Source organism: Salvelinus fontinalis, chromosome 33 (assembly GCF_029448725.1).
Source record: "Salvelinus fontinalis isolate EN_2023a chromosome 33, ASM2944872v1, whole genome shotgun sequence".
In the NCBI taxonomy this organism is placed as follows: Eukaryota; Metazoa; Chordata; class Actinopteri; order Salmoniformes; family Salmonidae; genus Salvelinus; species Salvelinus fontinalis.
In genome coordinates this window covers 39,751,892-40,040,249 of record NC_074697.1, presented here as the reverse complement: position 1 = coordinate 40,040,249, position 288,358 = coordinate 39,751,892, and the positions used below count along the sequence as shown (strand labels likewise).

At 44.2% G+C, this 288,358-nt stretch overlaps 9 protein-coding genes and 2 pseudogenes across 15 annotated transcripts; 5 read left to right on the top strand and 6 right to left on the bottom strand.

Annotated features, from left to right (window-relative positions):
- Window positions 1–9,660: 9,660 nt before the first annotated feature.
- LOC129832245 (zinc finger protein neuro-d4-like) lies at window positions 9,661–52,723 on the bottom strand. Its single transcript, XM_055896175.1, has 12 exons — window positions 52,596–52,723; window positions 38,399–38,428; window positions 37,594–37,754; window positions 36,591–36,698; window positions 36,119–36,246; window positions 33,547–33,642; window positions 32,152–32,230; window positions 31,576–31,707; window positions 15,487–15,606; window positions 15,105–15,217; window positions 13,619–13,700; window positions 9,661–13,265 (listed from the first exon to the last, which is right to left on the bottom strand). The coding sequence occupies exons 1-12, from the start codon at window positions 52,706–52,708 to the stop codon at window positions 13,195–13,197; spliced, it is 1,233 nt and encodes a 410-aa protein (XP_055752150.1). The 5' UTR covers window positions 52,709–52,723; the 3' UTR covers window positions 9,661–13,194.
- Window positions 52,724–55,681: 2,958 nt separating this feature from the next.
- On the top strand, window positions 55,682–84,749 carry LOC129832227 (zinc finger FYVE domain-containing protein 1-like). The gene is made up of 11 exons (XM_055896134.1): window positions 55,682–56,133; window positions 77,302–77,806; window positions 78,187–78,407; window positions 78,635–78,741; window positions 79,298–79,406; window positions 79,669–79,766; window positions 80,044–80,161; window positions 80,517–80,687; window positions 81,007–81,196; window positions 81,672–81,770; window positions 82,009–84,749. The coding sequence occupies exons 1-11, from the start codon at window positions 55,858–55,860 to the stop codon at window positions 82,239–82,241; spliced, it is 2,127 nt and encodes a 708-aa protein (XP_055752109.1). The 5' UTR covers window positions 55,682–55,857; the 3' UTR covers window positions 82,242–84,749.
- Window positions 84,750–92,423: 7,674 nt separating this feature from the next.
- LOC129832230 (numb-like protein) lies at window positions 92,424–172,059 on the bottom strand. Of its 5 annotated transcripts, none has more exons than XM_055896139.1 (10): window positions 171,729–171,817; window positions 121,713–121,904; window positions 118,210–118,360; window positions 106,925–106,999; window positions 103,320–103,394; window positions 101,288–101,428; window positions 100,635–100,842; window positions 98,232–98,495; window positions 96,221–96,400; window positions 92,424–95,737 (listed from the first exon to the last, which is right to left on the bottom strand). In XM_055896139.1, the coding sequence occupies exons 3-10, from the start codon at window positions 118,333–118,335 to the stop codon at window positions 94,878–94,880; spliced, it is 1,929 nt and encodes a 642-aa protein (XP_055752114.1). In that variant the 5' UTR covers window positions 118,336–118,360; window positions 121,713–121,904; window positions 171,729–171,817; the 3' UTR covers window positions 92,424–94,877. The 5 variants fall into 5 exon arrangements, with proteins under 5 accessions (XP_055752114.1, XP_055752113.1, XP_055752116.1 ...); XM_055896138.1 differs by lacking the exon at window positions 171,729–171,817 and adding an exon at window positions 142,509–142,692; XM_055896141.1 differs by lacking the exon at window positions 121,713–121,904 and having other exon boundaries at window positions 171,729–171,820.
- Window positions 172,060–173,722: 1,663 nt separating this feature from the next.
- Window positions 173,723–185,090, bottom strand: coq8b (coenzyme Q8B). Its single transcript, XM_055896154.1, has 15 exons — window positions 184,979–185,090; window positions 184,296–184,477; window positions 183,758–184,084; window positions 183,203–183,269; window positions 182,430–182,501; window positions 180,442–180,558; window positions 180,161–180,246; window positions 179,643–179,783; window positions 179,196–179,277; window positions 178,935–179,028; window positions 178,467–178,608; window positions 176,071–176,178; window positions 175,618–175,683; window positions 175,315–175,401; window positions 173,723–175,004 (listed from the first exon to the last, which is right to left on the bottom strand). The coding sequence occupies exons 2-15, from the start codon at window positions 184,473–184,475 to the stop codon at window positions 174,696–174,698; spliced, it is 1,878 nt and encodes a 625-aa protein (XP_055752129.1). The 5' UTR covers window positions 184,476–184,477; window positions 184,979–185,090; the 3' UTR covers window positions 173,723–174,695.
- Window positions 185,091–203,349: 18,259 nt separating this feature from the next.
- On the top strand, window positions 203,350–213,959 carry LOC129832229 (F-box only protein 46-like). Its single transcript, XM_055896136.1, has 2 exons — window positions 203,350–203,807; window positions 210,067–213,959. Exon 2 carries the CDS (start codon window positions 210,183–210,185, stop codon window positions 212,226–212,228), a length of 2,046 nt encoding a protein of 681 aa, XP_055752111.1. The 5' UTR covers window positions 203,350–203,807; window positions 210,067–210,182; the 3' UTR covers window positions 212,229–213,959.
- A 544-nt stretch (window positions 213,960–214,503) lies between these two features.
- Window positions 214,504–216,652, bottom strand: LOC129831602 (sodium/glucose cotransporter 2-like; annotated as a pseudogene).
- A 6,102-nt stretch (window positions 216,653–222,754) lies between these two features.
- LOC129832233 (kelch-like protein 12) lies at window positions 222,755–230,508 on the bottom strand. Its single transcript, XM_055896147.1, has 5 exons — window positions 229,987–230,508; window positions 228,092–228,245; window positions 225,845–225,923; window positions 225,426–225,653; window positions 222,755–225,245 (listed from the first exon to the last, which is right to left on the bottom strand). Exons 1-5 carry the CDS (start codon window positions 229,990–229,992, stop codon window positions 223,763–223,765), a joined length of 1,950 nt encoding a protein of 649 aa, XP_055752122.1. The 5' UTR covers window positions 229,993–230,508; the 3' UTR covers window positions 222,755–223,762.
- A 219-nt stretch (window positions 230,509–230,727) lies between these two features.
- Window positions 230,728–236,216, top strand: sars2 (seryl-tRNA synthetase 2, mitochondrial). The gene is made up of 16 exons (XM_055896165.1): window positions 230,728–231,025; window positions 231,298–231,393; window positions 231,507–231,536; window positions 231,642–231,782; window positions 232,062–232,116; window positions 232,221–232,284; window positions 233,537–233,642; window positions 233,960–234,007; window positions 234,240–234,348; window positions 234,508–234,553; window positions 234,656–234,743; window positions 234,863–234,975; window positions 235,203–235,296; window positions 235,452–235,544; window positions 235,681–235,746; window positions 235,866–236,216. Exons 1-16 carry the CDS (start codon window positions 230,756–230,758, stop codon window positions 236,004–236,006), a joined length of 1,560 nt encoding a protein of 519 aa, XP_055752140.1. The 5' UTR covers window positions 230,728–230,755; the 3' UTR covers window positions 236,007–236,216.
- Window positions 236,217–236,988: 772 nt separating this feature from the next.
- Window positions 236,989–252,630, top strand: LOC129832242 (golgin subfamily A member 6-like protein 1). Of its 3 annotated transcripts, none has more exons than XM_055896167.1 (7): window positions 236,989–237,417; window positions 245,380–245,420; window positions 246,078–246,153; window positions 246,488–246,562; window positions 246,846–247,861; window positions 248,017–248,083; window positions 251,537–252,630. In XM_055896167.1, exons 1-7 carry the CDS (start codon window positions 237,306–237,308, stop codon window positions 251,578–251,580), a joined length of 1,431 nt encoding a protein of 476 aa, XP_055752142.1. In that variant the 5' UTR covers window positions 236,989–237,305; the 3' UTR covers window positions 251,581–252,630. The 3 variants fall into 3 exon arrangements, with proteins under 3 accessions (XP_055752142.1, XP_055752143.1, XP_055752144.1); XM_055896168.1 differs by having other exon boundaries at window positions 237,002–237,417; window positions 246,488–246,547; XM_055896169.1 differs by lacking the exon at window positions 236,989–237,417 and adding an exon at window positions 237,456–237,724.
- Window positions 252,631–259,462: 6,832 nt separating this feature from the next.
- On the bottom strand, window positions 259,463–262,284 carry LOC129832256 (inositol-tetrakisphosphate 1-kinase-like; annotated as a pseudogene).
- Window positions 262,285–263,805: 1,521 nt separating this feature from the next.
- On the top strand, window positions 263,806–271,682 carry LOC129832250 (proteasome subunit alpha type-6-like). The gene is made up of 7 exons (XM_055896179.1): window positions 263,806–264,125; window positions 264,579–264,673; window positions 264,971–265,052; window positions 267,020–267,175; window positions 270,659–270,837; window positions 270,947–271,041; window positions 271,215–271,682. Exons 1-7 carry the CDS (start codon window positions 264,050–264,052, stop codon window positions 271,270–271,272), a joined length of 741 nt encoding a protein of 246 aa, XP_055752154.1. The 5' UTR covers window positions 263,806–264,049; the 3' UTR covers window positions 271,273–271,682.
- The last annotated feature ends 16,676 nt before the right edge of the window (window positions 271,683–288,358 follow it).

Here is a 288,358-nt window from a genome sequence, read left to right as displayed (position 1 = left end):
TATAAAGTCTAGTGAGTGTGTAGGGCCAGTGCAAGACAGTCAGTGTGTGTGTGAGAGAATGCGTCAGGGTTTTAGGTGTGTATATGGTGTGTATATAAAGTCTATTGAGTGTGTAGGGCCAGTGCAAGACAGTCAGTGTGTGTGTGAGAGAATGCGTCAGGGTTTTAGGTGTGTATATGGTGTGTATATAAAGTCTATTGAGTGTGTAGGGCCAGTGCAAGACAGTCAGTGTGTGTGTGAGAGAATGCGTCAGGGTTTTAGGTGTGTATATGGTGTGTATATAAAGTCTATTGAGTGTGTAGGGCCAGTGCAAGACAGTCAGTGTGTGTGTGAGAGAATGCGTCAGGGTTTTAGGTGTGTATATGGTGTGTATATAAAGTCTATTGAGTGTGTAGGGCCAGTGCAAGACAGTCAGTGTGTGTGTGAGAGAATGCGTCAGGGTTTTAGGTGTGTATATGGTGTGTATATAAAGTCTATTGAGTGTGTAGGGCCAGTGCAAGACAGTCAGTGTGTGTGTGAGAGAATGCGTCAGGGTTTTAGGTGTGTATATGGTGTGTATATAAAGTCTATTGAGTGTGTAGGGCCAGTGCAAGACAGTCAGTGTGTGTGTGAGAGAATGCGTCAGGGTTTTAGGTGTGTATATGGTGTGTATATAAAGTCTATTGAGTGTGTAGGGCCAGTGCAAGACAGTCAGTGTGTGTGTGAGAGAATGCGTCAGGGTTTTAGGTGTGTATATGGTGTGTATATAAAGTCTATTGAGTGTGTAGGGCCAGTGCAAGACAGTCAGTGTGTGTGTGAGAGAATGCGTCAGGGTTTTAGGTGTGTATATGGTGTGTATATAAAGTCTATTGAGTGTGTAGGGCCAGTGCAAGACAGTCAGTGTGTGTGTGAGAGAATGCGTCAGGGTTTTAGGTGTGTATATGGTGTGTATATAAAGTCTAGTGAGTGTGTAGGGCCAGTGCAAGACAGTCAGTGTGTGTGTGAGAGAATGCGTCAGGGTTTTAGGTGTGTATATGGTGTGTATATAAAGTCTAGTGAGTGTGTAGGGCCAGTGCAAGACAGTCAGTGTGTGTGTGAGAGAATGCGTCAGGGTTTTAGGTGTGTATATGGTGTGTATATAAAGTCTATTGAGTGTGTAGGGCCAGTGCAAGACAGTCAGTGTGTGTGTGAGAGAATGCGTCAGGGTTTTAGGTGTGTATATGGTGTGTATATAAAGTCTATTGAGTGTGTAGGGCCAGTGCAAGACAGTCAGTGTGTGTGTGAGAGAATGCGTCAGGGTTTTAGGTGTGTATATGGTGTGTATATAAAGTCTAGTGAGTGTGTAGGGCCAGTGCAAGACAGTCAGTGTGTGTGTGAGAGAATGCGTCAGGGTTTTAGGTGTGTATATGGTGTGTATATAAAGTCTATTGAGTGTGTAGGGCCAGTGCAAGACAGTCAGTGTGTGTGTGAGAGAATGCGTCAGGGTTTTAGGTGTGTATATGGTGTGTATATAAAGTCTATTGAGTGTGTAGGGCCAGTGCAAGACAGTCAGTGTGTGTGTGAGAGAATGCGTCAGGGTTTTAGGTGTGTATATGGTGTGTATATAAAGTCTATTGAGTGTGTAGGGCCAGTGCAAGACAGTCAGTGTGTGTGTGAGAGAATGCGTCAGGGTTTTAGGTGTGTATATGGTGTGTATATAAAGTCTATTGAGTGTGTAGGGCCAGTGCAAGACAGTCAGTGTGTGTGTGAGAGAATGCGTCAGGGTTTTAGGTGTGTATATGGTGTGTATATAAAGTCTATTGAGTGTGTAGGGCCAGTGCAAGACAGTCAGTGTGTGTGTGAGAGAATGCGTCAGGGTTTTAGGTGTGTATATGGTGTGTATATAAAGTCTATTGAGTGTGTAGGGCCAGTGCAAGACAGTCAGTGTGTGTGTGAGAGAATGCGTCAGGGTTTTAGGTGTGTATATGGTGTGTATATAAAGTCTATTGAGTGTGTAGGGCCAGTGCAAGACAGTCAGTGTGTGTGTGAGAGAATGCGTCAGGGTTTTAGGTGTGTATATGGTGTGTATATAAAGTCTATTGAGTGTGTAGGGCCAGTGCAAGACAGTCAGTGTGTGTGTGAGAGAATGCGTCAGGGTTTTAGGTGTGTATATGGTGTGTATATAAAGTCTATTGAGTGTGTAGGGCCAGTGCAAGACAGTCAGTGTGTGTGTGAGAGAATGCGTCAGGGTTTTAGGTGTGTATATGGTGTGTATATAAAGTCTATTGAGTGTGTAGGGCCAGTGCAAGACAGTCAGTGTGTGTGTGAGAGAATGCGTCAGGGTTTTAGGTGTGTATATGGTGTGTATATAAAGTCTATTGAGTGTGTAGGGCCAGTGCAAGACAGTCAGTGTGTGTGTGAGAGAATGCGTCAGGGTTTTAGGTGTGTATATGGTGTGTATATAAAGTCTATTGAGTGTGTAGGGCCAGTGCAAGACAGTCAGTGTGTGTGTGAGAGAATGCGTCAGGGTTTTAGGTGTGTATATGGTGTGTATATAAAGTCTATTGAGTGTGTAGGGCCAGTGCAAGACAGTCAGTGTGTGTGTGAGAGAATGCGTCAGGGTTTTAGGTGTGTATATGGTGTGTATATAAAGTCTATTGAGTGTGTAGGGCCAGTGCAAGACAGTCAGTGTGTGTGTGAGAGAATGCGTCAGGGTTTTAGGTGTGTATATGGTGTGTATATAAAGTCTAGTGAGTGTGTAGGGCCAGTGCAAGACAGTCAGTGTGTGTGTGAGAGAATGCGTCAGGGTTTTAGGTGTGTATATGGTGTGTATATAAAGTCTAGTGAGTGTGTAGGGCCAGTGCAAGACAGTCAGTGTGTGTGTGAGAGAATGCGTCAGGGTTTTAGGTGTGTATATGGTGTGTATATAAAGTCTAGTGAGTGTGTAGGGCCAGTGCAAGACAGTCAGTGTGTGTGTGAGAGAATGCGTCAGGGTTTTAGGTGTGTATATGGTGTGTATATAAAGTCTAGTGAGTGTGTAGGGCCAGTGCAAGACAGTCAGTGTGTGTGTGAGAGAATGCGTCAGGGTTTTAGGTGTGTATATGGTGTGTATATAAAGTCTAGTGAGTGTGTAGGGCCAGTGCAAGACAGTCAGTGTGTGTGTGAGAGAATGCGTCAGGGTTTTAGGTGTGTATATGGTGTGTATATAAAGTCTAGTGAGTGTGTAGGGCCAGTGCAAGACAGTCAGTGTGTGTGTGAGAGAATGCGTCAGGGTTTTAGGTGTGTATATGGTGTGTATATAAAGTCTAGTGAGTGTGTAGGGCCAGTGCAAGACAGTCAGTGTGTGTGTGAGAGAATGCGTCAGGGTTTTAGGTGTGTATATGGTGTGTATATAAAGTCTATTGAGTGTGTAGGGCCAGTGCAAGACAGTCAGTGTGTGTGTGAGAGAATGCGTCAGGGTTTTAGGTGTGTATATGGTGTGTATATAAAGTCTATTGAGTGTGTAGGGCCAGTGCAAGACAGTCAGTGTGTGTGTGAGAGAATGCGTCAGGGTTTTAGGTGTGTATATGGTGTGTATATAAAGTCTAGTGAGTGTGTAGGGCCAGTGCAAGACAGTCAGTGTGTGTGTGAGAGAATGCGTCAGGGTTTTAGGTGTGTATATGGTGTGTATATAAAGTCTATTGAGTGTGTAGGGCCAGTGCAAGACAGTCAGTGTGTGTGTGAGAGAATGCGTCAGGGTTTTAGGTGTGTATATGGTGTGTATATAAAGTCTATTGAGTGTGTAGGGCCAGTGCAAGACAGTCAGTGTGTGTGTGAGAGAATGCGTCAGGGTTTTAGGTGTGTATATGGTGTGTATATAAAGTCTAGTGAGTGTGTAGGGCCAGTGCAAGACAGTCAGTGTGTGTGTGAGAGAATGCGTCAGGGTTTTAGGTGTGTATATGGTGTGTATATAAAGTCTATTGAGTGTGTAGGGCCAGTGCAAGACAGTCAGTGTGTGTGTGAGAGAATGCGTCAGGGTTTTAGGTGTGTATATGGTGTGTATATAAAGTCTATTGAGTGTGTAGGGCCAGTGCAAGACAGTCAGTGTGTGTGTGAGAGAATGCGTCAGGGTTTTAGGTGTGTATATGGTGTGTATATAAAGTCTATTGAGTGTGTAGGGCCAGTGCAAGACAGTCAGTGTGTGTGTGAGAGAATGCGTCAGGGTTTTAGGTGTGTATATGGTGTGTATATAAAGTCTATTGAGTGTGTAGGGCCAGTGCAAGACAGTCAGTGTGTGTGTGAGAGAATGCGTCAGGGTTTTAGGTGTGTATATGGTGTGTATATAAAGTCTAGTGAGTGTGTAGGGCCAGTGCAAGACAGTCAGTGTGTGTGTGAGAGAATGCGTCAGGGTTTTAGGTGTGTATATGGTGTGTATATAAAGTCTATTGAGTGTGTAGGGCCAGTGCAAGACAGTCAGTGTGTGTGTGAGAGAATGCGTCAGGGTTTTAGGTGTGTATATGGTGTGTATATAAAGTCTATTGAGTGTGTAGGGCCAGTGCAAGACAGTCAGTGTGTGTGTGAGAGAATGCGTCAGGGTTTTAGGTGTGTATATGGTGTGTATATAAAGTCTAGTGAGTGTGTAGGGCCAGTGCAAGACAGTCAGTGTGTGTGTGAGAGAATGCGTCAGGGTTTTAGGTGTGTATATGGTGTGTATATAAAGTCTATTGAGTGTGTAGGGCCAGTGCAAGACAGTCAGTGTGTGTGTGAGAGAATGCGTCAGGGTTTTAGGTGTGTATATGGTGTGTATATAAAGTCTATTGAGTGTGTAGGGCCAGTGCAAGACAGTCAGTGTGTGTGTGAGAGAATGCGTCAGGGTTTTAGGTGTGTATATGGTGTGTATATAAAGTCTAGTGAGTGTGTAGGGCCAGTGCAAGACAGTCAGTGTGTGTGTGAGAGAATGCGTCAGGGTTTTAGGTGTGTATATGGTGTGTATATAAAGTCTAGTGAGTGTGTAGGGCCAGTGCAAGACAGTCAGTGTGTGTGTGAGAGAATGCGTCAGGGTTTTAGGTGTGTATATGGTGTGTATATAAAGTCTATTGAGTGTGTAGGGCCAGTGCAAGACAGTCAGTGTGTGTGTGAGAGAATGCGTCAGGGTTTTAGGTGTGTATATGGTGTGTATATAAAGTCTAGTGAGTGTGTAGGGCCAGTGCAAGACAGTCAGTGTGTGTGTGAGAGAATGCGTCAGGGTTTTAGGTGTGTATATGGTGTGTATATAAAGTCTAGTGAGTGTGTAGGGCCAGTGCAAGACAGTCAGTGTGTGTGTGAGAGAATGCGTCAGGGTTTTAGGTGTGTATATGGTGTGTATATAAAGTCTAGTGAGTGTGTAGGGCCAGTGCAAGACAGTCAGTGTGTGTGTGAGAGAATGCGTCAGGGTTTTAGGTGTGTATATGGTGTGTATATAAAGTCTAGTGAGTGTGTAGGGCCAGTGCAAGACAGTCAGTGTGTGTGTGAGAGAATGCGTCAGGGTTTTAGGTGTGTATATGGTGTGTATATAAAGTCTAGTGAGTGTGTAGGGCCAGTGCAAGACAGTCAGTGTGTGTGTGAGAGAATGCGTCAGGGTTTTAGGTGTGTATATGGTGTGTATATAAAGTCTAGTGAGTGTGTAGGGCCAGTGCAAGACAGTCAGTGTGTGTGTGAGAGAATGCGTCAGGGTTTAGGTGTGTATATGGTGTGTATATAAAGTCTAGTGAGTGTGTAGGGCCAGTGCAAGACAGTCAGTGTGTGTGTGAGAGAATACGTCAGGGTTTTAGGTGTGTATATGGTGTGTATATAAAGTCTATTGAGTGTGTAGGGCCAGTGCAAGACAGTCAGTGTGTGTGTGAGAGAATGCGTCAGGGTTTTAGGTGTGTATATGGTGTGTATATAAAGTCTATTGAGTGTGTAGGGCCAGTGCAAGACAGTCAGTGTGTGTGTGAGAGAATGCGTCAGGGTTTTAGGTGTGTATATGGTGTGTATATAAAGTCTAGTGAGTGTGTGTAGGGCCAGTGCAAGACAGTCAGTGTGTGTGTGAGAGAATGCGTCAGGGTTTTAGGTGTGTATATGGTGTGTATATAAAGTCTATTGAGTGTGTAGGGCCAGTGCAAGACAGTCAGTGTGTGTGTGAGAGAATGCGTCAGGGTTTTAGGTGTGTATATGGTGTGTATATAAAGTCTAGTGAGTGTGTGTAGGGCCAGTGCAAGACAGTCAGTGTGTGTGTGAGAGAATGCGTCAGGGTTTTAGGTGTGTATATGGTGTGTATATAAAGTCTATTGAGTGTGTAGGGCCAGTGCAAGACAGTCAGTGTGTGTGTGAGAGAATGCGTCAGGGTTTTAGGTGTGTATATGGTGTGTATATAAAGTCTAGTGAGTGTGCAGGGCCAGTGCAAGACAGTCAGTGTGTGTGTGAGAGAATGCGTCAGGGTTTTAGGTGTGTATATGGTGTGTATATAAAGTCTAGTGAGTGTGTAGGGCCAGTGCAAGACAGTCAGTGTGTGTGTGAGAGAATGCGTCAGGGTTTTAGGTGTGTATATGGTGTGTATATAAAGTCTATTGAGTGTGTAGGGCCAGTGCAAGACAGTCAGTGTGTGTGTGAGAGAATGCGTCAGGGTTTTAGGTGTGTATATGGTGTGTATATAAAGTCTAGTGAGTGTGCAGGGCCAGTGCAAGACAGTCAGTGTGTGTGTGAGAGAATGCGTCAGGGTTTTAGGTGTGTATATGGTGTGTATATAAAGTCTAGTGAGTGTGCAGGGCCAGTGCAAGACAGTCAGTGTGTGTGTGAGAGAATGCGTCAGGGTTTTAGGTGTGTATATGGTGTGTATATAAAGTCTAGTGAGTGTGTAGGGCCAGTGCAAGACAGTCAGTGTGTGTGTGAGAGAATGCGTCAGGGTTTTAGGTGTGTATATGGTGTGTATATAAAGTCTAGTGAGTGTGTAGGGCCAGTGCAAGACAGTCAGTGTGTGTAGGGTCAGTGCAAGACAGTCAGTGCAGATAGTTTGGGTACCATTAATTTACTATTTAGCTGAGAAATGAAAATCAGAAATTAGATCGCAACGTACAGTACCGGTCAAACTTCTAAATGACAAATACATTTCTCCTTCTGGTCTCAATCTTACCGTAGAGCTTTGATGAAGTAGTCAAAGTCAATGGCTAAGTCTTGGTTGTGTAACGCTAGTCTCATATGTTGGTTTCCCAGGCAAGGGTCAACCTGGCTAGATTCCTGGTCTGGTCCCACCCACTTGTGTTCGCCCATGAACCCTAAGAGGCACGAGGGGAAAATACTGCAGATCAGATTAAAGAGATCAAAACCAGTGAGTTAACCAGGCATGGTTTTTCCACAACCTTATGAGGACACTTAAATCATTTGAATATAACCTTGTTAATTCAGATTTACGGTATACAGTACAGTCTAAGATTTCTCATGTATAGTAAGTACTTTCCTTTGGCCGTGCCATCACAACATCTTTCATGTAAATCATTCACACCATGTTGCATTCAAAGCGGTAACTGGCTGTCATATATTGTGTCCTGTTGCCCCATTCACACGGACACAGTACAGTACATTGTAATGGGGGTTGGTGCTGCTCTTAAAGTCTGCCACTAGATGTCAGGTTTGTATCAGATGTTTGGGGTGTAACGGGATGCCTGGCTATATGTCCCATGGTCATCATGGTACAACATTCCAGAATGCAGGCAGTACCAGTACCAATTTCTACCCACATATTTATCCACTAGGCATTGTTGTAGAATTGAAATGTGCTACATCTCAAAAGTGTAGATTTATTGTCTGGAGGATTCGGTTTTCCAGGAAAGCAAGCGCACGGAACACACGGGCTGATGTTTGCCAGGCATTCATTTGCCGCCATAAAGCATGAGTGACAAGTGAACGTGATTAAAGCTTAATAATGACAACTGTTTCTAACGACCCAGTCGTTAATTTGTCAAGACTGCCTTTCTGGATGTGGATAGGCTTTTCGTGACTCACAGGCCCACGTGCTGACATTGACATTGATCCTGGTCACTCAATTGATTGTCCCATTCCTTTTTAATTGCCTTTTGTCACTAATCACAAGGATTATGGGTAAATAATGCGTATGGATCAGACAGGTTATTACTTTAGTAGTTGTCTGTGTGTGGACGCCAATGCTTTGTTCAGAAGTACTGCTATCCTAGTAAGTTGCAAGCCATTGTTATGTATACTGTATCGTAAAATGTGTGTATAATTGTGTAGGACAGTACTGGCCACTGACTGTACTGTAACTGTGCTTATTTATTTATTTTTTTACATTTTAGTCATTTAGCAGACGCTCTTATCCAGAGTAACTTACAATAGTGAGTGCGTACATTTGAATACTTTTTTCATACTGGTCCCCCGTGGGAATCGAACCCACAACCCAGGGGCTGCAAGCTCCATGCTCTACCAACTGAGCTGCTTGAGTGTTCCAAATATTGAGCCCTTTCCACGAATTCCCATCTATCTACCTGACTGCTGGGTTACTGCTGGACCTACAGTGGGCCATAGCTGGACTGAGTAAATCATTCAGAGCATTGTCTAAGTTCCTAATGTCCCAATGACTTGGAGACAAAAGGTAAGATGGCATTCCAGACTATTCTTTAAGCCGTATCAGCCTTTGACCAGACAGACAGAATAAAATAAGTAGCCTACATATTAAGCACCCCCATTGCACCACCTTCATTTCCCTCTTCTTTCCTAACGTCAATTCATTTAAGATGTATTCATACATTTCCAATATATTTATGTATGAGTCCCCCCTCCCTCCCTCCCTCCCTCCCTCCCTCCCCACACCCCATTACTGTAATCCATCACTGTTCCATCATCCACCATGCAAACAGCCCCAGAGTTACCATGGCAACCACCCTGGGCCCAGCTATGCGCAGCTCTTCTCTGATTGGCTGGCACAGAGGCAGTCTGAGCCTGTCTGGTAGATGTGGTAATTGGCTGGGAGTCTCAAACCCCCCCCACCCCTTTCACGTACAGATACACACAAACACAAAACATGCATACAGTACTATAAACACACACACACACACAAAAGCTTCACAGACATCCTTAGAGATGGAAGAGGGAGACAAGGGGTCAGAATAACGTGGGTAGGAAGAGAGGGGAATAGGCTAGTAGTAGTCTGTTTGTTGGATGGGTGGGGAGTTGGAGGGATTTACAGAATTTGGGATAAGGTGGAAGTGGGAATTTTGCCAAGGAACGGATGGAAGAATCAGTATCCAAGAATATATGTATTTTTTATCTACACATTTTCCCCAAGGAAAAGAGTGTGCACTAGTGATGATTCTGGCATCTGGAAGGTGAAGAATGGAATTCAGGATTTGTTTCACTTGCCAGGTCTCCAGGACTACAGTATGATAGATGCCTATTCTCCAATATATCACATACAAACATTGTAGCTCAAAGAGAACTTGTTGACTTTCAAGCTGTAAGAGGTTCAAGTAATGCAATCATACTTTGGTAGATCATTATATTTTGGGGAGAAAAGTGCCCACGTGGGTTTATGGATCCAAGCTCCAAACCATTTATTGTAAATAACATATTTATGACACTTAACACATAATGGGATGAATTTTCAGCTTCTCACATTTTCCTCAGAAATACACAAACATTGCTGAATTGGTGGGTGTTCAGAGGCTCCACACAGACACACACCACAGCAGACGGTTTCAGGAGTTACAACTTTTATTTATGATTGTTTGTAAATGAAAAAAGAAGTCAGGAGAGAAAAATTTGGAAAAATTGGGTGCCTCGAGAAAGACAAGATGAATTTACAGTGAATGAATGATGTTGCAGTTGCAGTCAATATTTCAAAGCGTTCCCAGGTAGGTAGGAGAAAACAACCCACGTGTCCAGGAAGATTTGATCTCCATCAGGGTAAATACTAACAAATTCATTTTATCCAGTGTTTCTTTTTTTCCAACAGACAGTTACAAGAAAGGAAAATGTGCACACACTCACACAGGAATTTCTTATTTGGGTAATAAAAAGTGCAAGCAAGATCACAGCACGATAATTTACAAGAGGGCCAAAATCCTGCTTCGTTTGAGGACTGGCCAATAATCTTTCCTTTCTAATCCCACCCCCAGTCTAAAGATGGGGAGGGAGTGAAGGATGGCTGAGACGGAACAGGACAGATCACTGGGTGACCCCCTATCTTTCAGCTCAGTCTCTGGGGGGGGGGGGTCAAAGGTCATATCTGAGCTAGAGTCACCACTCTTTCTGCAACTGCATCCTCTCAGAGAGTACAATCAAAGTAGTCTGACTCCACCACATCCTCATAAGTGCCAGGAATAAATTCAGAAGTAAAGGCTTATTATCAGTAAACACTTTGAAATCAGTTCACCTCACCCACACAGAATCACATGTCATCCCCTGGCTATTACCTCAGTACCGGCTCTGAACACAACTCTGATTGGATATTGGTGGGAAACTTAAATAAAAGGATGAAACAGTAATGTTGTGAAGGTTTTCACATTGTCTTTTGAGGAGTCTGTCCATTAAAAGGACAATCTATCATGACACATTCTACTGACAGTCAGTAGAATGACATTCTGTCACTCTGGCCGATCCTAGATCTGTGTGCTGTCTTGCCAACTCTAAGGGTCATTGTCATGCGACAGCACAAACAGATCTGGGATCAGGCTACTGTCATTCGGGGCCAACTACAGTAACAAGGACTGAGGCCTCAGCAGTACCCATTCTAACACAGTACACTAGTGTTAACTGTAGTCTTGGATGTATCGGCATGCAGCTTGTGTCATGGAGAGGAAGTTTGAAAAATAATAACCGTCGACTGACTGTTTGTTTGTTTTTCTATGACCTCATTATTAGATTAAAGAGACACTGTGTGCATCCCAAATGGGACCCTATTCCATATGTGGTGCACTATTTTTCCACCAGAGCCCTATGGCCACTGTTCAAAGTAGTGCACTACAAAGAGGAAAGGGTGTAATTTGGAACAGACCCACAGACAGACAGCGCCTTTAAGTCTGCCTGTGTGTCTCCCCCTCTCTCTCTCTCTCTCTCTCTCTCTCACACACACATAGACACACACACGTACACACACATGCCAAACAAACACACTGTGCAAAATGTTTGAAGTACAAAAACACCAACAAAAACAAATAAGAGAACAATTCTGAGAGAGAAGAGGTAAAAACATCCCTAGTTATTTGAGAAAAATAAATAAAGTAGATATCAAAATATGAAATTGAGATGATTTCTGGTATCACATGGCTAAAATTATGGTACATACATTTTGGGTAGCGAAGGTAGTAACCTTTTCCCCAACATGGCTGTGTGTGTTGGATCATACCATAGTAGAATATAAACACATACATTTGAAGAGTAGAGACATTCCAGCTATGGAGGCAAATATGATAACCACTTTTAAGTGCATTAAAATAGACAGAAATTGTATTTTTGAGTTCATATTTCGATGTGCACTGAGAGACGGTGAATTATGAAATTGCAATTAGTCTTTTTGATAGACGGAGATAGTGACAATCTATGTACAGCAAAATGCCTCCCAACTTAAAGCTCTAGGAAGAGGAATCATTGGACCAATCAAAGTTGCAGCGTGATGCAATAGTCCAGTCAGATAGGCCACTGGGGGAGGGGACTTTGGGTTGAAATAAATACTTGTCTCAGTGCAAGCTCACAAACACATGCTGGCGTCCCAGTTAGTAGAAGTCCTCTGCTTTTAGCTTACTCTTTGAAAGCACATTATATTACAAGGTCCTAGCACGCAAAGCAGTCTTGCAGATAGTAAAGCGCTCATTCTACTAGTTTTGATGACTTTTCACAAAAATGAGTTATCCTTCGAGAAAAAACAAGGGCTCGGGAAGAGAGAAACTGCGCAAGCTGGCTTGAATTCGTTTGGTCCAACAGAAAACATAATACAGTAAGTCATGGTGGTGTTTCTAGGAATCAGAATCATCAGAAGCCCCTCCCCTTCCTGCTCCCCGACACTGCCATAGGTCCTGCCTAGCACCTGGTTGGCTACGGTTGGCTCTCACTTCCACACAGTTTTAGGAGGGCACATTTACCCTCACTCACACACACACACACATACAGATGGACACACACACACACACACACTCAACTTTACCCAAATGGGTCACAAACACATTATTGCGAATTAAGTGTGCTTTCTTCAATACATTTTATCCTTAAAATATCTTTAAAAACTATAATGTTAACACCATGCAAATAAAGTAAAAAAAAAAATGAAGTTTGGGCCCTGTATTTTTGACAAGGCCAGACATTAAAATCTGCATTGTCCACACTTAAAACATACCTACATTCTTGCTACACACACAGCCAAAATACACCAAGCTCCACCAAAGTCATAGCAGTCTCATGTTGGCTTTTTCAGTTTTTTTTTTTTTAAGGAAATGAAGGTAACAAGAAGTTCATAGTTGGGGAAAACGTTTGCTCTAATTCATTCTTTTTTTGGACACACAATTTGATCTAAGTGGCTGATGGCAGAGTGACAACCTCTTCACTCCCTCTCCTCTGTAAATGTCATCAAGCCACAATAGCTCTGGGCGATGGTATCAATCCCAGAGTACTTCACCGTCAAAGGCTTTGAGTGGAGGCGCCATGTGGGAGGAAGGGGGCGGGGCTGCAGCTGCTTTAAACCTAACGAGGTGTCAAGGCGTCACTACGGCCTGCCTCTCCCTCTCCGTGTGTACTCCGCTGCCAGGGCCACGGCCAAGCTATGGGAGTATAGGGCCACAGTGGCAGCTGATGCTCGTTAGGGCTCCTCTAAGGACCCTTCACAGGGGAGAAAGTGCCCTTGTGGGCTGCTGATAAACGGATCTTCGGAGACAGATGGTGAAGGGCCAGTTAGACTATTGATGATCAGATGCTCTCCCTGATGCTGCTGGGGTAGAAGGTGGTTCGTCCTGGGCCAGAGGTGGAGGGGACTCCAGCAGCAGGTGGCTGGGACTCAGCAGGGACAGACTGGGGGAGACCTGGATGGAGCATGGTGCACCCTGGGAAGTAGGTGCTTCCATTGATGTTAAAACAGCTGGGGCGGGGAGACCTGACGACAGGAGAGATGGACGTCTGTTGTCGTTCATAGAGGAGGAAAAACTGCAGGGGGTTGGGGGGGGGTCTTCTCACATTGTAGTTGGTCCGGTTGCCATGTTTGGAAGGGGGGGGCCATACGTGGGTGCGGGTGGGTTGTGTAGATTAGGTCAGGGTGATGTAGGCCGAGGCCTTCTCTTTAAGCTGCCGCAGACACAGATGGCAACTCCAGCTCCCTGGAAGATCAACAGTTCACAAGTTCACTGGTTACTTGAAAGCCCAAGGATTAATCCTAGCAGAATAAATGAACACTGTAAATTGAACACTGGCTGACTGTTGTGAGTGCAACACCACGTACTGTGGTCAAACAGTGTGGGAGATTTGCAATCTCTTTGCCATGTCAAGTGGACATGCTGATGACACAAGCATTCAGCACATGCACTTTCCCCTTATAATTCACCAACTGTATAAGTGACATTATGAACCCAGCCATTGCATGGTCATCAATTACCGACAATAGGTATACTATACAGTATTCTATAGGACTACGCTAGGCCTATATCCTCCACATATCCTGTAGTGTACCTACCCTCTGGGGGCTCCGCCATAGGGGGGCTCAGGCAGTACATATGGTAGCCTCTGTCACAATCATCACAGAATAGTAACTGATCCTGGAACAAGGAAACACACAAACACAAATAATGTTATGACATTATAAATCAAATATAGGAGCAAATATGTATCTGTAATGTTTAACCAGATTAACAAACTACACCTACCACACATAGGCCCAGATTTGCTGCGCGCTTGCACCCATTTTTTTTCAGTGAGGTATTAACCTTTACTTTACCCTTTTGATCTGTCCCCAATATTGAATTCCCTGTTGTAAAAACAGGTGGCATTGGGTGTTACTCATACTGGAGGAGGAGAGTACAGGCGAGCGTGTGTTGGCGTAAATGGAGAGTGGGATATACACTAAACAAAAATATAAAGTGTTGGTCCCATGTTTCATGAGCTGAAATAAAAGATCCCAGAAATGTTCCATACGCACAACAAGCTGATTTCTCCAAATTCTGTGCACAAACTTGTTTACATCCCTGTTAGTGAACATTTCTCCTTCGCCAAAAGATAATCCATCCACCTGACAGGTGTGGCATATCAAGAAGTTGATTAAACAGCATGATAACTACACAGGTGCACCTTGTGCTGGGGACAATAAAAAAGCCACTCTAAAATGTGCCGTTTTGTCACAACACAATGCCACAGCAATTGGTATGTTGAATGCAGGAATGTCGACCAGAGCTGTTGCCGGAGAATAACATTTTAATTTCTACCATAAGCCGCCTCCAACGTCGTTTTTTTGGGCAGTATGTCCAACCGGCCTCACATCCGCGGACCACGTGTATGGCGTCGTGTTGGTGAGCGTTTTGCTGATGTCAACGTTGTGAACACAGAGTTACCATGACAAGATCCTGAGGGCCATTATCGTGCCACTCATCCGCCGCCATCACCTCATGTTTCAGCATGATAATGCACAGCACCATGTCGCAAGGATCTGCACACAATTCCTGGAAAATGTCCCAGTTCTTCCATGGCCTGCATACTCACCAGACTTGTCACCCAACAAGCATGTTTGGGATGCTCTGGATCGTTGTGTACGACAGCGTGTTCCAGTTCCCGCCAACATCCAGCAACTTCACACAGCCATTGAAGAGGAGTGGGACAACATTCCACAGGCCACAATCAACAGCCTGATCAACTCTATGCGAAGGAGAAGTGTCGCGCTGCATGAGGCAAATGGTGATTTTCTGATCCACCTCCTTATCTTTTTTTACGGTGTCTGTGACCAACAGATGCATATCTGTATTACCAGTCATGTGAAATCCATAGATTAGGGCCAAATGAATTCATTTCAATTGACTGATTTTCTTATATGAACTGTAACTCGGTAAAGGTTTGGAAATTGTTGCATGTTGAGTTTATATTTTTGGTTCAGTATAGATGTTTTGGGAGTATGAAGGGGTGTGTTTGCGCGTGTGAGTGTGTGTGTGTGTGCGCATGCGTGTGGCGCTCACGTCATTCTCTGAGGTGCCACACAAGCTGCAGGACTTGCACTCGATACACTGCCAGCGGTAGGTCCGTACTGCTGCCGTCATGTTGACTGTGAACTGCAGGCAGGACGGGTGACCTGGGGACAGAGAACAACACACACACAACACACAACACACACACACACACACACACACACACACACACACACACACACACACACACACACACACACACACACACACACACACACACACACACACACACACACACACACACTTCATGTTACTCCTTATCATCATGTTAGGCTTGTTTCCATAACTCTAAAACATAACAACGGCTGTGTAATAATTACACATTTAAAACCAACTAAAACTGGAGTCCATAGGAGTGTCTGTCTGTCCGTACCTGAGCGCCCACAGTCGGCACAGGAGATGAGGTCCTCGGGACAGCCGGTCTTCTTGGAGCCGCCCAGGCAGAAGTCACAGTAGCCGTTAGGGATGACCGACCCGTCTGCAGCTTTCTTAGCTGAAATCACACAGGTGGACTGGTTACATACCATAGAGCTATTTCCATAACAAACACTCTCTTACAGAAAAGCTGCATATTACTCTTATATTCTATGCTCTATTTTGATCCAGCATTTGTATGAAGCTCCATTGAGCACAGACCTAGAGCACTGAGTCTATGGCTGTGGTCTGTGGTTACTGATGACCTGGGTTACTGAAGCTGGTGTAGAGCTGAGGACTCAACAGGCTTAGAACTAGACTGATGTAGGAGGAACATCGCTGGTTTGGAGAGGGAAAGAGGAAGATAGAGAGAGAGAGAGAGAAAGCAATAACGAGGGAAAGAGGCGGAGACAGGAAACATTGAGTGAGATGGCGAATATGAGACTTCCAGCCAGCAGAGCATCCCAGCTGGATGCTGATGTTGGTTTTGGTAAAGCAAGCAGCAGGCCCGCTGAAGCCTGGGACTCGCCAGCTCGTGCTCAGCCAGGGAAGGGAGGAGGAAGATGGGGAGGGAAATCCATTGGGAGGCCCAGGGGTCTGTTTAATATTGTCAAAGGAGTGGTGGGGGGGCTGGTACAGACCTGCTGTGCATCAAGCGGCAGGTGCGCGGTGGGAAGCCATTTTAGAATAACCATTAAAGGAGAAGAAAGTCTCCCTGCATGCATCCTCTCGGTCTCACTGACTGCAGTCGATTGCATAATACCTTTAATAGATCTGATCACATAACCAGGACAGTCTATTTGTATATGTCCTTTTTTCCTGTATTAAGATGTAATGCAATGGACAGGAACATCACAATGACTCACCAGTGGCGCACATAAGACAGATGAAGACAAACCGACATACAGTATACTAGACAACACACACAGGAATTCATCTCGAATACATAAACCCACATGCACACACAGCAGTGTTCATGGTGGAGTAATCAGTGGCTGTGTGGTGTGTGATTTGGAGAGCCAGGGCCCTCATTAATCCAGCCCAGGGTGGATGGTGGCTGGGGGAGGGGTGGAGGGGAGATTGAGTTTTCTACTCCAGAGGGCTGGTCTATAATCCCTAGAGAAAAAAATAAAAAAAACTCTGATCAGGATGAGGGGGGGTAGCAGAAAAGAAGAGAGGAGCTGTCCATGGTACCAGCGCAGCAGCCAGCCAGGCAGCTCTGTACTGGATTGTATAATGATGAGCAGTAATGTACAGTGGAGTGGTACATTACGTACTATCAGGGGACTGTGGAAAACATACCACTATCCCCACGTTCATCTACAACACTTGCCACTTGGGCATAGAGGTATGTATGGACTACATACAATATGTACATATTTTATTCATGTAGGTTAATTAATTAAATATGTCACTGAGTTAAAAAAAAAGAAGAAAAAAAAGCCTTTGGCTCTCTATGTCTTTTATTTCAACAGACTACCGCTGACTCTGCTTTACCACAGTCACTGATGGGCAAAACTGTATTATACACACACAGTTACATAAAAATATATGCCAAACGGCACATACTACAAACAGTGCTGCACTCGGGCTCTGCAGACCGTGAGGCTGTGAGGACCCTTGAGAGTGAATCAGCAAGCCCTGACACATCTGTGAGTGAGCAGGCTGCCCGCTGGCCTGCCTGCTCAGAAAGGAAAGCCCATCGATGATTAAATGCCTGTGGCCATGCTTAAAGTCTGAGACGCTAACCTGAGGTAGTACATCCTTGAGACGGACAGAGAAAGAGAGCGAGGGATTGAAAAAGAGAGCGAGAGAGGGGAGGGAGACGGAGAAAGCGAGGGTGGGAGGGAGAGGCAAGACAGCGAAGCGAGAGGAAGAGCGAGACAGAGACATACAGACCAAACCAGACAGAGAGACAGAGACATACAGACCAAACCAGACAGAGAGACAGACAGGCAGACAGACCAAACCAGACAGAGAGACAGACAGGCAGACAGACAAAGAACATGTGCGAGAGCGGTAGCACGTTCCTGAGGTTGTCAAGGGTGATACACACCTCCCTCCCTTCATCTCAACTCCAGCTCCACCTTTCCTGTAACACCCCTCCAATTACTGGGAGAATACAGGCAGAACAGCACACTTCACAGCTTTTAAGTGTGTCTCGGAACCCACTGGGAATTAGGGGAGAGAGATGAATCCTCAAATACCCCCCTCATATCTCTCCCCTCCCTTCCGTTCCCTTCTCTCACTTTCTCTCCCCCTATCTCTCTTCGCCTACCTATCTCTCTCTCTAAGTATAAGCTTCTCTACCTCTCTCTATCCCCTCTGCCTCTCTCTCTATCCCCTCTCTCTTCCAATCTCTCACTCTCCCGATCTCTCTCCAACCCTCTCTCTCTCTCTGCGCTATCCTTTTTCTCTCCAACTCACTCTCCCTTTCTCACTCCCTCATTCTCAATACAGGCTGCTCCTATAGTTTTCACAATCTCATTCTAGCACAATCTCTAGCCTAAGAGCCATACCGCACTGGCTGGTCGATAAAGTGGCCACAGCCTTATCGAATTAGCACTTCCGCAGGAATACCCACAAGCACCTGTTGCCTGCTCTCACTTTCTCTATGTTTCTCACTCTCCTCCACACTTTCATTCCTTCTTTTGCTCTCTCACCCATGTCTATTCACTCTGTTTTCTGAACATACAATGAACATAACCCTATTCACACAGGTCCAAACACACAGCACAATGAACATAACCCTATTCACACAGGTCCAAACACACAGCACAATGAACATAACCCTATTCACACAGGTCCAAACACACAGCACAATGAACATAACCCTATTCACACAGGTCCAAACATACAGCACAATGAGCTGAAACTCATACACAGGGCCAACTATTAGATAGCTTAGCTTAGTTAGTGTGGTTTTGCACCTGACAATAAAACAGGGTTTTACTAAAGCAATCCTACTAGTCTAGGGTTAACCAGTGATGATGCTGGGACACAGATCAGCTCCTAGTCTCACCTACACACTGCCTTCCCCACAACACAAAACACATTCCAGCATGGCAGGGGAGCAAATAGAACAGAAGAGGAGAGAGGAGGACGAGGAGAGGAAGAGGGGACAGGAATATGAAGAAGGGAGAGGAAGATGAGGAGGATGGAGGAAAAGGAGGAGGAAGAGGGGAGAGAGGAAGATGAGGAGGAAGAGAGAGGAAGATGAGGAGGAAGAGGAGAGAGAAAGATGAGGAGGAAGAGGAGAGAGGAAGATGAGGAGGAAGATGAAGAGGAGGAGGAAGATGAGAGGAAGATGAGGAGGAAGATGAGGAGGAAGAGGAGAGAGGAAGGGCAGAACACGAAGAGGAGAGGGAAGTGAAGACGTGGGCTGCTGCTGTGTCAAAGCATCAGGTTGAAAACACACACTCTGCACTCCTGTCGCCAGGCTGCTTAATGAGGGGAGCACCACACCAGGACACACATACATACAGATACACACTAATATAATGTATACATACACTCACATTCATACACAATACACGCACAAGCACACACCGAGACAAACGCACGCACAAACACACAAGATTTATAGCCAGCATGTCTTTGCATAATAACTTTTAAAGGCTTGTTCCACTCCCAACCCCCACCCTCTCTCTTTAACGTGACGAATGAGAGTCCCTCTGCCCCCAATCCATCCTTCAGTATCAGCTCTCATCCAATGCATACACACACTAGGGCTGTGATGGTCATGGAATTTTGGATGACAGTTATAGTGTTTTTGTTTTCCACGCATTTTCTCCTCTTCTCTGCTACACCCTATGGAAGCCCCGTACTGTTTTTGAATGGGCGTCAAGCTTATATCATCAAATTCATGAAAACGGGGTCATTTAAGATATGTACAATTATATTTGCATTCATCGATTAATGAGGACAGAGGGCGCTGTTTTCACTTTGGGGGAAAAACGTGCCCAATTTAAACGGCCTCGTACTCAATTCTTGCTCGTACAATATACATATTATTATTACTATTGGATAGAAAACACTCTCTAGTTTCTAAAACCGTTTGAATTATATCTGTGAGTAAAACAGAACTCATTTGGCACAAACTTCCTGACCAGGAAGTGGAAAGTCTGAAATCGAGGCTCTGTTCTGGGTCCTGCCTATAAATGGGCATGATACGTATTAGTATACATGCACGTCATACACCTTCCTCTGGATGTCAAGAGGCGGTGAGAGAAGAAATGGAGTGTTTATCTTGGTCTGAAGTGGAATAAAAGCTCTTGGAATGACGTGTCCCCCATTTCCTGTTTTCAGGAAGGCGCGAGAAGGAACCGGGGATTGCCTTATGAAAAGCTTTCGTTATAGGCGACTACTATCTCCGGCTTTGATTTTATTTGATACATGTCACCATATCATCGTAAAGTATGTTTTTTCAATATAGTTTATACAGATTATTGAAATTTTTTCGGGAGTTTTGCCGTGTTCCGTTCTCTTCCGTTTGTTGACATGGAGAGATTCGTGCCACTTGGCTAGTGTGCTTGTTAAATCGAGAGGGAAAGAGGCCGTTCTAAATCCAAACAACGATTGTTCCCGACAAAGGACCCCTTGTCCAACATTCTGATGAAAGATCAGCAAAAGTAGGAAACATTTTATGATGCTATTTCATATATCTGTCGTACATGTGAACTAGTCGTTGGCGCCCAGCTTTTGGGTACTCTCTAGCTATACCGAAGCTGTATGTCGTAATGAAGTTATTTTTAGAATTCTAACACGGCGATTTCATTAAGAACTAATGGATCTATCATTTCCTATACAACATGTATTTTTTAGTTATGTTTAAGAATAGCTATTTGGTCAGAATATGTGTGTCAGAAAAAATCTGGACGTTGTGGGAAAAAGTAAGCTACGTTAGCACAATGTATAACCACTGATTTCAGCTCTAAATATGCACATTTTCGAACAAAACATAAGTGTATGTATAACCTGATGTTATAGGACTGTCATCTGATGAACCTTATCAAGGTTAGTCAAAAATTATATATCTTTTACTGGTTTGTTACGATCGCTAACTTTTGCTGCTAGGAAATGGCTTGTGTTTCTGGCTATTGTGGTAAGCTAATATAACGCTATATTGTGTTTTCGGTGTAAAACACTTAATAAATCGGAAATATTGGCTGGAATCAAAAGATGCCTGTCTTTCATTTGCTGTACACTATGTATTTTTCAGAAATGTTTTATGATGAGTAATTAGGTATTTGACGTTGGTGTCTGTAATTATTATGGCTGCTTTTGGTACAATTTCTGATTGTAGCTGCAATGTAAACTATGATTTATACCTGAAACATGCACATTTTTCGAACAAAACATAGATTTATTGAATAACATGTTATAAGACTGTCATCTGATGAAGTTGTTTGTTGGTTAGTTTGGTTGGTTCTTGGTTAGTTAGGTTGGCTTTGTGCATGCTACCTGCGCTGTGAAAAATGTCTGTCCTTTTTTGTATTTGGTGGTGAGCTAACATAAATATACGTGCTGTTTTCGCTGTAAAACATTTTAAAAATCGGACATGTTGGCTGGATTCACAAGATGTGTACCTTTCATTTGCTGTATTGGACTTGTTAATGTGTGAAAGTTAAATATTTCAAAAAAATATATTTTGAATTTCGCGCTCTGCCTTTTCAGTGGAATGTGGGAGGAGTTCCGCTGGCGGAACGCCAGAGCAGTACAGGTTAAGGATTTCGAATATGAAAAAAAAAAAAATGTAATCAAAAACCTTCATGAAAGGCATCAGGTTAATTAATACACGAGTATGAATATAATTGTACATATACACTACCGTTCAAAAGTTTGTGGTCATGTTGGGGGACCAGTTGAGTATCTGGAGCATCAGCATTTGTGGGTTCGATTACAGGCTCAAAATGTCCAGAAACAAATTTCTTTCTTCTGAAACTCATCAGTCTATTCTTGTTCTGAGAAATGAAAGCTATTCCATGCGGGGAATTGCCAAGAAACGGAAGATCTCGTACAATGCTGTGTACTACTACCTTCACAGAACAGTGCAAACTGGCTCTAACCAGAACAGAAAGAGGAGTGGGAGGCCCCGGTGCACAACTGAGCAAGAGGACAAGTACATTAGAGTGTCTAGTTTGAGAAACAGACGCCTCACAAGTCCTCAACTGGTAGCTGCATTAAATAGTACCCTCAAAACACCAGTCTCAACGTCCACAGTGAAGAGGCGACTCTGGGATGCTGGCCTTCTAGGCAGAATTGCAAAGAAAAAGACATATCTTAGACTGGCCAATAAAAAGAAAAGATTAAGATGGGCAAAAGAACACAGACATTGGACAGAGGAACTCTGCCTAGAAGGCCAGCATCCCGGCGTCGCCTCTTCACTGTAGACGTTGAGACGTGTTTTGCGGGTACTATTTAATTTGTGCTATTCTGTGAAGGGAGTAATAAACAGTGTTGTACAAGATCTTCAGTTTCTTGGCAATTTCTCGCATGGAATAGCCTTCATTTCTCAGAACAAGAATAGACTGACGAGTTCCAGAAGAAAGTTCTTTGTTTCGGGCCATTTTGAGCCTGTAATCGAACCCACAAATGCTGATGCTCCAGATACTCAACTAGTCTAAAGAAGGCCAGTTTTATTGCTTCTTTAAATCAGGACAACAGTTTTCAGTTGTGCTAACATAATTGCAAAAGCGTTTTCTAATGATCAATTAGCCTTTTAAAATGATCAACTTGGATTAGCTAACACAACGTGTCGTTGAAACACAGGAGTGATGGTTGCTGATAATGGGACTCTGTACGCCGTTGTAGATATTCCATAAAAAATCTGCCGTTTCTAGCTACAATAGTCTTTTACAACATTAACAATGTCTACACTGTATTTCTGATCAATTTGATGTTATTTTAATGGACAAAATATGTGCTTTTCTTTCAAAAACAAGGACATTTCTAAGTAACCCCAAACTTTTGAACGGTAGTGTACCTTAAAAGGCTACGTTTTCATAAATTTGATGATATAAGCTTGAGCTTGGAGGGTGTTGCCTAGGCAACCTGAAGACTTGTTTGATACAACACCTCGCTTATTTCAGCAAGGAGCAACAAAGTTTCATCACGTTGTAGTCCATGTTACAGCAGAAATGCCCGGCCGTCCAGTCTTCAGTAAGCAGTTAAAAAAAAGAAGTAATGATTATGATGGTTCCTTTATTTTCATGATGATCTTCATCCATAACTGTGGCGCTAACACACACACACACACACACACACACACACACACACACACACACACACACACTGGATCCAGTATTATGCAGGGAGAGAGACCGAGTCAGTCAGACGAAAAGTGTCAGTCACAGATGAGATATCTCATGAGGAACGTTTCCTCTTTCTCATCCTGTCTGCGCTTCTCTCTTTCACAGAGGAAATTAGACTTTTTTGTTGTTGCTGCAATCATCTATTGTCACACAAATACCTACACCATCTGTCTCCACCTCCTTCTTCCATTCTCTATCTCTTCCTCGCTATTAAACACACATGCACGCGCACACAAACACAGCAGCAAGACGCGATGCAATAACATGCTCGTTTCTCTTCCCTGTCCAGTCAGTAGGTTGCGTAAGTCCCAGTGCATTGTGGGTCTGAAACAGAATGACATTGTAAAGCGAGAGGACGGTGGAGATTTTGGTGCATAATAAAACTTGATCTTTGGCTGCACTGTAATCACACTGACCTGCACATGCTCTGGGGTGACATGTAGCCTAGTGGTTAGAGCGTAGTACTCTTAACTGAAAGGTTGCAAGATCGAATCACTGAGATGACAAGGTAAAAATCTGTCGTTCTGCCCCTGCCATCATTGTAAATAAGAACTTGTTCTTAAAACTGACTTGCCAAGTTAAATAAAGGTTAACAATTTAAAAAATAAATCAATGGCAGCATAAGAGGCTCCCACTGTCTGTAGCAAATACACAAACAGTACATACAACTGTATTTATTTATATATATATATATACAGTACCAGTCAAAGGTTTGGACACACCTCATTCAAGGGTTTTTCTTTATTTGACCTATTTTCTGCATGTGTGGTTCCCACCGTGAAGCATGGAGGAGGTGGTGTGATTTTATGGGGGTGCTTTGCTGGTGACACTATCAGTGAATTATTTAGAATTGAAGGCACACTTAACCAGCATGGCTACCACAGCATTCTACAGTGATACACCATCCCATTTGGTTTGCGCTTAGTGGGATTATCATTTGTTTTTCAACACACCTCCAGGCTGTGTAAGGGCTGTTTGACCAAGAAGGAGAGTGATAGAGTGCTGCATCAGATGACCTGGCCTCCACAATCCCCCGACCTCAACCCAATTGAGATGGTTTGGGATGAGTTGGACCACAGAGTGAAAGAAAAGCAGCCAACAAGTGCTCAGCATATGTGGGAACTCCTTCAAGACTGTTGGAAAAGCATGCCAGGTGAAGCTGGTTGAGAGAATGCCAAGCGTGTGCAAAGCTATCATCACGGCAAAGGGTGGCTACTTTGAAGAATCTCAAATATAAAATATATTTTGATTTGTTAAACACTTTTTTTGGTCATAGTTTTGATGTCTTCACTATTATTCTACAATGTAAAATCCTGTTTAAAAAGCCCCTAAACTCAGACTCTTAACCGCAGTTAGGTCCCATTGTCTGACCCGCCCAATCAATACTGAGGAAACGCTGGAATTTAGACAGCAACATAGGTATACAGTACAGTACATATAAGATATCCTAGTAAGATATAGGGTGTTTGTGTGTGTGTGTGTGTGTATGTGTGTGTGTCTAGGCTCCGACAGACAGACATGTTTTCATGAGCAGGATGGGGGGGTTATACTAAGATGGCCAAATGACTGAGGATCCAATCCTAACCCAGCAAGCCTCTCCTCTGTTAATACAGAATACCAAATGAAGCAGGGCAATATCAGCCTGCCTTCTCCCTGTCTGGGGTAATATATATGATAAATCATAAAGAGAATTCTTTACTCTCACTCTCCTTCTTTCACTCTCTCTCTCGCTTTCTTCTTTCTGTTGCATTTAATGAACTCCTCTGCCCCCTCCATTTCAACCCCTCCAAAGCCAAATTTCACTCCCTCCCCTCTTCCCCTCCCTACTCAATGTACATAACAACATACTCTTTAGGAGGGAACCCAGCCTGTCACTATAGCAACCAGATTGCTAGGCAACAGCCGTTTTCTCTTCCTGCTTTGTTGCAGTAGAGGAGGCAGTGCAGTGGCGGGGCGGCAGGCAGCGTGAGCTGGTCTGGCTATGTAGGAAGCTACTGTACCGGCACTGGCACCAGCATGTGGAAAGTTCAGGAAGAAACCAGACCAGAATTACAGCTAAAGGTGATGGTCGAGGTTGAAGAATTAACTTGGTAAAGCCCAGAATGGTTTTCACTCTAATAAGAGACATTCCTTACCAAGGTGGGGCAATCTGGTAGGCAAAGTCCCAGCCCTGTTTACAGCAAGCAAAGGACTGAGCAACTGGGACTGACTATGCTGATCATGTAGTGTGTTCAGGTGGTGTGTTTTGTATGTTCCGGGTCTGTGTTGTCGTGACGGTACTGCCACGCCCCCACCACCCATGTCCTCTCTCGCTCTGAACCCAGCCTGTATCACTACTCAGTCTCCTCTATAGGCTACTCTGTTCTGTACCTGTCTGCTACAGTACGGACACAATGACTAGCCAGGACAAACTCATTTTTCAGTATTTCACTAATAGCATCAAAATCAATAAATCATAGTTTTTGGGTTCATTCAGTAGTTTTTACCTGATTCAGTTGATTAATGTCAAAAAATAATGTTAAAAGTACAATTATAGATTCCTCAAACATATGTTGAAAATTATACTGTTGCTGCTTCCTGTTTTTTATACAGTTGAAGTCGGAAGTTTACATACACTTAGGTTGGAGTCATTAAAACTTGTTTTTCAACCACTCCACACATTTCTTGTTGACAAACTATAGTTTTGGCAAGTCGGTTAGGACATCTACTTTGTGCATAACACAAGTCATTTTTCCAACAATTGTTTACAGACAGATTATTTCACTTATAATTCACTGTATCACAATTCCGGTGGGTCAGAAGTTTACATACACTAAGATTACTGTGCCTTTAAACAGCTTGGAAAATGCCAGAAAAATATGTCATGGCTTTAGAAGCTTCTGAAACGCTAATTGACATCATTTGAGTCAATTGGAGGGTTACCTGTGGATGTATTTCAAGGACTACCTTCAAACTCAGTGCCTCTTTGCTTGACATCATGGGAAAATCAAAAGAAATCAGCCAAGACCTCAGAAAAGAATTGTAGGCCTCCACAAGTCTGGTTCATCCTTGGGAGCAATTTCCAAATGCCTGGAGGTACCACGTTCATCTGTACCAGCCGTCATACCGCTCAGGAAGGAGACGCGTTCTGTCTCCTAGAGATGAAAGTACTTTCGTGCAAAAAGTGCAAATCAATCCCAGAACAACAGCAAATGTAATTAAAAAAAAATATTTTACCTTTATTTAACTAGGCAAGTCAGTTAAGAAAAAAATCCTATTTTCAATTACGGCCTAGGAACAGTGGGTTAACTGCCTTGTTAAGGGGCAGAAAGACAGATCTTTACCTTGTCAGCTCGGGGATTTGATCTAGCAACCTTTCGGTTTCTAGCCCAACGCTCTAACCACTAGGCTACCTGCCGGCTGCCTGCCACCCACATTGTAAAGATGCTGGAGGAAACAGGTACAAAAGTATCTATATCCACAGTAAAACGAGTCCTATGTCGACATAACCTGAAAGGCCGCTCAGCAAGGAAGAAGCCACTGCTCCAAAACCGCCTTAAAAAAGCCAGACTACGGTTTGCATCTGCACAAGGGGACAAAGATCGTACTTTTTGGAAAAATGTCCTCTGGTCTGACGAAACAAAAATAGAACAGTTTGGCCATAATGACCATCGTTATGTTTGGAGGAAAAGGGGGAGGCTTGCAAGCCGAAGAACACCATCCCAACCATGAAGCACAGGGGTGGCAGCATCATGTTGTGGGGGTGCTTTGCTGCAGGAGGGACTGGTGAACTTCACAAAATAGATGGCATCATATGTGGAAGGAATATCATGTGGATATATTGAAGCAACATCTCAAGACATCAGTCAGGAAGTTAAAGCTTGGTCGCAAATGGGTCTTCCAAATGGACAATGACCCCACCATACTTCCAAAGTTGTGGCAAAATGGCTTAAGGACAACAAAGTCACAGTATTGGAGTGGCCATCACAAAGCCTGACCTCAATCCTATAGAAGATTTGTGGGCAGAACTGAAAAGCGTGTGTGAGCAAGGAAGCCTGCAAACCTGACTCAGTTACACCAGCTCTGTCAGGAGGAACGGGACAAAATTCACCCAACTGGGAAGCTGGTGAAAGGCTACCCGAAACATTTGACCCAAAAACAATTTAAAGGCAATGCTACCAAATACTAATTAAGTGTATGTAAACTTCTGACGAACTGGGAATGTGATGAAAGAAATAAAAGATGAAATAAATAATTCTCGCTACTATTATTCTGACATTTCACATTCTTAAAATAAAGTGGTGATACTAACTGACCTAAGACAGGGAATTTTTACTATGATTAAATGTCAGGAATTGTGAAAAACTCAGTTCAAATGTATTTGGCTCAGGTGTATGTAAACTTCCGACTTCAACTGTATATAGCTGAGTGTCAAAACACTGGTTTTAAAAGTCTAAATAAATTCTTAATCAATATGCTGAAAAAAGTTGTGATATGTTGAAGACTAATACATACAATTACTCCCCCCCCCCCCCACACACACACACACGTGTTCAGATAACTTGTATATTGCTAAATTAGTACCTTAACTTCATCAAATTTACCAAGCGGCCATTCCAGACTAAAATTGATTAGCTTGTTCTACTGTAATCAATAGCGTGCGCAGATGAATCACTCACGTCAATATTATATGGAAATCAATGGTACTGGGACAACTCACTGCCACTACATGTGCCATTTGTGCTCTGGGTATACTAGATATACCTGTCAATGGATGAGAACCTGGTTTTATCAACTCACTTCCTTGTGGGACAATGTTTACAGTAGCTGGAAAATAAGCAGAAGGAAATACAACACTTTTTTGACTGGATAATTTCACTGAATCACCTCTCCATGAAAAACTCAGTTCAAATGTATTTGGCTCTAAATAGATACAGGGCTCTTTGAGTGATAGCTTGAATGTCAAATCCACGTATTTGTTTGTGGCCGGCGGATTTTATAAAGAGAGCGCCCCCATTTTCCCTTGCCATTTGAGTTTGAATTTCACAACTGCGTTTTAAATAATGTGACGGACAGGTGCGTATGAGTAAATCAATGGTACCAAATATACACTGATCAAAAACATAAAACGCAACATGCAACAATTTCAAAGATTTTACTGAGTTACAGTTCATATGAGGAAATCAGTCAATTGGAATAAATTAATTAGGCCCTAATCTATGGATTTCACATGACTGGGCAGGAGTGCAGCCATGGGTGGGCCTGGGAGAGCATAGGCTCACCCACTTGGGAGCCAGGCCCAGGCAATCAAAATTTGTTTTTCCCTACAAAAGGGCTTTATTACAGACAGAAATACTCTTCAGTTTTATAAGCTGTTCAGGTGGCTGGTCTCAGATGATCCCGCAGGTGAAGAAGCCAGATATGGAGGTCCTGGGCTGGCGTGGTTACACATGGTCTGCGGTTGTCAGGCCGGTTGGATGTACTGCCAAATGTTCTAAAACGACATTGAATGCGGCTTATGGTAGAGAAATGAACGTTCAATTATCTGGCAACAGCTCTGGTGGACATTCCTGCAGTCAGCATGCCAATTGCACACACCCTCAAAACTTGAGACATCTGTAGCATTGTGTTGTGTGACAAAACTGCACATTTTAGTGGCCTTCTATTGTCCCCAGCACAAGTGCACCTGGGTAATGATCGTGCTGTTGAATCAGCTTCTTGATATGCCACACCTGTCAGATGGATGGATTATCTTGGTAAAGGAGAAATGTTTACTAACAGGGATGTTAACAGATTTGTGCACAAAATTTGAGAGAAATAAGCGTTTTGTGCGTACGGGATCTTATTATTTCAGCTCATGAAACATGGGACCAACACTTTACATGTTGTGTTTATATTTTTGTTCAGTGTATTAATCTGTTTAAAGAAATGTATTTAGTTTTATCTTGATGACCATAAACTGTTATATTAACATCAACAATTTGAGGTAAAAATCACTCAATTGTAAATGCGAGTTTGTGTAAGGTAGTAACACAAACTGTCCACATTAGCGCATTATAAAGTCATTTAATATGGCAAAATAATTCAACTTGTCCATTTTGGATGATAGTATATGTTGCCCACTCACAAAATATTGCAACAATTACATACAATTGAACTGGGCACTCTAGACTGGAGCTTCTATAGTGTCTGTGCAGCTGCCTGAACGTTCGCCGTCCCTACAATGACACAGTGACACAGGCCCTCCACTGTCACTGTCACCAGACTCTCATTAAAAAGACCACTCGCGCTCTCTCTTACTGCAGGACTTTCATCAGATGTGAATATGCTGGAACAGAACCAACCACCAGACTCCATAGATCTCATTCCACATATAGTAGTCTACCCCACAGACAGACAGACAGAGAGAGCGAGAAAAAGAGAAAGAGAAAAGAGACGCCATTTTAGGTTTGATACATAATTAATTTTGTCCTTATAGCTGATCACAAGGATTCCTTCTCACAGTGGCGGCGCAAGGCGAGTGAAGCCATTTTGTGAGCGAGGTGAAACTGGGAAAGAATTTGAAATAAATAAATATAGAAAAAGAACAACAGGAACGAAAGGACGCTGACCTTCAAAGGGCTCAATTACATGTTACACCCCTCCATCCCCCCTCCTGCTCTCACTCCTCCGACCGTCTGTCCGTCCAGATAAACCAGACTCGGAATCTCAATTTTGTTTTGGCGAGAGGACTTAACGAGAACTGGCTGGACTCTTTCTGCTCACAAAACCAATTTTCAGGTGCACACCAGAGGGCCGACCTCTAAAGTAAACACCCCACCCTCCTCCCCTTCCTCTCCCCCTCCTCAATCCCCCGTCACATCAATGCCCAAAACCAGCCCCCAGCCCCCACCCCCCCTGCCTCTGTCACTTTATGAAGAAGAAAAAAAAATCGAGAGGCAGCCATGAATTTTTATGCTGCAGTTCATTTGAACAATCGGCTTCAAATCCTGCAATGGAAATAAATATAGAAAAAATGAAGGGAAAAAACAAGCATTGGATAAATCATAAGACAAAAGCAGAGAGTAAGAAATGGAGAGAGAGCGAGAGTCAGAGAGAAGAGGGAAAGGAAAGGAAAGAAAGCATGGTAAACTGTGAGAGAGAGGAGAGGGAAAGAGAGAATCTCATCTCCTTGTGGAATAATCTGTCATTCATCAAACTGATGGGAAACGGAGAGAGGGAAAGAATGATGGGAGGTAAAATAACTAAATAAAAAAGAAGAAAGAGACTTTGGATTTCAGCAAATCTTCTACTCCATTCGGGTTTCTGCATTTTGAAAGTTCTGCATTTCAAAATATGTCTTGAAAACTTGATGGCGGACATGCAAAACATTCTGGGACTATATCAACAATGGACTAATGAAACAAATACTAAAAGATTGTTTTTTGGGTGGAGTTTTCCTTTAACTTTGCCTGGACCAGGCTTACAGACTCTAGTCTAGCCATCTTTTAGGGAGAATATTACATGAATAATGTATGGACCTGTTCCATTATAACCATTCATATTAATATGATTATATATGGTGTAATATAAAGGAGGGGGTGCATCTGCAACTTGACACTTAGCATATTGGGAAAACCATAAGATAGAAACACCCACACAAACAATAGGCTTCTATTTTCATTTCACAAGAGGATTGAGTTTTGTGCATGTATTGGTGTGTGTGTGTGTGTGTGTGTGTGTGTGTGTGTGTGTGTGTGTGTGTGTGTGTGTGTGTGTGTGTGTGTGTGTGTGTGTGTGTGTGTGTGTGTGTGTGTGTGTGTGTAGCAGGAGGAGAAGAGAGGATAATAAACCTCTCAAATGCAACCAATGTCTTCTCTTTCACCCTGCAGAGTCCTAAAACTGCAGCACACACACGACACAACACAGAACACACAAGCATCAGTACCCGGACCCAGTGACGGACAATCCACTAAGACAGGCCAATCTAAACCAGCACTCAGCCAATTAACTCCAGGAGGGAAATGGCTATTTTTCTACAAGGACATTGATGTGGGGACGACTACAGCTGTGTTTCTGTTTGAGTCCCAAATGACACCCTATTCCCTACAAAGTGCCATTTGGGATGCAACCTTGCTCAGTGTAAATGACCAGCCTCGGACATGGAACGGGCCGGGGTGCTCAGCCAATTAACACCGTCCAGTTCAGGGCCAGGCTAGACAAACAGCATCACAGACAGGCATGCAGACAGACAGAAATACTACTACATTGAACATCCTGTAGGATACTGCGTCTAGCGTGGGTTGCTCTGACGTGACATGAGAGCGGAGGGTACATGGCATAGTGCAGCAGCCAGCCTCAGGGTAGAGCGTAGACCACGCTGTAACACATGGCATAGTGCAGCAGTCAGCCTCAGGGTAGAGCATAGAGGACGCTGTAACACATGGCATAGTGCAGCAGTCAGCCTCAGGGTAGAGCATAGAGGACGCTGTAACACATGGCATAGTGCAGCAGTCAGCCTCAGGGTAGAGCGTGGACCACGCTGTAACACATGGCATAGTGCAGCAGTCAGCCTCAGGGTAGAGCATAGAGCACGCTGTAACACATGGCATAGTGCAGCAGTCAGCCTCAGGGTAGAGCATAGAGCACGCTGTAACACATGGCATAGTGCAGCAGTCAGCCTCAGGGTAGAGCATAGAGGACGCTGTAACACATGGCATAGTGCAGCAGTCAGCCTCAGGGTAGAGCATAGAGCACGCTGTAACACATGAACTCACGCTTGTGGTTGTTCTTGCGCTGGAAGGGCAGGGTGTGTCGCTCAGAGTCCTCCTCTCCCTCCTCGTCCGCTAGGTGTGTGTGAGTGTAGTGGTAGCTCAGGCCCGGACGGTTTTTATAGCGCTTCCCACAGACTGGAACACACACACACGCGCACAAAATCAAGAGACATAACTAAATGTAGCCCAATACAATCAGCATAACATACTTATACCACATCTATCAGTAAAAGATGAGTGAATTCCATCGTGCGCCACTGAAAATAGATACACTCACAATGAATATATGCTGTATCCATCACGAGCTAATGCCATGTCGCCGTTTCAGTTTGAATATTGCTCTATATATTGCTCTATAGTGTTCCTGTTAAACGCTTGTTGTTCTAGCAGCCTTAACAGCGCTCTCATTCCCACTAGAGGAGTTGTCCTCATAACATTGGCAGTGAGAGAATTGCTTGCTTTGTGTAGAGTCGAGACAGCAGCCCTATGCTTGCCAGCGTAGTTTAGGCTGCAGTAAGAATGTTGTCTATGGCTCTTAGACATGGTGTGTGTGTGCGTGCGTGCGTGTGTGATACTCACTGTCACAGACGTACGGCTTGTCCCTGTCCTCAATGGAGCTGAGTTCTTGTCTCTTCTTCATACCCCCTACACCACAGGCCTGCAGCGAGAACACAGACGGGTGAACGGAGTTCACACACACACACACATACACTCACACAATACTCCTACACACCATAATCATCTGCTACTTTAACAGGTGCCCCCCCCCCCCCCCCCCCCCCCCCCCCTCACTCTAATCACTCTTTCCTCAGACAGGCGGGGTTGATGACACCTACCAGGGAACTTCAAGCTCCAATTAACAACATAGCTGTTTGGATGACAGATACAGCGTTACAGCCTGCAGCGAGGCTTCACACAGGACGGAGAGAGAGAGACGCCTTTCTCGTCTAATAAGAGTTATTTAGAATGCATCCACGTACGTGATCTGATAACTCACTGCATGTCGAAATACTGTGCATACAATGTCCTGTATCTAATTCCCACACGACAATTCATACACTACTAATACACTTGCAATAATGACTTGTTCCCACCCTCCCTCCCAAAATGTACAAATTGAGTATAGTGAACTGCGATATGAATGCGTATGTGTTTTATCTTTACAGCTGAGAGGGGGGGGGGGGGAATGATGGCTTCTTGGTAGTTAGTGCACGGCTGCTACTGTACCGCTGACAGCCTGAGAGAAGAGGAGCGGGCAGGAGAGAGGAGCCGGAAGGAGAAGAGAACAGAAGAGGAGAGGAGAGGAGCTAGAATGGACTAAGGAGCTGCCGATGCTTCCCCTCACCATCTCAGTACAGCAGGAGGAGAGACAGGGCTTCCATGAGGAATTGATAGCACCACTTGAGAGGCTGGAGTTTGCATAACTCGCAGTGGGGCCTACGTACTAGACAAGAGAGTCAGCTAGCTCTCTGAAATGTGAAGGGAACTGGATGGAGGGAGGAAGCCCGTAACTGTCTCATTCAGGGCGATGGATCAGCTGACCCGCTGTTTAACCTCCATTAAACGTTTTTTCTAAAAGTTACTTCTCTTGATAAACAGCAAAGTGTTAACGGGAAGTTGAAAGAGAAAAGAGAGGATGAGTGAAATTCAAGTAACAGTTCAAATACAGTAACATTTCAAATACAGTAACATTTCAAATACAGTAACATTTCAAATAGACAGGAGGAGTGAAATTACAATATGAGCAAAATGTGAGAAGGAAGTTTAGTTGAATCAGGTTTGGTATACACATGGATACACACTACTTGCAATGCAATTGGAAGCGGAAGTTTCAGATCTCCCATTTATGTCAAATGTTACGGTGCATTAACTCATAGCACTTGTGTATTTGCGAGAGGAACATGTTTCCCTATGCAGTGACAGCATACAGGTACAGTAGATGGCTGTATCTCCTATGTGTTTCACTTGTCTTACCCGTCCTTCTCGGTTCTTGCGGTTCTTGCGTTTGGGGACGTCCTCTTCCATCTCCTCCGCTTCCAGTTCATGGGGGAAATCACCGACCAGCAGCTTCTGGAGCAGAAGACACACCAGAACATCAGAGGAGCAGCTCAGATGAGATATCAGCAGGGGGGAGCTCCGGGGAGGGGCTTGCCGGTGCTGAAGCACCCTCAAAATAAGTCTAGCACCTCCACTAGCCCCCCAGTAAAGAACGTGCAGCTACCGAAGTGAATTCCTGGTGCTGCAACTGGATAACAGTACAATAAAACAGGGACCACGTCATACATGGGACAAAAACAAATAGAGAGATACACAGAGAGAGAGCGATACAGAGAGAGAGAGAGAGTGAGTGAGTGAGTGAGTGAGTGAGTGAGTGAGTGAGAGAGAGAGAGAGAGAGAGAGAGAGAGAGAGAGAGAGAGAGAGAGAGAGAGAGAGAGAGAGAGAGAGAGAGAGAGAGAGAGAGATAGAGATACAGATACAGAGAGATAGACTGAGAGAAAGACACTGAGACAGAGAGAGACACCGAGTCAGAAAGAGACAGAGTCAGAAAGAGACAGAGTCAGAAAGAGACACAGTCAGAAAGAGACAGAGTCAGAAAGAGACACAGAGTTAGAAAGAGACACAGAGTCAGAAAGAGACACCGAGTCAGAAAGAGACACAGTCAGAAAGAGACACAGAGTCAGAAAGAGACACAGAGTCAGAAAGAGAGAGCGAGACAGAAAGAGACACAGAGTCAGAATTAGACACAGAGTCAGAAAGAGACACAGAGTCAGAAAGAGACACAGAGTCAGAAAGAGACACAGAGTCAGAAAGAGACACAGAGTCAGAAAGAGACACAGAGTCAGAAAGAGACACAGAGTCAGAAAGAGACACAGAGTCAGAAAGAGACACAGAGTTAGAAAGAGACACAGAGTCAGAAAGAGACACAGAGTTAGAAAAAAACACAGAGTTAGAAAGAGACACAGAGTCAGAAAGAGACACAGAGTCAGAAAGAGACACAGAGTCAGAAAGAGACACAGAGTCAGAAAGAGACACAGAGTTAGAAAGAGACACAGAGTTAGAAAGAGACACAGAGTCAGAAAGAGAGAGACCCATAGACAGAGAGAGACCCATAGACAGAGAGAGACCCATAGACAGAGAGAGACCCATAGACAGAGAGAGACCCATAGACAGAGAGAGACCCATAGACAGAGAGAGACCCATAGACAGAGAGAGACCCATATACAGAGAGAGACACATAGACAGAGAGAGACCCATAGACAGAGAGAGACCCATAGACAGAGAGAGACACATAGACAGAGAGAGACCCATAGACAGAGAGAGACCCATAGACAGAGAGAGACCCATAGACAGAGAGAGACACCGAGACACAGAGAAAGTAAGTGCACAGGACAATCAATAAATTAGACCAGTAAGGGTGGCCTCCCCTCCGTTAAACACAACCCCCCCCCCCCTCCATTTCAACTACTAGTGACCAGGAGAACACTATGCTGTTATTCATTCACTCCTAAAATGTAGGAGTGAAAGAAACACTTCCTCTCATCGGCAAAAGGTATCAACATATTCTGCAAATAGAAAGTACAACACATGGGCCTGTGAAAGTATCCTTGACAAATAACAAAGAGAGGTGACAAAAAAACAAGTGTCACAAGTGACAAAAGAACAAACTCTAAAAGGAGCATATGGAGAGAAGCTGTAATGGAGGAGGAAACCAAAGCCCTCCTCTGTTAGCTTCCTGCTGGGTACAGGAGCTAGGCGAGGCCCAGGGTCAGAGGCCTACCCCCAACGGAGCCCCGGGCTTGCTGTGTGGGCCATTTATTGAAGCGCTAATTGGCTAATTGTCGACCTTAGGGAAGGAAGACTGTCTCGTCTGGAGCAGGTGGGGTAGGGACTGGAGACACAGAGCTCACAGAGGAGATGACAGCTCATCCGGAAGAGGAAGCAGGCACACACACACACACAGATTCAGAAACACACACATCAGCGCTCTCTCTCTCTCCCTCCTAAACACACACTCACACAGTCTCTGTCCAAAACACACACTTTATCTGGATGCAGGGGATGTGTCACTGCCAACCAGAGTCACTGATACTACAGACGGAGCCATGAGAGGGAGAGAGAGAGAGAGAGAGAGAGAGAGAGAGAGAGAGGGGAGAGAGGAGAGAGAGAGGAGAGAGGAGAGAGGAAAGAGAGAGAGGAGATAGGAGAGAGAAAAGAGGGAGGAGAGAGAGAGGAGAAATGAGAGAGGAAAGAGAGAGAGGAGAGAGGTAAGAGAGAGAGAGAGAGAGAAGAGAGAAAATAGAGGAGAGAGGAGAAAGGAGAGAGAGGAGAGAGAGAGGAGAGGGAGAGGGAGAAAGGGAGCAAGAGAGACAGAAAGAGTGAGAGAGGGAGGAGAAGAAAGAAACTACACAGCAACTCCAAGGTGAAGATGTAGAGGAACACGTCAGCGGGCTCGGAGAGAGCATGAGAGATGGAAACTAGAACTTGCGTGTGCGTGTGTGTGTGTGTGCATGCGGGCCACCATGAGTGATTCTAAGCTCCTCTTACCTGGCACTCGCTCATAGGTTCCTCTTCCTTGGTCTCCACCTTCTTGTCCAGAGTCTCTCCACTGAGCAGTGATTCCAACACCGGCCCCTCCGGCAAGCCCCCCTCTTTCTTCAGAGACGCTTCGTAGTCTGAACACACACACACACACACACACCATACCGTACGTTAGTATCCCCCCACCAATACACACATAACAGTAACACTCCCCATGCTAATCCATGCTAATACAACAGCTCATAACAGTGTCTGGAACGGAGCGGATGGAATGGCATCAAACACCTGGAAACCACGTGTCTGACGTATTTCATACCGTTCCACATATTCCACTCCAGCCATTACCATGAGGCAATCCTCCCCAATTAAGGTGCCACCAGCCTCCTGTGCTGTACAGAGGCTTTTCTCTGTCCTTCTACGCCCCCCCCCCCCCCTCCCCCCTTATCCTCCTTTCCCAGTTTTCCTGTCTGTCTCGTACCAATCTTAAACTCGATGGGTCCTAGGCGCGGGTCCTCCAGAATGTTTAGCCGTCTCTTCTTGCGCCAGCAGCGGGCAGGGTAAGTATACAACTGTCCTGGGGCCAAACCTGGGGGCCAAACAACGCCAAAGGAATGAAGTCATGTGAAAAGCTGCTAATGCAGACTCAGCTATGATGAAGGAGTTAAGGATATGATGTTGTCTAATTGCAATGATTCTGTGGGTGAATATAATTTTATATCCACTTCAAAAAAATGTTTTTGTGGAAACATAATTCTTTGGTTGAGGTTAATTTGCTTGACAAAGCAATGCCTCTATTGGTCTTTTATGTCAGTAAAAAGAACACAGTCTCACTCATCCACACTCAAAACTCTGAGGCATACTGTACACACACACACACACACACACACACACACACACACACACACACACACACACACACACACACACACACACACACACACACACACACACACACACACACACACACACACACACACACACACACACACACACACACACACACACAGCAGTGGAGGCTGCTGAGGGGAGGACGGCTCATAATAATGGCTGGAACGGAGCAAATGGAATGGTATCAAACAAACCACATCTTTAATGTATTTTGATACCATTCCACTGATTAGGGCTCCGTCCATTACCACGAACCCGTCCTCCCCAAATAAGGTGCCACCAACCTCCTGTGAAACACACTGACACACTGACACTATACAGGGGTGTGAGAGAGGGGGAGGGAGAACGAAAGAGAGAGGGAGGAGAGAACAACAAAGAGACCAAAGGGCTACTGAGAGCAGAGGCAAACCAAAGATGTGTTCCAGACCTCCCTACCCCAGGCCTCATACCTCTTCATGTTGCCTCTTACCCTGTGTTGTATTACAGACCTGCATGCATTGGAACACACACTAACATGTTTTCCATGAACACACACACGCAGCCTAGAACTGACACACAAGCACAAGCACACAGACACACAGACACACACACACCTGGGCCGCGGTGGTTCTTCTCCATCCAGATGTAGCAGTTGCTCTGTGCCACGCCGGTCTGGGAGTCCAGGAAGGGCAGGCGCATGGAGCGCTCAGCACACAGGCGGGCATTGTAGCTGCGGCAGTGCTCGATGGCCTCTCTGTAGAACTCCTCGCCCAGACTGGCACACAGCGGGCACAGGGAGGCCGGAGAGAGACACAGAGCCCTGTTAACCTAGGTCATTTGAGGACCCACAGATCAACATTGCATAATGCCCACTCTACAGTGAGAAAAGACATGTTTTGCCAAAGTACAGCATCATTCCTCTGTCTCTCCCTGTGTGTCTGGCCGTGGTTTTCTCAGAGGGGCTGGGATGTGTTGTGCCAGGGCATGTAGAGACTCATCAGTAGTGACGCACACACGCACGCAGGCACGCACGCACACGCACACACAGTGGATGTAGCGACAGATGAAATGTGAGACACAGTGCTCTGAATGTGTGAACAGAGAGGCTATCAGCATCGCCAGATGAGGTAGAATAGACTGTTCCCTCCCAGACATCACATAATGTCTGTGTGTGTGTATAGTTATACGTGTGGGTACTTAATGCTAGAGTAATGTGTGTATATCTGTACTGTACATGAATGCAAGTCTATGTAGTAGATGTAAACGAGTGTATCCTGTAAAGTTTCTTTAGTCTGTTATCTTGTGCACCCACCTCCCACCCTACTCCCTCCTCCCCTCCCTTCTCCCTCCCTTCCCTCCCTCCCTCCTCCCCTCTCTTCTCCCTCCCCTCCCTCCCTCCCTCCTCCCCTGCCTCCCTACCTGTTCTTAATGACTGTTCCTCCAGATTGCCTGTGAACAGAGAGATAGAGGGACACTGTGAGTCACTGCCTTCCTCCTCTTCCTCTCCACTCCTCATCATCCTATTTTATTCCTGGTGCTTCTCTAACACAGTCACAACACCAAGGTTGCCAGCCATGGCAGACATAAAGCATATTGTTCATACAGTACACAGTATATAGGATCACAACCATACATTTTACAGTAGAAAGCATATAAGATCACAGTATATGTACTGTAGTACATAGGATCATTATCCATACAGTATACTATACAGATGTAGGATCTTAATTTGACCTATATTGTCGCAGCAAAATAATCCTTCAACAACAGGATTTGAACGTGTAATCCAGAATGTTGCTTGATTGGTGGTTAGGCTATTAACCGGTCAAAATGAGGCTACATGAAAAGTGCAATACTGTTAATATAACCGTGTGTACGTGCGGGTTTTCAGTGAATGTATGTAAATCACAAAGCTCATCTATAATTCTCAGCAACAAAAGAGTGATCAAATTAAGATGCTACACCTGTACAATATATAAAATTGCAACTATAGAGTGTTAACACATACAATTGAAGTCGGAAGTTTACATACACTTAGGTTGGAGTGATTAAAACTTGATTTTCAACCACTCCACACATTTCTTGTTAGCAAACTATAGTTTTGGCAAGTCGGTTAGGACATCGACTTTGTGCATAACACAAGTCATTTTTCCAACAATTGTTTACTGACAGATTATTTCACTTATAATTCACTGTATCACAATTCCGGTGGGTCAGAAGTTTACATACACTAAGTTGACTGTGCCTTTAAACAGCTTGGAAAATGCCAGAAAATCATGTCATGGCTTTATAAGCTTCTGATAGGATAATTTACATCCTTTGAGTAAATTGGAGGTTTACCTGTGGATGTATTTCAAGACCTACCTTCAAACTCAGTGCCTCTTTGCTTGACATCATGGAAAATCTAAAGAAATCAGCCAAGACCTCAGAAAAAAAATTGTAGACCTCCACAAGTCTGGTTCATCCATGGGAGCAATTTCCAAATGCCTGAAGGTACCACATTCATCTGTACAAACAATAGTACGCTATGAACACCATGGGACCACACAGCCGTCGTACCGCTCAGGAAGGAGACGCGTTCTGTGTCCTAGAGGTGAACGTACTTTGGTGCGAAAAGTGCAAACCAATCCCAGAACAACAGCAAAGGACCTTGTGAAGATTCTGGAGGAAACAGGTACAAAAGTATCTATTCACATTAAAATGAGTCTTATATCGTCATAACTAAAAGGCCGCTCAGCAAGGAAGAAGCCACTGCTCCAAAACTGCCATAAAAAGCCAGACTACGGTTTGCAACTGCACATGGGGACAAATATCGTACTTTTTGGAGAAATGTCCTCTGGTCTGACAAAACAAAAATAGAACTGTTTGGCCATAATGACCATCGTTATGTTTGGAGGAAAAAGGGGAACACCATCCCAACCATGAAGCACGAGGGTGGCGGCATCATGTTATGGGGGTGCTTTGCTGCAGAAGGGACTGGTTCACTTCATAAAATAGATGGCATCATGAGGTAGGAAAATTATGTGGATATAATGACGCAACACCTCAAGACATCAGTCAGGAAGTTAAAGCTTGGTCGCAAATGGGTCTTCCAAATGGACAATGACTCCAAGCATACTTCCAAAGTTGTGGCAAAATGACTTAAGGACAACAAAGTCAAGGTATTGGAGTGGCCATCACAAAACCCTGACCTCAATCCCATAGAAAATTTGTGGGCAGAACTGAAAAAGGGTGTGAGAGCAAGGAGGCCTACAAACCTGACTCAGTTACACCAGCTCTGTCAGGAGGAATGGGCCAAAATTCACCCAACTTATTGTGGGAAGCATGTGGAAGGCTACCCGAAACGTTTGACCCAAGTTAAACAATTTAAAGGCAATGCTACCAAATACTAATTGAGTGTATGTAAACTTCTGACCCACTGGGAATGTGATGAAAGAAATAAAAGCTGAAATAAATCATTCGCTCTACTAATATTCTGACATTTCACATTCTTAAAATAAAGTGGTGATCCTAGCTGATCCTAGACAGGAAATTTTTACTAGGATTAAATGTCAGGAATTGTGAAAAACTGAGTTTAAATGTATTTGGCTAAGGTGTATGTAAACTTCCGACTTCAACTATAGATTCGCAACCATACAGTATATTTTATACAGTACATCCAATCCTAACTATACAGTATACTGCTATAATGTACATACATTTGCCATCCATACAGTAGTAAATATAGCAAAAATGTCAGTGTAACAGACAAGACAGAATATTGGGACTGGCTACACCTCACACTCCATACTATACCATCAGACCCGACCTCTGCACTGGGGATTAGAGATTTTCTGGCTGGGCATTAAAAGGGATATGTTGTGACCCTCTTCCCTCCCTGGCAGTCCAACCTATGGTCACCCACCAGTGCTTTCTATGGGATGAGAGGAGGCCTGGATACCAGAGAACCGAATGTGACACACAGCAGGGGGGAACTGGAACAAGGCTGAGGGACTTAGACTATATCCCAATCCCCTATTGCATAATAGTGCACTGCCTTCGACTAGAGCCAAGTAGTACACTATACAGTATAGGGAATAGTGTGACATTTAGGACGAAGGTTAGCTATGGTGGTGGTAGCAGGGAAATCAGTTCCACTGAGGCGGAGTGGTGTTGGACGGGTGGGGTCGTGGCTGTGGCTGTGTATGGAAGTATTATACTCTTGACATACTGGGAGTTCTACTGTACTGTTGGCATTCTACAGCATAGCTGTGATGACGGTGGAAAGTGGGGTGGAAGTATCGGTGTCATCACTAGATACGTGTCAATCTTGAAGATAACAACACAGACAATGTTTCCCATCAATCTTCACCTTTAGACAAACCTCGTGGATAAGCTGGCTGGGGAGAATAATAAATACTCCTAAATGCAGAGAGGCAGAAGGACCGGCATACGCACGCAAACCTATACACGCAGCTTTTAAAATATGAAGTGTGTGATTTGGAAATAGGCTTGGGCTGAAAGGCTGCACTAGTACTAGTTGCAGAGGGAGGGTGATGCAATGGGGTAAGAGGAGAGAAACACATTCAAAATGCAAAGCAGCTATAACCCCGGAGGTTCCACCCTCTCCCCTCCCCCTTACGTCCCTCCCTCCACTGCACTCATGCCCATCCGTCTCGACCCCCCCCCCCCCACACTCCCAAATTCAGCCCCTCCCCCACCAGTCACCCTGGCGCTGCCATTCGAGCTATCGGAATAAGTCGCCCCCTTTCAATAAGAAGTTGACAGCTGTAGAAAATGGCTGCTTTCAGTTTGGTCGCTTCTGCCTGAAATCTCATTACATTACGCCGCGGCTGTTTGCCCTTGAAGGCTTAAAAAAGAACAATTTTGGGTTAGTGGATGCTAGGCTGGGAGAGCTGAGTATATACCACATCACCAGGGAAACCAGACAGAGACAGACGTGACCAAGCTTCTCTATCCTGACCACCGTCAGCATCCAGAGAGTCCCTCTACTAGTGGCCTACTACAACATGGAGGAGCTGAGGGCCTCGACTAGTGGCCTACTACAACCTGGAGGAGCTGAGGGCCTCTACTAGTGGCCTACTACAACCTGGAGGAGCTGAGGGCCTCTACTGGTGCCCTATTACAACCTGGAGGAGCTGAGGGCCTCTACTACTGGCCTACTACAACCTGGAGGAGCTGAGGGCCTCTACTGGTGCCCTATTACAACCTGGAGGAGCTGAGGGCCTCTACTAGTGGCCTACTACAACCTGGAGGAGCTGAGGGCCTCTACTGGTGCCCTATTACAACCTGGAGGAGCTGAGGGCCTCTACTACTGGCCTACTACAACCTGGAGGAGCTGAGGGCCTCTACTAGTGGCCTACTACAACCTGGAGAAGCTGAGGGCCTCTACGAGTGGCCTACTACAACCTGGAGGAGCTGAGGGCCTCTACGAGTGGCCTACTACAACCTGGATGAGCTGAGGGCCTCTACTAGTGGCCTACTACAACATGGAGGAGTTGAGGGACTCTACTAGTGGTCTAGCCTGCTTTCAGCTCCAGGGTCTTAGCAGGGACTCTATGAGGCAGTCAGAGGTGGACAGGGAAGGCCAGGCTATGTTTCAGATTGTGGGGGAGAGGGAACCTATTTCAGCAGCATAACTCTGCGGCCAGTGTGATTATAAACAGCTGGAGTACAGCACCGCTAGATAAGGTGGACAATGTGATTCTAAACAGGTGGAGTACAGCACCGTTAGATAAGGTGGACAGTGTGATTCTAAACAGGTGGAGTACAGCACCGCTAGATAAGGTGGACAATGTGATTCTAAACAGCTGGAGTACAGCACCGCTAGATAAGGTGGACAATGTGATTCTAAACAGGTGGAATACAGCACCGCTAGATAAGGTGGACAATGTGATTCTAAACAGGTGGAATACAGCACCGCTAGATAAGGTGGACAATGTGATTCTAAACAGGTGGAGTACAGCACCGCTAGATAAGGTGGACAATGTGATTCTAAACAGGTGGAATACAGCACCGCTAGATAAGGTGGACAATGTGATTATAAACAGCTGGAGTACAGCACCGCTAGATAAGGTGGACAATGTGATTCTAAACAGGTGGAGTACAGCACCGCTAGATAAGGTGGACAATGTGATTCTAAACAGGTGGAGTACAGCACCACTAGATAAGGTGGACAGTGTGAGATGACCATACAGCAGCAGCCCGTCACAATCAGAGCCCTTATAAAGCCAGAAATAAAAAACAGACACAAAAACACACAAAGGAGTAGAAAATAGGAAAAAGCCTGGAGCATCAAGTGCCTTTTTAACAGTCTTAAACCCACAGAGCGTCTCGACACCAGGCAAACAGAGGGGAGTGATTGGTCCAAACAAAAGCAGAGCAAAGAGAGAAGCATATGGCTGGGAGCGCACCCACTAAAACACACACACACACACACACACACACACACACACACACACACACACACACACACACACACACACACACACACACACACACACACACACACACACACACACACACACACACACACAAACATACAACCCTCCAAGATAGCACAACCCCCACCATAACCCACTATCTAAGGCATTGGAAGCAAGCGCAATAAACTGTAGTCCACAAAATGACACATCTACACACGGTACATGCTACGACCGCAATTTCCTAACTACAGTACCAAAAACTCCAGCCCCTGACCACTCTCTAATTAGCCTCAATTAGCAGTGGCTTGAATGAAAGAGAAACAGAGGGCTCCACCTAGAGGGAAAGTCGGGTCATTGGAAAATGAATCCTCACCATAAAAAACTAAGCTACAATGCTACAAAATGCAATTAGGAAAAGGGATTACTTTCTAATGGTGATTTCTAACTTGGTTAATAAGGGGATGTATACATAATGACCCTGCAAGAGAAATTATATGGCATTTAACTAATGGATTATCAAGGAGTAGGCCTTCAGGAGACCGCTACGTACACTAAATCATATTTTCATAAAAGCACTATATCTATCATGAGGTTTGAACCTGGTATCATTCAGTATAGTAGTCCCAATATATCCTACACACACACACATATGGGGAAGTGGGTTGTGTGCAGGGTCGGTCTGCTCTTTATGCATATTCTATGACTGAGACATATTGTATTACTCTGGTGTGTGTGTGTGTGTGTGTGTGTGTGTGTGTGTGTGTGTGTGTGTGTGTGTGTGTGTGTGTGTGTGTGTGTGTGTGTGTGTGTGTGTGTGTGTGTGTGTGTGTAGATGGCCTACGCTGAGTTGGCCAGGTGTGCCAGGCAGGTGTGTAGACCTGTGTGTAGACCTGTGTGTGTGTGAAGTCAGCAGTGTGGGGAAGAGCCTCTGTAGACTAGCCATCTGACCATGGCCATAGGCCTTCAGTACTGATGCTTTACTGCTCTGGTCCACACAGCATAGCAGTATGAGGCAGGCTCTGCCTCGCTTGGTGGAGGAAAGGCAATCTGTGTACCCATCCCCCCACACACTATGCAATAATACCCTTAACCATTCAACCCCCTCCTCCTCTCCCCCTCCATCACCCCCCCCCCCCTCCATCTCTCTTCCACCCCCCCTCTCTTTCTCAGTACCCAGAGAAATGATTTATCTTTTTCGTTTTTTTCCCCCCTCTACAGATGTGACTGCCTTTTCTTGGTCTCTCAGTACTCTCAGTAGATTGCTGTGCAGCTGAAGACTAGGAGATGTAAAGCTATAAGGCCTGGCGTAGTGAGCAGAACAGCCCAGAACTGAACAGCACAGAGACCAAACCCAGCCACTGCCTCACACGCCCAACCAGACCCTGAAAATGAGGGCAGACATGTACACACTCTAGAAAATACATACTTAGCAGTATTATCAAACCAGGTGAGGGCAAAGAAATGTAATGCGTGGTACAGGAAAGATAATAATTTCATCCAAACACAATCTATTATAGCCTGTATGTACTGCATCCACCCAAATTCCCCAACATTTTTTTATTTTTTATTTTACACTCTCCAACTGTTGACAGTGAACATACATTGTGCATAATAAAGAACCGTACACAGACAAGTACACCAAGTTCTTGTCACTTTGGGAGACGGCTTTGACATGGCCATGTAGCATGGAACATAAGTGTATTCATGGCTAGGATGCCCGTGAGTGACTAGGCTGTGATGACATGGGTGTGTATGTGTGTTTGTGTGGGTGTTCGTGTGGTAGTGCATGTAGGCTTGTGTGTGTGTGTGTGTGTGTGTGTGTGTGTGTGTGTGTGTGTGTGTGTGTGTGTGTGTGTGTGTGTGTGTGTGTGTGTGTGTGTGTGTGTGTGTGTGTGTGTGTGTGTGTGTGTGTGTGTGTGTGTGTGTGTGTGTACAGTAAAAAGTGTGGCAGCTAGCATCTGCCAGTCTAACAGCTGGAACACATTGGGCTGTTGAGGGGGCTGTGGCGTTGTTCACCAGGAGTGGTCATACACACACACACACACACACACACACACACACACACACACACACACACACACACACACACACACACACACACACACACACACACACACACACACACACACACACACACACACACACAGTGCTGATGCTGACACATCAACAGACAGCAACACAGACAGCTGCACCACTGTAGGACTATCGACCAGCTCATCTGTTAAAGTACCATGTCCCTGAGACAAATACAGCTTGGCATAGTGTGTGTGTAAGTGTGTGTGTGTGTGTGTGTGTAAGTGTGTGTGTGTGTGTGTGTGTGTGTGTGTGTGTGTGTGTGTGTGTGTGTGTGTGTGTGTGTGTGTGTGTGTGTAGAGCTGGGAATCCCCAGGGACCTCACAATACAATATTATCACCATACTTAGGTGCCGATACCATATGCATTGCGATTCTCACCATTCTATATGTATTGCGATTCGATACTGTGATGTTATTGCGATTTGATGTTCCAAACATATTGCTCACATGTCTGCTGCAGAGGGACAAGAGCGAGCTATGAGAAAATGAGTTTTGATCAGTCATGGAAATAAAAGTGCTGAAATTGGCTCCATATTTACAAAGAAGATGGAGAACATGCTATGAAGGGAAAATACTGGAGTTTTGGTGCAGGTACAGCTAACTAACACACCAAAAAATGATTGTGAAATGTAACTGTATCGATTTTTTCCCCCTTCACTATGTGTGCGTGTGTGTGTGTGTGTGTATGTGCGTGCGTGCATGCGTGCGTGCGTGTGTAGGTGTATGTGAATGAAGTGGAGAGAGAGAATGCATCTGTACAGTAGGTGTCTCTAGGTATCTATAGGTCTGTGTTACGTATGTTTGCATTCACCTAAACTCAGCAAAAAAAGAAACGTCCTCTCACTGTCAACTGCGATTATTTTCAGCAAACTTAACATGTGTAAATATTTGTATGAACATAACAAGATTCAACAACTGAGACATAAACTGAACAGGTTCCACAGACATGTGACTAACAGAAATTGAATAATGTGTCCCTGAACAAAGGAGGGGTCAAAAGTAACAGTCAGTATCTGGTGTGGCCACCAGCTGCATTAAGTACTGCAGTGCATCTCCTCCTCATGGACTGCACCAGATTTGCCAGTTCTTGCTGTGAGATGTTACCCCACTCTTCCACCAAGGCACCTGTAAGTTCCCGGACATTTCTGGGGGGGAATGGCCCGAGCCCTTACCCTCCAATCCAACAGGTCCCAGACGTGCTCAATGGGATTGAGATCCGGGCTTTTGGCTGGCCATGGCAGAACACTGACATTCCTGTCTTGCAGGAAATCAGGCACAGAACGAGCAGTATGGCTGGTGGCATTTGTCATGCTGTATGGTCATGTCAGAATGAGCCTGCAGGAAGGGTACCACATGAGGGAGGAGGATGTTTTCTGTGTAATGCACAGTGTTGAGATTGCCTGCAATGACAACAAGCTCAGTCCGATGATGCTGTGACACACCGCCCCAGACCATGACGGACCCTCCACCTCCAAATCCATCCCACTCCAGAGTACAGGCCTCGGTGTAACGCTCATTCCTTTGACGATAAACGCGAATCCGACCATCACCCCTGGTGAGACAAAACCGCAACTCGTCAGTGAAAACCACTTTTTGCCAGTCCTGTCTGGTCCAGCGACGGTGGGTTTGTGCCCATAGGCGATGTTGTTGCCGGTGATGTCTGGTGAGGACATGCATTACAACAGGCCTACAAACCCTCAGTCCAGCCTCTCTCAGCCTATTGCGGACAGTCTGAGCACTGATGAAGGGATTGTGCGTTCCTGGTGTAACTCGGGCAGTTGTTGTTGCCATCCTGTACCTGTCCCGCAGGTGTGATGTTCGGATGTACCGATCCTGTTGTTACACGTGGTCTGCCACTGCAAGGACGATCAGCTGTCCGTCCTGTCTCCCTGTAGTGCTGTCTTAGGCGTCTCACAGTACGGACATTGCAATTTATTGCCCTGGCCACATCTGCAGTCCTCATGCCTCCTTGCAGCATGCCTAAGGCACGTTCACGCAGATGAGCAGGGACCCTGGGCATCTTTCTTTTGGTGTTTTTCAGAGTCAGTACAAAGGCCTCTTTAGTGTCCTAAGTTTTCATAATTGTGACCTTAATTGCCCAAGCTGTTAGTGTCTTAATGACTGTTCCACAGGTGCATGTTCATTAATTGTTTATGGTTCATTGAACAAGCATGGGAAACAGTGTTTAAACCCTTTACAATGAAGATCTGTGAAGTTATTTGGATTTTTATGAATATTCTTTGAAAGAGAGGGTCCTGAAAAAGGGACGTACACCGGGCCTCCCACTCCTCTTTCTATTCTGGTTAGAGCCAGTTTGCGCTGTTCTGTGAAGGGAGTAGTACACAGCGTTGTACGAGATCTTCAGTTTCTTGGCAATTTCTCACATGGAATAGCCTGCATTTCTCAGAACAAGAATAGACTGACATGTTTCAAAAGAAAGTTCTTTGTTTCTGGCCATTTTGAGCCTGTAATCGAACCCACAAATGCTGATGCTCCAGATACTCAACTAGTCTAAAGAAGGCCAGTTTTATTGCTTCTTTAAATCAGAACAACAGTTTTCAGCTGTGCTAACATAATTGCAAAATGGTTTTCTAATGATCTATTAGTCTTTAAAATGTATAAACTTGGATTAGCTAACAACATGCCATTGGAATACAGGAGTGATGGTTGCTGATAATGGGCCTCTGTACGCCTATGTAGTTATTCCATTACAAATCAGCCATTTCCAGCTACAATAGTCATTTACAACATTAACAATGTCTACACTGTATTTCTGATAAATTTTAAGTTCTTTTAATGGACAACATTTTTTTGCTTTTCTTTCAAAAATAAGGAAGTTTCTAAATCACCCCAAACTTTTGAACGGTAGTGTATGTGTTTGTATATTCTGTGTATGTGTTCCACGAGTCTGAGTGTGCATTTCGGGCAGTACATCAGTGCATGGCAATCCAACTGGCGTGGCTGAACACTGGTCCTTCAGGTAAGATTATTGACTCTGCACTTTTGCTGTTATTACGTGGATGAATCCTTCCTCCCTTCTCTCTCTCTCTCTCTCTCTCTCTCTCTCCCCATCTTTCTCTCTAACGTTATTAACTTGCTGCACGAGGAAATACTCATTTGCTTTACATGACTCCACCCACCAATTTCTAGCAGAAATCCATACCATTGGCCCGAGACAATGGAACTAAAGGAATTACCTCAGAGGGAATAGTGTACTGTAGAATGGGATTACTGCAGAATGTATAGAATTGTGTGTGTATGTTTGTGTGTGTGTGTTTGTGTCTGTGTATGCGCGCGTGTCGGTGTGGGCGTGTGTCTATGTGTGCGTGTGTGTGCACATGGCACGTGTGTCTGCCAGAGAATAGGATTGTAGTAATGTCCAGAGAGTGGGATTAGAGGAATGTTTCTGGAGAGAACGAGCAGGAATATTTGGAGATTATTATAGATTATTACAGAGTAGGACTGTTAAGGATGCCGGTAGAAGTAGATTGTTATGTCATGTGGATGTACACAACACTCGCTTTACCACTGACTCAAATGTCTACAAACTGTATGTGACATTGTTTCTTCCAATGGATTTTCTTTCCTGTGATGTATAATGAATGTGAGCTGGGACCTTCTGTCTGTGCCATGCAACTGTGCAATGCAATTCAAGCATGTTTATTGCTGCAGCCTATTCTGTGCAGTCAGTTGCATTGCATGCACTGCACCAAGCCCATCTTCTGTCAGCGGACCTTGCATCACCCTGTTCGTTCTATCCCTACCTGCCATTGTCACAGTCACAGGCAATAACATTAAAAGCAAAGGTACCACGTTCATAACCCCAAAGCATTTTATGCATACAAAACAAAAGCTGCCCATAGGCATCCATCCAACTACGTGCATGTTTTGAATTACGTCCTCACTCTGCTCTCTTCTTCATTCAATCCTTTCATTACCCTTATTATTACACGTCTGTCTTCCTTTCAGTCAGCCTGAATCAGATTCTTTAAGGGGCTCTTCTGAATGTTCCCAGTCACACAGCTAGATCCATGTCCCAACCGTCCCCCACGGTCATATGCCCTATGCCCTATGCCCTATCCAAATGGCCCTACTACTCCAGCACCAGTCAAACTATGTTGGAACACATGGCTGATGAATAATAGCCCCCTCATTGCTGTGCATGCATACTAGGACTACTTCCTGTGTCTTTCCTGCACATTTGATGGAGGTTTCCTAAGTGAATTATTCGAATAGCCTACTTGGCTATTGGGTTGTTGTAGTTCCTATTCTCCCTGTCCTGAACTACAACTCGAGACTACAGCTGGCGACCATATAGGATCCCAAAGCACAGGGAAGTGACTGACAGTTGGTTAGGTAGCAATGGAGAAATAGGTCATAGAGCTAAAAATACTTATGTGTCTCTCTCTCTCGTCTTCGCATGAAGACAAAGAGAAGAAGGTCTATGTGGAAAAAGGGGGGAATGATGGCAATAAACCAGAAAAGAAATGCCCTCACAAAAAGACAGCGAGAGAGAGAGAAGGGAGAGCGAGCTAGAGAGAGGATGCTCAGGCTTCAGTGAACTCGGTAGGCCTGGCTGTTCGTTTAAACAGTGCCTGAACACAGGATTATGTGGAATTAATATCCATCAGATCAGTCAGGCATGGCAAAATAACTATCACAACAGTCAGTCAGCCTATGGCCTCTTCCTCCAAGTAGAGTGACAGAAGGAAAGGATGGGGGGAAAGAAGGAAAAAGGTAGTCAGTGGAGGAAGAGAGAAAGAGTTAAAAAACCAAGAGACATGATAAGGGCAAGGGGTAGGGGTAGGTTTGAGGATGAATGGAAGGATAATTAACAGAGAGAGAGACCCCTAAAGATCTGAGAATTGAGTTGTGAGTCAGCAGTGGCAATATGAGGGCAGCAGGGGGTGGGTGAGCTAGAGAGAGAGAGAGAGAGAGAGAGAAAAGGAGTAGCAGAGAGATTAAAGAGGACTAGCGGAGAGGTTAGGGGAATGTCCGGTAGTGTTGGTTCTCGGAGGATTTGCCTCCACACACTGAACTCTTTGAACCTCTGAGATACATGGGACAACAGTTGAGTGGTGAGCTCCGAATACTCCAAATCAGTAGGCCAGATGACATTATATAAGCAGCGGGAGCAGTGGTAGAGGATATTAAGTAGACTAGACCCTTACTGAGAAACATTCAAGTCAGTATTAATCAGTTCACAGTCCAGTGATGGCTCCTATCCTATGCAATTCCCTTTGTTCCCTGCATTTGTAATTTTCATGCAAATAAGTCAAACGAATCTCCTTGACATGGCCTTGCAAAGGCCTCTGGGAGCATCTATGTCCCCACTTGTTCCCAGTAATTGAGGAACCAGAGACAAGGCGGACAGCAGAAAGGCACTCGGCCGCTCCCATCACTGGGAGCACAGAATATGTAGAGGGTTGCTAAATCCCAATTAACAACTGATAAATGACAAAAATGGGTGGTAGGCTGCTGCTGGTTGGCCTAAACAGTTTGTGACTGTGTATTCTATCTGCTTTCTAGAACAAGATGAAATTGGACATCTTAAAATGTATTTAAAAACAGCAACACAAAAGCAACAAATTCATATAAAAACGTTCTAGCTACTCTCCTATAACAACGGGGTAGCCTAAACAGAGAATATTATAATGAGAAAATGAGCGGCATAGGTGATGCCTCCAGCGCCACCGTTCACCTCACAGGTCTCTGTGCTGTACACGATCACTATCGGTAGGCAATAGGCTGATTTAATGACATTTTAAGAGGTGCAGTTTTGCCTTACTAAAACTCACGCACGATTTGCCATTTTATTTATGCTTACTTTAGGCTAGTTGGCCATATCCTATGGCAACAAATAGCCTAACTTGTGTAAATATGTTAGTTTCCCCAATAAGTAGAATGCCATCACTGCCGCGCATCGACTGAGTCAAATAAATTGTGTTATAGACAAATACATTAATTAAAGCAGTTCACTGTTTCTTATAATAGGCTATTCGTATACTTAGGGTAGTTCGTTATGAATTACATGAAATGTCGCCTGTCTGGATTTCAGATAGCGCTGACAGCACAGCATTGCAACTACATTCCCGCTCAGGTACCATCCGATGTGTTCTGCGCTACAGTAAGCTACCACGTTCTTTGTTAGACAGGCTGCAAATGCCTAAATTTAACCTAAGAACACTCCAAAAATACATTTTCGAGAGTCGAGTTATTATGTTTTCCATTATTTCTAATCGAAAAGGTCTCTCGGGTGCATTTTACCAAGCTGACAGACGCACAGCCACCTTTTGGACACGAGCACAGGCTGCATTCTGCACGTTGAAATGTTCTTGTGTAAATTCTGCACAAAGGAATCGAATGGAAACTTGATGGAATGTTCAACGCGACTGGCAGAAATAACACTAGTCTAATAAAAGCAACCAGTCCCGGCACATAAGTTAACCATTTTATATGATGCTAGGCTGCACAATATTTTATCAGGTGAAAATGCGCTGCCTGTAAACACTGCTGCCATTATAATCGAAAGCACGTAGGCTATTTTGCCAAGAGGTCTGTCTACAAGAAAAGGATATCCAAAAGGTATTAGGTTTCAGCCGTCGCAGGCTACCACCGGCTTGGTTTTGCCTACCACAATAATGTGAACAGGTATCAAGCACAAACTTTTCAAAAAACCGCTGCCACTCGCTATTATTTGCTATTATTGGGGAGTCTGCTCGATAGAAAACCGCTACCCGATCTGCCATGCAAGTTGGCTGCGATCTTGTCTATTGACTAAGGATACCGGGTAATAGATTGTACCTCAACATTCCACCATAGCGTCCTCATGCAATTGATGCCTCAGTGATATTGTTTCTAGGCATGCATAGGCAGCTCTGCATTTTGGAACATAACCCGGCAAAAAATAAAGCTGTTTCAAATACACCTTTCCATCGCTACTACACTACCATTGAAATATATGTAGCTTGCTATATATATGCGTGCGATGTAGCCTATAGGCAGGATACTTATTTACGATGCATAACATTGTCAACGATTAGCTAGGCTACATGGACTGACAGCATCCACAAATGTATCCCTAAAAATGTAAAAGATAAAATGTATGCACTTACGATTTCAGGGGGTTCTGTACCACTGTGGCCATTTTGATATAGTATGATAGATACAATGTAACACTGCAGATCCCCGTATTGCACATGTAATATACCAGCAATTTCAATTTCATTCATTCTCTGGGGCTGCGGCTGGGGCTGCCAGCCAATAGGAGCGGGAACGTTCAGTGACAGGTCTGGGGAAATGTAGTTTTTGCACATGTCAATATGTAACATGCTGAGAGTCAATGCACTACAACTACCAGGATGTATCGCGGTCAACTGTATAACGGTCCCGCCTTGGACTTCTATGGGTAAACCAAACCGTCTACTGTAATGTCAAGGTTGGTGTGCTACTGGACTGTCAGTCTGTAGGTGCCATTCCAACTGATGCATTGTTTGCTTGTCTTGCAGATATAGAAATACATTTTAAGGGCGAGGCTGTACGCGCACCATCTCTCAGTGAGGATGCTACAAAGAGTTCTGTTATGTGTTTCAATGTAACAATAGCAACTTTTTTGATACACTGTTTCAAATATAGGATGTTAAATTGTAGATTTATGTTTCACCAAAATCAGAATTGCATCCTGTCTTGGACAGTGCCCAGGTTGGAATGTAAGTGAATTCCCTATTTGTGCATTCACTTTTTTTTCTTCTCTTATATCGATTGTGCAAGGTTATACTAGCTGGGCTCATTCCCACAATAACATCAGTGATAATCTTCACTCCCCAAATGTTCCAAGAATTTGAATCCAAGATCAGATGTACTTTTTGGATGACTTTCGAATACACTAAAGGGTCCTTTACTTCATCTTGTTAGATTTAATATAGACAGAGAGGGGAGGGGGGGGGGGGGGGGGTTCTGGAAGAGGGATAACTAAGATGTGTTGATAGGCCAATTGATAATGATATAATCTATTCTAGGTGAGCCGATGCTGAAGAGGTTGAATAATTTATCATTTTGGGGGACAGTGGAGTAGGGAGGATAATTGATTATTTTAGGAGTTGCCTCTTCATCTGTTGAACCAAGACAGTGGGCACAGCAGTGATGGAATTTCTCTCCATGTCATTTTTGCAGCAGTGGTGCCACTGAAGCCACTCTCTATAAATCTCTGCTCACAAATATTTAATGAACATTAGCAAGCTCATTCTATGGAAGGATTATTCCAATAGAATATACCCAGGCAGAAAATGTTCAGAATTTACTGTGGAGTGCATTGATCACTTTTGAATGCTGGCGGTGCTTTCACTCTAGTGGTAGCATGAGACAGAGTCTACAACCCACACAAGTGGCTCAGGTAGTGCAGCTCATCCAGGATGGCACATCAATGCGAGCTGTGGCAAGAAGGTTTGCTGTGTCTGTCAGCGTAGTATCCAGAGCATGGAGGTGCTACCAGGAGACAGGCCAGTACATCAGGAGACATAGTGGAGGCCGTAGGAGGGCAAAAACCCAGCTGGAGGACCGCTACCTCCGCCTTTGTGCAAGGAGGAGCAGGAGGAGCACTGCCAGAGCCCTGCAAAATGACCTCCAGCAGGCCACAAATGTGCATGTGTCTGCTCAAACGGTCAGAAACAGACTCCATGAGGGTGGTATGAGGGCCCGACGTCCACGGGTGGGGGTTGTGCTTACAGCCCAACACCGTGCAGGACGTTTGGCATTTGCCAGAGAACACCAAGATTGGCAAATTCGCCACTTGCGCCCTGTGCTCTTCACAGGTGAATGCAGGTTCACACTGAGCACATGTGACAGACGTGACAGAGTCTGGAGACGCCGTGGAGAACGTTCTGCTGCCTGCAACATCCTCCAGCATGACCGGTTTGGCGGTGGGTCAGTCATAGTGTGGGGTGGCATTTCTTTGGGGGGCCGCACAGCCCTCCATGTGCTCCCCAGAGGTAGCCTGACTTCCATTAGGTACCGAGATGAGATCCTCAGACCCCTTGTGAGACCATATGCTGGTGCGGTTGGCCCTGGGTTCCTCCTAATGCAAGACAATGCTAGACCTCATGTGGCCGGAGTGTGTCAGCAGTTCCTGCAAGAGGAAGGCCTTGATGCTATGCTTTAGTCCAGGTCTGGGAGGAGATCCCTCAGGAGACCATCCGCCACCTCATCAGGAGCATGCCCAGGCATTGTAGGGAGGTCATACAGCCACGTGGAGGCCACACACACTACTGAGCCTCATTTTGACTTGTTTTAAGGACATTACATCAAAGTTGGATCAGCCTGTAGTGTGGTTTTCCAATTTAATTTTGAGTGTGACTCCAAATCCCGACCTCCATGGGTTGATAAATTTGATTTCCATTGATAATATTTGTGTGATTTTGTTGTCAGCACATTCAACTATGTAAAGAAAAAAGTATTTAATAAGAATATTTCATTCATTCAGATCTAGGATGTGTTATTTTAGTGTTCCCTTTATTTTTTTGAGCAGTGTATATAATTATGATAATAAAATATGACAAAAGTATGTTCATACAGTTCTTATACATGTGTAATTGACAAAAAAATCTAAAGAATTTCGAAAAACGGTCCAGAAAGCACTTTTTTAAGGGGGTGGAAAGTTTTAGAATTTTTGTTCAAATTTTCAAAATTTTACTGTTGGGTCTTGACTTGTTTTACATATGCAATATGAAAAATTACGGTGGAGCGCACTCCCCATCTATTGAATTTTTGCATTGTTACACTTGGCATTTGCCATATGGCATTTGCAATCAGTTTTGAATGAAACGACGTCCAATTGAGTGGTATTGTACGTCGTGTATATGTTTCGTACGATGCCAATAACACCCCATTCATTTGTGTCCATTTCAGGGGGGTGTTCCCTTACATATATACAGTACATCCATTCATTTTTTAAAACTGGTACCAGGCTACCTTCAGATGAGTCTTTTGTGGCTTGTGGGCATCCTAGAGCAAATCCGACATGTAGGTTACATGTTTGTGAGATTCTCACCTTTGCATAGAGGGGTCATAATAGTTAGTGGTTATAACAGTTCCGACGCTACAGATGTTTTCGTGAGAAGACCGATTTTCGGGAAGTCTCATGGTCTGACAAAGCTCAGTCACCTTTCACTGCAGATGCGGGAGGCTGACATCGGCGGATGCAGTAAATTGAGCCACAGGCCATGCAAAAAAACATATCTCTGGATGTTTTATTTTTATTATGCTAATCCGACTCTAGGCGGTCCAGCATCTAATTTTCTGCTCTCTACCCTTTCGTTCAGTGGTTTTCACAAATTATGCAGTGTTCATTGAGTTCGTGTCAATTTGCATATTCACCACAAGATGGTGCTGCTGCTGAGCATACGACAGAACACTCCTCACGTAACTACGTTGTCTTTTGCGTGCTCCATTGCTGATGGCTCCTACGTCACCAATCCATGTGTTGTATTGTTGTTTTCGGGAGTAGGGCAAGTTTTTATTACCAGGGATGGTTTAATAACAATGTCCGAAGTACTGATGAAAGAAATGGAAGAGGTATCGCTTTGTCACATAGAAACAGAAGATCACTCGGAAAATGGTCGGAGTTTTCTTTTGGTTGGTGAACAAGAACATCTGCAGGTAACGACGTCGGTTTGCTAGCACGCAACTAACGTTAACTAGCTAGGAAAAATGAAAACAAAGTCCACACTGGTTGGCCAAAGGGTAACATTAGCCAGCTTTCATGTTTGTGTTAACAAAATGAAATATGTCACGTTGCCATCCCGTCTTGCACAAGTAACAGCCAACTACGGTGTTAGTTAGCTATCGTTAACGTTACTCGTTATGTTGACATGGGCCTCGTCGAACCTAACCTTGGTACGGTAGCCAATGAACATTTATTTATTGTTAAAATAATATTTAACCTTTATTTAACTCGGCAAGTCAGTTAAGAACAAATTCTTATTTTACAATGCCGGCCAAACCTTTTAACACAGACGACGCTGGGCCAATTGTGCGCCGCACTATGTTGTGATATAGCTCGGGATCGAACCAGGGTCTGTAGTGACGCCTCTAGCACTGAGATGCTGCGCCACTTGGGAGCCCTGTCTATTATTTTGTAGACATTTTGTCGAAATGGTCGACACGCAGCTAACTTGATAAGAATGCTCTAACTTAGCCATGTAACTTTGACTAGCTAGTCATACTTAACGTTAAAGATATGTTTCCAAAAGGGCAGGAGTATTATCCCTTGATGTCTGTCACATAGATAATTATAGAGGCCTCTAGTGACCAAAAACAGTTTTGGCATGGGCAGCGCCATTGAGGGCTTCTGCCATTTTAAAGTAGTCAAAGTAGTCAACTGGGTGGGGATTCCTATGGGTTGTAGCCTCAATGGCGCTGCCCATGCTGTCACTGACGCTATAATGGCACAGGTATAAATATTAGTCCTCTATCTATCTCTATGGTCTGTCATGACTGGCCTTGTTTCAGTTTCCTTTCAGGAAAGTCCCTAATGAATCAGGCTGTGCAAACACCACACTCTAGCTGCTTTTAGCAACCAGGGTGTATTTACATACACGTTGCTCCCAGTCTTTTTGGGTTGCACAAAAACAGTCCGCGGGAAGCCAGAAGTTAAGTACAATTACACATTAATTTACTGTACCGGTGGGCATGATGGTTGGTCATGATGACTGGGGGGTATTTGAGACAAAATATTTCAATGATCATATTATTAAAGACTTTCCAAACGTGGGTCTGTTGCAGACTCACTTTTTCTCTGCTTACCTCGTGTCAAAATAAAGTGGGTCTACGTAGACCCACGTTTGGAAAGTCTGTTTAATAATATGATTATTCAGATATTCTGTCTCAAATTCCCCCATTTATAATGACCAACCATCCTGCCCACCGGCACTGTAAGTTGAAAGGGAATTGTTTTTAACTTCTGGCTTCCCGTGTACTGTTTTTGTGCAACCCAATACAATTGGGAGCAACACCCAATACAATTGGGAGCTCCAGAAAGCAGCTAGCCACACAAGTCTTGACTGAAGCTAATTAACTCCCTTGTAGGGTTGAGCCTAGCTCTCGAGAGCCCAAGGGGCTATGGCTAACTACCCAGCCCTTGAGTTCTCAATTGAACATCAGGACCACAGCTGGATCAATGAACTACAATCCCAACGCTTTCTTTTAACATTTAGAAACATTACATTTCCAGTGTGCAATACCGTTTTGGAAACCTATGGAACTTAACTTTCACATGTAGGAGAAAGAGTCTTTCGATTACAAAAGATGCACCTACTGTATGCAGTTTAGCAAAGTTGCATTATGAAACGCACAGCCATCAGCCCCCATCCGAGGTCCTAAACTTCCTTCCCAGTTATGCTCCATTGGGGTCGTTTGAAGCGGAAATTGGAGGGGAGGAAGTGTAGTCTTGGTTGTTTGAAGTGGAAATTGGAGGGGGGGAAGTGTAGTCTCGTTTGGAGGCGGTGTTTTTACAAATACATCTTCATGTTTTTTGTACATAGTATAGATTGATTTTATTAGGATCTCTTTTAGTCTTCATTTGGACTCATTTTCCAAGAGTCCTTAAACATTAAAATACAATTTATAATACGATCACATTTTCACATAACACACTGTTACAGACATAATACACTGACATATTGACCAGATAAATACCTTAACAGTCTGAAAAGATAGATTGATTTCTTCATCTACCATACCTTCCAATGTATTATATTATATTTAAATGGGTCTAAAGTATTGTTTGAATTTATATTTTGATAGGTTTCTGGTTTGCTCAGATTAATGATTCCATTTCTTTATTGCTCTAAATCAAAATGTTATTTTTCTGATTTCTCTTTTCTGTCTGGACAACACAGATGGTGGACAATCTATTCCTAGTATTTACTGAATGTCTGCCTCTTACCAACTGAATACTGGTGTGAATAGTTTGGCCGTTCAAAGTGGTGTACATTGTGAAATAAACTAAGCATGTTTTTTTCAATTATCTTGTTGATTTATGACCAACCAAGAGCATTGAGCATGACTACAACAGAATAACCATATCTCCAACTTAAATCAAGCCTTGCTGCTTTGTTCTGAGCAATCTGCAGCCTCCTAATTTAACTTGCTGATGCATTTCCCCAGACCACAGAACAGTAGTTTACCTGACTCCCAATTAATGCTTGGGTTGTTTGACCACAGGACAGTAGTTCACCTGACTCCCAATTAATGCTTGGGTTGTTTGCTTAACCTGTCTAGGACTGGGGTTCCGCTAGCAGAACCCCTTGCCAACAGCAAATGAAATTGCAGGGCGCCAAATTCAATTAACAGAAACTTATAATTCAATTTTCTCAAGCATACAAGTATTAGACACCATTTTAAAGATACATTTCTCGTTAATCCAACCACAGTGTCCGATTTCAAAAAAGCTTTTCGGCGAAAGCAGAACATATCATTATGTTAGGTCAGCAACTAGTCACAGAAAGCATACAGCAATTTTCCAACCAAAGAGAGGAGTCACATATTGATCAAATGAATCACTAACCTTTGATATTCTTCATCAAATGACACTCATCAGATGACACTCCCGTATTGTGTAACACAACATGTTACACAATACATGTATGTTTTGTTCGATCAAGTTCATATTTATATCCAAAAACCTCAGTTTACATTTGGCTTTGTTTCCAAAACATCCCGTGAATTTGCACAGAGCCACGTCAAATCACAGAAATACTCATAAGAAACATTGATAAAAGATACAAGTGTTATTCATAGATTGAAAGATATACTTCTCCTTAATGCAACCACTGTGTCAGATTTCAAAACAACTTTACGTAAAAAGCAAACCATGCAATAATCTTGATTACGGCGCTCAGAGACCAACACAACCCAAGAAGATATCCGCCATGTTGGAGTCAACATAAGTCAGAAATAGCATTATAAATATTCACTTATCTTTGATGATCTTCGTCAGAATGCACTCCCAGGAATCCCTGTTCCACAATAAATGTTTGATTTGTTCCAAAAAGTCCATAATTTATGTCCAAATTCCTCCTTGTTGTTTGCGCGTTCAGTACACAATCTAAACTCACGACGCGCGGGCAGGTCCAGGCAAAAGTTCAGACGAAAAGTCATATTACAGTCTGTAGAAACATGTCAAACGAAGTATAGAATCAATCTTTAGGATGTTTTTAACATAAATCTTCAATAATGTTCCAACCGGAGAATTCCTTTGTCTTCAGAAAAGCAATGGAACAGAGCTCGCACTCACGTGAACGAGCGTCACGAGCTCAAGGCATTCTGGCAGACCTCTGACTCATTCCCCTCTCATTCTGCCCCACTTCACAGTAGAAGCATCAACCTAGGTTTTAAAGACTGTTGACATCTAGTGGAAGCCTTAGGAAATGCAGCATGACCCATATCCCACTGTATCTTCAATAGGGAATGAGTTGAAAAACGACCAACCTCAGATTTCCCACTTCCTGGTTGGATTTCTTCTCAGGTTTTTGTCTGCCATATGAATTCTGTTATACTCACAGACATCATTCAAACAGTTTTAGACACTTCAGAGTGTTTTCTATCCAAATCTACTAATAATATGCATATATTAGCAACTGGGACTGAGTAGCAGGCAGTTTACTCTGGGCACGCTTTTCATCCAAACCTGAAAATGCTGCCCCCTATCCATAAGTTAAGAATCTTTCCCGGTAATTATTTAGCTATGGTTCCGATCTTGCATGCAGTTTTAATTTGTTTTATTACATAGATGAGTTATTTGAAACGACCATGATAATAAGCAGTTGTTTAGCTGCACCCCTAGTAGTTTGGTTTTTACCACTTCTTCAATTTGTACTCCCCCATACTTAATTGTATCCCATACTGTGTTGGCCTTTTCCTGGTGGAACAGACCAATATAACCTTGGTTTTCTTGGTGTTCAAAACAAGTTTGTTCCGGCAAATCCACTCCCTGATATTTCCCTGAACTACTGATAGAGCTTGCTGTACTGATTTGTCTTGCAGTATAAATTGTAGTATCTGCAAATATAGTAACTTGAGTTTCAGATAAGGCATAAGGAAGGTCTTTGGTATATATTAAGTAAAAAAGTGGCCCAACGCAGCTGCCCTGCGGTATTCCACAGTTTAAAGCATGAGGGGAAGAAAACGACCCATTGATATAGGTGGACTGTTTCCTGTTAGTGAGATTTGACTGTACTCAATTCAATGCTACCTCCTTAAACTCATAATGCAATAATTTTGCCAAAATTATTTAATGATCAACTAAATCAAATGCTACACTGAAATCTAAAAATAGTACACCCACAAACCTGCCATTATCCATAGCAAGGAGCCACTTGTCAGTCATGTCAACCAATGCAGTGGTAGTGGAATGGTTTTTGCGATAAGCATGCTGATTGGCTGTAATCAGATCATTATTTTTCATGTACTCCCATATGTCTACTCACAATACCCTCCAATATCTTACTGAGTGAAGGAGTAGACTAATTGGTCGACTATTAGCAGGAGTAATGGGTTCTTTGCTTTCTTTCGGGATTGTACATAGTTTAGCATGCTTCCATGCATTTTCCAGTGACCAATTAAATATCTATTTCAGTGGAGCTGCAATCTGGGGAGCAGCATAGCAGTTTTCTTTTCTCCATAAAATCATAACCTGTAGATTTTCCATCGGTTAATGACTTCAATAGGTTTAACACCTCTACTGACACCATTTGTAGGCTAAAAGAGCAGTTGTTTTTGGTCATAATATGATCATCAATCTATTGGACAATAGCTTGTTTGGAAGAATGAGTGTTTACGTTATCACTCAGTAAATTCATTTTCTTTGTAAAAGAAAATCTGCAAAATTATTGGTAATATCAGCTGGTTTTGTTATTGTTCCCCGTCAACCTCCACACTAGATGAGCATGATTAAAAAGCACATACACTGAGTGTTCAAAATATTAGGAACACTTACTCTTTCCATGACATCGACTGAGACCAGATTAATCCAGTTGAAAGCTATGATCCCTTATTGATGTCACTTATTAAATCCACTAATTAAAGAAGGATTTTTAAGCCTTGAGACAATTGAGACATGGTGTGCCGTTCAGAGTGTGAATTGGCAAGACACAATATTGAAGTGCCTTTGAACGGGGTATGGACGTAGGTGCCAGGCGCACCGGTTTGAGTGTGTCAAGGAATGCAACGCTGCTGGGTTTTTCACGCTCAACGGTTTCCCATGTGTATCAAGAATGGTCCACCACCCGAAGGACATCCAGTCAACTTGAAACACCTTGTAGAGTCCAGGAAGGGGTGAATTAGAAATTCCTAAACGGTTCTATTAAACGTTCTGGGTGTCTTGATATCCTATCAAAAAACCATGTAGATATAGCAATGCTCCAAGAAACACACCTGCTCCAAAAGGACTCATAGAATAAAGAACCATTTGTACAAACTGGCTGCTTTTTCATAAACCCCAAACAAAACTAAAGGTGTAATCATAATGATACATAAGAAACTCAAAATTACCATCTTGTGTAAATGGGAAGACCAAGAAGGCAGAATCACTTTCCTTAAATGTATCCATAATGGAAAGAAAATGCCCTTTTATTAATGTGTACGCTCCAAATTCATATGATCCTACGTTTTTTTATTCTCATTTTCTGATCAGCATATTGTTAGAATTAGCTGAATTCCATCTGGTTATTGGGACAGACATGATTGACATGTGGGACAAATCTAATATGAATAACTACAATCCAGACGCAACCAAGGCTCTCCAGCATATAGTCTCTGATTACAACTTCATTGATTCCTGACGAGCACATATTCCTAAGGCAAAAGAGTACACTTTTTAGTCAAACAGGCATAAATCATTCTCACAAATCTATTTCATACTACTATCTACAACCCTAGTTTCTTTAAGAAAATAGAAATTTGACATAAGAGCTTGTCTGACCACTACACTTTCTACTGCCAACTTCAAATGTCAGTTTCTCATAAAAGTGCTGATGGCTTTTTCAATGTTTCATTACTACAAAATCCTACATTCTGTGATCAATTTGTCATCCCCTGGACATCGAGGGGACTTCCACCTATGCTGTTAGGTCCCCCAATGTCGTGGGGGTCGGCTCCAGTATCCCTTCCATGCATCTAGATACCATCTGTGGTCACCTTCGCCATAACCTCGAGAGAGGACAGACCAGAACAACAGTTTTAGTTTAGGGCATTTCTGATTCATGAAATCCAGACAAACTATTCACTGTATGACAAATTATTACTGCTTCCAATATTCTTAATACAAATGTCTAAGACAAATATCAAAGAGAATAACAACACACAGGGGAAACCATTTTTTCCCCTCCCAAATTGGCTTACACTTCCCTATCATCTTGGCGGAGTTACAGGGTCAGGGAGTTAGAGGGCTAATGCTTAGGGAGAAATTCCCACCATCCAGCAGACCCAATCTGGTGACATTTGTTATTGACACAAGACAAAAGCAAAGAAAACAAAACAACAACAGCGATACACTTCTTCATATATCACTCGATACACTTCTTCATATATCACTCGATACACTTTTTCATATATCACTCGATACACTTCTTCATATATCACTCGATACACTTCTTCATATATCACTCGATACACTTCTTCATATATCACTCGAGGGGGGAAAACTTAAGTCCATTTGGAGTAACTGTCAACCATTAACATCATATCTTTTTTATTTTAGTGGCAGGCATGTGAAGAAAATCTATTTGCATATTTACAAAAGGGCCCCAGGGGGACTAGTTATTCCCCATTTAAACACATGACTCACATCGTGATTCATGTGTTCCAAAAAAACAAGGAAATAATTGTATCCCATAAGGTAATGGTAAAATAGACTAGAGACAAGTGTCCCTCATTCAGGGGCAGCGCTCTCTCTCTGTCCTTCTCGTGGTCTGAATCACACACAGGACCATTGCTAAATTATAAACTTCTTTCTAGTTATTAGTGTTTACATATCCCATTTAAATGTCTCTAGTCTTTCTAGTGAGGGTGCTCAGGCCTCATCAGAAAGTCAGAACAGAGGTCATTCAAGCCCACTAAGTGAGTGTTTCTTTCCCTTTTCTTTCCCTGTACTTCAGATGTTATTTAACGTTCCAAACATTTTGTTTACATTGGGTTTTTCAGTACATTTCTTATCAAGATAATTTACATGTGTGCAGCCAAAACTGACAATAGATACTTCAGAAAATGGCCTTTGTTTAAGGTGCATCCTTTCTAACCTGTGAAAAATCCACTAAAAATAAAAAGACCCCACACAACAAATCAGTATTAACACCACTAATAAATATTAATTAACAGGTAGGTTGTGTGTGGGTGCTAAAAACAAACAAAATTGCCAGGCCTTACTTATTTTGGAAGCTCCCTTAACAGCCAGATTCGGGTACCTTTATACTAACTGTTCTCCTAAGGCACCTGCCTCAGAAAGCATTTCAAAGGGAGAGATACAGAATAATTGGTCAACTCATCAGAACTTGGTAGTGGACATTCCATAAATCCTGGAAGAAAATAAACATGTACTTAGTTTGCACATCTTAATCAGTCCTAAAAATTCTTAACTTCTTATGGCTGCAGCCCGAGGCCGCCCACAATATGACAACAGCCAGCTCAAGTGCAGGGCGTGAAATTCAAAAGATTTTTTTTTTTTAATATTTAACTTTCACACATTAAACCTGTTGTGGCTGCAGGGTGAATATTGAAAAAACTGGAAAATATGTGCACATTTTCAAACGGCCTCTTAAGAAATTTTTTATTTTACAATATGCATATATTTACTACTGTTGGATAGATAACAGTCTATAGTTTCTAAAAAGGTTTGAATTATTTCTCTAAGTCGAACAGAAATATTTTTACAGCCATTTTCCCAGCCGAATTGAGATTTCCAAAATGCGATGTGTCTCTTTAACCTGTTGGGGATGGGGGCGCTGTTTAGACTATTTATGCTAATGTGGCTAATTTTTTAAACGGCTTCCCACAAAATCCTTGATCGTACAATATGCATATTATTATTATTATTGGATAGAAAACAGTCTATAGTTTCTATAGGAGTTGAAATTTTGTCTCTAAGTGGAACAGAGCCCATTCTACAGCAATTTCCCTGACATGGAGTCAGATTTGAGAAATGTTGGGCACTTTTCTGAAGTCAGTTAAAAGGGCACTGTCGTTGCTATGACTATACGGACACTTCTTACGTCTTCCCCTGGATGCCTTTACGTGATGACGATTCCAACGGGCTCGATTGCTCGTTCACAGGCCCTACAAATGAAAAAAACCTTTAGCTAGCAAGTCTTTTCTTGCTGCGTAACGCGCGTGGAAGACACCGACCCTCTCCTGTTCCAAGCGTTAGTTTAGCCTGTTATATTTCTCCGGTCATCTTTTCACTCGTTATAGGAGTTACAAACATCACAAAGTAGTTAATTTAAAGCGTTTTATAGCAATTTATATCCGTTTAGTGCGATTTTGGGACATTTATTTTTGCAACGATGTGAAAAGTTGGGCACGCTTTTCAGTTCATCCCGAACGTAGTTGACATTTCCACATGGCAAGAGGACAGCTTTCCACCAAAAGACGATTTCTCCCAAGAAAGGATCCTTTGCCCAAGATACTGATGGAAGAACAGCTCAAGGTAGGACATTTTTATTATGATAAATCGTGTTTCTGTCGAAACATTTTAGTGGCTTAGGACGCCATGTTTTTTGACGTAGCTTCGCTTGGCGCAAACTGTATTGAAAAGTAAGGATAAATTAAAAAATGTAATAACGCAATTGTATTAAGAATTAAATTGTCTATCAATCCCTGTCCACCCTATATTTTTTAGTCACGTTTATGAGTATTTATGTATAAGAGTAGATCACTGTCTAAGTGGCGCAAGGACAAATTCTGACCAGCCGAGTTACATTTCACATTGTCTAACCATGATTTTGGTGGCTAAATATAAACATTTTCGATCAAACTGTATATGCATGTTGTAATGTGATGTTACAGGAGTGTCATCGGAAGAATTCTGAGAAGGTTAGTGAAAAAATTAATATCTTTTGGCGATGTTGACTTTTATCGCTCACTTTGGCTAGAATCAATGCTGGGCTGCTAATTGCTATGTGCTAAGCTAATATAACGATTTATTGTGTTTTCGCTGTAAGACACTTAGAAAATCTGAAATATTGTCTGTATTCACAGGATCTGTGTCTTTCGATTCGTGTATGCTGTGTATTTTTACGAAATGTTTGATGATTAGTAGTTAGGTAAACACGTTGCTCATTGTAATTATTCTAGTCCATTTGTGATGGTGGGTGCAATTGTAAACTATGCCATATACCTGAAATATGCACTTTTTTCTAACAAAACCTATCCCATACCATAAATATGTTATCAGACTGTCATCTAATGAGTTTTTTTGTTGGTTAGGGGCTATAAATATCTTAGTTTAGCCGAATTGGTGATGGCTACTGGTGTTGGTGGACAAATAAAAGATGGTGGATTATGCTAATGTGTTTTTAGGTAATAGATGTACATCTTTACATATTGTGTCTTCCCTGTAAAACATTTTAAAAATCGGAAATGTTGACTGGATTCATAAGATCTGTGTCTTTCATTAGCTGTATTGGACTTTAATGTGTGAAAGTTAAATATTTTAAAAAAATATTTTTTTTGAATTTCGCGGCACTGGTTTTTCAGTGGGGGGGGGGGGGGTGTGCCGCTAGCGCCACGCTGATCCTAGACAGGTTAAGACCTTGTCTATAAAAGGTCATTACACTTAGGACCGTAGAAACACGTCACACGCCTTCATCAGGGTGTAATGCGGAAGTGAGAATTGAAAGGAGTCGAATATCTCGTCCATGGACTGAATACCACACCTTCTTGTGAGACCTGCGCAGTTAAAAAAAAATTCCGGGCGCGAAACAGAATTTGGTCTCGGCTACTGGAAGAAGGTCGATAACGGTGAATATGATCTCTGACTTCGATATTATTTGATACATGTCACAAAATCATCCTAAAGTATGTTTTTTCAATATACTTTAATTATATTATTGCAATTTATTCTGGACTTTAGACGTGATGTTTTGGAAGAATGTTTTGAAGACAGAAAGTTTAGCGCCGCATAGCCGTGGTGCTTGCTAACCAAAGAGGGAAATATTTCGTTCTGGAACCCAACTAAAGACTGTACTGGACATTGGACCCCGTTACAACATTCTGATGGAATATCAACAAAGATAAGGACCCAATTTGGGATGCTTTTTCATATATCTGTCGAACTGTTGTATGCTAACTGTGCTAACTGTGCTAGGCTAGCGCTTGACTTATGCTAGTGCTGCCTTATGCTAGCTTATGTTGTTAGCTAATATAACGATATATTGTGTTTTCGCTGTAAAACACTTCAAAAATCGGAAATATTGGCTTTATTCACACGATATCTGTCTTTCATTAGCTATCCACCATATGTTTTTCTGAAATGTTTTATGAGGTGTAATTAGTAGTCGACGTTGGTGTATGTATTTTCTCTGGCTACTCCCGTCTGGATTCAGACTGTAGCTATGTGGTAGCATTTATGGTAGCATCAATGTAAAACTGATTTATAGCTCAAATATGCACTTTTTATGAACAAAACATAGATTTATTGTGTAACATGTTATATGACTGTCATCTGAGGTAGTTTTTTCTGGGTTCTTTAGGTTGGTTTTAGTTTATTTCGGTTGGCTTGTGCATGCTACTTGAATCATAATTCATACATCATAATCATATTCATACGTGTCTGTCCACTTTTGTATTTGGTGGTGAGCTAACATAAATATATGTGGTGTTTTCTCTGTAAAACATTTAAAAAATCGGACATGTTGGCTGGATTGACAAGATGTTTATCTTTCAAATGCTGTATTGGACTTGTTAATGTGTGAAAGTTAAATATTTCAAAAAAATAGATTTTGAATTTCGCGCCCTGCAGCTGTTGTCATTTTCGTTCCGACGTCGGGCTTGCAGCCCAAACAGGTTAACAAGTCCAATACAGCAAATGAAAGGTACACATCTTGTGAATCCAGCTAACATGTCCGATTTTTAAAAGGTTTTACAGCGAAAACAGCACGTATATTTATGTTAGCTCACCACCAAATACAAAAAAGGACAGACATTTTTCACAGCACAGGTAGCATGCACAAAGCCAACCTAACTAACCAAGAACCAACCAAACTAACCAACAAACAACTTCATCAGATGACAGTCTTATAACATGTTATTCAATAAATCTATGTTTTGTTCGAAAAATGTGCATATTTCAGGTATAAATCATAGTTTACATTGCAGCTACAATCAGAAATTGCACCGAAAGCAGACATAATAATTACAGACACCAACGCCAAATACCTAAATACTCATCATAAAACATTTCTGAAAAATACATAGTGTACAGCAAATGAAAGACAGGCATCTTGTGATTCCAGCCAATATTTCCGATTTATTAAGTGTTTTACAGCGAAAACGCAATATAGCGTTATATTAGCTTACCACAATAGCCAAAAACACAAGCCATTTCCCAGCAGTAAAAGTTAGCGATCGTAACAAACCAGTAAAAGATATATAATTTTTGACTAACCTTGATATTCTTCATCAGATGACAGTCCTATAACATCAGGTTATACATACACTTATGTTTTGTTCGAAAATGTGCATATTTAGAGCTGAAATCAATGGTTATACATTGTGCTAACTTAGCTACTTTTTCCCACAACGTCCGGATTTTTTACTGACACACATATTCTGACCAAATAGCTATTTATAAACATAACTATAAAATACATGTTGTATAGGAAATGATAGATCCACTAGTTCTTAATGCAATCGCCTTGTTAGAATTCTAAAAAATAACTTAATTTCGACATACAGCTTCGGTATAGCTAGAGTACCCAAAGCTGGGCGCCGACGACTAGTTCACATGTACGACAGATATATGAAATAGCATCATAAAATGTTTCCTACTTTTGCTGATCTTTCATCAGAATGTTGGACAAGGGGTCCTTTGTCGGGAACAATCGTTGTTTGGATTTAGAACGGCCACTCTCCCTCTCGATTTAGCAAGCACACTAGCCAAGTGGCACGAATCTCTCCATGTCAACAAACGGAAGAGAACGGAACACGGCAAAACTCCCGAAAAAATGTCAATAATCTGATTAAACTATATTGAAAAAACATACTTTACGATGATATGGTCACATGTATCAAATAAAATCAAAGCCGGAGATAGTAGTCGCCTATAACGACAGCTTTTCAAAGGCAATCCCACTGTCCTCCTCGCGCCTTCCTGAAAACAGGAAATCGGTGACACGTCATTCCAAGAGGACATATTCCATCTCAGACCAAGATAAATACCCCATTTCTTCTCTCACTGCCTCTTGACAACCAGGGGAAGGTGTATGACGTGCATGTATACTAATAGGTATCATGCCCATTTATAGGCAGGACCCAGAACAGAGCCTCGATTTCATACTTTCCACTTCCTGGTCAGGAAGTTTGTGCCAAATGAGTTCTGTTTTACTCACAGACATAATTCAAACGGTTTTAGAAACTAGAGAGTGTTTTCTATCCAATAGTAATAATAATATGCATATTGTACGAGCAAAAATTGAGTACGAGGCCGTTTGAAATGGGCACCTTTTATCAGAGCTACTCAATACTGCCCCTGCAGCCAAAACAGGTTAATCTTATTTGAGTTTACTGCGTCTTTGTCATGAAGTCTTGATAAAACCATGTATATACAGAATGTATACTTCAGACACGTCAGATGACAGTGTCCTGTTAAGCGGAATAGGCTTAGGAATCTTATCTTTTTTTAAATGTTATATTTTTGCATTTTCCAATTTTCCAACATTCAAAACAAAAGTGAAAAGATATTAGACAACAATAGGACAAAGTGACAGTAACAGACGAGCGTAACAAAAAAAAATATATATACAAACATAAATAAGTCATAATAAAGAGTCAAATAAAAAAATAATAATAATGAGACATTGGATCATATGGTCACCTGCCGTAAGCTACATATTATACATTACGTGTGAAACATTATATAAGGATTATATAGAGATTCAGTCAATGGGATGTAGGGGGAGATTCTCCATATAGTCAATAAAAGGTTGCCAAATTCTGTAAAATGTCTGTAACTTATTCCTCAAGCAGTAAGTTATTTTCTCCAGTTGGATACAACTTTTAACTTCCGATAGCCACATTGCAACTGGCAGGGAGGAATCCGGTTTCCATTTCAAGGCATTACATTTCTTGGCAAACGCTAGCAATATTTCTGTTAGCTTTATAGTATGGTTTTGCCTAAGATTGGAGTTAGTAAAGTTACCCTGTAGACAGACCTCCGGGTCTAAAGGGAATGCAGCCCCGTGAATTGAGGATATGATATCGCATACCCCCTGCCAGAAACCGTGTAGTTTTGAACACTGTCAAGTGGAATGGAGGAATGTTCCTTCATCTGAGCCACATCTAAAACATAGGGAGGAGATATCAGGGTTGAACATGTGCAGTCTAGATGGGGTGATTATAGAGCTGATGGAGGAAATTAAACTGGATCAGTCTGTATCTGGAGTTCAATGTGGATGTAATCTTATCTTTTTGACCTGTTGCATTGACATATGTCCCTGTAAACTCAACTAGTCAAAATATGAAACCTGTTTAACAAATCTGCTAGGACCTTCAAAATGTTGGTGCTCAATATTCAGTACTAAAAACATTTGCTTGGATCTACTTCAATTCTGGACACAGATCCACATAATGGAAACAGAATATTTTTTAGATGACATTACCTTCTTGCTTAAATCATTTGTGTTACCCAAACTGTAGAATTGAGTTATAATACTATGAAATTGTCAAAAATGTCTCTTATTCAATTATTTATACCTCTGTCCCACTGAGTCCCTTACAGCCTGTTTGAATTCAATGAGTACTGACGGCTATCTGTTTCACAGGAAACGTATCGCTAACCCAAACACCAGATGGTGGCCTCTAATTTAATATCAGTCCCAATGCTCAATCCCTCTGTTCGTCATGTGACCTTGTATTGAAACATTATTTCTTCAAATTACTAAGACATTGCATTATTAGAGTGTTACCTGAAAGCCAATTATCATGCACTTTGTTACTTTCGCTAGTCTCCATATCTGTTTCCCTCGACTAGGACTCCCTTCTTCCCAATAGGAAGACCTTCTCAATCTCTACTGCTAATACACTCGGATCACTCTCAATGTTCTACTTTTCCCCATATTGCAAGATTTAAAACAAAACAAACATGATAACTATCTCTGTATTGGAAGGCATTGTTTTAATTTTAGTCTACCCTAACAATGTTACCTCTTAATATTTATTACCAATTTCTGTTGGATATTACATTTTTGCTTCACACTTATTAAATATCTATTATTTTAAGATGAACATGTAATGCGCTGAATTTATAAAATACATCTGCCAATTCAGAAGGGAAGAGATACATTTTGGAGGGAGCTTTCTTTTTTGAGGTAGATTTCGAGACTAGAGTCTCTTTCTGGGATCAACTTTCACAGTAGCAAGTTAAACTCTAGTAACCCATGATGCATTGATACATTGTTACTTTATCAAATCTAGTAACCCATTATACTATTAAATTCTCTTAATACTTTTTAGACCACATACGTACGTCTCCGGGAAGTAATCTTTTGTTACTTCATCAAATCACTAGTAACCCATTATACTCTTCATATGTTACTTTATCTCTAGTAACCAATTATACTCTTTATATGTTATCCCTAGTAAAAGCATATTCGGGTATAATACTTTCTCCTTTCATATCCACATACATAATAACGTTATGCCATCAAACTCCACTGAGACATGTTATCCTCGTTACTAATGAGACTTGTTATCCTCGATTGAGATCCTGAGATGTTATCCTCTACCTGTAGATCCGAAGGGCGGTGGTGGACTTAGGTATTTACATCCACACCACCCCATGTGCATCTTCAACGATTCCTAAATGCCTACAATAACACCTCGTGCTATTATCAGTGGTTCAGACCATATAGAAAAGTATATTGTTGCACCCTATGCACCACAGTTATCTTGCCGCTACTTCCTATATATATATATAAAACACCCCGTGCTCAATAACACCTCGTGCTAGTAGTCCCAGACTACGATGGGTGGTGGTGGACGAAACCCCTAGATAACAGAACTGTAGATAATGTTATAGATCGAAAACTCAGCTCACACAGAACTGGTTGGGGTATTGATTCCGACCTCTTTCACACCGGAGCTAGTCCCCTGACAGCTCTCATTCACTCAGTACTTAGTAGCTACATTTTAATCCTCTTATTATCCATGTTTCATCAGCTTAATATCCAAATTTCAATAAATCAGTTTAACACGTCCTTTACACACTCACACAACTTTAACATTCACTTAGCACTATTCCCAAACACACTCTGTAATCTCCCTTATTACCCCATGTGCATCTTCAATGATTCTCTGTCGTTACTTCTTATGCACCACATGTATCTTTCACATACATATATAATAACACCACATGCTATTAGTAGTGGCTGCAGACCACGTAGACACTTCTCTAATAAATGCCTACAGACAGCTGTCAGTGGGGATTTCCATGGTACCGTTACGTCCTCGCTCTAGTCTTCTCATGACTAGTGAATAGCCTTCTCCTATAAGACTATGGGTACCTTTTTATGTGTTACTCGCCTTAATTTAGTTTTCATCATTTATTTGAATTTTTATTAAAAAACATTTTTAAGTTGACTTACTGAAATTCAGTAGACATGTCCCTCAATTGTTCACAGATGATGTCTCCCCCTGTGCAGTTCACAGTAAGGGTCTGGTCTGGCTGGGTCCTTGTCCTCTTTTGGTCAGACAGGAATTTCCCTCACGCTTCATAAAATGTGCCACTGGTTTTCCTCGCAGACCCCCACTGGAAAGCTCCACAGGCAAAATCAATCATCCAGTTTGTGACGCCAAATTGAAGGCTATTCCATGCAAGAAATTGCCAAGAAACTAAAGATCTCGTACAGTGCAAACTGGCCCTAACCAGAATAGAAAGAGGAGTGGGAGGCCCCGGTGCACAACTGGGCAAGAGGACAAGTACATTAGTGTCTAGTTTGAGAAACAGACGCCTCACAAGTCCTCAACTGGCAGCTTCATTAAATAGTACCAGCAAAACACCAGTCTTAACGTCAACAGTGAAGAGGCGACTCTGGGATGCTGGCTTTCTAGGCAGTTCTGTGAAGGGAGTAGTACACAGCGTTGTATGAGATCTTCAGTTTCTTGGCAGTTTCATAAGAAAGTTCTTTGTTTTTGGCCATTTTGAGCTTGTAATCGAACCCACAAATGCTGATGGTCCAGATACTCAACTAGTCTAAAGAAGGCCCGTTTTATTGCTTCTTTAACCTGTTTGGCGTGCAAGCCCGACGTCGGTACACTTATGACAACAGCCAGCTCAAAGTGCAGGGCGCGAAATTCAAAATATATATTTTTTAAATATTTAACTTTCACACATTAACAAGTCCAAGACACCAGATGAAAGGTACACATCTTGTGAATCAAGCCAACATGTACGATTTTTTAAATGTTTTACAGGGAAGACACAATATGTAAATCTATTAGCTAACCACGTTAGCAAAAGACACCACTATTTTTACTCCATCAGTTTTTTACTCCAACAGTAGCTATCACAAATTCGACCAAATAAAGATATAAATAGCCACTAATCAAGAAACAACTTTCTTCAGATGACAGTCTGATAACATATTTATTGTATAGCATATGTTTTGTTAGAAAAATGTGCATATTTCAGGTATAAATCATAGTTTACATTGCAGCTACAGTCAGAAATTGCACCGAAAGCAGACAGAAAAATTACAGACACCAACGCCAAATAACTAAATACTCATCATAAAACATTTCTGAAAGACAGGCATCTTGTGATTCCAGACAATATTTCCGATTTATCAAGTGTTTTACAGCGAAAACACAATATAGCGTTATATTAGCTTAGCACAATAGCAAACATCACACCAGCATTGATTCAAGGCAAAAATAGCTATAACGTATAAACCACCAAAATATATTAATTTTTTCACTAACCTTCTCAGAATTCTTCAGATGACAGTCCTATAACATCATATTACACAATGCATATAGAGTTTGTTCGAAAATGTGCATATTTAGCGACACAAATCGTGCTTATACAATGAGAATAGTGTCTATAACGTCAAGCAATCTGTCCGGCGCCATCTTGTAAAGGCACCTATTCTTATCGAAAACTATTCATAAACTTGACAAAAAAAATACAGGTTGGACAGCAATTGAAAGACAAATTAGTTCTTAATGCAATCGCTGAATTACATTTTTAAAATTAACCTTACTGCGCAATACAGGCTGCGATAACGCAAGGCTACACTGCAGGAAATGGCGTCTTATGCATTTGACATTTTTCAACAGAACAATGAATTATCAGCATAAATAGTTCTTACTTTTCGATGAACTCCCATCAGAATCTTGGGAAAGGTGTCCTTTGTCCAAAAGAATCGTTGCTAGGTTGGAGAACGTCGTCTTCAACGTTGCAATTAGCAGTAAACAATAGCCATGTGGGCCAGAGATACCCAACTTCCTACAACGTCACGAAAATAAATACCCGAAAATCGCAATATACTGACATAAACTGATATAATTCGGTTTAAAATAATAACATTACGATGTCTTCAACACCTATATCGAATAAAAACAGAGCCGGATATATCTAGGAGCTAAAACGGGAGCTTCTAAAATGACATCCCTGCGTCAGAGCGAAGAGTGGAAAGATGGGACACTTCGGTTCCAAGCAATTTATAACCTTTGGGAACTACGTAGAAACTCCATTTCAACTCTCCCTATTCGCTGACACCCAGTGGAAGGCGTATGCAGTGCATCTCAACCAATAGAGGACAGGCAAATTAATACACAGGTCTCAGAACAGCCAGCAAAATTCTGCATTCTGACATACACATAGGAAAATTGCTCTAAGTCCAGTTCTGTTTCACCCACAGATATAATTCAAACAGTTTTAGAAACTAGAGAGTGTTTTCTATCCAATAGTAATAATAATATGCATATTGTACGAGCAAGAATTGAGTACGAGGCCTTTTTGAAATGGGCACCTTTTATCTGACTACTCAATACTGCCCCTTGAGCCCAAAGAGGTTAATCAGAACAATGGTTTTCAGCTGCGCTAACATAACTGCAAAAGGTATTTCTAATGATCAATTCGCCTTTTAAAATGATAAACTTGGATTAGCTAACACAACGTGGAACACAGGAGGAATGGTTGCTGATAATGGGCCTCTGTACGCCTATGTAGATATTTCATTAAAAAATCTGCCGTTTCCAGCTACAGTAATAATTTACAACATTAACAACGTCTACACTGTATTTCTGATCAATTTGATGTTATTTTAATGGACAAAAAATGTGCTTTTCTTTCAAAAACAAGGAAATTTCTAAGTGACCCCAAACGTTTGAACATTAGTGTATATGGCAATGTAAACGACTCAGGATAAAATAAAACATTTTACAAAAAGGAAAAGACGTAGGAAGACTATCCGAGCCAAACTTTAAATTGTATTTCCGCCCCATCCTAAATTGGTTTAGGCATAATTCTTCTGCCCCCCTGGCCAAGTATAGAGAGAAATATGGTGTCTTCTATTACCCTGGAAGAAGTGGTCTTCACTGATATACAGTATCCCTTAAATAATTAAAACTACCCTCGAGGCTTATTATTATTTGGCGCAAAATTGAAAAGCAATGTAACTGGGAATCAAAATGGCATGCCCATACTCCAATATTTCACAATAATGTCTTGTTATCTGGAAGGTGGCCTTTTGCACCCCCCCCCCCCCCAATGGTCCAAATATGTAATCTCCATACCCTTACTGATATCATGGACAGCAAGGGTTTGAGAACATTCCAAAATTTGAAAGATACATACACATTACCAGGCAACTTCTTTTTTCTATATTTACTATTTCTTTTTTTCATATGGAATCCCTTAGGAAATCCAACTACCAAACCATCCAATGATTGGATTTATAAATAAATGATCTGGGCTCCTGAAAGGACTGATCTCTAAAATATATAGAAACAACTTTTGGAAAGGTCATTCTGGGATAGCCATTAAAGTATGGTCCACAGATCTAATTGAATCCGGACAACCGTTTAACTGGAATAGAATATGGATAAATATGACCTTGGCATCCCGTAAACCGAAACCATCAACTTATACATTTTCAGTTTGTTCACAGACTGTATTTAACACCAAGGAAATGTTTAACGTTGAAATTGTCCCCAACTGTTCACTGTGTACCCTACATCAGGTAAGCACATTCCTTCATATGATATCGGAGTGCCCGCAGTTATATGCTTCTGGGGCAAAGTAAAAATATATATATATATATGTATATATATTTTTTTTTTTTGAAGTGCATGAATTTAAATATTCAATGCTTTGAATCAGTTATGTTACTTAATGATAATAGCCCCTTGAATCATAGAAGATTACCGCTAGCAGGCAGCACTGCTGGTGTGGGAGGCATGGTTTCTGGTTGGAGAGGGAAGATACGGAAGGAGGGATGGGGCACTGAGGGATGGAACAGGTTGGGGTGATCATTATATGCATTTCTTTGATTGCTTTTTGTACCTGTAACCCTTTAAAAAACAAGACAACTAAATAAAAGGGGGTCAATTTTTTTTATAACCTTTCCTCAACCAGGGCTCTACGCTGACCTTTTTTTTTACAGGGAGCACGTGTGTGCCTAAGTTGAAAAATGCAGGAGCACACAAAGAAATTAGGCAAAGACGCAAAGACAAATATCTTAAGTAACAAGCAGCTTTCTTCGTAGTAATGGTGCAGGCATGACGGGCATGGCACCTGGGCTGCTGTACAGTGAAGTAATCATTGCAACAATTATCATCTGGGTGATGTTTTTTCTATGTGCACTGATGCTCCTAAATTCAAATTCTAGGTTGCACAGCAAAAATATTTAGTTGCATATGCGATTCAAATTGTTACACCTGTAGAGCCCTGTAAACTGCATACAGTAAGTATCTTTTGGATAAGGAAAATTATTGCTCGCTTATATGAATGTTAAGTTCCAATTACAAATGTTACAAAAACTGCAACGCGTGTAAGGCGTATTTGCATTTAGACAGCGGATTTGAGTATCATCGGAGCATCGGGACATTTTTCCTCACAAGGCTAAAGGGGATGTCCAATGGCTCATTGTAAAGAAATGCAATTTGAGTCATGAATAAGGGTAAGGTTGAGCCCTGTGACTACTTGTCAGCGTAAAGTTACCTTTGATAACATAATTGTTAGGCCAAATGCTAATGTAGGATCCATTTTGTCCTGTTTATGTGGTTGTTCTTACCCTGCTCGCCATTAACACATTGAAACTAAAATATGCGCCTACGGTAATTACATCTACATGTATTCTCTCCATAGCTATCTGCTTCCATACTTCCTGGTCCCCTGTTTGCTGATACATGTAACCCATGACCCAAATCGATATAGTGCCCTCTAGTGTACACATTACGTGGAATAAAGATAGATAAACTATATCCACAACAACTACATAAGTAAGCCTAAATTGCTCCTACAGGAAAAGTAATTTGACATGTATTTGACAACACAACATCCTACAGCTAACGATAACATAACTTGATCTCCCATCCTCTCCAACATTAACCCAGGTCCATGATGAGGCTCAGTTCCTGGAGAGGCTGGGCTGCAGGGACATGCAGGGCATCAAGGTCCTCTCCATCTTTGGCAACACGGGCGACGGCAAGTCCCACACCCTCAACCATATCCTGTTTGGCGGGGATACCATATTCTACACCTCCAAGTCCCCCAGCTCCTGCACAGTGGGCGTGTGGGCCGCCTTTGACCCCGGGCTGGGCCTGGTGGCTCTGGACACAGAGGGCCTGCTGGGGGCGGCGGCCAACCAGAACCAGCGCATGCGTCTGCTGCTGAAGGTGCTGGCCGTATCGGACGTGGTGGTGTACCGCACGCGGGCCGAGAGGCTGCACAACGACATGTTCCAGTTCCTAAGCAGCGCATCAGGGGCCTACCTGAAGCACTTCACCCCCGAGCTGCGCGCCCTCTCCAGCCGCTGTGGCATGGACGTTCCCCTCTCCTCCCTGGGGCCGGCGGTCATCGTGTTCCAGGAGACCACCCACACCCAGCTACTGGGCCATGGTATGTACAGGAGAGGCCCAGTCACTAACATGCACCACATGCAATCATATGTTTCTATACATGCGTTACACAACAATTTGCTCATGAGTTGTGTTAGACAACACATTGTGGAATGGTTAGATTATGCTGTCATGTTGTTGTTTCAGACTCATTTGCCCAAAGTAATTGCGCCTTGGGGATAAATAACATTACTTTTTTTATTGAATTGAACACCAACACGCTAACATATTATTTAAATTCAGAATCACACCCAGCCATTACACTGGGTGAGACACACCCACAGATACAACTACTAAAGTCACACATACTACACTATTTACTCAACAGTCAGTTGGGTGTGTGAACTCTATCCATGACGTTGTTCTACTTTGTCCCCAAAGAGCGAATAGATGTCCCTGGCTATGCAGACACTCAGCTCCAGAGACGCTTCCATGACCTGGGCCTGGGTACAGAGGCCTTCAGCTCAGTGCAGTACGTGGGCACACAGACCATCACTCCACCGACCAACTACTCTCTGCTCCTGGAGGCTGTACGCCAGCAAGTCAGGAACACTGCCACCCGATCGCCCCGTCAACCTGCCATCGTCTTCAGCGCTCTGCAGGTTTGTGTGTGTTTATCTCTTTGCATTGTTGCACAATTCATTTGTTTGATAGACAGGTAATGCCGGTACTAGCTAATGTTCATGGGAATAATGTGCTTGTCTGGGTAAATAGGCCTTTCCAAAAACCAACCAATGAATGAATGTTTGTTTTTTTGACCTCATGACCCTGCTTGGCTCCTCCCCTTCCATCCCCTGGGCGTCACCTCTCCTTCTCCCCTCCGCTCCAGGCCCTGAGTGACAGGTTCTGTGGGGAGATCTTAGACGACAAAATCCCCCTCTACTCCTTCTTCCCTGACGAATACTTCACCTGCTCTTCAGTCTGCCTCAGCTGCAAGTAAGTGACTTCCCTGCGTCTGCTGCATGTATCTGAGTAACTCTATAACATGAATCAAAACTAAATGGGGAGGGACTAACCTGCATTTGTCCAATTGAAGCTCTCGTTTTCATTGCAAACCATTTTCCATGCTTTGCTACAGTGTGCGCTGATGAATGGTGTATTCACCTGCTGCACGTGAGCAGGTAGTGCTAGGATATGTGTCCCTCCCAGGTGGGTTGCCACAAAGGAGGCATAAAAGTCTGTTTGTCCTATGTAACTCATACATCTCTATGGGTTTTCATTATGTACAGCTTCTTCTTTAACTTGGGAAATTTGAGCTAGATCAGAAACCGAATTTTCCCTAAACGTACTGATTGGTGTTCATATCCAGAATTAGACATTGGTTTAACAGGCTCTCACTGCTTGAGTATGAAGCCTTGTTTGTCACCGTTATAAATGTGTTATGATGCACGTCTAACATCTTATGCCGCTAGGAGAAACCAACATGGCAGATGATCAGAGATGTTAAGTATGTGATGGATGGATTAATTGTCCTTGTTTTCTTTCCCCTCAGTATCCGCTGTAAGAACGGGATGAACCATCTAAGAGACAGGGTCCCTCACCTGGCAGACGGACTGTGTCAGTACGCTCACCAGTACAACAACAAGGTCCTCATCTGCAAGGTAAGACATTTCACATATGGTTTGTGATGGGACTTAAGAGAGAAAGATACATTAAGTTAGGTTGAAAGCAATATAGACTTATTAATGTGATCTGAAAAGAAAATGGACAAGAAAGTATTCTTCTATGTATGATATAGGCTTGAATCCTGTGGAGATGGTGTTGAACAATTTGTAGTACTAGCAAATGCATGAACCAAGGGTATGAAGCTGGCATTAATCATACGTTGTGTGCTCTCTCCCTGATCTGATCCTACCCACGCAGAGGTGCTATGAGGGTGGCAGGGAGGTTATTGTCATTCCTAAAACCTCAGCCTCCACAGACAACCCCTGGTTTGGGTTGGCAAAGTTCGCCTGGTCTGGGTGAGTTGTTGATGTAATGTGAACTCTTTGCAGACACTGATATATATATATATACACACACACACACACACACACACACACACACACACACACACACACACACACACACACACACACACACACACACTTACTTTGTGATGGTATTAAAGATGTCCCTTTCAACCATCCAGTCAATGAAGTACCACTCATTTACAGATACATAGAATCCATTCTGCCATCTAAGCCAATGCACTATATATTTCCTTCCACTCTCTCCACGGTGCACCTGTCCTGCCAGGTATGTCCTGGAGTGTGGCAGCTGTGGTATCATCTACCGCAGCCGGCAGTACTGGCTAGGCAACCAGGACCCAGAGAGCGGCGTGGTGCGGCCCGAGGTCAAACACGTCTGGGAGGGGGTGAGCTGAGCCGCCTAGTCCTACACACCCCTCATTGTACTGGCAGGAACTACAGACAAACAGTCACTCAAGCTCAATTGAAGTGCCAGTGAGAATATTTAGATGCATTTGCGACTGAACAGGTTGGAATTTATATGCAAACTGTCTGGCATATATTTAACTTTCAAAGTATGTCCGTTATCAAATGTAATGTTACTCTCACTGGCAACATCAACACTGCACACTGTACTTTAATGTGTCACGGTCATCATCAATTATGAATGGATGAATACACACTGCCAACATAGATATCAAATGCATTCAAAGATGACCTCCCTCTCCTTCTGACCGTTGCTCTCTCTGTCTCTATGTCCAGTCTGAGGCCTTCCTGACAGACCACCAGAATGCGGCGCAGAGGGTGCTGGATGGGATGAGCTTTGTGATCCAGTCTGTGTCGGAGTACAGCACGGGCCCCACCAAGGCTGTCACGTCCTGGCTCACTGACCAGGTGGCCCCGCTCTATTGGAGACCCAACACGGACATCACCGTGAGTCATCGCTCTCACAGCATCATCGAACCAGCAACACGGCATCTAGACCAGCAACACACTCACAGGCTTTTTGAACAAATAGCAGAGCCCTAAGAATAGCTCTTTTTATTAATGTGATAGACCCAGTGCCCAAATACCAAAAGAAACAGCATTAATTCTAAACCCAATATATTATCATTATAGTGAGTAAAACCAACAATTGGCTGTTTTAATTCTCAAATGTGGCACTGAACAGTTTGGTATGGTTGTGAGTGTATAGTTTTACTACTGGCTCTTGACATTCTAATCATTATTGTGCTCTGTCCCTGTCCCCCAGATGTGTCACTGCTGTAAGAAGCCTTTTGAGGAGGCAGAGAGGAAGCACCACTGTCGTTGGTGTGGCGAGGGCTTCTGCCAGGCTTGCTCCACCCGCAGGATGCCCGTACCCGAGAGGGGCTGGGGAAGCACCCCCGTCCGGGTCTGTGACACCTGCCACCGCCAGGGAGGGACCGACACCACCAACCAGGGTCAGGATGCCAGCTAATGTTTTAGGATCAGTGTTGGGCCGTGGATGTTAATGTAAAACCTGATGTTACCTCCTACTTAGTCTGATTCAGGATCAGTTTTTAGTCAAATGTATTATTATTATTTTGTAATGAATGAGGGACATGCCCTAAATGGTACCCAGTTCCTTTTATACTGAACTATTGACCGAGGTGGGCCACTCTGGCTCGAACAACGCTTACTTGCCGAAGACTTACCATCTTACTTTACTTTACTTACTTGGAACCATTGGGCTCTGGCCAAAAGTAGTACACTAACAAAGAGAATAGGGTTCAGTTTGGGAGACAACCAAGGTGTTTGATGTGAATAGTGAGTGTTCATTCATGTCTCCCTCGAAAGACGACTCCTCTCAAGGGACTTCCTAGTTATATAGAGGTTAAAAGAACATGTTTTTCAGTGATCCTGATGGCTTTGTTGGTCCCTCTCTGTGTCCTGTAGTGTCTGTGGTGGAGCCACGGGGGCTGATGGCCCGCAGGGTGACAGAGGTGGCCCAGTCTACTCTAGACATGGTCACCACTGCAGTGGACTACCCTCTGTGTGAGTACTGCTAGCGTCGTATTTGAGAAACGCATCACAAATGAAGCTAGCTAGTATAAATGTCTCTGTGTATTCACAAAAACACTTGGAAAAAACTTCACACCAGGAACCATAGACATTTTACCGCATATGCAGACAGAAATCCACAAGATACAACATTTAATATTATATTCTTTATCCTCTGCTCTGACTGTCAATAAACAGCTATTTATTTATCTCGCTCTCCTCCATGTTCCAGGCTTTGTGAAGGGAGTGGCCCGGCCTGACTACTGGATCCCCGACCAGCAGATCGTGCAGTGCCACAAGTGCAGCAAAGCCTTCACCCCCAGTATGTCCAAGCACCACTGCCGGGCATGTGGCCAGGGTGTCTGCAGCGGTTGCTCCTCAAAGAGCCGCCCAGTGCCCTCCCGTGGCTGGGACCACCCTGTCCGCGTCTGTGACGACTGCGCCAGCCTCAAGGGCAGCCTCTGAGGTCAGGGCAGAGACCAGGGATACTGTGCTACTAGGTATCTGAAATCTGGTGAGACGCCACGGCACACCACATTTTGCTTATCTCTGTCTCGCTATGCACTATGAGCCACTGACCATTTTAAGAGAAAAATACCCAATCCAGGTGACCCCTGCCCTATGGGGAAGGCACTCGAGTGTAATGTGCTGAAGTAGCACTCTAAACATGGGACTGCCTCATCTGATATCGACTGCCTAAAAACCAAGAACTAAACTAGCGGGACAAGAACTGGACGTCTGACAACTGGACAGCTGCGACAGTTGTAAATGACTGAGTGTAGAAGATGTGCAATCCTACCAGACTCAGAGAACCTCCTCCAAACAGCCCACTGTTTGCACTGAAAGACATTAGCCCGACAACTTTTCTGTTTGCACACAGATCTCTCTACTTGCAACCGGGAAGAATCTTAATATTATTCTTACCTGTTGGGATTGGCTGAACATTGATGAGTTAGATCAGATCTTAGTTCAGCTGTGGGCTGTAGTGGCCAGCCAAGCCTTTGCCTCAGACCACACCAAGAAGTAACAGCCCTGTAACCTGACAGAGGAGACACATGAAGTGACATCACAACATGCTCTTCCTCCCTGAATGTGATCTCGGGCAGTGTGCCATGGTTTTGAGTTGATGCACAAGACAGGAAAATGAATAAAGATGTCACATGCAGACATTCCAGTTGACATTAGTACCCTTTTTCACACTGTCTTGCTGACCCCATCCATACTGTGCTGGCTCATGTATTTTCCTTTAACATTGTCCTTTCCAGCATGGTTCCAGCAACTAGGGTGGATTATTAACCAGTGCTGTACTGCTGGGCTCGGCTCACTAGTGTGAAAGGGGTATAGTATCTGAACAGGTAGGCACTTTTGGGATCCATTGATGTTTTGAAACAAGCACATTATTTTTTATGAATACTGAGGGTTTAGTTAGTGAAAAGGCACAAGAGGCAGTGCTGTATCATGAATTCAGTCAAAGGTAAATGGCGTTGTTCGGCCCGACGCTAGAGCAGAGTCGACCCATTTGCCTGTGACTGTATTCATGATACAGCACTGCCTTTGCGTGCCTTATTGTTTTTAGAAATCTGTTACCAACATATTAAAATAACAATGAATTACATATTTTCATTAACATTATTTTAATAAGTAAATTCATAAAATGTCATTATTCTACCAGGAGATATAGTGCGGACAAAAATCTGGTTGTTCTTTTGGTCATGTTGCTACAGATGCGACCTAGTCGTTAAAGATTTTCATAGTTGCTATGCAACAGGATGGTCGTCAGTTCTACTAAACAAAATGGTTGCTATGCAAGCAGGATAACTTTCGTGTCACTAGCTAGCCAACTTCAGCTCAGTCAAGTCAAACATTGAACCTGGAATGACCGTACATTAGCTACATTTTCGTTTGAGCTGTTTTCTATTGGCATTTACTTGGATTTGTTCATGATAATGGCTTTAATGCGTGATTTCGCCTAGCTCAGAAAAGGTTGTCTCGTCTGGTCACAGAGAAATTGAAGAGTTAAACATTGTTTCCGAGGTTGGACAGGCAGACAGCGAGGTTTATATTAACCCCGCTATACCAAAATATATGCTAGTCTGGAAGCCAGGGGAAATAATGTGCGAGTTGAGATGATTCGGACAGCAACATGAACATGTCATGATGGAACTGTTATCAGGCATCCAGGATCCAAACAACCAGTTTTATTATTAGAATTATTAGCTAGTGTTATTATTGGAAGAAATCTCAAATTGAATCACTTGCTTATGTAAAGCACATATTATTTGCATTTGCAGTAATATCATCTATCCAGTATCCGTTGATGTGACTGACATGACATGTTAGCCGAATGAAAAAGGCAATTTAATTTCTCCATCAGATTTTATTCTCTTTACAAAGTACTGGATCCTATAATACTGGCCTTCTGTATCGTCATAACCAATTGTTGTTTTATTCAATGTGTATATACTATGAGATTCTGGGTATATGACAATCTTGATTTTTTTTTAAATCAGTCTTGTCTGAATATTAATTAACTGAAGCCATCCCACTGGGCACACACTGGTTGAATCAACGTCATTTGTCAACCTATTCTGACGTGGAATGTATGTGGAAAACACATTTGGATTTCCAGAAAGTCATCAACCAGTACTGTTCATCTCATTTCAACCAGCATAGTAAACATTGAAATTAGGATAAAACTTAAATACAATGACTTAACCTGACTAACAGGTTGTTACATCAATCAAATTTCAACATAATCATCAGAACTATGTTTATGTTGTAAGTGCGTTGAAAATTCCACATCCTGTATTCCATATACAGTATATTGGTGTGGTTGAAATTAAGTTGAATTTCATATTTGATTAGATGTTTTATTTTATCTTTAAATGTTGATACTAAAATGGTATATTTGAATCAACGTCATTGAGTCAATGTCATCCCATCAACCTAAATAAAGAGGTATGTTGAAATACAGTTCAACCAGTGTGTGACCAGTTTTCTTCTCACAATAACGTACAGTGCCTTGCTAAAGTATTCACACCCCGTTTTTCCTATTTTGTTGCATGCCAACCCGTAATTTAAACAGACACAAAATAGTCCAAATTGTTGAAGTGAAATTTAAAAAATAACTTGTTTAAAAAACTTTTAAAAAATTGGAAAAGTGATGCGTGCATATGTATTCACCCCCTTTGCTAAGAAGCCCCTAAATAAGATCTAGTGCGACCAATTACCTTCAGAAGTCGCGTAATTAGTTGAAGTCCACCTGTGTGCACATGATCTGTCACATGATCTCAGTATATATAAACCTGTTCTGAAAGGCCCAAGAGTCTGCAACACCACTAAGCAAGGGGCACCACCAAGCAAGCGGCACTATGAAGACCAAGGAGCTCTCCAAACAGGTCAGGGTTAGGTTATAAAGAAATATCAGAAACTTTGAACATCCCACGGAGCACCATTAAATCCATTTGCTAACCTTACTTTGCTACCTGACAACTTTAAGGTTTTAACTTTTTAATTACCGTTTATAATTTTTGTTTTTCCCTCGCTCAACTTTTTCACTCCGGACGCTTTATCTGGACGTGGTTCGTCAGGACCTCCACCAGCCGAAGCTAAGTAGTAACATTAACATGATGCCTTCTAATTGTAGTCGCTGTACTCATAATATACAGGAAAACGATCGCCTTACGGCGAGGATAGCTTACCCTTGCGTCTGAAGCTGCTGCAAGCCTAGCTTCAGACGCAATCGTTAGGCAAAGGTAATTTCGCAGACGGAAAACTTTCTCATGGTTTCTGGAGGGAAATGCTGTAGGAATGCTCAACTGGTGTCGCTCATTCAGCCGACAGAAACTTTCAACCAGTTCTCCCCATTAAGCAGCGAGTCAGAGGCCGAGCCTTCTCTGGTCTCTACTCCTCCCGTTACGGGGTCTAAGACGCTGAAGCCTCCCACCATTAGCTCTGACAAATTGAAAACCCTAGTCATTGGCGACTCAAATACCCGCAGTATTAGACTTAAAACGAATCATCTAGCGATCATACACTGTTTTCCAGGGGGCAGGGCTACCGACATGAAGGCTAATCTGAAGATGGTGCTGGCTAAAGCTAAAACTGGCGAGTGTAGAGAGTATAGGGATATTGTTATCCACGTCGGCACCAACGATGTTAGGATGAAACATTCAGAGGTCACCAAGCGCGACATAGTGCAACAGCGTGTAAATCAGCTAGAAAGATGTCGGCATCGAGTAATTGTCTCTGGCTCCCTCCCAGTTAGGGGGAGTGATGAGCTCTACAGCAGTCTCACAACTCAATTGCTGGTTGAAAACTGTTTTCTGCCCCTCCCAAAATATAGAATTTGTAGATAATTGGCCCTCTTTCTGGGACTCACCCACAAACAGGACCAAGCCGGGCCTGTTGAGGAGTGACGGACTCCATCCTAGCTGGAGAGGTGCTCTCATCTTATCTACGAACATAGACAGGGCTTTAACTCCCCTAGCTCCACAATGAGATAGGGTGCAGGCCAGGCAGCAGGCTGTTAGCCAGCCTGCCAGCTTAGTGGAGTCTGCCACTAGCACAGTCAGTGTAGTCAGCTCAGCTATCCCCATTGAGACCGTGTCTGTGCCTCGACCTAGGTTGGGCAAAACTAAACATGGCGGTGTTCGCTTTAGCAATCTCACTGGAATAAAGACGACCTCCATTCCTGCCATTATTGAAAGAGATTGTGATACCTCACAGCTCAAAATAGGGCTACTTAATGTTAGATTCCTCACTTCCAAGGCAGTTATAGTCAATGAACTAATCACTGATCATAATCTTTATGTGATTGGCCTGACTGAAACATGGCTTAAGCCTGATGAATTTACTGTGTTAAATGAGGCCTCACCTCCTGGTTACACTAGTGACCATATCCCCACGCATCCTGCAAATTCGGAGGTGTTGCTAACATAGCCAATTTCAATTTACTAAAAAAAAAAATATTTTGAGCTTCTAGTCATGAAATCTATGCAGCCTGCTCAATCACTTTTTATAGCTACTGTTTTCAGGCCTCCTGGGCCATATACAGCATTCCTCACAGAGTTCCCTGAATTCCTATCGGACCTTGTAGCCATGGCAGATAATATTCACATTTTTGGTGACTTTAATATTCACATGGAAAAGTCCACAGACCCACTCCAAAAGGCTTTTGGAGCCATCATCGACTCAGTGGGTTTTGTCCAACATGTCTCCGGACCTACTCACTGCCACAGTCATACTCTGGACCTAGTTTTGTCCCGTGGAATAAATGTTGTGCATCTTAATGTTTTTTTCTCATAATCCTGGACTATCGGACCACCATTTTATTACGTTTGCATTCGCAACAAATAATCTGCTCAGACCCCAACCAAGGAGCATCAAAAGTCGTGCTATAAATTCTCGGACAACCCAAAGATTCCTAGATGCCCTTCCAGACTCCCTCCGCCTACCCAAGGACGTCAGAGTACAAAAATCAGTTAACCACCTAACTGAGGAACTCAATTTAACTTTGCGCAATACCCTAGATGCAGTCGCACCACTAAAAACAAAAAACATTTGTCATAAGAAACTATCTCCCTGGTATACAGAAAATACCCGAGCTCTGAAGCAAGCTTCCAGAAAATTGGAACGGAAATGGCGCCACACCAAACTGGAAGTCTTTCGACTAGCTTGGAAGTACCGTGCAGTATCGAAGATCCCTCACTGCTGCTCGATCATCCTATTTTTCCAACTTAATTGAGGAAAATAAGAACAATCCAAAATGTATTTTTTATACTGTCGCAAAGCTAACTAAAAAGCAGCATTCTCCAAGAGAGGATGGCTTTCACTTCAGCAGTGATAAATTCATGAACTTCTTTGAGGAAAAGATCATGATCATTAGAAAGCAAATTACGGACTCCTCTTTAAGTCTGCGTATGCCTCCAAAGCTCAGTTGTCCTGTGTCTGCACAACTCTGCCAGGACCTAGGATCAAGAGAGACACAAGTGTTTTAGTACTACAGTGGGACAAAAAAGTATTTAGTCAGCCACCAATTGTGCAAGTTCTCCCACTTAAAAAGATGAGAGGCCTGTAATTTTCATCATAGGTACACTTCAACTATGACAGACAAAATGAGAAAAAAAAATCTAGAAAATCACATTGTAGGATTTTTAATGAATTTATTTGCAAATTATGGTGGAAAATAAGTATTTGGTCAATAACAAAAGTTTCTCAATACTTTGTTATATACCCTTTGTTGGCAATGACAGAGGTCAAACAAGTCTTCACAAGGTTTTCACACACTGTTGCTGGGATTTTGGCCCATTCCTCCATGCAGATCTCCTCTAGAGCAATGATGTTTTGGGGCTGTTGCTGGGCAACATAGACTTTCAACTCCCTCCAAAGATTGTCTATGGGGTTGAGATCTGGAGACTGGCTAGGCCACTCCAGGACCTTGAAATGCTTCCTACGAAGCCCCTCCTTCGTTGCCCGGGTGGTGTGTTTGGGATCATTGTCATGCTGAAAGACCCAGCCACGTTTCATCTTCAATGCCCTTGCTGATGGAAGAAGGTTTTCACTCAAAATCATTGGTTTTTCCTACACTCCTTTCTCTGACTAAGGGCACTGCTAATGTACTTTCAGATGACACCACAAGTAGCACAGCCAATCAGTAGGAGGATAGGCAAGCAGACAGACCAACAGTACTGGCTCTAGAAAGCAGTGTTACAGTGAGGTTGTCTCCATTATGTACATATAGGCCATTAGCTCTGCAATTTCTCTAGATCATTCCACCCTCAACCTTCTTCATAAATGTCAGGTCAAGCTAGAAATAATTGAATTGCATAAGAACTGATGTGATGTCCGGTCAAGCTGTAGAAAACCAGCCACAGTGGAGTGAAGGTATAAAATCTGACACGGGAACATAGGTTCTGTGAGGTTCTGTTGACGGAGCGCCCTGGGCCATCGCTCTATTTCTTCCTCTGATTGGCTAGTTCCTGAAGGACCAAGGCCATGTGAAGGTGATTGGTCTGTTTTTCTGTGTAGGTTTCTCTCAGGGATAACAGAGGGTGGTAATCAGACTAAGAGCCATGAAATGACAACCATTTCCTTGGATCAGACCAATTATAGTATATACATGGATTTGGCCATGATGCGTTTCATGCCCCTCGTGGAAAACATGCCTCCTTTACGGAAGGAACACATTCTTACCCTCTATTCCCATGTAAAGACGAGACATAAACAGGAAATGTGCTATAGATTGATTAGGAATATGAAGTAGCTTACAACTAGGTATCTTATTACAACTGGCTCAGGTTTAGCATTGTAGCAGGGTTGGGGTCAATTGGAATCCAAGTCAGCCAATTCAGAAAGTAAATTACAATTCCAATTGAAGAAAGGGCTTATATTTCCAATGACTTCTCAATAAACTAAAATGGAGAACCTACTGTATATCAAAAGTTGTTTACATTTTAGAAATTGAAATCACTTCCTGAATTGACTGACTGTAGCATAATGTAGGCAGAGGAAGGTCAGAAGTACAGCACCTGATCACCTACTGTATATCCATTATGGTCTAAAAGAGTCTGGATTAAGATAAAATACTGGATTAAATTAACCTGAGCCAGCATGAAGGTTACATTGATCTTGATGTATGGTTCTGTTCTACTAATCCATTAGTGGCATTGTGATTAGTAGGAGGGTTCAGTGAGCAGGATAGCAGGGATCTAAGGCTGCGTTTACACAGGCAGCTGAATTCTGATATTTTTTTCACTAACCACATCAGATCTTTTCACATTTCACATGCACCCAGAGCACCACCCGACCCTTAATATATGACGTAGCACATTGCAGGTGCGGCCCACTGTGATGTGTGAGTTCTGGAGCATAATGGAGAGGTGATGGGGCCTATATTATATTATGACGGGAGAAATGAAATACGTAGTGTGGTCATGCGCACAACCAAACACACACCGCAACGATTCCTACTCCAACTACTTAATTTTATCAATGTGACTAAGTGTGGACATAAGACAGAGTTAACCTGCTGAAGGATATGGGACAAAAGAGATTTCTATGTTAGATGACGCTCTTACAATGACTAATGCAAAATGGATCAGTTGTGTAATGCGCAATAATCCTTTCTCGCCACTAGGTGGAGGTACATCAACAGCAATGTCATTCTCTGCCTGTAGCGTCATAACGCAGTGGCTGACAAAGTGACAGTGATTGGACAGTGATTTCTTGAAGTAGGCAGCCGAGCCACTATGGCCTAGATATCTACTGATATCATTGAACCATGGTACGTTTTGACAGCAATGGTTAACTCAATTTAATCTTGTCTGTTTTGAATGATGACTGAATGATGATGTACATGCCAACTGTTTATCCATGTTGGCTTAGTGTAATACATGAATCCCAAGTAGAAGCAGGCAGCATGAGATCAGGATGGCAGACTGCAGATTAAACACACTAGTGATGACCCTTACTGCATCACATAATGTACAGGAGCTTTGAACAATTGCATAACGTCTTGCATCTGTTGTGTACTCAGATTCAGACAGCAATGAAGGTGGCGGAAAAATCTAAGCATTACGTTCAAATGTAGTCGGCAACTGTTCCAACTATGGAAGTCTATTTTATTCCCAATGATGGTCATAAACCCCTGATGGAACAGGTACAATATAGGTTAGTTGTATGCATATTGTCAGTTCCACATACTGTAGACTACCCATATTGGTCTATGGGTAGTCTACGTGGACATCATGTCCTCCCTGGGACACCCTAACAGCAATCAGGCTTGGTATTTATGAATGACAGCTGCTGGCAGGGGATGAAATGGCGCCAGTGTGGTTGGGCAGTGCCAAGGCTCCAGTCAGAACTCCAGGTTTGGGCACAATGGTGGGGAAAAGAGTGGGAGGGGGTGAGGAAAACACACTGAGTATCCAACCAGTCAGGCCTCATAGGCAACAATATCAACCAACCTTCTAGAATGGTTGTGTGTGTGTGTGTGTTTTGAGGTTGCTTGGTGCCAACCGACTTCAAACCACCATTTTTACACTGAAGATAAAGGATTCTTTAAGGAACATAATAAATGTTAAAATACATCATTCATATGTTCAAATGACCTTGTTGAATGACTGTACGTGCGAGAACAATGGACTCTGAACTGATCAATGTCTCAACGTATGTAATGAATCTACTTAATCACCCCTCTCTACCTCAAGGACTTTAAAGGTCACGTGTGAACGCTTACATTTCACATCCATAGCAATTACCAACATTATTCTAACGGTGGTAAAGCAACTTTTAACAGATGTGATCTGGAAACAGACGTGCCACAGTATCCATGCACCAATCCTAAAAACACTAGAAACAATAGCAGTGAACGTATTATCTGCTCATTCCACTATCTGGGTAAGAGCTATTACACAAACACGATTACTGATTCTGATTCTTCTATCACATACTGCCATCACACACTCACTGCACTGTGTGACGCACCAGATGGAAAGCAGATAAAACCGATTGCATAAAATTGCACTGGTTTTTATTGTTTAGGGGTTTCTTTTAATTAATGACTTTAGGGGATTATGCACCCATCTCATTAAATGCAGGAATTCATTTTCAAACACCTGGGCCCGTAATCATAAAGCATCTCCGGGTCGGAGTGCTGATCTAGGATCGGGTCCCCCCCTGTCAATGTAATCTGATTCATAATGATCTAAAAGGCAAAACTGATGCTAGATCAGCGCTCCTACGCTGAGACGCTTTATGAATATGGGCCCTGCAGTACAGCATGTCCATAATAGAAACAGTGAGGAGTCTTAGATGACAGCGTCTCCCCAGGCCAGACAGACACCACTAGGATTTGGCCTACATGTGAACACATTAGTCTGCTTTATTATTTCTAGCAACATTCTTTCCTTATGGCAGTTTAATTTATATATGTATCACGCTTTTTCTGCCTACTCTGGCAGTTTTGGGGTGTTTATAAATTACCCTTTCACTGCTGTGTCTATGGCAACCCATTTCCCTTGCACTGTTCTGTAGTAGTGGGGCCTGTCCTCGTTCTGTCTCTCTCTGACTGTGTCTTTGTTGTGTTTGTTGTTGTCCAGATTCTTCCTCAGCACTGCAGTGAGCCGTTGGGGAAAGACAATGACGAGAGAGTTAGTACTAAAATGACTCAAGTGTTCTGTGGCTGTCCTCTTTTTCATGGCCCTTGGGAAAGAAAAGGGGCCTTGTCTGGTCGCATTAGTGGCCTGAGCTTTTGTCAAGACACTGGAGAAGGCTGGTCTACGAGTCCTGTGAACAGTGGTAGAGTTGGCAAGCGTAGTCAATGCGTTCAATAAGAGAGAATTCTTCAACGCTTAACTCCATAACTTTCAGGGCATACAGTAGGTTTGAGATAATTTACTGCATTTAATGACTGGTGCTGTTCAACTGTTGACCATCTTTAGAAGTAGACAGTTTACATGAGTGTTTTTTTATGCCAGTGGTACATGCATCATCGTTGGCACAGGGTGCAGATACATTTGATCTATTAGTACTGGTGAAGACAAAGTTCTTATGAATTGGTGGGGATAAGACAGGTACCTGACCTGCATTGGGAGAAAGGGAGGGCGAGCATGATACAGAATGCAAAAACACAGACACCAACACAAGTTTAATATTATATTATTTATTTATCTTTGTACAATGTAATTACAATACAAATATGTAGGTTTAAATACAAAATTCTGTAAATAAAGAATAAAAATAAACTCCACTGGTTTGTTATCAATACACTATGGTTTACAATCAAGTTTATGAGGTAATTTAGTTTCTTATTCTGAACGTCATTAACCTACATTTTAATTTAGAGGGCGTGTAAATAACGGGAATTTAACGAAATAAAAACAGCAATTTCATGAATGACTACGTTTTTTCACTTAAAAGACGGGGAGAGAATTAATTTAGAAAATCGATTTGTCTAAATGAGCAAAAACATGGGCCTCTCACTGGTGATTTATATCTTTGCGAAAGCGAATGCATGTCAGCCAGTATTGTGCCGCATGTAAAAATGACAAAGCCTGATTGGCCGAGTCCTAAGGAGTTAATGACCAGGAGAGCGGGATGGATGGAGCCTGTTTGTCTAGTTGTGATGTCCATTCAATAACACTGGTCCCATGGGTCCCACTCCGTCTCACTCCCAGACACTCCTGTTGTCTAGGGCAGGATCGTACATAAAGCAGTATAATGGCAAATAGCATAAACCATCTCATCTAAGCACATGCGTTTGCCCCGTCTTGACCTGCCAATGGAAGTCCTGCCAAATGGGCTAAAATTCCAATATGGGGTTGTAGCTATAGTATACTGCATATTTATTGTCTTTGTGTGTTTTAAACTAAAGTCACGGAAGGAAATGATTGCCTCTTTTGAGATTACGATCAAACAGTAAAGTATTGTTTCTATGGAGCTCTAAATGCATGGTGACTATAATTCTAACAGAAGTGTCTTTGTTTGGGAGCAGTGAAAGGAGTTTAAAGGAATGAAACAACCAGTCTGTTTAACGTACCGTTTGCCTGTATGGTATTTGATTAATCCACCCCTTCTTTCATCTTTTCTCAGTTCATCACAGCCTTTCAAAAGCCCACATCCTCAAACTCATTCTCATATGCCCTCGTTCTCTCCGTCTATCTTTCACCTTCTCCTTTTCTTTCTCTTCCCCCCCGACTATCCGTGTCACTTTCATGTCTTTGTTTGCCCTCTACAAAGATGGATGCCTTCCTCTGTCTGTTTAAAGTGGTAAATGACTCATCACTTCCTCTAGGCATCTTTACTCAGCCTGGTAGACCACACACAGCAGGTGCCATAACTTCTGCCCATCACAATGGCCTCAGGACAAGAGCCTGGATCCAGAAGCCTCTACAAACTGACTGTAGTCCATTTATCTCAGAAGTGCAGCTTGACCCAGCCCACTGGGCACACACCGATTGAATCAACGTTGTATATACGTCATTTCTATGAAATTGCGTTGAACCATCGTGGAATTGACGTCTGTGCTTATTGGGAGGCACTACTTTTGCCCAAGGCCCTATACAGGAATAAGGTGCCATTTCAAACACAGCCCCAGTGACAAAACAACATCATAACTCACCCCAAACTTACCCTCTTTATCTTACGAAGTGCTGAAGCTCTCCCATCCCATATCTCTTAAATCTTAGGCTCAACACTTCTAAATAGACTCTTATAGTGTTGACTGACTACACTCGTACGGGGGTGACCATGTTTTAGAATATCATGCAAATCAACCAACCAACTTGGAATGTGCCGCACTATTTGGACCCTTTCCAGAATGTTCTAGGGTTCTAGTGTGTCTGCCCTGCAGGTGGAGTGGCACTGGGACAGAGGGGTGAGATCACCATGGTGATTTAGCTAACAGTGACTCATTTGGGTTGAATAGCAAATTGACGGTTATACATGGATTGGTAATAAATAGAGGGTGAAAAAAGCATGCTATTTACACTCGTTTCCAGCCTCTCGTTTCATGACTCACTCCCTCTCTTTGCTCTCTCCGCTGACACAGTTACAGCTGCTAGTTATTTTCCTTCTCTTTCAGGTTCCACAAAAATAAATACAGGGAGAAACAACAATGTAAAACTATAACGGTTAAAAGCTAAGTAAAAATCATAAATATAACCATTTTGGCAATCAAACTGTCTGTCACTCTTATTGGTCGACGCCTCCTTTGGGGTCTCCACCATCGAGTCGTGTCATTGGCTAGTCAACCAGGGCCTTTGCTGTGCTTGGGTAACATCAACATAATCTCTCTGTGTCTCATCTCAGTGTGATGTGTCCATATTCTCTGGCTCCTCCACAGATCCCCACGCAGAACATGATTGCTAGAAATCCCATGGAATGCATCGCGAGGAACCCCATACACAGTCATCATGTCCCCCCTGCATTCAGACCCAATTTACATCCTGGGGTCTCAACAGAGGAGGAGAAAATCAAGAAGAGGGGGAGCGACAGCATTTAGGGGCAGGGGGCTGGAGGGGGGGAGTGGAGTGGTTCATTGTTGTTGTGTGTCTGCATCATCATAGTCTATGCAGTGGCCCGACCTGGGTTAATACAGAGTTAAAGCTCGATCTCAAAGGTCTTTTGCAAGTCATTGGAGAAAGGGTTGGGCGCCGCCTTGGGTTGCAATTTGGTCTCCAGCGCGGCCCACTTTGCCTCGAAGCGATCAACCTCCTGGGCATTGGCTGGGGGCGGGTTGGCCTGCTGTGCGCCCTCCGGTGGCCAGCTGCTGCTGGTGCCGTTCTGCATGATGGTGGCGGGGGAGGTGGGAATGTTGTGGGGGAGGCCGTTGACGGTGGGATGAGCTCCGAAGGGTGACATAGGGAACCCTCCCGGCTGGCCGGAGAAAGAGTGGCGGTGCCCGCCGGTGAGCGTGCCCATTTTGGGCCCTGTGCCCATGCCCATGGAAGGCCCGCCGGTAGAGCCGCCTGCCGTGCAGAACACATTAGCCACCATCTGGGAAGGCGTGATGCCCACCACAGGCACACTGGCGTTGGAGTACACCATGCTGTTGGCTAGGGCGGGCATGTAGGCCTGCATGGGTACAAACGCTGGCTGCAGGGGTGGTTGGCTATACAGGCTCACGGCCGCAGGAGTGGCATCAAACGCCAAGGGAAAGGGCTGCATGGAAGTGGGCAGGGAGCCAGGTACCCCTGGCATGGATGCCCCGATTATGGGCACACCTGACATAGGTGGGCCAGACATAAGTGGGTTAGACATAGCTGCGTTTGACATGGGTGGCCCTGGAATGGCAGGGGTGGGCTGGATGGGTGGTGGGGGCAGGTTGGGGGTCTGTTGCTGGGCCTTGACGGCCTGGGCCACCTCCTCCAGCCAGCGCTCAGCCTCGGAGGGCGTCCTCCTGTGTCCACTGTGGACAGGGGACTGAACCGGGGGCTCCGCCTGCATCCAGGAGGATGTGGCTGTGGAAGAGAAGCAGAGAGCAACACGTTAATCACATGTTACATCAACCCTGCTGCTGGATCTCTCTACCGCTTTACCATGACAAGCACAGAGGACACACACACACACACACACACACACACACACACACACACACACACACACACACACATCCTATAGCAGACTTTTCTGATTAGGGCCGGGATTCAATGCAAGGATTGAGCCGACATGCGCAGAATTTACCATGAACGGGATCTCTACAAACATCAGGGAGAGGGACTTTGAAAAGCTGCATTGCCGGCTGTATAGTGACCTACGCTATAGCATACCACAGAGATACACACAAATAACTGACACTTTTCAGGCAAATCAGCCTTACAAGCATTAGAAACATTACAAATAAAAACACATTCCGAATGCAAAGTTGGAGTTGAGCTGTACAATACATGTTAAGCCAGACTAGAGCTCATAGAGAGAGACTGATAAGGTAGTCAATGAGTTACCTTGCAGGGGGGCGGGTGGAGGGGGGATGGCTGGGGGCACAGTGCAGGCTGGCAGGCCGTTGGGGGTGGGGTTGGAGAAGAGTTCCTCAGAGGGCCTGGTGAAGGAATGGTTGATCTGGCTGCACAGAGCGTTGATGCTGCTGTCTGCCTCGCCACACACGGACAGATCCATCTCTGGGACTACAGAGGGGGAGAAGGATTTTGAGGATTGGCTATCTTTTGGATGATTTGATGGCAAGATTAAAGTCTTGGGCCAAACATACACTTATATAATGATATAGGATTAAAGTACATGACACCGGATGTAAACATTTCTAAGCCCTTAATTGAAATGTAATCTGTTCCCGTGGTCCTATGAGGTCCACATCATCTTTTGTACTTCAAAGTAAGAAAATAAAAGTTATTCTGTAACCCACCCGACCAGTCTATTATTCATGCATGAGATTCTCTATAGCCTAAATCCTTAGTGTAGAAAACAGAGGCAAAACCTCTTGACCTATAGCCAGTAGATAGTAAAAAAAAATAGCACATCATTTGTGTAATTCTCCTAACAACTCTCTCTGTCCCTGACAGAGAGAGTGAGCTAAGCCTGTGGAGAGCAGAGAGAGTTGTGGGGCCAATCAGAACCAGAGGGGTCAGTGGTGGATGTAATTCCTATGAAGCGCCCGCTGGACTGTCTCTCTGTTGGGTCCTATTCATTAGGGCACACCATAGCAAAACCTTTTGCAACGGAAAATGAAAATGTCCATATATTATTGGACAGGTTTAAGTAGTCACTCCCTGTTTCAGTCCGTTTTCTTCTGTTTGGTGCCTAATGAATGACCCTGCTTAGAAGAACTACTCCGAGTGCAGATGTGTTTTTCTGTCTGGAGACAGCAGTGTGAACGGCTTTGTTCATGACAGGCCTGCCTTGTAAGGTCTCTCTTTCTGAACATTTGATTGGCCCATAGGGTTCAAAGAGGACGGGAGAAGCTGTGGGGTTTCTCTATGTAGTAGTGTAGTGTGTGTGTATGCCTGTGTGCATCCGTGTGTGTGTGTGTGTGTGTACATCATTGTGTGTGTGTTTGTGTGTACTACAATCCCTGGATCTACGGCTGTAGAGGGACTGGTCTAGTGGAGACTATTTATAGACACATTGTTCACTGAGAGAGCTGGCGGACTACTGGGGAGGGGGGAGGTAGTGAAATTAGCTGCCACTGTGTGTGTGGGTGTGCGTACATGTGTCCTGTGCTTGCTGTGTGTTCATGCTTGTGTGGCTTCTATTGCTAGCTAAGTGTGTGCGTGGGTGCGTGTCTTCTATGCATGCGTGGGATTCAAATAGGTACAGATCCTATACGAAAGAGAGAATCTCTGGACACAACGCTAGTACTGATACTGCTGCATACATGAATGTAAATAGATGTCAGGTACAATTGTGCTGCAACCATCAGAGGTGAAATGTGTGTTTATTAATGATTAAAAGCTGAGGTCTGCTCATAATAACTATAATCAACGTAACTGAGAGGTTTAATCTACCTCACTACAGCAGGAACAAAGCTGTGCTGGGAATCCTAATGATTATACTTGTTAAAAAGAACCATTACATGGACTCAGCAATCGGACTCAGCAATCAGCCACAGCAATCAGCCACAGCTTTAATAACACACTGATGATCAACTTCAGTGCTATTATGACCCCAATCAATGAATCTCTGGCTTCACTTGTTCCTGATCAAATACTAATAATTATAAACACCACCATACTTTGTCATAAGGGTTCAGAGTTTTCCTGGCCCATGATCTGACCAGGAAAAAGTCCTGAATTATCCCTGGTCAGGTCATGAAGACAGGAAAACTCCAGACTCTGATTGACATTAGCCTTGATTTCCAGGCTTCCTCCGAGTGATGAACACGACATGGAAGGGTGGCATTGCAGGACTATGTTGTCCTATACTGGTGAGGCTAACCACTCTTTGTCCTAGATCGTAGAATGCAGAGACTTAGCTAAGCTAACATAAAGAGGTGAAGCTAACCTGGGTTCTTGCTCTGGAAGTCGGCGGTCTTGCGCTGCAGATTGGAAGGCAGGTCGTTGAGGCGCAGCGAGAGCTGCCTCTTGAACGGCGAGTTCTTCCCGCTGAGGGCCGGGAAGCCCCGGAAGGAGCCCTGCCGCACCAGCTGCTCAATGGGCGCGTGGCGCCGCGGGATTGCGTGCTCCACCCCCTGCCCCACAGGCGAGGCCGCTCCCTCAGGGGGTGAGGAGGTGCCAGGGGGGATGGCTGGGATGGTACACGGGGGCTCTGGAGAGTACAATTTGCTATGGTTAATGTTGGACTACCATGACCTGGGTTAATGTTGGACTATAATGACCAGGGTTAATGTTGGACTATAATGACCAGGGTTAATGTTGGACTACCATGACCAGGGTTAATGTTGGACTATAATGACCAGGGTTAATGTTGGACTACCATGACCTGGGTTAATGTTGGACTATAATGACCAGGGTTAATGTTGGACTATAATGACCAGGGTTAATGTTGGACTATAATGACCAGGGTTAATGTTGGACTACCATGACCTGGGTTAATGTTGGACTACCATGACCTGGGTTAATGTTGGACTACCATGACCTGGGTTAATGTTGGACTACCATGACCTGGGTTAATGTTGGACTACCATGACCAGGGTTAATGTTGGACTACCATGACCAGGGTTAATGTTGGACTACCATGACCAGGGTTAATGTTGGACTACCATGACCAGGGTTAATGTTGGACTACCATGACCTGGGTTAATGTTGGACTACCATGACCTGGGTTAATGTTGGACTACCATGACCTGGGTTAATGTTGGACTACCATGACCAGGGTTAATGTTGGACTACCATGACCTGGGTTAATGTTGGACTATAATGACCAGGGTTAATGTTGGACTATAATGACCAGGGTTAATGTTGGACTACCATGACCAGGGTTAATGTTGGACTATAATGACCAGGGTTAATGTTGGACTACCATGACCTGGGTTAATGTTGGACTATAATGACCAGGGTTAATGTTGGACTATAATGACCAGGGTTAATGTTGGACTATAATGACCAGGGTTAATGTTGGACTACCATGACCTGGGTTAATGTTGGACTACCATGACCTGGGTTAATGTTGGACTACCATGACCTGGGTTAATGTTGGACTACCATGACCTGGGTTAATGTTGGACTACCATGACCAGGGTTAATGTTGGACTACCATGACCAGGGTTAATGTTGGACTATAATGACCAGGGTTAATGTTGGACTATAATGACCAGGGTTAATGTTGGACTACCATGACCTGGGTTAATGTTGGACTACCATGACCTGGGTTAATGTTGGACTACCATGACCTGGGTTAATGTTGGACTACCATGACCTGGGTTAATGTTGGACTACCATGACCAGGGTTAATGTTGGACTACCATGACCTGGGTTAATGTTGGACTATAATGACCAGGGTTAATGTTGGACTATAATGACCAGGGTTAATGTTGGACTACCATGACCAGGGTTAATGTTGGACTATAATGACCAGGGTTAATGTTGGACTACCATGACCTGGGTTAATGTTGGACTATAATGACCAGGGTTAATGTTGGACTATAATGACCAGGGTTAATGTTGGACTATAATGACCAGGGTTAATGTTGGACTACCATGACCTGGGTTAATGTTGGACTACCATGACCTGGGTTAATGTTGGACTACCATGACCTGGGTTAATGTTGGACTACCATGACCAGGGTTAATGTTGGACTACCATGACCAGGGTTAATGTTGGACTACCATGACCAGGGTTAATGTTGGACTACCATGACCAGGGTTAATGTTGGACTACCATGACCAGGGTTAATGTTGGACTACCATGACCTGGGTTAATGTTGGACTACCATGACCTGGGTTAATGTTGGACTACCATGACCTGGGTTAATGTTGGACTACCATGACCTGGGTTAATGTTGGACTACCATGATCAGGGTTAATGTTGGACTACCATGACCTGGGTTAATGTTGGACTACCATGACCTGGGTTAATGTTGGACTACCATGACCTGGGTTAATGTTGGACTACCATGACCTGGGTTAATGTTGGACTACCGTGACCTGGGTTAATGTTGGACTATATTGGCCTGGGTTAATGTTGGACTACAACTAGTAACCACTACAGCCAATAACACTGATAAAGGTTACTACCTGCCAACATACAGTATATGTGTTGTTACACTTCAGAGTGAGGTGAACAACAACAACGATCAACAGTGAGTGAATCCTCCTGTTCCTGTTAGCTCGATAACACAGGACACATTTGACTTTCCAGTAACTTTCCAGTGATACATTAGAATGTGAGTGACAGATGTTTCTGTCTGTGTGTCTGTGCTGCTCTTCATCTCCTGATGAGTCATACCTTTCTTTTTGTCCTGCAGCTGCTTCATGATGTCATCGCGCTCGCCACCCTGCTGGCTGGACGACGTCACGCGGAACGAGCCTTCGCGCACAAAGGAGGTGCGGCTGGCGTCGAACGAGGCTGTGACGCCGCACTCCTTCTCGCGCCGCTGCTTCCTCTCCAGACAGGCGGCGAAGGCACAGCCCACGGCGTGGCTCATACGCTCGCCCTGGTGACCACAACACACCCGGTCAACACCCCTCCTCAATTCCCTTTTGGTGTGTCTGTGTACGTGGGCGCATGCATGTTTGGGTGTCTGTAAAACTCTGTTATGTGTGAATGGGCACTAATACAAAAAAATACACAATTGACAAGTCTGAACATAGCCTAAAGCCAGTCAATTTCCCTACTGGAAAATGCTTTATCAAACCAGAACCATGTCTGTGAGGGATGACTTGGCACTCCGTTTTCATTCCATTATGCTATAAAAGTGGTTATCACCCTGGAGGAAATGTGGCTCAGAGTGCCAGAAGGTCACAGTCGATAGCGTTCCAAGAAGCAATTGAGATAGAGATAACCCTAGAGTAATCCTAATCTTAATCTCTGGGCGAGCGATGCGGGGATTGGATTAATCTAGTCGCTGGGCCTGGGCCCACTCACACACACACCCTCACCGAGTCCTTCAGGGCCATGAAGCAGTGGCAGATCCAGCGGCGTGTGGTGCCGTCACGGCAGATGTAGGAGAAAGCCTTGTCATAATTGCGGTCGGGCGCACAGAAGGACACCTTCTCAATGGTCTGGTCTACGATGAGGTCCTAAAATCAAAGAGATGACGTGTTAGAGAAGGCTGATTTGACCACGTCATAAATGAAACATATCACACATAACATGGTAGCCTATAGAGAATGCATGTGATTAAAACACTCCTACTAAAATGTCATGTCAAATGTAATTACTTGGCGAGGAAAGATAATCTCCCGAGAATCAACCTTTGTTACTCTCAAGTACTAAATCTGGTTTACAGCTCTAAAAAACATATTGTAAAACATGGAGAACCACTTTTTCTCTTGTTCCAGAATCTGTATCAAGCTCGTTCAGGAGTCTTGGCTAGTGACTATAGGGTGAGGAAGGGGCCCCTTCTCTTACCCCACCCCCACCCCATGCCACTAGTGGCCCCCGACACCCTTTGAGTCAGAGTGGAAAACAAAAAGATGAAAGGGAAATGGGGCTCACACACTCATCCAAGGACTTCCTTCCACTCTTCTATCGGGGAATAGGAAGAGGGGAATGAATGAAGTGGGCAAGGAATAAATAACAGTATTTTCATTCAAAGCCAATTAGTAGATGAAGAGAGGCTGGTGGGGGAAGTGAACGTCTGGTTATGTGTGTGACGTGTGTGTGTGTGTGTGTGTGTGTGTGTGTGTGTGTGTGTGTGTGTATACGTGCGTGCGTGCTGGGTTGCCTAGGGGTGGATAGAGGTGAGGGGTGTGGGTTTGTGGGGGGGTGGAGGATCACTCAGAGGCATGTCACTGAAAAACTGAAAGGGGGCTGAGTCATGTCACATGGGTCAGATACGGAGGTGGAGGGAAATGGGGCTTTCTTCTCTGTGGCGGTGGTGTTCTTTGACATTGACTTTGAGAGGACCAGGAGATGGGATTACAAGAAAGGGGGGAGGTGGAGGGATGCTGAGGGAGGATGGGGGGGTCCATTTGTCTACTGCCACAGGAAACAAAAAAGACTGCTTAGTGGGACTGCCCCCCCCCCCCCCCCTTCTTTTCTCTGGCCTGAAAAGAAAGGTGGGTAATTGCACTCGCAATAGGGGCCCTTAGCGGCCAGACAGTCCTGTCCTGAGGTGTGTGCGTGTGTTTCTGTGTGTGTTTGTCAAATAAAAATAAAACACTATGTGTGTGTGTGTGTGTGTGTACTGTCTCCCTCCCCTACCCAAAGCCCCCTTTGACATCCATCAGTAACACATGACAAGTGTGAAAACTCAGCAGTCCGGTCTAAAGTAAGTCTAATCTGGCCTGCGAGGATAAACACAGTCATCGGGACATGCACGCGTTGCGGCCCTTTTGCACTGAGCCTGAAGGGTGACATCATCAATCTCAGGCCAGACTGAGAATGGCAGGTGACCTAGGAAAGGGCTGGGGTAGAGAGAGACCTGCGGGGTGGGTAAGGAGAGGTGGGAGAGCAGCAGCCGAAGGGGGGAGAAGGTGGAGGGTAGAGGGGGAGTGACTGGGGAGTGACTGCCAGCTTCTCGCCTGCTGAGAAGTTTTCTCTCTTTGTCTTTCCAACATACTTTTCCTACTACTGACGTAGGATCTTAATTTGAGGCAGTTTGCTACAGCAGAATAATTATCCTGCAGCAACAGGAAATGGTAATTATTATGTGGATTATAATTCATAGAAATGTTTGTAGGGGTTGATACATTTTTTGTAAGGGAACATCAAGTCTGACATTTTAAGGTGGAAATTGCAAACTTCAGAAGCCTTTTTAAACCTCAAATATACTGCAAAGTTCGGTACACTTGCTCTGTCATATGAAATCTGGACTTACAGAGCTAGAGACCACGAGCAGGGGTATCTATGGTTCCAGGCTACTGTTTCATGTTTAGCCACTGTTTACATCTGGAAGCAGACTGTGTTTGTTTGTATGTATGATTAGCACACACGTTTATGCTAACAGCCCTGCAGGCACACTCTTACCTTGGTTTTGTCATCCACCACTCTAAGACCGTCTGCGGACACCCACAGAACTGCTTTCACTGTCTTCTTCCCACTCTGTGGAGAGAGAGAGAGAGAGGGGGAGAGAGAGAGTGGGAGAGAGAGTTTTCTGTAGTATTATAAATGCAAGCTTCCTTAATAAGCACACTGTCTTGAGTAAAAACCAAATTGGATTTATACCAAAACATTGCATGACTGATCATATTTCCACCCATACAAGACTGTTCTACAAAGTTAATGAAAGTGGTGTAGGGGGTAAAATATATGACACAACTAAATCTGACTGGCAATACGTGCAGCATCAAAATTAGCAAGAAAATAAGAGAATTCTTTAACCATGGGCGAGGCCTTTGCCAGGGTTGCAATCTCAGCCCTGCCTTCTTCAATATTTACATCAAAGAATTGGCCACTATTCTAGACAAATCCTCAGCTCCTGGTCTAATTCTCCACAATTCAGAGGTTAAATGCCTGCTCTTCGCAGATGACCTGTGCCTGCTGTCACCCACAGCACATGGCCTACAGCTGAGCCTGGACCTGTTAGAGCAGTACTGCCAGACCTGGGCCCTAAAAAAATATTGATTTTCCAGAGAAGATCCAGATCTCAGGGAATTAGACCAAAGCTCTCAATTGGTACAAAATACAGAGTACTGCACACACTACAATTACTTAGGTTTAAATAAGCTCAGCTGGACACCTAAATGAGGCAGTGAATGAACTAAGAGAGAAAGGCAGGGCATTATATGCCATTAAAAAACTAATTCAAATTGAAATACCTATTCAAATTTGGCTAAAACTATTTGACTGTGTCATTGAACCAATTGCACTTTATGGCAGCGAGGTGTGGGGTCCACAAGATTTCACCCAATGGGACAAACACCCCATTGAAACCCTGCATGCTGAGTTCTGATTCTCCTATGTGTCCAGAGGAAAACTACAAACAATTCATGCAGGGCAGAATTAAGCTAATATCCACTAATAATACAATAAAAAAGAGCAATTAAGTTTGAGAAACATCTAAAATACAGCTACCCCCTCTCATTTAATTACCAAGCTCTGCAATGCCAAGAGCTGAGAAGAAAAAAAGTCCCCTCATCCAGCCGGTCCTGGGGCTGAGTTCACAGACCTGTTCTACTAACACACTGGAGCCTCAGGACCCTCATCCAGCCGGTCCTGGGGCTGAGTTCACAGACCTGTTCTACTAACACACTGGAGCCTCAGGACCCTCATCCAGCCGGTCCTGGGGCTGAGTTCACAGACCTGTTCTACTAACACACTGGAGCCTCAGGACCCTCTGACAGACCAATCAACCTGCACATGTCCACTATGCCATTGCTATCGTTATTGTTGTTACTGATTGTCACATTGACAATCTTGATTATTATTATTTTAATTATGTTAATATTGTAAATGAATCACTTAATTTCCAAAGTACGATTTGACAATATGTACATTGTTACATCATACCAATAAAGCAATTTGAACTGAATTGAACTGAAAGAGAGAGAGACAGAGAGAGAGTGATAGAGAAGGAGAGAGAAAGGACAGGTGTAAGGCAGTGTAATCCTCACACTAGGTCTATTATTAGTGGTCCCTGGTCTTTGGGCTGGGATTTAGCCCTGCTGCAACACTAGGGGCACTGGCAGCACCAAGGGGCTTCCAGTCACACCACAGAGCCATTCTGTCACTCTGGCCCGGCATCCGCAGTTGTGAACTTATGTGACTGATGCTGCATGGCTGGTGCAGTCAGATCAACAGAGGCCTAAACCATATGGCTGTGTAGTAGATCTAAGGGTTTTCATTGTCCTCAAGTGGCAATAGTGGAATGCATGTCCCAGTTGTTCTGTTTCTCTGTAGGAAGCAGTAGATAAAGAGAAATAGAGGAGGGTATCCTACTGAGGGGAGCCAGCTGGCTGTCTCACTTCACAAGCCTCTTAATCTATTCAGCAGGGGGCACCAGAACAAGGCCAGGTTAAAAATACCATCAACATGAGAGGGTAGCTGGGAGAGCAGTGCTCTTGCACTCCAACTGAGGGTGTGTGTGTGTGTGTGTGTGTGTGCGCGTGCGCGCGTGCGTGCGCGTGTGTGTGTGAGAGAGAGAGGAAGAGAGAGAGAGAGAGGAAGAGTGAGAGACGAGGGAGACTGAGTGCTGCAGGAAATGACTTTGGGGGAAAAAAGCGTGGCAAACCGATAAAGCGTAAGTATTTTGCATAATCCTGAAGAGACAGAGCGAGGGGAGAGTAAAGGAGAGGGGAAGGAAGAGAGTTGAGGCAGTGATAGAGATGAACCAGAGGAGAGGAGGAGTAGGAGGATGTAAAAGATAGAGAAGCGTGTGAAAAACAAGGTAACGCGATGGAGAAAAGGTAGGGGGAGAGGAAGAGGAGAGCCTCTGTGAGAAGCTAAGCGTTCCTCCCTGACTACCAGCCAAAGGACAGACAGACAATCGCTATACTGCAGAATGAAGATAAAGAGAGGGAGAGAGGGAGGGGAATAAGTGTATGGACAGGTTAAAAAAAGTGACCAAGGAAACGACAAGGGTGCAGCAGACTTCCTGATGAAGGGAAAAAGGCTAAAGGACAGAAGAAACACACACACGCTAGATTGCGAACACGCACACACATAACTACCCTGCTGAGCAGTGGACAAAGCCCATGGAAGACGATGGGAAAAAGGAGTCAGGCTGGGAAAACAAACAAGACAGTGAAACACTGGAGCCGTCTCTGGGCTTCTCCATGGGTCTAGGCCTGCTGTCCCGACTCCTTCCCTAAAGACAGAGCCCAGAGGGCGGGAGAGCCTGGGAGCTGACAGGGGGGGTGTCACCTCCTTCCTGACCCCACTCTGACTGCATGCCACCCTATCCCCAAGACCCTGTCTAGTATACCAGGCTTCTCAGCAGCACTGGCCCGGGCAGCAGCACATGCTATGGTCGCTTTTTCACTCTTTGTAGCTTGTGCTTGTGTGACCCGGCCTGTTCTGTGTCACACTGTTCGCACGGCCTGGGCGAGCCTGCCTTCCCAGGGGGCCAAGCGGAAGGCGTCTGTTCTAAAGCTGTGGTACGGGGATGGTCAGGTCTGAGTAGCTGAGCTCATTACTGATTCTAAGGAGGGCTCAGCCCCGACAGGAGAAGCAAGGGGCTTAGATTAGGAATTTACTGCAGATGATTGGGGTGGGATTGGGCTGAGCTTCAAGACAAAATAGAGGTAGAGGTCTGAAGAGGAGAGGAGATATGGATCTGGAGATAAGAGGTAAGAGGTGAATAAGGGAACGGTGGGAATTGGAAGGGGGAAAAAATGAAAAAGGTGAAATGAAAAAAGCAGACAAAATCTAAGACAGGGAGCAAGAGACTGCAGTGGTATCGGTGTGTGTGTGTGTGTGTGTGTGTGTGTGTGTGTGTATCGGTGTGTGTGCGTGTGTGTGTGTGAGTGTGAGTGCTTGTGTGCATGTGTGTGTTGGACTACTGTATAAGGTGCAGGATATCTTATAACTCCACCAGGATAAGAATACCAGCCTATACAACAAAACATGGCAGCTTACATAAACATACATAAAAGAGAGGTATCAGCAGGGGGTCAGAGTGGAGCGATACTTACAATTTTGAGCTTTTTCACAGCCTCCTCGCACACATGCATCCCTCTGGATTCCTCCACCTCCACCAGACCCAGGTACTACAGATAGAGATGGAGAGAGAGTGAGAAAGAGAGCGAGAGAGAAAGAGAGAGAGAGATGGAGACAGAAAGAGAGAGAATGAGAGATACATTAAAACTCAGAGATGCAAAGGCTGTTATGAAGATTTCTACAAACTGCATGAACACACAAATATGTCCAAATACCCTATGCAATGTAGTTAATCTCCTCTGCATTCACATGATCACAAAACAGTGTAAGTCAATCCATTCCAAAGTGAGCCACCAGACTGTGTCAGCTGCTAATAATGAGGATGAATGAGGGAGGATAGAGTCATTTTACAGGATTAGATTTCCAGTCCCCCAGAGTTCCCTGTGGTGCGTCGGAGGCCCTTGGAGAGACAATTAGGTTGCCAGAATGTTTTTTTGTCAAATACAAACCCATTTCTCTGAGCCAAGCCAGCAGAGTGGAAAACATACCGAAAAGATGCCTCAAATAGATTGTATACTATCTTTCCGTATACCGGTAGGCCTTTTGAAAGCATGAGTCACTTTATTTACCCCATTTAGAGTTATGTGTGGCTTAGTGAGTGTGTGACAGAGAAAATGAGAGAGAGAGGATGGGGGAGAGAGAGGGGGAGGAGAGAGAGAGAGAGGGGGAAAGAGAGAGAGAGGGGCAATGTTCCATCAAAAAGATTTCATCACTGAGCAAATTTCAGGTCTTCTGAGCACAAACTTTAACAGTTGTGAAAATTCTGTGCAACTTTCGGTGCACGATTACTGGGAACACAAAGGCTGTACTCGCTTTAAGTTAGTTTTAACAGTGATCAAGTGGCTATTGTGGATATTTGATCATAACGTAGGCCTAACAGGGTGGCTAAACATCAAAACAATGGAGAAAATGTCATTCAGACTGAAACTGTTTGATGCAAGAAACCACTTTACAAAATATAAAATGCATAATTATTCCCATACCATTATTAAAGAGAATTAGACAAAAGATGCTACCCTCTGCCTATTGGTTACTGCCTATTGGCTACTTAGTTTATTCAAGCCTGTCTAAAAATACAACACTGCCCCTTTAAGACAAAAAAGCTCTTTACCTGACTTGCTTTTCAAAGATGTCTAGAAATGCACACCTTTCGTGCTCTTGTAGGAAGCATTGCTGACTACAAATGATCTATATCTGGGCTATTAACTCACTAACTAGCAAAGGACATTAACAAAATGTGCACACGTGGCTACATGTGGCTCTCACCTTGATCTCAAAACAAGTGCATCTACTCATGGCTGCTCATGCTGTAAAAACAGTCCAGTTCAAAGTGAATGGCACAGATCCATATATGGCAATGGTCTATTTGTATATAGGCCTACTGCAGCTCTGATTGGTTATGCTGCACCGGTCTGTGTAGAGTATGTGCTTGTCAATGCAGTAGAATCCTACTCCAATGCGATCTGCCTACAACAAAATCTCTTGTATAGTTAGTTTTGCATACAGTCTTTTAATTTTGTTTCTGTATGTGGCATTGAAAGTGGCTAATATTGGGTTGATTCCATCAGAATTTCCACAGTAAAGGGGCATGCTACTCCACGCGTGCTGATATTTCTTCTGTGCAACCTGGGGAACTCTGTGCCTACGTGCAGTTTAGAGGGAACATTGGAGAGAGGGAGATAAAGAGAGAAAAAAAGAGAGGGAGAAAGAGAGAGAGACAGAGAAAGTGAGAGAGAGAAAGAGGCCGATACATGCTAATGATCAAAATCCAGAAAAGAGACATTAAATTCTACAACCACCTAAAAGGAAGCGATTCCCAAACCTTCCATAACAAAGCCATCACCTACAGAGAACTAAACCTGGAGAAGAGACCCCTAAGCAAGACTATAATGTTTACTGTTCATTTGTATTGTTTATTTCACTTTTCTATATTATCTACTTCACTTGCTTTGGCAATGTTAACATATGTTTCCCATGCTAATAAAGCCCCTTGAATTTAATTGAATTGAGAGAGAGACACCTTGTGTAGCCTTTGGCCATCCTCCAAACACTACTACTATGATCTTGTAGCAAGACGGCACCGAAAGACACACTCGCCTTGTTTCTAGCTCTATAAGCATTTCGCTGCACCTGCTATAACACCTGGAAATCTGTGTAAGCGACCAATAAACGTAAGATTTTTATAGACCTTTTTAACAGCTTTCTGACGAGGACCCCAAAGAACTTGCAGTGCGTTTGTAAACAACAGCTGTTCGGTTGCGGCTGTAAGCGAGCTATGCCAGCTAACTTAGTCTAGTTCAGGGGTAGATCGCGAGCTACCAGTAGCTACCAGTAGCTCACAGCCCAGCTATGAGTAGCTCGATAAGTCATAAACATAAAACTCCCAGCTATTATCCAATCATACCCACGTTTACATTATCCCACCCTAGGTTTGCCACTATTCGCTTAAAAATCCAAACATAAAATAATATCTGCCAATTAATATCCAGCAATATTGCCCGACTGTCTGTTTTGTGTGAGCATTTGTTTATCACTCCATGAAGACAGACAGCGATGCTAATGATAACCGTTTTGTGGGTAGACAGAAAGACTTTCCCCAATAACTGCAAAGTAGGCTTGCCTCACAGAACTATATCATGATTCGTTATATCAATTGAGTGGGCATTGTTTTTTTAAACTATGCCATGACATGTGCTGCAGCAGTAGGCCTAGCAACATAAACATTGCTAGACCGACACCAAAGACAGTCCAATATGAAGATAAGCTAAATATGCTTCTCCGATAAGACTCCCCGAACACACTTGTAGGTGATGTCATGGCGACATTGGGTAGCTAAGCTCATGCTTAGAAATACGTAATCGGTTCTAACGGTCATCGCACACCGAACTGCACATGTGCAGGCCATCAAATTAAAGGCACTATTTCGATGTAAAGTAGTTTTTGGACCAAAATGAAAACGTGTCAGTTTGTCACTCACGAGGTTGGAGTAATAACATGTTCAACTACTTAAGACATTGGGTCGAATCTGTAATGAATGACGCTCTCCTCATCCTCGGATGAGGTGAGGAGAGAGGGATCTGAAGACCAAAACGCAGGCTTTGGGAAATAAGCCATCTTTATTATACAATATGATGGCAACACGAAACGAAACAAAACACTTTCAAACTACAAAACAAGAAAACGACGTTGAACGAAACCTGAACATAACCTTACATAACTAAACATAAACTTACGTACAGGAAACGGACGACATCGAAACGAAACGAAACAAACAAACGCTACAGTCCCATGTGGTACGAACGTACATACAGACATAGGAGACAATCACCCACAAACAAACAGTGAGAATGCCCTACCTAAATATGACTCTTAATTAGAGGCAAACGCAAACCACCTGCCTCTAATCAAGAGCCATACCAGGCAAACCAAAACCAACATAGAAACAGATAACATAGAATGCCCACCCAACCTCACGTCCTGACCAACTAACACACAAAAACTAACATAAATAGGTCAGGAACGTGACAGTACCCCCCCCACAAGGTGCGAACTCCGGACGCACCAGCACAAAGTCTAGGGGAGGGTCTGGGTGGGCATCTAACCACGGTGGTGGTTCAGGCTCGGGGCGCGGTTCCCACCCCACCATAATCCATCCTAACTTCCTCCCTCCAAGAATGTCCACCCTCTTTTGACCCCCACAAAATTCCCTTAACAACATATCTAATAGGGACAACACCGGGACAGAGAGATAAATCAAGAAAGAGGGATAGATAAGAATATAGAGATATATGAAGATAGAGAGGGAGATTAGGATAGAGGGGCAACTCCGGACTGAAAGGCAGCTCCGGACAGAGAGACAGCTCTGTACTGATGGGCAGTTCTGGGTATCCAGCCTTTTCAGGCTGAAGGACAGCTCATGGCTGACTGACGAATCTCGACGCTCATGGCTGGCTGACGGCTCTCGACGCTCATGGCAGGCTGACGGCTCTCGACGCTCATGGCAGGCTGACGGCTCTCGACGCTCATGGCAGGCTGACGGCTCTCGACGCTCATGGCAGGCTGACGGCTCTCGACGCTCATGGCAGGCTGACGGCTCTCGACGCTCATGGCAGGCTGACGGCTCTCGACGCTCATGGCGCTCTGACGGCTCTGGCTGCTCATGGCGCTCTGACGGCTCTGGCTGCTCATGGCGCTCTGACGGCTCTGGCTGCTCATGGCGCTCTGACGGCTCTGGCTGCTCATGGCGCTCTGACGGCTCTGGCTGCTCATGGCTCGCTGGCGGCTCTGGCAGATCCTGTCTGGTTGGCGGCTCTGGCAGATCCTGTCTGGTTGGCGGCTCTGGCAGATCCTGTCTGGTTGGCGGCTCTGGCAGATCCTGTCTGGTTGGCGGCTCTGGCAGATCCTGTCTGGTTGGCGGCTCTGGCAGATCCTGTCTGGTTGGCGGCTCTGGCAGATCCTGTCTGGCTGACGGCTCTGGCGGCTCCTGTCTGGCTGATGGCTCTAGCGGTTCCTGTCTGGCTGACGGCTCTGTAGGCTCATGGCAGACGGGCGGCTTTGCAGGCTCATGGCAGACGGGCGGCTTTGCAGGCTCCTGGCAGACGGATGGCTCAGACGGCGCTGGGGAGACGGATGGCTCAGATGGCGCTGGGGAGACGGATGGCTCAGATGGCGCTGGGGAGACGGATGGCTCAGATGGCGCTGGGGAGACGGATGGCTCAGATGGCGCTGGGGAGACGGATGGCTCAGATGGCGCTGGGGAGACGGATGGCTCTGGCCGGATATGGCGCACTGTAGACCTGGTGCGTGGTGCCAGAACTGGAGGCACCGTGCTAATGACAAGCACCTTCCTACTAGTGCGGGGAGCAGGGACAGGGCACACTGTATTCTCAAAGCCTACTCTATCCCTGATGCGTGGTACCGGCACTGTTGACACCGGGCTGAGGACAAGCACATCAGGATTAGTAGGGGGAGAAGATACAGTGGGTTCAGGGCTCTGGAGACGCACAGGTAGCTTAGTGCGTGGGCCCGGAACTGGAGGCACCGGGCTAGATACACGCACTACAGGGAGAGTGCGTGGAGGAGGAACAGGGCTCAGGATACGCACTGGTAGCCTAGTGCGTAGTGTATACACTGTAGGTACTAGGCTGGGGCGGGGAGGTGGTGCCGGAAATACCGGACCGTGGAGGCGTACTGGCTCTCTTGAGCATTGAGCCTGCCCGACCTTACCTGGTTGAATGCTCCCGGTTGCCCGACCAGTGCGGGGAGGTGGAATAACCCGCACCGGCCTATGTAGGCGAACCGGAGAAACCATGCGTAAGGCCGGTGCCATGTATGCCGGCCCGAGGAGACGCACTGGAGACCAGACGCGTTGAGCCGGCCTCATGACACCTGGCTCAATACCCAATCTAGCCCTCCCAGTGCGGGGAGGTGGAATAACCCGCACTGGGCTATGCACTCGTACAGGAGACACCGTGCGCTCTACTGCGTAACACGGCGCCTGCCCGTACTCCCGCTCTCCACGGTAAGCCTGGGAAGTGGGCGCAGGTCTCCTACCTGCCCTTGGCCCACTATCTCCTAGCCCCCCCCCCAAGAAATTTTTGGGAATTACTTACGGGCTTTTTTGGCTTCCGTGCCAGACGCGTTCCCTCATAGCTCCGGTTCCTCTCTCCGGTAGCCTCCGCTCTCCTCAGTGCCTCCAGCTGTTCCCATGGGAGGCGATCTCTACCAGCTAGGATCTCCTCCCATGTGTAGACACCCTTTCCATCCAAAACATCGTCCCATGTCCATTGCTCCTTTCTCTCCTGTCCCCTACTCCGTTTCGTTTTCCCTTGCCGCTTGGTCTTAGCGTGTTGGTGGGTGATTCTGTAATGACTGACGCTCTCCTCATCCTCGGATGAGGTGAGGAGAGAGGGATCTGAAGACCAAAACGCAGGCTTTGGGAAATAAGCCATCTTTATTATACAATATGATGGCAACACGAAACGAAACAAAACACTTTCAAACTACAAAACAAGAAAACGACGTTGAACGAAACCTGAACATAAACTTACATAACTAAACATAAACTTACGTACAGGAAACGGACGACATCGAAACGAAACGAAACAAACAAACGCTACAGTCCCATGTGGTACGAACGTACATACAGACATAGGAGACAATCACCCACAAACAAACAGTGAGAATGCCCTACCTAAATATGACTCTTAATTAGAGGCAAACGCAAACCACCTGCCTCTAATCAAGAGCCATACCAGGCAAACCAAAACCAACATAGAAACAGATAACATAGAATGCCCACCCAACCTCACGTCCTGACCAACTAACACACAAAAACTAACATAAATAGGTCAGGAACGTGACAGAATCTAGGATGTGCCTTTAGATTTCAAGACAATTAACAACTCTAAGGAAGAGTTTTTCACTTCTCTCATTTCCTTCTCAAACCCCAAACCCTGGCCTGGCCTGTTTGGTCTATTTCACAAGCGTTCCCGCAAGTCTTGCGATGTTGCGCCTCTGTGTTTAGAAACCCTATGCCAACACATTCCTCCCTTGCTAGATGCGCAATTAAAGGGGAATTACACTCAAAAATCCAATCTCCTGATGTGATTTACGCATTGACGTGGACTCAGAAGATCCATTTTCGTTTAATCTCTCTATGAATAATTAAACTGTTGAGAGGAACAAAGATAAAAACAATTCTAAACCAGGTAAAATAATACAGCGAAAACAGAATTTGGGAATATACAAAAGCTAATTTCATGGGGCCTGTCATGCCAGATACTGATAATTAACCATTATTTTACCAGTTATAATGGCATCTCTTGTACACCAAGGACCCGGGGATAAGTTGCAGGGTAAAGTAGAAGAGAAGAATGTGCCTATTTAAAAGCCGTGAAAAATGAGTAGCTAGCTTGTTTTTTTGTTTTTAAGTATCTCTCATGCTGGAAAAAGGTTAGAGACCCCTGGTCTAGTTGTTTTCTCAAGGTTAAAGTTAGAATTACCATAGTATTTGCAAGTGGGAAGGTCCTGACGCCCAGGGTTTAATCCATTTAAAAAAATGAATGTTTATAGATTTCCCAAAGAAGCATCGCAGCGGGCTGCATTGCATGCATGGATAGTAACGCTAGCAACAGGAGGATGTAGCGCCGGGATGATGTGTAGCACACTGGCAAGGTGTTTATCAAGTTAACTATCTATTTTGGTAACGTCAGCTGGCTAGCTTCATGAGGAATGCTTTTCCAACAGTCTTGAAGGAGTTCCCACATATGCTGAGCACTTGTTGGCTGCTTTTCCTTCACTCTGCGGTCCAACTCATCCCAAACCATTTCAATTGGGTTGTGGTTGGGTGATTGTGGAGGCCAGGTCATCTGATGCAGCACTACATCACTCTCCTTCTTGGTCAAATAGCCCTTACACAGTCTGGAGGTGTGTTGGGTCATTGTCCTGTTGAAAAACAAATGATAGTCCTTTCGTGGAAATTCTTATGATGCGTCTCCTCCTGGGCAGCTCACAGTAAAGGGTCTGGTCTGGGCGGGTCCCCGTCCTCTGTTGGTCATTAAGGAATTTCCCTCACGATTCATAAAACACCACCGGTTTTCCTCGCAGACAGACCCCCACTGGAAAGCTCTGCAGGCAGAAGTAATCATCCGGTTTGTGACGTCAAATGTTGTGACGTCAAATGTTGTGACGTCAAATGTCGTGGAAATTGTTACGGAGGCACACTCAAAGTCAACCTTAAATTAATTATTGTTTATTATCAGCACGCTGGAGAGGTTCCAACAAATTCAATGCACCATAGTACACATGTCAATCAGGAGCTCTGCCGTGGCAGTCCCAGCAGTTGTCTTATATACGGCTATACACAGACAAGTTATTTGTATGATTTTGAATAATTAATCATTCATCCAGGTGACAGACCAATACTGGTTCATAACATGTGACAGACCAATACCTCACGAGGGTTCTTCTCTCTAAGCTGAGACCTTGAAACGGAGATATCTTTCGTTCATTCACAAAACAAGGTCTGGGCGTACTGCCAAATTGCAGCTACTGATAGTGAGGATTTGTACAGTCAGCCACTTGCATGAACACAGAAATTGGTTTATAGAACAGCATATGAATAGAACACAGAAATGAGTTATAAGAAAAGCACAAGCATTAAAATTCCATTACGCGCAAACCAGATGGGATGGCATATCGCTGCAGAATCCAGTGGTAGCCATGCTAGTTAAGGGTGCCTTGAATTCTAAATAAATCACAGACAGTGTCACCAGCAAAGAACCCGCACACCCTCGCACCTCCTCCTCCATGCCTCATGGAGAGAACCACACATGCGGAGATCATCCATTCACCTACTCTGCGTCTCACAAAGACAAGGCAGATGGAACCAATAATCTCACATTTGGACAGATTTCCACCAGTCTAATGTCCATTGCTTGTGTTTCTTGGCCCAAGCAAGTCCCTTCTTCTCATTGGGTTCCTTCAGTAGTGGTTTCTTTGCAGCAATTTGACCATGAAGGCCTGATACACACAGTCTCCTCTGAACAGTTGATGTTGAGATGTGTCTGTTTCTTGAACTCTGTGAAGCATTTATTTGGGCTGCAATTTCTGAGGCTGGTAACTCTAATGAACTTATCCTCTGCAGCAGAGGTAACTCTGGGTCTTCCTTTCCTGTGGCGGCCCTCATGAGAGCCAGTTTCATCATATCGCCTGATGGTTTTTGCGACTGCACTTGAAGAAACTTTAAAAGTTCTTGAAATCTTCTGTATTGACTGACCTTCATGCCTTAAAGTAATGATTGACTGTTGTTTCTCTTTGCTTATTTGAGCTTTTCTTGCCATAATATGTACTTGGTCTTTTACCAAATAGGGCTATCTTCTGTATACCACCCCTACCTTGTCACAACACAACTGATTGGCTCAAATGCAATAAGAAAGAAAGAAATTCCACAAATGAACTTTTAACAAGGCATATCTGTTAATTGAAATGCATTCCAGGTGACTACCTCATGAAGGTAGTTGAGATAATGCCAAGAGTGTTCAAAGCTGTCATCAAGGCAAAAGGTGGCTACACTGAAGAATCCCAAATATAAAATACATTTAGATTTGTTTAACACTTTTTTTGGTTACTACATGATTCCATATGTGTAATTTCATAGTTTTGATGTCCACTATTATTCTACAATGTAGAAAATAGTAAAAATAAAGAAAAACCCTGGAATGAGTAGGTGTGTCCAAACTTTTGACTGGTACTGTATACTATTGGTTTACTGTTAGAATTGGTTGTAAGATTACAAAAATACTGTTAAAGATAACAATGCATAAATCTAGAACATGCATGGCCAACCTTGCTGCTAGAGATCTGGGTGTGCAGGTTTCGGTTCCAGCTCAGCCCTGACATTCTGCTGATTATTTGTATTAGACACTATTCATTTAACTTTCTTCTTTGTATGATATGAAATAAAGTGTTGATTCTTTGAATTAAGTACAGTGTTTTTTTTTGGTCATTGAACATTCCCTGTTTGTCTGTTTTATTTGGTTGTCACTCATTTTTGTCTGATGATATTGCACAGATCTGCAGGTGAAGCTGATGTCCTTGATCATTGGTGTGGGTGTAACAATCCCTTTATGGCTGACCTAGGATGCAAACCCTGTCCACAACAGCACTTCATACCCACAAAGAAGGGTCCATTATCCTACCAAAACCATGTGACAACCAAAGAAAACAGACAAACAGGAAAAGTTCAATGACCAAAAAAATACGCTGTACATAATTCAAAGAATCAACACTTTATTTCATATCATACAAAGAATGCCTATGTACAGTAGATGGTTAGTGGGTTTAGACGTCAATCTTACTCCAAAACAAGAGCTGATTGAATAGTTAAATAGCGTCTAACACAAATGACACTCAGAATGTCAGGGCTGTAATGAAGGTAGGCCTTAAGGATGACATGCACAGGTCAGAGACTATACTAGCAAATATCACTATCATCAGGTAGTGCAGAAAGGAATATATTAACGTTCATTTGATGTCACTTCAAAATACATGTTGCTTGAAATAAAGTTGCAATTTGTTTGCTTCATGTTATGTGTCATCCTGGTGTAATTAAATGCAGTTCAAAATGATCCCCACAAAGTGTCACCAGTAGCGTTTGTATTATAGTCTAGCAGCTAGCTTTACTACAAACCACTAGCTAGATCTCACAACATGAGGGCGATAATATGTGCCTTGCACAAGCTAGCGGTTCGTTAAAACTACACTATGTTAATTAATTGAAACCTAGTGGGCCATACAATTGGGTAAACTATAGTCTTGTTTTGAAGGAAGCAGCTGAACAGCTAGGAGAGACAGATTGGTGAGGGGGAGAGAGGCGTTGATAGTGGGGTAATGACTGCTGCTAGCTTTTCCTGTTGGGGATCTGAAGCATGCCATCATGGGTCTTTTCCATTAGAAATGTTCCCTCCTCTCTACCCCCCCCCCCCCCCTCTCTCTTTCAATCTCACTCACCCTCTCTATCGCTGCCCTCGTCCCCCACTTCCCCTGTGTCCCTCTTTCTCTGTCTCTTCTGTCTTACTGTTCCCCTCTCTACCACCCTAGAGCAGCACTCTGATAGTAGGAATCTACTCCTCCGCTATTCTGTTCTTTACAGTTGCATATAAGGATCCATCCATCCTACGCATGGACTACAGCTGATTTTGGGGAACCAGAGTGGAATTACTAAGAGCGTGCTTATATACCACAATGCAGTTGGGCTGTCGTATAAGGCAAATCACCTCAGACAAAGGAGTGGAAGAGAATCACGCAGCAGTTTCACCAGGGAGGAGGTAGAATGTATCTCTTCCCATCCACCCTTAGGCACTATTCACTATTGATCTCTCCCCATCCACCCTTAGGCACTATTCACTATTGATCTCTCCCCATCCACTGGGCCTCCAGAAAGACTTAGAGACAGCTAAGTCTCATCACTAGAAGTAGGATCATCATTACTGTCAGGTTCTGTTCTGTTCCACTGATCACACTGCCACGGGACTGAGGATAAGTGTCAAAGTAAAAGTCAGAACTAAGTTAGATCTAAGGCTAGAGTCAGGTGTGATTTGTAAGACGAAATACAACTTCCTTCCCTGCTGTCCCAGATAGTAAACCAATTGAATCTTATACCTCAACATTTTGAACCAAAAGATTAAGAGTAATAATAGTTATGTTGAGTTAAGAGTCAGTTTAAGACCAGGTCCCAGGACAGGGGTCTCAGTCTTACCCTTACGGGGAAGTTGCATTTGCCCTTGCGTACGGCCTCCTCGTCGGCCTGCCACTGGTGGGGTCTGCTGGCCTCCGGCACGTAGGTAGGCTTCTTCCTGCGCAGGCTCTGACGTAGCTTATTCATCTCCGGGGTCTGGGGCTCCCTGTTGCTATGGAGACCGAGACAGACAGGGGGGCGAGGTAAGTATGTGTTAAGTGTGTGCTCGTGACAGCCATGGGGGCGAAACGACAGTGACAAGAAATGACACCTCTGCTCTGAAAGCGGGAGAGACAACTATGGTAGCCCAGAGGGGCAAACCCTTTTTTAAAGAAAGAAAGCGTTTGCCCCTCTGGGCCACCGTAGACAACGCTGTAACTGAGATAAATGAATGATAGGTGTGTGAAAACGCTACTATCCTTTACAACCTAGCAATTTAATCCATATTTACATCATTAAATATCTATACAGAGCTATATCTGTTCAATTTGTTTAATCACATTTCCATCAATGTTTAGGGTTACAGGTAGAGCTAACCCACAAAGCCCAGACAGTCCTTTCATCCTGTGGGCTTTGAACATCGGAATTATTGCCGGATGTAAACACACACACACACACACACACACACACACACACACACACACACACACACACACACACACACACACACACACACACACACACACACACACACACACACACACACACACACACACACACACACACACACACACACACACACACACACACACACACACACACACACTTAATTAGGCCATTCAGCCTGAATACCTCATTTGCATTGGTAATTTCAACGTCTTCATAATGAAACATGATGACACTATCAAAACAAGTCCTGTTTAAAAATGCTAATGAGTCTTTTTTTGTGTGAGTCAGTTTCTCACTGTACAAGTATGAACACTGAACCAGAGAAAGAGAAACATCTCAGAATATCGCACGGCCCAGTTTAAAGCGGAACAGACATCCTCTCAAATGATCTTACCATCTTGGGCATCTCGGCGGTCTTGCCCCAAGCTTCGGCATTCTTTTCTCCTGGCTTTCACTAAGTATTTGTCTGGTGGGTGTGTTGAAGTCTTTCCAACAGTATGATCAGAAAGTATAATCAGCTGATCTAGACAAAGCTCTTCCAAAGCAATCTGTCAGACCTGTAGAACTGTTCTCCTCCCGTAAACACACGGGCCAAGCTTTATATACCGACTCAAACACACTGTTATTAGATAAGCCTATGACACACACATTCACACACTCACCGCTTCCCATAAGCTCTGTCATCTTACGGGATGGGTAGCAGGTGTGAGGCATGGCATGGCGGAAGTGAAAGTGTGGGTAAGGTTGGGTGTGTGTACACGCACATTGGGATCTGTTTACGTGGTGCGTTGAAATGAGCCTGGTGTCGCTGGCATTGCTGGCATGTGGCCTCTGCCAAGAGCGGCAGGTCCCTCAGAGGGGTGTTTCTGGGCAGCATGCTGGCAGCGCGGCACCTGGCCGGCGGCCCCCACTGGAACAGGTGCAGGGAGGGGGGGGCGAGGGGCAGCTGGCGTCAGATGTCTCCCCAGGGAAGGAGCAGGGGAGTGGGCTTAGAGACATAGGGGGACCAGCCCAGGCAGGGGCCAGGGCTCTGGGTGTTCTGCTCCAGTTTCAGGGCTGATCTAATCGACTTGCTATGAGGTCATGTGATCTAACGGCTGAGTTCCTGCCAAGGAGGCTGCAGAGGGACAGAGGGGAGGAGAACGAGAAGTATAGACGGAGAGAGTGAGAGCGGGAGAGGAGTGTAAGAGAGGGTAATAGAGAAGGAATGAGAACGAGAGAGCGGGAGGTAAAGTGTCGGAAAAAGGAGAGGGGAAGACGGGGGTGAGAGGGGTGGGGGGGGATGGGGGGGACTTTGAAATCTCAATCTCATCTGATTGAGGTCCCAGTGTTGCTGCGTGCCTCTCTCTGCCAGGGTGTCAACCCCCTGTACCCAGCGCCCTGCCACTCACCCCAGTCCGCACAGACCCAGCATTCAGAGGATGGCACACTGGCACTGCCAGACCAAACTGCAGCCAGAGGACAGTGAAGGAAACCTTGACAACATCCCCCATCCCCCTTTACACCCCAACCTCTCACGTCTAACTTCTTATAGGCCTAGACCCCTGTAGCTTTACAAAACATGCATCTCCAAGGCTGAGTACAGACAGACCGACACACAGACACACACGTTTGTTTAACTATCCTTGTGGGGACCAAACAACTGATTCCCATTCAAAATCCTATTTTCCCTAACCCCTAACCCTAACTCTAACCTTAACCTTAATTCTAACCTTAACCCCAAACCCCTAACCTAACCCTAACTTCTAACCCTTGCCCCTGAGCCTAAAAGAGCCTTTTTCATTGTGGGGATCGGCAAAGGATAGTAAAACAACAAAAAACATACACACACACTGTATAGGCCCATGCCAAGTTTCAACAAGGAACAAACAGTTGCATCTCACCCAATATTTTCATTTAGAGATGTTTACCTTTATTTAACTAGGCAAGCCAGTTAAGAACAAATTCTTATTTTCAATGACAGCCTAGGATCAGTGGGTTAACTGCCTTGTTCAGGGGCAGAACGACAGATGTTTACCTTGTCAGCTCAGGGATTCGATCTTGCAACCTTTCGGTTACTAGTCCAACGCTCTAACCACTAGGCTATCTGCCACCCTACATCTGGACACATCTGGAGTACATTGTAACGGGAAAGTGCGATTGGTCGGGGAATGACTTATGGCTTGTTGTCTTTCTTTTGTTTACCGTAGACTGAAGTCTTCCTCCCGTTTTTCCCCCTCCCTCGTCCCGGTTCTCACTTCATGTCTCTCTCTTTGCCTTTCTCTCTCTGTCTATCTCTCCCCCTCTCTCTATGCCTCTCTCTCTCAGCCTCTCACTCTCACTCTCTCGGTCTCTCTGAGATTCACATTCACAACACTAATCAGGCAGGAAACATGTTTTTTAAACACTACTAAAATATTGCACAGCACTGTTTAAGAGACCAATGTAAACATTCCGCACAGCACTCCATGTTTGGCAACGGAGACCTTTGAATGAAACAGCAACAATATAAGAGTTATTACATTGGCGGGAAGAGTGTTTGTGTGTGTGTGTGTGTGTGTGTGTGTGTGTGTGTGTGTGTGTGTGTGTGTGTGTGTGTGTGTGTGTGTGTGTGTGTGAGATGAGTGCACCCTTCAGCCAGAGCAGCACCATTAGAACAGCGTACAGCTGGAGCCTGAGGACAGACTATCATTGCACCAATCACAGCCAATCAAAATAACCAGGAGGAGCCGCCACACAGCTGGCCAATAACACAGAGCCAACCCAGCTCGGCACACAAGAGTTATTGGAGACACACACACACGCATCTTAATGTGTATTGTCTTGTACAGTGTGAGGCACTATGGGCTTCCGATATACATTCAAAGCCAATAAATAGTATTACTGTTATTCATTGTCATCCTTATCAACACAAGCAGCTATAAATGCCCATTTACCAGCCGCAGGGACGCAGGGACTATCCTCTCTCCCCCTCTCTCTCCATCTCCTCTATCTCTCTCTCTTTCTCTCTCTCCTCTCTCGATTATCCATGTCCTCGCTCTCCTCCTCCTTTCTCCTGTGTCTGAGGCTGCAGGAGGGAGATGCAGCAGTGGCCTGTCCCTTTAAGAGTGTCTCCCTGAGAGCTGATCCTGCTCCATGGGAGGGAGAGAGGGAGAGAGAGAGAGGGGAGAGAGAGAGAGAGGGGAGAGAGAGAGAGAGAGAGAGAGAGAGAGAGAGAGAGAGAGAGAGAGAGAGAGAGAGAGAGGGGAGAGAGAGAGGGGAGAGAGAGAGAGAGAGAGAGAGAGGGGAGAGAGAGAGAGAGGAGAGAGAGAGAGAGAAAGAGAGGGGAGAGAGAGAGAGAGAAAGAGAGGGGAGAGAGAGAGAGAGAGAGAGAGAGAGAGTCAAGCTGCAGCTGTGAAAGTGACAGTCCTCTCCCACTGTGTTTACCTTACCAGCATTATCTTGAGCTGTCCAGACACAGAGCTAGTAGGGCAACATACCACCTCATATGACAGTCTCCACATGCAACATGGGACTGGGCTGGCTTAGGGGGTGGGTATTAGTGTGTGACGGTGTGCATAAACAACCTGTTTCTCTCTCTCTCTCTCCCTCTCTCTGAATGTCTCCCTTTCTCTCTGTGCATCTGTCATACAAACCATTGCGTGTTGAATACCTCTGTTTTTATACCCTTTTCTAAGGTTTTCTCTCCTTTGTGATTTAATCAACCTTCTTCCTCCCTCTATCTCTGTCAGTGACCTATATTCCTCCACTGCATCTCTTCATCCCCTCCTCCTCGCTTCACCTTGCTCTAGCCACAGATATACAAGCTTGGAATCAGAGCACTAGATTACAGCTACATGGGCTTTATTTTCTCTCTCAGTCACAGTGCACATAAACCCCTGAGATATTAACAACAGGAATCAGAGAAGTAGAGCAGGCAGGAGTGTGTGTGTGTGTGTGTGTGTGTGTGTGTGTGTGTGTGTGTGTGTGTGTGTGTGTGTGTGTGTGTGTGTGTGTGTATTAGTGGGTGGAGGTAAACGATGGGAAACATATGGAGAAAGAGAGAAAGAGAATTGTGAGAGAGAGAGGAGGAGTGGGAGGATAGGGAACAGAAACAAAGAGAGACAGATAGTGGTGAAACACAGCCAAATAAACCTAGGATGGACTATAGCAGAGTAAAACATCAGTAAAACGGAGTTGGGCCACCACACATACACACACAGCATTGAGGCCACTCAATAGTGGAACATCAGAGTACCCACACACACACAGATAGTGAATTTAGGATAAACTATCCTAAATTAAATTGAGAGGGCCCCTACTTTCAATTTGACCATGGAAAAAATGTATGTCTGTTCTAGCCTGTGGAAACAATTTGAGACAAAACCACTCCACATGCTCACTAGGTTTGCAGAACATTGGACTAGTTCGTTCAGTAATGGTAGTACTATAGATGCACAACAGAGTTTCACATTCACACAGCCTTCAGAGAGAGAAATATAGTTCTCTCTTAATATAAGTAGTATGGTCTCCCACAGTTAGAAAAGCCTGACCACGGGGCAGGGAGCAGGGAAAACGTTTAGCAAAACTAATGGGAAATAGACCAACTAGCCGTCGTCAGGGGTAAGCCGCTGCCGCACTGTGACAGACAGCTAATGATTAGATTCTACCGGAGGTCGGGGAGCGTTGCGGGAACGTTCCCCGGCCATGTCAAAAAGAGAGTGGTGAGGAATGGTGAGTAGTGAGGAAAGAAACTTCTAATCGAGAAAAGCAGGAAGCATCTTTATGATGATACCTCCATTCTATTTTCTCGGCTCATCTGCCTTTCTCTGTGTATTTGATGTGGAGAAAGACATTTTATTAAAAGACACGCACACAAATGCACCTTCACACACACACACACACACACACACACACACACACACAGAACAAACCTGACTACACACACACACTTACGCACACTTTCGTTGTCACTCACACACACACACACACACACACACACACACACACACACACACACACACAGAACAAACCTGACTACACACACACACTTACGCACACTTTCGTTGTCACACACACACACACACACACACACACACACACACACACACACACACACACACACACACACACACACACACACACACACACACACACACACACACACACACACACACACACACACACACACACACACACACACACACACACACACACACACACACACACACACACACACACACACACACACACACACACACACACACACACACACACACACACACACACACACACACACACACACACACACACAGGATGCAGCCTCAGGAGGACCCAATTTTCGGGACCTCTCAGACACCAAATGTAAATACTGAGTGATATTTATATAATGAATATGAAGTTGGAGGGCAAAAATGATTAAACATTAAATCATTGAACCTCTCACGAAAGGCTTCAATCATACAAAAACTGTAGTTAAATCTGAACTGGTTCTCCAGCAGATTAGTAAGAATGGCTCACTCCGTGTTCAAGAATGGCCTTTTTCCCTTTATTCAGATTACAGCCTCTCACTTTCGGTTATTTGCAAATGAAATCATCTCCAAAATATCTCTATTTTTAAGACAAACAATACAGAGCTGGCTGCAGTTACAGTTTCATCCACCAGAAAAGATAGAACAAATATTACAACAAATATTATGGTTCAACTCAAATATACTAACCGATAAAAAAACATTATCTTAGATTATTTTTTTAATAATATCATAAATAGGACTGGTGGAGTTATGTCACACATGCAGTTAACAAAAATATATGGAAATGTCTGCTCTATCCAAAATTACAACCAACTGACTGCAGCATTACTGCAAATATGTAGAAGGCAAGAGGAAAGGGGAGAAGGTAAGGAACTTGTCTGTCGGACCTGCATTAAAGACCAAAATTGGCTTAAGAAAATTGTGATAAATAAAAAAGTATACCAGTTTCATTTAAGGACCTAATTGACAGCTGCGCCATACAGGTTGCAAATTAGTTTGGAGTAGATTTTCGATGTACCGATTCCATGACACATGGTTTATGAACTGATATACAAAACGACGGCGGATTCAAAACTTAGAGTTATTTTTTACATTTTGCAACCAATAGAATGTTCTATATGTGGGGGATACAACCATCCCGGCTCTGCAGATTTTGCCGCGAAGAGACAGAATGATTAGATCACTTGCTTTGGTACTGCCCATATGCAGGAATGGCTGAAAAATTGCAACATTTACCTGGAGCTAACTCTGCAAATAGCACTGCTGGGTGATCTGAAAAGTCATAGTCAATCGATCAATAATATAATAATACTCTTAGCAAAGATGTTTATCTTTAATTTACAATCTCTAGAAACTATGAGAATAGAAAGGTTCAGAACTTTTGTGAAACGTCACAGCACAGCAGAAAAATATGTGGCAGATAGAAATCAAAACTGGATGGCCTTCAGAGATCGGTGGGAGGGGTTGAGGGCAATGTTTCGCAATGTTCCCTCTCATTTTTTTTGTCACTGAGAAAATGTCAGGTCTGCTGAGCACAAACTTGAACGTTGTGAACATTTGTTTACTGTGAATACTGAGTCTGTGCCCGCTTTAAGTGACAGTTTTAACAGTGGCCAAGTAGGCTACTGTGGCTATTTGATCATAATGTAGGCCTACCAGAGTGGCCTACCATCAAAAACAATGGAGAAAATTCATCCCATAACATTTTAACATGGAAATAGCTGTTCTATCGTTCAGCCTATAGTAGCAGCCAATGTGTGGTGTTCAATATAGGCCTAGATTCCATGAGACGTTTGAAAAGAAACATGCACGGCTTGACATTAACCTTTTTATCCACTTGTCCTTCAGACGAGGAGGTGACTGGACATGTTGTTGTTGTTTGATGCAAGATACCACTTTACAAAATACAATTGATTATTATTCTCATACCATTATTACAGAGGATCAGACAAATTATGCTAACCTTTGCCTATTGGCTATTGAGCTTATTGGCGTCGGCTAATGGGGAACCTAATAAATCAGATCAAATCAAAATTATTCAAGCCTGTCTCAAAATACAACACTGCCTCTTTAAGACAACAAAATCTCTTTACCTGACTCACTTTTCAAAGATGTCTAGAAATATTCACGTTTTGCGCTCTTGTAGGAAACAATCACTCCCTCATTGCTGCCTACAAATGATCTATAACTGGGCTAATAACTCACTAACTAGCAAAGGATATGAACAAAATGTGCACACGTGGCTACATGCAGCTCTCACCTTGATCTCAAAACAAGCGCATCTACTCACCCGCTCATGCTGTAAACACAGTCCAGTTCAAAGGGAATGGCACAGATCCATATATGACAATGGTCTATTTGCATATAGGCCTCCTGCAGCTCTGATTGGTTATGCCGCACCGGTCTGTGTAGAGTATGGGCTGAGTCGTGCGTGTCAATGCGATAGAATCGTATTCCGATGCGTTCTGCCTACAACAATTGTAAAGGCTGTCAATGTTGTTCTCCCCCTTTAACGAGGAGGAGCATGGATAGGACCAAGATGCGGATTGAGGGAAATAAGCCATCTTTTAATGAACACACAGCAAACAAGACACTACAAACTACAAAACAACAAACGTGACTAACCTTCAACTGTCCTGTGAGGACACAGGAACAAACACCCACAAAACACCAGTGAAACCCTGGCTGCCTTTGTATGACTCTCAATTAGAGACAAACAATACACACCTGTCTCTAATTGAGAATCATACCAGGCCGAACACAAAACCCCACATAGAAATACAAACATAGACAAACCCACCCAACTCACGCCCTGACCAACTAAAATGAATACAAAACAAAGGAAAACAGGTCAGGAACGTGACAGAACCCCCCCCTTAAGGTGCGAACTCCGGGCGCACCAGCACAAAGTCTAGGGGAGGGTCTGGGTGGGCGTCTGTCCACGGTGGCGGCTCTGGCGGTGGACGAGGTCCCCACCCCACCATAATCAATCCCCGCTTCTTTATCCCCCTCCCAATGACCACCCTCCCACTAACCCCACCTAAATGAAGGGGCAGCACCGGGATAAGGGGCAGCACCGGGATAAGGGGCAGCACCGGGACAAGGGGCAGCACCGGGACAAGGGGCAGCACCGGGACAAGGGGCAGCACCGGGACAAGGGGCAGCACCGGGACAAGGGGCAGCACCGGGACAAGGGGCAGCACCGGGACAAGGGGCAGCACCGGGACAAGGGGCAGCACCGGGATAAGGGGCGGCAGGTCCTGGCTGAGGGACTCCGGCAGGTCCTGGCTGAGGGACTCCGGCAGGTCCTGGCTGAGGGACTCCGGCAGGTCCGGGCTGAGGGACTCCGGCAGGTCCGGGCTGAGTGGCAGCTCTGGACTGTAGGGCAGCTCCGGACTGTAGGGCAGCTCCGGACTGTAGGGCAGCTCCGGACTGTAGGGCAGCTCCTGACTGTAGGGCAGCTCCTGACTGGCGGGCAGCTCCTGACTGGCGGGCGTCTCTGGCAGCTCCTGACTGGCGGGCGTCTCTGGCAGCTCCTGACTGGCGGGCGTCTCTGGCAGCTCCTGACTGGCGGGCGTCTCTGGCAGCTCCTGACTGGCGGGCGTCTCTGGCAGCTCCTGACTGGCGGACGGCTCTAGCGGCTCCTGACTGACGGACGGCTCTAGCGGCTCCTGACTGACGGACGGCTCTACTGGCTCGGGACAGACGGGCGGCTCTAATGGCTCGTGGCAGACGGCTGACTCAGATGGCGCTGGGCAGACAGATGGCTCAGACGGCGCTGGGCAGACAGATGGCTCAGACGGCGCTGGGCAGACAGATGGCTCAGACGGCGCTGGGCAGACAGATGGCTCAGACGGCGCTGGGCAGACAGATGGCTCAGACGGCGCTGGGCAGACAGATGGCTCAGACGGAGCTGGGCAGACAGATGGCTCAGACGGAGCTGGGCAGACGGGCCGTTCAGGCACCGCTGGGCAGACGGCAGACTCTGGCCGGCTGAGACGCACTATAGGCCTGGTGCGTGGTACCGGAACTGGAGGTACCGGGCTGAGGGTACGCACCTCAGGGCGAGTGCGGGGAACAGGAACAGGGCACACTGGACTCTCGTGGCGCACTCTAGGCCTGGTGCGTGGTACCGGAACTGGAGGTACCGGGCTGAGGGCACGCACCTCAGGGCGAGTGCGGGGAGAAGGAACAGTGCGTCCAGGGCTCTGGAGACGCACAGGAGGCTTGGTGCGTGGTGCCGGAACTGGAGGCACCGGGCTGGAGACACGCACCATAGGGAGAGTACGTGGAAGAGGAACAGGGCTCTGGAGATGCACTGGAAGCCTGGTGCGTGGTGTAGGCACTGGTGGTACTGAGCTGGGGTGGGAAGGTGGCGCCGGATATACCGGACCGTGAAGGAGGACACGTGCTCTTGAGCACCGAGCCTCCCCAACCTTACCAGGTTGAATGGACCCCGTAGCCCTGCCAGTGCGGCGAGGTGGAATAGCCCGCACTGGGCTATGCAGGCGAACCGGGGACACCACCTGTAAGGCTGGTGCCATGTACACCGGCCCGAGGAGACGTACTGGAGACCAGATACGTTGGGCCGGCTTCATGGCACTCGGCTCGATGCCCAACCTAGCCCTCCCAGTGCGGCAAGGTGGAATAGCCCGCACTGGGCTAAGCACGCGTACTGGGGACACCGTGCGCTTTACCGCATAACACGGTGTCTGACCAGTACGACGCCCTCTTACTCCATGGCAAGCCCGGGGAGTTGGCTCAGGTATCCAACCCGGCTTCGCCACACTCCCCTTTAGCCCCCCCCCAAGAAATTCTTGGGTGAGCCTCTCGGGCTTCCAGCCTCTCATCCGTGCTGCCTCCTCAATCCACCGCTCCTGGGCTGTGGCTGCCTTCTTCACCTCCCGAGAGCGGCGATTCTCTCCAACCCTTCCCCAGGGTCCTTTTCCGTCCATGATCTCCCAAGACCATTCCTCCTGTGTCCAGTGCCTTAGTTCTTTCTCTCTCTCCTCAATCCGCTTGGTCCTGTTGTGGTGGGTGTTTCTGTAAAGGCTGTCAATGTTGTTCTCCCCCTTTAACGAGGAGGAGCATGGATAGGACCAAGATGCGGATTGAGGGAAATAAGCCATCTTTTAATGAACACACAGCAAACAAGACACTACAAACTACAAAACAACAAACGTGACTAACCTTCAACTGTCCTGTGAGGACACAGGAACAAACACCCACAAAACACCAGTGAAACCCTGGCTGCCTTTGTATGACTCTCAATTAGAGACAAACAATACACACCTGTCTCTAATTGAGAATCATACCAGGCCGAACACAAAACCCCACATAGAAATACAAACATAGACAAACCCACCCAACTCACGCCCTGACCAACTAAAATGAATACAAAACAAAGGAAAACAGGTCAGGAACGTGACAACAATATCGCTTGCATAGTTTGTTTTGTTTTGGTATGTTGCATTGAAAGTGGCTAACATTGCGTTGATTCAATCACAATTGCCACAGTAAAGGGAAACGTTGATAGTGTTAACAGGGAAAACTCTAGAACAGTGGTCACCAAACTTTTCTGAGTCAAGATCACTTTCTGAGTCAAAATGCAAGCCGAGATCTCGCGCTCAGATTCTTTTTAACATCACTTAAAAAAACATAAGCCTATGCAACATTAACCAATTAAAAACAGTAATGTTTTTGCAGTAAGCTATACATTATCACCGCATATTGGCTTTGCTTGAATTGCCCTGCCAATGCATTGATGATCGGGCCATTTTTGTAAATTTAAAAGAAAAAATTTGAGGTAGGGTTATGATCACACCGGTAATAGATGCGTTGTTGTATTACTTGTGAGGCACAGCTGGGTGAGAATACATTTAAATCATTTGTTTTTGTTTTTATTTTACTGAGCAGACGGTGCCTGCATCTGTTGGTCAGTCTCAGCGGAGGGAGAGAGCAGCAGACTGAGGGTCAGTCTCAGCGGAGGGAGAGAGCAGTAGACTGAGGGTCTGTCTCAGCGGAGGGAGAGAGCAGTAGACTGAGGGTCTGTCTCAGCGGAGGGAGAGAGCAGTAGACTGAGGGTCAGTCTCAGCGGAGGGAGAGAGCAGATTGAGGGTCCGTCTCAGCGGAGGGAGAGAACAGCAGACTGAGGGTCAGTCTCAGCGGAGGGAGAGAGCAGCAGACTGAGGGGTCTGTCTCAGCGGAGGGAGAGAGCAGCAGACTGAGGGTCAGTCTCAGCGGAGGGAGAGAGCAGTAGACTGAAGGTCTGTCTCAGCGGAGGGAGAGAGCAGTAGACTGAAGGTCTGTCTCAGCGGAGGGAGAGAGCAGTAGACTGAGGGTCTGTCTCAGCGGAGGGAGAGAGCAGTAGACTGAGGGTCTGTTTCAGCGGAGGGAGAGAGCAGCAGACTGAAGGTCTGTCTCAGCGGAGGGAGAGAGCAGTAGACTGAGGGTCTGTCTCAGCGGAGGGAGAGAGCAGTAGACTGAGGGTCAGTCTCAGCGGAGGGAGAGAGCAGATTGAGGGTCCGTCTCAGCGGAGGGAGAGAGCAGTAGACTGAGGGCCAGTCTCAGCGGAGGGAGAGAGCAGTAGACTGAGGGTCAGTCTCAGCAGAGGGAGAGCAGCAGACTGAGGGTCTGTCTCAGCGGAGGGAGAGAGCAGCAGACTGAGGGTCTGTCTCAGCGGAGGGAGAGAGCAGTAGACTGAGGGCCAGTCTCAGCGGAGGGAGAGAGCAGTAGACTGAGGGTCTGTCTCAGCGGAGGGAGAGAGCAGCAGACTGAGGGTCAGTCTCAGCGGAGGGAGAGAGCAGTAGACTGAGGGTCAGTCTCAGCGGAGGGAGAGAGCAGTAGACTGAGGGTCTGTCTCAGCGGAGGGAGAGAGCAGTAGACTGAGGGTCTGTCTCAGCGGAGGGAGAGAGCAGCAGACTGAGGGTCAGTCTCAGCGGAGGGAGAGAGCAGTAGACTGAGGGTCAGTCTCAGCGGAGGGAGAGAGCAGCAGACTGAGGGTCAGTCTCAGCGGAGGGAGAGAGCAGTAGACTGAGGGTCAGTCTCAGCGGAGGGAGAGAGCAGTAGACTGAGGGTCAGTCTCTCAACATCCCTCCACTCTCCCTTTCATCAAATGGACACCGTCTTCCAGCCTCATCCACAAATTCATGTTGTTACTCCTATGAACAGAGAAAGTGAAATAATCCTCGATATTAAAAAAGACACAAGCCGCTAATAATAACAACAATGCAAGCCTATAGATACACTTTCCTTCACCCTATATACAGTATAGCCTCCTTATTGTTATTTTATTGTGTTCTTTTTTGATATATTTTTTAACTTTAGTTTATTTAGTCAATATTTTCTTAACACTTATTTTTCTTAAAACTGCATTGTTGGTTTAAGGGCTTGTAAGTATGCATTTCACAGTAAGGTCTACTACACCTGTTGTATTCAGCATTTCACTGTAAAGTCTACACCTGTTGTAATTCGGCGCATGTGACAAATAAGATTTGATTTGAATAATGCCAACAGCCTGAGATGAATAAAAACAAATAGGAACATCAGGCTTTATCGTAGAATTTTTTACAGAAATGTTTGGCGATCGACTAGGAATGCCTTGGAGATCGACCAGTAGATCGCTATCGACTGCTCTAGAAAGTTGAGTGAAGTTCAATCTCGTGGTTCTCTCTGTGGGCTAAGATTTCTTCTGCGAGGCAGTCCCGGGGGAGGTGCGTGGTAGTCCCACGCAGCTTAGAGGGAACATTGGTTGAGAGTAGCTGAAAGCTGGGACTAAAAACAAACAAAAGATAAATAATGTAAATCATACTGTCCGTGAAATGTATGTATTATGTATAAGCTGGAAGTGGAAGCATTGGGGTATTGTTGTCCATTAGTTTACTCCAATTAGGGGAGGGGTGGTAGGGTAAGGGGAAAATGATAAAGAAGGGTAGGGGTGGAATACAGAAGATAGCCCTATTTGGTAAAAGACCAAGTCAATATTATGGCCAAAACAGCTCAAATAAGCAAAAAGAAATGCCAGTCCATCATTACTTTACAACATGAAGGTCAGTCACAATGGAAAATTTCATGAACTTTTAAAGTTTCTTCAAGTTCAGTCGCAAAAACCATCAAGCGCTATGATGAAACTGGCTCTCATGACACCCACCACAGGAAAGGAAGACCCAGAGTTACCTCTGCTGCAGAGGATAAGTTCATTAGAGTTACCAGCCTCAGAAATTGCAGCCCAAATAAATGCTTCACAGAGTTCAAGTAAAGGACACGTCTCAACATCAACTGTTCAGAGGAGACTGCTGTGAATCAGGCCTTCGTGGTCGAATTGTTGCAAAGAAACCACTACTGAAGGATACCAATAAGAAGAGACTTGCTTGGGTCAAGAAACACGAGCAATTGACATTAGACCGGTGGAAATCTGTCCTTTGGTCCAAATTTGAGATTTTTGGTTACAAAGTAGGTGAACAGATGATATCCGCATGTGTATTTCTCACCGTGAAGCATGGAGGAGGAGGTGTGATGGTATGGGGGGCTTTGCTGGTGACACTGTCAGTGATTTATTTAGAATTCAATGCACACTTTACCAGCATGGCTACCACAGCATTCTGCAGCGATACGCCATCCCATCTGGTTTGCACTTAGTGGGACAATCATTTGTTTTTCAACAGGACAATGACACAACACACCTCCAGGCTGTGTAAGGGCTATTTGACCAAGAAGGAGAGTGATGGAGGGCTGCATCAGATGACCTGGCCTCTACAATCACCCAACGCCAACCCAATTGAGATGGTTTTGGATGAGTTCGACCGCAGAGTGAAGGAAAAGCATCGGACAAGTGCTCAGCATATGTGGGAACTCCTTCAAGACTGTTGGAAAAGCATTCCAGGTGAAGCTGGTTGAGAAAATGCCAAGAGTGTGCAAAGCTGTCATCAAGGCAAAGGTTGGCTACTTTGAAGAATCTAAAATATATTTGATTTGTTTAAAAACAATGTGGTTACTGCATGATTCCACATGTGTTATTTTATAGTTTTGATGTCTTCACTATTATTCTACAAAGTAGAAAATAGTAAATTATAAAAGACAAACCCTTGAATGAGTAGGTGTGCCCAAACTTTTGACTGGTACTGTATATTTACAACAACAACAAAAACAATATATATATATATATATACAGTATATAAACACTGCTCAAAAAAATAAAGGGAACACTTAAACAACACAATGTAACTCCAAGTCAACCACACTTCTGTGAAATCAAACTGTCCACTTAGGAAGCAACACTGATTGACAATAAATTTCACATGCTGTTGTGCAAATGGAATAGACAACAGGTGGAAATTATAGGCAATTAGCAAGACACCCCCAATAAAGGAGTGGTTCTGCAGGTGGTGACCACAGACCACTTCTCAGTTCCTATGCTTCCTGGCTGATGTTTTGGTCACTTTTGAATGCTGGCGGTGCTTTCACTCTAGTGGTAGCATGAGACGGAGTCTACAACCCACACAAGTGGCTCAGGTAGTGCAGCTCATCCAGGATGGCACATCAATGCGAGCTGTGGCAAGAAGGTTTGCTGTGTCTGTCAGCGTAGTGTCCAGAGCATGGAGGCGCTACCAGGAGACAGGCCAGTACATCAGGAGACGTGGAGGAGGCCGTAAGAGGGCAACAACCCAGCAGCAGGACCGCTACCTCCGCCTTTGTGCAAGGAGGAGCAGGTGGAGCACTGCCAGAGCCCTGCAAAATGACCTCCAGCAGGCCACAAATGTGCATGTGTCTGCTCAAACGGTCAGAAACAGACTCCATGAGGGTGGTATGAGGGCCCGACGTCCACAGGTGGGGGTTGTGCTTACAGCCCAACACCGTGCAGGACGTTTGGCATTTGCCAGAGAACATCAAGATTGGCAAATTCGCCACTGGCGCCCTGTGCTCTTCACAGATGAAAGCAGGTTCACACTGAGCACATGAGCACGTGACAGACGTGACAGAGTCTGGAGACGCCGTGGAGAACGTTCTGCTGCCTGCAACATCCTCCAGCATGACCGGTTTGGCGGTGGGTCAGTCATGGTGTGGGGTGGCATTTCTTTGGGGGGCCGCACAGCCCTCCATGTGCTCGCCAGAGGTAGCATGACTGCCATTAGGTACCGAGATGAGATCCTCAGACCCCTTGTGAGACCATATGCTGGTGCGGTTGGCCCGGGGTTCCTCCTAATGCAAGACAATGCTAGACCTCATGTGGCTGGAGTGTGTCAGCAGTTCCTGCAAGAGGAAGGCATTGATGCTATGGACTGGCCCGCCCGTTCCCCAGACCTGAATCCAATTGAGCACATCTGGGACATCATGTCTCGCTCCATCCACCAAAGCCACGTTGCACCACAGACTGTCCAGGAGTTGGCGGATGCTTTAGTCCAGGTCTGGGAGGAGATCCCTCAGGAGACCATCCGCCACCTCATCAGGAGCATGCCCAGGCGTTGTAGGGAGGTCATACAGGCACGTGGAGGCCACACACACTACTGAGCCTCATTTTGACTTGTTTTAAGGACATTACATCAAAGTTGGATCAGCCTGTAGTGTGGTTTTCCACTTTAATTTTGAGTGTGACTCCAAATCCAGACCTCCATGGGTTGATAAATTTGATTTCCATTGATCATTTTTGTGTGATTTTGTTGTCAGCACATTCAACTATGTAAAGAAAAAAGTATTTAATAAGAATATTTCATTCATTCAGATCTAGGATGTGTTATTTTAGTGTTCCCTTTATTTTTTGAGCAGTGTATATACACACACACTACCATTCAAAAGTTTAGGGTCACTTAGAAATGTCCTTGTTTTTGAAAGAAAATGGCATTTTTTGTCCAGCTTAACCATAAGAAGTGCCCATCAAGCCAATCCAATTTGTGGGAGGTGTTTCAGGAAGCAATGGGTGAAATCTCTTTAGATTACCTCAACAAATTGACAACTAGAATGCCAAAGGTCTGCATGGCTGTAATTGCTGCAGACAATGCAGAATTTTTTTTTTAATACTGATAGACTCAGAGCAAGAAAAGTCAGCTCGTCCCCACGGCAACCCGGCTGTTTCCACTCCCCCTCTCTCCATCCCTTCTCTGTGTGTGTCTGGTTGTGGAATGAGGGAGCGGAACCAAGCCCACATAAACGGGGGCAGCAGTGTTTTGACTGCTGTCTGACCCTGGGAGAAGAGGTCGGCCCCACTTCATTCCTGTGATACGCAACTCTGGGGTCAGCGGCCCTTTCTGCTGATGTCACATTAGCCATAGTTCATTTGATACAGAGAAGCCCCTGAGGAGAGGACAGGCCAGAACAGTTGAGGAACACTGCTAATAGATCATCATCTGTAGTCTGTACTGGCAACACTCACAAATACAGCAGTAATGCTCTGGTGGTTACAGTACAGTAGGAAGGCCTGTGTACTGGAATGGGATGGTTATGCATATTACAATGAGCGTGGGCTGTGTGCTGGTGCGTGTGTGTGTGCATCCGTGTGCGTGCGCGTGTGAAAGCTAATGTGGAGAGACAGCTGGAACAGAGGCTGTCATGTGTAGAGGCAGTCTTCAGCCTGACGTACTGACACTCCCTCTAACCAGCACAGACTCCCTGTCTGCCTGGGACGGTCTCCTCTCTACCCTCCATCACCCCTGTTCATCCACTGTTCACCAGCCCTGGGTCCTATTCATTTTACACCAAAGAGAAGAACACAGGATGAAACAGGGAGGGAATACCTGAATACCTACAATAAGAAATGCTAATTTCATTTTCTGTAAAAAAAATGGTTACGTGTCCTTATGAATATAACACAGCGCTCTCCACCACTGTCACTATGCTAGCGACAGCCTGTAGCACCCCCATCCATCACATAGCACCACTCTCTCACCCATCATTGTGTAACTAAACATTGCAAGTCGAGGGCCAGTAGGAGGCACACTTTCCTCTGGTCTAAAGAAAATATCCCAATGACCCAGCGCGGTGATTGGGGACATTGCCCTGTGTAGGGTGCCGTCTTTCGGGTGGGACTTTAACTTCTTATGGCTGCAGGGGCAGTATTGAGTAGCTTGGATGAAAGGTGCACAGAGGTGCCCATAGTAAACTGCCTGCTCCTCAGTCCCAGTTGCTAATATATGCATATTATTTTATTATTCGTATTATTCATTATTATTATATTCGTATTGGATAGAAAACACTCTGAAGTTTCTAAAACTGTTTGAATTATGTCTGTGAGTATAACAGAACTCATATGGCAGGCAAAAACCTGAGAAGTTCCACTTCCTGTTTGAATTTTTTCTGAGGTGGCAGATTTTCAACCAAGCTCTCATAGAAATTACAGCGAGATATTGATGAGTTTTCACTTCCTACGGCTTCCACTAGATGTCAACAGTCAATAGAACTTTGTCTGATGACTCTAATGTGAAGGGGGGCCGAAGGAGACAGGAATGAGTAATCACTGCCACGAGCTGACCATGCTTTCACATCCGCGTTCACATGAGGAGGACCTCCGTTCCACCGCTCATCTGAAGTCCATCTAATTCTCCGGTTGGAACGTTATTCACGTTATGTTATGTTAACAACATTCTAAAGATTGATTCAGTACATCATTTGACATGTTTCTACTGACTGTTACGGAACTTTTGGACATTTCGTCACGTTATAGTGGACGCGCTTTGTGACTTTGGAATTGTTTACCAAAAGCGCTAACCAAAGTAGCTAATTGGACATAAATAACGGACATTATCGAACAAATAAAGCATTTATTGTGGACCTGGGATTCATAGGACTGCATTCTGATGAAGTTCATCAAAGGTAAGGAAACATTTATCATGTATTTTCTGGTTTCTGTTGACCCCAACATTGCGGCTAATTTGGCTATTGTTCTGAGCTCCGTCTCAGATTATTGCATGATTTGCTTTTTCCGTAAAGTTTTTTTGAAATCTGACACAGCGGTTGCATTAAGGAGAGGTATATCTATAATTCCATGTGTATAACTTGTATTATCATCTACATTTATGATGAGTATTTCTGTTGAAACGATGTGGCTATGCAAAATCACTTGATGTTTTTGGAACTAGTGAATGTAACGCGCCAATGTAAACTCAGATTTTTTGTTATAAATATGAACTTTATCAAACAAAACATGCATGTATTGTGTAACATGAAGTCCTATGAGTGTCATCTGATGAAGATAATCAAAGGTTAGTGATTCATTTTATCTCTATTTCTGCTTTTTGTGACTGCTATATTTCGCTGGAAAAATGGCTGTGCTTATCGTGGTTTGGTGGTGACCTAACATAATCGTTTGTAGTGCTTTCGCTGAAAAGCATATTTGAAATCGGACACTTTGGTGGGATTAACAACAAGATGACCTTTAAAATTATATAAGACACATGTATGTTTGAGGAATTTTAATTATGAGATTTATGTTGTTTGAATTTGGCGCCCTGCACTTTCACTGGCTGTTGTCATATCGATCCCGGTAGCGGGATGCAGCCATAAGAAGTTTTAAAAAGATGTCCTGACTCTGTCGTCACTAAAGATCCCATGGTACTTATCGTAAGAGTAGGGGTGTTAACCCTGGTGTCCTGGCTAAATTCCCAATCTGGCTCTCATACCATCACAGTCACCTAATCATCCCTAGTTTACAATTGGCTCATTCATTCCCCAGGTCGTTACTGTAAATGAGAATGTATTCTCAGTCAATTTACCAGGTAAAATAAGGGTTAAAAAATAAATAATAATATTCTCCTCAATCCCCACCATACATCATTCCACCTTCACACTTACTCTATAGCACCTCCCTCTCCGTCCCTGTCTCTCTCTACATCCCCTCTCACAGTTCTTCCAGCAGACACTCTCTCTCATTCCACATCTACATTCATGTCAGTTAGGCCATGCCGTAATTCAATCACCCTCCAACACGGTAATATGAACCATGCATGCCTTGCGTAGGCTGTGATGGCAGTGTGGGCGACAAGCAGGACTGTGGACTCTGATGTGAGGTAGGTTATACTGAAATACAGTGCATTCGGAAAGTATTCAGACCCCTTTCCTTTTTCCACATGTTGTTACGTTACAGCCTCATTCTAAAATGGATTTAAATTATATTTATTCTTTATAAATCTATACGCTGTACCCCATAATGACAAAGTAATAACAGGTTTTCATAAATTTTGGCAAATTAAAAATACCTTATTTACATAAGTATTCAGACCCTTTGCTATGAGACTCAGAATTGAGCTCAGGTGCGTACTGTTAAAATTGATCATCCTTAAGATGTTTCTACAACTTTATTGGAGTCCACCTGTGGTAAATTCAATTGATTGGACATGATTTGGAAAGGCACACAGTTGACAATGCATGTTAGAGCAAAAACCAAGCCATTAGGTCGAAGGAATTGTCTTTAGTGCTCCGAGAAAGGATTGTGCTGAGGCAGAGATCTGGGTAGGGGTACCAAAACATTTCTGCAGCCTGAAGGTCCCAAAGAACACAATGGCCTCCATCATTCTTAAATGGAAGAAGTTTGGAACCACCAAGACTCTACCTAGAGCTGGCTGCCCGGCCAAACTGAGCAATTGGGGGTAGAAGGGCCTTGGTCAGGGAGGTGACAAAGAACCTGATGGTCACTCTGACAGAGCTCCAGAGTTCCTCTGTGGAGATGGGAGAATCTTCCAGAAGGACAACCATCTCTGCAGCACTCCACCAATCAGGCCTTTATGGTAGAGAGGCCAGACAGAAGCCACTTCTCAGTAAAAGGCACATGAATTTGCCAAAAAAGCACCTAAAGAAACAAGATTCTCTGGTCTGATGAAACCAACATTGAACTCTTTGGCCTGAATGCCAAGCGTCACATCTGGGGGAAACCTGGCACCATCCCTGCGGTGAGGCATGGTGGTGGCAGCATCATGCTGTGGGGATGTTTTTCAGCGCAGGGACTGGGAGACTAGTCAGGATCAAGGGAAAGATGAACGGAACAAAGTACAGAGAGATCCTTGATGAAAACCTGCTCCAGGGCGCTCAGGACCTCAGACTGGGGCGAAGGTTCACCTTCCAACCGAACAACAAACCTAAGCACACAGCCAAGACAACGCAGGCGTGGCTTCGGGACAAGTCTCTGAATGTCCTTGAGTGGCCCAGCCAGAGCCCGGACTTGAACCCGATCCAACATCTCTAGAGAGACCTGAAAATAGCTGTGCAGCGACGCTCCCCATCCAACCTGACAGAGCTATAGAGGGTCTGCAGAGAAGAATGGGAGAAACTCCCAAACACAGGTGTGCCAAGCTTGTAGCGTCATACCCAAGAAGACTCAAAGCTGTAATCGCTGTCAAAGGTGCTTCAACAAAGTACTGAGTAAAGGGTCTGAAAACACGTTTTTAATTTGTCATTATGGGGTATTACGTGTAGATTGATGAGGGGGGAAAAAACGATTTGATCAATTTTAGAATAAGGCTGTAACGTAACAAAATATGGAAAAAGTCAATGGGTCTGAATACTTTCCGAATTCACTGTATAACCTCTGACACAACACAACCACAGGGAACAACAAACACACATCGCACGCAGCACAAACATTAATACACACACTCATACTCACACATATCCCCCCTCTCACCCACACCTCCAAACATCCTTGACCCGGATGGGTGTGGGAGTCAGAACACACAGGGCATCAGTTCGGGTGGTCAAGTAGTTGATGTACTGTACCTCGGCATGGCAACGGACATAATTTACTTCAAACAGGCTGCGACACTCAGTCAGCCCTTCCTGTGGATCTAATGCAATTAGGAAGAAGAAGCCACAGGCCGAGGGGCTTCTGGGAAGACCACTGCTTAGAAGGTTCAAGGCCCGAACTCAATTAGACTGAGCCACAGGCTGGTCAGTGAGTTAGTCAGTTAGTATAATGAGTGATGCCCTGCCCTGGTCTCTGACTGCCTGTCACTCACACTGCTCTGCTCTGCTGGTCTCTGGGATTCCTCAGCATATAAAGTACATCAAATCAAATCAAATGTATTTATAAAGCCCTTCATACATCAGCTGATATCTCAAAGTGCTGTACAGAAACCCAGCCTAAAACCCCAAACAGCAAGCAATGCAGGTGTAGAAGCAGGGCCATGCACAAGTACATGCATAAGGTGCATCACCACGACAACAGGTGAGGTGGTGGGACTCTCTGGAAGTAGTCCCACAAACCCACTAATAGAACACCATATTAGTACTGAACACGCATAACAACACAGTCATGGGAATACGTTTAAAGTTGTCACGTTATTGATTATTTATGGCCGTGGAGACACATTTCAAGCGCAAACAGCTAGTGTGACGGAGGGTGCAAAAAAACAAACAAATATTAAATGCATAAGTCATAACGCTGAAAGGCATTAAATATGCCTTATCAGTATTTGTCTTGTTTGTGCAAAGGCAGCATTTTTCTCTCCAGAAGATTAGTCAAATTTACAGCTCAGAGCTCTTCCTGATTCTATTGAAATGTGTGGCACAGTAAACTACGTCTTGCTATTCTGTAAGGCTACAGGTCAAAATAACCTTCTGTGTGTGTATGTGGATGGGATCGCTTCTGTGTGTGTGTGTGTGTGTGTGTGTGTGTGTGTGTGTGTGTGTGTGTGTGTGTGTGTGTGTGTGTGTGTGTGTGTGTGTGTGTGTGTGTGTGTGTGTGTGTGTGTGTGTGTGTGTGTGTGTGTGTGTGTGTGTGTGTGTGTGCGTGCGTGCGAGCGAGCGAGCGTGGGATGTTCTGCTCTCTGTTTCCATTATATATACCCATCATCATCATCGAAGAAGAAGAAGAAGTGGTCGAGTGAGTGTGCCAACTGCCAAGGCCGAGTTGGAATTTTCATAGTGACTTTCCAGTTCTCAAACATACACTCACCAAGACCAGTACTACCAAGCATGCATACTGCTAACTAGGAGAGAGAAAACTGACTTCCTATTACGGTCATTAGTATTTAGTGCCAATTTATCAAAAAGCATTTATCATAATATATATACAGTAAAGATACAACAGCAGAGTCTAAGCAGTGTCATTTCATTTTCAAGCCACAAATCAATCTGCTTTCACAATCACTTCCCTGCATCTCTGCCAAGTCAAAGCGATGACTCAGCAAGGACATTAATGTCAAACAGGACAGGAGCAACTTGAGACCAACAAAGATCCAGTATTGTCTCTGCCTTTCGGATAAGATCACCGAGAGAAAGAGAGACACGTGGATGCGTCTCAAATGGCAGTCTGTTCCTTATGTAGTGCACTACTTTTGACCAGGGCCCAAATAGTGCACTACATGGGGAATAAGGTGCTGATTTGGGACGCAGGCACAGTGAGACCTGTTAGGGAGCTTTAAGGCTTGGGAATAACAAGCTAAAGGGTAACGGTAATACGGTACGGTATCTGTTTGCAATGTGAAGGTAAGACGTTCAAATATTTTGACTTATCTGTGTGGGTGGGGTAAATCCTACCCCAAGACTGTTTAATGTCCCTCCCCAACACACAGCTGTGCCCTCATAGCTTTCATAACTCCTCTTTCCTCTGTCCCTCCCTTTCTTCACAAACACAGGCTAAGCCCTCAGCCAAGGGCCTCTGAGTGAAGATGAGATACACAAGCTTGTCTGTGTGTGTTTGCTCCAAGACCTGATGAAAGACATGGAGATTAACAACAAAAATGCCTAAATCCCCCTGTGCCCTTGGCGGCGGGCAGAGAGAGATAGAGAGAGTGTATGGCCGCCGTGGTCGATCCAGCTGGTCCAGAGTGTGAGTGTGTGTGTGTGTGTGTGTGTGTGTGTAGGGGGGGTCACTCCCAGGGCTAATGTAAAACTGTGGCAGGCATGTGAAGACCACTCAGACCTATCAGCATGCTATCCTCGCTCTCCTCTTTACCATGCCTTATCTGCCCAGGCTAGACCCAGGCTGGACGTCCGCCACAGGCTGCCTAATCCTAAGGAGTCATTCAGACAAGAGCAAGTGTGCAGACAGCACTCACATTTCACCCTCCTCAAACACTCAAACACACACACACACACACACACACACACACACACACACACACACACACACACACACACACACACACACACACACACACACACACACACACCACACACAGGAAACAACGTGTGAAAAACGCCTCTCTTTTCTCTCTCGTCGCAACATAAGAGAAGTGTTGTATTTGCCAATCACTCAAACAGACAAAAACAGCCCTGCTTTCCTCCTGTGGCTGCTTAACTTGGCTTGGCTACATGGCTTTTGCTGGCGTTACTTGTTGTTCTTCTGTGGTAGTGGTAAGATGACTAAGAGTCATCCTTTTCTGCTATGAAAACATCTCTAAACATTTAATGCCGCACACTCGGCACATAAGCAAATTTTGGGTCTTTTGGCATATCAACTGAGACTCTAATCTGCTCCATATGGGCGTGGGGGCTAATACAGCTGGTAGAACTATAAGCTCTTGGAATAAGCTAGTAGACGCCCCGTCAGTTTCGACAGCTGCTGAAATGGCTATGGCCAATAATATCCGAGGCTAATGCTATCTCTAACTACAGATAAGCTAGCGCTAGACTATTGACCTGTGTTCACAGCTATGGTAGATAGGGTCAGCGTAGAGAGGAGAACAGATGGACAATTACTACCGTACTGTAACACATCAGCCAATCTACTTACTGTATCCTAATGTAACCACCCCCCCCCCCCCCCCAACCCCACACCCCCCAGCCACAAACACTCACCGTAGCTCGATGGCCTCCCCCATCTCAGCGCTCAAACTCATCTCAGACCAGTGAAAGCAGAGGAAGAGGCAGAGCAGAGAGTAGTAGAGGAAGTGGAGAGACAATGACAACGATGACGACGATGATGGGTGTACAAAAATGAGAAAAAGAGAAAGATACTCGCAGCGGCAGCAGCAGAGGAGATCTAAACTAACAGAACATGTGATGAAAATCTGCTCGGGGATCGGAGAGCGAGAGAGAGAGAGAGAGAGAGAGAGAGAGAGAGAGAGAGAGAGAGAGAGAGAGAGAGAGAGAGAGAGAGAGAGAGAGAGAGAGAGAGAGAGAGAGAGAGAGAGAGAGAGAGAGAACCACACCTCTTCTTAAGGGATTAACTTGGAGAAAAGGTGACCGACACATTCACACATGCACACAGCCCCCTGTCACTGTGTGTGTGTAATGTGTATGTGTTTCTCTAACACACACACACACACACGCACACACATTCCTGTCTGTATTGCCAGTGAGAGGGACGGTTTGGTTTCAGCCTCTCCAAAACCTGTCCGAGAGGGGAGCAGGGATTGGGAGAATGAAGAGGACAGACAGAGAGACACAGAGAGATGTAGAGAATGAGAGAGAATGAGAGAGGAGAGAGGGGGGGTGATTAGGCTAGCTAAGGCGGGAGCTGACACAGTTTCATCCATCCATCTGCGATGGCCAGTGAGGCTGGAGGCTGCTTTCAGGGGCTTGGGGTGGATCGGGAGGGGAGGGTTTTTCTGACCAGGCAGCCTCAGCCTGGAGGCTGCCTGGTCACACGTTCACCTCTGGCTGCAGCCTGGGAGCCACTCATTCACTAAGCACTTGACTGCTCCAAACACAAAGACACCCAGACTCAAAGACAGAGACAAGCAACCAACACCTTTCTCTCTCTGTCACTCCCCCTCCCTCTCCCCCTCCCCCTCTCCCTCTCTCTGCTCCTCTGTTGTTGGTATATCTACAGCTGGAGAAGAGAGGTGAAGGGAGGGAACGAGAGATAGCTAGACCTATAAAAATAGACAGTGCGTGAGAGGAGGACAAAGAAAGAGAGATAGAGATGAGAGAATTACTAAGAGAGACAGGAGAGAGAGATAGAGGCAGATAGCTACATAAAATATGAGACAGCCAGAAAGAAAGTGTGTCCATCTGTGTTGTGTCATATACAGAGATTAGCTTGATAATTCACTGTGGGCAAAGCGTACAGCCGTGGGCTGAGCTCTCCCATAAGCCTATCAATGGTATAGTTATCGAACACAATGACCTCACAGGCTGGATGGGAACACATACTGCTCAGATTCCTCCTTACGTGACAAAAATGGCTTCCAAAGAATTCAATCAACCAGTGTTTTAACCTCACATCACATCCTAATCATTCCCGTGGTAACACTAGCTTGGCTATTCACCACTCACCAGAGCCCTGTTCTTGCTGTTGATTGGACTGGGGCTAACCATACAATTAGAATCTAGTCCTTCTTTTTCTATGGAGCTAACTAGAGTGCACGCCTAAATGAATTGTATAAATTCAGCCAAAAATGGCAACATTAGCTCCCGAGTGATGCTGCGGTATAAGGCACTGCATCTCAGTGCTAGAGTCATCCCTACAGACCCTGGTTCGATCTCGGGCTGTATGACAACCGGCTGTGATCGGGAGTCCCATAGGGCGCACACAATTGGCCCGGCATTGTCCGGGTAAGGGGAGGGTTTGGCCGGGGTAGGCTGTCATTATAAAATAAGAATTTGTTCTTGACTGACTTGCCTAGTAAAATAAAGGTAAAAAAATATATGGAAAACCGGCAAAACAGTCTGAAAACAAGCTATGAGAAATCTTCCCTTGTGGATTCCATTTAAAAATGTGGTGTGTTTTTCCCATAGAATTGGGAATTAGAATACAGGATCTTGATGGTTTTCCAACTGTGTTGTTGTTCTTTTTCCCTACGGAATCCTGGAGTAGAGCAGAGGACGGCAAACTGGGTGATTTTTATTGCCCCCCCCCAGAGTTTTTTGTAACAAAAAATACAGTATATATATTTTGGGGGATTTTAGTTTTGGGTAAAAAAAAATAGTAAAATCACCAGGAATTCATATAAAAATGTGTGTAATTTAGGAAATATTTTCCCAAGTATTCCCACGGTTAAAGAAAAAGGCATACTGTATGTGATTGTGTCTCAATCTAATCAAGGTATATAATTATTGTTATTTTCAAATACAATCTCTTTTTGGGCTTAGCTGTGGTCAATTTGAGATGTAAAAATAATTCTAATTATGTTCCGGCCCTCCGACCATCTTCTCTGACAAAAATGGTCCCGTGGCTGAATCTAGTTGTCTATCCCTGAAGTAGAGATTTTACCCCAACAGAAATAGCTATGCAGCCTGGTGTGGTGTGGTGTGGTGTGGCGTGGGACGATGTGGTGTGGCGTTGGGTGGCGTGGTGTGGAGTGCTGGACTGTGAGCTCTAGGCATTGTGAGCATTGATTGCTCTGTGTTGTTAATTGAACCTGTCCCAATTTCTCGTGACCCAAATGAGTAGAGCTGGCTTGGTGTGTGTGTACATGTTTTCCTACATTATCAAAATCACAATGTCCTGACATGTCACCAGAATGTCCTGACAAGTCACCACAATGTCCTGACAAGTCACCACAATGTCCTGACAAGTCACCACAATGTCCTGACAAGTCACCACAATGTCCTGACAAGGTAGGAACAATTTGAAAGGTTTAGGGTTTGGGTGGGGTTAAAGTTAAGATTAGGGTTAAGGTTTAGGGTTAGGGGTTAGGAAAATAGGATATTAAATGGAAATAGCTGTGCATTGATGCTCCCCATCCAACCTGACAAAGCTTGAGAGGATCTGCAGAGAAGAATGGGAGAAACTCCCCAAATACAGGTGTGCCAAGCTAGCAGCGTCATACCCAAGAAGACTCGAGGCTGTAATCGCTGCCAAAGGTGCTTCAGCAAAGTACTGGGTAAAGGGTCTGAATACTTATGTAAATGTCATATTTCATTATTATATTTTTTTTTACATCTGCAAACATTTCTAAAAACCTGTTTTTGATTTGTCATTATGGGGTATTGTGGTAGATTTGCAAGGGAGAAAAAACATTGGCGAGGGGAAAAAATAAGTCTGACGTAACAAAATGTGGAAAAAGTCAAGGGGTCTGAATACTTTCCGAATGCACTGTACATTTTTCCTCCCCCAAAAATTCCCCAAATTCACGAAAACAAAGCTGTGTGTGTACTCTGATGTTCCACTATTGAGTGGCCTCAATGCTGTGTGTGTATGTGTGGTGGCACAACGTGTAAACTCTAATGTTTTACTGATGTTTTACTATGCTAGAGTAAGCACAGGACCTGCGGTGGTAGACATATTCTTTCATGACCATGAACCAGCAGACACGCACAAGCACACACATACGCACTCACGAACAGCCAAAACAATTAGGATCAAATAGCTTGCCTGTACATCACAGGAGGCTGCTGAGGGTAGGACGGCTCATAATACCATCAGGAACGGATCGAATGGAATGGCATCAAACACATGGAAACCATGTGTTTGATGTATTTGATACCATTCCACCTGGTTCGCCCCATATGTGACGTGAATGTATTAGGAGCACGTCCTCCCCAATTAAGGTGCCACCAACCTCCTGTGCTGTACAAACGCTCGATACTAAATCATTTGTGCTCGTGAAAAAAACTTGACAGACTGTTACGTCCGTCGTTGAATGAATGAGACCAAAGCGCAGCGTGGAAAGTGTTCATGATATTTAATACTGAAAACACCGACAAAACTATAAAATATAAACGAACGTAAAGTTCTGCAGGGCTAGACCGCAACTGTGCAAAAATAAGATCCCACCAACTAGGGTGGAAACAGGCTGCCTAAGTATGATCCCCAATCAGAGACAACGATAGACCTCTGATTGGGAACCATACCCGGCCAACAAAGAAATAGATAAACTAGAATGCCCACCCAAATCACACCCGACCTAACCAAATAGAGAAATAAAAAGGCTCTCTAAGGTCAGGGCGTGACACAGACTCACATGCACTACCATGCAAATCCACAATACACATCCCACTGGGCACAAACTGGTTGAATCAACGTTGTTTTAACGTAATTTGTCAACATATTGTGACATGGAATCTACGTGGGAAATGCATTGGATTTAAAAAAACTTTCAACTGTTGTTTTGAGGGTGAAATTTCAACCACGGGATTATGTCATCATGGTAACCAATTTAACATAGACAAACCTTTTATAAAATATGGTGAATTTGTACCTTTGAAACAACATCAGATCTTCAACGTTATATCCACTATCAGAAGAATGTAACAATAGGCTAGGCAGCAACCCTGCTTAACTTTTGTCACTGACTATTACCAATGTGTTATCGTGAGAATGATTATTGAGAGATTTCTTAATAACTAGATTCCCTGTTGTTATCGAAGTGATTCCAAAGGGTAGGTTTAACAGAGAAAATGAAATGTAACCATACTTTCTAAGTCATATATCATCCATATTTAAGCCTATATAGGATTTGCTAAGTCATCAACAGCTGTTGTTTCAATTTAACCCAGGGTTCAACTAAATATAGACAATACATATGGGCCTACGGTTTCAAGCTTTGATTGATTTCAAATGTAATCTTCAAGTTGTTAACTAATATGTTGGATTCATGTCCCCATCTCAACCAAAAATCTAAGCTAAAGAACAGGACTAAATCAGATCACACTTTAAATGCACTTTAAATAAAGTGTGATTTGATTTAGTCGTATTCTTTAACTTGTATTTTTGGTTGAGATGGAGACGTGAATCCAACATATCAATTATTCATTTGTAAACAAACTGGATGTCACGGCCGTCAAAAGGAGTAGACCAAAGCGCAGCGTGGTGAGCGTACATATTCCTTTTTATTAGGTGATGACACGACAAAAACAATAAACAATACAAAACCGACCGTGAAGCTTAAGGCTATGTGCCACAAACAAAGTTAACTTCACACACTGAAAGGAGGGGAAAAGGGCTACATAAGTATGATTCCCAATCAGAGACAACGATAGACAGCTGTCCCTGATTGAGAACCATACCCGGCCAAAACATAGAAATACAAAATCATAGAAAACAAAAACATAGAATGCCCACCCCAAATCACACCCTGACCAAACCAAATAGAGACATAAAAAGGCTCTCGAAGTCAGACACAAAAAATACATCTCCGTCAAATGATGCAATTTCGTTGCACAATCAATATCACTTTTACAATACTTTAAGTAGCCTATCTATCACTACAAACTAATTTAACAGTATTTATTCACTGCATCGCTTCTCGCTGCATCACTGCATCGCAGTGCTAGCTGCGCCACCAGAGTCTCTGGGTTCGCGCCCAGGCTGGGCTGGGTTCGCGCCCAGGCTCTGTCGCAGCCGGCCGCAACCGAGAGGTCCGTGTGGCGACGCACAATTGGCATAGCGTCGTCCGGGTTAGGGAGGGTTTGGCCGGTAGGGATATCCTTGTCTCAGTATGTAAAATGTAATAAAAATGTATGCACTCTACTGTAAGTCGCTCTGGATAAGAGCGTCTGCTAAATGACTAAAATGTAATGTAAAATGTATTCAACCTCAAAATTAGAAACACGTCCATGGCCACATTTTGAGGTTATGTAACTATAAATGTCTTCTTATGTAATCATAGAACGTGTGCAGGTTCAAGATATCATGCAACACAGGTCTGTGGAGATCTTCACCATATTTCTAGAATAATCTGCGCAGAATCTCGAACAGCATTGAGCACTTTTAATGTAATCTCAACTGCAATCCAGGTCATTTGGTTTTGCTATTAGATGACGCACAGTGATAACACATGAATCTGTTGTATAAATACAAAATATCTGGCATTGTATTCCCATTTGTACTTAGCTGTGCTTTTAAATGGTTGAAAGCGAAGTTATAACACATTTACATGACAACTAAACCAAAAATCTGACATTGTTTTTCTATTAGAACTTGGTTGTGCTTTCACATGGTTGAAAGCACAGTGATAACACATGTGGAATTCAACAAACTTCTGGCTGTCTTTTTGAGTGGGTGATTAAAGGTTGAAATCTCATTGATCAACGTCTCAACCAAATATTACCCACATTTCCACGTTGAGATGACGTGGTGTGCCCAGTGGGATTTGTGTACCTATTTTGCTAGCACAATATAGGCTACACAAACATTCCACCGCAAATTCAAAAACGTACATATTCTCACCGTAGACAGCAACGCAGTATCAAAATATAACACAATAAATCACTAAGCCTTGTACAAATTCAAGTCAGACTCACATTATCAGTTAATATCTGAGTACAAGGTTTTCTGAAAGTGCTAATCTCATCTCCCCATTCTCAAACTCGGTGTCAGTTCTTTTCATTGAACAGACTCGGCTTGTTCTCTCTCCTATAGGCATCGCTTTTCCTCGCATTCCCTTATTCTATCAGTCAGCGATTCCTCATCTCCTCTCACAACTCTCTCCCTCCTCTTCTCATCTCCCTGCTCCTCTCATCTCCCTCCTCCTCTCATCTCCTCCTCATCTCCCTCCTCTCTCTCTTCCTCTCTCCCTTCTCCTCTCATCTCCCTCCTCCTTTCATCTCGCTCCTCCTCTCATCTCCCTGCTCTTCTCATCTCCCTCCTCCTCTCCTCTCATCTCCCTCTTCCTCTCATCTCCCTCCTCCTCTCATCTCCCTGCTCCTCCCATCTCCCTCCTCCTCTCATCTCCCTGCTCTTCTCATCTCCCTCTTCCTCTCATCTCCCTCCTCCTCTCATCTCCCTCTTCCTCTCTCCCTCTTCCTCTCATCTCCCTCTTCCTCTCATCTCCCTCTTCCTCTCATCTCCCTCTTCCTCTCTCTCTCCCTCCTCCTCTCATCTCCCTGCTCCTATCATCTCCCTGCTCCTATCATCTCCCTCATACTCTCATCTCCCTGCTCTTCTCATCTCCCTCCTCCTCTCATCTCCCTGCTCCTATCATCTCCCTGCTCCTATCATCTCCCTCCTCCTCTCATCTCCCTGCTCTTCTCATCTCCCTCCTCTTCTCATCTCCCTCCTCCTCTCATCTCCCTCCTCCTCTCATCTCCCTCCTCCTCTCATCTCCCTCCTCCTCTCATTTCCCTCCTCTCATTTCCCTCCTCCTCTCATCTCCCTCCTCCTCTCATTTCCCTCCTCCTCTCATCTCCCTCCTCCTCTCATTTCCCTCCTCTCATCTCCCTCCTCCTCTCATTTCCCTCCTCCTCTCATCTCCTTCCTCCTCTCATTTCCCTCCTCTCATTTCCCTCCTCCTCTCATCTCCCTGCTCTTCTCACCTCCCTCCTCCTCTCATCTCCCTGCTCCTCTCATCTCCCTCCTCCTCTCATCTCCCTGCTCCTATCATCTCCCTCCTCCTCTCATCTCCCTCCTCCTCTCATTTCCCTCCTCCTCTCATCTCCCTCCTCCTCTCATTTCCCTCCTCTCATCTCCCTCCTCCTCTCATCTCCCTGCTCCTCTCATCTCCCTCCTCCTCTCATCTCCCTGCTCCTCTCATCTCCCTCCTCCTCTCATCTCCCTCCTCCTCTCATTTCCCTCCTCCTCTCATTTCCCTCCTCCTCTCATCTCCCTCCTCCTCTCATTTCCCTCCTCCTCTAATTTCCCTCCTCCTCTCATCTCCCTCCTCCTCTCATTTCCCTCCTCCTCTCATCTCCCTGCTCCTCTCATCTCCCTCCTCCTCTCATTTCCCTCCTCCTCTCATTTCCCTCCTCCTCTCATCTCCCTCCTCCTCTCATTTCCCTCCTCCTCTCATCTCCCTCCTCCTCTCATTTCCCTCCTCCTCTCATCTCCCTCCTCCTCTCATTTCCCTCCTCCTCTCATCTCCCTGCTCCTCTCATCTCCCTCCTCCTCTCATCTCCCTGCTCCTCTCATCTCCCTCCTCCTCTCATCTCCCTGCTCTTCGCATCTCCCTCCTCTTCTCATCTCCCTCCTCCTCTCATTTCCCTCCTCCTCTCATCTCCCTCCTCCTCTCATCTCCCTCCTTCTCTCATCTCCCTCCTCCTCTCATCTCCCTCCTCCTCTCATTTCCCTCCTCCTCTCATCTCCCTCATCCTCTCATTTCCCTCCTCCTCTCATCTCCCTGCTCCTCTCATCTCCCTCCTCCTCTCATCTCCCTGCTCCTCTCATCTCCCTCCTCCTCTCATCTCCCTGCTCTTCTCCCTCCTCCTCTCATCTCCCTCCTCCTCTCATTTCCCTCCTCCTCTCATCTCCCTCCTCCTCTCATTTCCCTCCTCCTCTCATCTCCCTCCTCCTCTCATTTCCCTCCTCTCATTTCCCTCCTCCTCTCATCTCCCTCCTCCTCTAATTTCCCTCCTCCTCTCATCTCCCTGCTCCTCTCATCTCCCTCCTCCTCTCATCTCCCTCCTCCTCTCATCTCCCTCCTCCTCTCATTTCCCTCCTCCTCTCATCTCCCTCCTCCTCTCATTTCCCTCCTCCTCTCATCTCCCTCCTCCTCTCATTTCCCTCCTCCTCTCATCTCCCTCCTCCTCTCATCTCCCTGCTCCTCTCATCTCCCTCCTCCTCTCATTTCCCTCCTCCTCTCATCTCCCTCCTCCTCTCATTTCCCTCCTCCTCTCATCTCCCTCCTCCTCTCATTTCCCTCCTCCTCTCATCTCCCTGCTCCTCTCACCTCCCTCCTCCTCTCATCTCTCTGCTCCTCTCATCTCCCTCCTCCTCTCATCTCCCTGCTCTTCTCATCTCCCTCCTCTTCTCATCTCCCTCCTCCTCTCATCTCCCTCCTCCTCTCATCTCCCTCCTCCTTTCATCTCCCTCCTCCTCTCATTTCCCTCCTCCTCTCATCTCCCTCCTCCTCTCATTTCCCTCCTCCTCTCATCTCCCTCCTCCTCTCATTTCCCTCCTCCTCTCATCTCCCTCCTCCTCTCATCTCCCTCCTCCTCTCATCTCCCTCCTCCTCTCATCTCCCTGCTCTTCTCATCTCCCTCCTCCTCTCATCTCCCTCCTCCTCTCATTTCCCTCCTCCTCTCATCTCCCTCCTCCTCTCATTTCCCTCCTCCTCTCATCTCCCTGCTCCTCTCATCTCCCTGCTCCTCTCATCTCCCTCCTCCTCTCATTTCCCTCCTCCTCTCATCTCCCTGCTCCTCTCACCTCCCTCCTCCTCTCATCTCCCTGCTCCTCTCATCTCCCTCCTCCTCTCATCTCCCTGCTCCTCTCACTCTCTCTGTCCTCCTCTCATCTCCCTGCTCCTCTCATCTCCCTGCTCCTCTCATCTTCCTCCTCCTCTCATCTCCCTGCTCTTCTCATCTCCCTCCTCCTCTCATCTCCCTGCTCCTCTCATCTCCCTCCTCCTCTCATCTCCCTGCTCCTCTCATCTCCCTCCTCCTCTCATCTCCCTGCTCCTCTCATCTCCCTCCTCCTCTCATCTCCCTCATCCTCTCATCTCCCTGCTCTTCTCATCTCCCTCCTCCCCTCATCTCCTCCTCATCTCCCTCCTCCTCCCTCCTCCTCTCATCTCCCTGCTCCTCTCATCTCCCTGCTCCTCTCATCTCCCTGCTCCTCTCATCTCCCTGCTCTTCTCATCTCCCTCCTCCTCTCATCTCCCTCCTCCTCCCTCCCTCCCTCCCTCCCTCCCTCCCTCCCTCCCTCCCTCCCTCCTCCTCCTCTCTCCCTCCTCCTCTCTCCCTCTTCCTCTCTCCCTCCTTACATCATCGTCTTTTTCCTCCATCCTCTTCCAGATTTGAGACAAACTTTGGTTCTTCTTCTATACACAGTCTATGAAAACAATATAGCCCTGTGTTTTCTTGCTGTATTCATCTTTATTGCACACGATTCTTCCAACATTATGGCAAGCCCAAACAGACAAACTATTTCCATGGGTTTGGGATGGAAATTAGAAACCTGCACCAACTGTTGCTGGATGATGTCATTTCCTGAAACATACCACAAGCCGCAGGCATTTCCCAAACCTCAACAGCAAGTGTGTGTGTGTGTGTGTGTGTGTGTGTGTGTGTGTGTGTGTGTGTGTGTGTGTGTGTGTGTGTGTGTGTGTGTGTGTGTGTGTGTGTGTGTGTGTGTGTGTGTGTGTGTGTGTGTGTGTGTGTGTGTGTGTGTGCACACAAAGTACTTCCATACTCAAATGCAGTATCCTGCTAGAAGCATACGAACACAGTACACTAAAGATACACTGGGCCAGTTTGAGAGTAACTTTGTATGCAGTTGACTTGTGTTGCTATGCTACTATGATTCAGACATTATGTGCCTGGACGAGCTCCAGTGTAAGTGTGCTTTCAGCCAGGCTCGTGTCAAGTGTGTGTATCAATTGTCTGGGAATGGTTTGATCCAAAATTCCTGCCAGCCACACTGTATGAGAGACAGCTCAACTTCCCAACCGATTGTCACAAATCAGATACCTGTTTTCCTCTCCAATCAGCTAAGCCCACAGAAGCAAATAACACGTGACTCTCCTCCTGTCCAATCATCTTCTGAGCTTCGGGACACAGCCCCACTGTCCGGTCCAGTGCTGCCCAGAGCCAAGTCCAGACACTCATCTAAAAATCACTGGGATCGATGTGTGGCTCCGTTCAACGCCTCTTTCTTCCCTCTCTCTCTTTCCCCCTTTACAACCAAAAGCCTGTTCGGTTCCCCACTACAAAGACACATTGTGTGTGAGTATGAGTGTACCTCTTTCCCAAAACATTCAGAATGCAGACTATTTAACAGCACCAACCAACCATAAAGGAAATGCTCCAGCCTCTCTTTCTTACTGTCTGGTAAATAAACTGTGGGTCTCGCCTGAAAATTGCCAAGAGAGAGAGAGGATCGATGTGTGTGTGTGTGTGTGTGTGTATGCGTGCGGGCGGAGGGGGCAGGCAGACCGAATTGTGTCACATGTCTGGTGGGCTAACAAAAGGGCAGCAGCGAGCCTGAGACCTGATTTACACCAGTGCTCTGCACACACACACACACACACACACACACACACACACACACACACACACACACACACACACACACTAGAACTATTACATGTGGGCCACTCAACCTCTAATTGTGTCCACAAGGCAGGTCATTGCAGACGGCTGCAATTCTGCATATGGTACAGTTTTCCGAGGATAGCCATGGAGGGGAGCCCTCAGCCTACGTTGATGTTGAGTTCTCTATCAGGCCTGTTCTCCTCTTTCAGTCCCTCTCACAACTGTACACCTTGCTACTAGATCATCTTTAGCCTCCCTCCTTCCTGCCCTCGTTCTCCTGTTTTATTTTTCTCCTAGTTCTGCGGTGTTTGATGCTGTTTGGTGGGCAGCCTGAGTATAATGGCTGTGGCACCCGGTGTCTGTCACTCTGGCAGACCTCTAGCTGCTCTCCACACAACACAGCCTTCTCTCCAACCCACATCCTCTCTCCCCCCACACTCTACCCCCAACCACGCCAAACCTCACTCTTGCTGCATGGCAACCGGCTCCCATGGCAACTCTTTCTCTCCCCGTAGCATGGGCTTACGGGGAGAGAAAGAAATAGAGGGAGAGAGAGAGAGAGAGAGAGAGAGAGAGAGAGAGAGAGAGAGAGAGAGAGAGAGAGAGAGAGAGAGAGAGAGAGAGAGAGAGAGAGAGAGAGAGAGAGAGAGAGAGAGAGAGAGAGAGAGAGAGAGAGAGAGAGAGAGGGTTAGAGAGGGCGAGTGAATAGTGATGGCTGTTGGGGAAAGAGACTCGGCTTGGGGAGGAAAAAGCGAGGGAGAGAGAGTGAGCAACAACAGAAATAACCCAAGAGCAGCTCTCTCTCTCTCTCCCTCTCTCTCTCTCTCCCTCTGTCTCTCTCTCTCCCTTTCTCTCTCTCTCTCTCTCGCTCTAACACTCTGGACCTGCTGCTGCTTCAAATTGCTGCTATTGCTGATGAGGTCTTTCCCAATTTGTCGGGTATTTGTCTCCTAATCCTTTGGGCCTTCTGGGACTTTACTCCTCTCTGATGAGGCTGGCGCTGCTTACACTTGAGATGAGATGAGAAGAAAAAAACAGAATGCAAACACAACCTTGTGCTGAAGATGAAACGTGCCCGTGTTTACAGCAACAAGACCTATTCCTGACCAGGATCAGAGCAGAGCGAGAAACAGAGAGGGATGAGAGAAATAGAGAGAGATGACAGCGAGGTAGAGACAGGGGAAAGAGACAAGGCCAAGCTGAGCGAGTGAGAGAGACAGAAACAGGGACTGAGAGACAAAAACTATTAGGATTCTGAAAACCCTTCCTCACCCACACACAGTCACACACACAGTCACACACACACAGTCACACACACAGTCACACACACAGTCACACACACAGTCACACACACACCAAACCTTTCAGAACCTGCTACACTGGAGTTGAGAGGATGATGTGTGTTTACGTTTGGCCCACCCACACAGATTAAATCACATGTTATTTATCAACTGCCTCGTAAACAACAGGTGTAGACAGTGAAATGCTTACATACAGGTAGGTCCTTTTCCAACAATGCAGAGAGAAAGATGGAAAATAGTGACACAAGGAATAAATATACAGAGATTAACAAAAAACGATAAAGAGTCAAAATAGCATGGCTATATACATGGAGGACCAGTACCGAGTCTATGTGCAGGGGTACGAGGTAATAACATGGTTATATACATGGAGTACTAGTACCGAGTCTATGTGCAGGGGTACGAGGTAATAACATGGTTATATACATGGAGTACCAGTACCGAGTCTATGTGCAGGGGTACGAGGTAATAACATGGTTATATACATGGAGTACTAGTACCGAGTCTATGTGCAGGGGTACGAGGGTAATAACATGGTTATATACATGGAGTACTAGTACCGAGTCTATGTGCAGGGGTACGAGGTAATAACATGGTTATATACATGGAGTACTAGTACCGAGTCTATGTGCAGGGGTACGAGGTAATAACATGGTTATATACATGGAGTACTAGTACCGAGTCTATGTGCAGGGGTACGAGGTAATAACATGGTTATATACATGGAGGACCAGTACCGAGTCTATGTGCAGGGGTACGAGGTAATAACATGGCTATATACATGGAGTACTAGTACCGAGTCTATGTGCAGGGGTACGAGGTAATAACATGGTTATATACATGGAGTACTAGTACCGAGTCTATGTGCAGGGGTACGAGGTAATAACATGGTTATATACATGGAGTACTAGTACCGAGTCTATGTGCAGGGGTACGAGGTAATAACATGGTTATATACATGGAGTACTAGTACCGAGTCTATGTGCAGGGGTACGAGGTAATAACATGGTTATATACATGGAGGACCAGTACCGAGTCTATGTGCAGGGGTACGAGGTAATAACATGGTTATATACATGGAGGACCAGTACCGAGTCTATGTGCAGGGGTACGAGGTAATAACATGGTTATATACATGGAGGACCAGTACCGAGTCTATGTGCAGGGGTACGAGGTAATAACATGGCTATATACATGGAGGACCAGTACCGAGTCTATGTGCAGGGGTACGAGGTAATAACATGGTTATATACATGGAGGACCAGTACCGAGTCTATGTGCAGGGGTACGAGGTAATAACATGGTTATATACATGGAGGACCAGTACCGAGTCTATGTGCAGGGGTACGAGGTAATAACATGGCTATATACATGGAGGACCAGTACCGAGTCTATGTGCAGGGGTACGAGGTAATAACATGGCTATATACATGGAGGACCAGTACCGAGTCTATGTGCAGGGGTACGAGGTAATAACATGGCTATATACATGGAGGACCAGTACCGAGTCTATGTGCAGGGGTACGAGATAATAACATGGTTATATACATGGAGTGCCAGAGTGCATATCAATAACAGTATAGAAACATCTGATGAAATTCGATTTCAGCAGGCAGTAGGAGAGGAAGGTGTGTGACTTTCAAGCCCCAGGATATTTCCCATGCATCATATCCAGTATGGAAACATCCAGGAGCTAGATTTCACAACAACATCGCCTAAAGCAGTTAACCGACTCCAAACGTCGTGTGAGAAGAAAACAAAATGCTATCAATAGACCAGTTCCAACAGGTTCCACTTTCTTCCTCAACAGGTTCCACTCATGACATCACACGCCCCCCTCTCCCATCCACCCACCCCCCTTGTGGAAAGATGGAGAGGTAGTGGTGACTGGGTATTTCTGTGTCTGCCTGGGCCATACCATTACCTCATGCGGCTCTGGTTTAATAACGTTCTTACAACGTCCCTCTAAGGCTGTAGTTGGAGTGACAATGTCATGTTTAAACTTTGTCTCGCTCTGATAGGGTGTAATGTGAATTATCTCATGGTATTATAGGAGGCCCCAGTGGTCTGACTGTCTGTCACACCCTGCATTGCTTTGAGTGACTCACAGTAGGAGAGGAGAGAGTAGGAGTAGAGGCCCAAACACAGATGGCCCACAGCAGGGCTGGGCTGGCCCAAATGGCCCCACCATGACAGCTAGCAGCGTCCCTGGTGGGGAACAGAACCTCGCCACTTTGTCATGTTAATGGAGGGGGACAGCTGGGGGCGAAGGGCGGAGGTGGGATATGGGACCAGACAGGAGGGGGACACAAAGGAGGCAGAGTGAGCCCCATACAATCACCCCCACGTGCCAAAAAATACCTTCAAGCCAGGTCCCTCTTAGCCTCTGACCTTTGACCCCAAGTGAACCCAAACATGGGATGCGAGACAGCCAGGAACGCTTTCACCCTGGGCAGGCGGGCAGTCTGTTGTTGTGGATTTGGAGAGAGGGGAGTTAGCTCTGAGAGAGGCTAGCTCTGAGAGACCGATAAGCTTTTAAAGCAGCGTGACTCTGTCTCCCTCCACTGTCTGTCTACAGCCGGGCACTCTCACTGGAAGCTGAGGGAAAAGCTTGCAGAATTTTCTAGGGCAACGAGAACAGCAGGGTTCCCAGCAGCAGCAGCCTAAAAACAGGCAGCCAGTCACATCACGTAGCCAATCCTACATTTAACAGAGAGTGTCGAGGCTTCGTGGAGAAAGGCCCCACTGGGCACACACTGGTTGAATCAACGTTGTTTCCAAGTCATTTCAATGAAATTACGTTGAACCAACGTGGAATAGACTTTGAATTGACGTCGTGAGCAAACATCTGGTGCCACACAAAAACAGGCTGACTTTTTAAAAAGTCCTGCCAAATTGTTTAGTTCAGAACCGTCCCTGCACCCTATAAGAGGAGGACTCACCCCTTAAATAGAGGGAAGGGGTAATTGTAGTAAACAACATTGATTGCAGTTTGGCCAGTGGCGTTTTAGACTCGAGCCCTGTTCCCTGAATGACCTTGATGGGTTCCAAAAACATTATCGATCCCAAACTAATCCCAAACCAGGGCTACAGTGTGTCAATGTCAATGTACACCGGTAACAAGGCAGAGAGAAGCATGTGCCAGTCAACGCACTTATCTAGTGAGAGAGAGAGAGAGGTGAGAGAGAGAGAGGTGAGAGAGAGAGAGAGAGAGAGAGAGAGAGAGAGAGAGAGAGAGAGAGAGAGAGAGAGAGAGAGGGAGAGAGAGAGAGGTGAGAGAGAGAGAGAGAGAGAGAGAGAGAGAGGAGAGAGAGAGAGGAGAGAGAGAGAGAGAGAGGAGAGAGAGAGAGAGAGAGAGAGGAGAGAGAGAGAGAGAGAGAGAGAGAGAGAGAGAGAGAGAGAGCGAGAGAGACCAGTTGTTTAGTCTCGTTGCTATAAAACAAAGCGTCAGAGTGGAGAATGGCCCGGGATCAACAAGACACTTTCAGCTCCTCTGGCTGCGAGGAGAAGAGAGGAGAGGAGAGGAGTGAGAGGAGAAGAGAAGAGAGAGGAGAGAAGAGGAGAGAAGGGAGGAAGAGCGATACGGAGAGGAGATTAAAGGAGAGGAGAGAGGAGGAGAGGAAGTGAGAGGAGAGAACGTCAACCTCCTCTCCCTTACAGAATGGCCAGGGCAGGACGGAGAGGAATAACTCCGAGGCCAGGACCCTTACAGAATGGCCAGGGCAGGACGGAAAGGAATAACTCCGAGGCCAGGACCCTTACAGAATGGCCAGGGCAGGACGGAGAGGAATAACTCAGAGGCCAGGACCCTTACAGAATGGCCAGGGCAGGATGGAGAGGAATAACTCCGAGGCCAGGACCCTTACAGAATGGCCAGGGCAGGACAGAGAGGAATAACTCCGAGGCCAGGACCCTTACAGAATGGCCAGGGCAGGACGGAGAGGAATAACTCCGAGGCCAGGACCCTTACAGAATGGCCAGGGCAGGACGGAGAGGAATAACTCCGAGGCCAGGACCCTTACAGCACCATGTCTCTCCACTCCCAAAACCCCGTGAGAAGACAGGCTAACCACAACAATGAGAATGCACCCAAAACAAGCGTGCCAGGAAAAAAGCAGGGATTTTTGGGCAGAGAGGGTTGGAGGGATCATGGGAGGAGTGTGGGTCCACAGTGTGGGCATAGCACAGATTAGATGCACAAATCACAGATGGCCGCTGCTTCTCCCCTATTCACTGTAGCGCCACAAATAATTAACCCAAGTGTCCCCCTTTTCTCTTTTGTCAGCACGCGTCTATCAAATGAGAGTGTGTCCCCGACACAAGGGCTGCCACACAAAGGCCCGCCCACCCCCCACCGTCACCGTGAAAAGAGAGACACGTGCAACTTGTCAGAGATTGGAACAATGGGAGAGGAGAGGAGAGGGGAGGGGAGGGAGGGTGTGGCGTCAGGCCAGCACGCAGCAGCCCACCCTCGAGACCCCGGAGCCAGCCACTGGATTGTAACTTCAGCCCCAGGCTTCTACCAGTCCTGGAGGCCTCTGAGGCACACAGCCAATACTAAGCCACAGCCTTTGGTGTGATTGATCAAACATTTGTTTCAAGGGGATTGTATAGGTGTGTGTGTGTGTGTGTGTGTGTGTGTGTGTGTGTGTGTGTGTGTGTGTGTGTGTGTGTGTGTGTGTGTGTGTGTGTGTGTGTGTGTGTGTGTGTGTGTGTGTGTGTGTGTGTGTAGTCAGGTTTGTTCAGTCGGGGGGAGAAGGAAAGTAAAAACCCTGGAACAGCTGGGTGGGGTCTGGGGGGACACAATAGAGAGAGAGGAGGTGGGAGGAAGCAAAGAGGGGAGGGAAAGAGATGCGCAGGCAGCCAGGCCACCTACTCCAAAAGCTTGACGGGTGTCTTTTGTAACAGCAGCTGGTTTTGGAGGGGGTCAGACCAGCTGTGTCTCCATTAACCCTCCATCCCCCTCCCTCTCCTCCTCCTCCACTGTTCCCCAACCAAACACAGCCAGCTGTAGGCTGGGGAGAGGGGTGAACAGAGATTTGAGGAGAGGGGTTTTCCTCAAACCCACTGCATGTGGTCATCTATCCCTGGTTCTTAACATTGAGCCTCACACAGACTCCCTTCACAACCCAACTGGTTTACTCCAGGACTGCCACTTACTCCAGGACTGTTTTATAGTCATACTCTGTACGAACCCTAATCATTACTGTATCTCACTCCACATCCACTTCAGCTTGAAAACTTGTAGTTATGGAAAGAAAACTAATGTCTATCTGACTATTCTCCCATGACACTCGTAACAGGGAGCAGAAACACAGAGAGAAAGACAGAGAGCGAGAGAGAGAGAGAGAGAGAGAGAGAGCGAGAGAGAGAGAGAGAGAGAGACCTGGGCCCTGACAGTAAATCTCAGTAAGACAAAAATAATACTGCAAAAAAAGGTCCAGTTCCCAGGACCATTAATAAAACCTCCATCTAGACACCGTTGCCTTCTATGCCATCAAAAGGAACAAGAAATTCGACATACCAATTAGGATCTGGCAAAAAATACTTGAATCAGTTATAGAACCCATTGCCCTTCATGGTTGTGAGGTCTGGGGTTCCGCTCACCAACCAAGAATTCACAAAATGGGACAAAATGAGATTCTGCATGTAGAATTCTGCAAAAATATCCTCTGTGTACAACGTAAAACACCAAATAATGCATGCAGAGCAGAATTAGGCCGATATACACTAATTATCAAAATTCAGAAAAGAGACGTTAAATTCTACAACCACCTAAAAGGAAGCGATTCCCAAACCTTCCATAACAAAGCCTTCACCTACAGAGAACTAAACCTGGAGAAGAGACCCTTAAGCAAGCTGGTCCTGGGGCTCTGTTCACAAACACAAACAGACCCCACAGAGCCCCAGGACAGCAGCACAATTAGACCCAACCAAATCATGAGAAAACAAAAAGATAAGTACTTGACACATTGGAAAGAATTTACAAAAAAAGTGAGCAAACTAGAATGCTCAACAGAGTACACAGTGTCAGAATACCCAAATTTAAGGAAATCTTTGACTAGGCACAGACTCAGTGAGCATAGCCTTGCTATTTAGAAAGGCCGCAAAAGGCAGACCTGGCTCTCAAGAGAAGACAGGCTATGTGCACACTGCCCAGAAAAGTGCTGCACTTCCTAACCTCCTACCCAATGTCTGACCATATTAGAAACACATATTTCCCTCAGATTACACAGACCCACAAAAAAATCTAAAACAAAATCAAATGTTGATAAAGTCCCAGCAGTAAGATTTGTGACCTGTTGCTTCAAGAAATGGGAAACCAGTGAAGAACAAACACCATTGCAAATACAACCTATATTAATGTTTATTTATTTTCCCTTTTGTACTTGAACTATTTGTACATCATTACAACACTGTATATAGACATAATATGACATTTGAAATGTCTTTATTCTTTTGGAACTTCTGTGAGTGTAATGTTTACTGTACATTTTTTATTGTTTATTTCACTTTTGTATATTATCTATTTCACTTGCTTTGGCAATGTAAACATATGTTTCCCAAGCCAATAAAGCCCCTTAAATTGAAATTGAATTGCGAGAGAGAGACCTAATTTCGCTGCCAGAGAATAAGCAGGGACAGTTGTTACGCAAGGCCTTGGCCCAGTCTCTCAGAGGACGAGTACAATGGTGAATGTGTGGTTAGAGGGACTCCCACCTAGCCAATCCCAAACCAACCACCACCATGTATGCCAACTCTACCCCCCTATCTATCCATCTACTTCCTCTGAAAAGAATAGAGCTTTCTATAATGAAGTCATTCATAAATACCATCGAAGCTAAATATCTTTATACGAACAGCCATGGAAGTCTCCTACTCCTGTCAATCTAAGCTTGGTCGGCTTTCCCTGCAACGGCCCGGAGAGTCTTCCAGGAAAGTCTGTAGTTTACCACCAGGCATGCGCTCCTCTCTCTCTCCTCTTGGATCGGATCGATGATAGGGAGGGAGGCCATGGCCATCTCCTCTCCCTGGGGGCAGCATGGCTGAATACTAGATAGAGACAGATTGTATTAGATAAGGGCCCAGGACCCAGATAGAAGCAGGGCCAGGCAGAGATGAAGTAGCATGACACCACCATGAAGAGGGAGGGAGGACGCTTCGAACACAACAACACAACCTCAGACACAGCTATACGCTACAGACACAACAGGTCTGTTATCCGACTCCTAGCTGCTCAGGCTGGTTCAATTGAGACTGCCCAGAGAAAGAGACAGAGATGGCGACATACAGTGAGCTCGTACAACTGTCTGTCGATCAGATCACACATTCCTGTACACAATGCACAATGTTTCTGAGAGAGATCCTGTTAAGGAATAGGAAAACAACCAAAACTGCATAAATTCCATGTTCCATTTTCACATGATGGAATGGAAGAGAGTGGCTCGAAAGTGCCTCATGGTATGGCAGCGATGGCGTTATTTTATTAGTGAATAACATTATCAGGCACACACAGCAAAATGAATCCCTCAGCGATGGAAATGAAGCCTCCTACAGAGCCAGAGAGCCATAGTGTATTACTTTAACTTCACCAGTTCAAGGAGGGGCCTCGGGCTCCACTTTACTACTTATATATTTGGATATGTTTGGAAATGTGAGACTCCCCTCCGTTGAATTGGAATTCCCAAGAAGCAGCAGCTCGTAGTATTTTTAAAGGAAAAATAAAAGATTAGTGACCGTATTCATAAAGCATAAAGCTCAGAGTAGGACTGCTGATCTAGGATCAGGTCCCCCCTGCCCATATAGCCTAATCGTATTCAAAACAGGTCCTAGATCAGCACTCCTACTCTGTAGCGCTTTATGAATACGGGAACAGGGTGTCTAGCCTACTAGCTACAGCCTTGGGATCTGAGCTGTTCTGTGAGATTCCTCTCTGCTTGATGAAAAGTGGGTGTAACTGTCTGTAAGTGGGTGTAGCTATATTTCCATTACATGTCATGAAGATCACATTGTGACCGAACCATCTTGTTATCTATGTAGCTGCATTATAAATGGGAATCCAGACAGGAGGAGTACATAAGATTTGTCTGACGGAGGAGAACACTCTGCTGCCATGAATCACAAGCAGGGATTGTCCTCCGAATCAGTTGGATTCATCAGCTGAGCTCGAACTGCTTCAATCTCCTGCCAATACTAACCATATAAGAGTTCAGTAAGGGCAGACACATAGAAACGCGCACACACACACACACACACACACACACACACACACACATTTACACAGTGTAGTAGTGGGCTAAAAAAAACGACAAGGAGACATGATGGACATATCTCACAACTGCCGGCTACATTCGTGCCACCGGCACCATGTGTGTTTGTGCGGCTGCTGCTGCTGCTAGGGGATTGGAACTGTGCTTCACTGTCTGTCAAACCCTGTTTCTATGGAAATGGACACAGGCGGTGGATGGAAAGAGAACTGCATGTCAAGCAGCTCCATATCTCACACAGAGTCACAGAGACAGAACAGCTAGCTAGCTAACCACACCCAGACGGATGTCCAGTCCAGCAACAGCAGCACAGCCACACAGAGACATGCACCAGAGACATGGACCAGGCAGGCCTGAACAGCTTCCTCTGTGACTGTGGAGAGAAGCATTGTGCGAGGCTGCTGTGAGGATGTCAACAGAGCCCATATGAAAGGAGCAGTGTGGCCGTGGAAGAGATTGAGGGTTCAAAGACATGCAGTCGGGGGGAGGAGCGGGTGGAGGGAGGGAGGGTGCCGTTTGGGGTTTTCCTCTGGGTTTCTTGGAATGCCAAGCCGCGAAGCTGTAGCAATAACGAATCGCCCATGCGGAGCAGCTGGAACTGTAACGCACAAGCCACTCCATGTCAACAACAGCACAGGATCGGAAACATGAACTGACAGACATCCTATTCACTTAGCCACTTAGCCTCGATTCCAGGCTTCCTGCACGATACTTTGGACTGGGAGTACAGTAACACAAGACTGCTATCCACTTGGAAGTCATTGTTAGACAGTGTACTACTACTATACGCTACAGGCAGGTGGAAGGAGATCATATGGATATGGAGGGATAGCCATGGGGGCTGGCTTTATGAGCCAGACAATAACTCCCACCCCCTCCGCAGTGCAATTTGCCTGCAGCCGGGTTCTCGTTTGACACCAAAACCTTTCATTACCTGCTCAGTTTCCAATCGGCCCTTCCTGTGGCTCCTTCCTGGAATTTAATACCATCACACTTAAGCCCCTTTGAAGGCTGATGAGAAAGTGAAAGTGAGAGAGAGAGAGAGAGACAGACAGACAGACAGACAGACAGACAGACAGGCAGGCAGGCAGGCAGGCAGGCAGGCAGGCAGGCAGACAGACAGACAGACAGACAGACAGACAGACAGACAGACAGACAGACAGACAGACAGACAGACAGAGAATGCTCAATCCAAATATGGCATGCTCAGCAGACATATTGATTTTGCACCGGGAGGTAAACAGATAGAGAATGATGGATAGACATATGTGATTATGTAGTATGTAGAGGAGGAATGGGAAAATCTCCTATTGCCCATCTGCACTATGTATTAGCTGTCTGTCTATGTCTGTCTTTCTGTCTGTCTGTCTCTACCTTCCCCCTTCCCTCCATCCCAATCCCACCTCTCTACAAAATCTATCATGTCCTCTCCAGCATAGCTCAACTCGCGCTCCTTTCCTTTGTCCCTGTAAGCTTTCATTACTCAGGATGGATGCTGAAGATATCAGCAGATACAATCTAGTGCTCCCCCAGCCTTCTCTCTCCTCTCTTCTTCTTCAATTCCCTCACCATCCCCCCTCCATCTCAGCCTTCTGTATCAGTGCTTCCTCACCCTATGGGCAGAGCGAGTGCACTGGTCTGGTGTGTGAGCAGAGGTCACTTCTCTGCTGCTGCTGCTGTTAATTGATCTCCAGTGATGGATGTAATGCAGCCCTGGAGCCATGCCTGGCCAGAGCTCTCTCCCTGGCTCTCTCTCAGGCGGGAGAGACTGTGGTGTGGACTGGCCTACTGGCTAAAGACCCTGGATGGCCCCAGCGCTCATCATGCAGGCACGACAGACAATGGCAGGCCTGTTTGTCTGTGGGCGCAGACTACCTGTCTAGGGACGACCACTTCCCCCCTGTTCGATAACGCTAGAAGCAGAGGCATTAGGTTTATGTGAGTGACAGACAGTCCCAGGACAGGGTAGGCCAGAGGGGGGCATTGAGAGACAGACAAGCAGTCATGCTGGCTGTAGTCAATGTCCCGAAAAGGCCACTTTCTCCATTCAAATCCCTGAGGTTCCTCAGGGGTACAGCAGGTCCTTAGTTCAAAGTGCAACTATCTGACCATGTAAACCATACGGTTCATACGGTGAATGTACGCAGTTCCCAGGCAATGTGACCAGGTTTCTGTACGATTCTGCCTCACACAGCAAGGACCGTCCACTACATCTTGGTTCCAAAGCAGTTCCCACTCCCTCTGTGGAGGACATCATTTGTCGGACATCTTAAAAAGGAAACCACACAGCGGTTTGGGGTCACGAGTAACACATTCTAGACCCGCTAGGAGCAAACAACTAAACATCTGGCCTCTTCTGCAGCCGAAGGATTTTTTATTAGACCTTTATTTAACTTGGCAAGTCAGTTAAGAACAAATACTTATCTACAATGACGGCCTAGGACCAGGGGGTTAACTGCCTTGTTCAGGAGCAGAACGACAGATTTTTACCTTGTCAGCTGAGGGACTCGATCTAGCAACCTTTCGGTTACTGGCCCAAAGCTCTAACCACTAGGCTACCTGTCGCCCCTAAGACTGGTGTCGGTTGTGAAATAAGAGACATCTCTCTCTCCCTCCCTCCTCCCTCCTCCCTCCATCCTTCTCTCCCAAGCCCCTTCTTTGTCTTTCCCAGTGGAACTCCGGGTAACAGCTGGGTGACTCGGCCACATCTGGGGAGCAGCTGGGGGGTTGCAGACAGGCACACTGGGAGACAGGGCTGAGAGGGGCATGGGGAGGACAGAGGGGCAGAGTGTACGAGGTGAAGTGGGAGCGAGAGCATGCGGAGTATCTCGTGTCGAACCAGATGCTCCAAATTGGCCGTGATACCACCATGGTTACGGTGAGTAATGGCCATAAGAAGAGAAAGGAGCATGTCTCGTTTGCAAATTTACAACCAGCAGTCATCCAAAGCCAGCAGACTCTCCCAACCCAAAATATTTTAGCAATCCTAAAATGGATGGACACTGGATAAGAGATGTTGTACAGAGTTGATGTATAGCCAGGGTGGATCTCAGATGTAACTTTGATGCTGTAACCTTTTCTCAGGGTATGAGTCATTGTCTGTGACTCTCTACACAGCTGGAGGGATCACGCGCGTCTGTTTTTGGTCTCAATTAGCTGTCTCTTCTATTTCTGCTCTCTGGCTGGCTTGAAAGGTAGAAAGCATTGATACTAAAGCACTGTTTTCAAAGGTAGAATACACAAAGACAGAGGCAGATACTAAACAAACAAGATTTACTTTCAGTCAAGTATCTTCAGATGAGGCAAAGAAGTTTGAAGTGTGCCATCAAAACAACTTCTGAGTAGCTGCCGGTGTCGTCAGATCTGTGGCCTGAACTGTGCTGTTCCAAATGAAAAAAAGATTGAAACCTCAATGAAGAATACTCACGTCGTGAGCATGATTGCTAAGGCTATAGCTAGAGTTGTTTTCTCGGTAATATCAAATGAGGAACTGTGATAATGTCCTCTGCTCCTCCCAGGTGAGGGAGGACAGGACGGAGCAGGGGTCAATCTTCAGTTCGGTCTCAGATGTGATTAGAGCGACAGGCCCTGATGGAGAATTTCATCTCAAGTGTTTTAACCACCAACCGTGTTCCAAAATTAGACGCTTGACAGAGCAGAGACGTGCTCTGAGACACAGACACACACACACACACACACAGAGATATGCACACCAAGACACACACACACACACACCCTGCCAGAGACCTACTGCTTCTGTTTACCCCAGAAAAAGTCCTCCCCTGTTGGCTGCTACCGTCCCGTCCTCTCTGTTTAGAGTTGCTTGCCTGGATGAGTCAGGATAATCCAACCTGTGAAGCCATCCAATCCAACCCCCACCCCCGTCGAAAACCCCCCAAAAGCACCCAGCCTCACCAACCCTCTATGTCTCCCTTCTCTCCACTCTTGACGGAGCGAGATGAATAGCGTGCTCTGTGCTTGGCAGATTGTACTTCAAAAGGTCCCGGTAGGCTCCACTTCTCTCCTGTCAGAAGACACAGAGCTCTACCTCAAACTTAGCCCACCACGCAGCACAGAGTCAGACCTGTTCAACCGTGAACCTGTGTATCACACAAGATCACGACCCCAATCATCTCTTGGTGATTGCACTTGTTTGTCACACCGATGGAATGGCATTCATACACACACTGACCACATCCAACTTGGCCCTGCTAAGAAACAGCAATTCACTTTCTTGTTATCTGCAGCCAAAATGCCACTGAAGCAGAGGAATCACTGATTACCAAGGGTAAATCGGCAGACGCAAACACACATGCATGATTGCTCTCACGCACCATTCCCTTCGCTCATTCACACACAAACACATACGCCTGTTGGAAATACACAGCCATTGAGTGCTCTAATGAAAATGACAATAGGCTGAATGCAATTAACTAGGTAGAAACCCAATCACTCAACTTAGCATATACAGTGGCGTGCGAAAGTATTCACCCCTTTGGCATTTTTCCTATTTTGTTGCCTTACAACCTGGAATTAAAATAGATTTTTGGGGGGGTTGTATCACTTGATTTACACAACATACCTACCACTTTGAAGATGCAAAATATATTTTATTGTGAAACAAACAAGAAATAAGACAAAAAAAACAGAAAACTTGAGCGTGCATAACTATTCACCCCCCCAAAGTCAATACTTTGTAGAGCCACATTTTGCCGCAATTACAGCTGCAAGTCTCTTGGGGTATGTCTCTATAAGCTTGGCACATCTAGCCACTGGGATTTTTTAAGGCAAAACTGTTCCAGCTCCTTCAAGTTGGATGGGTTCCGCTGGTGTAGAGCAATCTTTAAGTCATACAACATATTCTCAATTGGATTGAGGTCAGGGCTTTGACTAGGCTATTCCAATACATTTAAATGTTTCCCCTTAAACCTCTTGAGTGTTGCTTTAGCAGTATGCTTAGGGTCATTGTCCTGCTGGAAGGTGAACCTCCGTCCCAGTCTCAAATCTCTGGAAGACTGAAACAGGTTTCAAGAATTTCCCTGTCTTTAGCTCCATCCATCATTCCTTCAATTCTGACCAGTTTCCCAGGCCCTGCCGATGAAAAACATCCCCACAGCATGATGCTGCCACCACCATGCTTCACTGTGGAGATGGTGTTCTCGGGCTGATAAGAGGTGTTGGGTTTGCGCCAGACATAGCGTTTTACTTGATGGCCAAAAAGCTCAATTTTAGTCTCATCTGACCAGAGTACCTTCTTCCACATGTTTGGGGAGTCTCCCACATGCCTTTTGGCGAACACCAAACGTGTTTGCTTAATTTTTTCTGGACACTCTTTCATAAAGCCCAGCTCTGTGGAGTGTACGGCTTAAAGTGGTCCTATGGACAGATACTCCAATCTCCGCTGTGGAGTGTTGCAGCTCCTTCAGGGTTATCTTTGGTCTCTTTGTTGCCTCTCTGATTAATGCCCTCCTTGCCTGGTCCGTGAGTATTGGTGGGCGGCCCTCTCTTGGCAGGTTTGTTGTGGTGCCATATTCTTTCCATTTTTTAATAATGGATTTAATGGAGCTCCGTGGGATGTTCAAAGTTTCTGATATTTTTTTATAACCCAACCCTGATCGGTACTTCTTCACAACTTTGTCGCTGACCTGTTTGGAGAGCTCCTTGGTCTTCGTGGTGTCGCTTGCTTGGTGGTGCACCTTGTTTAGTGGTGTTGCAGACTCTGGGGCCTTTCAGAACAGGTGTATATATACTGAGATCATGTGACAGATCATGTGACACTTAGATTGCACACAGGTGGATTTTATTGAACTAATTATGTGACTTCTGAAGGTAATTGGTTGCACCAGATCTTATTTAGGAGCTTCATAGCAAAGGGGGTGAATACATGTGCACCTACCACTTTTCCCTTTTTTTTTTAATGAATTTTTAAAAATAAGTTATTTTTTAAATTTCACTTCACCAATGTGGACTATTTTGTGTATGCCCATTACATGAAGTCCAAATAAAAATCAATTTATATTACAGGTTGAAATGCAACAGAATAGGAAAAACGCCAAGGGGATGAATACTTTTGCAAGGCACTGTAGGCACAGAGAAGATCAGAAAGTTCTAATGTACGAATGTCTGTGTACAGAAAAGCAGCTGACAGAAATACAAATTGAGGAAGACAAGAGAATCTTCTGGCTCAAAGCTATGCACACGTTGATGTAATCATTTCCAATGACCTGAGGATTTTTCTGTTGGGCTGAGAGAGAACAGGAGACAAATAGCTTTTTTGTCCCTGTTGGCTAATTCCCATCTCTCTCTCTCTCTCACTCTCTCCCACTCTCTCCCTCTCTCTTCTGTGATTAATTCAGCCACCCAAAATAGACTGCTATAATTAATGCTAGGTTACTAGTGGAGCGTAGTCCCTTTCACACAGACTCAGAGTACAAACATGATAATTGTCAAGAGGCTAACAAGAATAGCACATCCCAAAGTCACTTCCTTTAGTAACCTATATATCACTGCGCTGGACAAAAAAGGCACCTCCCATGTTCTCGACTGGAAGTTACAATGCCAAAACCCTAAACAGTATATTCAAACACTGCCGGTCAGAGTGGGGTGGAAGTTCACCCAGTTGTTTACCAGTCACACCCTGAATATCACAAAGGGAGCAACACCCTCTGCTGCCGGCTGCCGCTCAACTCGCCGCTGATTGGATGACCTTTGACCCCCTCCCATTGTGGGCCCAGCTGGTCTGTCCCTCCGTGTGTCCGTCTGGCTAACAAAAGGGTGCCAACTTTAAACGCTGCAATCTAACTAAAAGGAAGGGGAAACGGTTTGGGGAGATGAGGGGTTGCAACACAAACAGTTGCTCATTCAACTGTACATGCTCCTCACCCAAATCCTCAACCATTTCTTAGTGGGCTGCATTAAAATGGGCCAATACCAGCCAAGACAATAGGCCTAAGTTTAAAGTCATTGCACTACAGTGCGGCACCCAGGTCAGACCCAGCCCTGCCCTGGAGAGTCCTGCCCATGCAGCTTTCTAGCTATCCAGGCAGGTGAGCCACACTGTCCCCATTGTTAATGCTCGGCATGTGACATCAGAGGCCAACAGACTGACAGACCCCCCCCCCCCCGAATAACATGACCCGCTGTGCTTAAGAATGCAATCAAGACACATGTAAAGAATGTTATAATGCACTGTTGTTTATACATGATATGCATACCTATATGTCCACTCAAGCATTTAAGCAGCTTACTCATTTTAAATTATAAATACACATGGTACTCAACAGATCATTCCTGATGTTGCTTTGCACATAGGATGTTGGGGGTATTTCATGCGTGGGTGGCTTGATGTAAAACTTGCCTTGAGTTGTCAACACTGGCCTCAAGGAGTCCTCGGGAAGATCCCAATTGCATACTCCTCGAGAGGGGAGGAACTCTGGCTTTCTCATCCAATGGGTTTTGAGAAGGAGCCGAGGAGAGAGGACACGAGGACTATGCAATTGAGATCTACCCCTGCTCTCTGTCTCTGGGCGGAGTCACAGATCAATACAGCACATAAGCACCATCTGTCAATGTATTACATTCTGCTGAGTCACATATTTTTGCCTTATGGTGACAACAAGGCCCCAATGGCAGGGCCTATAAGTATGGCCATGATGGGATGACAAGAAACTTGAATGCCTGCTACAGTATGATGCATCCTCATCATCACCCCCAGCCTCAATCATCATTGGTTTCTAACAAGAGGATGAGTGTATTGTGTGGGGGACATCTGGGGTCAATGTCTGGACGCTGGTCTGGACACATATCTCAGCCATCCTACCAGAGTATTAGAACCCGCAAGTCATTGTATCATAGTATTATCATAGTGTTAGGCTTACACACAAGTGAAGCCAGTCATATATTCTGTATAATATGAGTGTCGATCCCTCCATACCTGCCCTGGCTTGTCGTTCTTCCACAAAACTGATGTTTTTTATAGCCTTCCATTACAATAGGATACAGTAGCAAAACTACACTTCCTTTCAGCCGCACCTATACTATTCCAGTTGACTGTTCTCTTCGCCATATCAGAGGATGCGGACAGGTAGCCTACATGAGAGTATAAGGTGTTTCATTGCAGGCATGCGTCGTATAAAAATGCAGGGCGCGTTTTTGAAATGTATTACTGTAGAGATGAATAGGCAAAAACTACAGCCGCACAGAACACGATAGAAGGTGGGCATATGGCTCTATTACACCGGACACAGATATTTCATAGGTTACCTTTCAATAAAACCTAGATCATGTTTCCACACCACAAGCAGAATACAATGGTATACATCTGACTCAGAACGTAATGATTCGGCAATGCAGAGCGACGTGTAAGTGGTGGTTTTGACTGAACCATGGGCTTCTGCAGACACTGCAAATCATTTAACATATTACATGCATATAAATAGCCTATTTCAAAACTATTGGCTGCAGTTATTTTTCAATAGATCTAAATTGTTTCGCATCTTGTTCCTACTAATTGATCGCATTTCTTGGATTTGAAAACGAAGAAGACTTCCGAGACATGCACGCACAGAGATTAATTCATTATTAACCATTCAAAATCAACAAAACATCAAGTCCCCATAAATAACGGTATGGGTATAGGGATTATAGAGTGAACTCACCAATGAGAAGAGTGAATTATTGTGTGAGTCCGTGCCGCCTTTTGTGTAATCCAATCCCAACGAAATATGGAAGAACATGTAATTTCAGAACGTCTTCATGAACATTGGATGGAGCAATGATGCGATGCGGGCAAGTGGTCTTCTTGATGCAAATACTTGTACGAGTCAATCCGCTTTTAATAAAATAAAACAAAAAAAACAAGACGAGCAGTGAATAACGATTTCGATAAATGTTTTGTAATATTTATGCTTTAGTTGACTGTGCAGTTACTGTCGCACAGATTGGGTTCCTCTCCCAACTCCACTCGCTGGCCCTGCCTTCTGAGCGAGCCTATTGGCACAGACGCCCGGACATGCAAATTTACTCTACCCATTAAAGTTTTACAAAAATACAACGGACCCATGTTTCAGTCACTCTACAGCGCCACCGTGTGTTTTATATATATATATATATTTTGTTAACCTCAATTTAACTACGCAAGTCAGTGAAGAACACATTATTATTTACAATGACAGCCTACACCGGACAAACCCGGACGACGCTGGGCCAAATGTGCGCTGCCCTATGGGATTCCCAATCACGGCCGGTTGTAATACAGCCTGGATTCGAACCAGGGTCCTGTAGTGCTGCACCACTCGGGAGCCCATAATAATTCAAAAAGTGGCTACACTATTACCACTTAATTAACAGCTCTTTTCTTTCAAGTTGGATTGTAGTAAACCTAAATTGGTATTTAAGACTAAAATAAATGGGCTTTAAATGGACCAATGTGTTCTTGTCAGGCAGAAGATGCCATGATGTCCTGCCTTCAAGATTGTGGAGGAGAATCTACTGAATGATTGATGTGTGGGCTAAAAAGTTTCAGAGATCAATTCTGACTGTGAAGATCCCAAAAAGTCTCCAGATTTAACTTCTATAAGAAACAGTTTTCCTCAATTGACTTTGTGGTTTCAGTAGACATCAGCTTTTAGCAAGACACAGTGAATGGAATGTGCTGCCTAATAAAATGTCAATTTTCATGCCGATATAAACTTAACCCATCTGGTCATTATTAGCACTGTTGCAATCCAACTTTCCATTACGCTATACTACAACATCACTGGGCCTTTCCTTCCCCAGTGTATGTGCTAGTCATTACATCTTAGTTGAGAAATGGCAATTAATACTAACACTCATACTCGTTTGGCCCTACATGTGTACTTGTGTAACTTATAGCTTGTGCCTACAGGACTTTAGCACAGCACTCCTCTTCTCATAAAGAATGGTTAAGGTTTTCAAAACAAATACACTGATGTCTGAGATACACTGATTATACTGTGCTAGAGTTGAATAGGGTTAGACTGTGATTGAACATTATTGACAGCTTCAGGGTCTGACAGTAAGTCTACTTAGTCAATATTCTACCTTGACAATCAGAGGTATGTCTGGTACAAGGACAAGGTAGATGGACCAGAGATGAATAAACACAGTGGATGACTGTCCAATAGATTATTGTGGAGGAAATGGCATTAGAATGGTAGGATCTATTATCATAATGTTGTGTATGTAGACCCTGGAAGGTCTACTCTATTTCAGTCCAGAGACATGAACAGTGAATGACTCTTAGGGAGTGACGAAGGGAGTCCAACAGCTGGGGCTCACAGCAGCAAACCTTCATCTCTGTGTGCGCCTTGCAGTGCTTCTCCTTGTGAACATCAAAGGGTTTAGCAGCATATACAGTAACACAAGAGCCAGTTAGTCAATGTTCACTTCCCTGCCCAGACTCCTAATCATCAGAGTGAAGATGTCAAAAGGTTTTCATGTTACCTACTGAGCAGGTAAATTACCTCATTACTAGCCGGCGCCTGCTAGCACAGGGGTATATTCATTAGTGCAAACCGTTGCAACAAAATAAATGCGTCTTATTGGAGAAATTGAGCTCAGTCCTCCCCATTTCAGCCCGTTTGGGTCTGAATTAAACCCTGTTTAAACAGCTAGCCAGTGGCAAAAGGTCTCTATTTTAGTCAACTGTTTATTGCAAGGATGGAAACCCACAGAATAATCATTTGTCTTATGGAGCTGAAGTATGGTCCCAACGTGCATGTACAGCATATCATGTGAAAATGTCAACGCACATATTTATGCTGAGGCTTTTTACAGTTGGCGTCATCTAGCAGGACTATTTTATTACACTGTTTAAGGACATCTTCTATGGTTTCCATCAAACAGTCCTTTAAAATACATACAAACACTGCTCTTCTAACATATCGTGGAAATACATTCACAAGATGGCTTAATACTGCAACCCAACAAGGCAGTGAAATAAGCCTTGTATATTAAGACTAGTATAGAAGATATTTTCTGGCTTTAAATAGTAAATCTCCCAGACATTGTTTTTTTTAGCCAAAAATATACCTGTTGGAAGATTGCAACAATATTTGAAAGAGTAATCTTTGTAGTGTGTACAATTATGTCCAAATAACTTTTCAGTGTCAAAATGCCTTTTAGTACAAACAATGCCATTTTCAGAAACAAATGTCATGTTTGTGGCATTAACGTGTAATAATCAATCTGCATTAAAATGAGAGTTTGTTGGAAACCATTAGACCAGGGCACATCAAAAACACAAACCAACACTCAAAACATATTACCCCCCCCCCCCCAACAGAGACACAGCTCAAATCAGTTATATGGCCTTCATACATTTACATTAAACAAATATTATTAACACCAATCTCAAGTGATTCAATCACACAAATGCCATAGAGTTTTCTGTGTTTGTTTATACAAGCAGACGCTCCACCTACCACTCCCTACTGTCAGCCCACCTCATTGAGTGGTGGAGTGGCATCGAGTCACTGACATTCAAAGCACTGGGAGTCAGTAGATCACCCATGTAGTACAGTTACCCTCTCTTAAATAAACCTAGTCCACAGCCATGGGACTTCTGCCAGAGAGTGACCACTAGTAATGACCTTTGACCCCATCTAGGCCTGAACTTGGGCAGCCTGCTCCTTCTCCAGCCGCCTCTGTTGGTAGGAATTGTAGATGTCCAGGAACATGTCCTTGCAGGCAATTTTGGCGCCAAGCTTGGAACAGATGAGGAAGGAGCCGGCCATCTTGCGGTGCAGGGAGTAGGTCTCCTCGGGGGGCGGGGTGAGGCGGTGACGCAGCATGACGGGGATCAGGCTCTGGATCCGCTGCGTGGTGCTCTGGGTGCCAAAGTCAAAGGGGTCAGAGTTGGCGAAGGCCTCGCCCAGGATCATCACTGCCTCCACGTGAGCATCCTGGAACGCCTTGGGAGAGGGGGCATTTTCAACACAACTTGGGAACACTCCGCATGTATAATGCTTTATTACTTGTTAAAAGCATGTATGAACCTTTATTATGGTCTTAAAATGAATAATATTATATATCCCTCTGTTTATTAGTTTTTTTTACTGACTCAAAAGTGTAGAAAAGTACATGGCTATGTATATAACCCCGCCCCAGTAGAAGGAGAGGAGAAAGGGACCAGAGAGAGAAGGGTGATGTCATAAACCACACATAAAAAATGTTTACGCTTCATGACACCATGGTTATCACTGCACAAAAATACCTTCTTACCTTGGCCTCAAACCCTGTGAGGAACTTGAGGTCCTTGGATTTCTCCAGCACAGTCTCCCTATCTCCGATGGAGGCTGCGTGCACCACCTGGACACAGACAGACGTCATCAAAAGGTTACAGAGAACAAAATCAAAGCCATTTGATATGTTGTGCTCCTGGGTCTAAAATATTCATGGGATCTGTCATTCATCAGGTAATTGTTAGGGCACACCGTAGAAAAACGTTGTCCAGGTAGTCCGTCCCCGCTTCGGCCCATTTCCTTTCGTTTGGTGTTTTAATGCACACGACTCAGATTCATTTACCTGTACGTAATCATCTGTGAAGGCCTCAGGGTAATCCCGGCATGCACCGAAATCCAACAGAATAATCTGGAGACACAAAGTGGGCGGAGGTTTAACTACGTAACATCCCCACCAAAAGAACAATCGCCATCACACATGTTCATGAACGCGGGGAATAAAGTGGTATGTTCTCATGAAAATGTATGATTCACTGAATACATGTCCATAAAATGTATTTCAGTGTACATGTATTCATAAATCCATTATAAAGCTATTTAATACAAAACATGATTGAAGGTCAGAGTCATGGTATTGATGAATGTCACAGTGGTTAAGTCCCCAATGGCACCCTATTCCCTACATAAAAATCAGCGCACCCTGTGGCCTCTGGTCAAAAGTAGCGCACTATATAGGGAATAGGGTGCCAGAAGAGACACCTCTAGCATCTCGTCACAGGCTCACTCGCCCTCTCACCTTGTTCTGCTCAGCGTTGTAGAAGAAGTTGGCCCAGTTGGGGTCCGTCTGCATGAAGCGGAACTCAAAGAGCTCTCTCAGACACAGCTGTAGGATGTTGAAGCAGATCTGTAGGGGAGAGGTGATGTGGGACCACAGGGGTCAGTTTATCACTCCTAAACCGAGTCCCAAAATGGCACCAAATAGGGAACAGGATGACATTTGTGATGCATCCACTACATAGTGTGAGTGATAGTGTCACCACTCAACTTCGGATACTGCCCCCTGCTGGTCAAAATGAGCCATGTTCATAGTGTTGCTTCAGAAATGTGGTTTTAGAGCGTCTTTTTAAAGTATTAATAATGCTCTCCATTATCTGTCATTTTCATTTCATCCCAACGCCACAGGTGCTGAATCGTGAGTGAAACCTTGTCTGTTCACAAAGTAAGAACCCTGGAGTCATTTAAACCAGATTCCACAATCACTTGAGCCATTAATAAATATGAATGATTCCTCTACTTCTGGGTGTAGAGACAATGACGTATGATTCATTGCTTCAGGGTTTGGGGGGGATGCCTAATTTCTTCATATCAGTGACAACTGAGAAGAGCACATTATACAGGTGGTCTGCAGAGTCATAGCTTAGCAACCTATCTAACGGTTAAGGCAGGATTTCCCAAACTCAGTCCTCGGGACCCCAAGAGGTGCAACGTTTTGGTTTTTGCCAAAACGTCAGCTGTGAGTCATGGCCGTGGCCGATTAATTAGGGCCGATTTCAAGTTCATAACAAATCGGTAATCTGCATTTTTGGACGCCGATTATGGCTGATTACATTGCACTCCACAAGGAGACAGGCTGACCACCTGTTATGCAAGTGCAGCAAGGAGCCAAGGTAAGTTGCTAGCTAGCATTAAACTTATCTTATAAAAAACAATCAATCTTCACACAATCACTAGTTAACTACACATGGTTGATATTACTAGGTTAACTAGCTTGTCCTGTGTTGCATATAATTGATGAGGTGCCTGTTAATTTATCATTGAATCACAACCTACTTCGCCAAACGGGTGATGATTTAAGGACATTCGTGAAAAAAGCACTGTCGCTGCACCAATGTACCTAACCATAAACATCAATGCCTTTCTTAAAATCAATACACAAGAAAAAATATATGTAAACCTGCATATTTAGTTAATATTGCCTGATAACATGAATTTCTTTTAACTAGAGAAATTGTGTCACTTCTCTTGCGTTCTGTGCAAGCAGAGTCAGGGTATTTGGGCCACCTGGCTCGTTGTGAACTGTGTGAAGACCATTTCTTCCTAACAAAGACCGTAATTAATTAGCCTGAATTTTACATAATTATGACATAACATTGAAGGTTGTGCAATGTTACAGCAATATTTAGACTTAGATAAAATAAAGGTTCCGTATTTCACTGAAATAATTAAACGTTTTGTTTTCGAAATGATAGTTTCCGGATTTGACCATATTAATGACCTAAGGCTCGTATTTCTGTGTGTTTATTATATTATAGTTAAGTCTATGATTTGATAGAGCAGTCTGACTGAGCGGTGTTAAGCAGTAGCAGGCTCGTAATCATTCATTCAAACAGCACTTTACTCCATTTGCCTGCAGGTCTTCGCAATGCTTGAAGCACAGCGCTGTTTATGACTTCAAGCATATCAACTCCCGAGATTAGGCTGGCAATACTATAGTGCCTATAAAAACATCCAATAGTCAAAGGTATATGAAATACAAATGGTATAGAGAGAAATAGTCCTATAATAAATACAACCTAAAACTTCTTAACTGGGAATATTGAAGACTCATGTTAAAAGGAACCACCAGCTTTCATATGTTCTCATGTTCTGAGCAAGGAACTTAAACGTTAGCTTTTTTACATGGCACATATTGCACTTTTACTTTCTTCTCCAACACTGTGTTTTTGCATTATTTAAACCAAATTGAATATGTTTCATTATTTTTTGAGACTGAATAGATTTTATTGATGTATTATATTAAGTTAAAATAAGTGTTCATTAAGTATTGTTGTAATTGTCATTACTACAAATATATATAAAATAATAATTAAAAAATTAAAAAATGTGTCCGATTAATCGGTATCTGCTTTTTTTGGTCCTCCAATAATCAGTATCGCCGCTGAAAAATCATAATCGTTCGACCTCTAATAGTATTAGGGCAAAAAAAATCTAAACATCTAAACCCCCCTGGGGCCTGAAAGGCCGAGTTTGGGAAACTCTGGGTTAAGGGCAGTCAGAGCTACAACCAGTCAACCAGTCACTGAGTTAGACTAAGGTTAGGCAATGATGTGGCCACAACATCCCCCCACAGCGCTACCGGGAAAAAGGCCATTCACCCAATGTTTATTCTCCTGGGTGGAGGTCAACTCTAACCTGATTCCTTGTCTCCTGATCCAGATCCACACAGCTGTCCAGCGGTACCCCTGACACCAGCTCCATGGCCAGAACCCTCCTTCCTGAGAGCTCGTCCACCACAAATGGAACGTGGAAAAATGGGTCATCCGCCAGAAGTGACCTGAGGCAGACAGAAATCATTAATCTGCTCAACAGGACTGAGCTGGTACATTGCTATGCATCAATACACAACAGGCCCACAAATTGTACTACCATCAGATTCACAGTGCATTAGAGAGCGTATCATCCTGACAGGAACTGAAATAAATAAAGATAGAAATCACATGAGGGCCAGCTTCCCCAATACTGTGGAAAGTGGCATTTAATTTATACTCACTGTATAGTAACATTTGGATACACTAAGAGGACTACTACAGGCTATTCAAGTTAATTATCCTTCTGAAGAGACATCATGCTTTATGACAGACTCAGTGGTGTAGGGCTTACTTAAAATGCTTGGCACTCTCCGCCTCTCTCTTGTAGTCGCACTCCCACGCCAGCTCCCTTTGAAGGACTTCTAGACTACTGTCTGCAAACAAGCCTGTGAGAAAATAAATGTCAATGTAAGTTAGGCAGCCTCCTGAGGGAATTTTCCCAAGTACTAGGATATCTTTCTCACTATAAAGCATTCAATTAGATTATTTTAGTAATGAAAAGCGCTATATAAATTGAATAAATTATTATTAGTTTGGATTTCTGAACCCTTACCGTCTGGTAGAACAATACTCATCTTCAGCACAGACATCAGGTTGTTGATGTCACTGTGGATGCTCTCAGCTACTCCTGGGTACTGCAATGAAGAGAGAGAACAGACATCCAGAATTACATGAGAAAAGATCAAAGACTGTCTGAGAATATCAAGAACCTAATCTTAGAGCTCCCATGACAAAACACTGAGATAATCTCTTTACCAGAACAATATATATATATTTTTTTTTACAAGTTACTGTTAACAAAAGGCAACCAACCCTTAACTAGGGGTTGGGATTTTAGGTAGACGTTTTTTTCCTTTAGCCAAATATAATCTACATTTTACAATGACAAATAAAACCTCTTCATGGGTCATTGACTGATACCATTGCTACTATACTACTGAACCTGGAATTGGAGCCTGGATCTCTTTGGATGCCAAAGGATATGCATGGTATCCCTCACCTGGATCTTCATGGCGACCTCCCTGCCATCGTGCAGCTTCCCGTGATGCACCTGGCCAATGGAGGCGGCGGCGAAGGGCTTGTCCGCAAACGACGACAGCTTCTCCCTCCAGCCTGCACCTAGCTCCTCCTCCAGAACTTTCTGCAGTCACATACACAGCAGACAGTCTTGAAGTCCAATTTGATTCCAAAATGACTTGCTAACATTCGTAGCAGTGGAATGTCAAATATTACTATACAATATCTGAAGTTCAAGAAGACTCCCGATAGGCGCAGCAATCTAAGGCACCGCAGTGCTAGAGGCGTCACTACAGACACCCTGGTTCAAATCCAGGCTGTATCACAGCCGGCCGTGATTGGGAGTCCCATAGGGCGGCGCACAATTGGCCCAGCGTCGTCCGGGTTTGGCCGGTGTAGGCCGTCATTGTAAATAAGAATTTGTTCTTAACTGACTTGCCTAGTTAAATAAAGGTTAAATGCATTTATTTTTATAATAATTTCAGTGTATGCATGACTCACATTCATCTGCCAGGAGGGCATGAAGTCTGCGCTCTGTCGGACCCGCTCAAAGATCTTCTGTAGCTGCGGGTTTATGAAGGAGTTATCTACAGGGAAGAGCACAACATATGTTAAATTTACCTGGTATGCATAATGTGTTGAATTGGTAATACTTTACATAGAATGTAATGTAGCATCTATAATGCGTTTATAGATGCAGCATAACCATCCAACAATTATTCCAATTGAATTCATCAAAGATAAATGTGATGGGTGACAGAGGGGAGGGTAGACCATTATACCTTGTATACTGAGCATCTGTCCTATTTTGAGGGCTGCCCCTCTGACTTTGCACAAGGTGTCCACTATCCTCTCAGCATTGGCCTCGGACAGGAGAGGAGAGTCCAACAGGGCACCCTCTGAGAGAGACATGGTCGAGTTTATTATGGAATCAGAATGAAGGAGAGAAGCAAGCATAGAGTAAAACAAACTAAGGTCTGAATTCATGAGCAAGACCAGAGTAACTACACACCAACATGAGAAATACTGTATATCATAACATTCAATGGTGAACCAAGCCATATTGAGAGGAACTTCAAATCAGTCCAGATTCAACCCAATGCCAGCCTGGTGGCCAATCGAACAACCTATCATGCAGCTTCTTCATCTCAGGGTCTGTTTCAGAGATGCATGGAGGAACCTACAGTTGAAGTCGGAAGTTTACATACACTTAGGTTCGAGTCATTAAAACTTGTTTATCAACCACTCCACAAATTTCTTGTTAACAAACTATAGTTTTGGAAAGTCGGTTAGGACATCTACTTTGTGCATGACAAGTAATTTTTCCAACAATGGTTTACAGACAGATTAATTCACTGTATCACAATTCCAGTGGGTCAGAAGTTTACATACACTAAGTTGACTGTGCCTTTAAACAGCTTGGAAAATTCCAGAAAATTATGTCATGGCTTCAGATCACATCATTTGAGTCAATTGGAGGTGTACCTGTGGATGTATTTCAAGGCCGACCTTCAAACTCAGTGCCTCTTTGCTTGAAGGCATAGGAAGATCAAAAGAAATCAGCCAAGACCTCAGAAAAACAAGTCTGGTTCATCCTTGGGAGCAATTTCCAAATACCTTAAGGTACCACGTTCATCTGTACAAACCATAGTACTGAAGTATAAACACCATGGGACCACGCAACCATCATACCGCTCAGGAAAGAGATGTGTTCTGTCTCCTAGAGATGAATCGTGATTTGGTGCAAAAAGTGCAAATCAATCCCAGAACAGCAGCAAAGGACCTTGTGAAGATGCTGGAGGAAATAGGTACAAAAGTATCTATATCCACAGTAAAACGAGTCCTATATCGACATAACCTGAAAGGCCGCTCAGCAAGGAAGAAGCCACTGCAAAATCATCATAAAAAAGCCAGACTACGGTTTGAAACTGCACATGGGGAAAAAGATCGTACTTTTTGGAAAAATGTCCTCTGGTCTGATCAAACAAAAATAGAACTGTTTGGCCATAATGACCATCGTTATGTTTGGAGGAAAAAGGGGGAGGCCTGCAAGCCGAAGAACACCATCCCAACCGTGAAGCACAGGGGTGGCAGCATCATGTTGTGGTGGTGCTATGCGGCAGGAGGGACTGGTGCACTTCACAAAGTAGATAGCATCATGAGGAAGGGAAATTATGTGGATATATTGAAGCAACATCTCAAGACATCAGTCAGAAAGTTAAAGCTTGGTCGCAAATGAGTCTTCCAAGTGGACAATGACCCCCAAGCATACTTACAAAGTTGTGGCAAAATGGCTTAAGGACAACAAAGTCACAGTATTGGAGTGGCCATCACAAAGCCTGACCTCAATCCTACAGAAGATTTGTGGGCAGAACTGAAAAGCGTGTGTGAGCAAGGAAGCCTGCAAACCTGAGTCAGTTACACCAGCTCTGTCAGGAGGAATGGGCCAAAATTCACCCAACTGGGAAGCTGGTGAAAGGCTACCCGAAACATTTGACCCAAGTTAAACAATTTAAAGGCAATGCTACCAAATACTAATTAAGTGTATGTAAACTTCTGACGAACTGGGAATGTGATGAAAGAAATAAAAGATGAAATAAATAATTCTCGCTACTATTATTCTGACATTTCACATTCTTAAAATAAAGTGGTGATACTAACTGACCTAAGAAGGGTAATTTTTACTACGATTAAATGTCAGGAATTGTGAAGAAACGGAGTTTAAATGTATTTGGCTAAGGTGTATGTAAACTTCCGACTTCAACTGTACCTGCACGCTTGGCTCCCATAGACTGCTTCGCCACCTCTGCAATGGCACCTAGTCCCAGCCCGACTGCCAGACCTGCCAACGAGACAGACATAAGGAAGTATGCCAAACACTACATTGTTTCACTTGAGACGCACACTGATCTCTCCTTTGTCTGGCCATCATACACATGTGCCATTTAAGTCAAAATCAAATCAAAGTTTATTTGTCACGTGCACCGAATACAACAGGTGTAAACCTTAGTGAAATGCTTACTTACAGGCTCTAACCAATGGTGCAAAAAAAAGGTATTAGGTGAACAATAGGTAAGTAAAGAAATAAAAACAGTAAAAAGACAGTGAAAAACAGTAGCAATAGTAGCAACAATTGAGGTAGTATGTACATATGTATAGTTAAAGTGACTGTGCATATATGATAAACAGAGAGTAGCAGCAGCGTAAAAGAGGGGTTGGGTTGGGAAGCCTTTTTGTCCTAGACTTGGCACTCCGATACCGCTTGACAATTTTTAAGGCCTTCCTCTGACACCGTGTAGAGGTCCTGGATGGCAGGCAGCTTAGCCCCAGTGAAATCAAGGTCATAGGGACTGGGCTGTGCAATGATGTAATGACTATAATGGTTGATTTAATAATGTACTAGAAATATTGATTGATTGTAATATAGCTGCATGCTGGCTGGGTCATGTTTCTTTAGGCATCTATCAATAGAATCCTATAGGTGTACCTAAATAAACTGCAATATCTGGGGTTGATTTCCATTCATTGCAGTGAAACTCTTACCCCCGAAGTTGACCAGCCTGCTGATTCTCGTGGCAGGGACCTTCCTCTCTCTTGCACGATCACTAAGCTGTAAAAATGAGACTTCCATTAAAACAATATCTAACACCAAACATAATCAAATGAGCTAATTTGAGCTACAACCTGCAACATCTAAATTATTTGAGGCTAAAAGACCCCAGTCTCGTGCCAAAGGATAACACTGCACAGTAGTGGATGTTCCATAACATAAGGGCCTGAGAGACTACATGCCACCATGTTTCAGCTATAGCACATACCTGGAGTAATACAGCACCACATCGGTAGGCCTATATCAAATTGGTTCATCCCAGAGGATATATTTAAATGTACAATATTCATGTGAAGCACAGTACAGTTGGCCTATGTATAAAGACCGCCATTGCATACTTCTTTAGAAAATGGGGAAATTATTTCCTAATATAGCAAAGACCAACTTAACCCCCAATGTCCCCATCATGACTTACAACTACAATGCCAGCCCAAAACCCAGTCAGTGGAACAGCCCAGACAATCAGGAGGTAATCATACGTCACTGACCTTCTGCTTAACAATAGGCCTGGAGAGTGCCTGCTTTGACTCCCTGGCCTTCTTGATGTCCTCTGGGGTGAGTCTGGCCACTACCGAGTCATGGACAAACCTGGTGTGGCGTTGCGTCGAGGCGATGTGCAGGAACCGGGAACTTTGGCCAGGCAAGCCTGCTCCCCCTGGACCCCGGGCTGGGCTGTGAGGCACTCCGCTGAGCATCTCTGTGGCCCCTGGGCCTGGGGGGAATTCAGAGCCCACCGCCCATTTAGCAGCCTCATCCGGGTCCATTTCCTCCCATCCCTCAGCATCAGGGAACACATCATCCTTGATAGACTGTTGCTGAATATGGAAAACGTCACATTCAGTGCCTCATTCAATGTCACTGCAGGCAATAGACACCATGGTGCACGCAATTGTATTAGGCAGAGTACTATAACACTTTATGCAGCCTAATAGCTGAAAAGGCCATTGAACTGTGATAACGTCTCCAATGTACGTCTATTTATTTGATGTGTGCAGAAAGGCCCCCTTCTCTCCCGTGTGAACATACCATGGCAGAACCACCCATGACTGTGCCCATCACGCTCTCAACCACCTCCTGGGCAGCTTTAACCCCAGTGCCCAGCGTGGAGTTACAGGCCATTAGCCTCAGCATCTCCCCCTGGGTGTTGGCAAACGCTTGGCCAACCTTCCCTGCTCCCCGCAGCACCTGAAACACCTCAGCTAGCATCTCTGCAAAGACACACGCACACACACACACACACACACACACACACACACACACACACACACACACACACACACACACACACACACACACACACACACACACACACACACACACACACACTAAATCTACCTATACACTTAGTCTAAGCTTGGCTTATCATTGAAGAAGATTCAGTATGCATGACATGTAATGCACACACGTGTGTCTTCGACCTGCACTCCTCACAGGCTATATAAGTAACTTATATGCTTTCCCAAAGACGTTGTCGTTTGATTACCAAGTGAAGATAGTGGTGCAGTTACGACACAATCGAATATAAGAGGCAAAAATTCGATTTTTAATTTGGGTAACGTTGAATGCATGGATTTAACCCAAGCATGTTGTTCACACTAGCTACTAAGTTAGTTAGCTAGGCTTCACACCCCAACATCAGAGCTAATGAATCACTTAGTTAACTTTAGCTAGATGGTTTAAAATATACCAAGGAATTGTCAGTCACTTACTATTGAAGGGATGCTTCCTATAGAATTTGGAGAGTAGCTGACGACTGTCCTCTTGCCCGTGAAGTCAATGGACGCTGTTTTGCAACAACTTTCAGACCCGGAAATAGAGGTTTGACTAAATTGACAGACGTGCTTGTGGTCCAACTGCGCCGGGCAAAATAGGAGAAGGCGGGCGTAATATCACTAGACCAATCCTACGCCACGTTTCAATGATTTAATGTGTGATTGACGGAGGAAAGTTTTTCCACTGAACAAATCAGAGAAGTGAAAGGTGTGCCTACGGCAACCTAATGGCCAATAACATATTAATGGGCGTATCATGAGGAAGCATGCACTTGTTTGGAATGTAGTTACAAAATCTTGAGGATGGTGCTGATGCTCAGTGGCGTGTATTTATGGATGCCAAGGAAAGCCAGGCTTCCCCCAAACATTTAAAAAGGAAAAAATATATACAATAATTTATCGTTCGTCTCTCTGAGTTTCATAATTGTCATTCAATTCACAAGAGGCGAGATGTATCTCACCGGAGAAAGCACCCAAGCGAGCGAAACAGTGCCCCTCTGCCCCTTTATGTGTAGCCCATCTAACTGATGCTATGTTGCAGCAGCCAGCCAGCGCCAGCCGTCAGGTCGAAATGAGTATGACCTCGTTGGCGCCCGTGGCATTGAATGAATGCAAGGGAAGCTAGCGACCCAGTGTTGCCAACTCCTCAGTAAGGAAAGTAGCTATTGGCTGTCCTAAAAGTCGCTAGAAGTCGCCAAATGACGCCATCGCCTAATTTGCATAATTAACCATGTGCATGTAATTGTGATGACACTGTAGGAGAGAGGAATAACGTCGTGGGAGAGAGAAAAATATGAGTAAAAAAACACCCTAAATATGTTTGGAACTACAAATGAGCAAGCTGCAGAGAGTGGCACACACAGCGAATAAGAACCAGATATTTGAGGCCATACTCCTCCTTCAGCACTTTAATGGCCCCAATTGTTAATCCCCATCATAACAGAGGCATTGTCAGTCCCTATCCCCAGGAGTTTCTCTTTTTTAAGACAACACTTCTCGAGGAAAGCCACAACAGCACAGGCTATAGATTTGCATCTCCTCCCTCCAACTCAACAAGCCCCAGAAATGTTGATACAATTGTCTGCTTGGTGTCACTAAAGTACCTTATCACAACCCCCAGGTACTTAGAAACACTTACATCCGTGGACTCATCGAGGAGGAGGCTGAAATGCTGGTCACCCACATCTGCGACCAACTTTTTCAGAAAGTATGGTGCTAGAACACCATTAATCATTTCTGTACTCTTTGTCCTGTGCATTTTGAAGTGGGTAGCAGCAGTGGAGTCTGAGAAAGCAGCTCTACATGCTTCTCCAATGTGATCACATGCCAGCATGGAACAGTGTTCAGCGATAGCTAATGCCATGGTGGCCTCAGCCTTTTTTGCAGAGTACATTTTTTTAAACATAAATGGCAGCTTGTTTTGGGTGGAACTTTTATAAGGCTTTGCCTTTTGACTATATTTTTGAGTTGTCGTGTTTTTTTTACATCACTAAGTTTGGCGTAGAAATCGTCCTTACAATACAGGCAGTATGCCCGTGTATCATCTCCAATAAACGGCTTCAACCAGCCTTTGAATTCAGGGTTTGATTCCTACTCCTTTCTGTATTTTTGAGTGTACAGTTTAGACTGTGACATGATTTAGCTAGCCAGCTAGATGTTTAGCTTATGTCACAGTGAGGCACACACACAGTGGACAAGGTGAGTAAGTGACTGAGGCTGTGTGAGTCAAATGCAGTGATTTATTTTAGACAAAGAACATTTTACATTTACATCCCGTCCTGAATGTAAGCCAGGACAGGATCAGCCAGCGGCGGCTTCCCGCATGCGCGATGAATTTGCAGACTGGACGCAGAGGGGTGAACATCTCCTGCTCTGACTGCAGCTGGGAGGGACTGCTGCGCGAGGACTGGGCCGCCTGTGAGTGCTTTGGGACGGGGGTGGGGCCCACGGCAGCACCCGCTGCTCGTTGAGAAGAGTAAGAACGATATGTGCTTTCACATCAGAGTCTCCAAAAGTCTCCAATAACACCACAAAAGTCGCTAGATTTGTCGCTAGTTGATAGTTTGAAAATGTGTCGCTAGAGGGGTCTGAATACTCGCTAAATATAGCGACAATGTCGCTAAGTTGGCAACACTGTAGCGACCATTCGGCCTCCCTTGATTATTATTTTTTTTTTTACAATAATAGCCAATCAGCAGTGAACTAAACTGATGGTCCTGATGGTCCTGGAGCACCAAAGAACATGTCAAGGGAATACAGTTTGGATTTGGCTTCAAACCAATTACATCACAATAAAGACAAACATCATTGACAGAAAAAATCTTGAATTGTTGCATATTGTTGTGGTGTTGTCCTACGGTGGCTGGCTAGCTCAAATTGACCCTTTCCTAGAATGGCCATGGACAGAGATAGCGATTGGACATGTGGTTTTACCTAATTATCCATACCAAATCAAATTGTATTTGTCACATGCGCCGAATACAACAGGTATTTCACCTTACAGTGAAATGCTTACTTACAAGCCCTTAATTAAGCAACAATGCTTTATGAAGTTAAGAAAAAAATAAAAATAAGTGTTCAGTAAAAAATAGATAGAAAATAAAAGTATATATACAGGGGGTACCGGTACAGAGTCAATGTGTGTGGAGCACCGATTAGTCGAGGTAATTGAGGTAATATGTACATGTAGGTAGAGTTAAAGTGACTATGCATAGATAATAAACAGAGGGTAGCAGCAGCGTAAAAGAGGGGTCTGGGTAGCCCTTAGATTAGCTGTTCAGGAGTCTTATTGCTTGGGGGTAGAAGCTGTTTAGAAGCCTCTTGGACCTCGACTTGGCACTCCGGTACCGCTTGCCTTGCGGTACCAGAGAGAACAGTCTATGACTAGGGTGGCTGGAGTCTTTAAGAATTTTTAGGGCCTTCCTCTGACACCGCCTGGTATAGAGGACAGAGATGGCAGGAAGCTTAGCCCTGGTGATGTACTGGGCCGTACACACTACGATCTGTAGTACATTGCGGTCGGAAGGCTGAGCAGTTGCCATACCAGGCAGTGACGCAACCAATCAGGATGCTGTTAGTAAAACGTTTACTGTTGACAGGAGAACAAGAGGAGACAATAGGACGAGGTGGATAATTTTATAATAAGGCCGTTTAATCACATGTAAAGATATCTTAGTAAAATCTTGCAGCAAGGCTCTTTCTGTCTGACTCCTATTGAATCGTCCGGGAAAGAGAGTAGTTTCAAGAATTGTACAGTACTAATAGACAACAAGCAAAGTAGGTAGATCTGCGAGTCCGGCCTTCCGATTGGTCGATCTGGGTCTTGGGTAGTCCTGATCAGGCCTGGTGTCCACGTTCCATTGGTTCCTGAGATAGTTCTTTGTCCTGAGGTCCAACCATGGGTTGGGTGTGTTCTGTGGTTATTATGGGGGAGGGGAATTATGTGTGTCTATAGTTGGTGTCTTAAGTCCAGCATATGTCCAAGAGAAATGAGGAGTATGTGTATTTTTGTATAATATATGGCTTATGTTGAAGTGTAGTTATTGCTAGTTTCCAGTCTCTATTACAATTTCTTACAAATCCCTCTCTTCACGTCTCACAAGAGACTTGACATAAAAGTATAAAAAGACAAAGCTAAGGGATAAAATTTGTCAGAAGACAAATTTTTAATTCCCTCTCTTCACGTCTCACAAGAGACGTGACATAAAAGTATAAAAAGACAAAGCTAAGGGATAAAATTTGTCAGAAGACAAATTTTTCATTCCCTCTCTTCACGTCTCACAAGAGACGTGACATAAAAGTATAAAAAGACAAAGCTAAGGGATAAAATTTGTCAGAAGACAAATTTTTAATTCCCTCTCTTCACGTCTCACAAGAGACGTGACATAAAAGTATAAAAAGACAAAGCTAAGGGATAAAATTTGTCAGAAGACAAATTTTTCATTCCCTCTCTTCACGTCTCACAAGAGACGTGACATAAAAGTATAAAAAGACAAAGCTAAGGGATAAAATTTGTCAGAAGACAAATTTTTCATTCCCTCTCTTCACGTCTCACAAGAGACGTGACATAAAAGTATAAAAAGACAAAGCTAAGCAATAACTACACCTGGAGTGGCCAACCACACATTAGTAAACCAAAAAACGAGAATATGTTAAACCCTCCGGTCCATCCCTCTATACAACCTGTACCAGGTGGGCTCGTCGCCACCCGGGAACTTCAAACCTTCACAACAGGGAGGACAAACATCACTTTTTATTCATTCAACAACATCATCTACAGCAAACCAAGGGTCCTCCTCTGTCAGCCCACTCTCCTGCAGAAGCTCGTTTTCGTATCAGCCTCTCCAACTGGAGCATCAAGCAACGGCATCATACCAGAGGCCCCTTACACATCTGTAACAAACTTCTTCAAACAAGGTATGATACAGGCAACACAGAAACGAAAAACCACAACTAGTGTCAGAAATCCAGTAATCATCATTGCAGTGTACTTACCAAAACAACCACCCAGCCAGGGGAACAGTCCACTCTCCTCCACACCTGCAAAACCCTTCATCTCCATTGATAACCTTGCCAACCCACTCAGAGCTTTTGAAATGCTCCCATCCGGACTAGTATTGTTAGGAACAAACGTGCAACACTGTTCTACAATCTTTTTACTCACACCTCCCTGGTTGGCCAGACTTATGTCCAGTGTTAGTCTATTGTGTCTACTGGTTTGTGAGGTAGCATCCAATTGTTCAGCCATCCCTGTAAGTCCTGTGTGGGTGTGTTTCACAAATCATCATTAATTATAGTAGATATAATTGATCCAGACCTTTTGTTTTAGCATCAACAATAGCTGGGCCAACGATGGGCATCAGATGCCACAGGCCATCATTCCTGTTTAATGTCTGGAATTCGTGGGGGACCCCTATTGGGACCCCAACAGGTTGGTGTGCATGTTATCTGTACCCTCGGACCAAGGAGCGTCACGTTTCTGCCGTCTCCTGGGTTGGTCCCAAGCCTCTGTGTCATGTGTAGCTCCCAGAAGTTGATTAGCTATAATAATAGGCAATGGTGGTATCAGACTGGCCAAAGCACATGAGCAACGACAATTTCCTTTCAAAAATGGGGTCAACCGCCTGGCAGGTCCACACATCCACCATACATCAGCAACACCTCTAGTTAATAGTGGTATTAGTGATGCAGGTAGTAGCAGGGAGCCTTCCATAGTCTATACCTCTACCTGTACCAGTGTTACAGCTGTTATGTCCCCCATATGCCTTAACTCCCCACGGTACCTTCTGGGGAGGGACTTCTGGGAACACAAGACTCAGAGTTTTACACAGGGTTAAATTTGGCTTGAACTTTCCAATATGCACATCCAACCTTCCCCATTACTTAGGACAAATGAGTGAGCAGCCAGAATAGGTCTGGCATGTCCACATACGACACAGTCCTTTCTATTAAGTGTTTTGTAGGCCAACCACATATTCTCCCTTTCCTCATAAACAGTTTCAGTCCCCAAATGTTCACTATCTGAGATGTCTTTTATATTTATTATCTGTACCAGATTGGAGAGCTTAGGTGATGGCGTGGGACTTGGTCTTGAAGTGGTGGAGGAGGCCGGCTGAACCCTGGTCCGTTGGAACTGGTGGTGGTTCTGGCAGCACTGCGATGGTAACATCCCCATCGTATCCTGATCAGACAGCTCAGGACTACAAGCAGTCCTGTAAAACCCCACCCTCTCCCAGAGAACACATCATCAGCCAGAGATCAAGCAACACTTTCACTTCTATGAACGTACACAGGGTTGAAAGGTCAGGGTCAGGGATTCTTCATTAAGGAGTTGATCCCCGAGCTCTATTAGCAACGGTTCTTCTCCTTAACTCTGTGATCATTCGGCAGTGTCAGTGTGTCTCACCCTCCAAGTGCGATATGCCCCCAGGTCGAGTGATTCACCTTCTCCCTTAATTCACCTGCAATGCATAAACTCTTGGACATACAGGTTTGGTTAACTAGAATTTTTTATTTTAAATACGTTTATTATCCAATAGGCCCCATCCTTTCCTAGACCACAATGTACCCTCCTTCGTTTGATACCTGGCTCTGGCCAGGTATCAACCTTACCTACTCTAAATAATAACCTAGTACATCATATTATAGGAATGTCCCTTCTATTCCCCGCATATCCAATTCTCCCCTGGGCGCACATCCATATCTATTCTTTTCCAATTCTCTGTCAAGTGACCTATCTACTTTGAAATGTATCTGTGCTGCTTATATATGTTAACCCATTTCTCTCCTATCTTATTTCACAGCCCACCTTGCTCATTTCCTGGTCCCCCCTCCCCACTCTGCTCTCAAACCTTCAAGGTCTCAACAGTGCGGGGTAGACCCATCTGTCTGCCTTTTTCTAATAATAGTCAATAACAACTATGTGTTCCTTTACAATATTAACTGTCTCACTGTTTTGACTTTATCTGCATGGATTTAAAAATAACAACAGGTCTTATAGTGTCAATCTCTAAAGTCCTAACATAACCTTAATTAACCTATCTCTATCTTCTAATGGCCAATACAAATGCTTACCTTATGGTCAAGAGTTATAAACTCTATTATAATCAATTTACCTCAAAACTAGTATCCCAAATGACACAATCTCATTATTCTCACTACATTTCCCCGCGAGTGATCAAGTCGCCGGAAAATGCAATGAAAACAGAAAACAGGTCAAAATGTTACACCTACATTCGTGTTCCATATCTAGACATACCAAAAGAACCCTTTATCTTCTCAAAGTCCCTTGCCTAAATAAAACTCAGAAAGTAAAACTCCTATTCCCATATGAGTGTATTCTTTTAAGATATCTTATCTCTGGGTACACAGAAACCCTTAACCTTAATGTTTACTCCAAAAAACAAAATTATGTCACCAGCATTCAACCAGTCGGCTGGGAGACCATTGGGTGCTGCAATACTGCCATCTTCTGTCCCTTCTCTGCACAGCTCTCCACCCACTCTTATTCAACCTTCTCAATTTGAGCCATATTAGTTTCTTATTTTAACTATTGTTTTCTAAATTTTTATTTTTTTAATTTTTTTTATCTATTATTACCTAGTTAGACTAGAGTGTCCGTGACATACATCCATGGGGATCCGGTTATAGTTATTCTATTAACCATGTGAAAGTGCCCAGGGACACCCCAAATATCAGTAGGAATATCACAAATAAGGGGCCAGATATCCCTAGCCTTGCCCAGGGAGGGAGAAATATCCCTCTAACTGGGCGAGGTTCCTTTATCAGGGGAGGCGGAGTTTGATTCCGCATCACCTGAGTCAGAAATGTCTTAATTTGGAATCGAATTTAAGCTGTTTAAATCAGCTCTGACTTCTGTCAGTGTTCTAGAAGGGATTGGGGCTGGAGTGCAATGTGTGAGGTGGTGCCAAGGTGCGCCTGATTTACCTTTGACCTGGACTGAGTGTGAAGTAACCTCCCTCACGTCGTACAGTCCAGTCCACCTGGGTTCTAGCCACTTTCTCTTGTGGACATTAACCCCACCCAGTCACCAATTTTCCCTCAGTGGTGCCGGATCTCCCGTCAGCTTCCCTGTTGGACCTTGTGAATCTGTGTGAAGAGAGCTGCAGAAAGTTCCGTCAATTATCAGACATTACAATTTGTTGTACATCAAGGGCGGGCATATGACCTCCCTTCCTTGGTGGACCAAGCATGACTCCTCCAGCCATTGTCTCATGAGGAGAGAGATGGGTGCCTGCACCTGGAGAGGCTCTCATGGCCAGCAACGCCAGGGGCAGGACTTCAACCCAAATCAACTTCAAACCTGCACATACATTTGATTGGCGCGTTCCACGAGACTTATGAGATTGTGGCCTGTACACTAACCCCATCATTAAACAACATCCATTAATCAGTTGACATTTACACATCCGACCCTATTGGTACATGGAGCGTTTGTCATTAAACAATACACATGAGTTCGGTTTGCAGCCACTTAATGACCTATTTTGCATCCTCCCCTGCTGTTGGTATTGCCTCAACCCATTTAGAGAACCTGTCTACCATAACTAACAGGTACCTTTTTCCATTTGTCACATTGTCTTGCCCCATATCTGTGTAATCTATGTTGATGTCCTGAAAACAAGCATTTGGGACTGGGTATGAACCCATGGGCGTTTGATATGGTTTCTTTGGATTGTGTCTACCACAAATGCTACACTCGTCACAAAACAAATCTGTCATGTCTTTCATGTGGGGGTACCACCAGATGTGGGACACCTTCTGTAAAGTCTTTAGTTTGCCTTCGTGTGTGGGCCCATGAGCTTCTCGTATTAGTTCTGGACATAGGTTTGCTGGGGCCTCTAATCTGCCATCATGGCATCTCCACAGTTCATCAGGTCCCTTGGTGGCCTCTTTCTGTCCCCATACTGAGTATTCACAGGGTCCTGCTGTGAACTGGAGTTCTTTTATGTGTTGCTTTGTGAGCTCAGTCCGAGCTGGTTGGGTCCGTAGTACCATTTGTCTCGGGGTGTATCCACCAGCTTTCTTGGCTGCTTTATCAGCTGCATCATTTCCCTTGCTGACTCTGTTTTTCAGTTGTTGATGTCCTTTACACTTCATGATGGCCACCTTCTCAGGTAGTGAGACCGATTTAATCAGTTTTTCCATCTGTGTCTTGTGTTTGATTGGAAGGTTTCCTGTGGTGATGACGTTGCGTCTCAGCCATTGTGATCCATTCGTATGGACTGCTCCATGAGCATAAGCTGAGTCGGTGTAGTTGTTCACAGTCTTCCCTTCAGCTCTTTCCAGAGCTTGTGTCAACCCTATGATTTCAGCTAACTGGGCTGATGCAGGTGTGTGATGATGGCAGATTCCAAAGTCACATGTGATCTATCCGGGAGCTGCTGCACCACTGTGTATGCTGCTATGTTCCCTTCTTCTCCTCTATAGCGGCATCCATCTGTGTATAACCATTGCTCATCAGATATGCTGCAACCCCATGTGGGTGTGGATTTCCAATGGATGGCACATTATCATGTGGGCTGTTTTTCCAATAGCTTTTACCACTGCAGCTACATACCTGGAGCATGTGGTTTGTCCTTCTTCAATGTAGTCCAGTTTGGAGGAGTGATACCTCAACACTCTACTCTCCCCCTCTAGGTTCTGGAAAAGGATGGATGATGTAAATCCTTCTTTTTCAGAAACATCCAGATGGAACTTGTTTTTTTTAGTCAGGTGCTGTTAAGGCTACTGCCACTTAGAGATCTGTTTTCAAGAGTGCAAAAGCCTTTGATGCTTCAGTAGTCCAGGTCAATGATGAGTGTAGGTTAGTGGTGAGCAGCTTCAGGGCCATGGGGCATATTCGTCAGACATGCCCTGGAAAGGGGGAGGTGATTGCTGATTCGGGTCTGGATTGGGGTGATTGTATGCGGGTTGAAGGGCCGCACGTGGTTGATACATCATGGGACGGACCCCTCCCCCTCTTCTGTCCTGCATTCTCTGATCCAAGTATTCATTGAATTTGTGTTTGGGGACGATAGTCGTGGTCATTTTGTCGTTAAGCTATGTCTGGGTCTATTATTATCTTTGTATACTTTAGCCCGTCACTGATCGAAACCAGCGATGTATTTTTCTTCCTCTAACCTCCCCCAGTCTTGTGTCCGACTCGCGTGGACAAAGAATTTTATTGCCGTGTATTCGATTAATTATTTTCGTTTTCCAACAATATTTCAGCTATATCTTTTTGAAACAATATACGAATATATTCACGCGCTCCTGGTATAATTGGAATGACAGTTTTAGGTACTTAAAATAAAAATATTATTGCTTTTCGCTTATTCAATTAATTAAATACTTTGGCAAAATATTTCAGAAGTTTCCTTTTGGAAAAATATACTAATGAATTCAAGCGCTCCTGATATAGTTGGAATGGCAATTATAATATCTTTTATTCGAAAGATATTATTACTTTTAACTTTTTACGATTAATTTGAACTTTTTTCCGATTCATTAAATACTTTGCCAAAACATTTAAGACATTTCCTTTGGGAACAATATACTAGTAAATCAAGCGCTTCTAAAATAATTGTCAAATTATTTCTATCCCTTAAGGATTTATCAACAGTAGGAGAGGGAAAAATCCGGTCAACTCATCAGCAGAAAATAGTTGCTTCACAGCAATATATACTCATCGACACGGCGGTCACTTTAGCACAGCCTCAACTTAGCATATGGCTAGTTAGTAGCAATCGGCCTCGTGGAACGTTCAATCACCCATATTGATTTGGCGTTATCGACTAGTCTCGGTTCTGCTCATGCAACTTATTTCATATTTCATCATTTAATTTCATCAATTCCTCACTGGTATATCAGACTACTTGGAATACATTTTAGACAAAATTCATTTAATTCCTCACTGTTATCAGACTACTTGGAATACATTCAGAATAGCACGCATAGCCTTCTGTTTACTGGAATGCCAACTCCAGTAGACTCAGGTTTGCTATTCAATTCCTCACTGGTATATCAGACTACTTGGAATACATTTCAGACAAAATTCATTTAATTCCTCACTGTTATCAGACTACTTGGAATACATACAATATCACAATTTCATCAATTCCTCACTGGTATATCAGACTACTTGGAATACATCTCAGACAAATTAATTTAATTCCTCACTGTTATCAGACTACTTGGAATATATTCAGACAAAATTCATTTAATTCCTCACTGTTATCAGACTACTTGGAATACATTTTTAACGCAGATATCCTTACACTATGCCTTAGATTCTGTAACAGTCCTGACCTGTTTTATGTTGTTTTTTATGTGTTTATGGTCAGGGCATGTGTTTTGGGTGGGCAGTCTATGTTATCTGTTTCTATGTTGTTTTTGGGTTGCCTGGTATGGCTCTTGATTCGAGGCAGGTGGTTTGCGTTTTCCTCTAATTAAGAGTCATATTTAGGTAGGGCGTTCTCACTGTTTGTTTGTGGGTGATTGTCTTCCGTGTCTGTATGTTATTTCGTACCACACGGGACTGTTTCGGTTTATGTAGTCTGTTTCCTATTCGTGCGTTCTTCGTGTCTATGTAAGTTCTCATGTTTAGGTCAGTCTACGTCGTTTGTTATTTTGTATCATTTCAAGTGTAGTTCGTGTTCGTTTTTCGTCTTGTTTAATAAATATGTGTTCAAACTTCACTGCGCCTTGGTTCCCTCAATACTCCTCCTTTTCCGAAGATGGAGAGGAGGAGGATCGCCGTTACAGATTCTAAACAATTCCACATAAATTTAGCAACAATTCACACTCACCACAGTACTCCTGATCATTGAATTTAGATATTGGCTATAATACAATATACAGATTTTGGTTAAACGGGCATCTGCTCACCTCTTTAGTTTCGAGCTCTCTGATCAGTTTCCTGTGTGGGTTGAATCGCGATTCTCCCTCGAAATGGTCACCTCTCCTCTGGAATCTTTCTCCCTCTCGTCTCCTGTCCTATGAATTTTCTATTGGGCCGAATTAAAATATGTTTTGACCATCCTCTGCTTACCAAGTCTGTTAGTAAAACGTTTACTGTTGACAGGAGAACAAGAGGAGACAATAGGACGAGGTGGATAATTTTATAGTAAGGCCGTTTAATCACATGTAAAGATATCTTAGTAAAATCTTGCAGCAAGGCTCTTTCTGTCTGACTCCTATTGAATCGTCCGGGAAAGAGAGTAGTTTCAAGAATTGTACAGTACTAATAGACAACAAGCAAAGTAGGTAGATCTGCGAGTCCGGCCTTCCGATTGGTCGATCTGGGTCTTGGGTAGTCCTGATCAGGCCTGGTGTCCACGTTCCATTGGTTCCTGAGATAGTTCTTTGTCCTGAGGTCCAACCATGGGTTGGGTGTGTTCTGTGGTTATTATGGGGGAGGGGAATTATGTGTGTCTATAGTTGGTGTCTTAAGTCCAGCATATGTCCAAGAGAAATGAGGAGTATGTGTATTTTTGTATAATATATGGCTTATGTTGAAGTGTAGTTATTGCTAGTTTCCAGTCTCTATTACAATTTCTTACAATGCTCTCGATGGTGCAGCTGTAAAACCTTTTTAGGATCTGAGGACCCATGTGTTGATAAAACGTTTACTGGAGACAGGAGATCAAGTGGAGACATAGGACAAGGTGGATATTTTTATAATAAGGCCGTTTAATCACATGTAAAAATATCTTAGTAAAATCGTGCAGCACGGCTCCTTCTGTCTGATTCGTATGGAATCGTCGGAAAAGAGAGTCTCTAAACAGTTGTACAGCTTTATATATGCATTGAATGAAGTAGGTTGATCTGGTAGTCTGGCCTTCTGATTGGTCGATCTGGGTCATGGGTAGTCCTGATCAGGCCTGGTGTCAACGTTCCATTGGCTCCTGAGATAGTTCTTTGTTTTGTGCTCCAATCTTGAGTTGTGTGTGTCTGTGGTTGTCATGGGGGAGGGGAGTTGTGTGTGTCTGTGGTTGGTGTCTTAATGAGACCAGCATATGTCCAAGGGAAAAGGGGGGTGTGTGTATTTTGTATAAAAGATGGCTTATGATTTGATTTGATTTGATTTGAAGATGGCTTATGTTGAGAAGTTGTTATTACAAGTTTCCAGTATCTATTACAATTTCTTACACATGCCAAATCTTTTCAGTCTCCTGAGGGGGAATAGGTTTTGTCGTACCCTCTTCACGACTGTCTTGGTGTGTGTGGACCATGTTAGTTTGTTGGTGATGTGGACGCCAAGGAACTTGAAGCTCTCAACCTGCTCCACTACAGCCCCGTTGATGAGAATGGGGGCGTGCTCGGTCCTCCTTTTCCTGTAATCATCTCCTTTGTCTTGATCACGTTGAGGGAGAGGTTGTTATCCTTGCACCACACGGTCATGTCTCTGACCTCCTCCCTATAGGCTGTCTCATCATTAATGATGATGTTGGAGTCGTGCCTGACCGTGCACTCATGAGTGAACAGGGAGTACAGGAGGGGACTGAGTATGCACCCCTGAGGGGCCCCCCTGTTGAGGATCAGCGTGGCGGATGTGTTGTTACCTACCCTTACCACCTGGAGGCGGCCCGTCAGGAAGTCCAGGATCCAATTGCAGAGGGAGGTGTTTAGTCCCAGGGTCCTTAGCTTAGTGATGAGCTTTGAGGGCACTATGGTGTTGAACGCTGAGCTGTAGTCAATGAATAGCATTCTCACATAGGTGTTCCTTTTGTCCAGGTGTGAAAGGGCAGTGTGGAGTGCAATAAGGATTGCATCATCTGTGGATCTGTTGGTGTGGTATGCAAATTGGAGTGGGTCTAGGGTTTCTGGGATAATGGTGTTGATGTGAGCCATGACCAGCGTTTCAAAACATTTCATGGCTACATTTGTGAGTGCTACGGGTCGGTAGTCATTTAGGCAGGTTACCTTAGTGTTCTTGGGCACAGGAACTATGGTGGTCTGCTTGAAACATGTTGGTATTACAGACTCAGACATGGAGAGGTTGAAAATGTCAGTGAAGACACTTGCCAGTTGGTCAGCGCATGCTCAGAGTACACGCCCTGGTAATCCGTCTGGTCCTGCTGCCTTGTGAATGTTGACCTGTTTAAAGGTCTTACTCACATTTGCTGTGGCGTGCGTGATCACATAGTCGTCCGTAACAGTTGATGCTGTCATGCATGTTTCAGTGTTACTTGCCTATTAGTGAGCATAGAAGTTATTTAGCTAATCTGATAGGCTCGTGTCACTGGGCAGCTCTCAGCTCCACAACCGATGAGAGTCGGAGCCGGTGTAGTACGATTCAATCTAATACCTGTATTAACACTGTGCCTGTTTGATGGTTCGTCAGAGGGCATAGTGGGATATTTTATAAGCTTCAGGGTTAGAGTCCCACTCCTTGAAAGCGGCAGCTCTACCCTTTAGCTCAGTGTGAATGTTGCCTGTAATCCATGGCTTCTGGTTGGGGTATATACGTACGGTCACTGTGTGCATGACGTCCTCGATGCACTTATTGATAAAGCCAGTGACTGATGTGGTGTAGTCCTCAATGCCATCGGAAGAATCCCGGAACATATTCTTACCTTTGCCTCGATTCGGCAGTCTCATCCAGATCATCATGGCATTTGTAGTTCTTTATGAAAGCCACTAAGTAACATTTCATTTTGGGTGGGTAAATACAGGCAAATATACAGTATATTGATAAAAATCACCTTGTCCTTGAGAGATTTACAGGGTTTTCAAAACATCACGCCAGGGTAAGCCTATACGAAACACAGCCCTTATTCCCTTCTTTTAAGTGTTTCTAAAATTGAAAAATGAATGATGGAAAAACGACTGGAACCATTTCCCTGTTTGACCTTTAGGTTTTATAGGTATTATGACTCATATTGTGGTACTCTTTATCACAACACATAGGTTGTAATAGGGCATTTTTTCCCTGGTTTGGCTTCCCCAGGGATTTTACCTACGCACCTCGACTGCTGATGCTGAGTATCTTTTGGGATAAACATAGGAAATTCCTACACAGCAGCCAAGTAATGCAATAGCTCAACAATATTCTCCTTCAGACAAAGGCACATTTGTCCATGAAACCTTCTGCAAACATAGCCGCGGGAAGTAGGGGTGCTGAGGGTCATGCAGCACTCCCTAAAAAATAAAACATAATTACACAACAAGATTTGTGAACTAGGCCTTTATTACTCCTGTACTCCTCAACCCCCCACTCCACCCCAATGAACACTTGCAATATATGCTGGATACTATTCTAATAAGCCTATGAAACAAGGCCAATAATAATACCCAGTGTGCTTTGCCATTTTTATCTTTTACATTTGCATTTTGGTCTTTTAGCAGGCACTTTTATTCAGAGTGACTTACAGTCAGTGCATTTAACAGAGGTAGATAAACAACTACATATCAGTCTTAGCAAGTAAAACATGTTTTGTTACGGTTACTGAGAATGTTGTTATAGTGAAGGCATGTACTGTAGTTTCAAATGTATTTTGTGTCTAAATTCCAAAATACCTCAATATACCTGTATTTGATGTAAATACTGGAATGGAATATTTAGCTGGAATGGAATGTTTGTTTCCGGTATAAAATTATCTGCTAAATGACTAAAATGTCAAATGTAAATGTTTTACATACAGATATCATACTACTGTATTTAATTATATAAAAAAATAAAAAAATATATATTGATGTCACAAATGTATCATTCAAATCTAGCAGTACTACTTCTCTGAGAGTGAGAAAAAAAACTCTGAGAGTGAGAAAAAAAAAATATAGCATTTTGCTAAAAAAATATATTTATTATTTGTCTCTCTGAAATGAAATCATCAAGTGACAGATTTTAAACAAATAAATGCCTGTCATTGAACAACCCCATGCCATGATTAGATAGCTTAGCTTTTGACTGTATGCTACAAACTTGGCATGTTCCACCAGCTGTGCTCCTCTGTTGCCTACATTGGGTCATGTTTGTGCAATGACAAAAACATGACAATAATGTTACAGAACCATTGATAGTTTTTTGGGGAATATGTATGCAAACGCTGTACACTGTGGTGTGGTGGGGACCATAAAGCCATTTGAAAACAATTGAAAAGTATTGAAGACGCACTATACTGAAATCACTCCGCCATTTTCTGTTGAATAAAATTCTAATATTTTGCTTAATTTCCGTTTATGTGACAAAACAAGCAAGTATAGTGTATAGAATCCTTGTACCATCTAAACTACTGTGAAATATATTTTCCATAACCAAAGAATATTGTATTTTCAAGCTGTTTGAAGCTGGTGTACACAAGTGAGTGCGCACTCATGCATGGAGCCCAACACTCAGCAGTTCTGTCTGGCCCTCTGCTGGGCAATATCAGCTGCTCTAAGCTCCTTCTACACACAAACCCACCTGTGCTACCATTTGCATGCATGGCCATCATGCATTTTTTTATTTAACCTTTATTTAACCAGGTAGGCAAGTTGAGAACAAGTTCTCTTTTACAATTGCGACCTGACCAAGATAAAGCAAAGCAGTTCGACACATACAACAACACAGAGTTACACATGGAGTAAAACAAACATACAGTCAATAATACAGTAGAAAAATAAGTCTATATACAATGTGAGCAAATGAGGTGAGATAAGGGAGGTAAAGGCAAAAAAAGGCCATTGTGGCGAAGTAAATACAATATAGCAAGTAAAACACTGGAATGGTAGATTTGCAGTGGAAGAATGTGCAAAGTAGAAATATAAATAATGGGGTGCAAAGGAGCAGAATAAATAAATAAATACAGTAGGGGAAGCGGTAGTTGTTTGGGCTAAATTATAGATGGGCTATGTACAGGTGCAGTAATCTGTGAGCTGCTCTGAAAGCTGGTGCTTAAAGCTAGTGAGGGAGATAAGTGTTTCCAGCTTCAGAGATTTTAGTAGTTCATTCCAGTCATTGGCAGCAGAGAACTGGAAAGAGAGGCAGCCAAAGGAGGAATTGGTTTTGGGGGTGACCATAGAGATATACCTGCTGGAGCGCGTGCTACAGGTGGGTGCTGCTATGGTGACCAGCGAGCTGAGATAAGGGGGGACTTTACCTAGCAGAGTCTTGTAGATGACCTGGAGCCAGTGGGTTTGGCGACGAGTATGAAGCGAGGGCCAGCCAACGAGAGCGTACAGGTCGCAATGGTGGGTAGTGTATGGGGCTTTGGTGACAAAACGGATGGCACTGTGATAGACTGCATCCAATTTATTGAGTAGGGTATTGGAGGCTATTATTGTAAATGACATCGCCGAAGTCGAGGATCGGTTGGATGGTCAGTTTTACGAGGGTATGTTTGGCAGCATGAGTGAAGGATGCTTTGTTGCGAAATAGGAAGCCAATTCTAGATTTAACTTTGGATTGGAGATGTTTGATGTGATTCTGGAAGGAGAGTTTACATTTGAAGAAGAGGCTGTATAAAATCTTGGCATATTAGTTTCTTACAGTTTTTATTATAAATCACTTAAAAGCATTTAGTATTTTGTTGTCAAATCTCAAGCAATGATCAAATCTCCAAATACATGTACAGGACTTATAACAATCTTCTACTCTTTGTACACTGATAGTACGTCATCCTGAGCTCTTTATCGCAAAACCTTAGATACAAATGTCATCCGTCAGTGTATACAGTTATGTTGAGAGAAAGTTCAGACATTGTTTCGATCAGGGGAAAACAAAGTGGCATTGCTGATGGTTTCCTTCAAACTCTAAATACAGTAGGAGAAAAGTTTAATTTGTTTACCAGTCCTAAATCATGTATGATGTAAAGCTAGACCTGCGCTTTAGTTTAGTTTTCTCAGTGGACTTTCTAAAAAGCTCAGAGATGCAGATAATTATGTTGGGATAATGATATACATGTACCCGGGACACATTGAGGGTTCCTTACTTTTTCCTTCATGTGTATATATAGTAATAAAACTGTAATGCCATATATCTGACATCATTCCATTGTAGGCTATTCTGCATTCTCATTGCAAACAGTTTTTTAGTTGACATTACATTTTGTCATGTCAACTTGTTTTGCTTAGTGAATAGCAGGTGCAACTTATGATGCTTGCATTTGTTGTATTGCAATTTGCTAGCATGTTGTATTGAATGCTGATGACTGTAAATTGGATCTACGGCAGCATTGTGTGTGTGTGTGTGTGTGTGTGTGTGTGTGTGTGTGTGTGTGTGTGTGTGTGTGTGTGTGTGTGTGTGTGTGTGTGTGTGTGTGTGTGTGTGTGTGTGTGTCAGAGAGAGAGAGAGAAGCTATGTGCACGATGTCCACAAAATGAGGTGGAAACTGAGCTGCACTTCCTAACCTCCTGCCAAAATGTATGACCATATTAGAGACATATTTCCCTCAGATTAGACAGACCCACAAAGAATTTCAAAACAAATCAAATTTTGATAAACTCCCATATCTATTGGGTGAACTAACACAGTGTGCCATCATAGCAGCAATATTTGTGACCGGTTGCCACAAGAAAAGGGCAACCAATGAAGAACAAACACCATTGTAAATACAACCCATATTTATGTTTATTTATTTTCCCTTTTGTACTTTAACTATTGTCACATCATTATAACACTGTACATTGCCATAATATGCCATTTGAAATGTCTATTCCTTTAAAACTTGTGAGTGTTATTATCTATTTCACTTGCTTTGGCAATGTACACATACGTTTCACATGCCAATAAAGCCCTTTTAATTGAATTGAGAGAGAGAGCGAGATTGGGAGGGGTGAGAGCTAAGAGGGGGGATTGGGCCATATATGCCATATATGGGCACGCCATCGACTCTGCCTTGCTATTGGCTGTGGGCCTTGTGCAGCTGCCTGTCAACAAGATGGCCTTCCTCTCCACGGATGTTCTGATTCCGATTATTTTGGTTGGTCAGAGAATGTACCGTAAAGGCCAGCCTGTGTCAGTTCTAAAAAGGTAGCCAGATGAACGAGGAAGAGTGTGGAACAGGCTCAGGATCAGTACCGGTTGTGTACAATCGAAAAACGGACAGTAGGCTTCGATGTTAACATTAGGTTGATATTAGAAAGTAAGTACTATATTCTGCAGATAGCTAACGTTAGCTACGTGGACACGTAACGCTAAAAGATAACCCGAGTCACCTGCACCCCCATCCTTGCTCACACGGATTCCTCGGTCGGTTGTTGAGAGGCAAACGGGCCTACGACGGGGTGACTTGCTAGTGCTGTCATCCGCACTGTTGCAGGTCAAGAGCTTGCGGATCTACAGGTAAGATGACGAAAACATGAACAATTGCACTTTACGTTAGCAATTCTTAGCTGCATTTCAATGTCGTTAACCAGCAACACACAATATGGGTTCCATTGCAATTTTGTTTGGCAGCCTAGCCAGCACACAATGTTACACGATACAACCCTTAACGTAGTTGGCTAACTGATTTTAATTTTTACTTCAAAGACAGATGTGGTGCCTATCAGTTAGCCGCACCATAGCGAGTGTTTGTAACCATGTAACAACGAGATTGTTGTTGGCGTCTTGGGCTATAACGCGCTAACTAACTTAATGTTAGCTGGCTAGCCAACTAGGCTAACTTAGATAAATTGGTAACGTTAAGCTAACTAGCAGCTAGGAAATTAAGTTGGTTAGCTAACGTTACTGTACCTAGTTAGCTAGTTGTGTTAGCTACCTAGCTAACATTAGCCAGCTGACGTTAGTGTTTACTTCTTTGGGGCCTGCACGTCAGGTAGTTGCTAGTTAGCATAATTGATTAGCATATAACTAACCTAATGTAAGCTAACATTAGTTAGCTAGTTAACCACGGAAGTTAACTAGTTATAAGAATAACTAAACCATCTGGTTAAACCACAGCCAGGATTTCTGTTTCGTCCTATTCCTAGCTAGCTATGTAACTAAGTTAGCTAGATTGCGCAATTATTGTTACATTTGTATCATATTTTTGGTCATTTCAACTGACTGTTTGGTTGATCATTGTTTGACAACTGAATAAACACATATGGGGATGTCAATAATTAGTCATTGGCTACTTACTCATGGTTACCCATGTAGACCACCTGTAAGTTACAACCTAATGGAAATGTTCCGTTAAATTCTGAAGGTGCTTTGTTTATAGCTAGAGTCCATGTCACCTGTACTTCCTCAGTGCAGTGACGTTTCTCTGTTTCGTTTGTTTGATTTTCAACTTCTTGATTCAGTATTGGCTAGGTGACCATATTTTCCAAACACTGTGGTAAATATCTGGCCAGGTCGCAATTGTAAATGAGAACTTGTTCTCAACTTGCCTACCTGGTTAAATAAAAAAATCTACTCTGAATTAAGATTCTATTTTGTCTGCAGAAATGGGGTGTCAGCTATGACACCTTGACGTTGAAAACATCTATTTTGTTTATTGAACTACAGTATGTGATGTGGATTTACAGCTGGTGACAGAATTTCATCATGGGTCCCTGATCTGTACTATGCAGAAATAAATGCATAATTATGGATATTAAAGTGTATCTTAAATAGGCACACAAATGTAGAAATATGCAATATAGACCTCTGCATATTTTGGTATTATTCTACACACTGGCTATTTTTTAAATATTTTTTTAAATAAAAAATGTAACCTTTATTTAACTAGACAAGTCAGTTAAGAACAAATTCTTATTTACAATGACGGCCTACACCGGCCAAACCACCGGACGACGCTGGGGAAATTGTGCGCCGCCCTATGGGACTCCCAATCACGGCCGGTTGTGATACAGCCTGGAATCGAACCAGGGTGTCTGTAGTGACACCTCAAGACCAAATTTGTTTGGACTGGACCAAATCTGAATCAGTCATAGATGTCTGTTTCCCCTTTTTTCCTCAGAACAGCTTCAATTTGTCGAGTCATGGGCTCTACAAGTTGTCAAAAGCATTCCGAAGGGATGCTGGCCTATGTTGACGCCAATGTTTCCCACAGTCGTGTCAAATTGGCTGGATGTCCTTTGGGTGGTAGACCATTTCTGATACACACGAGAAACTGTTGAGCGTGAAAAACCCAGCAGCGTTGCAGTTCTTGACACCAACCGGTGCGCCTGGCACCTACTTCCATACCCCGTTCAAAGGCACTTCAATATTTTTGTCCTGCCCATTCACCCTCTGAATGGGGCACATACAGAAACCATGTCTCAAGACTTAAAAATGCTTATTTAACCTGTCTCTTCCCCCTTTATCTACACTGATTGAAGTGGATTTAACAAGTGACATCAATAAGGGATCATAGCTTTCACCTGGTCCAGTCTGTCATGGAAAGCGCAAGTGTAGTTCAGTAGAGTACAGTAAATTAGTGTACTCAACTTGTGTGCTTTACTGTGTACTGTACTGAACTCTATTATACTGTACTGAACTATACTTTAATAAAAAAATAAAAAATCTGAACCAATCATGGATGTCTGTTTTGGGTCAAATCAAGGCCGGTCTGGACCGGACCAAAAATCAACATCTTTGGAGGTTGAAATCAAGGCCAGGGGGGACTGACCAAATTTCGAATACTTTTCAACGTCCGATGTCGGTTGGTGCTCAGTGAGTAAGGAAGCTGATTACAGTAAATGGAAAGAGCGGGGGATCATGGGTAGGTGTCAGTAGGTAGCCGGGAGAGGTGACATTAACTGGAGGGAGATGGAGAGGGCTTGTCCAGGCTGTAGTCACACTTGCTTTGACCACCAAATGGTAGAAAGAGAAAGAAAACCGTTAGGAGTTGTGAAAGGAAGGACTGTAGCAGGTGACCCAACAGTGGTTTGTGACTATGATTTCCCATTGTTGCCAATTCAATTGCAGTAATTAGTAAAATCACTAATATGTAGGTCTACCTTTTACTTGTTACTTTTGTGAACTATCATTATCCTTCCTCCTCATGAGGAGAGAAATTGTAAAATATCTTAGGTATGTGGGTTTTTGATAACAGAATTAAGGCACAGGGCAATGTGTGTGTGTTGATATTAGCTGGCAGGGGTCTTCACATCAATATGATTGTGTTTTGATGTGTTACTGATACCTCTTAAGACTTTTTCTGGTAAATGTTTTCTAAGGCCCCTTTTCCATCTGTTTGAATAGAGATCAAAGCCTTTGCTCAGTCCTAATATTTAAGATATAAAATAGTTAAACTGTGTGTATATGCCTTGATTTCTTAAATATAGATGCTTACTGTAGCTTTCATTAGACACCATATTTAACATCATCCTATGAACTTGGTGGCGCTCAAGGGTCCGTTTTACATTGAAATGCTCTTATTTTCTCAAAGTCGAAAGAAGTAATTGAATTACAGGAAAAGCACATATGTTGTTCAACTGAGAACTAGGCCTATACATTTTTATATTTGGTACTAGAATCGGGAGTAGTGGCGCAATGGGGCATTGAAACAAGCTTTGGGCATCTTCATGATTCATCTTCACATGTAGGTCTATATTCAATAGTTAAATTCCAGGGATCGTCCATTGACGCTTGGGTCAGCCTAAATGCCTAATGTTTACAGAGAAACTACAATTCACCATTTTGGCGACCACTGTCCTGGCCCTTACAACCAACACTATTTGAGTAAGGGGGTTGATGATGAACTCTTTTGATTGAAGCCAAATGGTGGAAAGAAACAACCTGATGAAAAGCTATAGTTTAAAAGGAGTGCATCGATATTCATTGCAGTTCAGCACGGTGCTGTTCACTGCCAGAGAAGCACAGCTGACAGACCAAACACTTCTATAGACAGCTTGTCTGCCTAACCCTCATGACAAAGGCACTCTGGGTTCATTTTATCAGGGATGGGTGGAGTCCATTATTCTTGTAGACGAGCATCATCAGCCTCACCTTGGCCCAGGCTACTGCTGTATTGTCCCTGCAGGCGCAGCCAAGGCGAGGGCCAGTGGCTGGAGTAATTTATCACCTCTGCATAGTCCACCATTCTCAAAGCCTCTGAAAGGGAGAGGGAGGATATCGCTAGAGGCGAACGAGAGGCCTGTCTGAATTATCTGAGGAAAGCCTGGAATTAGGATTTTTGTTTAACAAGTGTTTTTTCCTGAAAGGTCATTCCCTGCTTAGTGTGCATAAACGGTTTCTTCTCAATATTATCTATTTTCTGTGATAGAATAGGAATGATGTCGTGTTAAACATTCCTTCAATGCCTGAGACTATTCTAACGCTGGTATTTTAGTGGGCGCAGATAGAAACGCAAGTTGTGGAATTGAAATGTATTCTGTGGCATTTGACAACCGTTGTTTTGTTTCTATACATTCCCTGTTAAATCTGGAGCATTCTGTTATGATGTGGAGCCTGCAGAACATGCTCCAGCAGAAAGCCTCTGGATTGTTTGATGACTACATGATGGAGGAGTGAATCCTCCTGCATTGGTGTGTGTGTGTAGTTCAGCGGTCGGTCAGACAACTTGGGGAGCCAGTGAGAGACGAGCCTCTGGCACGGCACTCAGCTATTTCTGTACTGCTGCTTGGCATGGACAGGATTTGGAGGATTAGGCAAAAAAAGCTTAAAACCAGCCTTAATTTGCAGGAATTGTTTCAAATGAGAGGGAAAAATCTGTGCAATGATAATGCAGTTTTTATCAGCTGTCGGGGAATACAGATTTTCGTCAAAGTCTCGGCCGTGTTTTGGTCCATGGATATATATCACTTTGATTCGATCTACTAGGCTCATGTCCTCATTTTGTGTACTCTGTCATCGTTCAGGCTATTACTCATTACCTGTATTACCTGTTATTAAGCCAGTATAGATGTCTTTAAACATACCATCTAATACAAGCAGTATCTCCCTGCAGAGTTCAGCTTTGTTTCAGCTGGTATGGAAACACTTGATAGAATAGAACCGCATACTGCATGCCATTTATCACCATTGTAGCATTTTACTACTACCTGTTCATCAGCCGCCTTGCATCCTAAATAAATTGCAGGGGATATTGTGGGATAGCCTATTTATTGACAGCGATGACGACAGGATTGATTATAGCCACTGACTCCAGCTTCTGGGTGACTGGTAGTGCGACTGCCGTCCCCCTCCATCTCTCCATCTTCTGAAGCAATGTTGGTGGCTCTAAATAGTAGACACTGGTCAATAGAGAGGGAATCTGACTGGAGCCAAATCTGCCACTCACTGTCTGCTTCAGGAAGTGCCAGTGTTTGTTACAAAGATGGACAAACAGACTGACACTCACTGTCCCTGTTACGCCAACAAATACTTTTATGTGGGGGGATAAAACGGAGTAGGGTGGTGGCCCTGGGATGTACTTCATACAGGGTGTAATCTGCAGGCTCTTAGCTGGAGCTGTGTGATTTATAAAGCCCTTAACCAACCCAGGAGTAGTTCTGTCCTCTGACGCACACACACACACACACACACACACACACACACACACACACACACACACACACAGCCTGAGCAGCAGACTACTCAGTGTAGACATTCCTCTCCAGCCGAAGGTACACGTCCTCATGCTTTCAACTGGCCACAAGTATAGATAGGCCTTTATCTCGCCTACGTTTGGCTGGTAAGAGTCACCTCAGGGGCCAAACAATAGTATAACACTAGTGGTGTCTTTCTCAACTTGTTTGTAATCGCGAGATGGAAGGAGTGGGGCTTGTTCAGTTCTTTGTTACGAGATGTTTCATACATTTTATATACAGTGTGTGTGATATAATTTTTGGGGGGACAGGGAAGTCCTGCTGAGACTAGGGTCTCTTTTACAGATGAGCCCTGCATAAATACATCAAACACATACAATATACATAATAAGAAAAACAGACACATTTATCAACATAGAGGTCTAAAGGTCTTGTTGAAACAGTTCACCCAGTGTCACATTTTTGGCAGGGTAACATGAAATGGCACGGGCACCCCGGGTAAATGGTTTTCCTGCAGGCCGCAGCCAAGATCCTTTAGACTCTGCCTGGCATTCGATATCAATTCCACTACTCTCCCCTTCTAAAAATAGACTAGGCATATGCTTTCCTTGTTCTTCCTCACCTCCTATTAGGCAGGTCCTCTTTTGAAGTGTCAGGATGGGAATCCATTTGCTGTTTTATTCCTCCCTTCATCTGCCCCAGACACAAGACCCCGAAATGGAAGCCTTTAATTAGATTGAGAGCCTTCAAGGCGAGATAATTGACTAATTGAGTTTAGCTGTTGAGGCTGTCTGAAAGCACGAGTCCTCCTGACTTCCTTGTGCCCTGCGACTTGGTTTCTGAACCACCAAGAGGCTAGAAGCTGTCTTGCTGTAATGAATGGCTAGAAGGTGTGAAATTTGATCCAGTGAGTGTCTCACACCCTTCCATAGAGGTTGCTTCTGTATCAGCATATCACAGAATTAGACGAGGTGACTTAAGTATTTAGTACTAATGCAACATGGAAAGAAATTGGCCCTCAAATTAGATTTTTAGATGCGTAATGTAATAACATTTGATGAAATGACATTACTCATGTTTGTCTCCCCCGGCTAGATGACCTATGATGGTTAATGTTGTAATACTCCTCTCTCTCCCTACAGATTGTATGCCCTCTTCCTGTGACGGTGCCTGCTGGCTTGCACAGAGAGAATGAGTGGCGTGGTGCACAGCAGATGCCCAGCCTAGAAGCCGCTGATATGCTTCCCTCCGGCCCGTGATGGACCGAGATACCTTCTCCCACATCCGACTGTGGTGCCCACGCCCCTTTGGCACCTACTCCCAGAACAAACCCCGAAGCACGGGTACGGTCGGCAGTGGGGCAGCCCCCTCCCTCTGCAAGGGTGACACTGCGGGGCGCACGTCGCTGGAGACCGGGGGAGGCGTGGATGGCCAGGAGGAGGAGGATGCCGGCTCCGAGAACACTCCCCCAGACGCCGACCCGGCATCGGCACCGCAGGCCCCCTCCACCCCTCCCGGCGCCACACAGATGGAGGATGGGAGGGTGCTGCTGGACACCTGGTACGTCATTAAGCCGGGCAACACCAAGGAGAAGATTGCCTTCTTCGTGGCCCACCAGTTCAGTGGGGTGGGCCTGCCTCGACCCAGCGCCATAAAGGTGAAAGGGAACTGGGCCACGGACTGCACTAAGGCCAAGCGTAGGCGCCGCTGCTCCTCCTATGACCCCCCCGCCCGGGCCCAGGCCAGCGTTATTCCTGCCCCCCCGCCCCCAGAGCCCTCCACCCTAGAGGACCTCCCCGGCGTGAGTGAGACTGACCTGCTGTCCGTGGCGGAGATGGTGGCCCTGGTAGAGCAGCGTACAGCCATGGCCCTTCAGGGCATGGTGGCCCAAGGACAGACTGCCCCAGAAGACCCCGAGCACACACTCCTGCGAGGCACAGTCTCCGACCCCAGCCCCATGGTGTTCCTGTCAGAGAGCCCTGACCCCCCACACCCCTCGCATGGTGCCCTGGAGGAGGAGGAGCAGCAGGAGGAGGAGGAGCAGGAGTCGCGGCGTGTGGCTCAGGTCGTAGCCCACTTTGAGTCCCAACATCAACTCCTGGAGAACACACTGAGGCCCGCGTCGGGCCTGGACTCTCCCAGGGAGAGGGAGCGGAGCGGGGACTCTGGCAGCGCCGGGCCCACCCACGGCCGAGGCGAAGTGAGGATAGCCTTCCGGGTGTCCAGCCTGGATCCTCGCTCGCAGTCGGAGCCCGCAGGCCGGCCCTGCTGCATGTTCATGAGCTGTGGGGGAGGAGGGGGGCAGACGGGGGCCCGGGCCAACGAGAAGATCACCTGTGATCTCTACCAGCTGGTCAGCCCCTCGTCACGTGACCCCAGCCTCCTGCTGGCCGGCTCTCCAAAAGCTGACCCCCATGGGGAGGGCCATACGGACCGGCCAGCCTCCAGCAGCCCGGACCCCAGCCGGGAGCTCGGCTCTGGGGAGAAGAAGCCTGTGGCCCGGGAGAGGGTGACTGGCTTCCACGTGGAGGTGGTGGTCACGGGTGCTGTGGACCAGTGTGTGTTCTATGGCAAGGACAGCACAGAGAATGTGCAAGAGGAGACGGTGTGTTTCGCCATGCCCAGTGGGGTCAGCCCTGCCGACGGCTCAGAGGACCCCCCTCCAGGCCAGCTGTTCTTCCTGCAGCCCCAGAGAGGGTCTGACGAGGACAGTGGCAGTGGAATGTGCTCTTTGGACCGTGCCAATAACAACAATCCTGCTGTGGATGCTGCTGACCGGCCGGACTCCCCCCTGGCCGGCGTGGAGGACTGCTCAGACCCCTCCCTGTGCCGTCTCTACCGCCACGTCTCTCACCACTTCCTGGAGATCCGCTTCCAGATCCAGCGGCTGCTGGAGCCTCGTCAGTACATGCTGCTACTGCCCGACCACATCATGGTCAACATCTTCAGCTACCTGCCCACCCGCTCGCTGGCTGCCCTCAAGTGCACCTGCTACGACTTCAAGGTTCTGATTGAGACGTACGGTGTGCCCGCCACCGACTCGCGCTGGAACCAGGACCCGCTGTACCGCGAAGATCCCTGCAAGCAGTGCAAGCGGCAGTACGAACGGGGCGACGTGTCTCTCTGCCGCTGGCACCCCAAACCTTACCACCACGACCTGCCTTATGGACGCTCCTATTGGATGTGCTGCCGGCGCACGGACAAGGACACACCAGGCTGCTGCGTGGGGCTGCATGACAACAACTGGGTACTGCAGCCCTGCGAGCTGGTGCAGACCCGCGCTAAGAGGGAGGACGGGAGGTAAAGGGGGCCTTCCTGGGTCCCAGCACCCCTCTTACTCCCTCTAGACCCACTGCACCTGGTGGCATGCTACAGACCAGGGTTGGGGTCCTCTCCTGTGTTGTCAGCGCTCTCTCTGCTCGCTATCACCTTGTTCTTAGCAGTCGACTAGCTCCCTACTCGGTTGTTAGTACATGTGAAAACTGGACACCTGATGAGTGGGCCCATGTTGGTGGTATGGTGCTCTGTGTGCATGAGGCCTGATGCTCAACGTTTCTGCCTATTGGTCAACTGACAGTCACGTCCTAGCCATGCTGTCAGTACTGGAGCTGACCCCAACCTTACTGACCAGAGGCCCAGCCACTGAGGACTAACTGGCTGGATCACAGTGGGAGTCTGAAAGTTTTTAAAGGTCCAATGCAGCTGTTTTTATCTCAATATCAAATCATTTCTGGGTAACAATTAAGTACCTTACTGTGATTGTGTTCAATTAAAATGGTCAAAAAGAAAAAATAGCATCTTGGCAAAGAGCATTTTCTTAAGCAAGAATTTTTGCTTGGACTGTCTGGGGAGGGGAATTGGGGAGGGGAAAACTGAGCGCTAGCTGTTGCTGGCAGAGGTTTTCAACTCTTTCTTCTTGGTCTATTAACTAGTGATGTCACCAGGCAGGCCAAAAATCCATCCCACCAAAACAGGCTGAAATTTCAGGTGGCATTTTCAAACAGCTCTTAGACTAAAAGGGCTTTAACTCACATGTTCACAACTGCACAGTATAATTCCAACCTCTGTGCATATAAAACACAGGAAATCATGTTTTTGACTGCACTGGGCCTTTAATGATTGAGACTTTTAACAGTGTGGGGGCAAGAGAAAGCAAATTGTCACTTTGTACAAAGTGTACTTTGTACAAAGTGACACCAGAGCTTTGCAATGGTTTTGACAGCTTGATATCAATGCTTTTGTTTTTTGGTGTGTGAGCGAATGTTTGCTGTTTTGAGGACTATGTTCTCCCTCCCACCTCTATTTTTTTGCCCCTCCCTCCCCACTAACCCCCAGTCCCAACTCCCTGCTAGTCGGCAGAGGGCAGTCTTTGCGTCAATGTGGGTGAAAAGAAACCCTGACCATAGAACTCTCTACACCAGCTTCCAGCCTTAACCCCACTGGTCCCACTCACATTCCCTAAATCTGCAAAACCTTGACAAATACAGTATAGAGAACTTTGTTCACTTGACCCCTCTGACCAGGTATTGGGAGACCACTGTAGGTTTCAGATGTACAATGCTAATGGGAATATGTGCTTCTCAAATAAACAAATGATTTAAACTGGAATATGACCCCTGATGTTTCTTTCTGCATGACTTGTTGGTAACTTGTTGGTCTTTTGATAGGCCTACACTGTAAAGACTTAATTTAAAAAACTATTGATTTAGTTTAGCTTATAGATTTGAAATTGTCTTGCATCAACTTGAGTCATGTGGAGGACAAAGTGACACTTGATATATGCAATGGCATCATATGGCCACTAGAGGGGAGAAGTGTATGCAAATGTCAAGGTTTAGCAAATGAGTGTGGATTATTGGTCATACCCAATTTCATAACTTGAATTGCATTTTTGTAATGATAATATTACAAGAAAGGGAAAAGGAAAAGTCCTACAAAGGACTATTTATCATGAATAGATGTTTGTACCGATGTGTACACTAACAAAAGGTATGAGACATACAGTTTGGTTTAATTCAGAATCTAGTGAAAATGATTATCAGTGGTCACATTGTCGTTTTTACTAGCCCCCTCATGCATAGTAACCCCACAAGAAGACTGCCACAGCCATCATAACCAGGGCATTAGCATCAACAACATCCCTCCAGAAGGGCTCCTCACTGATGTCAGGCAGATCTTTGGATGCCTCAGTAACCTCCTCTGCGAGCTGCTGATGCCACAGAACCAGCCAATGAGACAACAGATACCAGATATGGGTTCTTCAGCATCCACTAACAAAGGAAAGAAATCAAAACAAGATTATGGGCTTGTTAGACTTTGCAGGTGAGTCAAGACTGACTGATCTACAAATCACCTTGCATAATAAATAACTACTCATTTTTAGATCGGTCAGTCAACTTACCCACAATGCATCATGGATTAGATCCGCTCGACTGTGTAGTGGAAGTTTCTCATACCTGGGCTGTCAGACTTCTCTGCTTTTCTCCTTTGCCTCCCTGCGTGCTATCCTCCCCAGCACTTCAGTTCCATCAGACCTCACTCACAGAGCATTATATGGGGAGATGCATACCACCATAGGTTTATAGTAAGTTCTCATAATAGTGGGTAAGAGTCCCCTGCATTAATGATATGGATGCAGGATTTGATAAAACAGTGTTGATGCAAGCGCTCACATGTTTGTCTATGGCCAGTGTATAGTAGCTGACAAGCAGCACCAGGATGGAGGTGCAGAAGAAGAGGAGCACAGTGAAGTAGAGGTAATGGACCCCACACACCAGTGGGGCAGTCTAAGGGGAACCAAAACTCTGCTCCCACATCAGGCCCCAAAACGCCCCCTGAAAGAAACGTCAATTTAGTACCAAAGTAATCAAAGAAGGAAAAGTTCATCCAGTGGTATATGTCTGGGCCTGCATTGTCTCAGAGTAGGAGTGCTGATCGAGAATCAGTTTGGCATTTTTGATCAAGGTTTTATGAAGGGGGGTCTAATCTGAGATCGGCAGTACTACCTTCAGATGCCTTGTGAATACGGGCCCAGATGTCTCTCACACTCATAGGCTACATCAACAATGCTTTCCCTATGTCATCTCACAACAATTTGCTTTGTAACTAGAAAACACACCCTCTGACCTCACCTGCTCATTGACCCTCTTCACAAACACAGCCAGGAAGAATACTAAGTCCGATGGGCGGGGCCAGGTAGCTGGTCACTGGTTGGATGTAGTCAAACAGCTGACCGCTCTGGGCCGCCTGGACCACAGGGATCCAGCAGATACGATGACGAGGACCCACACTCAGAGGGCGAGACGGAGTTAGGCAGCCATTTTATTGGAGCATACGTTATATTGACCTACTCCAGCAAATGGTCTGGGAGAGCTGAACTTTTCTACATAAACCAAGTTTTCCTATTTAAACCAAGTGAAAAAAGGCCCAGACCTGCCAACGATCATGAGCTCGCTCTCTCTGGTCTGCGGTCTGAAGCGGGTCCAGATGTCCATGGTGAACAGGGTACTGCTGCTGGTGAAGATGGAAGCCAGGGATCTCATCAGGGCCGCCAGCATCAGGCCCCTCAGACCTGGGGGGGAGGAAGATTAAGGTAAGATGATGGGAGAGCTAAAAACATTGGTAGCCATCGGCACACAACTGCACGCAGTAAATTATGTGTAAAAATAACAATTATACAGTAAAAGTGTCACCCAGATCTGAGCAACTAGTTCAGCAGAGAGAGACTTCTCACCATTGGGCATCACAGAGACCACCAGTTCGGGGTAGGCGATGTTGGAGCAGCCCACCTCCATCCCACACACTTCTGGCACCACACAACCCACCTCATCTGTCAACAGAGAGAGAAGACAGGCTCTGTTACCATGGAGCCCATAATGACAGGAGGAAAATAGAGGGAACACCCCCCCCCCCTTCAGGGTAAAAGAAAAAGGCATCAAAAGTTTGACAAACTGTTTATAATATAGTTTTTTTTTTGCTGTGTGCTTGCTTCCCTGTTAATGAACCTAAAAGATCAAACTCTCCACTCAACTCTGTCAATCCTATGATAGCATATTTTGGGAACTCACCTGGGAAGAACATGCGGCTGGTCATTCCAGGGAACACCATAAGGAACATGGGGAGCAGTTTCAGGTATCCACACATGATGCAGCCGCCTTCACATGGGTCAGACTGCGGGCCGCCAGGCAGCGCTGCACGATCACCTATACACAGACATGGGGGAAGATCCAAGATCAACTCAACCAACGATTCAATCTTTCCATCTGATCCATGTTGTTTCACATCCATCTAATTTAAGTATCTCTCACCATAGCAACAGAATGAGCAGAGCAGACATCAACATTATGTAACACATTCAAATTAGATTCAGTCAGCAATGTGCCAACTCAAATCTAATCACAGTTTTGAATGGGCCATCTACAGTAAATGCAATATGAAATAAACGCACATATGAATTCCATCCACTGTGTTCCTATGAGCTTATTTACCTGGTCGGTGCACCAATACCAGCCGCCCACAATGGCGATGCCAAAGAGGACGCCAGGGCAGGTCCCCGGTCACGGGGTCCCTAAGCAGCTGGAAGGCGTCGTCTTCGGGGGTGAAGCACTGGGGGGAGATGTTGTAGAGCTGGTGCTCCAGGGACTGGTACGTGGAGGGCAGTGCTAACCTGTACTTCTCCAGCAGAGCATTGTAGCCCCCCACCTCAAAGAAGGCTGAGGACAGGAAGAGAAAGGAAGAGGGACACACACACACACTGTCACATAGGGTGCAGAGGTCAGGAGGAGTGGACTGGGGGATGTATAGTGGCTTGCAAAAGTCTTCACACCCCTTAGGCATTTTTCCTATTTTGTTGCTTTATAACCTGGAATTAAAATAGATTTTTGGGGGGTTTGTATTATTTGATTTACACAACATGCCTACCACTTTGAAGATGCAAAATATTTATTGTGAATCAAACAAGAAATAAGACAAAAAAAACAGAAAACTAGAGCGTGCATAACTATTCACCCCCCCAAAGTCAATACTTTGTAGAGCCACATTTTGCAGCAATTACAGCTGCAAGTCTCTTGGAGTATGTCTCTATAAGCTTGGAACATCTAGCCACTGGAATTGTTTCCCATTCTTCAGGAAAAACTGCTCCAGCTCCTTTAAGTTGGATGGGTTCCGCTGGTGTACAGTAATCTTTAAGTCATACCACAGATTCTCAATTGGATTGAGGTCTGGGCATTAACTAGGCCATTCCAAGACATTTAAATGTGTCGCCTTAAACTACTTGAGTGTTGCTTCAGCAGCATGCTTTTGGTCATTGTCCTCCTGGAAGATGAACCTCCATTCCAGTCTCAAATCTCTGGAAGACTGAAACAGGTTTCCCTCAAGAATTTCCCTGTATTTAGCGCCATCCATCATTCCTTCAATTCTGACCAGTTTCCCAGGCCCTGCTGATGAAAAACACCCCCACAGCCTGATGCTGCCAACATCATGCTTCATTGTGGGGATGGTGTTCTTGCGGTGATAAGAGGTGTTGGGTTTACACCAGACATAAAGTTTTCCTTGATGGTGAAAAAGCTCAATTTTAGTCACATCTGACCAGAATACCTTCTTCCATATGTTTGGGGAGTCTCCCACATGCCATTTGGCGAACACCAAACGTATTTGCTTTTTTTTTTTCCTTAATTAAGCAATTACTTTTTTCTGGCTACTCTTCCGTAAAGCCCAGCTCTGTGGAGTGTACGGCTTAAAGTGGGCCTATGGACAGAAACTCCAATCCGCCTGAGATAAGGCGGAGCTATACCTAGCAAAGACTTATAGATGATCTTTGTTGCCTTTCTGATTAATGCCCTCCTTTCCTGGTCCATGAGTTTTGGTGGGCGGCCCTCTCTTTGCAGGTTTGTTGTGGTGCCATAGTCTTTCCATGTTTTAATAATGGATTTAATGGTGCTCTGTGGGATGTTCGAAGTTTCAGATATTTTTTTACAACTCAACCCTGAATTGTACTTTTCCACAACTTTGTCCCTGACCTGTTTGTAGAGCTCCTTGGTCTTCATGGTGCCGCTTGCTTAGTGGTGTTGCAGACTCTTGGGCCTTTCAGAACAGGTATATATATACTGAGATCATGTGACAGATCATGTGACACTTAGATTGCACACAGGTGGACTTTATTTAACTAATTATGTGACTTCTGAAGGTAATTGGTTGCACCAGATCTTATTTATGGGCTTCATAGCAAAGGACATGAATACAGTTGAAGTTGGAAGTTTACATACACCTTAGCCAAATACATTTAAACTCAGTTTTCACAATTCCTGACATTTAATCCTAGTAAAAAATCCCTTTCTTAGGTCAGTTAGGATCACCACTTTATTTTAAGAATGTGAAATGTCAGAATAATAGTAGAGAGAATGATTTATTTCAGCTTTTATTTATTTAATCACATTCCCAGTGGGTCAGAAGTTTACATGCACTCAATTGGTATTTGGAAGCAAAGCCTTTAAATTGTTTAACTTGGGTCAAACGTTTCGGGTAGCCTTCCACAAGCCTCCAACAATAAGTTGGGTGAATTCTGGCCCATTCCTCCTGACAGAGCTGGTGTAACTGAGTCAGGTTTGTAGGCCTCCTCGCTCGCACACGCTTATCCAGTTCTGCCCACCAATTTTCAATAGGATTGAGGTCAGGGCTTTGTGATGGCCACTCCAATACTTTGACTTTGTTGTCCTTAAGCCATTTTGCCACAACTTTGTAAGTATGCTTGGGGTCATTGTCCATTTGGAAGACCCATTTGCGACCAAGCTTTAACTTCCTGACGGATGTCTTGGGATGTTGCTTCAATATATCCACATCATTTTCTCCCCTCATGATGCCATCTATTTTGTAGATGCCTACTCTACTGTATTGTAATTGTAAATGTCAATAAATAGAGCTATACAAATACCCAGTTTTTTTATTATTTATTTATTTCACCTTTATTTAACCAGGTAGGCAAATTGAGAACACGTTCTCATTTACAATTGCGACCTGGCCAAGATAAAGCAAAGCAGTTCGACACATACAACAACACATAGTTACACATGGAGTAGAACAAACATACAGTCAATAATACAGTGAAAAAATAAGTCTATATACAATGTGAGCAAGTGAGGTGAGATAGGGGAGGTGAAGGCAAATAAAATATATTAATAAATAAAAATATAAAAAAAGGCCATGGTGGCGAAGTAAATACAATATAGCAAGTAAAAAAAACACTGGAATGGTTGGTTTGCAGTGGAAGAAGGTGCAAAGTAGAGATAGAAATAATGGGGTGCAAAGGAGCAAAATAAATAAATACAGTAGGTAAAGAGGTAGTTGTTGGGCTAAATTATAGATGGGCTATGTACAGGTGCAGTAATCTATGAGCTGCTCTGACAGCTGGTGCTTAAAGCTAGTGAGGGAGATAAGTGTTTCCAGTTTCAGAGATTTTTGTAGTTCGTTCCAGTCATTGGCAGCAGAGAACTGGAAGGAGAGGCGGCCAAAGGAAGAATTGGTTTTGGGGGTGACCAGAGAGATATACCTGCTGGAGCGCGTGCTACGGGTGGCGTTGCTATGGTGACCAGCGACCTGAGATAAGGGGGGACTTTACCTAGCAGGGTCTTGTAGATGACCTGGAGCCAGTGGGTTTGGCGACGAGTGTGAAGCGAGGGCCAGCCAACGAGAGCGTACAGGTCGCAGTGGTGGGTAGTATATGGGGCTTTGGTGACAAAACGGATGGCACTGTGATAGACTGCATCCAATTTATTGAGTAGGGTTTTGGAGGCTATTTTGTAAATGACATCACCGAAGTCGAGGATTGGTAGGATGGTCAGTTTTACAAGGGTATGTTTGGCAGCATGAGTGAAGGATGCTTTGTTGCGGAATAGGAAGCCGATTCTAGATTTAACTTTGGATTGGAGATGCTTGATGTGAGTCTGGAAGGAGAGTTTACAGTCTAACCAGACACCTAGGTATTTGTAGTTGTCCACATATTCTAAGTCAGAGCCGTCCAGAGTAGTGATGTTGGACAGGTGGGCAGGTGCAGGCAGCGATCGGTTGAAGAGCATGCATTTAGTTTTACTTGTATTTAAGAGCAATTGGAGGCCACGGAAGGAGAGTTGTATGGCATTGAAGCTCGCCTGGAGGGTTGTTAACACAGTGTCAAAAGAAGGGCCAGAAGTATACAGAATAGTGTCGTCTGCGTAGAAGTGGATCAGAGACTCACCAGCAGCAAGAGCGACATCATTGATGTATACAGAGAAGAGAGTCGGTCCAAGAATTGAACCCTGTGGCACCCCCATAGAGACTGCCAGAGGTCCGGACAACAGACCCTCCGATTTGACACACTGAACTCGATCAGAGAAGTAGTTGGTGAACAGTTTGACATAAGACACCATTATGATAAATTACACATGGAGAGAATCAGCTATAATTTCAAACTATGTAGATTCAAAACTAAACTCAGCAAAAAATGAAATGTCTTCTCACTGTCAACTGCGTTTATTTTCAGCAAACTTAACATGTGTAAATATTTGAATGAACATAACAAGATTCAACAACTGAGACATAAACTGAACAAGTTCCACAGACATGTGACTAACAGAAATTGAATAATGTGTCCCTGAACAAAGGAGGGGTCAAAATCAAAAGTAACAGTCAGTATCTGGTGTGGCCACCAGCTGCATTAAGTACTGCAGTGCATCTCCTCCTCATGGATTGCACCAGAGTTGCCAGTTCTTGCTGTGAGATGTTACCACACTCTTCCACCAAGGCACCTGCAAGTTCCCGGACATTTCTGGGGGGAATGGCCCTAGCCCTCACCCTCTGATCCAACAGGTCCCAGACGTGCTCAATGGGATTGAGGTCCGGGCTCTTCGCTGGCCATTCCAGAACATACGGACAGAACGAGCTGTATGGCTGGTGGCATTGTCATGCTGGAGGGTCATGTCAGGATGAGCCTGCAGGGAGGGTACCACATGAGGGAGGAGGATGTCTTCCCTGTAACGCACAGTGTTGAGATTGCCTGCAATGACAACAAGCTCAGTCCGATGATGCTGTGACACACCGCCCCAGACCATGACGGACCCTCCACCTCCAAATTGATCCTGCTCCAGAGTACAGGCCTCGGTGTAACGCTCATTTCTTCGACGATAAACGCGAATCCGACCATCAACCCTGGTGAGACAAAACCGCGACCGTCAGTGAAGAGCACTTTTTGCCAGTCCTGTCTGGTCCAGCGACGGTGGGTTTGTGACCATAGGTGACCTTGTTGCCGGTGATGTCTGGTCAGGACCTGCCTTACAACAGGCCTACAAGCCCTCAGTTCAGCCTCTCTCAGCCTATTGTGGACAGTCTGAGCACTGATGGAGGGATTGTGCGTTCCTGTTGTAACTCGGGCAGTTGTTGTTGCCATCCTGTACCTGTCCCGCAGGTGTGATGTTCGGGTGTACCGATCCTTTGCAGGTGTTGTTACACGTGTTCTGCCACTGGGAGGAAGATCAGCTGTCCATCCTGTCTCCCTGTAGCGCTGTCTTAGGCGTCTCACAGTACGGACATTGCAATTTATTGCCCTGGCTACATCTGCAGTCCTCATGCCTCCTTGCAGCATGCCTAAGGTACGTTCATGCAGATGAGCAGGGACCCCGGGCATCTTTTTCTGGTGTTTTTTGGAGTCAGTATAAAGGCCTCTTTAGTGTCCTAAGTTCTCATAACTGTGACCTTAACTGCTTACCGTCTGTAAGCTGTTAGTGTCTTAACGACCGTTTCACAGGTGCATGTTCATTAATTGTTTATGGTTCATTGAACAAGCATGGGAAACAGTGTTTAAACCCTTTACAATGAAGATCTGTGAAGTTATTTGGATTTTTACGAATTATCTTTGAAAGACAGGGTTCTGAAAAAGGGATGTTTCTTTTTCAGAATGAAAAGAGGTAAATGCTGGTCTTGTGGGTTTATGTAGGCTACAGACCTGTAGACAGATACAGATCGGTGTACTACTAACCCAGACACCCACTCCAATGACCAGAATGAAGTAGCTGATGATGACCAAGATATCAGCTAGATTATTAATGGTCCCCTTCTCTGGTGTGGTTTCAGACGAGGGATTCTCCATTTCTCAACAAAAAGGAAGAAAGGCGTCAACGGTCGTAATAATGTCAAACCAAGGGATATCAGTCCAAGACTTGGAGCAAAGGATAATGATAACACCAGTGTCTATTAACTACAGGGTTCACATTCTAACAGCCGATAAGGCATAAGAGAAGGTGAAGGAGGAGAGAATGGTCAGAGTGGTTGGTCAGGAAGAACTTTTGGTCGCCAGAAAAGGAGGCTGATTGAGGTTTATTAATGACAGTAATAATTAACGCCTAGCCTCTTCAATGTTCACTTACAGTACACACACGGTTCAGTTCTAGTAAAATAAACTCCATTAGTTCAGTTCAACCTATCGTAACATGTCAAACAAATTTGATTTTCTCTTCCGTGTGCAAATTATATCGGTAACTAAATTAAATGAATGTTACAGGTGTTAACCTTTGGTTTATCGTGACCCAAAATTTGTGCCTAAAGCACAAACAAAGACCAGATCCGCTGTCCTGTCGGTCTCTGACCAATGGTTTCACCCCCACCCTGCTGGAAATGTTTTGAGGGAAACTACGAGATGTGTGCGTGCATGAGTGACTACAAGACCGTCCATTCTAATGTAAATCTGGTTTATGATTTCTTCTCTTTTAGTAACATATGCAAAATGACAGAAGGACAAACGGACACATGGACCTGTTGTCGTAGCCCAGAGGAAAATTGTAAAACAGGAGAATAATCCCAAAAATCTTAAGAAAACATTCCTTTAATCTTTTGATAGCATAACTGTCATCAAATTATCAATTTGACTTTCAGTTCAAAAACATACATCAGATTACATCAGTCAGGTGACATTTCTCTTAAGGGGTGTGAGGGATTGGGAGGGGGGGGGGGCTCCCCTGTTGTTACATACCATAATCCAACATTCACACCCCAACACACATACACATTTAAACTCCGAATATCTTCACACAGCTCTAGACCAAAGGGGCGTGTTCAACTAAAATCCAAAATAAAACAAATAGGTGTCAGGTATTCTGGCGGATCTGCCTGCTCTTGCGGTAAGTAACCCATGCATCTGAAAATTAAATAAAACATCATTTGGCGACAATAATGATTACGAAACCACATTATCCCCTCAGATGATAACACTATATCTGATTGGAGGAGGATAAGTGTTAGGGTGAATAGCAATGAAGAGAAAGTGACTGAAATCTAGGTCATGTTTATTAGAGCATTAAATCAAAAAAACGTTACAAAACATGTTGCAATGGAAAATGAAAATGAATGTTTAGGTTATTGGACAAGTCCTGGTAGGTTGTCCTTCCCTGTTTCAGTTCATTTTCTTCCGTTTCGTGCCTAATGAACATGGCCCTGGAATCATTGAAAAGTGAAAGACTAAAGTTACATACATGGGATGCTTTAGTGAATTTCAGAATGTCTGGAATAGAAAAGGCAGAAATAAAACAATTCAATAAGCATTCGCAGCCAGTCATCCAAAACATAGTCCTATGCAGTCGTTAAATTCCTATAGAAGGCTGAGGATGTGTGTTCAACAGGCAGACAAGTTTCAAACCATTTAAATGCATTCAAATCATTTTTGTGAAGAACTTTAGTGTTATTGTGGCATACGGTGGTTACATTCAGATGCGAGTCCCCTTCCCCCCCCACTGTCTCAAGTGTAAAAAGTTGATAACATTTCATTACTGAAACCCCATGAATGCTGGTCTTAGCCACAACTCATTAGTCCGGCTGTGGCTAGTCATCATCAGGATTGCGGTCCTCCCGAGCCAGTCTCAGCCGGGACAGGATGTGTTTCTTGGGGAACTTGAGGGTGGTACAGCCAAATTGGCTGACTCCCCCCGTGTCTCCGGGTAGTTTCTCCCGTCTCTGGACCCAGCTGCGCCAGCCAGGCTTCCAACAGTACACACTGTCATAGAAACGGGAGCCGTTCTCCCCGCCCAAGACGTATATCCTGCGTTTCCACCTGGCTACGCCCCCGGCAGCAATCCGCCTGGGCAACCCCGGGAAAACCACCGGACTGGGGGCTCGGTCACTCCCCCCGCCCCCGCCCCTCTCAGACACCACCGCCCCTGTCACCTCCCTTTCCACCCCTGTGCCCCGGCCCTCCCTGAAGAACAGCACCCGCCCCGTGGCTTCTAGAGGTTCCAGATGGGTGTAGTTTCCATCTATAAACTTCGTGGCGTCCCTCATGTAGCCTCCAATGGCACAGACCCCTCCCCGCACCGCCACCCCTCCGGCCAGGCAGGTGGCACCAGAGTCCAGTCCCACGCGGGTCCACGAGTCAGTCAGGGTGTGGTAGATGAGCACGCCAGCGTGCACCACCGCCCGGTTCTGCTCCAGCGTGGTGCCGCCCAGCAGGTAGATGCGGCCGCGCAGAGCGGCACAGGCAAAGGAGCGCAGTGGCAGGGGCAGACGGGGCCCGGGGCCCCACTGGAGAGAGGCCAGGTCCAGGATCTCACAGGAGTCCAGCATGGCTCCTCTGTTGCAGCCCCCCAGGGCGTAGAGTGACTCCCCACAGCCCAGCAGACCCAGCATGGCCCGGGGCTGCACCATGGGCGACCGCTCCTGCCAGCGATCCAACACAGAGTCATACTCATGGACCTCCGTGGACACCGTGCCCCCCCGCAGAATGCCCCCCGCTACGAACAGCCGCCCCCCAATGGCCGTGCAACCTGGGCACAGCAGAGAGCCCAGGGCAGCCAGCTTCTCCCATTTTCCTGTGCGTGGGTCGAAGCAGTCCACCGTGAAGTCCCTCTCGTTCAGCGACTCGTCCTCCCGTGGCTTTAGGTCCACACACACTATCTTCTTCTCGAACATGCCTTCCCGGGGCCTCAGCGGGCCCCCCAGGCCCTCCCCGGCCGCCGCAGGGCCCAGCTCCTGGCTCAGCCGCTGGCTCTCCTCCAGGGACAGCAGGCCAGGGCGGAGGTGGTGGAGCAGGGCCGGCATGTGGCTGTAACGGTCCAGGGGCTGGTGCTCGGCCCAGCGGCGTGCCGCGTCATACACCTCTGCCTCAGAGTCTATGCCCAGGCGGTCAGAGCCCAGCAGGCTGCCCAGGGTACCTGGGTCCAGCAGCAGGAAGTCCTTCTGGCGGGCCACGCGTGGGAAGTGCTGGGCCACCAGCCTCAGAGAGGCCCTCAGGAGCAGCTGGTCGTGGTGGGAGCGGGCCAGAGAGTACATGCCCAGGCAGTTGTCCACAGACAGGTGTTCAAACAGGAACCTACAGACACACAGATGTTTGAGGATGGAAAACCAGACAATAAAAGAAAGATGGCTTTTTAAAATGCTATCAAAACTCTGTGGCAGTTACTGAACTGCATATGCTTAGGAGTATGAGCAGCATTCTGGACCGGGGAAAATACAACGCATCTATATCAGGCAGCACTGACTATATAGTTACCTGGAGCACAGGTCCTGCAGAGGCATCACTTGAAGCCGATTGGCCGCCACAAACAGGTCCTCGGCCGTGTCCAGACAGAGCCCCGCCTCCCCAGTGTAGACAAACTGGATGACAGTCTCCATGACTGACGGCGTCACCTCCTCCAATCGGATCTCAGTGAGGCGGGACTCCACCAACGGGCTAGTGAACATGGCACGGAAATACGGGCTGACCGCTGCCAAGAGGACTCTGAAGAGAGGCAGAAGCACGACGTCATTCACATAAGGGTGAGATAGGGTGTGACTTCAATGAACTGCAGGAGACTAGAGTACTGAAACAGCAGTAGGTATCTAAGTGTGTGTAACATATTTCTGTGTGTGTAGCAACATGCACTGTCTGGATGTAGTACACTAGAATTGAGAGAAGGTCATTGACCCCACCTGTGACACATAAACCTCTTCCCCTCCACTAACAGAGTGACATCACACAGCTGCTGAGCATCCAGTAGCTGCTTCAAGCCTGAGGAAGAGAAGAAGTAAAAAGTGAGGCGAATGAGACTTACAGTACCAGTCAAAAGTTGACACACCTACTCATTCAAGGGTTTTTCCATTATTTTTACTATTTTCTACATTGTAGAACAATAGTGAAGACATCAAAACTATGAAATAACACATATGGAATCATGTAGTAACCAAAAAAGGGTTAAACAAATCTAAATATATTTTCGATTCTTCAAAGTAGCCACCATTTGCTTTGATGACAGCTTTGCATTCTATTGGCATTCTCTCAGCCAGCTTCATGAGGTAGTCCCCTGGAATGCATTTCAATTAACAGGTGTGCCTTGTTAAAAGTACATTTGTGGAATTTATTTTTTCTTAATGCGTTTGAGCCAATCAGTTGTGTTGTGACATGGTAGGGGTGGTATACAGACGATAGCCCTATTTGGTAAAAGACCAAGTCCATATTATGGCAAGAACAGCTCAAATAAGCTAAGAGAAACGACAGTCCATCATTAATTTAAGACATGAAGGTCAGTCAATACGGAAAATTTCAAGAACTTTTAAAGTTTCAAGTGCAGTCGCAAAAACCCGTCAAGCGCTAATGAAACTGTCTCTCATGAGGACCACCAAAGGAAAGACCCAGAGTTACCTCTGCTGCAGAGGATAAATAAATTACAATTAACTGCACCTCAGATTGCAGTCTAAATAAATGCTTCACAGAGTTCAAGTAACAGACACATTTCAACGTCAACTGTTCAGAGGAGACTGCGTGAATCTGGCCTTCATGGTCAAATTGTTGCAAAGAAATCACAACTTAAAGGACACCAATAAGAAGAGACTTGCGCCTCCCGGGTGGCGCAGTGGTCTAGGGCACTGCATCGCAGTGCTAACTGCGCCCAGGCTCTGTCGCAGCCGGCCGCGACCGGGAGGTCCGTGGGGCGACGCACAATTGGCATAGCGTCGTCCGGGGTAGGGAGGGTTTGGCCGGTAGGGATATCCTTGTCTCATCGCGCTCCAGCGACTCCTGTGGCGGGCCGGGCGCAGTGCGCGCCAGCCAAGGGGGCCAGGTACACGGTGTTTCCTCCAACACATTGGTGCGGCTGGCTTCCGGGTTGGAGGCGCGCTGTGTTAAGAGGCAGTACGGCTGGTTGGGTTGTGCTTCGGAGGACGCATGGCTTTCGACCTTCGTCTCTCCCGAGCCCGTACGGGAGTTGTAGCGATGAGACAAGGTAGTAATTACTAGCGATTGGATACCACGAAAATTGGGGAGAAAAATGGATAAAAAAAATAAAAAATATATATATAAAAAAAAAGAAGCGACTTGCTTGGGCCAAGAAACATGAGTAATGGACATTAGACCGGTGGAAATCTGTCCTTTGGTCTGATGAGCCCAAATTTTTGATTTTTGGTTCCAACCGCCGTGTCTTTGTGAGACGCAGAGTAGGTGAGCGGATGATCTCCGCATGTGTGATTCCCAACGTGAAGCATGGAGGAGGTGGTGTGATGATGTGGGGGTGCTTTAATGGTGACACTGTCTGAGATTTATTTAGAATTCAAGACCCACTTAACCAGTATGGCTACCACAGCAATCTGCAGCGATACGCCATCCCAACCTGGTTTGCACTTAGTGGGACTATCATTTGTTTTTCAACAGGACAATGACCCAAAACACACCCAGGCTGTGTAAGGGCTATTTGACCAAGGAGAGTGATGGTGCTGCATCAGATGGCCTGGCCTCCACAATCACCCGACCTCAACCCAATTGAGATAGTTTGGGATGAGTTGGACCACATAGTGAAGGAAAAGCAGCAACATGTGCTCAGCATATGTGGGAACTCCTTCAAGACTGTTGGAAAAGCATTCCTCATGAAGCTGGTTGAGAGAATGCCAAGAGTGTGCAAAGCTGACATCAAGGCAAAGGGTGGCTACTTTGAAGAATCTCAAATATATTTTGATTTGTTTAACACTTTTTTGGTTACTACATGATTCCATGTGTGTTATTTCATATTGTTGATGTCTTCTCTATTATTCTACAATGTAGAAAATAGTAAAAATAAAGAAAAACCTTTGAATGAGTAGGTGTATCCAAACTTTTGACAGGTACACACACATATATATGCAGCACATGATGAGCTCTCTGAGTAACATGACTGATGCAATCATTTGGACGTTCCCATTCTACCATACCATGTGTTACGTAGTCTCCTAAAGGAGTGGTGCTGTCGTCGGGAAAGTCCTCTTCTTCGGAGTCGCTGTCCGAAAGGGGCTCCCCACCCCCACTATCACCGTCCTGCCAGGGCTGTGGCCGCCAGGTGATTGTTCCTCCACGGACTGCACTCATCTGGAAATAGTCAAGAGTTAACATTGATAAACAGGAATATCAGGAACCTTTAACAACAACAAAAAACATTTCTGTCAAGGAGCCAGATACACAAGATGGTGGCCAGTTATAATTACATTTTGATGTAGATAGTAGAGGTCGACCGATTAATCGGAATGGCCGATTAATTCGGGTATTTTTGGACACCGATTTGGCAGATTTTTATTTTTAAAATTATATTTTTTTACACCTTTATTTAACTAGGCAATTCAGTTAAGAACGTTGCATATAATCGATGAGGTGCGTATCGTTGCTCCAATGTGTACCTAACCATAAAAATCAATGCCTTTCTTAAAATCAATACACAGAAGTATATATTTTTAAACCTGCATATTTAGCTAAAAGAAATCCAGGTTAGCAGGCAATATTAACCAGGTGAAATTGTGTCACTTCTCTTGCGTTCATTGCACGCAGTCAGTGTATATGCAACGGTTTGGGCCGCCTAATTTGCCAGAATTTTACGTAATTATGACATAACATTGAAGGTTGTGCAATGTAACAGGAATATTTAGACTTATGGATGCCACTCGTTAGATAAAATACGTAACGGTTCCGTATTTCACTGAAAGAATAAACGTCTTGTTTTCGAGAAGATAGTTTCCGGATTCGACCATATTAATGACCTAAGACTCGTATTTCCGTGTGTTATTATGTTATAACTAAGTCTATGATTTGATAGAGCAGTTTGAGTGAGCGGTGGTAGGCAGCAGCAGGCTCGTAAGCATTCATTCAAACAGCACTTTCCTGTGTTTTGCCAGAAGCTCTTCGCTGTGCTTCAAGCCTATCAACTCCCGAGATTAGGCTGGTGTAAACGATGTGAAATGGCTAGCTAGTTAGCGGGATGTGCGCTAATAGCGTTTCAAACGTCACTCGCTCTGAGACTTGGAGTAGTTATTCCCCTTGCTCTGCATGGGTAACGCTGCTTCGAGGGTGGCTGTTGTCGTTGTGTTCCTGGTTCGAGCCCAGGTAGGAGCGAGGAGAGGGATGGAAGCTATACTGTTACACTGGCAATACTAAAGTGCCTATAAGAACATCCAATAGTCAAAAGGTTAATGAAATACAAATGGTATAGAGAGAAAAAGTCCTATAATTCCTTTAATAACCTCAACCTAAAACTTCTTACCTGGGAATATTGAAGACTCATGTTAAAAGGAACCACCAGCTTTCATATGTTTTCATGTTCTGAGCAAGGAACTTAAACGTTAGCTTTCTTACATGGCACATATTGCACTTTTACTTTCTTTTCCAACACTTAGTTTTTGCATTATTTAAACCAAATTGAACATGTTTCATTATTTATTTGAGGCTAAATTGATTTTATTGATGTATTATATTAAGTTAAAATAAGTGTTCATTCAGTATTGTTGTAATTGTCATTATTACAAATAAATAAATAAAAATTGTCAGATTAATCGGCATCGGCTTTTTTGGTCTTCCAATAATCGGTATAGGCGTTGAAAAATCATAATCGGTCGATCTCTAGTAGATAGATCTAGGTAATCTATATAAGAGTAATTAGAGGGTTATGGTCAAGATCAACTTCTAGGTCCTTAATTAATCGTATCCAACTCTGAACTAAAGTCTGAATGAATGTCTTGCAAAGCTCTAAGGTACCATTCCCTAATCCTCTCTCTTATTGGGAAAAATCAACAGGGTACATTCAGGAAGTGACACAAAATGACAATAATGTTGTTGACGTTACCTTCATTAAGGGGAGACTACCCTACTTGGTGGTCCTGTCCTGGGCTCTGATTGTGTGGATGTCACCAGGGGCCAGACAGTTACTGTTAGTAGCTTCTCCTTTAGGCCCGATTGTCTGTAGTCAGTCAAAAAGGGAAGCTGACAGTTGACATCCGTGTGTCCCACCCTCCGATCCACCTTGCCTGTCCTGGTTTGAGTGAGTACGGCCTCCAGTGTGGGGTGCAGCACGGCTCATGGTTCTCAGAACCACCATGCAGGCTATAACAACAGACCGCCCGGCGGCGGCTAGCTAACGTTTGTTAGCAACTGCTGAATGCAGCTCTCTAAAAATCATCCACCAAAGCGTCCCTTTCTGTCTTATCAGGGGAATTAGTCAATCATGGCATAAAACACAAACAACTCAAACACATTACGGATGTAAAAAAAAACATAAAATACTGTTTTTCTTGTCCCGGAGACCTGCCTGACTGTTGTCGGCCGCACAATTCACTCGTCTCCCTCTCTGAACCGCATTACCGCAATGCAATGGTTCCGCTAGTCTCATTGGCTAACCTTTGAACCAGTGCACGGATGTGACGTTTAGCTTTGAACTCGCTCGTGCTCTTTATTTTATAACTAAAGCAAATGTAAGCAATATTTTATGTTTTTCGACTTTATAAACACACAGTCAGTACATTACATTTGTTACAAATATTGTTCATAGAATTTGTATTAATTGGTTGTCTTATTTGGTTCCGCCTCTATGTACCAACCTACTTCCGCATTGAAACATGGCGACTTGCATTAGCATTGCTGTTCGGCTTGGCACATTGAATGTCTTAAAACCTGTTTCAAGACACTTTACAAGGCAGGGGACAAACGTATTTACCCCCAGCCGCTCCACACATGAGGTGCGAAGTAGTCTGTACGAACATGTCCGCGATGGCTACAGTGACAAGCCAGACTTGGACATGCGACTTGTGTGCGAGGAGACTGACAAAGTCATTGCCAATGTGGAGACTCGGAAAGGGGACCTACGGGGAGCAGATGTCAGGGAGATCGTAAGCTTTTCTGTATATACCATCTCACCACACCATGTTGAATACTGTAGATGTAGCCTAGTCACATGCACTTTGCATGCTCTCTTGACCATCAAGTCATTAAAGTGTATTTGATGTGCAAGAGAGATTGCCTCTGTGCTTTCATATGCTGTGTGTCATTTGCCTTGAAGTACATGCAGGCGATGTAGCCTACTGCATTAGTATCAAGCACATTGCCTGATCTCTATTGGCCTATTTTAGGGGTGTGTTTCTGATGTAAGTGTGTGCTGCAGGTGTGTGTTTGGCAGCAACTTGAGGCAGTGCGAAAGGAAATCTCACAGCTGGAGACGCAGAAGAAAGTGATCAGTCATAGAGTTCGGGCTCTTGTGGTCAGTTGATATGTTGGCAATGATACCAATACCTGTGCTTCAAAAAAAAAATCATGTTATGATGAGATTATTTTGTGGAATTATTGTGATAAACATTTCCCTTTTCTTCATAGGATCAGAATGACAAGAAAGCCCTGTCTAATGTAAGTTCTGCCTTGCCTGCTGTGGCCTTATGTTATTTGCACTTAACATCAAGGCTGAACAGAGAGAATACCCTTTTGGAGTAAGTAGCTCCTTATTTTGTTCAGATTCCTGAGTTCAAGGAGGCTACGAAGGAGGGTCGGGAGATCCGTCATCGGCTGAGCCAGCTTTACCCCCGAGAGAGTGAGCTGGAGGAGGAGCACTATGGCCGAGCCCTGAGGCTGCCCAACACCACACACCCCGATGTGGTGAGAACACACACACACACACACACACACACACACACACACACACACACACACACACACACACACACACACACACACACACACACACACACACACACACACACACACACACACACACACGGGTGTGAGGCAAATATATGTTGTTAGAGAATCATTCTGAGAGAGACCTATGCAGAGACAGACTTTCAACTATTGGAAGACATTTTTTTGCATATCTGAAAAAATCTATAGTTTGGAACTAGTTTAATTTTCAACCCCCCCCCCATCTCCCTCTTTCAGCCAATTGGAGATGAGAGCCAAGCGAGAGTGGTGGAGCTAGTTGGACAGAAGCCAGGTGAGGAGGCGGAACAATACAATTACATGCTGTCCTCATGATCTCATCGACGTACAAAGTAGGGCAGTATTTGATATGCAGTTGTCTCTGACCTTTTTCATCAGAGTTTGACTTCAAACCCAGGAGACACCTAGAGATCGGGGAGGAGCTTGGTCTTATCAGACAGAGGTTAGGCACACTGGTCTGCTCTCTGGCTTTTGTTCTCTCTTCCTCGTGTCGCTCTCTCTATACCCCTGTCTCTTCATGTCACTCTGCTTACTCTCTCTCCTCACTGTTTATCATCTTTTTTTCTCTTCATGTCTTTCTCTTTATATCAACAATTCTTCTCTCGCTCTCTCTCTCTCTCTCTCTCGTTGTTCCTCAATACTATCTCTCTGTTCATTTTGATCAGTTGATCCTTCAGTCCCAGTATTCTTGGCAAAGGCGTACCGGTGAACACATAACTTAACCTCATCAACAGTGCAGCCAAACAACAGGGGCTCACCAGCGTTATCCTCTGGTATTGTTGTTAACAAAATGTAGCCTAGGGCTTGTCATTAGTAAATGGGTGCTTAATATTGTATGAGTTGTTTCTTTGTCTAGATATTTTTTTTTCTACAGCAGATGACCAGGGTCTTTGCTAGATTTTCAAATTAGCAATCTTTTGTTTCTAATTTCCCCTTGAGATTAATGTCTTGTCTTTATATATATACATATATTTTTTTTACTTAATTACCAACTCTCACCCTCTGTAATTTCCAGGGGAACAAAAAGGAGAGCAGTCGTTGGTAAAGTCAATAAAAAATCTATCCGGTTTATTACAAGTTGCAGCAGGGAGACACCTCCAGCACAGAAGCAGAGAAAATGTCTAACTGGCCTGCACTGAGAAGGTCCTTATATCCTCATCAGCAGACAACTGGTCTGTAAACACCAGCCTGAGAGGCTTTTAGGAGGTCAAAACAAAAGGCAGTGACTTTGTCAGCTGCTACAGAATCGCACTGTTTCACAGAATACAATAATAATCAGCGTCCTCGGTCCTTGTATCTCCAGTCTCACGTCATCAATCAGTATCAAGTAATTCAGAACATTTAGCTTCAAGTTTAGTGACCATCAACCTGCACCTTCAGTGTAACAAATAGAAGACTGGAAATCATGTGTATTACAGAAACTCCAAATATGCATAACATTGTCTAAATTAAATATGAACTTTAGTCATCTAAAATATTCCTAGAGGTTAGAGCGTTGAGCCAGTAACCGTAAATGTTGCTGGATCGAATCCCCGAGCTGACAATGTAAAAATATTTTGTTCTGCCCTTGAACAAGGCAGTTAACCCACTGTTCCCCGGTAGGCCGTGATTGTAAATAAGAATTTGTTCTTAACTGACTTACCTAGTTAAATAAAGGTTAAATCATGTGGTTTACTCCGATCTTCTCTCTGCAGGCGTCTTGCCCATGTCTCAGGTCATAGGTCATACTATCTAAGGGGAGCGGGGGCCAGACTCCAGTCTGCTCTACAGAACTTCGCCCTGGAAACACTGCAGCAGCGGGTGTGTAAGATACCCTTTGTTCGACTGTGTTATTAGGGAGAATAGATGAATATATCTGCAAAATGTGTGATTATCATTTCAGATTCTGAGTGTTTAAGTCACATGTACAAGGTTGCAGGTGTGATTGCAGGGTACAGTGAAAATCTTACGTTTCGAGCTCCCGCATGCAGGACTAAGTGAAATAAAATGATGAAAATGATAATAAAAAAACTATAGAAATGGCACTATATATATATATCATAACAACTGTAGCAGTGATGAATAAATACATGTCTCCCTACTTTGAAAGCAAGTCAGTTTTTTTCCTTCTCTCTCAGGGGTTTATACCTATGGTTGTGCCAGACATGCTGAAGGGGGCTGTATTTGTGAGTATCTGACTCTATCCTTCATTTACGCTACAGTATGCACAGCAGACATGAAAGCATAACAATATTCAAACTGGAAAAAGAGATTAACGCATTCAGAGATTAAGGTGCGATGTGTGTACCTAGTTGTGTGCCAGTTTTCACAAGTAACATTTCTCCAAACTGACATGTTCTCTCTTTCTTTCTCCGGAGACTCTCTCACTCTCTCTGTCTTCCTCTCTCATACATACAGGAGGGTTGTGGAATGCAGCCCCATGCCCACAGGTCTCAGGTGTACTCTCTGGACCCCGCCTGCTTCCCTGACCTCAACCTGGCTGGCACAGGGGAGGTGGGCATAGCAGGTGAGGCCATGTATGAGTTAGGCTGTGATGGGGAGGTCGTGGGGTGAGGTCATCTGTGTGGGTGAGAATGGACAGGCCATGGAAAAACCTTAATGATTATTAGTGATATACTAGTGTGCTGTTGTTGCTGTAACCAGAAAGTGTCCTTTTCTCTTCTAGGTTATTTTATGGACCATGCTGTTAACTGGAAGGACCTTCCTGTCAGGTGAGGCACTTTATTTGTAATACTGTACGTTTGGTTTGCTGACAATCCAGTGTAACATATACATTTTTATTAGAGCTGAATGGACTGGTTTTTCCATTGTAGGTCTGTGTGCAGTAGCACATGTTACAGGGCTGAGACGGACACAGGCAGAGAGACTTGGGGCCTTTACAGAGTACATCACTTCAACAAGGTAATAGGAAACAAAGCCAAATCTTATAGAATTAACCAAGGACCATGTTGTCTGCCATATTTGATGCATGGTGTTAAAGTACCCTTGTGTTCTCATCCTCTGCTCGTGTGTCTGTCCAGGTGGAGATGTTTGGTGTGACTGCAGATGAGACTGGGGAGGAGAGCTCTCAGATGCTGGAGGAGTTCCTGTCCCTGCAGAAGGAGATCTTCTCCTCCCTGGAGCTCCACTATAGGTCAGTGCTCCTCTCTGGCTCTCTGCATACACTCAATGTGGCTGGATAGATGCATTTCTTATGCTTTGAGTCATACACTAAAGTGTATTTTGCCATTTGTATACACCATAGCCATATATTTACATATAAGTGTATTATTTGTGCAAATACTCACACACAGTATTGACTTTACTCATTAAACCCTAGCAAGAGTGTTTCTGTAACCGCTGCATTCTCTCTACCTGTAGAGTACTGGACATGCCCACCCAGGAGCTAGGTCGCCCAGCACACAGGAAGTACGACATTGAGGCCTGGATGCCAGGGAGGGACAGCTATGGCGAGGTGGGAGTGATAGCACAACTATGATTGGTTAATCATATCCTGGATGAATATTGTTTTTGTTCGAAAATAATTTCTCATTATTGCTTTGTCAGAGCATTGGGGTCGGTTTTGTTATCCAGGCTTGATGTTTTTGTTTCTCCATTGGCTTGTTTTAGATCTCCAGTGGGTCTAACTGTACAGACTACCAAAGCAGACGCCTCAATATCCTATATGAGGGGGAGGATGGTAGCCTACACTATGCTCATACGGTGAGACCAAGAAGGGGGATATTCTGTATGTTGTGAGATTCAGTATTTCTGATGCACTAAATGTAATACAAGAACAGATGAACCATTTAAGTTTTTTCTAATTAGAAAATGTCTAATTCTTTGTGTTCTGGTCTAGGTGAATGCCACAGCGTGTGCTATTCCCCGTACTATCATTGCTATACTGGAGACTCATCAGACCAAGGTAAGAGAGAACGCCGACTGTATCACCAATACTATTGATGAATACATTCACCCATCATGAAAACAAGTGTCTCTGATAACATGCTGCTCTCTATATCTCACTCACATGTCCATTTTCAGGAAGGGACAGTGTTAGTGCCTCGTGCCTTGCAGCCCTTCCTGGGGTTGGAGGTGATTGAAAAGCCCAAATACATTCCTTTGAAATACATCGGACCAAACCAGCCCAATCGCATGCCCCGCCCTGTCCCAAAGCCCAGATGACATCATGCACCAACACACTTACATCAGGAGAACTAAAGCCTTTTCCATCTGCATGTTTACTTATTCTGTGTTGCTCTGCCATGTAAATATATTCATGTCATACTGTTTGTGAATGTGTGTCACGATGACACTGTATCATAAACTGTCCTGTTTTTGTCTGCAAAAAAATTCAATGGTATTAAATTAAACAAAAATGTCATTTTCTCACAACTCATGTTGATCATTAAAAACAATTCAGGATCTGCAACCACACAGTAGGCTACTTTCAGAGAACACAGTTCCGCTCAAATCTAGACGCTTTTATATGTAAATATACTCAAAAACAACATATTATGGCAAATAAGTATTTCAGATCTGGTGGTTTTATTCATTGGACCCCTGTTTATGCCCCACATAGGTGCAGTGCTTGCTCTGTCAGAAGCGTATCATTCAGGAGAGGGAACACAGGGTCCTTCATGTCCACTGCCTGGAAGTACTAGCACACTGGAATTACTGAGTATAGAGGCACAAAACATTGCTGTAATGACTGCGTTCCTATCCTTAATGCTGGGAAATGGATTAGAATAGAATTGGTAATGAAGCCCAGAGGTATAATGTTCCCCTTTCCAATAGTCAGAAACACAAAACACATTTTGTGGACAAAATGCTGTGCCCATTAGGCTGGGCATTACATGTCATCAACTCTAAATGTGTAATTAATTGTGCTAGATACTCCTATAATTAAACAATAAGGCATGAGGAGGTGTATATGCATGATGCGAAGCGGAGTGCCTGGACACAGCCCTTAGCCATGGTATATTGGCCATATATCACAAATCCCCAATGTGCCTTATTGCTATTATAAACTGGTTACCAACTTAATTAGAGCAGTAAAAACAAATGTTTTATCATACCCTGGTATATGGTCTGATATACCATGGCTGTCAGCCAATCAGCATTCAGGGCTCGAACCACCCAGTTATAATAACACATAATTGAAATGTACACTCCTTGTTAAAATAAAACAAATGTGTCTCCCGTCCCCCTCTTCACGTAAAGCCTAAATGCCAACAGCATGGCAGGTTATGTGTTGTAATACAAATCTGCTGCTGAGCCATGAGATTGAACACCAGAGAATTGGCGTTACCTCCGGTCAGATGTGGTCAACAGCTTGGTGCTAGCAATCCTCTCGTTATCACTGCGTTAGTTGTTACTCCTTGACGGGGCATCATCCTTCAGACCTGTCCTGCATCACCTGGCCCTTTGAGCCAAGCACACGCGCCTCAGCTCCTCCTCAGCGGGTCCTCGCTCGACTTGATAATGAGGTCGACGCATTATTATTTCAAGGTTATTTCCTATTCTTTAAGGCCTTTATATTCAGATCCTATGGGAGTTCTTATTTTCACGGCGTTGCTTTGGACCTTCAGTGGAGGTAAGGAAAATCAGGGATTCATTTGTGAGGCTGCTGATCAATCAGTGTATGAGCGTATCCAGTGTTAGATAACGCGTATGTTAGCCAAGATCATAGCTTGCCTGTTCTAACAGCCTATAGGCATTTTAGTTATAGCTTTGCTTGGGACATTAGCTAAAACGTGTGATTGTAGGTTATTGATTGCAGTTAAGCGGAATGTTTCTGCTATTTAGAGCATGTTTATATTTTGATAATATAGCCTATAAATAAAACGGAGGGGAGAATGGATTGTGCGACAATTCAACCAAAATGACAAAAGTACAAAAAGGTAAATTGGTAGGATATATCTTCGCTTTTAAGATTTAGGATCAAGAGCGACTTATTACATAATTTGTTTAGAGCGCACCTTATCCCGTTGGTCAGTAACGATAAATCTGTCCGTAGCCTATCCAGAAAGCGAGGTAGGTTTTCCCTGTGATTGCCTACATATTGATTGTTATCGCATGTGTGTGTATTGGATATACTCTTATGTAAAAATGACATAAATCAAGTGTATTTCTACATCAACCTAAATATGAATTATGTTGTCGCGCACGACAGGTGACGAAAACAGTGCACGTGCGCTCATGTAACTGTTTAACCTAAATCTTTTACAACCATGTCCTGTTTGAATATCCAAGTATTGACCCGATGACCATTGTTTGATGTGAGCAGTTTTGTATCAGTGTTTTGGGAGTAAAGATGTATGGATGTAATGTTGTGAGAACGGGAGGGTAGGCTGTACATGTATTAAAAAAGTGTTATATGAAAATATAACTGAGCTTAAGGCTAATGCTCTGTGCGCACTGTGTAGAGGTGTTAAAGTCACCTATGTGTGTGTGAACATACAGACCCAAATCTCCTTGCCAATTGCCTTTGGTATACAGCGGGTGATTGGAGGCCTGCCAAGCCAATCAACATGGGATTGCAGCTTTAAAGGATCTGTGTCCCAGTTTAGGAAGAAACACTCTCCCACACAACTAACAGCCCCCGTTACAATTGACCTCCATTATCAATGACCAATTGATTGACGCACCACGGGAAAGCTTTATTGACACAGAGAAGGCAGTGGCTTTAATGAGATATGTCAGGGGTTCAGTGACTCAGTCGTTTAGCGCTTGTGTACAATTCATTGGACTCCCTGTGAGGCTGTGAACTAATAACATGGAGATTTCCACTTCCTCCTTGAGGGAGGATTACAAGGTCCTTTTCTGTCCTGTTAGCTGCTTGGCATGTGACTGTCTTGGCCTTAAAAATAGATCCGGCTACTTTTAGGCCAAACAATTCAATGACTTTCTTTTTATTTCCTGGCAATGTTCAATCACCTCACTATGTATACAGTTGAAGTCGGGAGTTTACATACACCTTAGCCAAATACATTTAAACTCAGTTTTTCACAATTCCTGACATTTAATCCCAGTAAAAAATCCCTGTTTTAGGTCAGTTAGGATCACCACTTTATTTTAAGAATATGAAATGTCAGAATAATAGAGATGTCACGATTTTCGTAATACTCATGGTCGGACCAAGGCGCAGCATACTTCGAGTTCCACATATTTGAATTAAAGTGAAACTTAAACAAATACAAAACAAAATAAAGAATAAACGAACTGTGATGACAATGCAATGGGAACAGGCAACTAAACAAACAATATCCCATAATCCACAGGTGGAAAAAAATGCAACTTAAGTATGATCCACAATTAGAGACAACGATTACCAACTGCCTCTAATTGGGAATCATACACAAACACCAACATAGAAAATAAACCTAGAACCCTACATAGAAAATAATAAACTAGACTAAACACCCCTAGTCACGCCCTGACCTACTCTACCAGAGAAAATACAGGCTTTCTATGGTCAGGACGTGACAAGAAAATTATTTATTTCAGCTTGTATTTCTTTCATCACATTCCCAGGGGGTCAGAAGTTTACATATACTCAATTAGTATTTGGTAGCATTGCCTTTAAATTGTTTAACTTGGGCCAAACGTTTCGGGTAGCCTTCCACAACCTTCCCTCACTAAGTTGGGTGAATTTTGGCCCATTCCTCCTGACAATTGGTGCAACTGAGTCAGGTTTGTAGGCCTCCTTGCTTGCACACACTTTTTCAGTTCTACCCACAAATTTTCTATAGGATTGAGGTCAGGGCTTTGTGACTTTGTTGTCTTTGAGCCATTTTACCTCAACTTTGGAAGTATGCTTGGGGTCATTGTCCACTTGGAAGACCCATTTGCGACCAAGCTTTAACTTCCTGACTGATATCTTGAGATGTTGCTTCAATATATCCACATAATTATCCCTTCCTCATGATGCCATCTATTTTGTGAAGTGCACCAGTCCCTCCTGCAGCAATGCACCCCCACAACATGATGCTGCCACCCCCGTGCTTCACAGTTGGGATGGTGTTCTTCGGCTTGCAAGCCTATCCCTTTTTCCTCCAAACATAACAATGGTCATTATGGCCAAACAGTTCTATTTCTGTTTCATCAGACCAGAGAACATTTCTCCAAAAAGTACGATTTTTGTCCTCATGTACAGTTGCAAACCGTAGTCTGGCTTTTTTATGGCGGTTTTGGAGCAGTGGCTTCTTCCTTGCTGAGCGGCCTTTCAGGTCATGTCGATATAGGACTCGTTTTACTGTGGATATAAATACTTTTGTACCTGTTTCCTCCAGCATCTTCACACGGTCCTTTGCTGTTGTTCTGGGATTGATTTGCACTTTTTGCACCAAAGTACGTTCATCTCTAGGAGACAGAACGCGTCTCCTTCCTGAGCGGTATGACGGCTGCATGGTCCCATGGTGTTTATACTTGCGTACTATTGTTTGTACAGATGAACGTGGTACCTTCAGGCCTTTGGAAATTGCTCCCAAGGATGAACCAGACTTGTGGAGGTCTTGGCTGAGTTCTTTTGATTTTCCCATGATGTCAAGCAAAGAGTCACTGAGTTTGAAGGTAGGCCTTGAATAGTATATCCACAGGTACACCTCCAATTGAGTCAAATGATGTCAATTAGCCTATCAGAAGCTTCTGAAGCCATAAAGTCATTTTCTGGAATTTTCCAAGCTGTTTAAAGGCACAGTCAACTTATTGTATGTAAACTTCTGACCCACTGGAATTGTGATACAGTGAACTATAAGTTAAATAATCTGTCTGTAAACAGTTGTTGGAAAAATGACTTGTGTCATGCACAAAGTACATGTCCTAACTGACTTTCCAAAACTATAGTTTGTTAACAAGAAATTTGTGGAGTGGTTGAAAAACGAGTTTTAATGACTCCGATCTAAGTGTATGTAAACTTCCGACTTCAACTGTACATTTAAAAACATGAACATGTAGTGTGTGAGTCTATCAGTTACACATACATGTCAATACATACACACAACAAGTAGGTCACATGGGGAGAGGAGTTGTGCTGTGAGGTGTTGCTTTATTTGTTTTTTGAAACCAGGTGTGCTGTTCACTTGCTCTGAATGAGATGGAAGGGAGTTCCATGCACTCATGACTCTGTATAATACTGTATGTTTCCTTGAATTTGTTCTGGACCTGGGGACTGTGAAAAGACCCCTGGTGGCATGTCTGGTGGGGTAAGTGTGTGTGCCAGCGCTGTGTGGAAGTTCACTATGCAAACTATTTGGTATTTGGTATTTGGTATTTCCAACATATTAATGTTTCTTTTAAAACAAGGAGTGATGCAGTCAGTCTTTCCTCAACTCTTATCCAAGACAGACTGGCATGTATAGTATTAATATCAGCCCTCTGATTACAATGAAGAGCAAGATGTGCTGCTCTGTTCTGGACCATCTGCAGCCCAACTAGGTCTTTCTTTACAGCCCTTTACAGCACTTGACCATATCACAACAATCAAGATAAGATAAAACTAGAGCCTGCAGGACTTGCTTTGTGGAGTGTGATGTTAAAAAAGCAGAGCATTTCTTTATTACGGACAGACCTCTCCTCATCTTTACAACCATTGAATCTATATGTTTTGACTATGATAGTTTACAATCTAAGGTAACACCAAATAATTTTGTCTCCTCAACTTGTTTAACAGCCACACCATTCATTACCAGATTCAGCTGAGGTCTATAACTTAGGGATTGATTTGTACCAAATACAATGCTTTTAGATTTAGAGATGTTCAGGATCAGTTTATCACTGGCCACCAGGGGTGAAAGTAGATTTAATTTCTTACAGGTACGGGACACCGAAGTCTGCACACACATTTAGTTTTTTGCTCCAAAAATTCTCTGCTGACACTGACAAACAGATCAATAAAAACGATGTTATCTGATCCATATAATCGGCCTACGAAAAGGGGAGACACAATGTGACGTCCATCTAACCTAGAGGAGGAAATTACTGTTCAAAAACAAACAAAAGTGGCACTGACCCAATGATAAAGACGGTGAATATGCACACTCACCAGGGATATGGCCGATGTTCTCCACTGGTGCCATTAAGATAGGCTACTGTTTGCTCAATTAATCATTTTGATAACTAAAAGACAGATTGGAGGCTTTTCATTGTAGTCTCTTTACAGCAATAGCCATTTGGTGTATATATACAATATATACAATATACAATATATACAATACAAAGGTATGTGGACACCCCTTCAAATTAGTGGATTCAACTATTTCAACCACAGCTGTTGCTGACAGGTGTATACAATTGAGCACACAGCTATGCAATCTCCATGGACAAACATTGGCAGTAGAATGACCTTACTAAAGAGCTCAGTGACTTTCAACGTGTATCTGTCATAGGATACCACCTTTCCAACAAGTCAGTTTGTCAAATTTCTGCCCTGCTATAGCTTCCCCGGTCAACTGTAAGTGCTGTGATTGTGAATTGGAAACGTCTAGGAACCACAACAGCTCAGCCGTGAAGTGGTAGGCCACATAAGCTCACAGAAGGGGACCGCCTAGTGCTGAAGCCCGTAGTGCGTGAAAATCGTCTGTCCTTGGTTGCAACACTCACTAATGAGTTCCAAACTGCCTCTGGAAGCAACAACAGCACAATAACTGTTTGTCGGGAGCTTCATCAAATTGGTTTCCATGGCCGAGCAGCCGCATACAAGCCTAAGATCACCATGCGCAATGCCAAGTGTCGGCTGGAGTGATGTAAAGCTCCCCATTTGACTCTGGGGCAGTGGAAACATGTTATCTGGAGTGATGAATCACACTTCACCATCTGGCAATCTGACAGACTAATCTGGGTTTGGAGGATGGCAGGAGAACGCTACCTGACCCAATGCACAGTGCCAACTGTAAAGTTTGTTGGAGGAATGGTCTGGAGCTGTTTTTCATGGTTCGAGCTAGGCACATTGGTTCCAGTGAAGGGAAATGTTAACGATACAGCATACAATTACATTCTAGACGATTCTGTGGTTCCAACTTTGTGGTAACAGTTTGGGGAAGGCCCTCACCTGTTTCAGCATGACAATGCCCCGTGCACAAAGCGAGGTCCGCAGAGCCCTGACCTCAACCCCATCAAACACGTTTGGGATCAATTGGAACGCAAACTGAGAGCCAGGCCAAATCGGCCAACATCAGTGCTCGACCTCACTAATGCTCTTGTGGCTGAATGGAAGCAAGTGCTGTTACGAATTTGCAAAATGTACAATAGGTTACAAATTTGCAAAATATACATTGTTACAAATTTGCTCAATGTATGATATGTTACGAATTCTAGCTAGGTGGCTAATATTAGCTAGGCTAGCGGTAGGGATAAGTTTAGGAGTTAAGTTAAAGGGTTAAGGTTAGGGTTAGGGGAAGGGTTAGCGTTTGGTGGAAGCGTTAGCTAACATGCTAAGTAGTTGCAAAGTAGCTAAAAAGTGGTAGAAAGTTGCTAATTAGCTAAAATGCAAAAGTTGTCCATGATGAGATTTGAACTCGCAACCAGCCACCCTACTTAAGTAACCATCTATCTTATGTGACCATACCAAACGTAACATATCCTACTCATTTGAGTGTCCTGGATTTACAGTTATTATGTTATGTCTAGTCTATGAGACCAGGCTGGGCAGCAAGCTGATAGGTCGGATATTTGAAACAGTAAAGGCAGCTTTACCACTATTGGGTAGTGGAATGACTACTGCTTCCATCCAGGCCTGAGGTCAAACACTTTCCTCTAGGCTCAGATTAAAGATATGACGGATAGGAGTCGCTATAGAGTCAGCAACCATCCTCAGTAGCTTTCCATCTGTATAAATTGTCAATGCCAGGAGGTTTGTCATTATTGAATGATAACAATTATTGTTCCACCTCTCCCACACTAACTTTCAAACTTACAATGCTTTTCTTTTTATGCATGAATACTGTCAGATGTGAAGCCAGACTTATTAGTCACCCATTTTGCCCCAACTCTTTCAACCATACAGTTTTTCAATTCCTCATCAAACCATGGAGCCTTAACAATTCTAACAGTCAGTTTCTTAACAGGTGCACGTTTATCAATAATTGGAAGAATCAATTTCATAAATTCATTAAGTACAGGATGCTCCTTATTAATCACATCAGCCCAATAAATATTTTTAACATCATCCACATAAGAGTCATAGCACAATCTTTTGTATGATCTCTTATACACTATTTTAGTCCCAGCTCTTTGTAACTTTGTCTTTCCTGGATATAGCCACTATATTATCATCCCTGCATCCAATAGGTACGGATACAGCTTTAGAACGAAGTTCTACAGTATTAGTAAAAATGTGATCCATACATGTGGATGATGTTGTTCCTGTAGTGTTTGTAAAACTCCCTGGTAGGTTGATTAATAACCTGAACCAGATTTCAGGCACTGGTTACAGTCAGAAGCTTCCTCTTGAGCAGACAGCTTGATGAAAACCAGACAATATTCATGTCCCAAAGAAAGTAGATCTCTCTGTTTACATCACATACACTATCAAGCATTTCATACACATTTTCTAGAGACTGACTGTTAGCACTTGGTGGCCTATAGCAACACCCCAAAAGAATATGCTTTAGATTAGGCAGGTGAACCTGCAACCACAACACTTCAATAACACTTGACATGAGATCTTCTCTAAGCATTACAGGGATATGGCTCTGAATATATACAGAAACACCTCCCCCATAAGCATTCCTGCCTCTTCTATAGATGTTATATCTTCATATTCCTACTGCTGTATCATCAAAATAATGATCTAATTGAGTCTCAGAAATGGCTGTATGCGCTTATACAGTATGTGAACGTTATCTGATGTGAGCAAGTTAATGATTTCATGAACTTTCTTTTTTTTTTTTTTTTTAGCCCCATTTTCGTGGTATCCAATCGCTAGTAATTACTACCTTGTCTCATCGCTACAACTCCCGTACGGGCTCGGGAGAGACGAAGGTCGAAAGCCATGCGTCCTCCGTAGCACAACCCAACCAGCCGTACTGCTTCTTAACACAGCGCGCCTCCAACCCGGAAGCCAGCCGCACCAATGTGTCGGAGGAAACACCGTGTACCTGGCCCCCTTGGTTGGCGCGCACTGCGCCCGGCCCGCCACAGGAGTCGCTGGAGCGCGATGAGACAAGGATATCCCTACCGGCCAAACCCTCCCTACCCTGGACGACGTTATGCCAATTGTGCGTCACCCCACGGACCTCCCGGTCGCGGCCGGCTGCGACAGAGCCTGGGCGCGAACCCAGAGACTCTGGTGGCGCAGTTAGCACTGCGATGCAGTGCCCTAGACCACTGCGCCACCCGGGAGGCCTATGAACCTTATTTCTAAGGCTACATATATTAATATGGGCTATTGTCAGCCCTTTCCTGGGTATCTTATCAGAGATAGACTTAATATGTAAAAGAGCAAACAAAGCAAGAGAAAAAAACGAACATTCAGCAGACCATTAATCAGTTGGTGTGTTATTGTTGGCAAAATATGCAATTATTTGGAAAGACTACATTTATTTCTCTCTCTCTCTAGTGGGATGCCTTCCTCTATCCTCCTCTCTACAGGTTGGAAAGGTCAGAGACAAAGCATTTGTGTTATCGCTCTGATTTTTTTATGAGTGTATTATAACACTTTTAACATATTGTGGTTATTGATATTGATGCTGCAATAGCTAATTGACTGTGTCTGACTGTCCTCTGTGTGTTTGTGTGTGGGTGTGTTTGTGTGTGGGTGTGTTTGTGTGTGGGTGTGTTTGTGTGTGGGTGTGTTTGTGTGTGGGTGTGTTTGTGTGCGGGTGTGTTTGTGTGCGGGTGTGTTTGTGTGTGGGTGTGTTTGTGTGTGGGTGTGTTTGTGTGCGTGTGTGTTTGTGTGTGGGTGTGTTTGTGTGTGGGTGTGTTTGTGTGTGGGTGTGTTTGTGTGCGGGTGTGTTTGTGTGTGGGTGTGTTTGTGTGTGGGTGTGTTTGTGTGCGGGTGTGTTTGTGTGGGTGTGTTTGTGTGTGGGTGTGTTTGTGTGTGGGTGTGTTTGTGTGCGGGTGTGTTTGTGTGGGTGTGTTTGTGTGCGGGTGTGTTTGTGTGTGGGTGTGTTTGTGTGCGGGTGTGTTTGTGTGTGGGTGTGTTTGTGTGCGGGTGTGTTTGTGTGGGTGTGTTTGTGTGTGGGTGTGTTTGTGTGTGGGTGTGTTTGTGTGCGGGTGTGTTTGTGTGCGGGTGTGTTTGTGTGCGTGTGCTCCCAGGTCGCTGACTGTATTCAGGACTCTCTGAAGAGTAACGGCGGTGTGCCACATTCTGGCTGTGACAAACGGAAAACAGGTGACAGCGCCTACCTTATCTCTTATCTGACATAACCTCCCTCAGCTGCACAGACGCACTAGGTCACACAGTGCACTTTCTACCTGTATTCACTATGACATTGTAATGCGTCAACACTTTGATTTAGTTTATCATGACGATGGAATCATTACTTAACGTGAGGAATATCCTTTTACGTTTGACTATAATGCTGTTCATTATTTCATCCATTGAATCAATCTTCCATTACAAATATTCACGGAAACACCTGTCACTCAGGCAGATAGGTATGATTATGTGTATTTTGATAAGATGGACATGGTCGGTGTTGAGCAACCAGTGTTGTGTTGTGCAGGTGATGCTGTCAACAGGCACCAGGGTCTCCTGAGAGAGCTGCAGGAGCTAGCCCAGGAGGGTCAGTCTGACTACGGTTATTAGCTAATACTTTACTAGTGAAGTAACCAGGGACAGACTGGGATCAGAAATTGGTACACAGTGATATGGAATGTCAAAATATACTGATTTATTAACAGAATCAGTCTAATTGTTGCAATAGCTTTGCTATGCTATGTTGGTTTTAGAGTCAGGTAATTAAACATGTAAATAACATGTAAATCAAGATAAAATCTTTATAAACGTGTTTTGTTGTACTTGTTGTAATATGCTTTAAATTGTACAGTAACTATCTACCTAAATGTACTTTATTCTTACAGAGAGGGAAAAAGAGAGAGAGTATGGGAGGGAGAACGAGCGATATGAGGAGAACCAGGCTGAGGGAGAGAGGGACAGAGAGGGGAGGAAGGAGGAGCAGAATAATGACAAGAAGGAGACTGAGAAAGAAGAACTGAGAGAGAAAAAGACTAAGGCAGAGAGGGTAGAGGAGGAGGAGAAGGTGGAGATGAAGGACAGAACAAATGAGGAGATAAGGGAAGCGCCCAGACTGGAGGACAAAAGGTGGGATGAGGAAGAGAGCGCCAAAGAGCTGGAGGAGCTCCTCGCAAAGGAGATGAGGAAGATAGGAGAGGAGGAAAAAGAGGACAGGGAGCTTGAGGAGCTGCTCAAGGAGCTGAAGAAGAAAAGGTACGAGTCGGTGAAGGAGAAAGAGCTCCAGAGTGGGTCAGAAGCAGAGGAGGAGAGGAAGAAGGATGAGGAGGAGGAGCAGAAAAAGGGAGAGAAAGAGCAGCTAGATATTCTTGAGAAGGAAGAGAGGAAACACAGCGAGGAGAGGAAGAACAACGAGGTGGAGCTACTGGTGGAGAAAGGGAAGGTGGAGCGGGAGCTCAAGGAGCTGCTGGAGGAACAGGACAGCATGAAGAATGTGGAGAAGGAGAAAGAGAGGGAGGAAAAACAGGAGGAACTGGAGGAGCTCCTCAAAAAGATGAAACGTGTGCAAGAGGAGGAGGAGCGAGAAGAGGAGGAGAGGAAGAGAGGGAATGCCGGGGATGAGGCGAAAGTGGACAAAGAGAGCCAGAAGGAGGGAGAGATTCACAAGGAATTGGAGAAGGTGAAAGAAAGAGAGAGTGAGAAGGAGGTTAAGGAGCCTCAGCAGAAGAGAGTGATGGAGAAAGCGAGTGATGAGTCGACCCGTCAGTTTGAAAAGGAGAGGAACAGGGACGATGATGACGACGATGATGAAGAAGCAGATGAGGAAGATGAGGATGAAAACAATGAGGATTGGGAAGAGGAGGATGAGGACAAAAAGGAGGATGTTGAGGAGGATGAAGGAGCGGTAAGTGGGCGAGAGTCAACAGGTTTTAGCACAACTGAGCCTGTAAAGTTGATATTGTAATTGTTAATTGACTATGTCTCTGTGTGTGTGCGTCTGCGTGTGTGTGTGTGTGTGTGCACCTAACACACTGTCTGACCTGTTCTGTGTGCCTACAGGAGCTTCTGGAGATTGAGGCAGAGCTGCGAAAAGTGGCTGCAGAGCTTCGGGAGCTTCACAGGAGTCGTTAATTTCTAAATTACACACACACACACACACACACACACACACACACACACACACACACACACACACACAGACAGACAGACAGACAGACAGACAGACAGACAGACAGACAGACAGACAGACAGACAGACAGACAGACAGACAGACAGACAGACAGACAGACAGACAGACAGACAGACAGACAGACAGACAGACAGACAGACAGACAGACAGACAGACAGACAGACAGACAGACAGACAGACAGACAGACAGACAGACAGACAGACAGACAGACAGACAGACAGACAGACAGACAGACAGACAGACAGACAGACAGACAGACAGACAGACAGACAGACAGACAGACAGACAGACAGACAGACAGACAGACAGACAGACAGACAGACAGACAGACAGACAGACAGACAGACAGACAGACAGACAGACAGACAGACAGACAGACAGACAGACAGACAGACAGACAGACAGACAGACAGACAGACAGACAGACAGACAGACAGACAGACAGACAGACAGACAGACAGACAGACAGACAGACAGACAGACAGACAGACAGACAGACAGACAGACAGACATCACAAAACAGACAGACAGACATCACAAAACAGACAGACAGACAGACAGACATCACAAAACAGCACAAAACAGACAGACAGACAGACAGACATCACAAAACAGCACAAAACAGACAGACAGACAGACAGACATCACAAAACAGCACAAAACAGACAGACAGACATCACAAAACAGCACAAAACAGACAGACAGACAGACAGACATCACAAAACAGCACAAAACAGACAGACAGACATCACAAAACAGCACAAAACAGACAGACAGACAGACAGACATCACAAAACAGCACAAAACAGACAGACAGACAGACAGACAGCACAAAACAGACAGATAATGACACAATGCAGCTCTCTCTCTCATGCTATCACACACAGAAACACACACAACTAACATACTTAGTAACATGGTATAATCATAATGCTTTTGATGGGATGTAAGTAGTTGCATTTTAGTACAAGCATACGGGTACACTTCTCCCCATCCCCTAACTCTCATATTGCATTCAGAGATGACAAGTTCTTTAGATGTCAGTCTTTCTGTGTGCTGCCATTATCAAAGATTGTTTAGTAGGCAAGATTTACAACCTTGCAAAGCTATAGTTAGTCTTCATCTCATGATACGTGGGAAAGAGGTCTCCTTTATGATATGTCTCGTGTATATATTTTGTGCAATAATTAAAAATCAGTGTGTAGGATTTGTTAAGGTCACTGTGGCTTTTAATGTAAGCAATGTATCACTGTTATTTGTAATATTGACATTTCGATTCCTATGATTGATTTCCATGTGTATGTCAACAAAATGCGAGGATTGTGCTATCTGGCTAATGCACTGTTAATAGCAGACTGTTAATGAAGAACTGAGGTAACACTCCAGGAGAATGTTAATTGCAAAATCCTTGCGTCCTCTCTCCTCACCTCCTTTTCAAAACTCATTGTAAGAGAAGACCAGAGGGGAGGGACATCTGGCTTTCTCATCCAATGGTGTTTAAGAAGGAGATGAGGACGTGAGGAGTATTCAACTGAGATCTTCCCTCAGAAAGAGGTGTGTGACCACGGAAACCTCTTTAGTATTGATGTACACTACCGTTCAAGTTTGGGGTCACTTAGAAATGTCCTTGTTTTCCATGAAAACATACATGAAATGAGTTGCAAAATGAATAGGAAATATAGTCAAGATGTTGACAATGTTATAAATAATCATTTTTAATTTAAATAATAATTGTATCCTTCAAACTTTGCTTTCGTCAAAGAATCATCCATTTGCAGCAATTACAGCCTTGCAGACATTTGGCATTCTAGTTGTCAATTTGTTGAGGTAATCTGAAGAGATTTCACCCCATGCTTCCTGAAGCACCTCCCACAAGTTGGATTGGCTTGATGGGCACTTCTTAGTACCATACGGTCAAGCTGCTCCCACAACAGATCAATAGGGTTGAGATCCGGTGACTGTGCTGGCCATTCCATTATAGACAGAATACCAGCTGCCTGCTTCTTCCCTAAATAGTTCTTGCATAGTTTGGAACTATGCTTTGGGTCATTGTCCTGTTGTAGGAGGACATTGGCTCCAATTAAGCACCGTCCACAGGGTATGGCATGGCTTTGCAAAATGGAGTGATAGCCTTCCTTTTTCAAGATCCCTTTTACCCTGTACAAATCTCCCACTTTACCACCACCAAAGCATCCCCAGACCATCACATTGCCTCCAACATGCTTGACAGATGGCGTCAAGCACTCCTCCAGCATCTTTTCATTTTTTCTGCGTCTCACAAATGTTCTTCTTTGTGATCCGAACACCTCAAACTTAGATTTGTCTGTCCATAATACTTTATTCCAATCTTCCTCTGTCCAGTGTCTGTGTTCTTTTGCCCATCTTAATCTTTTCTTTTTATTGGCCAGTCTGAGATATGTTTTTTTCTTTGCAACTGCCTAGAAGGCCAGCATCCCGGAGTCACCTCTTCACTGTTGATGATGAGACTGGTGTTTTGCTGGTACTATTTAATGAAGCTGCCAGTTGAGGACTTGTGAGGCATCTGTTTCTCAAACTAGACACTCTAGGGTACTTGTCCTCTTGCTCAGTTGTGGGGCCTCCCACCGGGGCCTCCCACTCCTCTTTCTGTTCTGGTTAGAGCAAGTTTGCACTGTTCTGTGAAGGGAGTAGTACACAGCGTTGTGTGAGATCTTCAGTTTCTTGCCAATTTCTCACATGGAATAGCCTTCATTTCTCAGAACAAGAATAGACTGACAAGTTTCAGGAGACAGGTCTTTGTTTCTGGCCATTTTGAGCCTGTAATCGAACCCACAAATGCTGATGCTCCAGATACTCAACTAGTCTAAAGAAGGCCAGTTTTATTGCTTCTTTAATTATCACGACAGTTTTCAGCTGCGCTAACATAATTGCAAAAGGGTTTTCTAATGATAAATTAGCCTTTTAAAATGATAAACTTGGATTAGCTAACACAACGTGCCATTGAAACACAGGAGTGATGGTTGCTGATAATGGGCCTCTGTACGCCTATGTAGATATTCCATTTAAAAAATCTGCCGTTTCCAGCTACGATAGTCATTTACAACATTAACAATGTCTACACTGTATTTCTGATCAATTTGATGTTATTTGAATGGACAAAAAAGTTGTTTTTCTTTCAAAAACAAGGGCATTTCTAAGTGACACCAAACTTTTGAACGGTAGTGTATTTCCTATGCTATAACAGAACAAGGGTCAAAATATAATGAAATAAAATAATGTTATATAATAAGATGAGCATGATTGTTCCTTTAGTTCTTTTTGTTTGTAGTTTGGGTCACCGAGGTGGTCAAAACTAATAGAAATGGAATGAATGGGAATGTCCGTTCTAATAATTATATTTCTATGGTCAGGGTGGCGCCCCAGCTCTTCTCCCAGCTTTGCACTCTTATCTTAACCAGCCAAGGAATTCTAAAGAGAGGAGCGACTACACTAAAGCCATTTCCAGTATTTGGTCATAATAATCAATGACTGTTCTAAAATGTTGTTTTTAAGTTGGTAAGATATTGATATTCATCGTCGTCGTTTTCATAGTTTGTGATCTCCACTGTTACACAACCATGTTGGAATAAGAAATGTTAGGAAACAGTTCCCCCACATTTTTAATCAATATAAGTGCATTATGTGCTATACAGTTGAATGGTTAATAACATAGGTGGAGGAACAACAATAACTGCAATACAAGAATGAGAATAAGAAGTCAGCTTATTAAAACCTATAAAGCTATAACAATGTACATATTAAAAACAAATGATGATGATTTTCTGTAAATGTGCTTTGTTATGTCATTAAACTGCATCATGAATAGACTTTTAAATATAAACACTCCTTTTCTATCTAACATTAATTTACAATTATAAACTGGGTGGTTTGAGCCCTGAATGCTGATTGGCTGACAGCCGTGGTATATCAGACCATATACCACGGTATGATAAAACATTTATTTTTACTGCTCTAATTACATTGCTAACCAGTTTATAATAGCAATGAGGCACCTTGGGGGTTTGTGGTATATGGCCAACATACCACCGCTAAGGGCTGTATCCAGGCACTTTGCGTTGCGTTGTCCTTAAGAACAGCCCTTAGCCGTGGCACATTGGCCACATACCACTTCCCCTCGGGCCTTATTACTTAATTATATAACACTGGTAACTGTTGGGACTCATAGGAAACTAATATAAAACACATCAACACCATGTAAGAAGTCAAACAGGCTACTCACTACATGTTGTGAGATTTACTCAAGAATGTATACAATTTCAACATTTAGAAATGTATTAACCAAATGAATTTTACCAGCAAATGGTTGTGGATTGTAAGTGGGATGTAAAGGACAAATTAGTGGAAGTCAACATTTGTAATTGTACTGGCCCAATCAGAGTCCTGCATCTGTGCCTACTGTGTCTTATATGCTACATGTCAATCAATAAAAGCACAGTGTATAATATTTCTCAATCGTTGTTACTTCTATAATAGTAGTGGTTGGTTGTCTTCATTCACTGATCACAGTCTCTGTCTATTCATACAAAATCCTGGCACCTATGTGTCTGCAAGAAGAGGTGACTCAGACCCAGTTTACGAGATACAGTATATTTAAAGGCAACCATTGTCAATTAGGTGTCCTACTTCCAGGGGCTTTCTGGATGTATCAGAGAGGATGAGCCAGGTCAGGGTCAAGGGTCAACAGTGAACCTGCGTCAGAGTTCAGCCTGGGGGGCTGAGGGAGCAAGAGGACATGTTGCCTGGGGGACTTCCAGTTCCCGGGGATCCAATACTGACTCAATGTGACTGAGGAGGGAGGAGAAGAACTGAGGCACTCCTTCATAGCCTGGAAGAGGGGGATGGAAAGATATGGATGATGAGAGAGAACATAACATTGAGTAAGAGTGAGCAAGAGTGAAAGTGTAACATGGAAGCAAATATACAGCATTATAAAGTTACTTTCATGACTGTAAGTCGCTCTGGATAAGAACGTCTGTTAATGACGTAAATGTAAATGAAAGATGGAAAAGCCCAGTGACTGGGAAGATGCTGATGTTGATGATAGTGAGGGTGTGTGTGTCGATGCTGACGATGACGTCCACCCCGAACAGAGCCATGCCCAGCTCCGCCCTCAGATCCCTCACTGGGGCAAACATGGCCTCACCACTGGGGGGAGGCGACCTCGGCACCTTCTTATCCAGCTGAGACACAACACCACAGGACAGATGATCAGTTCATCTGTTCAGGGTCCGTATTCACAAAGTGTCTCAGAGTAGGATTGCTGATCTAGGATCAGGTCCTCCTGTCTATGTGATCTTATTCTTTATGATCTAAAAAACCAAACAGATCCTAGGCCAGCACTACTACTTCGAGACGCTTTATGAATGCGGGCCCTGGATAGCACAATACCTATTGTAGACAGTGGGTCAAGTAGATCTGTAAAACAGATTTCATTCAATTGTACAGGAATCAGTACCAGTGAATCAAATTGAACATAGTTGATTGCAGTGGTGAAAAGTACTTAAGTACAAATACCTTAAAGTAGTACATGAGTAGTTTTTTGGGGTATCTGTACTTTACTTTACTATTTATATTTTTGACAACTTTTACTTCACTACATTCCTATAGAAATATTGTACTTTTTACTCCATACATTTTCCCTGGCAACCAAAGAACTCGTTACATTTTGAATGCTTAGCAGGACAGGAAAATTGTTAAATTGACGCACTTATCAAGAGAACACGTGGTCATCAGTACTGCCTCTGCTCTGGCGGACTCACTAAAGACAAATGTATCTTTTGTAAATAATGTCTGAGTGTTGGAGTCTGCCCCTGGCTATCTGTAATAATGTCTGAATGTTGGAGTGTGGCCCTGGCTATCCGTACATTTCAAAACAAGAAAATGGTGCCGTCTGCTTTGCTTAATATAAAGAATTTAAAATCATTTATGCTTTTACTTTTGATACTTAAGTATATTTTAGCAATTATATTTACTTTGGATCCTTAAGTATATTTAAAATAAAATACTTTTAGACTTTTACTCAAGTAGTATTTTACTGGGTGACTTTCACTTTTACTTTTCAAACATAAGGCCAAAAACATGACTGAGAAAACCCGGCCTACAAGACCCACTCTCATCACCGCCCTCTCCTGAGTCTGAGGGCTCGGGGACTCAAACTTTACCCGGGGGTGCGGCTTGGCCTGGCGGCGCTGAAATGAACATTCTCGAGGCCATCAAACTACTATGCTCTGAGATGGCTGGAATGAAAACGGAGGTAGTTGCTACGATTGAGGCCCGAATACAGGAGATGCACATTTGTGGCCTGCTGAAGGTCATTTTGCAGGGCTCTGGCAGTGCTCCTCCTTGCACAAAGGCGGAGGTAGCGGTCCTGCTGCTGGGTTGTTGCCCTCCTACGGCCTCCTCCACATCTCCTGATGTACTGGCCTGTCTCCTGGTAGCGCCTCCATGCTCTGGACACTATGCTGACAGACACAGCAAACCTTCTTGCCACAGCTCGCATTGATGTGTCATCCTGGATGAGCTGCACTACCTGAGCCACTTGTGTGGGTTGTAGACTCCGTCTCATGCTACCACTAGAGTGAAAGCACCGCCAGCATTCAAAAGTGACCAAAACATCAGCCAGGAAGCATAGGAACTGAGAAGTGGTCTGTGGTCACCACCTGCAGAATCACTCCTTTATTGGGGGTGTCTTGCTAATTGCCCATAATTTCCACCTTTTGTCTATTCCATTTGCACATCAGCATGTGAAATGTATTGTCAATCAGTGTTGCTTCCTAAGTGGACAGTTTGATTTCACAGAAGTGTGATTGACTTGGAGTTACATTGTGTTGTTTAAGTGTTCCCTTTATTTTTTTGAGCAGTGTACATTTGATTTATTTTCTCTCTCAATGCCTGTTATAAGACTGGGAATATAATTATATACATCTACAAGTGGTGCTTTTGTAATTTCGTTTGCACAAGGGATTCACTTTTATTTAATTTTTTTCTCTCTTTTTGCTGCTTAATACACGAACACAAACATAACTTTAAAGAGCAGGACTGTAGGTTTGGGTTTAACACCGCACTCTCACAGACATACTGTGCGAAGAGAACATGTTCTACTTAGGCTTGTACCTCGTTTGGGGAGGTACTGTCTGGGATAGGGGGAGGTGGTTGGGGGGAGGAAAGAGGTTGAATTGTTCAGTTCTAATGTTGTCATTCTGTCTTTTAATTTTTTTTCTGTACTTTTTCAAAGTATCTTGCACCGTACATTATTAGTCTGAGACAAGTTATTCTGGGGTTTTGGGGTATTCATTGCTTTTCCACTCTATGCTCTAATGACAGGATTGTATAACGGCAGTGCTCAGGGTGGTCGAAATAATACGATCAAGTACATTTCGTTGAACATCAAAGGGGTTGACAACCCTGTGAAGCGTAAAAGGGTGCTGACACACTTAAAGGGTTTTTATGCAAATGTTGCATTTCTACAAGAGACTCACTTGAGGACTGGTGAGTATTTTAGGATGCACAGGGACTGGATTGGTCAAGTGTTCCACTCTAACTTTCATAGTAAATCAAGAGGTGCTGCCATTTTGGTTGATAAAGCTACTCCCTTTGTAACTTCTGAGGTTTTGCTGATCCTAAGGGACGATAAGTCAAAGTAACCGGTAAACTGTTTTCTACCCCTCTTGTTTTGACTAGTGTTTATGCTCCCAATTGGGATGACACAAGTTTCATTTCTTCCTTTTTATCTGCTATACCCAATTTAGATTCTCATTTGTTGATTTTAGGGGGAAATTTCAACTGTACAATGTCCCCAGTTCTTGACAAGTCCTCACAAAGAACTACAGGCCCCTCTAAATGTGCCCTACTTTTTCAATATTTTCTTCAGAAATATGCTATGTGTGAGGCCTGGCATTTCCTACATGCTACAGATAGACAGTATTCCTTTTATTCTCATGTTCATCAAACATTCTCCCGCATTGATTACTTCTTTTTGGACAAAAAACTTCTGCCTAACATTTGGCGGTGTACTTACGAGAGTATTGTTATTTATGACCATTCACCATTAGTGCTTGAACTAGAGTTCCCCCAGTGTTATCAATGGCGTCTTAACCCCATTTTACTCTCAGATAAGGAGTTTCATTTCTTCTGAAATCACCTTATTCCTAGAAACCAATTCAACGCCAGGTATGTCCTGCTCTACCATCTGGGAGTCTCTCAAAGCATACCTACTTGGCGAAATTATTTCTTATACAGCCAACCAAAACAGAGTTCGCTCTCAGCGACTTTGGGACCTGAGCGAATCCATAGCCACATTGGATGAGAAGTATGCTACGGATCCATCCTCTGATCTGCATAAAGAGCGCCAACTACTCCAATCTGAATTTGATGAGCTTTCTACCAGGCAAGCTGAACAGTTACTCTTGCGAGCTCAGTCAAGAGTGTATGAACAAGGCGACAAGGCCAGTAAACTCCTTGCACATCAGATCCGTATATCTGAGGCCTCACGTTTAATCCCACAAATAAGGACCCCGTCTGGTGCCACCACAGTTATACATAAAGAGATCAATGATCAATTCAAACAATTTTACTCTGCTCTATACACCTCTGAATCTCCTCAAGACCCTTTGCTTATTGATTTATTCTTTAATGGCTTGAATATGCCTTCAATTGATACAGACTCCCATGACTGTCTAGAAGAATAATTTACACCTGAGGAGATTGCAACAGCAGTGTCCGCAATGAATAGTGGTAAATCACCGGGTCCGGGCGGTTTTCCAAACAAATTTTACAGGATGTTTTCTGGTCTGCTTTGCCCATTCTTGTCTCAATTATTTGCATAGTGCCTTAATACCTCAAAGCTTCCACCTAGTCTTTATCAGGCTTAAATTTCATTACTATTAAAGAAAAACAAAGACCCCCTGGAATGTGGATCCTATCGCACAATCTCGCTTTTAAACTGTGATTACAAAATCCTAGCCAAGCTTTTAGCCAACCGTATGGAAGGCTCGCTGCACCAAGTAATACACTCTGACCAGACTGGCTTTGTGAGAAATAGGCATTTGTTTTTCAGTATTAGACGCCTTATGAATATACTGTACTCCCCAGCGTCGGGGGACCCGGAGGTGGTGGTCTCACTTGATACGGAAAAAGATTTTGACTGCGTTGAGTGGGACTACCTAACAGCCGCCCTTTATAGATTTGGCTTTGGCCCCAAATTCATTGCGTTGATAAAGATTCTTTATTTTTCTCCCATGGCTTCGGTACGGACTAACAACTTGTCCTCAGACTATTTTCCCTTGCACAGCGGATCCAGACAGGGTTGTCCACTCTCCCCCTTGTTGTTTGCTTTGGCAATCAAGCCTCTCGCCATTGCACTATGCTCTAATGATGCCATTCAAGGTATAATCAGGACGGGCTTAGAGCAGAAAGTCTCGCTATATGCTGATGACCTCCTTTTGTTTATCTCCAACCCTGATACCTCATTGCCACGTGCCTTATCTGTTCTTAAAAAGTTTAGATCAATCTCAGGGTACAAGCTGAATCTAGGCAAGAGTGAGCTTTTTCCTGTAAATAAGGCTGCTTTAAATTGTTCTTTTACAAGTTTTCAGTTTAGGATTGTTCGGGATCAATTCACCTACTTGGGAATTAAAGTGACAAGGAAATATTCAAATTTGTTTCAGGAAAACTTTGTTGCTCTAGCAGACAGTTTGAAACAATCTTTTACTTCTTGGAATTCGCTACCTCTTTCTCTTATTGGAAGGATTAATGTCATTAAAATGAATGTGTTGCCCAAATTTTTATATTTGTTTCAATGTTTACCCATTTTTATTTCTAAATCTTTTTTTAATTCACTGGATCAAACATTCATGTATTTTATTTGGGATGGCAAGGTACCACGGATTGGTAGAAAACATTTACAGAAGCCTAACGCTTTGGGTGGTTTAGCTCTAACAAATTTTCAGACATACTATTGGGCTGCAAATTTCAGAGCCCTTTTGTACTGGCTGCAGACTGATCCTACTGGCCCTAGACCACTCTGGGTCCAGATGGAGTCTGAATCGTGTAAACCTGCTGCACTTTCTTCTGTGTTGTGCTCGTCTCTCCCAGTGTCCCTTGGCAAAAGGTGTGTCAACCCAATTGTAAAGCAGTCTCTTAAAATTTGGAATCAGTCCTGTTTAGCCTTTAGCCTCCGAGGCTTTTCTCTATCAGGCCCAATCAATCAGAACATTTTATTTCCTCCATCTTTGAATGATGAGGCTTTTGCCATCTGGCACTCACTAGGCCTCTCCTCACTAGCCCAATTATTCTTTGATGATACATTTGCCTCTTTTGTTCAGCTACTTGAAAAGTTCATCCTCCCCCAATCCCACTTTTTCCGCTATCTCCAGTCTAGGAACTTTGTCAGAGCTAACACACCTGAATTTCCCCATAGGCCTGCGAATACAGCTATAGAGAACATCTTTGAGCTGAACAAGCTTCCTAGGGGTGCAATTTCAGATGTATATGCAATCATTCATGACTTACAGAACCCTTCTTTGGTGCCTTTAAAGACTCGATGGGAAAAGGATTTGGGGGAAGAACTTGGGTAAGACACTTGGGAATCTGTGCTGCACAGGGTGCATTCGTCCTCTTTTAGCACTAGACACAGCCTCATTCAATTCAAGGTGGTTCACCGTATCCACTGGTCCGGGGCCAAACTTGGAAGAATATTCTCTGATTTTGATCCTACCTGTGTCAGATGTAAAACGGAATAAGCCACACTGTTGCATATAATTTGGGGCTGTCATAAACTGTCAGGTTGCTGGGAATTAATATTTAAATGTTTCTCTGATATATATGACACTGTTATAGATCCGTCTCCCCTTACAGCTCTTTTTGGAGTACTGCCCATAGGTACCCCCCTGTCAAGAATTCAGTTGGACACTGTTGCTTATACAACTCTTTTAGCTAGATGGCTTATACTACAGAACTGGAAGATGGCAGCTCCACCATCCTATAAATATTGGGTGAGAGATGTGTTGTGCTCTCTGAAACTAGAAAAAATTCAATTCAATACACGTGGGAACCCCAAACTGTTTTATGAGGCTTGGGCTCCATTCCGGTCTCACTTTAAACAGTCCTCTGATGGCATTCGTATTAAAACAAATACGTCTGTATTTGACCCCCCTGTGACTTAAGGGTTGGATGAGCATTTATTTGTTTTTTTGGGGGGGGGGGGGGGTTTGGGGGGGGGGGGGGGGGCATTAAGTTTGATGATGTGCTTATTGATTGTGACCTGCAGATGCCTTGTTCATCTTGCCCGGTCAGAGACTAAAATGTGAGCTTGTTTTGCCCTGTTTAAAAAAATAAATAATTGTTCACGCTTAAATAAAATGATTATTATTCATTTTTTATTTTAAAGCATTGTAAACTTTTTATTTTTGGTCCAGTGGATAGTCAGTCTGTGGCCATGATTGTCTGTGAGTGGTTGCATTTCTCTACCCCTTATCCCTTGTTTACAGGAACAATGATGAGGTGTTTGCTCTGTCCCTGTACTACAGATTGCCCTTTAACCTTTGTAGCCTTCTGCCTGATGTGTTCAACTTATCTAAAGTACGGTATCTTTGAAGAATTTTTTTTCTAGTTGAGTATATTATTTATGTTGTTTTGTGTTGTCTTGTGTGTAAAACTGAATAAACAGAGTTTTAAAAAATAAAATAAAATAGTGATGAGTTTGTGGGCACTATGGTGTTGAACACTGAGCTGTAGTCAATGAATAGCATTCTCACATAGGTGTTCCTTTTGTCCAGGTGGGAAAGGGCAGTGTGGAGTGGGATTGAGATTGCGTCATCTGTGGATCTGTTGGGGCGGTATACGAATTAGAGTTGGTCTAGGGTTTCTGGGATAATGGTGTTGATGTGAGCCATGACCAGCCTTTCAAAGCACTTCATGGCTACAGACGTGAGTGTTACGGGGCGGTAGTCAATTAGGCAGGTTACCTTCGCTTTCTTGGGCACAGAGACTATGGTGGTCTGTTTGAAACATGTAGGTATTACAGACTCGGTCAGGGAGAGGTTGAAAATGTCAGTGAAGACACTTTCCGGTTGGTCAGCCTATGCTCTGATTACACGTCCTGGTAATCCGTCTGGCCCCGCGGCCTTGTGAATGTTCACGCTCTCCATCAGCTATGGAGAGCGTGCTCACACAGTCGTGTGGAACAGCTTGTGAAGTAAATACAACACTCAATCTTATGGGACAGTTTCCCAGTCACAGGTTAAGCCTAGTCCTCGACTAAAATCACTTTCAATGGACAATCTCCATTGAACATGCTTCTTGTTCCAAGACTAGGCTAAATCTGTGTCCAGGAAATCAGCCGTAAATGTCTTATAAATGAGATAAAAGGAGTTTGCCAAAAACTGAATCACCATTGCCTGGTGTGGAGGCTCTGAAAACAACAAGTTTAGTTAGTAAGTTTATGTGTTTGGGTATAGACAGTCCCTCACTGACTCAGAGGGAAGCTGAGGCCCTTGCTCTCCACGTCCTCCTGGATGACTGACAGGTCACTGGTGCTAATCTCCAAGTAGGGAGGGCTGCTGATTCACCAGTCTACAGGGGGGAGGGATCAGGAAGAGCATAAGACAGATGAGAGCTTGGCTTGGCAGATGTCTAGAGGAGGGACAGTGAGGCTACTAAGCTGTACTTCTCAGGGAGTTCTGGAGCTGGCTCATAATCTGTTTGGAGGCAAAGCGATCCAGTAGCTGGCTCATTGCTGGAAGGGGGTCCAGAAGAACATTATGGGGATGCGCGGACACATAACCCTGAAACACACAAACATATACTTTAGTATGATAAAATACTACTGTTGTACCCAATTAAATGGGCCCTTTTACCATACCTGGAAGTTGTCGAGGAGTTGTTGCGATTGGCTGTCGTACTCGGCCTCGACAATGACATCAGAGAGCTTGTGTACAATGTCCTCAAAGGGTCCTTGAGACCAATGGCTGACTGAGATCTATCTGTATCAGGAGAGAAGTGTGAATAAAATATCCTCTGCCTCAGGCACAACTTGATGTGTAAATATTCAAATGTAATGCTATGACATGCATCTGTGAGGCAAACGCTACAGCTATTGTTCCCCTCTGTTTGAGAGGTGCTCCAAGCAGCTGACTGCAGGTGGCAGTGAATGAAACAACGAACAAGACATCTGAATCAGACAAGACAGTGACAGAGACAGACAGGAAAAGAAGGAGTAAGTGAGTGAGAGAGAGAGAGAGAGAGAGAAAGCGAGAGGGAGAGAAAGAGAGAGGGAGAGAAAGAGAGAGAGAGAGAAAGAGAGAGAAAGAGAGAGAAAGAGAGAGAGAGACATAGAGAGAGAGAGAGACAGAGAGAGCAAGAGAGGGGGGTAATGTGTGTGTCAGACAGGAAAACAGAGACAGACAGGAAAAGAAGGAGTAAGTGAGTGAGAGAGAGAAAGAGAGAGAGAGAGAGAGAGAGAGAGAGAGAGAGAGAGAGAGAGAGAGAGAGAGAGAGAGAGAGAGAGAGAGAGAGAGAGAGAGAGAGAGAGAGAGAGAGAGAGAGAGCAAGAGAGGGGGGGTAATGCGTGTTTCTATGTGACACATATTAACATACATTTTTTTTTTGAAACTCATAGTTTCATAAATACCATCAATCATTCAACTGGCATAACTTGTTTCCTAACTACAATATAAAGCAATTACTAATGTATCCCTCACATGCCTACAGATTGTATTTTTACAACCTTATAATGACACTATTCTCATGTCTTCCATCCTAAACCTAAGAACATAATGCAATGTAATGGAAATTGACTTACCTCAAACACCTCAACACCGTGGCTCCTGACCAGAGGGAATTCAATGTTGAATGAAAATGTTAAGAGACAATTTATGACAGTTATACCGAGGAGAACCCATATGAGTAAGGCTGCAAGAGAAGCTCCAATGTAGCCTACAGTAGTATAAGTTTAAACTTACGCACAAAGCTCAGCAAAAGCAACCAGATGAATTTGTCTCTGTCTCTTGTCGCTCAGACAGAAACCTACCCTGCGCCCAGACATTTGGGCAGAGGAGCAATGCCTAGGATGGTTGGACAAATGGTAGGAAATACTGATGACTTGAAGGTGTGAGAGAGAGATAGAGAGAGAAACCTCTTCTTTACAAAATGGGAGTAGGCATAGATTTTCATATACTGTAGTGGTTCCCAAACTGTGGGCCGTGTCCCCCAGGGGGGTGCGCTAGGGTTCCCTTTTTTATAAAGGAACTCAGTCCGGCTTTTAACTTACTCTTGAAAGTTGTAAAAGTAGAATGCACAAGATGCAATTTCGAAATAGAGTAGTGCATCATCAGTTTTCTTCTTCTCGTGTCAGTCATTGTATACCTTACAGAGCTATTTATAACTTGTCAGAAATGTCCAGATCAACTAGCCCATGTCAGCTAACGTTTTTTAGCTAGGTATTTTAACCCATAGATGTTGTATGGTTTGAGTCACTGAAATATCACATGAATACACATTAGACGTGGCAAAATGTCTAGAATTGGAAGAAAATTTGATTTAAACATGCGGAATGTTCTCTTCAACAACAAGAGCAGTCTGAATAGTCTGTGTCATGAAGTGCTTGTGCCCATATAAATAGACGTGGCGCCCCTGCGCGCACAGTAGGGGCGCGGGATGATTTATTCTTATGATTTATTTCGCCAGTAGTGCTATATCCTTCCACAGACAACTTCCTTATTGCGAACAAATTGTAACCAGCTTTACCAGTGTGTTGTTTGCAGCATTAGCGTGAGCAACAATAGTACAATCGGCGGTTTGCCTTCAAAATAAAAGTTTCCCATTGAAACTGATGCAAACGGATACAAATTGTGGAATTATGCCACAACTGGACTAAATAATGTTAAACAAAGTTGGAATGTTCTTATATACATTCAATTAAAGAGAATAATTAGTTCATTTGACACCCAAAAAGTTTTCACATTTGTTGAAATCGCAATGTGGATGTATTATACTTCAGAATTGCATTGGAGCATACTTACATTGAAATGTACAGCCTTACCTATGGATCTTGGCTCCATGAAATGGGGTATCAGTCTACTCAGTGACACTCACAGAATATAACTATGTCGAGTGTACACAAATATTAGATTCATAGCTCTTATTGAAGGAATTTAAAGGAAACTATATTTTGGTATTTGTTTCATTGGTCTATTGTTGATATAGTCCCAAACAGTTCTCCATTTCAGCAATCAAGTTTTCAAGATGTATAACTTTCAAAATACATTTTGCATAATTGAATGCTGGGTTTTGCATCATATGGACTGGCATAGCTGTTCTGTGAGTGTTATTGAGTAGGCTGGTACCCCATTTCATAGACACAAGATCCATAGGTAAGCCTGTACATTCCTATGTAAGTATGCCCCCAACGCAATTCTGAAGTCGAATACATCCACAGTGCAATTTCAACCAATTATTTGGCATCAAATTAACTAATTATGATCTTTTGTTGAATTTGTATAGCAGCATTCCAACCTTGTTTAGCATTAGAGTCCAATTTTGGCATGATTATTTTTATCTGCTTGCTTTAGTTTCAATTCGAAACTTTTATTTTGAAACCACCGATTCCACTATTGTTGTTCACAACACACATGTGCCAGTCTTCTCATGGTTCATTGAAAAAAGAAAGAGAAAGTAAAACTCCACCGAGAAGCTCAACAAACACCTTTATCATCGTCTGCTCTCTATTGTAGACTGTTCTTCTTGTTTTACTGCAACAGACAACAACGGTGAATATAGTCCTAATAAGGCTATTAGGATACTGCAGAAAAGGTAACAGGTTACTCGCCGAAAGTTCACTTCAGGTGAGCATCATTTGACGCAAAGCAATGTCCCGTGGTTCGAATGCTGGATTTGACCGACACATTACGATTTTTTCTCCTGAGGGCCGCCTCTATCAAGTCGGTGAGATGTTTTGCTTAATTTCTCCAGTTTTGTTTCGTGCAGGGGATGACCTAGGCTTGTCTAGCATCTGTATATGTATCGTTCTATACCATCCAAAATCATCTAAGATATTCGCCCAGTGAATGTGTTGCGCTGTAGCTGTATGTGACGATGAGCATCCCCATAGGCCAAACGTGTAGTATATTGTGATTATAACCATATTGTGATTATACACATATTGTGATTGTATATTTCACATAGCATGTGGGGGGGGACTACAAATGTTTTAAATGTGTGTTACTTCTCTGTGGTATAATATGTCCGTCAATAAAGCGATCTACCAATGTTTGAGACTTTCCCATGAGCACCTTTAGACCTATAGTATTCCAAGCCCCCTGTTTATCCCATGCCGCTTTTAAAAGTTAGCCTATATTTAAGTAGTATAATCTCACGTTCTCATGTGTTGTCCCTCAGAGTATGCCTTCAAAGCCATCGCCCAGGGTGGGTTGACATCACTGGGCGTGCGGGGGACAGACTGTGCTGTGGTGGTCACACAGAAGAAAGTGCCGGTAAGATATTCATCATCTGTCCTGAGTTCCATCTCCATGTACCAGGAGCTTCTGTCTTAGTTGTCTTTGACTTCATCCAAATTAGAAAAAGAATGTTGATATCTGGCGTTAGAGAAAGAGTCAGTCATGAACAGTGAAGCATGACAGAGTGGTGTCTCAGCATTTCTGCTGACAGGGCACACGCCACTGATTTGTTAAAGCTTGTCCAATCGAAATATTATATTGTGGCACCAACCCAATATTCTTAACAACAATGAGGTATCATCTACTATATGTGACCCTGTCATTATAATACAGGACAAGCTGCTGGATTCTGCCACTCTGACCAACATGTACCCACTTACCCCACGCATTGGATGTGTGATGACAGGACACAATGGTGTGTATAATGGCACAGACGACATCTCACATCACACACACACACACACCACTGGTGGTCAGTGGCGTTTAAGATGAGGGAGAACAATTATTTATGAACATGGCCTTATTTCTATTACAGTATATTGGATAACTGTCATTCATATTCCATTCACCCACTTCAATGTAACATCGATAAAGTTAGGCTACTACATGATACTCAAATTTCCCCTATACCCATCAAGAGGTTGCTACAACCTAGCCTATGAATGAAAGATTACAACGTAGCTGTCACGGCCGTCAACAGAAGTAGACCAAAGCGCAGCGTGGTGAGCGTACATATTCCTTTTTATTAGAAATGACGCCGACAAAAACAATAAACAATCCAAAACAACCGTGAAGCTAAAGGGCTATGTGCCACAAACAAAGTTGACCTTCCACAAAGACAGGTGGGAAAAAGGGCTACCTAAGTATGGTTCTCAATCAGAGACAACGATAGACAGCTGTCCCTGATTGAGAACCCTACTCGGCCAAAACATAGAAATACAAATAATAGAACTAAAGAACATAGAATACCCACCCCAAATCACACCCTGACCAAAACAAATAGAGACATAAAAAGGATCTCTATGGTCAGGGCGTGACAGTAGCAGCACACAGGTCGAGAGAAAATATTGGTGACAGACAGTGACAGACGGACAGATAGTGACACATTTAATACCGCCTTGCACACTATTGCCTACATCTAGCTGATCTAGGGTGTAATCGTTAGTCCAACAGTTGCAAACGAGTTTCTATTGGTCAAATTCAGGTATGTTTATCCTGTTTTGTTCCGTTTGCTTTCATTTAAGAAGCGTTTTTAAACAGAATTGGTGGAAGGAATACACCCCAGGTCACGGATAAACACAGTTCACATTCATAGCAGCCACGTTGTATTCCTGCTCGCATCTATGCGCTGTCCTCCTCTCACCTTTTCCCTTCGTTTGTGGACTTCAATGCACAATACATCAGCTGTATGTGACCAGGCGAAATAACCTTTCCAAGCCAAACCGTATCATAACTGCTACACACAGCCTACATCGTTGTTACCATATTAGCTAAAGTAACGTCAAAGTCAACATAGCTAATAGAACTAAAACGTGTTAGTAAACCAGCTACAATCACGCAGTAACTTTACACTGTATAGTTAGTTAGCAGTTTAGCACTTACACCGGCAGCCCGGTGGCAATAAATTAGTAAAACCAAAAGCTTACCTTGACTTGGAAGAGTTCCAGTGTTGTGTTGGATAGTCATAGCTAGCTAGCTAACATAGCATCCGTCTGTTTGAGCAGGGTGTTTGAGTAGGCTAAACTAGCTAGCTGCATTTGCTAGCTAATCAAGTGAAACCAAAGAGTGAAAAAAAATGACAATCTCTATCTTGCTTCTCCTTAATTTTTAAAGAAATGAATTTGTTAAAAACTGTTCAACTATTGTCTTTCACTCTCTTTAAGTCAACTACTCACCACATTTTATGCACTGCAGTGCTAGCTAACTGTAGCTTATCCTTTCAGTACTAGATTAATTCTCTGATCCTTTGATTGGGTGGACAACATGTCAGTCCATGCTGCAAGAGCTCTAATAGGTTGGAGGACGTCCTCCAGAAGCTGTCATAATTACTGTGTAAGTCTATGGAAGGGGGTGAGAACCATGAGCCTCCTAGGTTTTGTATCGAAGTCAATGTACCCAGAGGAGGACGGAAGCTAGCTGTCCTCCGTCTATACCATGCTACCATACAGAGTGCTGTTGAGGCTACTGTAGACCGTCATAGCAGCAAAACAGTGTGTTTTAATAAATAATTTGGTAACGTAAATATATTTAGTGTAGTTTTATTTAAATGTTTTATTATTTTTATGAAATTCACTCAGAAGGATGGTCCTCCCCTTCCTCCTCTGAGGAGCCTCCACTGACACACACACACATCCTTTTACTCTCTCTTCCTCTCCCCCTCAGCGGACAGTCGATCCCAGGTCCACAGGGCACGAGTGGAGGCCGCCGAATGGAAGTACAAGTTTGGCTATGACATCACAGCAGACATGTTGTGTCGGAGAATGGCGGACATCTCCCAGGTCTACACACAGAACGCTGAGATGAGACCTCTGGGATGCTGTGAGTGGTGTTCCCCTGTCCTCCTGTCACCCTGTCTCTCTGTTCTCTTCCTCTCCATTGATTCACTCCCTCTCACCCTTACCATTAATCCCCTGGTTCCTTCTCCGGCCGACTGTTTACCTCCTTTCTTTCAATACCTCTATACGCCCTTTTTTCCTCTCCCTGATTGCCCAGTAATAACTATTTTTTAATCACTTTGCCGCATTTTTCAAATGTAAGTGGTATATTTGCAAAACTCTAAACTGAAAACACTTGTAATGCCCCCTATCTTATGATTAGAAACTCTTGTTGTGCTTTCATTGGGGTTTCACACATCTTTCACCCCTGAGTCATTCATGCAAAATCAACGATTTAAGTGAAATACCCTGAGAACATTTAGTTTAGTCACCAATACATCAGATAATGATAGGCTCACCATTTAGTCATTTTAACTACTATTTAATCCAAATGCAAAAAATACAAGTTACACATTTCAAAAATGTTATTTTTGAAGTGCTCAATAAAAAGAGTAGTAGGTGGTAAATATCATTTTCCATACAGTATTTGATAATAACTTAACATGCACAATTATTTTAGCATTTGTATCCGATGGCAGGTTGCGAGCATGTTGAGAAATATGCCAGTCTTACGGTTCCATTATCCTTTTACAGTACATACGTAGGACAAATAATCAGAAATTGGGGTATTGTAAAGCAGTTGGCTACTGTAAAAACATAGCACAGTGTTGTAAACCATTTCTTCCCCATGCAACATTCTACAAGATAACCTTTTCTACGTGACTTGTCAACTGCTACAGTATCGCCTGTCTCTTAGCCGTGGTATATTGGCCGTATACCCCATCTCCTCAGGCCTTATTGTTTAAATATACAACCCAGGTATTTCAGCAGTGCACGGTACACTACACTATAATTCCAGATGGTAGTACATAGAGGGATGCTTTCCACTTTGTCCTATTAAGGCACACTGGTGGAGAATGATGATGTAGTATTTACAGCCACATCCATATATGATTTGGTTTTACCTTACAATATAAATTGATGTCCAATTGATACATTTATACATACAAATTATATAGTTTTACAGTGATCAGCAGTTATGAAACTAAAGTGCGTTCGGAAAGTATTCAGACCCCTTGACTTTTCCCACATTTTGTTACGTTACAGCCTTATTCTAAAATTGATTACATTATTTTTTCCCCTCATCAATCTACACACAATACCCCATAATGACAAAGCAAAAACAGGTTTATAGACATTTTGGCAAAAGTATATAAAAAAAATGAAATATAACATTTACATAAGTATTCAGACCCTTTACAGTACTTTGTTGAAGTACTTTGTACTTTGTTGAAGCACTTTGTACTTTGTTGAAGCAAGTACTTTGTTGAAGCACCTTTGGCAGCGATCACAGCCTTGAGTCTTCTTGGGTATGACGCTACAAGCTTGGCACACCTGTATTTGAGGAGATTCTCCCATTGTTCTCTGCAGATCCTCTTCAGCTCTGTCAGGTTGGATAGGGAGCGTTGCTGCACAGCTATTTTCAGGTCTCTCCAGAGATGTTCGATCGGGTTCAAGTCCAGGCTCTGGCTGGGCCACTCAAGGACATTCAGAGATTTGTCCCAAAGCCACTCCTGCGTTGTCCTGGCTGTGTGCTTTGGGTTGTTGTCCTGTTGGAAGGTGATCCTTTTTGCTCTGACATGCACTGTCAACTGTGGGACCTTATATAGACAGGTGTGTGCCTTTCCAAATCATATCCAATCAATTTAACTTACCACAGGTGGACTCTAATCAAGTTGTAGAAACATCTCAAGGATGATCAATGGAAACAGGATGCACCTGAGCTTAATTTAGAGTCTCATAGCAAAGGGTCTGAATACTTCTGTAAATAAGGTATTTCTGTTTTTTATTTTTTATAAATTTGCTAAATTTTCTAAAAACCTGTTTTCGCTTTGTCACTGTGGGGTATTTTGTGTAAATTGATGAGACGAAACAATATCATTTTATCAATTGCATAATAAGGCTGTAACGTAACAAAATGTGAAAAAAGGGAAGGGGTCTGAATACTTTACGAATGCACTGTATATTAATTAGACATTACAACATTTTGGTTCAGTAGTTATCTGTTTTCAGCAGTTTGATTAATAATAGTTAATTGTATTGTTAACAAATGACAAGAAAATCATATTAAAAGTAAAGTGAGTATTGCATTTTGAAACACAGATACTTATACTGAACAAAAATATAAACGCAACAATATCAACATTTTATTGAGTTACAGTTCATATAAGGAAATCAGTCAATTGAAATTAATTCATTAGGTCCTAATCTATGAATTTCATATGACTGGGAATACTGATATGCATCTGTTGGTCACAGATACCTTAAAAATAAATGTAGGGGCGTGGATCAGAAAACCAGTCAGTACCCAAACATTCCCAATGGGTGACATGTCTGGTGAATATGCAGGCCATGGAAGAACTGGGACATTTTCAGCTTGCAGGAATTGTGTACATATCCTTGCATCATGCGGCTGTGCATTATCTTGCTGAAACATGAGGTGATGGCGACAGATAAATGGCACGACAATGGGCTCCAGGATCTCATCACGGTATCTCTTTGCATTCAAATTCCCATTGATAAAATGCAATGGTTTTCTTGTTCGTAGCTTATGTCTGCCCATACCATAACCCCACCGCCAGCATGGGGCACTCTGTTCACAGTGTTGACATCAGCAAACCGCTCGCCCACACGATGCCATACACGTGGTCTGCGGTTGTGAGGCCAGTTGGATGTACTGCCAAATTTCCCAAAACAACGTTGGAAGCGGGTTATGGATAAGAAATGAACATTCACTTCTCTGGCAACAGCTCTGGTGGTCATTCCTGCAGTCGGCATGTCAATTACACGCTCCCTAAACATTTCAGACATCTGTGGCATTGTGTTTTGTGACAAAACTGCACATATTAGTGGCATTTTATTGTCCACAGCACAAGGTGGACCTATGTAATGATCATGCTGTTTAATCAGCTTCTTGATATGCCACACCTGTCAGGTGGATGGATTATCTTGGCAAAGGAGAAATGCTCACTAACAGGGATGTAAACAAATGTGTGCACAAAATTTGAGCAAAATAAGCTTTTTGTGCTTATGGAACATTTCTGGTATCTTTTATTTCAGCTCATGAAACATGGGATCAACACTTTCCATGTTGCATTTACATTTTTGTTCAGTAGATAGAATATGTATCCAAATTGAAAGAGTGATTTGGTGCAGTCAACAAAAGATGGTGAATTTATTTGTTGCACCCAGTCAACTGAAGATGTGCTAAGGGTTTTTAAACATGAGCCATTTTGATGATCTGTTTAGATTTTTGTGCTTAGAGTTGTGAAAATGGCACCAAAGTGATTGAAAAAATCTATGTGCAGTAGGTGAGTATTAACTCCCACACAGAGGACTCAGACCCTTTTCCTCACAATGTCTCCAGGTATGATCTTGGTGGCCATGGACCCCCAGCTGGGTCCCATGCTGTATAAGTGTGACCCGGCAGGCTACTTCTGTGGATTCAGGGCCACTAGCGTGGGGGCCAAGCAGACAGAGGCTAACAGCTACCTGGAGAAGAAACTGAAGAAGAGGCCGGAGCTGTCATATGAGATGACTGTGGAGGTAGGCGGATGGATACTCATGGAAACATCTGGTGAAAAGTAAAAGTCTGTACAGTATTCAATCTCTCTCTCTCTACTCTCTCTGTTTCTTTCCCTCTCTCCTCCTATAGTTGGCCATCTCCTGTCTCTCTTCTATTCTGTCAATGGACTTCAAGCCCAGTGAAATTGAAGTGGGTGTGGTCACTAAGGAAAGCCCCAAGTTCAGGTACTATACCATCACAGTAACTGCATTTCGTCATCACTGTGTTGTTTATATGCTCATATGGTAATGATCAAGGATTTAAAGGGAACAACAGCCAAATGATCAATTCTCTCTTTCTGTCTCCCCAACCCTGGTTTCTAAAACCCACTCTCATCTTCTCTTCTTTCCTCTCACAGGACACTCTCTGAGACAGAGATCGACACTCACTTGGTGGCCATTGCTGAGCGGGAGTAGAGGTGCAGCCATCCACATACAGTACTTCAGGTGTCAGGCTGACTAACAGACTAACCTAGTGGTTCAGTAATAGGACAATAATACTACTTCAGTACAATACTTGGATATGTTTCTACTTTTCAACTATTTACATCTGCATTTGGTTGATTTTCACCTTCAGTCTGCATATCAAATCTTCTAGGACATACCGCCAGGCTGTAACTAGAATTCCCATGTTTGTTGGATTGTTTTGATCGTGTGGATCGTTTCATCCATCCTATTGTCTGTATCTCATTGAACACCATTGTTTATGATCATCAAAATGGGTTTTAGCTGCCTGTGCCCAGAGCGTTACTCATGTCATCTATCACCTGCCACAGAAACACTGTCTAACAGAATAAAACACATCAAATAAAACAAAAGAACACTAATATCCCTTTTTTATTCTGATATGCTTAGATGTTTTCTGTAGAATCACAAAAGACACAGTAGTGCTTAACTTTTGTATTTGTTTGATTCGATACATGTAACTAGAGTCCTGGGTCCGTATTCACAACATGTCTTAGAGTAGGAGTGTTGGGACTGTATCCACAAAATGTCTCCCCAAAAAGGTCCTAGGAATCCTGTTGAATCGTTTTTAAAGACAAAAAAACTCCCAGCTCAGAGTAGGTTTTAGGATGACGTTTTTTAAGACACTGCTCAGGCAATCTCTGAGCCAGGAGTAAAATCTATTCATAAAAGTTTATCTCGGCTGGTAATCACGACAAATTAAGGTACCGCAAAGGAAAGATATTGATGACGATCAAGTCACTTGCCGATAATGGTCCATAAAAAGGTCTATCATTTTCATTGAACACAATCAAAGTTAGCATAGGCCCTAGATGGCTTCAATTGCCCGATTTATAGTCCTGCCCAATTTAGGCATATTTCGTAACAATGTGATATTGCTCTCCAAAGGGATAACTTGATTTAACATGATGTAGTTGAATTAAATAATGGAAAGAAAAACATGATTATTGATTAGCCTAGTGGTTATAGATATTCAGGCAATAGGCATATCATGTGAAAAAGGCCTCGTGCGAAATCACTGTCAAAAGTGCAATAGATACGGTTGCATGTAGCCTTAGGGGTAGATTATTTATAGATTGATTATATAGAAATATCAAAACATTCTAACAACTCCAAAGCAATTGCATGTGGTGCCGGAACCACCTACTTGCTGTTTTTTGCTACTATCAAGAAGCCTGCTGGTAACTCTTAACTGGTTAGGACCTATCATGAGGTGTCCTAAATATCTGTCCACTAGGTGGGACTCTTATGGCGATTTATTTTTTATTTTTTTATTTTACCGTTATTTTACCAGGTAAGTTGACTGAGAACACATTCTCATTTACAGCAACGACCTGGGGAATAGTTACAGGGGAGAGGAGGGGGATGAATGAGCCAATTGTAAACTGGGGATTATTAGGTGACCATGATGGTTTGAGGGCCAGATTGGGAATTTAGCCAGGACACCGAGGTTAACACCCCTACTCTTACGATAAGTGCCATGGGATCTTTAATGACCTCAGAGAGTCAGGACACCCGTTTAACGTCCCATCCGAAAGACGGCACCCTACACAGGGCAGTGTCCCCAATCACTGCCCTGGGGCATTGGGATATTTTATTAGACCAGAGGAAAGAGTGCCTCCTACTGGCCCTCCAACACCACTTCCAGCAGCATCTGGTCTCCCATCCAGGGACTGACCAGGACCAACCCTGCTTAGCTTCAGAAGCAAGCCAGCAGTGGTATGCAGGGTGGTATGCTGCTTTTATTTTTAACTAGGCAAGTCAGATAAGAACAAATTCTTATTTACAATGACGACCTACACCGGCCAAACCCAGACGACGCTGGGCCAATTGTGCGCTGCCCTATGGGACTCCCAATCACGGCCGGTTGTGATACAGCCTGGAATCGAACCATTAGACCGCTGCTCCACTCAGGAGCCCCTGAAAGAGGCTTCATGCATAGCTTTTATTTTGACCCATAAGAGTAGGACAGGTGAATGCACCAATTTGTAAGTCGCTCTGGATAAGAGCGTCTGCTAAATGACTTAAATGTAAATGTAAGTAGGAGTAAAACGTCTTTATTTTCAGCACTACCCAACAATTCTCTACTCTGAGACGCTTTGAGGATACAGGTCCTGATCTAGGATCGGTTTTGCCTTTTAAATCAAAATGAAAAGATAGGGGACCTGATCCTAGATCAGTACTCCTAATCTGGGACAGTTTGTGAATATGGGCCCAGACATCGAACAATAATTCAGGCACAAATGAGTAACACACACATTCTATTCCAATTCTCCCACTGACCATGACCTCACTTCTCTGTTCCACACTCTTTCCATCTGAATCCCACTGTAGAAGAGGCTACACTTCAGTACTGGGCCAGTAGATGGCGGGATAGAGATAATGATGGGAGTTTCAGCAGGTATTAGGGAGAGAGGAATCCAGTTCACAATACACCAGATAACCAGTAGATAGCGATGTTGCTTAACTTGTGATATCTTCCCCCTTCCGGCCTTTCAGCACAAGGCATGCACAGGTGCCTCGTTGGTACTTCGTAATAGCCATGTTGATGTTTTTATTGCCTGTTCATAATGCAATGATACATTTATGTGTGCTTTATAATTCAGGTTTATTCATTATATTATATTATTGCCACATGCAATTGCTTTGGAATAAAGGTTAAATAAAATGCATAAATAAAATAAAATCGAGTGCACTACTTTTGACCAGTTCCCTATGGGCCCTGTTCAAAAGTAGTGCACTAAATGGGGTTGGGAGCCATTTCGGACATAGCCACTGTCTGATAAAATGTATCTTCTGTACAATATAGCACTAGGATATTCTGTTAAACCCAAACATCTTCAAATCACATCACATCGTATTATTGGTCACATACACATGGTTAGCAGATGTTATTGGTCACATACACATGGTTAGCAGATGTTATTGGTCACATACACATGGTTAGCAGATGTTATTGGTCACATACACATGGTTAACAGATGTTATTGGTCACATACACATGGTTAACAGATGTTATTGGTCACATACACATGGTTAACAGATGTTATTGGACACATACAAATGGTTAACAGATGTTATTGGTCACATACACATGGTTAACAGATGTTATTGTGAGTGTAGTGAAATGCTTATGCTTCTAGATCCGACAGTGCAGCAGTATCTAACAGGTAATATCAACAATTGCACCACAAAACCTAATACACACAATCTAGTAAAGGGATGGGATAAGAATATATAAATATAAAAATATATGGATGAGCAGTGACAGAGCTGCTGAGATGCAATAGATAGTATAGAATAGATAGTGAAGGATACAGTATACAGTATATACATATAAGATAAGTAATGTGAGATATGTAAACATTCTTAAAGTGGCATTATTAAAGTGACTAGTGTTCCATTTATTAAAGTGGCCAATGATATCAAGTCTGTATGTAGGCAGCCGCTTCTCTGTGCTAGTGGTGGCTGTTTAACGATCTGATGGCCTTGAGATAGAAGCTGTTGTTCAATCTCTCTGTCCCGGCTTTGATGCACCTGTATTGACCTTGGCTTCTGGATGGTAGCGGGGTGAACAGGTAGTGGCTCGGGTGGTTATTGTCCTTGATGATCTTTTTTTTACCTTCCTGTGACATCGGGTGTTGTAGGTGTCCTGGAGGGCAGGTAGTTTGCCCCCGGTGATGCGTTGTGCAGACTGCACCACCCTCTGGAGAGCCCTGCGGTTGTGGGCGGTGCCGTTGCTGTACCAGGCGGTGATACAGCCCGACAGGATGCTCTCGATTGCGCACCTGTAAAAGTTAGTGAGGTTTTTCGGTAACAAGCCACATTTTTTCAGCCTCCTGAGGTGGACCATTTCAGTTTGTCGGTGATATGTACACCGAGGAACTTAAAACTTTCCACTTTCTCCACTGCTGTCCCATCGATGTGGATAGGGGGGTGCTCCCTTTGCTGTTTCCTGAAGTCCATGATCATCTCTTTTGTTTTGCTGACATTGAGTGAGAGGTTATTTTCCTGACATCACACTCCGAGGGCCCTCAACTCCTCCCTACAGGCTGTCTCGTCATTGTTGGTAATCAAGCCTACCACTGTAGTGTCGTCTGCAAACTTGATGATTGAGTTGGAGGCGTGCATGGCCACGCAGTTGTGGGTGAACAGGGAGTACAGGAGGGGGTTGAGAACGCACCCTTGTGGGGCCCCAGTGTTGAGGATCAGCGGAGTGTAGATGTTGTTTCCTACCTTCACCACCTGGGGGCGGCCCGTCAGGAAGTCTGGGACCCAGTTGCACAGGGCAGGGTCTGCTTTGCTTTATCTTGGCCAGGTTGCAGTTGTAAATGAGAACTTGTTCTCAACTAGCTTCCCTGGTTAAATAAAGGTGAAATAAAATAAAAATAAAATAAAAGGGTCGAGACCCAGGGACTCAAGCTTAATGATGAGTTTGGAGGGTACTATGGTGTTGAATGCTGAGCTGTAGTCAATGCACAGCATTCTTACATAGGTATTCCTCTTGTCCAGATGGTATAGGGCAGTGTGATGGTGATTGCATCATCTGTGGACCTATTGGGGCGGTATGCAAATTAAAGTGTGTCTAGGGTGTCCGGTTAGGTATAGATGATATGATCCTAGACTAGTCTCTCAAAGCACTTCATGATGACAGAAGTGAGTGCTCCGGGGCGAAAGTCATTTAGTTCAGTTACCTTGGCTTTCTTGGGAACAGGAACAATGGTGTCCATCTTGAAGCATGTGGGGACAGCAGACTGGGATAGGGATTGATTGAATATGTCCGTAAACACACCAGTCAGCTGGTCTGTGCATGCTCTGAGGACGCGACTAGGGATGCCGTCTGGGCCGGCCGTCTTGTGAGGGTTAACATGTTTAAATGTCTTACTCATGTCGGCCAAGGAGGAGGAGAGCCCATAGTCTTTGATAGCGGGCCGCGTCGGTGGCACTGTATTGTCCTCAAAGCGCGCAAAGAAGTTGTTTAATTTATCTGGAAGCAAAATGCCGATGTCCGCGACGGGGCTGGTTTTCTTTTTGTAATCCGTGATTGTCTGTAGACCCTGCCACATACGTCTCGTGTTTGAGCCGTTGAATTGCGACTCCACTTTGTCTCCGTACTGACGCTTTGCTTGTTTAATTGCCTTACGGAGGGAATAACTACACTGTTTGTACTCTGCCATATTTCCCGTTGCCTTGCCATGATTAAATGCGGTGGGCCGTGCTTTCAGTTTTGCGCGAATGCTGCCATCAATCCACAGTTTCTGGTTAGGGAAGGTTTAAATAGTCACATTGGGTACAACATCTCCTATACACTTCCTTATAAACTCGCTCACAGAGTCAGCGTATAAGTCAATGTTGTTCTCTGAGGCTACCCGGAACATACAGTGGTGCAAAAAAGTATTTAGTCAGCCACCAATTGTGCAAGTTCTCCCACTTAAAAAGATGAGAGAGGCCTGTCATTTTCATCATAGGTACACTTCAACTATGACAGACAAAACGAGGGGAAAAAATCCAGAAAATCACATTGTAGGATTTTTTATGAATTTATTTGCAAATGATGGTGGAAAATAAGTATTTGGTCAATAACAAAAGTTTATCTCAATACTTTGTTATATACCCTTTGTTGGCAATGACAGAGGTCAAACGTTTTCTGTAAGTCTTCACAAGGTTTTCACACACTGTTGCTGGTATTTTGGCCCATTCATCCATGCAGATCTCCTCTAGAGCAGTGATGTTTTGGGGCTGTTGCTGGGCAACACGGACTTTCAACTCCCTCCAAAGATTTTCTATGGGGTTGAGATCTGGAGACTGGCTAGGCCACTCCAGGACCTTGAAATGCTTCTTACGAAGCCCCTCCTTCATTGCCCGGGCGGTGTGTTTGGGATCATTGTCATGCTGAAAGACCCAGCCACGTTTCATCTTCAATGCCCTTGCTGATGGAAGGAGGTTTTCACTCAAAATCTCACGATACATGGCCCCATTCATTCTTTCCTTTACACTAATCAGTCGTCCTGGTCCCTTTGCAGAAAAACAGCCACATAGCATGATGTTTCCACCCCCATGCTTCACAGTAGGTATGGTGTTCTTTGGATGCAACTCAGCATTCTTTGTTCTCCAAACACGACGAGTTGAGTTTTTACCAAAAAGTAATATTTTGGTTTCATCTGACCATATGACATTCTCCCAATCTTCTTCTGGATCATCCAAATGCTCTCTAGCAAACTTCAGACGGGCCTGGACATGTACTGGCTTAAGCAGGGGGACACGTCTGGCACTGCAGGATTTGAGTCCCTGGCGGCGTAGTGTGTTACTGATGGTAGGCTTTGTTACTTTGGTCCTAGCTCTCTGCAGGTCATTCACTAGGTCCCCCTGTGTGGTTCTGGGATTTTTGCTCACCGTTCTTGTGATCATTTTGACCCCACGGGGTGAGATCTTGCGTGGAGCCCCAGATCGAGGGAGATTATCAGTGGTCTTGTATGTCTTCCATTTCCTAATAATTGCTCCCACAGTTGATTTCTTCAAACCAAGCTGCTTACCTTTTGCAGATTCAGTCTTCCCAGCCTCGTGCAGGTCTACAATTTTGTTTCTGGTGTCCTTTGACAGCTCTTTGGTCTTGGCCATAGTGGAGTTTGGAGTGTGACTGTTTGAGGTTGTGGACAGGTGTCTTTTATACTGATAACAAGTTCAAACAGGTGCCATTTAATACAGGTAACGAGTGGAGGACAGAGGAGCCTCTTAAAGAAGAAGTTACAGGTCTGTGAGAGCCAGAAATCTTGCTTGTTTGTAGTTGACCAAATACTTATTTTCCACCATAATTTGCAAATAAATAAATTAAAAATCCTACAATGTGATTTTCTGGATTTTTTGCCCTCATTTTCATAGTTGAAGTGTACCTATGATGAAAATTACAGGCCTCTCTCATCTTTTTAAGTGGGAGAACTTGCACAATTGGTGGCTGACTAAATACTTTTTTGCCCCACTGCACTGTATCTCTCCCACTCTTGACAGTGTTCTCTTAGGGTAATCAGCAATTCCCATCCTCCATTGTAGAATATTAAAACCCTTGGATAAAGCCAGACTCAGCTATATTCACTACAATGAAACATACAGACACAAACAAACATCTAATCAAAGACACAATTCTAATCCTGTTGTTTTGAATGGGCCTCACTCACTCACTCACTGAATGGGCCACAACAATGTCACAACACTGACACAACACTGTCACAACTAAAGGGGAATAGTGCAATCAGTAAGTCACACCAGTATCCAGGGTTGGGTTCAATTCCATTTAAATTCAGACAATTCAGGAATTAAACAAAAATTCCAATTCCATTTTATTCCGATAGAGCTCAGGAAAATGTGAATATGATTTTCAGTTTACTTCCTGAATTGACTGAATTGACCCCATCCCTGCCAGTATCAGGGAGTAAGGGCCTGTACAGTATGCAACAGTGGTACCATGCTAGCTGGTTGGACTGCATTGGATTGTTGTGCTAAAAAGGAAATTGGATGGCCTTTATGTTTTCTGGGCATTTCTTCTTGTCTTGACATGGCTGCAGGATGTCACCGTTTATATTGGGCTCCTGTAATCCAAAGGGAAAACCACACTGGTTATGGGGCAGTTCTGTGAAATTAGGTTTTGGACTCATTGGGAAAGGGGGATACCTAGTCAGTTGCGCAATTAAATGCATTCAAACAAACTGAGTCTTCTGCATTTAGCCCAACCCCCTCTGAATCAGAGATGCATGGGGCTGTCTTAATCAATGGCCTGGGGAGCAGTGCCTTGCTCAAAGGCAGAACAGAGGATTTTTCCACCTTGCCTGCTCAGGGATTCTAACCAGTGATCTTTCTGTTACTGGCCCAGCGCTCTTAACCGCTAGGCCATGTGTTGTACTGTATGTATTTGGGCATGTCCAGACAGACAGGTAGTGGCTGCAGCCAGCTGCAGTACAGTAGATTACGTCTAGACAGATCATTATGGCTAACTCACCTGAGCACCCTCACATCAAAACACAGATTATTGACCCTACAGTAGATCTAATGCCTTCACTGGATCAGCTTTTACTTAGCCTACTACAGTAGCAGTACACTAACACACTAAAGCCTATGTCTAAAGTAGAGTAGTGTACCATTCATTAAAACACTTGTGTGAAACTTTGTACATGGCAGATTGCAGTAAACTTGTAAAATTAGTTTGATTTCATTCTTACAGAAGAAAAGCAAACTTCATAATAACTTAGTTATGAAATCAAATTGAAGGATTAGGGGACTGTATCAAAAAGTGTTTTGTTACAGGATGTATGATATCAAAAAGTGTTTTGTTACAGGATGTATTATATCAAAGAGGGTTTTGTTACAGGATGTATGATATCAAAGAGCGTTTTGTTACAGGATGTATGATATCAAAGAGGGTTTTGTTACAGGATGTATGATATCAAAGAGTGTTTTGTTACAGGATGTATGATATCAAAGAGGGTTTTGTTACAGGATGTATGATATCAAAGAGGGTTTTGTTACAGGATGTATGATATCAAAGAGGGTTTTGTTACAGGATGTATGATATCAAAGAGGGTTTTGTTACAGGATGTATGATATCAAAGAGGGTTTTGTTACAGGATGTATGATATCAAAGAGGGTTTTGTTACAGGATGTATGATATCAAAGAGGGTTTTGTTACAGGATGTATGATATCAAAGAGGGTTTGTTACAGGATGTAGGCCTGGTCATAGTTCCTGTAAGAAACCATGTGTTCTTGATATTCCAGAGAGGCTGATAACAATACAGTGCATTTGGAAAGTATTCAGACCCCTTCACCTTTTCCACATTTTGTTACGTTACAGCCTTATTCTAAAATTTATTAAATCAATTTTTTCCCTCATCAATCTACCCCATAATGAAAAAACAAAAACAGGTTTTTAGATATTTTGTCAAATGTATAAAAAAATACAAAACTGAAATATCACATTTACATACGTATTCAGACCCTTTACTCAGTACTTTGTTGAAGCACCTTTGGCAGCGATTACAGCCTTGAGTCTTCTTGGGTAGGACGCTACAAGCTTGGCACACCTGCATTTGGGGTAGTTTCTCCCATTCTTCTCTGCAGATCTTCTCAAGCTCTGTCAGGTTGTATAGGGAGTGTCGCTGCACAGCTATTTTCAGGTCTCTCCAGAGATGTTCGATCGGGTTCAAGTCCGGGCTCTGGCTGGGCCAATCAAGGACATTCAGAGATTTGTCCCAAAGCCACTCCTGCGTTGTCCTGGCTGTGTGCTTTGGGTTGTTGTCCTGTTGGAAGGTGATCCTTCGCCCCAGTCTGAGGTCCTGAGCGCTCTGGAGCAGGTTTTCATCTAGGATCCTTCTGTACTTTGCTCCGTTCATCTTCCCTCGATCCTGACCAGTCTTCCAGTCCCTGCCGCTGAAAAACATCCCCACAGTATGTTGCTGCCACCACCATGCTTCACCGTAGGGATGGTGCCAGATTTCCTCCAGATGTGACGCTTGGCATTCAGGCCAAAGAGTTTATTCTTGGTTTCAGAAGACCTGAGGATCTTGTTTCTCATGGTCTGAGAGTCCTTTAGGTGCCTTTTGGCAAACTCCAAGTAGGCTGTGGCTTCCATCTGGCCACTCTACCATAAAGGCCTGATTGGTGGAGTGCTGCAGAGATGGTTGTCCTTCTGGAAGGTTCTCCCATCTCCACAGAGGAACTCTGGAGCTCTGTCAGAGTGACCATCAGGTTTTTGGTCATCTCCCTGACCAACGCCCTTCTCCCCCGATTTCTCAGTTTAGCCGGGCGGCCAGCTCGAGGTAGTGTCTTGGTGGAAGTGTCTTGGTGGTTCTTCCATTTAAGAATGATGGAGGCCACTCTGTTCTTGGGGACCTTCAATGCTGTAGACATTTTTTGTACCCTTCCCCAGATCTGTGTCTCGACACAATCCTGTCTCAGAGCTCTACGGACAATTCCTTTGACCTCTTGGCTTGGTTTTTGCTCTGACATGACTGTCAACTGCTGTGGGACCTTATATAGACAGGTGTGTACTTTTCCAAATCATGTCCAATCTATTGAATTTTCCACAGGTGGACTCCAATCAAGTTGTAGAAACATCTCAAGGATGATCAATGGAAACAGGATGCACCTGAGCTCAATTTCGAGTCTCATAGCAAAGGGTCTGAGCACTTATGTATATAAGGTATTTAAAAAAAATATGTTTTATTGATTTGCTAACATTTCTAAAAACCTGTTTTCACTTTGTCATTATGATGTGTGTAGATTGATCTGGGATTTAATTTTTTTTAAAATCAATTTTAGAGTAAGGCTGTAACATAACAAAATGTGGAACATGTGAAGGGGTCTGAATACTTTCTGAGTGCACTATATACAGTTGAAGTCGGAAGTTTACATACACTTATGTTGGAGTCATTAAAACTCGTTTTTAAACCACTCCACAGATTTCTTGTTAACAAACTATCGTTTTAGCAAGTTGGTTAGGACATATACTTTGTGCATGACACAAGTAATTTTTCAAACAGTTGTTTACAGACCAATTATTTCACTTATAATTCACTGTATCACAATTTCAGTGGGTCAGAAGTTTACATACACTAAGTTGACTGTGCCTTTAAACAGCTTGGAAAATTCCAGAAAATGATGTCATGGCTTTAGAAGCTTCTGATAGGCTATTTGACATAATTTGAGTCATTTGGAGGTGTACCTGTGGATGTATTTCAAGGCCTACCTTCAAACTCAGTGCCTCTTTGCTTGACATCATGGCAAAATCTATAGAAATCAGCCAAGACCTCCACAAGTCTGGTTTATCCTTGGGAGCAATTCCCAAACGCCTGAAGGTACCACGTTTACCTGTACAAACAATAGTACGCAAGTATAAACACCATTTGACCACGCAGCCATTATACCGCTCAGGAAGGAGACACGTTCTGTCTCCTAGATATGAACATACTTTGGTGCGAAAAATGCAAATCAATCCCAGAACAACAGCAAAGGACCTTGTGAAGATGCTGGAGGAAACAGGTACAAAAGTATCTATATTCACAGTAAAACGAGTCCTATATTGACATAACCTGAAAGGCCGCTCAGCAAGGAAGAAGCCACTGTTCCAAAACTGCCATAAAAAAGCCAGACTGCGGTTTGCCACTGCACATGGGAACAAATATCGTACTTTTTGGAGAAATGTTCTCTGGTGTGATGAAACAGAAATAGAACTGTTTGGCCATAATGACCATCGTTATGTTTGGAGGAAAAAGGGGAGGCTGCAAGCCGAAGAACACCATCCCAACTGTGAAGCACTGGGGTGGCAGCATCATGTTGTGGGGGTACTTTGCAGCAGGAGGGACTGGTGCACTTCACAAAATAGATGGTCTCATGAGGAAGGGAAATTATGTGGATATATTGAAGCAACATCTCCAGACATCAGTCAGGAAGTTAAAGATTGGTCGCAAATGGGTCTTCCAATTGGACAATGACCCCAAGCATATTTCCAAAGTTGTGGCAAAATGGCTTAAGGACAAAAAAGTCGAGGTATTGGAGTGGCCATCACAAAGCCCTGACCTCAATCCTATAGAAAATGTGAGGGCAGAACTGAAAAAAGTGTGTGTGAGCAAGGAGGCCTACACGCCTGACTCAGTTACACGAGCTCTGTCAGGAGGAATGGGCCAAAATTCACCCAATTTATTGTGGGAAGCTTGTGGAAGGCTACCCGAAACGTTTGACCCAAGTTTGACCCAATTTAAAGGCAATGCTACCAAATACTTATTGAGTGTATGTAAACTTCTGACCCACTGAGAATGTGATGAAAGAAATAGAGGCAGAGGCACTGCAACAACCCGATCGCATTCCGCTCCGCTCCACAGGTAGTATCACACTTTCACTTCATTTCATTACAGTACAACGGTTTGATTTGTTTGATCTTAGCTAGCTACATAGCCGTCTTTGTATCAAATATAATTGTGTAGTTTAGAGCGATTTTCTAGGTTAGCTAGCCAGCTATTTTCGTCCTTTTAACGTAACGTAACGTAACGTAATCAACACGGCTAGCTAGCTAGCTGGCTACCGAATAGCAGCACTGTAGAATCTACTACATTCAACGGAACAACGGAACGACTTGATTAGTGTAGTGTTAGCTAGTTACACAGTTGTCTCTGCTGTCCTTGTATCTAAGATAACTGTGGAGTCTAGAGTAATTTTCGGTTAGCTAGCCAGCTATTTTCGTCCGCCGCGCTGCCGTTCCCCTACCTAGTCAATAGTGCTGGTCAACACCGCTAACACCGCTAACACTGCTAACACTGCTAGCTAGCCAACTTCTACCGAATAGCACACTGTAGAAACTATTACATTACAACGGAACGATTTGATTAGTGTAGTGTTAGCTGGCTAGTGTTAGCTAGCTACATAGTTGTCTTTGCTGTCCTTGTATCTAGGACAATTGTGTAGTTAGACTAATTATCTGGCCAGTTACCGAGGTTACCTAGCCAGCTATCGAGGCTACCTGGCCAGCTACACTTCAAACAAAGTCAACAACGCAGCCACTGCTAGCCAGCCTACTTCAGCAGTACTGTATCATTTTAGTCAATAAGATTTTTCCAACGTAAGCTTAACTTTCTGAACATTCGAGACGTGTAGTCCACTTGTCATTCCAATCTCCTTTGCATTAGCGTAGCCTCTTCTTTAGCCTGTCAACTATGTGTCTGTCTATCCCTGTTCTCTCCTCTCTGCACAGACCATACAAACGCTTCACACCGCGTGGCCGCGGCCACCCTAACCTGGTGGTCCCAGCGCGCACGACCCACGTGGAGTTCCAGGTCTCCGGTAGCCTCTGGAACTGCCGATCTGCGGCCAACAAGGCAGAGTTCATCTCAGCCTATGCTTCCCTCCAGTCCCTCGACTTCTTGGCACTGACGGAAACATGGCTCACCACAGATAACACTGCTACTCCTACTGCTCTCTCTTCGTCTGCCCACGTGTTCTTGCACACCCCGAGAGCTTCTGGTCAGCGGGGTGGTGGCACCGGGATCCTCATCTCTCCCAAGTGGTCATTCTCTCTTTCTCCCCTTACCCATCTGTCTATCGCCTCCTTTGAATTCCATGCTGTCACAGTTACCAGCCCTTTCAAGTTTAACATCCTTATCATTTATCGCCCTCCAGGTTCCCTCGGAGAGTTCATCAATGAGCTTGATGCCTTGATAAGCTCCTTTCCTGAGGACGGCTCACCTCTCACAGTTCTGGGTGACTTTAACCTCCCCACGTCTACCTTTGACTCATTCCTCTCTGCCTCCTTCTTTCCACTCCTCTCCTCTTTTGACCTCACCCTCTCACCTTCCCCCCCTACTCACAAGGCAGGCAATACGCTTGACCTCATCTTTACTAGATGCTGTTCTTCCACTAACCTCATTGCAACTCCCCTCCAAGTCTCCGACCACTACCTTGTATCCTTTTCCCTCTCGCTCTCATCCAACACTTCCCACACTGCCCCTACTCGGATGGTATCGCGCCGTCCCAACCTTCGCTCTCTCTCCCCCGCTACTCTCTCCTCTTCCATCCTATCATCTCTTCCCTCTGCTCAAACCTTCTCCAACCTATCTCCTGATTCTGCCTCCTCAACCCTCCTCTCCTCCCTTTCTGCATCCTTTGACTCTCTATGTCCCCTATCCTCCAGGCCGGCTCGGTCCTCCCCTCCCGCTCCGTGGCTCGACGACTCATTGCGAGCTCACAGAACAGGGCTCCGGGCAGCCGAGCGGAAATGGAGGAAAACTCGCCTCCCTGCGGACCTGGCATCCTTTCACTCCCTCCTCTACATTTTCCTCTTCTGTCTCTGCTGCTAAAGCCACTTTCTACCACTCTAAATTCCAAGCATCTGCCTCTAACCCTAGGAAGCTCTTTGCCACCTTCTCCTCCCTCCTGAATCCTCCTCCCCCCTCCCCCCCCCTCCTCCCTCTCTGCAGACGACTTCGTCAACCATTTCGAAAAGAAGGTCGACGACATCCGATCCTCGTTTGCTAAGTCAAACGACACCGCTGGTTCTGCTCACACTGCCCTACCCTGTGCTCTGACCTCTTTCTCCCCTCTCTCTCCAGATGAAATCTCGCGTCTTGTGACGGCCGGCCGCCCAACAACCTGCCCGCTCGACCCTATCCCCTCCTCTCTTCTCCAGACCATTTCCGGAGACCTTTTCCCTTACCTCACCTCGCTCATCAACTCATCCTTGACCGCTGGCTACGTCCCTTCCGTCTTCAAGAGAGCGAGAGTTGCACCCCTTCTGAAAAAACCTACACTCGATCCCTCCGATGTCAACAACTACAGACCAGTATCCCTTCTTTCTTTTCTCTCCAAAACTCTTGAACGTGCCGTCCTTGGCCAGCTCTCCTGCTATCTCTTTCAGAATGACCTTCTTGATCCAAATCATTCAGGTTTCAAGACTAGTCATTCAACTGAGACTGCTCTTCTCTGTATCACGGAGGCGCTCCGCACTGCTAAAGCTAACTCTCTCTCCTCTGCTCTCATCCTTCTAGACCTATCGGCTGCCTTCGATACTGTGAACCATCAGATCCTCCTCTCCACCCTCTCCGAGTTGGGCATCTCCGGCGCGGCCCACGCTTGGATTGCGTCCTACCTGACAGGTCGCTCCTACCAGGTGGCGTGGCGAGAATCTGTCTCCTCACCACGCGCTCTCACCACTGGTGTCCCCCAGGGCTCTGTTCTAGGCCCTCTCCTATTCTCGCTATACACCAAGTCACTTGGCTCTGTCATAACCTCACATGGTCTCTCCTATCATTGCTATGCAGACGACACACAATTAATCTTCTCCTTTCCCCCTTCTGATGACCAGGTGGCGAATCGCATCTCTGCATGTCTGGCAGACATATCAGTGTGGATGATGGATCACCACCTCAAGCTGAACCTCGGCAAGACGGAGCTGCTCTTCCTCCCGGGGAAGGACTGCCCGTTCCATGATCTCGCCATCACGGTTGACAACTCCATTGTGTCCTCCTCCCAGAGCGCTAAGAACCTTGGCGTGATCCTGGACAACACCCTGTCGTTCTCAACTAACATCAAGGCGGTGGCCCGTTCCTGTAGGTTCATGCTCTACAACATCCGCAGAGTACGACCCTGCCTCACACAGGAAGCGGCGCAGGTCCTAATCCAGGCACTTGTCATCTCCCGTCTGGATTACTGCAACTCGCTGTTGGCCTGGCTCCCTGCCTGTGCCATTAAACCCCTACAACTCATCCAGAACGCCGCAGCCCGTCTGGTGTTCAACCTTCCCAAGTTCTCTCACGTCACCCCGCTCCTCCGCTCTCTCCACTGGCTTCCAGTTGAAGCTCGCATCCGCTACAAGACCATGGTGCTTGCCTACGGAGCTGTGAGGGGAACGGCACCTCAGTACCTTCAGGCTCTGATCAGGCCCTACACCCAAACAAGGGCACTGCGTTCATCCACCTCTGGCCTGCTCGCCTCCCTACCACTGAGGAAGTACAGTTCCCGCTCAGCCCAGTCAAAACTGTTCGCTGCTCTGGCACCCCAATGGTGGAACAAACTCCCTCACGACGCCAGGACAGCGGAGTCAATCACCACCTTCCGGAGACACCTGAAACCCCACCTCTTTAAGGAATACCTAGGATAGGATAAAGCAATCCTTCTAACACCCCCCCCCCCTCTTAAAAGATTTAGATGCACTATTGTAAAGTGGCTGTTCCACTGGATGTCATAAGGTGAATGCATCAATTTGTAAGTCGCTCTGGATAAGAGCGTCTGCTAAATGACTTAAATGTAAATGTAAATGTAAATAAAAGCTGAAATAAATCATTCTCTCTACTATTATTCTGACATTTCACGTTCTTAAAATAAAGTGGTGATCCTAACTGACCTAAGACAAAGAATTTTTACTAGGATTAAATGTCAGGAATAATTGAAAAACTGAGTTTAAATGTATTTGGCTAAGGTGTATGTAAACTTACAACTTCAACTGTATCTCCTATACATCTGGACTGCATTGGGAAAAACAGAATTCATCAGTATCTTCATCTGGTGTGTGCACACTGTGTGTGTTTGTGTGTGTGCCTGGTAGTAGTGTGTTAGTCTCTATCGACCTAGTGGGTCTGAAACAGGACGCAGTGTGTGTGTGTGTGTGTGTGTGTGTGTGTGTGTGTGTGTGTGTGTGTTCACCTTCCCCAAGGTCTGCATAGTGCCGCTCCATCTGTGCCACTCCGGGGATTACAGCCCAATCCGTCTGTCTGCCTCTCAAAGTGCTGACGGACAGACCCCAGATTAGCACGGAGCTGCAGAGCACTGCCTCCACCAGCAGCAGAAAGGGTGGTGGGTGTGAGGGACCAGGGAGAGAGAGAGAGGAGGGGAGGAGATAGAGAGAGATTATCAGAGCAGTGCCAGAGACTGGGGTGACGGGGGGTGTGGGGTGGCAGATTAGAGCAGCACAGAGAGGCATGGAGAGATTAGTACGGCGTAGTGCACAAAGAGATGATGGGGGGAAGAGGGGGGAGGAAGGAGGGGTCCGAGCCAGGAGATTAACCTTGTTCAGCCACGAGCAACAGCACAACCTGGCCCCACAACAACCATGTCCTCGTTCCAAATAGCACCCTGTTCCCTATAGAGTGGACTACTTTTGAACAGGGTCCATAGGACTCTATAGTGCACTATACAGGGAATAGGATGCCATTTGGGAAGCATCCTGATTCTCGAGTCTACATTATACTGCATATATTATTAATCCATCATACTTTATGACTGGTCTTAGTCTTACCTAGAGTCAATGATAGTATAGTTCAGAGCGTATTGACATGCACACTAAAATGTCACACACTCAATTACACTGAAGTGCTACTGGTAATGTTATACTGAAATGTAACAGGTTGAAGCTAAAGTACACAGATACATTATCAATCAACGTGTTCTGAGATTTTATGATCCTTCTGCATGCTACGATATAGACTACAATAACTAAATCAGAACAGTCTAGTTTACTGGAAACATGCTGACACAACAACCCTATCGGAACTACTACTACAATTACTA

Bases quoted from the DNA above. Each gene is read 5' to 3' on its own strand.
- LOC129832230 (XM_055896137.1), bottom strand. From the start codon at position 142,549: ATGAGTTTGAGCGCTGAGATGGGGGAGGCCATCGAGCTACG. The intron at 118,361-142,508 runs GTGAGTGTTTGT...CGGTCTCCATAG, and splicing joins GGGGAGGCCATCGAGCTACG to CAACAGGGAGCCCCAGACCC. The intron at 107,000-118,209 runs GTAAGACTGAGA...CTCTATCTGTAG, and splicing joins AATGCAACTTCCCCGTAAGG to TACCTGGGTCTGGTGGAGGT.
- LOC129832233 (XM_055896147.1), bottom strand. The intron at 225,924-228,091 runs GTATGGTAGAAT...TCTCTTCCTCAG, and splicing joins AGGAGACTACGTAACACATG to GCTTGAAGCAGCTACTGGAT. The intron at 225,246-225,425 runs GTAACTATATAG...GTGTGTCTGTAG, and splicing joins CTGCAGGACCTGTGCTCCAG to GTTCCTGTTTGAACACCTGT.
- LOC129832229 (XM_055896136.1), top strand. From the start codon at position 210,183: ATGGACCGAGATACCTTCTCCCACATCCGACTGTGGTGCCCACGCCCC.
- LOC129832242 (XM_055896167.1), top strand. From the start codon at position 237,306: ATGAGGTCGACGCATTATTATTTCAAGGTTATTTCCTATTCTTTAAGG. The intron at 245,421-246,077 runs GTCAGAGACAAA...GTGTGCTCCCAG, and splicing joins CCTCTCTACAGGTTGGAAAG to GTCGCTGACTGTATTCAGGA. The intron at 246,563-246,845 runs GTTATTAGCTAA...TTATTCTTACAG, and splicing joins GGAGGGTCAGTCTGACTACG to AGAGGGAAAAAGAGAGAGAG.
- LOC129832245 (XM_055896175.1), bottom strand. From the start codon at position 52,708: ATGAAATTGAAATTGCTGGTATATTACATGTGCAATACGGGGATCTGC. The intron at 36,247-36,590 runs GTACGAGACAGA...GTGTGTGTTCAG, and splicing joins ACCCATCGAGTTTAAGATTG to ACTACGAAGCGTCTCTGAAG. The intron at 13,701-15,104 runs GTGAGCGCCACA...TCCTTGTTCCAG, and splicing joins GTGGCACCTCAGAGAATGAC to GATCAGTTACTATTCTGTGA.
- LOC129832227 (XM_055896134.1), top strand. From the start codon at position 55,858: ATGGTGCTGCTGCTGAGCATACGACAGAACACTCCTCACGTAACTACG. The intron at 78,742-79,297 runs GTAAGTGACTTC...CTTTCCCCTCAG, and splicing joins TCAGTCTGCCTCAGCTGCAA to TATCCGCTGTAAGAACGGGA. The intron at 80,162-80,516 runs GTGAGCTGAGCC...CTCTATGTCCAG, and splicing joins TCAAACACGTCTGGGAGGGG to TCTGAGGCCTTCCTGACAGA.
- LOC129832250 (XM_055896179.1), top strand. From the start codon at position 264,050: ATGTCCCGTGGTTCGAATGCTGGATTTGACCGACACATTACGATTTTT. The intron at 270,838-270,946 runs GTAGGCGGATGG...CTCCTCCTATAG, and splicing joins CATATGAGATGACTGTGGAG to TTGGCCATCTCCTGTCTCTC. The intron at 271,042-271,214 runs GTACTATACCAT...TTCCTCTCACAG, and splicing joins AAGGAAAGCCCCAAGTTCAG to GACACTCTCTGAGACAGAGA.
- coq8b (XM_055896154.1), bottom strand. From the start codon at position 184,475: ATGCTAGCTGAGGTGTTTCAGGTGCTGCGGGGAGCAGGGAAGGTTGGC. The intron at 184,085-184,295 runs GTATGTTCACAC...TTCCATATTCAG, and splicing joins TCATGGGTGGTTCTGCCATG to CAACAGTCTATCAAGGATGA. The intron at 175,005-175,314 runs GTAAGAAGGTAT...CCCTCTCCCAAG, and splicing joins TCACAGGGTTTGAGGCCAAG to GCGTTCCAGGATGCTCACGT.
- sars2 (XM_055896165.1), top strand. From the start codon at position 230,756: ATGGCGACTTGCATTAGCATTGCTGTTCGGCTTGGCACATTGAATGTC. The intron at 231,026-231,297 runs GTAAGCTTTTCT...TGTGTGCTGCAG, and splicing joins GAGCAGATGTCAGGGAGATC to GTGTGTGTTTGGCAGCAACT. The intron at 234,008-234,239 runs GTGAGTATCTGA...TCATACATACAG, and splicing joins TGCTGAAGGGGGCTGTATTT to GAGGGTTGTGGAATGCAGCC.